The 288,358-nt window shown below is 41.0% G+C and overlaps 8 protein-coding genes across 26 annotated transcripts in view; 4 read left to right on the forward strand and 4 right to left on the reverse strand.

Annotated features, from left to right (window-relative positions):
• Nucleotides 1–13,159: 13,159 nt before the first annotated feature.
• On the reverse strand, nt 13,160–39,906 carry rbm47 (RNA binding motif protein 47). Of its 9 annotated transcripts, none has more exons than XM_058639966.1 (8): nt 39,593–39,906; nt 38,791–38,990; nt 18,243–19,101; nt 17,821–18,151; nt 17,405–17,428; nt 16,737–16,946; nt 14,377–14,564; nt 13,160–13,675 (listed from the first exon to the last, which is right to left on the reverse strand). In XM_058639966.1, the coding sequence occupies exons 3-8, from the start codon at nt 19,068–19,070 to the stop codon at nt 13,424–13,426; spliced, it is 1,833 nt and encodes a 610-aa protein (XP_058495949.1). In that variant the 5' UTR covers nt 19,071–19,101; nt 38,791–38,990; nt 39,593–39,906; the 3' UTR covers nt 13,160–13,423. The 9 variants fall into 9 exon arrangements, with proteins under 9 accessions (XP_058495949.1, XP_058495948.1, XP_058495953.1 ...); XM_058639965.1 differs by having other exon boundaries at nt 38,791–38,994; XM_058639970.1 differs by lacking the exons at nt 38,791–38,990; nt 39,593–39,906 and adding an exon at nt 27,731–27,901 and having other exon boundaries at nt 16,737–16,943.
• Nucleotides 39,907–48,470: 8,564 nt separating this feature from the next.
• Nucleotides 48,471–61,132, forward strand: LOC131466487 (putative methyltransferase NSUN7). The gene is made up of 13 exons (XM_058639745.1): nt 48,471–48,660; nt 49,862–49,990; nt 51,326–51,511; nt 52,397–52,455; nt 53,816–53,952; nt 54,043–54,195; nt 54,631–54,814; nt 55,899–56,112; nt 56,204–56,347; nt 56,767–56,868; nt 56,972–57,089; nt 58,291–58,414; nt 59,864–61,132. Exons 1-13 carry the CDS (start codon nt 48,618–48,620, stop codon nt 60,713–60,715), a joined length of 2,445 nt encoding a protein of 814 aa, XP_058495728.1. The 5' UTR covers nt 48,471–48,617; the 3' UTR covers nt 60,716–61,132.
• A 2,858-nt stretch (nt 61,133–63,990) lies between these two features.
• On the reverse strand, nt 63,991–109,075 carry apbb2b (amyloid beta (A4) precursor protein-binding, family B, member 2b). 8 transcript variants are annotated; one of them, XM_058639920.1, is made up of 18 exons: nt 108,948–109,075; nt 90,238–90,331; nt 89,738–89,814; nt 87,806–88,870; nt 81,372–81,616; nt 80,773–80,895; nt 80,268–80,339; nt 79,336–79,386; nt 77,956–78,041; nt 77,549–77,609; nt 74,655–74,801; nt 73,930–74,057; nt 69,691–69,805; nt 68,612–68,699; nt 67,966–68,049; nt 67,717–67,832; nt 66,866–67,045; nt 63,991–65,749 (listed from the first exon to the last, which is right to left on the reverse strand). In XM_058639920.1, exons 4-18 carry the CDS (start codon nt 88,848–88,850, stop codon nt 65,579–65,581), a joined length of 2,712 nt encoding a protein of 903 aa, XP_058495903.1. In that variant the 5' UTR covers nt 88,851–88,870; nt 89,738–89,814; nt 90,238–90,331; nt 108,948–109,075; the 3' UTR covers nt 63,991–65,578. The 8 variants fall into 8 exon arrangements, with proteins under 8 accessions (XP_058495903.1, XP_058495902.1, XP_058495901.1 ...); XM_058639919.1 differs by having other exon boundaries at nt 79,336–79,380; nt 80,773–80,904; XM_058639918.1 differs by having other exon boundaries at nt 67,966–68,046; nt 80,773–80,904.
• A 1,963-nt stretch (nt 109,076–111,038) lies between these two features.
• haspin (histone H3 associated protein kinase) lies at nt 111,039–122,260 on the forward strand. 3 transcript variants are annotated; one of them, XM_058639982.1, is made up of 16 exons: nt 111,040–111,474; nt 112,584–112,727; nt 112,844–112,987; nt 113,714–113,857; nt 114,155–116,099; nt 117,318–117,453; nt 117,570–117,712; nt 117,940–118,125; nt 118,541–118,626; nt 118,778–118,840; nt 118,932–119,023; nt 119,215–119,294; nt 119,483–119,571; nt 120,402–120,544; nt 120,670–120,772; nt 121,368–122,260. In XM_058639982.1, exons 1-16 carry the CDS (start codon nt 111,317–111,319, stop codon nt 121,567–121,569), a joined length of 3,858 nt encoding a protein of 1,285 aa, XP_058495965.1. In that variant the 5' UTR covers nt 111,040–111,316; the 3' UTR covers nt 121,570–122,260. The 3 variants fall into 3 exon arrangements, with proteins under 3 accessions (XP_058495967.1, XP_058495965.1, XP_058495966.1); XM_058639983.1 differs by having other exon boundaries at nt 113,717–113,857; XM_058639984.1 differs by lacking the exon at nt 113,714–113,857 and having other exon boundaries at nt 111,039–111,474.
• A 475-nt stretch (nt 122,261–122,735) lies between these two features.
• fam184b (family with sequence similarity 184 member B) lies at nt 122,736–149,927 on the reverse strand. Its single transcript, XM_058639981.1, has 18 exons — nt 149,295–149,927; nt 142,372–142,560; nt 140,172–140,846; nt 139,500–139,635; nt 138,982–139,133; nt 136,766–137,311; nt 135,497–135,604; nt 135,102–135,421; nt 133,866–134,004; nt 132,879–132,998; nt 132,458–132,590; nt 132,104–132,234; nt 130,703–130,818; nt 128,772–129,128; nt 128,525–128,639; nt 125,302–125,409; nt 124,235–124,629; nt 122,736–123,361 (listed from the first exon to the last, which is right to left on the reverse strand). The coding sequence occupies exons 1-18, from the start codon at nt 149,442–149,444 to the stop codon at nt 123,289–123,291; spliced, it is 3,963 nt and encodes a 1,320-aa protein (XP_058495964.1). The 5' UTR covers nt 149,445–149,927; the 3' UTR covers nt 122,736–123,288.
• Nucleotides 149,928–153,324: 3,397 nt separating this feature from the next.
• Nucleotides 153,325–165,223, forward strand: ncapg (non-SMC condensin I complex, subunit G). Its single transcript, XM_058641610.1, has 22 exons — nt 153,325–153,394; nt 153,658–153,772; nt 154,688–154,936; nt 155,134–155,362; nt 155,539–155,684; nt 155,770–155,854; nt 156,034–156,226; nt 156,317–156,466; nt 158,314–158,454; nt 158,974–159,097; nt 159,460–159,549; nt 160,372–160,560; nt 160,643–160,753; nt 161,460–161,579; nt 162,038–162,277; nt 162,367–162,548; nt 162,729–162,894; nt 163,164–163,331; nt 164,194–164,317; nt 164,569–164,616; nt 164,750–164,819; nt 164,920–165,223. The coding sequence occupies exons 2-22, from the start codon at nt 153,665–153,667 to the stop codon at nt 165,032–165,034; spliced, it is 3,048 nt and encodes a 1,015-aa protein (XP_058497593.1). The 5' UTR covers nt 153,325–153,394; nt 153,658–153,664; the 3' UTR covers nt 165,035–165,223.
• An 879-nt stretch (nt 165,224–166,102) lies between these two features.
• On the reverse strand, nt 166,103–184,959 carry lcorl (ligand dependent nuclear receptor corepressor-like). 2 transcript variants are annotated; one of them, XM_058639823.1, is made up of 8 exons: nt 184,814–184,959; nt 182,875–182,940; nt 181,455–181,543; nt 181,221–181,347; nt 178,879–179,103; nt 178,667–178,745; nt 167,985–173,215; nt 166,103–167,879 (listed from the first exon to the last, which is right to left on the reverse strand). In XM_058639823.1, exons 1-8 carry the CDS (start codon nt 184,905–184,907, stop codon nt 167,872–167,874), a joined length of 5,919 nt encoding a protein of 1,972 aa, XP_058495806.1. In that variant the 5' UTR covers nt 184,908–184,959; the 3' UTR covers nt 166,103–167,871. The 2 variants fall into 2 exon arrangements, with proteins under 2 accessions (XP_058495806.1, XP_058495807.1); XM_058639824.1 differs by lacking the exons at nt 166,103–167,879; nt 167,985–173,215 and adding an exon at nt 173,639–177,789 and having other exon boundaries at nt 184,814–184,948.
• A 72,378-nt stretch (nt 184,960–257,337) lies between these two features.
• Nucleotides 257,338–288,358, forward strand: part of slit2 (slit homolog 2 (Drosophila)) — an 84,030-nt gene continuing 53,009 nt past the window's right edge. Inside the window, exons 1-4 of the mRNA XM_058640174.1 lie at nt 257,338–258,404; nt 259,193–259,264; nt 260,763–260,834; nt 267,877–267,948. Of these exons, the coding sequence (XP_058496157.1) occupies nt 258,205–258,404; nt 259,193–259,264; nt 260,763–260,834; nt 267,877–267,948 (416 nt within the window). The 5' untranslated portion in view covers nt 257,338–258,204. The remainder of the gene's footprint in view (nt 258,405–259,192; nt 259,265–260,762; nt 260,835–267,876; nt 267,949–288,358) is intronic.

Genomic DNA, 288,358 nt, shown 5'->3' on the forward strand with positions numbered 1-288,358 from the left:
CAAAAAACGTCAAAGTATAGTATGTCGTCCAAAATAACTCAAAAACGTCAAAGTATAGTATGTCGTCCAAAATCGATCAAAAACGTCATAGTATAGTATGTCGTCCAAAATGAGACAAAAAAGTCATAGTATAGTATGTCGTCCAAAATGAGACAAAAAAGTCATAGTTTAGTATGTCGTCCAAAATCAATGAAAAACGTCATAGTATAGTATGTCGTCCAAAATCACTCAAAAACGTCATAGTATAGTATGTAGTCTAATATCACTCAAAAAACGCCATAGTATAGTATGTCGTCCAAAATGTGACAAAAAAGTCATAATATAGTATGTTGTCCAAAATGAGACAAAAAAGTCATAGTTTAGTATGTCGTCCAAAATCAATGAAAAACGTCATAGTATAGTATGTCGTCCAAAATGTGACAAAAAAGTCATAGTTTAGTATGTCATCCTAAAGGGACAAAAAAGTCATAGTATAGTATGTCGTCCAAAATCACTCAAAAAAGTCATAGTATAGTATGTCGTCCAAAATGTGACAAAAAAGTCATATTTTAGTATGTCGTCCAAAATGTGACAAAAAAGTCATAGTATAGTATGTCGTCCAAAATCACTCAAAAAAGTCATAGTATAGTATGCCGTCCAAAATGTGACAAAAAAGTCATAGTTTAGTATGTCGTCCAAAATCAATGAAAAACGTCCTAGTATAGTATGTTGTCCAAAATCACTAAAAAACGTCATAGTATAGTATGTAGTCTAATATCACTCAAAAAACGCCATAGTATAGTATGTCGTCCAAAATGTGACAAAAAAGTCATAGTTTAGTATGTCGTCCAAAATCTCTCAAAAACGTCATAGTATAGTATGTCGTCCAAAATGTGACAAAAAAGTCATAGTTTAGTATGTCATCCTAAAGGGACAAAAAGTCATAGTATAGTATGTCGTCCAAAATCACTTAAAAACGTCGTAGTATAGTATGTCGTCCAAAATGAGACAAAAAAGTCCTAGTTTTGTATGTCGTCCAAAATGAGACAAAAAAGTCAAAGGTTAGTATGTCGTCCAAAAAGAGACAAAAAAGTCATAGTTTAGTATGTCGTCCAAAATCACTTAAAAACGTCATAGTTTAGTATGTCGTCCAAAATTTGACAAAAAAGTCAAAGTTTAGTATGTCGTCCAAAATGTGACAAAAAAGTCATAGTTTAGTATGTCATCCAAAATGTGACAAAAAAGTCTTAGTATAGTATGTCGTCCAAAAAGAGACAAAAAAGTCATAGTAAAGTATGTCGTCCAAAATCAATCAAAAACGTCATAGTATAGTATGTCTTCCAAAATCACCCAAAAAACATCATAGTATAGTATGTCGTCCAAAATGTGACAAAGAAGTCATAGTATAGTATGTCGTCCAAAATGAGACAAAAAAGTCATAGTATAGTATGTCGTCCAAAATCACTCAAAACGTCATAGTATAGTATGTCGTCCAAAATTTGACAAAAAAGTCATAGTATAGTATGTCGTCCAAAATGTGACAAAAAAGTCATAGTATAGTAAGTCTTCCAAAATGAGACAAAAAAGTCATAGTATAGTATGTCGTCCAAAATCACTTAAAAACGTCATAGTATAGTATGTCGTCCAAAATCACTCAAAAACGTCATAGTATAGTATGTCGTCCAAAATTTGACAAAAAAGTCATAGTTTAGTATGTCGTCCAAAATGAGACAAAAAAGTCTTAGTATAGTATGTCGTCCAAAATGTGACAAAAAAGTCATAGTATAGTATGTCATCCAAAATGTGACAAAAAAGTCTTAGTATAGTATGTCGTCCAAAATGTGACAAAAAAGTCATAGTATAGTATGTCGTCCAAAATGAGACAAAAAGTCATAGTATAGTATGTCCCAAAATCACTCAAAAACGTCATAGTTTAGTATGTCTTCCAAAATCACCCAAAAAACGTCATAGTATAGTATGTCGTCCAAAATCACTCAAAAACGTCATAGTATAGTATGTCGTCCAAAATTTGACAAAAAAGTCATAGTATAGTATGTCGTCCAAAATCACTCAAAAACGTCATAGTATAGTATGTCGTCCAAAATGTGACAAAAAAGTCATAGTTTAGTATGTCGTCCAAAATGTGACAAAAAAGTCATAGTATAGTATGTCGTCCAAAATCACTCAACAAAAGTCATAGTATATAGTATGTCGTCCAAAATCACTCAAAAACGTCATAGTAAAGTATGTCTTTCAAAATGAGACAAAAAAGTCAAAGTATAGTATGTCGTCCAAAATGAGACAAAAAATTCATAGTATAGTATGTCGTCCAAAATCTCTCAGAAACATCATAGTATAGTATGTCGTCCAAAATCAGACAAAAAAGTCATAGTATAGTATGTCGTCCAAAATGACACAAAAAAGTCATAGTATAGTATGTCGTCCAAAATCACTCAAAAAAGTCATAGTATAGTATGTCGTCCAAAATGAGACAAAAAAGTCATAGTTTAGTATGTCGTCCAAAATCAATGAAAAACTTCATAGTATAGTATGTCGTCCAAAATCACTCAAAAACGTTATAGTATAGCATGTAGTCTAATATCACTCAAAAAACACCATAGTATAGTATGTCGTCCAAAATGTGACAAAAAAGTCATAGTTGAGTATGTCGTCCAAAATGAGACAAAAAAGTCATAGTATAGTATGTCGTCCAAAATCTCTCAAAAACATCATAGTATAGTATGTCGTCCAAAATGAGACAAAAGAAGTCATAGTATAGTATGTCGTCCAAAATGAGACAAAAAAGTCATAGTATAGTATGTCGTCCAAAATGAGACAAAAAAGTCATAGTATAGTATGTCGTCCAAAATGAGACAAAAAAGTCATAGTATAGTATGTCGTCCAAAATCACTCAAAAATGTCATAGTATAGTATGTTGTCCAAAATGAGACAAAAAAGTCATAGTTTAGTATGTCGTCCAAAATGAGACAAAAAAGTCAAATGTTAGTATGTCGTCCAAAAAGAGACAAAAAAGTCATAGTTTAGTATGTCGTCCAAATTCACTTAAAAACGTCATAGTTTAGTATGTCGTCCAAAATGAGACAAAAAAGTCATAGTTTAGTATGCCATCCAAAATGTGAAAAAAAAGTCATAGGTTAGTATGTCGTCCAAAAAGAGACAAAAAAGTCATAGTATAGTATGTCGTCCAAAATCACTCAAAAAAGTCATAGTTTAGTATGTCGTCCAAAATGAGACAAAAAAGTCAAAGGTTAGTATGTCGTCCAAAAAGAGACAAAAAAGTCATAGTTTAGTATGTCGTCCAAATTCACTTAAAAACGTCATAGTTTAGTATGTCGTCCAAAATGAGACAAAAAAGTCATAGTTTAGTATGCCATCCAAAATGTGAAAAAAAAGTCATAGGTAAGTATGTCGTCCAAAAAGAGACAAAAAAGTCATAGTATAGTATGTCTTCCAAAATCACCCAAAAAACGTCAAAGTATAGTATGTCGTCCAAAATAACTCAAAAACGTCAAAGTATAGTATGTCGTCCAAAATCGATCAAAAACGTCATAGTATAGTATGTCGTCCAAAATGAGACAAAAAAGTCATAGTATAGTATGTCGTCCAAAATGAGACAAAAAAGTCATAGTTTAGTATGTCGTCCAAAATCAATGAAAAACGTCATAGTATAGTATGTCGTCCAAAATCACTCAAAAACGTCATAGTATAGTATGTAGTCTAATATCACTCAAAAAACGCCATAGTATAGTATGTCGTCCAAAATGTGACAAAAAAGTCATAATATAGTATGTTGTCCAAAATGAGACAAAAAAGTCATAGTTTAGTATGTCGTCCAAAATCAATGAAAAACGTCATAGTATAGTATGTCGTCCAAAATGTGACAAAAAAGTCATAGTTTAGTATGTCATCCTAAAGGGACAAAAAAGTCATAGTATAGTATGTCGTCCAAAATCACTCAAAAAAGTCATAGTATAGTATGTCGTCCAAAATGTGACAAAAAAGTCATATTTTAGTATGTCGTCCAAAATGTGACAAAAAAGTCATAGTATAGTATGTCGTCCAAAATCACTCAAAAAAGTCATAGTATAGTATGCCGTCCAAAATGTGACAAAAAAGTCATAGTTTAGTATGTCATCCTAAAGGGACAAAAAAGTCATAGTATAGTATGTCGTCCAAAATCACTTAAAAACATCATAGTATAGTATGTCGTCCAAAAAGAGACAATAAAGTCATGGTTTAGTATGTCATCCAAAATCATTTAAAAACGTCATAGTTTAGTATGTCGTCCAAAATTTGACAAAAAAGTCATAGTTTAGTATGTCGTCCAAAATGTGACAAAAAAGTCATAGTTTAGTATGTCATCCAAAATGTGACAAAAAAGTCTTGGTCTAGTATGTCGTCCAAAATGTGACAAAAAAGTCATAGTATAGTATGTCGTCCAAAATGAGACAAAAAAGTCATAGTATAGTATGTCGTCCAAAATCACTCAAAAACGTCATAGTATAGTATGTTGTCCAAAATCAATCAAAAACGTCATAGTATAGTATGTCGTCCAAAATCACTCAAAAACGTCATAGTATAGTATGTCGTCCAAAATTTGACAAAAAAGTCATAATTTAGTATGTCGTCCAAAATGTGACAAAAAAGTCATAGTTTAGTATGTCATCCAAAATGTGACAAAAAAAGTCTTAGTATAGTATGTCGTCCAAAATGTGACAAAAAAGTCATAGTATAGTATGTCGTCCAAAATGAGACAAAAAAGTCATAGTATAGTATGTCGTCCAAAATGAGACAAAAAAGTTATAGTATAGTATGTCCCAAAATCACTCAAAAACGTCATAGTATAGTATGTCTTCCAAAATCACCCAAAAAACGTCATAGTATAGTATGTCGTCCAAAATCACTCAAAAACGTCATAGTATAGTATGTCGTCCAAAATTTGACAAAAAAGTCATAGTATAGTATGTCGTCCAAAATCACTCAAAAACGTCATAGTATAGTATGTCGTCCAAAATGTGACAAAAAAGTCATAGTTTAGTATGTCGTCCAAAATCACTCAAAAACGTCATAGTATAGTAGTGTAGTATGTCTTCCAAAATCACCCAAAAAACGTCAAAGTATAGTATGTCGTCCAAAATCACTCAAAAAAAGTCATAGTATAGTATGTCGTCCAAAATCACTCAAAAACGTCATAGTATAGTATGTCTTTCAAAATGAGACAAAAAAGTCATAGTATAGTATGTCGTCCAAAATGAGACAAAAAAGTCATAGTATAGTATGTCGTCCAAAATGAGACAAAAAAGTCATAGTATAGTATGTCGTCCAAAATCTCTCAAAAAAGTCATAGTATAGTATGTCGTCCAAAATCAGACAAAAAAGTCATAGTATAGTATGTCGTCCAAAATGAGACAAAAAAAGTCATAGTATAGTATGTCGTCCAAAATGAGACAAAAAAGTCATAGTATAGTATGTCGTCCAAAATCTCTCAAAAACATCATAGTATAGTATGTCGTCCAAAATGAGACAAAAGAAGTCATAGTATAGTATGTCGTCCAAAATAAGACAAAAAAGTCATAGTATAGTATGTCGTCCAAAATGAGACAAAAAAGTCATAGTATAGTATGTCGTCCCAAATGAGACAAAAAAGTCATAGTATAGTATGTCGTCCAAAATGAGACAAAAAAGTCATAGTATAGTATGTCGTCCAAAATTAGACAAAAAAGTCATAGTATAGTATGTCGTCCAAAATCACTCAAAAAAGTCATAGTATAGTATGTCGTCCAAAATGAGACAAAAAAGTCATAGTATAGTATGTCGTCCAAAATCACTCAAAAAAGTCATAGTATAGTATGTCGTCCAAAATTAGACCAAAAAGTCATAGTATAGTATGTCGTCCAAAATCACTCAAAAAAGTCATAGTATAGTATGTCGTCCAAAATTAGACAAAAAAGTCATAGTATAGTATGTCGTCCAAAATGAGACAAAAAAGTCATAGTATAGTATGTCGTCCAAAATCAGACAAAAAAGTCATAGTATAGTATGTCGTCCAAAATCTCTCAAAAACATCATAGTATAGTATGTCGTCCAAAATGAGACAAAAAGTCATAGTATAGTATGTCGACCAAAATCACTCAAAAACGTCATAGTATAGTATGTCGTCCAAAATGTGACAAAAAAGTCATAGTATAGTATGTCGTCCAAAATGAGACAAAAACGTCATAGTATAGTATGTCGTCCAAAATCACCCAAAAAAGTCATAGTATAGTATGTCGTCCAAAATCACTCAAAAAAAGTCATAGTATAGTATGTCGTCCAAAATCACTCAAAAACGTCATAGTATAGTATGTCTTTCAAAATGAGACAAAAAAGTCATAGTATAGTATGTCGTCCAAAATTAGACAAAAAAGTCATAGTATAGTATGTCGTCCAAAATGAGACAAAAAAGTCATAGTATAGTATGTCGTCCAAAATCTCTCAAAAAAGTCATTGTATAGTATGTCGTCCAAAATTAGACAAAAAAGTCATAGTATAGTATGTCGTCCAAAATTAGACAAAAAAGTCATAGTATAGTATGTCGTCCAAAATGTGACAAAAAAGTCATAGTTTAGTATGTCGTCCAAAATCACTCAAAAATGTCATAGTATAGTAGTGTAGTATGTCTTCCAAAATCACCCAAAAAACGTCAAAGTATAGTATGTCGTCCAAAATCACTCAAAAAAAGTCATAGTATAGTATGTCGTCCAAAATCACTCAAAAACGTCATAGTATAGTATGTCTTTCAAAATGAGACAAAAAAGTCATAGTATAGTATGTCGTCCAAAATGAGACAAAAAAGTCATAGTATAGTATGTCGTCCAAAATGAGACAAAAAAGTCATAGTATAGTATGTCGTCCAAAATCTCTCAAAAAAGTCATAGTATAGTATGTCGTCCAAAATTAGACAAAAAAGTCATAGTATAGTATGTCGTCCAAAATTAGACGAAAAAGTCATAGTATAGTATGTCGTCCAAAATCAGACAAAAAAGTCATAGTATAGTATGTCGTCCAAAATGAGACAAAAAAAGTCATAGTATAGTATGTCGTCCAAAATGAGACAAAAAAGTCATAGTATAGTATGTCGTCCAAAATCTCTCAAAAACATCATAGTATAGTATGTCGTCCAAAATGAGACAAAAGAAGTCATAGTATAGTATGTCGTCCAAAATAAGACAAAAAAGTCATAGTATAGTATGTCGTCCAAAATCACTCAAAAAAGTCATAGTATAGTATGTCGTCCAAAATCACTCAAAAAAGTCATAGTATAGTATGTCGTCCAAAATTAGACAAAAAAGTCATATTATAGTATGTCGTCCAAAATCACTCAAAAAAGTCATAGTATAGTATGTCGTCCAAAATTAGACAAAAAAGTCATAGTATAGTATGTCGTCCAAAATGAGACAAAAAAGTCATAGTATAGTATGTCGTCCAAAATCAGACAAAAAAGTCATAGTATAGTATGTCGTCCAAAATCTCTCAAAAACATCATAGTATAGTATGTCGTCCAAAATGAGACAAAAAGTCATAGTATAGTATGTCGACCAAAATCACTCAAAAACGTCATAGTATAGTATGTCGTCCAAAATGTGACAAAAAAGTCATAGTATAGTATGTCGTCCAAAATCTCTCAAAAAAGTCATAGTATAGTATGTCGTCCAAAATTAGACAAAAAAGTCATAGTATAGTATGTCGTCCAAAATTAGACAAAAAAGTCATAGTATAGTATGTCGTCCAAAATCAGACAAAAAAGTCATAGTATAGTATGTCGTCCAAAATGAGACAAAAAAAGTCATAGTATAGTATGTCGTCCAAAATGAGACAAAAAAGTCATAGTATAGTATGTCGTCCAAAATCTCTCAAAAACATCATAGTATAGTATGTCGTCCAAAATGAGACAAAAGAAGTCATAGTATAGTATGTCGTCCAAAATAAGACAAAAAAGTCATAGTATAGTATGTCGTCCAAAATGAGACAAAAAAGTCATAGTATAGTATGTCGTCCAAAATGAGACAAAAAAGTCATAGTATAGTATGTCGTCCAAAATGAGACAAAAAAGTCATAGTATAGTATGTCGTCCAAAATTAGACAAAAAAGTCATAGTATAGTATGTCGTCCAAAATCACTCAAAAAAGTCATAGTATAGTATGTCGTCCAAAATGAGACAAAAAAGTCATAGTATAGTATGTCGTCCAAAATTAGACAAAAAAGTCATAGTATAGTATGTCGTCCAAAATGAGACAAAAAAGTCATAGTATAGTATGTCGTCCAAAATCAGACAAAAAAGTCATAGTATAGTATGTCGTCCAAAATGAGACAAAAAAGTCATAGTATACTATGTCGTCCAAAATGAGACAAAAAAGTCATAGTATAGTATGTCGTCCAAAATGAGACAAAAAAGTCATAGTACAGTATGTCGTCCAAAATCACTCAAAAAAGTCATAGTATAGTATGTCGTCCAAAATCACTCAAAAAAGTCATAGTATAGTATGTCGTCCAAAATTAGACAAAAAAGTCATAGTATAGTATGTCGTCCAAAATGAGACAAAAAAGTCATAGTATAGTATGTCGTCCAAAATGAGACAAAAAAGTCATAGTATAGTATGTCGTCCAAAATCAGACAAAAAAGTCATAGTATAGTATGTCGTCCAAAATCTCTCAAAAACATCATAGTATAGTATGTCGTCCAAAATGAGACAAAAAAAGTCATAGTATAGTATGTCGTCCAAAATGATACAAAAAAGTCATAGTATAGTATGTCGTCCAAAATCTCTCAAAAACATCATAGTATAGTATGTCGTCCAAAATGAGACAAAAGAAGTCATAGTATAGTATGTCGCCAAAAATCACTCAAAAAAGTCATAGTATAGTATGTCGTCCAAAATCACTCAAAAAAGTCATAGTATAGTATGTCGTCCAAAATGAGACAAAAAAGTCATAGTATAGTATGTCGTCCAAAATCACTCAAAAAAGTCATAGTATAGTATGTCGTCCAAAATTAGACAAAAAAGTCATAGTATAGTATGTCGTCCAAAATCAGACAAAAAAGTCATAGTATAGTATGTCGTCCAAAATCACCCAAAAAACGTCATAGTATAGTATGTCGTCCAAAATAAGACAAAAAAGTCATAGTATAGTATGTCGTCCAAAATGAGACAAATAAGTCATAGTATAGCATGTCGTCCAAAATGAGACAAAAAAGTCATAGTATAGTATGTCGTCCAAAATCTCTCAAAAACATCATAGTATAGTATGTAGTCCAAAATGAGACAAAAAATGTCATAGTATAGTATGTCGTCCAAAATTAGACAAAAAAGTCATAGTATAGTATGTCGTCCAAAATCAGACAAAAAAGTCATAGTATAGTATGTCGTCCAAAATGAGACAAAAAAGTCATAGTATAGTATGTCGTCCAAAATGAGACAAAAAAGTCATAGTATAGTATGTCGTCCAAAATGAGACAAAAAAGTCATAGTATAGTATGTCGTCCAAAATGAGACAAAAGAAGTCATAGTATAGTATGTCGTCCAAATCACTCAAAAAAGTCATAGTATAGTATGTCGTCCAAAATTAGACAAAAAAGTCATAGTATAGTATGTCGTCCAAAATGAGACAAAAAAGTCATAGTATAGTATGTCGTCCAAAATCAGACAAAAAAGTCATAGTATAGTATGTCGTCCAAAATGAGACAAAAAAAGTCATAGTATAGTATGTCGTCCAAAATGAGACAAAAAAGTCATAGTATAGTATGTCGTCCAAAATTTGACAAAAAGGTCATAGGTTAGTATGTCGTCCAAAATGTGTCATAAAGGTCATAGTTACTTCACCCCAAGTAGTAGGAGTGAAGTATTGTTTTTAGTGTCTCTGAGAACATGTGCCCAGAATAAGTGGTCATTGAAATGGCTGTTTTATTTTTCTAGTTGTATCACAACACTGTAATGTGTTTCCTGAAACCTGTCCATACGTTTACATTGTAAAACCAATGGCCATTTAGTCGAAGGGTGGCAATATTATATAAAGTCCCTTCCTTGTGTGATTGCCCTCTTGCACACATTTGTACAACATGACGGAGGCTACTTATGTCCTCAGAAATCCTGCATGAACTCCCTGCGGAGGCGCAGCGTGTTTCTAGAGAAAAGTTGACCTGCCACAGAGAACTTTATGAAACAATCTCCAAACCCTGAGCTGCCCCTCAGTTCTTCACCATGATAGATTGCTTAATAATAGCTGATGTATGAGGTCGGGGATGTGTTTCATTCACAGAGGTTGTGGCACTTTGACAGTTTTGTGGTTTAATTTAAAACTGAGGAAAATCTCAGTTGTCGGGGCACATGTAACAAACAAACAGAAACAAAAAATTGAAGCATTGCATTCTTTTGAAAATGCTTTATTTATCTACTGCATCACTATAAATATAACAATGGCAAACAAGCTTCTTTTTTTTTTAATCAAACCTTCTGATAGAAAAAAGTCTGCATAGGTTTACAAAGTAATGGCAAAGGGCACATCTTGGCAATAAGGCACACACTAAAAAGAGTTTAAATGGTAATACCTATATTAAACTAGGCATAATGTAGCTAAACACCACTGACACGAAGAGCAACAAGAGTTCGTGCAAATGCAGCAGTGTGGGTGAAATGCAGGCAATATGAGTTAAAGCACATGTTTTGAGTGGGAGGCAGAAAACACAACTGTCTGCTAACCAGTGAGTTAAATTATGATTAGGCCTTTAATGGCTTAGCCACAACTGACAAACATAGTTGCAACACCATCAGCTTAAAGTGCCAATGGGTCGTCACGCTTCAGTCAGCCAGTTTTAGTCTTGGTTGATGATAATATGCAGCAGAAAGAAAAGGCCTTTCTGTTCCCACTCATTACACCAAATCTGCTTCAAAAGACACAAACATATCATAACACATAACAAAATAAAAAGAAAAGAAGAAGCCTTGAATGATTAAAAACTATTGGACACTTTGGCAAAAAAAAAATATTTTCTCTACTTTTGTTACTCTTGACTTTTTTTTTTTTTTATCCCTAAACAAAGTGTAAATAAAGAAAAGAAACACATTTTTTAGAATATATTATACCTTTTCTTCTCACTTCATTCACAACATACATAATGCATATATTAAATATATCCTGACTTATTGTCATCATACAAGAAAATATTGAAAGCAGTTAACAGCAGTTTTCTTCTTCGTTTCTGACGTGAAATCCATTTGCAGAGGGGAGAGAAGTGAAGATAGAGATCAAACAAATTCAATTCATGTCTTGGGTCAATAACTTAGTCACAATCTCTCTCACAACTTCCACATCCAGACACTCACTTAAGTCTTCATATTTGTTTGTAAAATGTTATTAAAATCAGTGAGCCAGCTTGGCATGTTTCGTATTCTAAACCAAATGGCTGCCATGGATTGTGACTTCATGGTTGACAGCTTGTTTGTGTGTTGTCGTACATACAACACATGCATACAACACGTGTGTATTTCAGCATGAGGTATAGATCCAGTCATTCCCAGTTCAGTTGTACACTCGTTTTTGACACACAGCAGAGTTTTCAAAGTGCCCACCGAACATTCACAAGGACTATTTAATGGATTTGTTTGTGCTTTATCTGCATGGACAAACTCTGTCAGACATATATAGACACTGAAACATGCCAACTAGCCCAGTTCACACATTAATTCATGCTTAGTATTTCATATCTCTTCATTTGAAAGTGGCAAATCTCTCGCCTTTCATAAATACGTTTAAGTGCACCATGGTCAAGCACAGTTTGGAGGACAAGAAATAAAGTGGAGACAGACGTACGGAGTGTTAGCGCAGGATCATTCAGAGAGGAGAGAGGTAGCCTTTTCACATCTGACTGCAGAGAATGAAACCTACTCGTCTCACCAAAACACGGTATTACGACAAATCTGGTTACTTACACATAAATATGAATGAGAAGACTCCAGTGCTTGGCACGGATGGACGTCTTTGTTAAGGTATAATAAAAGATGTAATGGTTTCTGGTGTCAGGACACTGGACGGTATCGCCAGGAGTTTTTGGTTAGTATTGGGCAAATGGAGGAGCGCTTTCAGAGAGAAAGAGAGAGCGAGAGAGAGAGAGAGAGCGAGAATACTCCAGTCCAAATAGAAAAAAACGTCTGTCATTTCTGTCCATATTTGTTCACCTTTCAAGAGTTAAACATATCAAAAACATCAATAAAACATACATAAATGAGGAAAAAAAAACACGAAAAACAATAAAACAGCTAATATGTGTTCAGTCGAAGTCCCCTGCCAGCGCAGCATTAGAGGATGGGAAACGTCTCTGTGTTTTCAAGATGTCACTTTTAGTGAGGTTTCTAAACCAGCCCACCAGTTCAAAAAATAAAAAGCTTTCCAGTTTTCTTTCTCTATTATTTGTTCCCAGGGAATCTGTCAAAACAATATTAATAAGCTGTTTACTCTTCCTCCAACAGACCACGATAGGCTATATCTATATGTTTCTAAATGTTTGAGCTGACACATAAAGACAGGCACACTACTTATAGGCAAAAAAAAAACAAAACAATACTTTGAACCTTCATTTAGAACAAACTTATTTTACTCAACCAAAAAGTACCAAACAGGCGTGTTTGAAGCATACACATTCAACCAGCATGGACGGAAAGCATCACCTACAGCATGTAGAATTGGCTAGAATACTAAATAATAATGAGAAAAATACTCAAAATAAAACCCAAAAAAACCCACCCAGTACTTCCAGACAGCTGTCCTCACGATGTCCCCATATGTCAGTAGTTTGCGTTGTACTTTAATTTATTTATTTCTCCCCATTCCTCGACTTAACACTTCCTTTTTTTTCTTTTTCTTTTTTAAACAATGTACAGGTCTATCGTTCCTGCTTCAGAAAACAAACACGAACCCAAAATAAAAAGACTAAAATATGCATTTTCTCTTCATAAATACTCAAATGTACCTTCAATTTCCCGTTGCCATGGAAACACAGTGTTGAGGGGTCAGAGGAAAAAAAGGTAGAGGAGAGATGTTTGTGTTGCTACTGTGAATTATTGCATATTACGAGCGACAGTGGTCACCATGTGTTGGCATGTACTTCCTTGGCATGTCTTCTACGTGTGTTGTAATATTCAGTAGAAAAGCAGCAGTGTTGCGCCTTGGGTCCAGGATATGATGAGACCAGTGTATGGAACAGATGTGAGATGTCTTTTTTATCACTGTCTGTGCTCTGAACGTCCGCTTCACACTATACTCCTGTGGCGCTCTTGCTGGTTCACAAGTTCAAGAGATGTTTCTGTAGGATGGCACGGGCCCTTTCTGAGATGTGGCACTGGTCGTTCAGTCACAGACAGGATCATTCATGTTGCCCGAGTGGTCACGATCAGTATGTCTGGTAGACATCGTGGATGGGCAGCTGGAAGGTCGCAGTGGGAAAGGCCTGAGGCACAGCGTAGCCAGCGTAGCCGCCGTACGCTGCGGCCGCCACTGCCGCGTTCTTCTGCAGAGCGGCAAGCGCAGCCGAGTTGGCCGTGTAGTTAGCGATGGGGACGTATCCTGCTCCATACAGGCCTCCAGCTGTCGGGATGCGCTGTACGTTGTGGGCCATGGCATAAACTGGAGTGATTGGACGACCCTGAGGAAAAAGAATGAAAGGTTAGAGTGAAAAAGAGGATTTCTAAAGTATGACTATAGTTTGTTTAGTGTGCTATAACTTTTTTGTGTCATTTTTATTTGATTTGTCAAACCATGGACAACAAACGCTTCGCTGTTGTTTGTGCGGATATCTGCTCTGAGAATTCCAAGAAGAAAAGACGAGTATGGGTGAGTTATGGAGGAGTTGCCGTTAGATATTCCCGCTACTTCCTACACTTTCTCATTAGCTGTTGGCAGCATGTGTTTGCAGTTGGGTCAGTTAACGACTGTGGTTGGTTAACCCTCACACACTAACAGATTACACTAACACCCAGAGAATGGATGGTTGTTTGTCTCTATGTCTCTATGTGTCACCTCGCCTTTTGCCCTATGTCAGCCGGGATTGGCACCAGCGGTAGAAGATGGATGGATGATGGTATTTTAGCATTTTCATAGTAGTAAAAAAAAATGTTTTGTCGCCTGTGATATGAACTAACATGTTGAAAAATGCCACACGTTACCAATGCTATTTACAGGGACCATGCAAATAAATGTTTTTTAAATGTGTGTGCATGTGATTTTAGAGATTTTACATTTCTCAATATACATTATATTAATACTTTTTCTTAGCAGGTGTTGCACTGGTCGGATTGCATCCTATTTCCTCCTTATGAGCATTAATCATTCAATCATATGGCAAACCTGGAAAGGTGGAGGGGTAGAGACTGCAGGAAGGACGGCAGCAGCGTTAGTGGTGGTGTGATCAGCGTGTTGAATGGCCAGAGGGTTGATGAGGTGCTCCACCGTGTGCACCTTCCCCTCCTCCATCATCTTGGCTGCAGGAGCCGTACTGAACACTGGGTACTGGCCACCCAGAGTCTGCAAGGCCACTGTACATAAACAGTACACAACAATGAGAGCTTGGATAACAAAGCGGGGTACGACACGTAACGAAATGACAGCGGGAGATGGTTAATATGTTTGTATTCAAAACATGGGAAATATTAGGAGGAGATGAGCCGACATGCACCCATGAAACACCGAGATATGAGAATAAAGGAGTGACGAAGACAAAGGTGATGAAGGATAAAAGAGAGAGAGAGAGGTTAGAGAATATATCTTAGGAATGAAGAGAAAAAAAGAACAAGTTACACAAGTTTAAATTAGGGTGTGATTCGGATTATGTTGGTGCTCAACTGTGGATTAACCTCAGTGTTCCAGCACATACATAAACACTAACACACACACACACACACACACACACACACACACACAGAGTAAGCACAATGTGGTTATTGTTTCAGATGGACAAAAATCATTTTAATCTGGTGGTGATCCTGTGATTCCACACAGACCAGGACTGAGACCGAGCTCCAGTCTTTCCAGAAGCAGCATCAAGATAAATCACTTTACAAAATGGACCTCTGATCAGTTTATAATATATGCCATAAAGGATATTAAACTTAATTCTAGTTCTGTTATCAATGCCAATCTGGATATTTTTGTAACGTCAGCATTCTTTGCATTATATCGCTGACGTACTCTTGCCTTTGCAGCAAGAAGACAACAATAAGTGCCTTTCTGCATGGAGTTTGCATGTTCTCCCCGTGTGTGCGTGGGTTTTCTCTGGGTTCTCTGGGATTTCCGGCTTCCTCCCACAGTCCAAAAACATGCAATATGGGGATTAGGTGAATTGGACACTCTAAATTGACCATAGGTGTGAGTGTGAGAGTGAATGGTTGTTTGTCTCTATGTGTGTGTGGCCCTGCGATGGACTGGCGAACTGTCCAGGGTGTACCCCGCCTATCGCCCTATGTCAGCTGAGATTGCCACAGCACCCTCCACGACCCTCTGGTGGAGGAGATAAAAGCGGTAGATGATGGATGGATGGATATCGCTGACGTTTTCACCTTTTAATCCTGTGCAGTGTGACCACATATGGGTCTACTCACATATTCCCATTTATAAACGCAATTTCTTCCTTTTAGTGTCATCCTCCACCAGGAGATAGTATTTCAAAATCAAGCCACCCAACTTAGCTGGGTCTGCACTAAATGTCATTGCAATGGCCGTTACTATAAATGCACTGATGAGGACTTTCATGGTTGCAAAGCCAAAAAAAAGAAGAAAAAAAGTAGTCATCAAAAAGCAGAAGAAAACCAAATCACATAACACATGCATTTCAAAATAAGATCAAGAGCAACATCTCTCAATAGCACCGTTATTAACTTTTTAGTGATCAGATCAGAAAGAATGAAAGATATTGTGAAAAAAAAAAGAAATCTATATAGTGAGCAGGTTAATTCTGCATTTTAACTCCAATCTTGACTGAAACTGTTGTATTGCTACTGCTTAACCATTGAATCATCATCCGTCGTTCTGACTGTGAATGGAGACAGCTAATCTTTTTTTATCATCATTATGCATTTTTCTTTCATCAGTTTATGAAAGAAAATGACAAAGTGCAATAATGTTCACTGTGTTTCAGTCAAAAGTTGGAAGTGAATGCTCGTGTTAGAGGAGATTGGGAAAGAATTGGTCCCTACATAACTACTGTATGGTTGTGTTCAGACAGAAGTCAGCACTGCATACAAAACATGGCTGCATGATTCATTTTACTGAGAACATTGTGTCATCTCTTTTTTGCCAGAATGCAACACAGTGCATTCCATTTTGACCAAGTGAACAGTCGTTTTCAACTGTTTATCATGGTCATTATTATGATGCAGGAGGGAAAAAATGACTGCTCTGATATTCGCATGTTGAAGCATCCGACGGCCACTATTTAAAACGCAGTGCTGTTTTCCATCTCAACGCGGGAATTTTACGATATTGTGGGACAAAGGAAAGAGACAAAGTGTCGTCGGTACTTCATGGTTATGCTAGAAAGGACATGTATGTCATGCTGCAAAGACAAAGGAATCCTTTTTCCCATAACCATCAAGCAACACCGTTCCTTAAAACACAAAAGGACTGAGAGAGTAGGAGTAGTAAAGCTGGAAGGTTTAGTAAAAGCTTTTGAGGTGGGCGAGGATATGGATGGATATCTCTATCTCACTGACTTGTGCCAGGTTTGATGCCAACTGGGTTGACGGAGGCAGCAAGTTCCAGACTGGGCATCAGCTCATAGGGCTTTTCAGGCTGCTTGGTCTTGCCCTCATGGTAGCGGCTGTAGATGCCACGACCTGCAGAGTAACCCCCCAGGTATGACCCCCGTGGTCCAGGGGTACGGTTACCTGCAGTAGCACGACCACGACCTCGCACAGTACCTGCTTAAAATACAATTAAAGTAAAGGGGTTGTGGTTTAGAACTTGGGCAAATTGTGCTAAAAGTACGGTGTGAAGGTGAGTTTTCTATTAGACTGAGGGACGTTTAGCTCTAATTTAAGGCAATAGCAAGCTCATTAAGTGAAGATGCTTTTAGTCTCTGAGCAATATATGTTTGAGATAAGGTTTTTTGGGGGGTTTTGTTGTTATTTTAGTACGCTCCAGGTTGACCTCTTTCTTGAGCACTGTTCTGTCTCTTAGCTATACAAGTTCATGGTGCTGTGAAATGGTTGTCCAAGATGTATGTGGATTCACTGCAATCTCTGCAATAATCCAGCATGAAATGGGAGGTGATAGCGCAGCAGAAAAAGAATGGTGTTAGAAAATTTATAGTTTGTCAAAATGGCAAGAAAGCTCATTGTTCATTGAAGGAGTAAGTAGGAACAAGGATGTGAGAGATTACCATTGTTCTGTATCATTGGGGTTCCTTTGGGGAGAAAACCAAAACACAATGATTGTTGAAAGTCAAATAGATTGTCCTGCCTCCACCCAAAGACCATATTCAATCAATCAAAGGTAATGGGATTAGCATTCATTGGTCCATCACCTTGTTCTGTCTTTGCCTTTTTAACAAGTCTTTGATTTTAAACCACAAAATCTTATCACACTTAAATTCTAGTCCTTAATCAATATTATCTTAGTCATCACGACAATTTCAAAATCATAGCTCATTAGTGATGGTGTCTTTATTCCTACTCTAGCTACTGTATACACCAATGAAGTTCTGCTAACATTTAAAACATAGTTGGCCTTCAGGAAAAAAATTGTGGCTATTACAATTGATCATTAATGGCACAAAAGACAAAAATGAAGTCTAACCTTTCACAAAGTAGTCCCTGTTCGGTCCAATGAGGGTGTTGTAGGGATAACCATAGTAAGCCAGTGTGTATGGATCACACTGGTATACGTAGCTCTGCTGAGCCGGCTCTGGAGTGGCAGGGACTCCCCCCTTGGAGGCCTTCTGACGCGAGTACTGCTCTTTATCCACCGGCTTGGCGAGCGTCACCTCAATGCAGGAACCTTCCACCTCTGTGCCATTGAGGTGGTCCATGGCCAGGACAGCATCGTCTCGGGAGGTAAAGTGGACGAAGGCATAATCACGAATTTTCTTCACCCGTTCAACACATCCAGGGTTAAACTGGCTGAATACCTGCTTGGCAGAGAACATTATGTTTTATTGTATAGGATAGAAATATCTTTTCTTACTGAAACCTCCTGACTGATCTGTCAACCAAACGCACCTGTCTAATTGCCTCCTCGCTGGTCTCCATCATGAGATTCCTGACATAGAGGATCTTCACCGTCTCCATCACATCTTCATCCACATCGATCTCTGGCTCAGCCCAGTCTACTGCGATCTGATGACCCCACAGCTGAATACGTCCAGGCATCAGCTTCCTGCGAGCCATGGCGGCCGCGCGATGTGACTCGTACTCTACAAAGGCAAAGCCACGGTTCTTCATCTTGTCTGCAGCGCTGGCATAAACTATGACATCTAGTACACCCTCTGTCACTTTAGAGACCTCCTCCAGAATCTCCTCACGCTTTTTGGTCTTGGGGATGCCACCAATGAAAAGACGGCAGTTGTCCACAGAGGAGCAGACCCCCAGTAGCCGCCCAGGTCGCACTTCATAGTTATTGAGCTCCCGCACTGCGCGCTTGGCCTCGCGTTTCTCTGTGTACATTACAAATGCATACCCTCGGTTCTTCCCGTCAAAGTCCATCATCAGCCGCATCTCGTAGATGCGTCCGACAGACTCAAACACTGGCACAAGCTCATCCTCGTATACATCCCGAGGGATTTTGCCCACAAAGATTTCACATCCTCGTTGAGGGGCAGGACCACTCCAACCAGGAGGAGGGCCATATTTACGCTGACCATTTTCCTGGATCATACTGTAGCCAGTGCGCTCTACCAGAGACTTCAGTGCAGCCTCATAGGGAGCACCCGCGACACCCTCGGGGATATTAATCTGTTCGTGGAGAGACGGTGGAGAGGAGTTGGCGGGTTTGGATGGGGCAGCGTTGTTGCTCATGGTTGAGGAGGAAGCAGAATCTTCGGCTGTCATTCTGGCATAACCATCCAATCAGATCTGGGGCCTGAGAAAGATGAGGAGAATTACAATTATATCGTTTAAACCACAAACAAGAGAACAGAAAATACAAGAAGGGACATAAATGAGAAGAAACAGCACCATAAAACTGCAGCATGTAACTTTGGGTGATTTTTGCTGTTGTAGATCTTATTATTTTGCATCCTGGATTTTTTGAACAGCGGAATTAACTACTGAAACTCTTCATGGGCGTTTCTTTGTGTTTTCAGTCCTCAAACGTGTTTTTAGCGGTCTCTCACAGCAAAAGCGAAAAATTCACCGAACCACATGAGATCAGTATTGTGTGAACTAATGTGACAGTGGTTTGAATGTAACGGACATTTACAGACACAACTACAAATTTAACTGCAAAATGTTATGATATGGCTGCTCGCCGAGATTAAGTGATTATGAATTTTCAGACAGGGTCACATGCTAGGTTACTTATAAAACACTAACACACACATAGCAATCTAGACAGAGCAGTGGAGCTAAAGCATATATAAATCCCCAGGGTGCTTTTCCTTATCAGCAGTTTTACAACCTTGTTTTGCTGAGTTCCTCAGATCCCTTGCTGACCTCTGAACTCTATCAGGGAATGAAGGCCCGCAAATCCTGAAACCTCCATCCAGCTCAGGGTTCAGTGAGTGTGGTCACATGCTCTTTCTGTGTGTGTGTGTGTGTGTGTGTGTGTCTTTCAGTTATAGCAGCTAAATTAACAGCTAACAAGCAAACTCATATATGTCACCTCCAGTTAAACTACAGTAAAACAATATAACTCCACGCTGTGAGAAATGCTGTGCACATTAATTAACCTTACACAAGCACCTGTTACACACTCACCCCACGATGTTGGACTTTAAACCCCCTTATCAATATGCAAGTTATAGGTGGAGCTTTTTTCCTGTGTGTGTGTGTGTGTGTGTGTGCGTGCGTGCATGTGTGTTTGCCACATCATTAAGTTCTGCAGTTCTATAAGTGGAACAGAGGACAAGCAGAAATCGGCTTTCCAAGCATAAACCTCTTATTCTGTTACTTTCCAGCACTGCCAGTATGCAGCACGGAAAAATCCACAGCAGTTTAAAATCCCCAAATCTCCACAAAGCGCTCAACAATGAATCAACAAATCACAGGAGCAAATTTCATCTTTTAGTCAGACCGAACGTCATGTAGTCTTACACAAATAGGTCAAATTGCCTCTCTTGAATCACAACATTGCTTAAACTTCGATGGCGATAGGTGAGGCAGTCAACAAAGGTAAAATGCTACAAAGCCATGCAACCATGGTAACGCACACACTCATTTGACCTGACCTAATATCCCACTCTCCCACACACACACACACCTGTTTGCTTGTTGTTCCCACAAGATTTTTTTGTCTACTGAAAGAGCAGATGCTTTTTATATCATAGAAATAATTAAAAAAAACTACAGTAGATATTATATCAGTTCAAATGTCATATTATTTTGTGCATTTATTGTTATTATAGAAAATAGTTATTTCAAAACATGGGATCAAGGGAAATGCAGAACAAAACTCACAAGTCGGGAAACAGGGTGATGTTTTTCCCTTCTATTTTTAGCCTGTTTAAGGTTTCTGCGCGTTCACACAGGTCAAGATGACACTGAGGTACATAAAAATACAGTTGAAGGCAAAAGAGCCATGCCCCAGTGGCTTACAATAAATCAGCTTCTTTTTTTCTCTCTGCGTCTACAGCTCTGTGTTTTCCTTCTGCTGTGTGTGCTAACATGACTCCATCTCTTATCAGACTTATCTTGTCAGACTAATGACAAAGGGAGGACAATATTCTCTTTGGGAGTTCTGTTTGGTTATAAAAAAGCAGCCATGTGACACCGAGGTCAACAATTTGTAAAAACCCAGTGTGAGGCTCTCTTTTCTGGGTGATTTTGTGTTTTGTCAAACACATGACAGTGTGAGTGTGGGGTAATCTACTTCCTGCCTTTGACCACCACCAGTGATCTTCCTGACTTCCTCAGTGCTGACCACTCGACTGCTGAGGTTTTCCTTTCTTAAGTGAAACTCAGGAAATCGGTGTGCATTGTGTCAGAAGTGAAGCAAAACGCTGATGATCTCTCTTCCTTTGCCAGAAAAAAAATAATACTGAGTGTGTATGTGGGATATTGGTACGAGTGTATCTGAAAAAGTCGAGATAACAAGGGAGAGGTAACGCAGCATGACAGAGGAAATAAAGAAAATGATAACAAGAGAAAAAACAGCAGACTGCTCTGACCTTATTTTGTGTGTGTGTGTGTGTGTGTTTGAAATCTGAGGCAGCCACACGTAAATGATTAACTGTGACCAAGTCAAATTCCAGCCTTTACTCACAAAGAGCATTAACGACATCTCAAAGGGAGGGTGGGGGAATAAAATAAAATACAATTTTGAAATAAGTGTGAGTCTTCTGTATGAGTTTACATCAGAGCAGTGGCAGAAGCCACGAGGGGAAACAGCCGATCTTTGCTCAAACACAGAGTTCAGCTGGTCAAAGGTTTTGCCTCAGAAAAGCATGGAACTAACAAGTGAACGGAGTCAAAGAGCAAGGTTTTGACGGCGCTCCGGTAATCGCAGTGGAGATTACCCATTACACTGTGTTTATGATTGATAGAAACACCTGATTTTATATGTAGTTACAGTATGTTATTGGGGGAATGAATTGCTTTATGAGCAGACAAAAAAAGCCTTTATGGTTTTCCAGCCTATAAACACGGACATCTTATTTTTCACATGATCAAATGAGCCATGCCATTAATAAAGCATGGTTACTCACTGCTGTCGCTGCTCCTCCCTATTTTCCCTCTCAAATACGATGTTGCTCTGACATTTGTAACAAACATCTCTCGTGATTTCCATGATATAAGAAAACAAACCGTATGTTAAAGAGTAAGGAACAATGCAGCTTCCTTTTTGCTCTCCTAACATGTGTGTGTGTATGTATCAGTGTCGTGAAAGACACAGACCTGTGGAGGCTGCCATCTTAGCCACACACGTGAACATGTGGAGGTGACTGACTCACCCAGCAGAACATTAAACAAAACACTCAAATACAATACACACCTAACGGGCAACCCTGTCACAAGTGATGCACTAAAAGACATAAGCAATTCACCTTTCACAAGCAAAAATACTACACACTGATACTTTACACGCTACACTACAGCTTGAAATCAATGCAACTTTTCATTTGAAGATGAAGAATCCAAGGAGAGTCAGAGAGAAAGAGAAGTGAGAGTGAAAGCAGATGAATGGCTGTGGGAAAGAGAAGGGGAAGCAGAGATCAGTCAGATGTGAGGATAGCTACCACTGTTGTTTCACAGAGCTCCGCTGCTTGGCCGCCTGCTCTGGGAGTGTTAGTCCACCTCCATCAGAGACAGGTACAGCAGGGCACTGAGCACAGAGGCCAGCCTCCTCTACACACACACACACACACACACAGATGAGGGTGGAGCTAAAACAGGTACTTTGTGGGAGTGTGAATTGGATTCAAGCCCCAGTTTTTTAAGAAAATCATTACATTTAAATGTATTCACCAGACCTGATTACATACACAGACATACAAAATACTAGCCTAAGTGATTAATTGCAATAATTACTCAATGTAATAAGAAAATAAATCTTATGTAAATTCCATATTGCTTTTACATTTGTTTTTATCTCACGGCTGCAGTTTAGTCTAGTCTTTAGTCTGTTTGCTTGAAAAGATTTCTGTTAAAAAATTTTTTTTTTTTGTAAAGAATATTTCCTGATCTCTTTGATTTATTTGACGAGTCCTCAGAAAATACCCAAACTTTACATTTCCTGGTTAAACTGACCACCTTGATGAGCTACATGAGACAGGAATAAACTGTTTTCATAAGAGAACATAGCAGCTGGAGGAGAATTAACACAAACCTTTACTTTTAACACTTTTAAAAAAGAAAATTGCTGATATTATATTATATTTTACTTCATAAGATGGTAACCGACTCAAAAACTCTTTCACTAACAAGATATGAATGGTGGAAGAGGGCTGATGGGAAATGTAGTTTAAAATGAAAAGGGTTTGTTTCTGCTGAGAGTGGCAAAAACCTTCAAACTTGGGCTTGAAACACTTCCTCGTTTTTTTTTTTTTTGTGCTGACATTTAAAAATTGTTGACTGTTGTTTTACCACAAGTGATTTATGTCATGTCAGCACAAGACTACAACTGAGTGTAAGGCTGAGTGTGTGTGTGTGTGTGTTATTTGTACATCACAATGGTGAACATGTCCCTGCCACAGCCTGACTTAAGCAAACAACACACACCTTCCTGGGCAGTCAAGAGAGCAGATAGAGAGAAGAGTGAGAGACAAAAAAACAGCCTGATGAGAGTTTCTGTCTGAAATGTCCTCTCAGTCTAGAAGAGAGTAAGTGAGGGAAGGCGAGAGCAGATGGGGGGGGGGGGTAAAGGGACATAGAGATGAAAGCCACAGTGTGTGGTCAACACTGTCTGTGCTGACTCTCAGCTGCAATTGAAACCAGCTCTGCTCCTTTCAGCAACTGAGTAAACAGGGAAGAAGAAGAAGGTTTATTTAGCATAAAGACCAAAGACAATGATGGATGGACAGAAACGATGAGATTAAGGCATAAATGATAGATAAAGAGCTAAGTAGGGGCTGTAGTGCCTTAGACCGTGTTTGCATAATGAAACACCCGTCATAAAAGTGTTGAATCACTGGGAGTGACGTCAACTCAAGTGGACTGAACACAAATAATAGCAGAAAGGTGTGTCCGTGTCCGTGTGTGTGTGTGTGTGTGAGAGAGACATAATGAATGTTGAAGTGTGTGCGCGTGTGTACAATGGCAAGAAAGGTGTTGTTTTTTGGGGGGAGAGCGGAGTCAACGGGTCACTTTAAAGTTTAACTGTCGGTTCTTAGTGTTAGAGCTTAGTGTCAGGGGTCAGACTCGTCAGAGGGTGTCCAGGTGACCGCACATCAGGTCATCGGTTAACTGTTAAACCCTGCAGTAAGATCCCATGGGGGGGGATGTATACAACATTTATTGCCCCATGCCTTGTAATGATTGTACGTGTTTCACTAAATCATTTGTCAGGCAAGTTATGTTGCTTCAATTTGAATCAGGTCTTAATGTGCAGATGTGGCGATGATTTTGAGTTTGAATTTTTTTTTTTTATCATTACTGAATGTCAACCTTCAGTAACCCAATAATATAACTTTTTTCACTCACTTAACTTTTAGTCATTTCTTCTGAGGACTTTAATTTGGGGTAACAACATATGTTCCTGTTATTGAGATTTAATCCCATTAAATGGGGCCTGGCCCGCGATGGGAGACTCTGACCAATCACAGGGCAGGACACAGAGAAGGTGCTCCTATTGGCTGTTCTACTGAGCAACATGGCTCATCACTGGAAATGTCACTGTTCTAACACTGGAAACTCCTGTAAAGCAACATGTTTTTTTAGAAAAAAAGTTTAATAAATGAAAGAAAAGAAAAGAAATTTGGACAAATGTGTCACTGGTGTAATGACATGTGGATGAAACTAAACAATCAACCATTTCCCTGGTGATCCTGCCAAACCCAACTGTAAGAACAATGTGAGTCCTCAAGAGCTGGCTCTCGGAGCACTTCCACAGGTTTTTGATTTGTGTTGGTCGACTGGATTGAATCACACTGACCTGTGTATTTACAGTGTTTATTTTATGGCGATACGCTGACCCTGACACTGTGTGTAAGCTGAAACGCACAATGATAAGAAATCACATTTGAGAGTTCTTAGACTTAGTAGACTATCTCTGATAAGCTAGGTCTCTAACTGCACGGAATCTGCGTCATTGACAGAAACTGTGAACAAGCTGGAATAAAGTCAGCAGTAAAGCAGTGGTGACTCTCGGTATCTTGGCCAGAGAGCTTGTATGACTACCATCATCCATAAAAAGTAAATGAGTAGCATGTCACAAGACCTTGGGTCTACTGTTTTTCTCTCTCTCTCCCTCTCCCTCTCTCTCCCTCGCGCGCTGCAGAGTGATACAACCTGTACAATAACACCACAATGTGTTTTTCCACAAGTGACTCCACTCACACAAGCACAAAAACTGAAATAAGAAGCTTCCTGCTGTGGGTTTTCCCCCCCTCTGCTTTCTCTAACAGCCTGATTGTTTGTGGTAGCTGTTCACAATGCAACTGTCTAAATCACCTAAATATTATGGAAGACAGCAGTGAAACTCAGATTATGACCTCCACCAGAACACACAGCAGAATCAGCTGCAGAAGGTGGCCGGTGGACTTGGAAAAACAAAGGACTCAATGAAAGGGAAGTGAGAACTGTGGCTGACCCCCGCAGACACATGATGTCCTCAGAACTGTGGTTCACACAGATCAACTGTCAGCACGCTGCTGCGGCAGCAGGACGGACAATCCACTCACACTGCTGATGGAGGACAAAGACGCACTTGACGTGTCTGTTTTCTGCCAAAAGCCTGGTGTGTTTTTAACGTGCTCAAACTAATAATCACAGATTACAGTTCCACTGTCCACAGGCTGTCAGTGGTCACACCTTTCATGTAGGCTTTCCAGTACGTGGGCATCAAAAGTGTGGTAGATTATTTTGTGGACTGACGCTGATTCTAATCCTTTAACTGGTCAAAATTGTCAAAAAAAACATGTTTTTTGTCTAGACGTGAGCCCCTATTCATGTTTGTCCCTGCCACCGTCCTCCACTGTCTCCTACTTCCCTTGTCTTGTTTTCTCTCCTTCCATCCCTGTACCTGTCACCCTCATTCCTCTGGTTCACTCAAGCTCCAAGAGGAGCAGTGAGGAGGGGGGAGAGAGGGAAGTGTGTAGAGAAGTGGAGAACAGTGTGTGTGTGTGTGTGTGTGTGTGTGTGTGTGTTTAAAGGACCACATAGAGAGGACCAAATGTTCCCTCTCTAGTCTCCTCATGCAGGCCTCCCTCCCTCCCTCCCTCCCTTAGTATTAGAAAGTCCTTCAAAGTGAAACAGGCCTGAAGAATTTCAGGTCAGAGGGAGTCTGTAAGTGACTACCTCAACCCACCCCAACTTCACCACAGAGGGATGATTCTAATCCATTTACCCCGAGAGCCCCCCCACCCCCACCCCGCCTTACACATTTGTCCACTCAAAACCCCACAGTGTTAACTCAAACCGCATCATTTTATACAATACATCAAAAAGCTTGAAGGTTCTCAGTCGTCAAGGTCATTGAGTCTTCAGGAGTTTCGGTTAACTTTCACCACGCAAGAGGTTTCTGTCCGCAACTGAAACTCTACTTTTATCTCACTCTCTTAACGTAGTTTCACTTTTATTTCGCATGTTATTAAATAATTTCTTTATTTACAGTTGTTCAATATATTATTTATGTTACTGAGTATGCATTTATTTAGTCATTTACGTTCACTTTAAATTGGATCTTTTACATGTTTTTTTTTTTGTTTTTGTCTGGTCCATATGTCCATGTGATGTGTGGTGTGTATTTCAAGTTGTTTATTAAAATCATTATAATTATTATTGGGATTACCACTAATTATTAAGGAACTACTTATATACAGCTATAAATAAATGGATTTTACTGGAATTAACTAGTGCAAGTTCAGTTGCCTCCCTCTGATGCGTCCCACATTTGTGATATAGGCCTTTGTAGGCCGTGTGTGTGTGTGTGTGTGTGTGTGTGTGTGTGTGTGTGAGCGAGAGAGCAAAGTCTACTAAATAATAAAATGTTAACCTCCCTTCAGCATCTCTCTACAAAAGAGCTAACCCTCGCACTGACTTTATCTCAAACAAGGGTCCACCCTGTGGACAAACACACTGCTGAGAGACTGCGTCAGGCTGCCACTGTGACACAGTTACAGAAAACGTTCAGCTGAAATACCGTTGATGAAAAGACGATAGTATAATTCACGTTATGCTTTATGAACCATGACAAAACTGTGAAAATAAATGTTTTGTATAGCCTCAAATTCAAATGAATGAAACCTAGCAGCAGGGCACTGGCTTTTCTGTTGCTAGTGGACACACATACACACACCCACACACACACACACACATACATACATATCTACAAAACAAACAGTTCAACTGAACCGGGGTAAAAGTCCATATATTGTATGACCAAGAACCCGGAAGTCTATGGGTAATAATACCAGCCTCTCCTGTTAGTCACTGAAGCATTTTTTATCCCCCACCCTGAACACACACACACACACACACACAGAAATACAGCACCATGCCACTCCACTGGTTCCACTGGTTTCACTCTAAGAACATCTATTCCGAGCACTGATTGTTTGAAAGGAACTCACTCTCTGTTTCCATCCTCATTTTTGGTGTTGGAACTGAGCAGTGTGGTAAAATAACAGAACGCCAGATATCGTCACAGAGAGGAGAAAACCTGCTTCCTTTAGATTACCTCTGTCACAAGACTTGACACAAGATCTTGGTCCCAAAGTCAAACAAAAAGCACACCCCAAACATTTAAACATGGAGGCCAGAGGCTAGAGACGCCAGAATGTATGAAGGGTATCAATAATCTGAGAGATTAGTTGGTTTTTTTCCCGACAGAATCATCATTTCAAGGAAGAAGAATAACATAGAGACTTTTAGAAAGACAGATGATGACACTGTACCTGTTTCGGAGATATCGAAGTGTGGACCAGTGAGCTGTATTTTGATTTTGGGAGTCACTTCTGTATATTCACACCTTTCTAAAAAACTGTCTCTCCTGTGGCACTGACAGGCTGCAGCAGCCTCCTCGACCTGCTGTGTCTGGGTGTTTGAGTATGGAGGTAAGCAAAGTTGGTTTAGTGTTTACTTATTCTTAGTGGCCAGAGGAGAGAGAGAGGTGGGGCCTCTCAGTACAGGTAACCCCCCCCCCCCACCACCACCACAACCTTTTTTTTCTCCCTTCTTCAATCACTCTCTCACTCAGTCATTCTTTCTCTCAGCTGATAAAGAATAAGACAAAAGGGGGGTTGGGAGGGACGGGATAGAAGGACAGAGGGTGTGACTAAAGGTGATGATTGGCAACAATCAAGGAAAAGTCATGAGGAACCTGTAGGTTACAGATTCACACTGACATTTGTGCTCATTTCTTACTGTTCAAGGGAAAATCTGAAGTGGGAATTTAAAGGAAGAATAGAATACTTCAAACGTTTTTTAAAAACAGAAACAATTCCTCTCAAGTTTCACAGTCAAGGTATCAATGGGTTTATTTTTATCACAGACACACAAGTGTGTTCAGTTGCACGTCAGGTTGTTGATGATGCAGCAAATATGTGCTGCTTCATCACAGCTCTGCTCGTCCCTGTCTTCATTTGTGAAATGAGGCTTGGCGTGCACAAAGCTGCTGGGCTTTTTTCCCACTGTCATATCTCTACTGTAATGTCTGTAATGAAACCTGTGATTTGTTCACATGATAAGGCCAGCATGCTATAATCTGATCTTCACCATATTTAACATTTCACCTGTTTCTGCATGTTGTTTTAACTTTGTTTTCCTGTCTGAAGTTCAACGGAAGCTGCAAAAATAAGTCATTATAAGTTACTTATTACATATTGGTCCTTTAAAAAGTAATAACATAACTTTATATTCGTGTAATACTTTCATTACTCATCATATTACCATTTTACTCTTGTAAATACATTGAAAATGTGACGTTTCTTTTGAAAATGAATTGATTTCATCGAAATAAAAATGAGCAACTAGAGAAAAATCAGTCTCTCAACACACAAAGACAAAGAGTTTGATGAAAGAACTCACTATTGCTTTTCATAATGGCAGGAAATCACAAAAAGAAATATTAGAAAATAAGCTCTTGTAGGTCAATATAGACTCAAATTACAAAGTTTGGCATCACCCTGGTACTGTAAGAGTTTACCTGTGTCTATTTTAGCCATGGCTGCCTCAACAAATGCTGGTAAATTTAATTGCAGGTTTCATAAACCATGATGTCAAAGGCACTTTGCTGACGACAGACTGATCAAAACACAAATTATACCACTGTGGTCGCATTCCAGGCACAGGAGACCACAATGACAACGCTTGGAAGTGTACATAACCTTCAACAAGCCTTAAAGAGAACAGGGTCTATGCTCTTATCAGTCGGGGTGCCGTTTGTGTGTGTGTGTGTGTGTGTATGTGCGTGTGTGTGTGTGTCTGTGTGTGTGTGTGTCTGTGCAAATACCATTGCACAAGTGACATATTAACCAATGACTCTGTTAATGAAGGACATGCAATCACTGATTCTCACTTTTTGGCAGCGCGCATGCATGCACACACACACACACACACACAGTATACATAGATAGCAGGTTCAAAGTTTACTGATGGAGTAATCTATTCTCTCCACAGGGTGTAAAAAAGGTTGGAGGGAAGGCCATATTGCGGCTATAAACCTAATTTAAAAGGGGGGATGAGAGAGTGATTGACACACAAAGATGGCACTCGAACAAAGTCACCCGCTCACAAATCAAAACACCACAAGGTCCCGTCATCAACCATTTTCATAAAACAATAATAAATCTCGATACAAAGATTAAAACATGCTATCTGTTCGTTTGCTTTATCGAGGATTCGCGAGCAAGACAGTAAACTGTGAATCACTGTTACTTGCATGCGTACTGTTCCTGTGTAGTATTAGTGTTAAGAAGCGTGATTTCAACTGTAGAACTGATCAATGAACACAAAAGGGAATGTTGTCTTGTAGTAAAACCCATTGGCGACATTTTAAAATACTGCTCATTAATGCTAAGGGAAGACGGAAAGAAAAAGAAGAGAGAAAAAAAAAGTTATGACAGTTAAATTAAATCACACCAAACAGGATTATAATACGGAGAGTAAAAAAAAATGTGTCCAGTAAAAACATTAGCACACTTTGACACACTTTGAAAGCACAAAGTCATGCGCTGAAGACAAAGACATGAGGGAACTGGCCCATCAGGTCTGATGTGACGCCATGTTCAACTGTAAGAAGCCCAACACAAACAGCCTGACACTGTTCACATGAGAGGTGAGTGTGTGCTGCCACGTATGCTGAGAGCAACACACACACACACACACACACACACATTATAACAATGCATTACACATATATACAGTACAGTGCTTAACAAATGTATTAGACCACAATTAACAGCTAATAATCGCTAATAATCTAAATCATTTTTTATGTTTCTGCTGTGGTTAACACACCAGTATGTAGAAGCGCTTTAACCAAAGTGATGTTTTTAACGCTAAAAAATAATCCACAAATCTGTTTTTTAAAAAAGAACTGAAAAAAATAGTAAAGCACATGATTATTTCTTGATTGAAATGTCAAATTATAGTTATTTGCTTGCATTCCCTGAACAGGAACATTAGTTTTAGAGGTTAAATTATTGTGCTTTATTAATTTCGGGCTTCTCAGAGAAAAAGCCGGCTCCAATGTGGCTATAAAAAGGTAAATTCAGTTAGTTATTTGCCAAAAAAAGAACAATAACTATTGTGTTCTCTTGTTTTTATGACAGGTGCTCTAATAAATGTGTGAAGCACTGTATATATACAGCAAACATGCTTTTATTTGCGACATATGGTCATCATTGGTCTCTTTGTATGCATCGTTTCTTTAATATTGTACTGCACTTTACAAAATCTTATTATATTGTCATGTGTAAAAATAGAATCTGATACTTGTTTGTATGTTGGTTTTTTATCTATAATAGCCCAATAATAATATCGGACATATCCAGTTTTTATTATATGCTTTGATACTGTGTGTGTGTGTGTGTGTGTGTCCCTTTTACATTTTGGTATCAGTTGCTTTTATAACTGTTAAGTTTGTTGGGAGTTATACAAACGTCTATGACGCAAGTAAATCATTTCTGGACACATGATCATGTTGGTGTTTCTTTCTCCCATCATCTCCTATCATTTCTCCACTGCTGTCGATGCAAATATATATCGAAGAAAATTAGCAGAGAAATGATAGAAATGTGAGGTATGTGTGTGTGTGTGTGTGTGTGCGTCGGCTCTGCGGCACATGTGACACAGCTGAGGGGCCTCGTCAGAACAAAGCACTTGTTTGTGAGGAAAATAATTCTAATGGGCAGCAGATTACACCTCCACCCAGGTCAGTAACAACTCAAATAGGGGGCATTTGAGTGTGTGTGTCGTCTGACTGTGTCTGTCTCTGTCGAGCAGCTTTTCAATGTCCCCCATTGACCTCTGTCGCTTTGTCTGCCTCCACTCTGATTAAAAGCTACTGCAGATACTCGAGCATGTGAAGTAGAACAGATGTGTCTTGTTGAGTGAACACTTACACTTACTACAAATAATAGAACAGCAGAGATGGGTTTTCTTTTATTTCTTGAAAATAACAAACTGTCAAGAAAAACTGAAACTAAACTTAGTAATGGGATTTGAATAATTGAAACTAAAAGCAAAATGTTTAATAATTAGGAATATAGGAAGCACCAAGGCTGAACGATTTTGAATACATGTCTAATTGCGATTGCGATATGATTCGCGATATCAGAGGGAATGGTCATTTTTACATAATTATTCTCATTTTCATTGAAATTACATATTTAAAATGATTACTGTGTTATATTTGTGCAGATCTGCGGGAAACAAAGACGTTTTCTTCAGTCTGTAGAATATAATGTGTATCAGTACAGGACAATATTTGATCTAAAATGGTGATTTCACAGAAAATATTTTCTGCCTCCTGCGATTTCAAAACTGCAGTAAGCCGTATTGCTATTTTGATAAAGTTTTAATGAATTGTTCAGCCCTGGGAAGCACCGTATAATATCAGGGATGGCAATCAGTATCGGTCAGTATCGGTATCGGTCCAATACTGGTCAAAATCACTGGATTGGATATCGGACAGATAAAAATCTGACACGATCCAAAAGTCCTACATATCGAATGCTTCACTATTCACAGACTGTAAGAAGGTTAATAAAAATCAGCAAAACCTATTTCAGCTGAGTCATGTTTGGGCTGTTTCTTTCTTCTTTTTGGGAGAACAATATTTTGTTACACAGTTGGAGAATTACTTAATCTTTGAAATGAATCATCACAAACGTGTTGTTAACAGCTTCACAAATGGTCTAAAATGACTGTATTGGACATATATTGGTATCGGTAGATAACGGTATCAGACACAAAAAAGTAGTATCGGGACATCCCTATATAACATATATATAATAAACTGTCAGTGTCCTTCATTCAAAAGAGCATAAATAATGAAAACTGAAATATAAAGATGTAGAAATGATTTGACCTCTATCCTCAACCTCAGCTGACCCTCTCATGCCGACACACACACATGCAGCTGGCACATCACAGTGCATGTGTGTGTGTGTGTGTGTGTGTGTGTGTGTGTGTGTGTGTGTGGAGATGGTAACGTGTCAAATGTTCAGAGTTAAAAATGTTGCTGAGCCTAAAATTCCTCTCGTGAACTTGGCGACTGGCTCTGCTCTGTTCTTTTGTAACACTTCCTCATTCAGAGTGTCACCTCACATCCTGCACGTCTGTTAACCAATCCCACTGTCCAAATTATGATTAACAAAAAATGACTCAGCACAAAAAGGAGAGACTTTGTACCCTCCTACCACACACACACACACACACACACATGATCTGACATTAGAGTCTGAGATTTTTTTTTTTCCCTCTTCCATCTTGATGAAAGAAGTTTCCCCTTTTGCCTAGAATCTTGTCAGCTGACAATCCAGTCACATGGCTGCTCACTGGCCAATGGCAGAGCAGCAGTATTGTGTGTTTAGGTGCAACAATCAGCGCCAAGGTCAAGGAGACACGGAAGGAGGTAGAAACAAGGAAAGGGGGAGCATGAAGAAAAGATTTTGAGGGAGCAGCAAGTTTTTATAAAAACACGGTCGAACCAGAAAACAGAGTCACCCTCATGAGTTATGACCACAGATTACAGCCAGATAATAGCCAGCTATTTTCTGGTCGCTGACCAGTAACCACTGCAACGTCAACATGTATGACTCTCCTCTCCTCTCCTCTCCGCTCCCCCAGAGACGGTCATGTGATAGTGTGTAAGCAGCATGTAGATCAAATAATAGACGTCTGAGTAGATGTGATGAGGTGATTTTGTGAACATCTGTCTAAAACTTCTTTTGTACTTCTTCACAATGCCAGCGTTGTTTGTAAATAAAATGGAGGCTACAGAGATGTGATTACATGACTGAAGGTGCATTCACTCATTTACTACTGCTTTATCCTCCACATGAGGGCCATGGGGCGGCTGGAGCTTTCACCTAATAAGATTTACACCTCCTTAAGACCTCTAAAGAATCTTTTTTAATATATATATATATATAATGTACAAATCAGTGGCATCAGATAACAAAAAAATTACAATCAATTCAAACAACCCTTCCTTAACAAAGAGGGGTCGTCCTTCGTATGTATATATATATATTATATCTTACAGCCTGAACACAGACAGAAAAAGACGTGATATGACATGGTAAATGTTAAAACTGAAGAAGAATATATTGATCATAATTATTATTATAGGTTACGCCAAATAAACGCAAGATAAAATGATCAAATAATAGTGAAATTAGTGACTAAAAATCCTATTCCACCATATTCACGACAAACAAACAAGTGCCTCCACACTGGTGCATATATAGATCAAGGTACTTGACCCATTTCAAGAGATAGTTTTCTGTCCTGTGCTGCTGCTACTGTGCCAAATTCAGTTACCCATTCCTGGAAAGGAGGTTCTCCTATAGATCTTAAGAAGATGTCTGTTGCTTTTTCAGCAGCTCCTGTGTCCCCATGAGCTAAATACACAGGTTTTTATCTAAGAATGCTGCTGTCAGAGACTTTATGTACTTCAGTTTCCAGTTGTTACAGGAAAAAGCAAATATAATCTCATGATATTATAGATTTAAGCAGGTGTAGAGTTTGTCCAGTGGCAGAAAAAAAGTCTTGTTTTAGGCAGTGGCACGCTTGGAAAAGTCAGTTCCTCACAGACCCACACTTCCAAACCCTGAATCATCCCTTTAATCCACCACAGTTATGCAAATGCTAATTATCCAACTTACGACATAGGCTTAAAAGCGATTGTATGATTGATTCATCATTAAATATAACCATGAGTGTTTGGACTGTGTCCAGACTGAGCTTCTACCAGATCCTGTCTGTGCTGATCTTGTGAGATAATTACTCAGCAAACAATCTGTGTCATTTTAAGTATGCACGTAAAAAAAACAAAACACGTCCCTTTTAATGGCTGGCATAGATATGTTCAAAATGTACAGAATCTTTCATGCACTGCCAACTTTTAAACATGCCATTTTTACCAGCCCTTGCTACAGGGGAAAAATAATTGTTACACAGAGAGTACACACACACAGACACACTGGCACTAGTAGGCACGTACACACACACACACACACGGAGTGAGAGAGAGATCATGAAAATAAGACGGGAATGTAACAGGTGAGATGGTGGAATTCAGTGTCAGTCAACTACAACACCCTAAACTCACAATATCCAGTCAGATAAATGGTGTCACGCACATCGCGCACTGACACAGCAGGGTCTATGATGAGAGAGCAAGGTTTGTGTGTGTGCAGTAGGTGATTTGATTCTGGTTAGCTGTGTTGTGTTGTGTTGTGTTGTGTTGTGAAGCAGTGACTAATGGGAGGACACAAAGTTCTACACCGGAGCTCATGATAACATCCAACTCCATAGCGCACACACAGACACACACACACACACACACACCTTGCCTACGACCACCGTGACCCTCACCCCCTCCTTGTTGCCAGAATGGAATGTTCCATCAGCCGAGACTGAACTAAACCCATTCACAAAATGGCACTAGTAGGCATGGGACACGTACACTCACACACACACACACAGGTTTGCATAGCTATACTTCTTAGGACTCTGCAATGCCCTCAATTCATTAGGAAAAGGAAGTAACAAGTACAAGTATATATGTATACACACACATACATATAAGTAGCTCATTAGAGTCCGGTACAGAATATGCAAATCAGAGGCTTAGTGAAAGTATGTGTCTGTGTGTTCCAGGTATTTCTCATCTTGTGGGGACCTAAATCTGCACAGTGGCATTATCCTCCTCATAAGGGCCAAAGAAGCAAGCAAAGCACCATAACATAAATGATTACATTTCAAGGTGAAGACACGTTGTATTAGTCAGGGTTAGGTTAAGGCTCTGGTTTATTTTTAGGGTTAGGCCAGTAATCGTTATTGTTAAGGTTAAAGTAAGCGTCCAGGAAATGTGTGTGTGTGTCATAAAATAAAATACACTCAAACTAACCTTAAAAAAAGCAATTAAAATAGGCAAAAGCAGTCAAGGGACGAGGGAGAAACTGGCAGTGAAATGAGGCATAATAACAGCATTAGAGTACGAGCAGGCTGCAGGACAGAGGAGGGAAGGAGGGGAGGATGGAGGGTTCAGCGGTGTCACCACATGGGGGGGTGGAGGGGTTACACAGATGTCAAAGGTTGACCGGCAGAAGGAGGGGGGAGTACGAAGGGAAAGTCAGAGGAGGAGGAGAAGGAGGAGTGTTGATCCAGCCTTCACAGTGAGTGGATGTCACCTGTTTACACACTCACTCCTGCCACATTCTCAAAAAAAGAGAAAGAAAGACAGTTGCACAATATCTAATCTCAGCTGGCTCTCTCCATCTATAGAATAAAAAAAAAATGATTCTTTCTCCGTTTAGTTCTGCAGTATTAGGCCTGGTGGAATGTATTGACTGCTCCTCCACCTCCTCCTCATCCATTCTGTGGTGGAAGTCAGCTCACTGCTCACAGATTATTTACTCAGATTTTGTCCCCGTCCCTGTGGATAATCGATAATCTGTGTCTGGTTTACACATGATAAGGTTTAAACAACAAACGTACTTGACTAGTGTTAGAGGAACACGGTCAACATAACTTGTTTTATGCTTGAAATGATGAGACTACAGGGACACACGGCGGTGTTGCCTTGCAGTAAAAAACCCAGATTGACGACTCATCTTTCTGCATGTTCTCCCCACATTTCAAAAGACATTCGGAGGTCAACTGGACACGATCAATTGCCCGTAGGTGTGAATGGTGAATGGTTGTTTGTTTGTCCTGTGATGGACTGGCGACCTGTCCAGGATGTACCTCGCCTTTCGCCCTGTGTCAGCTGTGATTGGCTGCACCAGCTCCTGTGACCCTCATGTGGAGGATAAAGTGTTGGACGGATGATCAGACTTTTCTTTCCATAGCTTTCAGAAACCATTTCTTTTGCAAATAAATTGCATTAAAGCATTTCTGCTGCTGTCTAGAGTGTTGTGGATTCAACATCATATTATTTGGCCCCTACTTCACTGTGGTGCTAATAAACATTTCAACATCGTCAACAGAAATCTGATGGCATGGTGACTACACTGCGACTTTCAAACAATATGATTTCATGAGTCTGAGTGTGATTATTTCCTAATATTCAGCAGTTTGAATGTGCAGTCCAGCCAAATACCATGAAGGTTCTTTTATCAGCGTCTTCTTGTCAACACAGCAAACCGAATCTAACCTTTTAATAACTGGCACAAAGCAAAAATGCAGGAAAAGGCTGTTCCCATTTTGAAAGCAGTAAACTTGAATTATTGTTATTATGATCTCTCAGTGACTGTCTGCCTTTGATTTACTCGCCTCGGGACAAATACACATTTTGATCCTAACTCTTTCTCACCAATACTGACCATGTTAACAACATTCTTTTTTTTTTTTTTTTCTACCTGCAAGTGCAACCTGTTTCAACTTCCCTACTGCTGCTCAGTGTTTGGTCTGATCAGAGGGGAGCTGAGGAGGGAGGTGCAAGTGGACGATGGAGGAGAAGAATGTGGCCATTGTGCTTTCCAGGTATGTGTGCGGTGTCTGTGTGTGTGTGTGTGTCTGTGTGTGTGTGTGTGTGTGTGTGTGTGTGTGTGTGTGTGTGACAAACAGAAAGAGGAGAGAGAGAGAGAGGGTGATCTTGTTACAGGTGTTTCATAAACACCACAATAGTGCAAACAGGTTCTTTCTCTCTCTCTCTCTCTCTCTCTCCCTCTCTCTCTCTCTCTCTCTCTCACACACACACTCTCTCTCCCCCTCTTTCTCCCTCTCCCTCCGCTGCATTAATCACTTTAGTCAGTGGCTTTACATATCTGCCTCAGTGTTGGTGGTTTAGGCTTATGGCTTTGTCTCTCTCTCTTTCACACACACACACACACACTCAATCTGTGCTTCCCCATCATGAGCATGGCATGGTCATGTGACAGTCAGGTGACACGACCATACCGTGTGTGTGTGTGTGTGTTTGTAATGCATATGATCCATAAGTTTCACATCAGCTTCCATCAGTTTTATAAGTGACGAAGTAATTAAAGAGGTTGTTTTCCTGTAACTGCCTCCTTGCTTTCTGTTGCTGATGTGCTTGTCAAACATTGTCATGTCTTCCTGGAACTAGAGCCGGCTCATACATGATACCACTAAAGTCATGCTTGGGAAAAAAAACTCAAAATATGAATGCCTTTCTTAGATGACTGCCTGTCCCTTTTCTTGCAAGCGGGGGAATGTGATACAATGGTTTGAGAGAGATAAGTATCTGAAAAATGGTTCGACTTGGTACAGTGAAGAACTGAACCCACAGACACACACACACACACACACACACAGGCAGAAATGAAAGTTTGTTAGAGCAACGACCAAATTCTAACAATTTAACCTGTGTGTTTTTTTTAGGTTTTTGGAGAAAGCAGTTGGAAGTTTGTCGTCACTTCATCAGGTCAGACCAGTACACACGCATGCCGACACGCATGCCGGCACACACACGCACACACACGCACAACCACACTCCTGTCTTCCGTCTATCTCAACACGTGATTATCAGGAAACAGTAAGTGTGAAACTAAAAGTTGTATCCCACATTACAACAACTGCAAATTATATATCCTTTAATATCTACTAAAATTAAGACCCAAAATGTATTATTTCATCCCGTTCTATATTGGGGTTTCGTTCATTTATTGTCTTCGACAAGATTCTAAAAGGTCTTTCATGTGAAGAGATGGTTCCCAAAATGACATGACTTTTAAATTGTAAATATACATTTAGCAGATGTGTCAGAGAGACACCTGCCGCGCACCGACGATGATGTGAACCCTTGCCCTCAGACACACAAACCAAAATTGCACACAAGTATATGAACAGGCACGTGCATCCATTGCACTTGGCCTGGAGTGTAAAGCTCACTAAACAAAATCTCGTTTGTACAAAAACAGGACGCCCATGGCTAACTGGCACCCTGCTCAACCAGTTCCTGAGACGCACACACACACACACACACACGCACACACAAGATGAATAGACAAGACAGCAACTGATTACACATACACATCCTCACACAAGAAAATAAACACTGAGTCCTCGTCCCACAACCTTGTAGTGAAGGTTACAGCAGTCAGCTGGGTCAGAGGGAACATTGGACCAGCTGAAGAAATGTCCTTCCAGATACCCACTGTGTGTGTGCATGTGTGTGTGAGTGTGTGTTTTCTCTCTAAACTCTCCTTTGACATTAATAGGAAAACGGAGACACGGACAGAAAGGACAGCACCAGAGACACATGAGACATGGACAGAAAGGACAGCACCAGAGACACATGACAAAGTCTCACGCCCACCTGTGGAATTTTGGGGGGACGTGTAGTCGTCGTAGTTTCTTCTGCCACTGTTCAAAAGCAACAATCCAGCTGATCACTTTCTCATCTTCCCTTCCTCTGTCTTCCTCTCCGCTCTTTGCCGTGTGTCTCTCAGGTTCTCTCAGGTTCTCTCAGGTTCTCTCAGGTTCTCTCAGGCCTCTCGTTGGCTGTCAGCGTGCCTCCTTTCTTCAATGACAGGTCCCCCAAAGCAAAGTCAGAAGAGAACTCACACACGTCTATAACCAACACAGAACACACACACACACGCACACTCACAGGGGGAGGCAGACGCTGAGGCAGAGAGGACAAGTCAGACTTTCTGTTCTTCTTTCTGCATTTTTTTGGATTCTGACTCAGATCCTCTCTGTTTGTCCTCTCCTCTACAGCTACAGCCACGACAGCGCATGTAGACGCAACAGCAGGAGACAAGAGGAGGGGTGAGTGAGTGTGGGGGGTACAAGGTCTTGAAGTGGAGAAGAGAGCAGAAGGTGGCAGCGTTGAAGGCAAGGGCTAGAAAGAGAGAGAGAGAGAGAGGGAGGGAGGGAGGGAGGGAGGTAGGGAGGGAGAGACGTGGTAATTAGTGAGTCGGTACCTGACTCTCACTGACATAAGCTCCACATTCCTCAGAACCGAAGAGGGGGAGAGAGGCAAGGGAGGAAAGAGGAAAAGAGAAAAAGTTCTGAAAAGACACACAGACACACTAACAATCCCAGGAAACACAACAGAGAAAATAAACCCTCTTTATCCACACAGAACACACAAAAAAAGAGAAAAACTTCCTTACAGCACACCACAGCTGATGCCTCTTCTCAAGTCACAGTAGCATGATGTTCAATGACGGCGCTGCTGCTGCTGCTGCTGATGATGATGATGATGATGATGGTGGTGGTGGTGGTGGTGGATCTCCACTGTGCGTCACCTAAACCCTCCAAAACGTTTAACTTGTGTTCAGGTGTTTATTCTTCTCTTCCATCTCGTCTCATCTCTTGTCCCCTTTTCTCTTCAGTCTCTCTCTCTCTCTGTGTGTGTGTTCTTCCCTCTCCCCACCTCTCTCTCTCTCACACCCAGACACACACTGACTTGATCTGTGTATGGTGTACACACACTGCTCTCTCGCTCTCTCTCTCTGAAACTCACCAAACCAGAATCTGACTGCTCAAACCCCTAGCACACCTCTTTACCTCCCTCCTGCCTATCAGTCCGGATGGGAAATGCTATCCTCTTGTGATCCTGGCTTTTGTGTGTGTGTGCGTGTGTGTGCATGTGTGTGCGTGTGTGTGCATGTGCGTGCGCAGCCAGACCTGAATCATAGCAGCCAGAGCAGCATTCCTCTGAAGGAGTTTCCCTCACACCTATCCCGAAACCCCACACCACATGATCCCACATCCACCACATGGTCATTATTGATGATCCTCATTCACAAATACAAACCAAACCCCCCCACCCCACCCCGCCACACACACACACACACACACACACACACCTGAGGTCATGATGACACGCTCTCTTCATGCTACAGTGACGTGCGTGCGTAGATCCCTCCGTAATAACATCTTACAGTAATAACAACTTACCCAGGCCTTCTCACGTTGCTTGTGTTTGACTGTCAGCGTGAAGTTTGACATGCGTGGACGCGGCTACACTGGTGTGGAAAAGTGAAACTTGAAATGTCTAATATAAACATTTTCTCACTTCTGTTAAGCAGGCGCCCGCTGTCAGCCTGAACTGAAAGTAAAACAGTGGAGATAATTAATACTGGCTCGACTGGTGTTTCTTATTCTCCACCTTCATATTTCCGTCACTTTCCCACCACACCCACTCTCCATTCTCTCTGTCTTTGAACAACATCACACATTTAAAAACATGGATGTAAAGTTTCAACACACTGGGTCACCACAATTAACCCCTCGCTCAACACTATGCGTGTGTGTGTTGCTTACCTAAATTCCACACATTTGATGGGGGCGGGGCCAGGTACTTCCTTCTTCCTGATGTCAGGTGCGTGGTGGTGAGTGCATCGCCTTCGAGGCACCCAGTTGTCATGGAGACAATGAACAAAAGAGTGAGAAGAAAGAGAGAGAGAGAGAGAGAGAGAGAGCTGTGCTGAACAGTAACTACTGTAGTCCGTCAACTGACAAAGTGAGACCAGAAGAGAGAAGTGAGGAAGCTGGATTTCTGTTTAGAGTAACAGACAGACACACACACACACACACACACACACACGTTTGGCCAGCATTCGTAGTGCGGACACTCATAGACATACTGCATTCTGCATCGGCCCTTACCCCTAAAACCAGGTCTTAAGCCTGAAGAAGTCCTTTAACCTCATGAGGACCAGACAAATGTCCCCACAAAGATAGGTTTGTACGTTGTTTTTGTTGTTTTTGGTCCCCACTGGGATAGAAAAACATATGCTTGCATACATTCAGATAAAGTCCACACACACACACACACACACACACAGACACATGCAGTTGGTCTCTTTGCAAGTATGTGTATTCTCGTATTTGTAGCTTTGTGAGGACCAAAAATCATATGAACCATACAGAGCGAGGACATTTTTGTTCTGGTCCTCACATCTTTAAAAGGCTTTTTGGGGGTTAAGACCTGGTTTTAGGGGTAAGGGTAAAGGTTAAGGTCAGGCAGTTACTTGGGAATGCATTATGTCTATGAGGGTCCTCAATAACGAATGAAGCGCAAACATGAGTGTGTCTTTAGGACCTCATGGAGGCCTACTGGACCTAATGAGGCTGAACCTCATTTCTGGTTAAAGTTAGGATTATGTTTTGAATTATGGTTAATTTAAACATAGGGTCGGATATTAACCTGTCATGGTTAAGGATAGGGACAAGGTTTTGGGCTTAGTTTAGGCTGTCCAAGTGAATGGAACTCAATGGAGTGTCGTGTGTGTGTGTGTATGTTGGGGTTCGCGCACATGCGGGCGTGTGTGTGTGTGTGTGTAGGAAACTGATATTGAGTCAGACATGCTCACACAGAGAAATACTGTTTCAACACAGCAGCTGAACTCTGGCAGGGAGGAGGCCGGGGCCGTTGGATGTGTTGCTCAACCTATTTGTCTTTAATGCTTATTTTACAGATCCCACAAGCCTTGAATAACATGTGCAGACACAGAAGCACAGGTATAATTGAATTGACTTTATGTGGGTGCACTATATGATATCGACTGCAAATGTTGTTGTTTTTTTCCTTATCAGCCAAAAAAATACTCTGTATAATTGGAAAAAAAGCTTAGCTAGTTTGTTGGGGTTTTGTCATCGGCTAACGTGCTAACGTGCTATAGCTAATTAAAAACACATTATAGTTTACTCATTATTTTTGCAGCCAAACTCTCTTTATCTGCTGCCTGTGTTTTCAGTCATTTGTTTACACTTTAAAGATCCACTTGCACAGACTTGTTCAGATTGGCAAATCCATCCCAGTGAAAACTGAGTCTGCTATTATCTTGTGTTTTGTTGCATGTCAATGCAGTGCAGGCGTCTGAAAGCCATCTGTATTATTGACAGTATAACACTTATCTAAGTTTGTTACCTTCGCGTTTAGTCCCTGACAGCGGTTTAATAATAAACAGGCAGTAACAGTGTGAGGTCTTATTTCAGAGCTTCTTTGAACCACAAAACCTTGAAAAAAGACTTTAATATTCTTAAATATTAAAGATTTCTCTATTCAGCGTTTTGACTTTGGTGCACAAACATTATCGTTCAGCTTTCTTAACATCAGAAATGCAAAAAAAAATCATTGAAATACATGTAATTGTGTAGCATATTTTCATATTTCATTTTGTCGTGTTGAAATTGAATGTTGAGTCATGGAACAATGTAGGGAGGGATCGCTCACAAATGATAGTGTGATTTTAAATGTAGAGACAAGGATTTGTTTTATTTAACAGAAGAGTCACGTCTGTGCTATATTTTATGGTTATTGGAGTTCCTGTACACACACCTCAGCAATGTCAACAAGGAAGAGACACGGTTTGGAATGTTGAGATTTGAGTCAAGAAAACAGCAAGTTACTTTTAAATAGGAAAACAAATAATGAAAAACAAAAACACAGTGATGTCACCATTTAAAAAATACAACTACGAGAATCTAAATATGTAAATAAAGTTGCAGTTTTACAGGGTGGATACATCTGACAGTCATTTCCTTGAAGCGTCACGAGTTGACTCACACTGGTGCTTTTTTCTGTCCAGTAAATAAAGGAGAATGTCAAATAATTACACAGTTAAAGATATTATGGCCAAAAATACACATACAGCATACAGCATGTGCAGTATGTATAGTTGTGATCAATTAGTGACCTTTTAAAACAATTTACATAAATTATAAAATTAATCTCATTGTTTTTAGATATTGCAATGCAGAAATAGTATATATAGTGCATAAAAAATATTTCAAAAACTTGTTTCTTGTTATTTTTATTTTTTTAAATAATAAATAACATCTTTTGATACCCAAATGTGAGCCGGCTCACTGGCCAGAAGTGAATCAAGCATAAACAAGTTTTAGTGCTGAAAGGTTCAGCAATGAAAGTAAATAACTATAATTTGACAATTCAATCAAGACATAATAACGTGCTTAACTATTTTAAATTTTTTTGTAAAACAATAACAAAAATAAATATATTTTAGCATAAAAAATTATTTTGGTTAAAGAGCTTGTACATACTGCTGTATTAAGCATTACAGAAATATACAAAATGACAAATGCTGTTTATTTAGGGGCAGCTGTGGCATAAACCTTACATTGGGTGATGGTCTAACACATTTGTTAAGGACTGTATATCTTTATATATTCTCTAATTACAGAATCAATGGGTCAAACTACATGAGGCCTAAATTGTAATAATCTGTAATTATCCTTTAGTCACAGCTTCGTGAACCTTTTGTTTACCAGCACAGAGACCTGCAGATATGCACATGCTGCACTTTCACAAGGTGTAAACAAAAGCAAACTCTGCCCACAGTGAAAGACACACAATAGAGGGAGAGACCTGAGACACACGGAGCAAACGTTCCCAGGAAAACAGTCCAAAGTGATATTTCAGACGCATGACAGACACACACAAATGGTGCTTTTCCACTATACAGTTCTGTGTACACTGAAAACAACTGTGTCTAATGATTCAGTACAATGATTCAGACTTAGTTAATTAGAGAAGATTTGTTCACACAATCGTTCAGTACTATCCTGCATGACCGTAGCACAGACTCAGGGGAAGGGTTTGTGATGCGGCTCGCCACTCGTGATCGACGCTTTCAGCAGCACTGTCGCTAAATACACCAGACTCCTCTGTTAAATGTCGAGATTCTTGACATTTCCTTGCTATATGTTGGAGATGAACGCATGTCTTCAGGATTTGTAAGTCTTTTTAACTGGTCTACAGTTCGTCTCATGACTCTTCCAGTGACGACACTCTCTGACCGATCAGTGGCCGGCAGTCTGTGGACGACACATTTTAATATCGGTATCAGAGTCCAGTCATGCTGAAACTGTGTAATGGAAAAGCACCAAAAGACACAGAGCAGTGGGTCCACTCGAGCCATCACACACACACACACACACACACACAGTCAGGAAAACCTGGATCTGATGGTGCATATGTGTGTCATACTGTTTATTCACAATATTCTTCTCTCCGCGCAACATTGTTTACTCTATCTTGTGTTTCATTTGTGTATATAAACTTGTGTATTTTTTTTGTACTTTTATTTATATATTTGTATTTTGATCTCACTAATTATTGCTAAATTACTGTTACACTGTATTTTTTTCTTCTATTTACACTGAGCATATGTACACCAGCATAAGTGTTTCACACAATCGTACCATGAGTGTCCTTGCTGTGGATCTTGTTGTTGTTATATATAGTGTGTTCCTTCTCTTTGTCTCCCTTGTGTTATATAAATAAGATCACAGCAGTCTCTGGTCCTCAGACTGTGTGTGTGTGTGTGTGTGTGAGAGTGTGTGTGTGTGAGAGAGGGAGAGGGAGAGAGAGAGAGGGAGAGAGAGAGAGTTTGGTCTAAAAGATAATTGGGTCATGATGAGTGAGCAAGATCAAATCCAGTCTGATGAGCTGCAAATACTACAGTCCACATATCTTTCAACGTGTATCATCTGGGCGTTAAAGCATTTAAGATGCCTAAACATTATGCAAATCTCTACCTCACAATCATACAATCTTTATTTGTGTCGTGAAAGAAACTTCTCTTTGACGTGATACAAATATACCTTTTCATAAAACGGGTAATAATAAGGTAACATAGAAATACCTACATGTTTCTGGAGGTGTGAATAAAGGAATTATAGTAAACAACCTACAAACACACAGTGAGCAGCACACCGGTATTTGCATTTCAATATTTTGTTTAACCTACAGCTGAATAACGTCTAATAATTATGATCTTAATATCTTAGTCTTAGTTTTGTTTATATATAAACATTTATCATTAAAAATGAGGCGTGACATTTTATTATACATATTTTAATATTTTTCAATTTAGACTTCTGGCGGAAGTGAATAGAATATGTTTTAAACAAAAAATGTAAGAAATTGTATTAACCCAGGCTGAGGACTACCTGCAATAACTCCAAAGCCCACCAGGGGTCCAGGGCCTGCAAAGCAACTGCACTGCCATTTATAAAGACCATAATGTATCAATCAATATCAGGAAAACAACAAAACAATAACATCACTGTGACATTCACATAAATCTAAATACACAGTTTTCACACGGAACAAAAAAAAGTCTAATAACTGCAGAGACTCATGGGACAATAAATAACTCCACCACCGTCATGTGTCCAGTCTTTCAAACCCTGAACTTATGATTAATCTCGTCCTTAAAGAAATGCTTCTCAGAGAGCATGTCTGATGCAGGACTTAACACTCAGCATCAACCTAACCTCACTAAAACCCACAATATGTGGTGAAAAGTCGCCTCAGCAGAGTGACGGATGTTTTATTCATGCCCACAGTTGAGAAAGTAGATCAACCAAACACTGTGTGGGTGAATCACGGTGTCACGGGACGAATCGTCTTCCGTACGACTCGACTTGGAACTTGCATGGTTCTTGCAAGAAAGACTTGAGACTTGAGGGTCATTTATATTACGTGTGATTTTCTCTGATCTCTGCAGAGTGTGGACAAAGTGGAAAATACCATGGTGAGGAGGTGTGAGTGTACATGCAAATTGATTAAGTAAAGAGTGAAAAACAAAGAGAGAGAGAGAAGCTCCTTCCAGCACCGCACAGCTTTCTGTAAAGATTAGGCCGTTATTGAGAAAATTCCAGGCCGGCTTATGGCCTCACGACCCGCCGTCTCCAACTGTGGTCAACGATTGAATATGCTGTCACACACACACACACTAATGCCACACATGCAGAACAAGTGGAGCACTGCTGTGAAGCAACATTGATGACACGTGGTGGATTGAATAATCTCTCTAGCTGGACTCTCACCCGTGGAGAAGTGAGGCCTGGCTGGTTTAGGTTTTTGTTATTTTCGAAACACACTGATAAACACTTTCCTGCTTAATCTGGCAACTTCCATGGGTTCTTTTTTTTTTTTAAATGCTACTGGTTTCTTAAAGGACCAGTGTGTAAAATTTAGATGGAAATATTTTCTAACATTGTTGTTTTTCATTTCCCCAGAATGAAACTTTTATGTTTTATATAAAGGGAGCTGGGTCAGCTTTACAAACTCAACATCTCTTAGTCATCAATTATTGATGCCAAATTGTACACACTGTACCTTTAATAGAGTGAATTAATCTCTATTTGTGTTGTGTATGTGTATTCTTTACACATGAGATGAAAAAGATAACAGAGAGTGGCAACACTGTGGGACAGGAATAGACTCTGCCATACTGCAGGAAACTGTCGCCCTCTGCTGGTACTTTACAGACATTAGTTTGAAAATGTAGTTTATGGTTTCCTAAAGACCAATACAAAACACAAAAAGGAGTATTTTGGATTTAAACTTTTATTTCATATTTACAAATCCAATTATGTGTCTTAAATGTGCTCCCATTTCAATAAATTACATATTTTGCTTCTTATGTTCCAACTGTTAATATAGGAATAAGTGTGTCCATTGGTTTATACATTCACCGTCCACTTTTTTAGCTATAAAGCTGTCTTTTATAAAGCAAATATCTGATATATATTTGTCACATATTAAGAAAAAGAAATCCCAGTTGGTTTATAGTGTAAACCCAAATTCCAATCCTAAGAACATACAGTAGAGCCTTAAGTCACATTATGATTTAAATGAAAGACAAATGGGTCCATTACAGTTATTATAGTTAATGAAAACTAACAAAATAACATTTTCATAAAAACTAGAGTTTAAAAAGTTTGAAAGCTTGTATTTTCATTCATAATGAAATGTTTTCAATTTGATTTTGTTTACAGTGTGGGACATGAAGCTATGCAAGTTAAACATAACATTCGTTATTGGGTCGAGTTGGTTCATCTAAGTGAATCAAACTTTTATTGGGTTGTTTGTGTTTTTTTTAATTTTGCTCATGTTTTTCCTCAGATTGAGCTCCTGAAACTCCTGACTCACAAACAATGTGATGTGTCTCATCAGGGTTATGTATTATTATTAGTATTATTTATGTTGTATTGTTCATGTGTGTCTTCAGTCTGCTAACTGCACACTAACTGCAGCCAACCTCAGCACACACTTTCTGCACTTCAGTCCAATCTTGTCGACTGTTATATTTGATTCAGGAAGGTTGCTCATCCGTCCAAATAAACTTTTACAATTTTGCTATGTCACACTTGGCAAACACTCCATAAAAAATCCTCAAATTAGCACTAAACTAATAAAAACTAAACTAAAACTAAGCATTTACAAAATATAAAAATTAATCAAAAAACTAGCCCTAAAAAATTATTAAAACTAACTCATTTTAAAAACAAAATGTCATAACCAAATAAAAACTAAAACTAATTAAAAATCCCTAACTATTAGAACCTTCATGTGTCCACAGTTATAAATATATATGTATATATACATATATGTATATCTATATATATACACATATATATATATATATACACAGTATATATACAGTATATATATATATATATATATATATATATATATATATATATATATATATATATAACCACTTCTCTGTGGTGCACTGTACTACACTGCAGTGGTCACTAGAGGGCACTGAGTGTCAATCACACGTGCTGCCAGAGATGCTTTGCTGCTGTCACAGAGCACAGAGCACAGTGTGAATAACGCTGCAACCAGTTCATGTGAGTGGAGATAAGATGTATATTCTGTCATGTATTCTCTGATATTTCATGTAAGAACTAAAATGTACACACACACACACACACACGTTTATTTCTAAATGAGCTGTCAGAGCAGGTGAGCAGCTCCATCCTTTGTTCCATCTCAAACAAAAAAGATGTCCAGCATCTAAAACCATCTGTTGAAGTTGAATTTGAACTTGAATCATTTATACGTTGCATGGTAGCATGTATAAATGATTCAATTTGTTGTTGTTTTTTTCATGAATGCATAATACTGTATATATGTTACTGTATATGTGACATAGAGAGGAGAGGCCTTCTTCATTATCATATTGTTGCCATGGCATTTCAAACTCACGGCCCAGGAACAAAACCATGCATGACAAAGAGGTGATGAGTGTTTGAAAGGCTCCATTTCACTGTGACACAGAATGACAGCCATAACACAGCGCAGACACAGCTTCAGAGCAGAGGGGGAAACGTGGACACTTGCTCCAGCTGCATTTCTTTGAGAAAATGAGCTGCGTTGTTCCCACGAGGACGGTTCTGAATGACAAAGGTAAGACCTGCTATGCATTTTTAAAGAGACCGTCATCATCTATGCAGATTACACTAAACTGCTGTAGCCTTTTATACCAGCACTGCTCCTCTAAAGTGGACTTTTAAGTTTCTCCTCTGTGGTCGCCAGGAAACTGCTCCTCACTCGTTAAATCACTGCCGTTTGATATTCATTAATTTATCCCATTTGCACTCACATGGCTTTATTGGATACGTTGCACATTTCTGGTCAATCCCAGTTTTGTGCTTAAGCATCGACGAGTGCCGTTAAAGCCGATTACACACAGACTGTGTTCATCACTATTTATCCAGTTTAATTAGAGACTAGTGGTCCCTGCAAAACCTCTGCACGTTAAGCCTCACATCAAGGTATGGCACAGAATATACTCACCCATCACTGGCTCACACTACAGCCTGCAAACTTTGTTTGTGAAGTGGTTATTCATACATTTTGATTATAAGTAACCACGAAGGTCTTATATTATTTCTGAAGAACTGGTTAAGTTTAGGGTCTAAGATTTGAATTATGGCTTGTATACACCGCAAAAACCTATCTTTATGGGGACATTTTGACCTTGTGGGGACATTTTGTCTGGGCCACACAACTGCAAAGGGATTTTTCAGGGTTAAGACCTGCTTTTAAGGTTGGGTTTAGGTCAAGGTTAGGCACTTAGTTGTGACGGTTACGGTTAGGGTAAGGGGCTCGGGAATGCATTATGTCAATGAGGGATGTCACTATGAATGAAGTGCAAATGTGTGTGTGTGTGTGTGAGAGAGAGAGAGAGAGAGAGTGTCAGGTCAGTGAGAGGTGGACGTTTGTACAGGGTCGGACAGCAGCCTGTTATTTATTCATGCTCATGTATCCGACCTGCTGCCTAATTGCACCAGGAGGAGCTCAGTCACCCACGGTGGCCTTGAGCCGCACTGTCTCACAGAAGCTGAAGGACGGCTGATCACATGTCAGCCGCGACTGATGCCATGCATCTTATTTACATTTGCAAAGCTCGGGTTCAACCCTGTAAACAAACCGTGCTTGTGTCTGTGGAGACGCTCGACAGAATTACATACATGTTGAGAGAGAGAGAGGCTTGGTGGTGATTGTTGCTGTCATCGTAGCCTACGCTCTCTAAGATGTTGTTTTGTTTTTGTTGATTCACTTGCTTGTTTGTGTAACATGACGACCCAGAGTCAATCTGTTGCAGTTGACTCCAGTGAAGATGTGAATTCAACAGAGGACAATTCACAACAAGATCATGAAGAACAGGCCGGCGAGGAGCCCGTCTCTTTTTTACTTCCTCTCCCTCCTTTTCTTCCATCGTTACCTTCAGCAGGTAAGACACACGTCTGACTCTTTAATCACACGCTGAGGACATTTGATCATGTAGACGACTCATGTTTTCAGACCTGGTTTATACGACGGTGTCTTAAGTTCCAACATTCCTCAAGGATGCATTAAAAATGTTTTTATGACTGTGAGACTAAAGGTTTCCCATTAAACAGTTGATTTTACTGGGAAGAGAAAGACCGTGCTCTCATGTTTGCCTGTGAACAGAGTCAGGTTGCAGTTATCTGTCACTGAGGAGAATGGAAGAACAAACAAAGCAGCCGTCGTTCAAACCTTGAAACTTTATCCTATTAATGATCTGCCTTTTATTTTCCTCTAGTAGCACAATGTGTTTTATTATGTTAGTGTTTCTGAAGACTGCTGCGTTCTGGAAAAGCAGAAATTAAAATGTTTCAGGACAAAATTAAATGAATCTATAATGTGCATTGCTTTCATTAGTTTGAAAGCAATGCATGTATTATGTGTTAGAATATAATATTAATCAATACATATTCTTCTTTGTATGCCCAGCACTCTTTGCTGTGCCTAACTCTCAGCTTCTTGGAGAAGAAACATGTTTGTGGTTAAAGTTTGAATAAGTCGCCACTAAGTGAATGTAATTCAGTGATTATATGTACTTTTAAAATATGGAAAATTGGAATTGTTTGTGCTGCTATCTAAAGAAGAGATAACGTATCTCAATGGGACCTTCCTGGCTAAATAAAGGATAAATAATAAAAAATGAATGGTTAGTTAGTAGTGGTTAGCACTCTTGCCTTTGCAGCAAGAAGACCTGGGTTCAGGACCCGGTCAGAACAAGGGCCTCTGTATGGAGTTTGCATGTGTGTGTGTGGGTTTTCTCCGGGTTCTCCGGTTTCCTCCCACAGTCCAAAAAAACATGCAATATGGGGGATTAGGTAAATTGGACACTCTAAATTCACCACAGGTGTGAACGTGAGAGTGAATGGTTGTTTTGTCTAAAATATAGCTAATGTGAATAAAAAATTGCTGCCAGATTTAGAAATAAACATATAATAACACTAAATCAGAAATACAAATACAACATTAGAAGGTTAAAAAAAAGCAGAAAAATAAAAGTTGAATCTGTGGATTCAAGACAACATTGTCCCAGCTCACTTGGAAACATGTTACTGAGGATACGTTTGTTTTCCCTGCAGCTAAAAACTAGCATTTAAACTTTATATGATTTTGGATCGTAAAGCACAGTAACCAATGGTTCCACTGCAATGAAACTTATAATTGTTCCTCCCTGTTGTTGTTGTTGTTTCCCCCTAATTTCTCTCACCTTCTTTTTCTTCCCCATCGCTCCTCTCCCCCACAGCCTCCCCGCTATCAGATCAGGCATATCTGCAGGCATCAGCCATTTTCCAGCAGCTGCGTGAGGAGAAGCCGGTCATGCTTGAACTTCTACACTATGGGAAGAAAATTGACACGCAGCTACCCGAGCAGAGCAGGGACAAAACCACACAGAGACATGCCTACCAGCTCGCCTTCAACACACTCAAATGTATGAGTATGCTCTGTGAATCCCTGAAGTCACTCATGTTGTTTCAGCAGCTGAGGGTAATGTTCATTTTTAAGACTCATACGGAGTCACACACTCTGTCTGGAGAGGATGAACTGCTGGTTGAACATAAAGTCAGGGTGAAATTAATTTGCATGAGTCCACGGCTACTTCTGCAGACTTTAACCACCTCCTGTGAGGCGGCCTTATCTCTATAATGAATAGCAGCGGAGAGCCGCAGCACGCGTCAACTCCAATATTCACTTTTGAAAAGTGGCTTTAACTGCACACTGTAGATTAAATAGCATATAGTCACACATTTCTCCTTCTTTCTTTTTTTTCGACGTGCAAATGACTTCAGTCGGAGGTGCAGCAAATGCCTGCGTAGGAAGTGATAAGGCTCACACAAACACACGTAGGCCTACGACCAAACAGGCACTCACACACACACACACACACACACACATATACACACAGTATATGTGTGGAGCCGTGCAGTTATGTTCATATTTAGTGAGGTTTGCCCATATGGAATATTTGGCATACATATTCAATATATAATTACATATTTTCATACATGTGAACTGCATGGGGAGTTATATATTGTATTATTCTCATATATACATGTGGTAAAATCAGCACATGTACAGAAACATATATTATGTGTGGCTGATAGTGTCTTCTGCTGCTGTGACCCACATTTCTTCTACTACATAAAGATCTTTGGCTCAGAGAACAGCTCAGAGTCATTGGATGTTTTCTCTTTTTTTGGGGGGGATCATATTTGGATGAATACATATACAAGATGAAGGATAATCGTCATGACAGGGATTACTTTACACGTTGACATGTCCGTCTGATTAAAAATCACTGTTGTTTTCTTTCCAGACCAAGATCTACTTGAAGAAATCATCACCGACAGCTGCTTCCACTCCTCTCAGCATATTGTGAGTCCAGCCGCCGTTGACATGAGTGCAACTTACTGAAAACACCGGCTTAGCTCCTGATAGTCACACTATCTTGGGCTTATCTGTCATCAGATGAAGTAGCTGTGCTCGCTCTCTCTCTCACACTCTCTCTCACTGTCTCTCTCACTGTCTCTCTCTGTCTGTCTGTATGTGCTCCATCAGAACGCGGTGAAAGGCTGGTGAGGGAGACAGGGATGCTGTTAAAGGCCATTTGTATTCAGATCTGTGCACAGTCTGGCCAGTTATAGGTGGCAAATGATGCAAACAGGAGAGGGACAGACGCACCCGGCAACCGGGAGACTGTAAATGGCACAATAAAACACTGTGCACTGACACAAACATGGACAAAGAGACACACTTAGCGTGTGTGTTTTGTTGTTTATTGAGGGATGGGTAAAACATAGAGTGTATCCTGACAGGCTGTTAGGAAGACAATAAACAACTGCCACACAGCTGTTTGTAATTCCACCTCACCTTCACTCACTCTTGGTAAACTGGCGTGTGAATAATATCAGAGGTCTCAAACTCAAATGACCTGGGGGTCACTGAGTGTCTAGTTCGGTCAATAGGAGGCCAGTCAAGTGAAAAAAGTTTCACATCCTTTCAAAATAAAAGTGTTTGTTTTGATATGGAACGATAAAAGGTTGACAATATAAACATATTTGTGATGCAAAAAGAATCCATGAGTAAAAAAATAAATTAAAACATACAGAAACAACTCATTAGAACTTCATAATAAGTGGCTGCATGAAATTGATTGGGGGGCCATGAGACTTCTGCCTTATATGGACATCCTGGGTGTTTATAGGTCACGTCTTCAGGCTTTACTAAATTTCTTCTCATGTCTTCTCATGTGTTGTTTAGTCAAAGTTATTATTATTGCATATTTTTAGCGATACTTGTGCAGACGTCACAAAATACACAGTCTTTTTTGTTTTTGTTCATTAAAACGAAACAGCCGAGCGAACTTTGAACTGTTCACAAATTCTATCCCATTTTAAAAAATAAACTGAGTACGTTTTGCTTGGGTGTGTTCATGGAGTTGATGAAAATAAGGGGAAAAATGATTTTATCACATTGCCTATAGGTTGTGCTGAAAAAATTGTAGAAGACACTCTATATTATTCATTATTATAGCCTCTGTATATACATTTTAACACAATCATGTGGAAAAACAGCCTAAATGTTCTATGTTCTAATGTTTAAAGTGATTATACACTCATGCAAACATACTTATGGACAGTATATTCAATCCTCTGCAATGATCAAGTAATACAGGTTTAAGATGAATAGTGGCAAGTGGATATGGTTTTATAATGAAAATGTTCTTGTTTTGCAGTCCACTGACCTGTTGCCGTTGGCGATGGTGATGCTGTTTGACCTCCAGGACAGACGCTTTGTGTCGCGTGAACATCCAACAAGCCCAGGACTGGAGTCTCTACAGGAAGTCAGGGAGCTGGAGGTTAATCTGCACAGGTGTGTTGTTCATTGACACGTGGGTGACTCGTGTGATGTGAAATGTTTTACCAGTAAATGTGGCTGTCGTCATATGTGTGTGTCCGACAGGTGTAAGACCAAACTGGCAGCGTCTTTAGCTCGCTGCAGAGTGAAACTCAACCTGAGGAGCGTCTCCTGTTTTCTGTCAGATGGTGTCAGAAACAAGCAGCACCAAGCAAAACATCTGCCACTTTACGCATGGGTTGACACACTCAAGACCAGGTACATGTTTGATCAGGTCAAGAGCTGTAAAAGGGTTAAAAGGAAAGGAAAAATATTCTTTTGTTAATTTGATCACAAGGTAATGGCTATTTTATTTGCACTGTTACAGTGTCTGTATAAACTCTTTAATTCATCTTCTACCACTTTATCCTCCACATGAGGGTCGCAGGTCTCAGCTGACATAGGGCGATAAGTCTATTATTCTTCTTATTCACAAGAACTCATGTTGTTGCAGTGTGAGGTTAATGGTCAGTGAAGTTCAGTGGGGCGTACCCGACACAGCAGAGTCAGCGTTCCTGAGGGGAGCACGGAGGAGGTCACAGGCGTGTCCGTACAACGGCGCTGTCCTTTCTGGTGGAAAAGGAAAATGAGGACACCTGGGTGATTGCTTAAAAACAGACAAAACAGTTTTCTTCTCTGTCCTGTACTCTGTAGTGTTGAAGAAGTGTGCAAAGCGCTGCACAGCGCTGGCTTGTGTGAGAGGAAGAGCATTACTGACCTGGAGGAGCTGACGTTCTGCAGGGACTCTCTCTGTCCAGACACACTTGTCTTCCCCCAACAGCTTCATGCTCTGCTCCTGCACAGCAGCCTCACCGGCACACGCACACTGAACATACAGGTAGAGAGAGTGTGTGTGTGTGTGTGTAGGAAGGAAGTGTGCTTTTGAATATCATTTTAGATGGTGAATACATTTAGTAATATCATGTTAAAGTAGAAGTAGTTGATACTTTGTGTCACTTTGAGTACAAAGTATAACAAGTATAAGTAAGTATAACAATATCCTATGAAAGTAGAGGTAGTGTCACTTTACTGACTATTAGAAGAAGTATCAGTCACCTTAAGTAAAAAATAACTAAATAAGTAAGAACTTTTTCACTATGTCCATTTTATTGAAGTTCACATCAGACATAGAACTTAAAACATGTGTGGCTTTTAAAAAAAACTTAAAGGGCTACTTCACATGTCTGCTTCCCACAACAACAGAAGAAGTTGGGATTGAAGTTGGGACTGCTCTTCACAAAAATAAATAAAATAAAATAAAATTAAATAAAATAAAATAAAATAAAATAAAATAAAATAAAATAAAATAAAATAAAATAAAATAAAATAAAATAAAATAAAATTAAATTAAATTAAATAAAATAAAATTAAATTAATTAAATTTAAAAAATAAAAAATGGGTCAAATTGACTCCACCTCTGTAATAGAATTTGAATTAAACAAACACAGCAGCATCAGAATCGTTTTAAGTTTAGTCTTCATTTGGGGGGGAAAAAGGGTGAAACAGCCCTTTAATACTGTCCAATTAAAATCAAATTAGACAGAAAGTCCTGAACGGGCGCTTTGCACAGGAGCCATTCTGGTACATGATGGCAGGAAATGTGTTAAGCGTGGCACTGAAGCTGAGGAAACTAAATGGAACTGGAGCCATCATTGAGGTTCCTATGGTGACTCATTAAAATAGCTGCTGTGCAAAAGGCCAGATCATCCATTTGTTGGTTAATGGATCATCTTACAGACTAATAACACTTAACTGCTGTGAAACAGACGAGAGGTTTTACGGTTTTCTCCAGCTTGATAAGTTATGGATTTGGAGTAAGTGTGTTTAAAAAAAGAAAGTTTCTCTCACATCCATTCATGATATTAAAGACTTGAGTTGTTTATGTGACGTGTACCAGTGCAGTGTTGTTGTCTCTCCACAGGACAGGAGTGTGTGTGTAGCAGTAAGCGCGTTACGCCCCCTGCTGTTTGATCAAGGCGACGTCCTGGTGGTGGGCAGCTTCTCTGCTGTGACTGTGGCTCACATCGCTGTTGTGGCCGCCGAGCGCTCAGGCCGAGTGTTGGCGTGTGGTGCTGATCACACACCTTCACAGGTGGAAGAGATCCGGGAAGTGCTCGGTGAAATGAACGTTTCCAGTGAGTAATGAAGGAGAACAGAGAATGAGCCCAGTGCTGCTGTTAAACCTGTTAAATCTCCATTATGTTCCTGCTCGACATCCCACCGCAGACGTGCGAATCCTGTCTGAAGCCTTCTGTGACTTAAAGGAGTGGGACGCCACGGTCCAGCGTCTTAAGGTCATCATGGTGCTGCCTCAGTGTTCATCCACTGCCCTCAATGACCCCGTGCCCACCATCCACAGTGAACATGGAAGTATGAATCCTCTGCAGTGTGTAAATTTGGGGATTTTAGTTGTTGATGTTCATATCCTGCATTTGGTTGGTCTTAGTGAGCGTTAATGTCAAAGACCTTAACGCCACTTTATTGAGAATCAGCATTGTGTGTACGCATTAACTCTGCAAAAGAGTTTATGTTTTCATCGACGTGGGTTTATCTGTTTTTTTAAATCTTCCATAGACATGTAAAGATATTGGAAATGTGCAATAGAAATGTGTATATAATATGTATACTATTTATTTATGATTTAAATGTGATGTGGCAGTTAAAGACAATGGAAGGAAAAATAGTCACAATGAATGATTTATACTGACATTCTGAAAGTGTTGATGATCACATGACTACAAGAAGTTGATGAAAATGCTAAACACTGCAAATCCTTTTTTTTTTGACAGTCTGGGATCTTTTGCCAGACTTGTCTCATGGTTCTGTATCCAAGGGCAAAATAAACTCAATGGCCGGTCAACAGGCACGGCTGTTAGCACATTCTTTGACCTGTAAGTGTGACACACACACACACACACACACACACACACACACACACACACACACACTAACTTGATCATTAATTTCATTTTTGTCATTTTCTCTGTCCGTCAGTCCCAAAGGTTCAGACAGTCGTCTATTGCACACGCTCAGTGTATCCTGAGGAGAATGAACAGCTGGTGAAAAGGGTGTTAGAAAAAACACACACTCACCCCAAACTGCTGCCCTTTAGGTAAAACACACATACACACACACACACAGTGAGATATTGACCTTTGCCCTGGGTCAGACTGGGTTATCCAGCTGCAGACGGTGTAAAGCATGAGTTGCCATTTACATGGGAAATGCAGTTAATCCCACACTCGGGGTAAATGGGGTGAAGAAACGTTCACGCTTGTGTCTCATCAAAAGCAATTTACTACACAAACCGTCCTCTTGAATAAATCAGAACATCATTATTATTTTTGGTCGCCTTTACACGCGCTTATCAAACTACAATTACAGCTTCACAGGTGAGTTTACGACTGCTTTTTTGCGTTTAAAGAAAAACTGATAAAACCCCATTCTGTCCGAGTTGTTTTTAGAACAGCCAACACCAGTTTGTACCAAAGAAATATACAGTAACAGAGTGTTCGATTGGGATTGGGATAGATTGGATTGGATTATAAAATTGCATTGGACTGGATTATTGGATTGTATTAGATTGTATTCGATCGGATTAGATTGAAGATTATATTATATTACATTAGATTAGATTACATTACATTAGAGAAGGCGGGGGTTATAGTGTGTGTGGGTTAGGGCTAACCCTAACTTCATTTAAATGGCAGAGATTACAAATCTGCTCACTTTCTGTCTTTTTGTTTAAATGTTTTAAATTTTAAAGTCATAGCAGCACATCGTCTCCACATTTACTGTCTGATCCACTGACGACACATTTGGCAACATATCTCAGGTTACCATAAATAATGCTCATCCTGACGACTCATCCATAAACACACAATGGAAATAGACTGAGAGGTAAAGTCTTCAGATCCCACTTACATCTTAACTGTTGCAGGGACATGGAGCATAACCTGCTGTAAAAATTACTATAGACCTTTTTCACAGCAGCAATATGAGCCTCCTAAAGCTGAAATGGAGCAATGTTTATATTTAAAATCTATACTTACCTCTAGCATGCAAGTTTATTTGGCCGCATAACTCGAAAAGTATTGCTCAGATTTGGATGAAATTTTCTGGGGATGTAGATTATGACATAGGGAACACATTATTAATATTATTATTGTTATACAGAGGTGAGTCAGAAAAGGATGAGGATTTTAGGCATGTTCCCTGAAACCATGAACTATTGTGTGCAAAGTTACTGTTTTCCAGTAATACATCTCTGAATCATGGTAGTGATGTCACCTGCTCCTGTGTTCATCTCTCAGGGTGAACGGTCCGGTTTTCCCTGCCAACTCTGGAGAGTCAGGAGACACAGAAGACTCCAAGTTCTTCAGACTCGAACCGTCTCAGTTCACCAACGGCTGCTTCATAGCCAGACTGTCTCGACAGGTGAGAGAGCCGAAGACAGGAAGTGTGAGATGAGGCAACTGTAAGGACAAGAATGTAGAGGACAAGGTCAAGTTAGGAAATTGTGGTGGAACAGATATGTTTGTGTGTGTGTGTGTGTGTGTGTGTCTGCTGTGCGACAAGATCTTCCAGCAGTGCTGAGGCTGCACTCTTTACTTTCTGTCTGCTGTGAGGTCTGCACGTACAGCTCAACTCTCTCTCTCTCGCTCTGTGTGTGTGTGTGTGTGCAGCAGCCGTAGTGAGGACCCTCATAGACATAAAAAATTCCTTCAACCCCTTACCCGATCCTTAACCACCACAACTAGATTCCTTACCCTAAATAATAAACTCAATTCTAACCCTAAAACCCATTCTTTTTTGTCCTCACAAAAGACCACACACATACACTCTAAACCTCAGTGCTAAAACACTGCAGTATTTGAGTATTACTCAAACACTCCATAAAAAAGTCAAGTCAAAGATTAAATATGACTGACTTTCCAGCAAAGATGAAAGAATAATTCTCTGTATCCCTCCTCAAACCCCCCAGTCTCGTTGCATCACCTCATTGCTGTCTGTTTGCCCCTCCTTCACCCCCACTTTGCTCCACTCATAAAAAGGAAGGAAAAATACAACAGAAGGAAATGAGATGCTGCTCCTCTGATTCCCTGCAGCTCCAAAAATGGTGCAGAGAGGGTGCGTGTGTGTGTGTGTGTGTGTGTGTGTGTGTGTACACAGTGACAGACCCTGCTATCCAGAGTGGCAGTGCAGTAATTTAAAACTTAAATGCTGGGGTGTAATTAAATCGACATCCACTCTCTCTGTGAATGAAATCACATTGCAGAGCAACAGATTCAGTTAGTAGTGACACTTGTGAGGTGGTTCACTGCCACTCACACGCATGACTTCACTCGTCAAACTGCCCCCGCTGGATGAAGGGATGAGGAACTGATAGATGGCAGCAGAGAGAGAGAGGGAGAGAGGGAGAGAGGGAGAAAAGAGAGCGGGGGGGGGGGGGGGTGAGGCAACGAGACGTGTTTTCAAAAGGAGAGGGAGATGCAAGAGCATTATTTTAATCCGACACCCCCCCCAAAAAAATGCAACACACTTTGCACAAGCACTAACCACTTTGGACAGGTGTTGATTCTTGCTTTTAACATTCTGCAGACTTAGCATGAAGGCAGCACACAGACTCTGCTGGAGCTGAAGAGCAGCTATAAAATCTCTTGTGTTGCCGTTCACATTATGGGCCATAACAAAGTTTGCTCTATGGGAATGTAAAAATCCATCAACCCCGCTGTGAGCTCTCCTCTTCACTACTCCTCTTCCCGTCCAGTTGGCCACTTTACGACGGCATTTCCACAGCTTTGCATTCTGTTACAGGAATCTCCTCGCTGTCGACTTGCCCTGGAGACTTGTTGTTGATATCTTACTCTGCCCTTGCAATTCCAGGCTGATCCCACAAAGGTAGAGACGGTGCAGGATGTGTTGGCAAGGGCAGCAGCGAAGGGCCTCCTGGGTGGAATAATGCCTGAACAATTAAAAACGGTCAAAAAGGGAAAAAGCAAGAAGAAGCCCCAGTCACCCTCAAGCCAGGGTCCAGGCGCACCTTCAGAATACCAAACGGAGAAAGACGAGAGAGACCTGGCGGGTGATGAGAAGGTGGAGGAGTGCACCACAGAAGAAGGTGAGGTCGGGAAGGAAGAGGGGAAGAGGTCAAAAGGTCACAAGCGAAAGCTCAAACGGCGAGCAAAGCAAGCCAAGAGTCAGCCGAAAAACCACAAGAAGAAAGTCAACCCCAACAAGCGTCTGACGAAGAGTAAACAGAGACGTATACCTCGTCTCACGCTGACATTAATGTCCTCGGCGCAGCCGTCCAACCACTTGTCTCCGATCACAGCTCTTGCTCACAGGATAAGTGAAAACACATCTCAGCAGACAGTCGGCGCCCTTTCATCTGCAGGCAAACATCCATCACCTCCTCGCTCTGCTCCACTTTCAGGCCCGGCAGCCTCCGCACAGGTGCACAGACACATCACACCACAGCCCGACAGAACAGAGACAACACTGCAGGATGGAGATAAACCAGGAGGTTTCTTTAAGGAGAGGAAAAAGATGGTCAGACCAAAGGAAGTGGTGAAACTTGCAGATTCTGTCCTTCCACCCATTCCCTCCTCCTCCTCCTCCAGCTCTTTACTTAGCAGGAGTGCTAGTTCTCTCTCCCAGCCTCCGTCCCGCATCTCCCACCTTCAGCACACCAGCATGTCGGCATCCTCTTCCACAGTCTCGCTACCTGGATTATAAACATGAGGGGATTAAGTATGTATTTACATAATTCTGACGGTGACTGTGATTCAATACATTACCCAGCAATAAGACTCCTTCCAGCTACTGCCATGGAGGTTCAAACCTCCACTGGTCCAAGAAAACAAACTACAAAAGAAATCATACATTTCATCTATAATAACCACTGACTGAAATAGACATTTTAACACAAGATTCTAAAGTGTGATTTAATGCCATTTAACGTGAAATGTGTAATGTTTGTTTTAAATCCTCAAAAAAAGGATTTCTGTGTAATTCTGAGACAAAAAAAGCATATATATATCGGTCTATAGTGTAAACACTTTCAGCTAAACATTGTACTAAATGGTATTAAAATGTGATTTTTACAGTGTAAGATGAAGAGTGAGAAAGACATTAAAGTACACATCTGCAGAGGTTTTTTGTTTTTGATATTTCCTTCAAGTCAACAAACATAAGACTTCTTCTTCTTCTTCTTGTGATCAAAAAATTCAAACGTTTACTTTAAAACTTTCAGAATTTCATAAAGTAAAAATCCTCTGCTCCTTACTCTCGGGCCAAAACCCACTGCGACTAAACCACAGACTAAATAATTAATCAAAAAAATTATGACTCAATAAAAAACATTAACTCTCTCTCTCTCACACACACACACACAGAGATACACAAAAGCCAAATGCAGTATTTTATAATGCTGTTTATTCTCACGTTTGGTTACATCGCTAAAGTGTAGAAATCGGTGAACGGCAAACAGAAGCCAACACGTCCATTTGCAGGAAATGGAGTGTACGCATGTGTGTTTGTGTGTGTTTTCCTTTTTAGTTTGTATATGTGTGAACTTGACAGAGACACTGAGAGTCCACTGCTGTCTTCATCATCTTCCTCCTCCTCTTTCTCACTCCTGCAGCAGTGGACGTCCAGTCCTCAGGACACTGTACAGAGTTGACATATATATATATTCCTTTATCTGCCGTTTTCTGCAAAGCGGAGCTCGTTGTAGCCTTGTGAGTGAACCAGGGACCGAGACGACAACACGAGGCTAGAGACCTTACTTGCCTCAACTAATAAAATCAGTATATACCTTTATAAAATAGAATAAATAAAATAAAAAATATTTCTGTTCAGTACATACAGTCGCTCTTTCAACCATCCGAGGGCATGCAAGGCTTTTTACGACTTTCCATTTCTTGAGATCAAAAGAATGCATAGATAATTGCTCAGTTAAATTCAGCATCAACTTAATTGACGGCTGTGAAATTTTCCAAATGATTTGCTCTCGTATTTTTTTCTTATCTACAACAACGTATATCTGTACTTTACACTTTGGCCGTTTGTGAGTTCTCAAAAAAGGCATTTCATTTCAGGAAAGAAACAGGAAAAAGTGGAGACATTCAAAAATGAAGAGATTAGCTTATAACAATGATTAATGCCAAACGTTACACTGAATGGATATTATGTACACAACAAACCGTCGTCTTCTCATTCACGTGTGACAAAGTGAAAGTGATGTGGCCGAGTTCTCCTCAACAAAAATTTAAAAATGAAACTCCCGGTTCCTTCATAGTGTATTTTTTACAATGATGATATGAACACAGAAAACAAGACTCCTTCAGCTGCAACAGCCTGGTCGACTGTGTCACTACGTCTGTGAAGCCTTTTCTTCTTCTTCTACTCACAAAGCACATTATACAGATAAACTGTGTCTCACTAATAAAAACCAAGGTTTAAGACAAGCTCTTAAAACTTATTTTCCAACTAGTGACTGTGGAGGTTTGTTCATTTAAGGGACTATCTGTCAACTAGATTCTTCAAAACAATAGACTCAATAAAAAAAATGGACGTAGCTTTCCAAACTAAGAAGTAGGACAGGAGTAGCAGTTAACCACCAGAGGGGCAACTCCACTGGTTGTTGAAAAAAAAAAGTCTATTTAAGTGCAAGTGTGCTGGAAAATGAGCCTATTTCTTATTTGAATTGTGTCATCAGCAAAGTGGATGACGTCGCTCTGAGGCGATATGTCAGTTTTGGACCCCGGTGTGACTGACAGCCGGGTACGTCTGGGTTTGGAAGACTACGTCCACTTCCTCCATCCAGTCTATGTTCAAGACGGACTGCAAAAACAAGGTGAAGTCATCTCAGCAGCGGATAAACACGTGAGCTGCACGGGGGAGTTAAAGGAGCAGCTGTGCATTTTTTTTGTTACGTCGAGCGAGTCGCTCCTTGTACTGTACAGCGGGAAATAAACCACGAGTTTTACAGAAAACGTAAAACTATACAACGATATTTAGCTGGAGGAGCTGGAGAGTTTACATCGCACACTGAATGAACAGCAGGACATCAGCTTATTTATTACCCGGCACTCATGATGCTTGGCTGTGACTCCTGCAGGAGAAATAGCCGGGTGCTAAACAGCACACAGCTTCTCCTGCAAACGCTCTACGGAACATAGAGTAGTCGCCTCGTGACTGGTTTCACTTTGTGCATCTAATGGATTAAGAAAACAGCACAATCGGGTCTCAAATGTAACAACTGGTTTCTCTGAATGATTCTCTATCTGTGCAGCTTAATCATCGCCAGACTTTGGTTGTGTGCCAACAGTATTTTTCACAATCCACAATCTACTCCATAAACTGAATGATAAATAAGATATGTATCAAGTTAGGTGGCTCTTTGTTTTGATTTGAACACAAGAATTATTTTTTATCATTCAGGTGTTTAAAGTGAGTGGATTCTCCAGGATATCACTAAGATTTTATAACTCCTGACGTCCTCTTTGACACTTGCTCATCAGCATAAAAACGAATGGTTTATTTCATCGTGTCTCTGGTCTTACAGCATGATTCTGCTTTTGTCTTAAGATCTTATCTATATCGTTTCTGCATGTGGAAGTTAAGGGACCTGACGTCAGATATGTGACAGTGAGGATGTAGAGGTGAATAATTGGGATTTGTGTGAGAAAAAAACTAAATGGAGAAAAGAAGAAATAATGTGATCGCGTGGCTCTGATGAAAGCGTATGTACAGTAACCGAGAATTTAAAAACAAAACAAAAAACGAAGAAGGTGAACAGACGCCTGGAGCCCAGGAGAGTCCTGCTGGTTGGAGTCTACACGTCTCTCTTTAATCTTCCGTCTCAAACGGCCACGGCTGCAGATGAAATAGTTTTCTCCATCTCACCTCGTCTCAGTTCAGACATCTCAACCACAACCAGGTATAAAAAGAAAACCACATTCCTCTGCTCTTCTTTTTCTTCCTCCAGGTTTTTTTTTTCCCTCAAGCCAATCCCATTTTATTAGTGAACATTGAGTCTGTGAGGACAGATACTGAGGTGGGATTTAAAGTCAAATTTCCTCCAGCATGTGTATCAAAGAGCAGCGGCGGCGGCGGCAGCAACAACATGCTGACGTCTACGGTGTTTGGAGCAGCAGTCACCGTTCAAGACAAAGTGGGGAAGCAGAGGAGAGCGGGCTAAATAACAAAGTTCATCCCTGCGTCTCTTCCTTCATTATGGCTAATGTCTGTCACTTTCTGAGGGACAAACAGAAAAATAAACGTAAGGTGTCCTCGGGTGAAAAGCCACCACTCGTTTGGAGCCACCAGGCTGAAGCTTGCACAGTTGAAGACAACAGATGTGGGGTTTTTTTCTGGAAGCAGCATTTGTGTTATTGATATTGTCTATAGAAGGATCCACTTTTCTATTTAAAAAGTTCATGCACGATCAGTTGAACAGATGAGCGTGAGGCCAGAATCTTTAAAACCAAGTCCACAAGACACGACACGACATTTAGAGTCCGAGGGTTGCTGTGTGCGGCCCACACACCATGATCTAACGATCGGGAGTTGTTTTTTTTTTTTCAGTGGTTGTTGTCACTACACGTCTCACAATATTTCACCAGGAGGAGCCAGCGACACATGACATGATCTCCTCACAGTGGTCACAAAGGGATATGTGAACATTGGCACAGGGAAACCAGGTTTAATTTAGCTCTGCTTCATGTGTACAGGTCGACCACTGAACCCCTTTTGTAACAGTATTGTCTGTGATCTCTGATCTCTGTTTTTGGGATGTTGTATTTCTCTTTTTCCCCCTCATCCTCTGAACTGCCGTTGTTTTCCTGTTTGGGTTTCAGCCGCTCTCACCCCGTCCTGGTCTCTGGCTGACTGGGCCGGCCGGACGTGGATCAAATTTTCAGCATGCTGGAAATGAGATCTAGGTCTGGTTTGCAGGTTTTCGCACGCTGAGGATTTGAAGAGTTCCCTCTTAGCGACTGCTGAACATTAGGCGATTCGGGTCGGTTGGCGGAGTCTTGTGAAGCAGAGAATCGTGTTGTGTGAACTCGGGTTAACTGGACAAACGGGTGAATGACAGTGGGGTGTGGCCGGGTGTGCAAGGTCATGCTGGCAGCACAGGCACAGACACAAATACAGTAAGAGCGTGGAGAGATCAGCAGTTTGGGCAGCAATGAGCTTGCAGTCTTTGAAGGAGCACTTCCTACTTCTACAATATTTGTTCTCTTCTCCTCATCTGTGCTGAGCGTGATGAGCGTTTACTTCTATGTACATCAACTCCTTCATGACCATCACTCGGTGGTTTCTTAAGGTTGTGTGTTCCTTCTTGATCAGGGCTTGCAGTCTTTATTGGTCTTAGTTTTTTTTTGAGGAAACAAACGTCCAATTTCTGCTCGAGAGCCGATAAAAACTCTGGAGGGGAAATTCCTATTTGCTCCAGAAAAGTGACGGGGATTGTGACACGGTTTCCCAAAACTGTGGGGCTTTGCTGTGTTTGAGTAGTTGTTCGGGTCTGTGGTTGGCGACAGGTTTGGCAGCAATGTGGCTCATAACATTGGTGATTGGTGTTTGTGGCAGTTACTGTGGCAACTCAGTGACAGGTCTCTTCTGTTTGAGCGTGTCGATGAGGGACAGGACACCTCTCTTCACGCTGGTCGAGACCCGACGGGACACAGAGTCACCGGGAGGTGTTGAGCTGCAGGCTTTCTGGGAGGGAGGACGAGCGACCAAGCACTTCTGATACCGCAGCTGAGAGAGAGACAGAGTGAGAGAGAGAGAGAGGGAGAGAGAGAGACAGAGAGAGAGAGTTACAGCTGCTGCCTTGTGTGTGTGAGAGAGGGAGAGACAGAGAAAGAAAAACCTGGACTGGTGCAGACAGCGAGCTGTGATCAATATTAATGACTGATGATTCATGTCCCTGTGAATCAGTTTTACTGTGTATGTATGTGTGTGTGTGTGTGCGTGTGCCAGAGAGAGCGAAAGAGAGAGATATGATCAATAGCCAAGCGAGCAGTGGACTAATCTTGTGACTCTCACACACAGCAGCGACAAAGAAGATGAGGAACCACTGAGTGCCTGTGTTATGGCAGCAACACCCGTGATTATGGACATTATCATGATGAAATAAAAACACCGTTAGGATATTACCGATTTATTATTATTACTCATTCTATGTGCTCTATTGTCCTCTGCAAACACAGTTAACAAAATGAAATACAATCTAAAGCACTGAACTTCAAACAGAACGTCCACACCAGGAAACTCAAAAGGACGTCTTCGTGCAGAGGCAATTAATGCTGAACACACTTTATTTTTATTTTACTTGTATTGATTTAAAATGCACATATTACACCAACACCAGCGCTTTAACACAGGGTGACACTACAACCTGAATAGAGCATGAAGGTATTTGCTGAAGGTGGTGAAAATGGCGAAACTAAACTACTGGCAAGGACGTTCGAGCACAGGAACCCTCTTATGACCATCAAGATAGTGAGGCTGCCTGGATTTAGACTGATTTTATAGCTGTAGTATTGTCAAAAAAATGTTCAATGAGTGAGTGCTTCTGCCCCTTTTTCCAAAATAACTTTCACTTTCGATATCTGGCCATTATTCAACCGTTTAGGAATAAGCTGACGTTTGCTTCGTTGAGTTCAAATAGGATTGACTTTTTTCATGAAACCAAATGATTGTAAAAAGGTGACAGACATGTGTAGTCAATGAATGTTGTCATTTATGCTTGAATTTCCTGGGTTACATCAGTGTTCCTTGTTTCTTCCATGTCACCGCTGCATGTTTTCCTTCAGATAAAAAAAAGAAGCTCGGGAATTGTCTTGTCATCATGCATTTTACTCAGCGACTCACCATACAAGCTGCCTGAACAGCCTCGGACACGCTCCCAGCATTGGGATCACACCAGAAGACGTGACAGTCAAAGCGATGGCCGCCAGCATCCATGATGAAGGCAAACGTGTGCATGTCATGACCGACGCCCATGAAAGACAGGAAGCGTACGCGACACTCCACCAACACTTCTTCTTCATCCTGGTCGGAGACATCAGCGTGAACGTTTGGAGAGCAGACATCAACAACGTAAAACCGATTTTAAATACAACTCAATAAAAGAGAAAATTGCAATTCGAGTCATTTAAACACATTCGCACGGGTAAGCTACGGCAGCCTTGTAATAACAAGGTCCAGTGGAGCAGCAGGGCTTTAAACACCTTTCTGTTAAAGATGAAACCCATAACTTATTTAAATAAGGGAGAAAAAGCACTTTTATGCAGCCACATGGTCGGAGTGTCATTCATTTATTCATTTTGCCGAGTAGCATCTCTCTACCTCTCGTTCAATGATGGCAAAGTCTGTTCAATCCAAAGCACAAGTGACATGCTTGCCACTATTTGTGTAGTTAACACATCGAAATTTACACAACGGTCAAAGGGAACAAAAAGTGGTGTGTTGATGAAAATCAACAGCTGATCTAGCTGCACAGTTCGTTTAAATATGTAAACACAGAGGCCATTTTTTTGTGCAACAGTTCATTTGTGCTGATAACATGGTTATGAGTTAAAACTGACACAATCTTGCCGTTGCCTTTTTATCATTCTAATAAGATTTTGCTGCAGAATAAAGTTTTTTGCTAAACCGAAACATTGCTTCAGTCTTTCTGTTACCAGGTAAAACTGTGGAGAAACAGCATTAGTGTGTATAACCTTGTCTTTGCTGATGGTGACTGTAGCATCTGCCACGTTGAGAGCTACTGGAGTCCAGTCCTCTCTGTTGGAAGAACTAACCAGACTGTCTATGGCTCCATTCAGTATGTCCATGCCTGAACCAGAGGGTGTGGAAGAACAAAGCAATGTTAAACACACGTGAATTCATAACATTAAACTTTTTTTTTTTTTCCAGACAACTTTGCTGCACATGAGGATGGTTTGTAAGTGTTCATGTTTGAAGCTGACCTATTGGTCTGACCACAGGCAGCATCCCGAGGTAGAGCACCTGAAACTTCTGAACCAGCTCCGTCTTTGGTGTGGGAAACTCTGCTGGGAAGAAGGCGCACAAACACTAACTGGGTGCTCATAAGAATTAAAAATACACTTCATGAATATAAAAACACAGATGGATCAATGAGTGTCAGATTCATATCTGATTACGCTCTGCTGCCTTTATAAAGGTTACCAAATTTACTGGGCAAAAAACCTTTTATAAGATATTTTTAAGCACTACAGTTAATTATGTGTTAAAGACAGTGCACAGCAAATCATTTCCTTTTCTTTTTTACCCGACAAGTAAACAGTAAGTGGTGACTGGAAACTATCGCTGCCGTTTACGTAATGCTCGCTGACATTTCTACAAGAAAGACGTTACGTCTGATCAACTCAACAGTAGAGGAATATTCCTCTGTAAACCGCAAAGCACTGATGAAGCTCTCATGTCATGCTGACTGACAGCTGACCGCAGTCATAGGAAATCAAGCCTTGCAAAGTGTGAAAGGCAACGAAGAAGACGAGAGGGCATTCGGCGAGCCACGGACGTGACAACATGTTGTTGACCGTGTCACTTTTCACATTCGCTGAAGGAACCTGAAGTATGTATGAAGCCTACCTTGTAAGGGGAGATCTAGACCTGCCTGCATCCTGTCCTGAAGAGAGCCTCCTGCCATCGCTTTGGCATTCTTTCTCTCTGTCATAATCTGGAGGGAAAAAGAGAGAGAGAGAGAAATATGAGGTAACGGCATGTGGAAATGGAGCAGGATTGGTACAACACAGTAGAGACAGAGAGGAGGAGGAGGAGGTGAAAAATGTGTGAACGTGCAAGAGGCTGAGGGAGGTAAAAGATGATAAAAGAATATTTCTCTCCATCTCCCTCTCTCTCTCTCACACACACACACACACACACACAAGCACTCACACACTTTAACCAGGTCACATTCCTCTTTCCAAAGCAGGGTAGAAGTGTTTCCTGCAGTGCTTCTCATAAGGAACAGTCGGATACAAGCAAACACAGAACCAGACGCATGAAGACAGGAAAATCATTCACATTCTCTATCTCTCTCGCACTCACACACACACACACAAATAAATTACATAACATAGATTACATAAATTATACATGTCCATAATAACAGAGTTTGTCGCTGCACATCTGCATCGCAGCAAACTCTGCAGTGACCATTTGTTCGCCTTGTACTGGGTTAAATCTGACACAAGGATGTATAATATTAGTTTACAGTTTCTTAGAACAAACAATTGTTAAGTTAGAGTTCATAAAACGCTGTTATTAAAGCTATAAATGGGTTTTATTTGATGAAAAAGAGAATTCCATAAATTAATAATTAACAGTTCAGTGAAGAAATCAGTAAAATCATTGATTTTGATGCTTTTTCTTTCTGTACCAAAAAGAATGGACATTTTAGAAATGTAGACAACTTCATTTTATTTGTGGGACTTTTAAAGTTTCATTATTAGATGTCACAAATTCTTACACACAGTGGAACTGTAAATATGATCAAACAATTCACGCCTGTTTGAGAATGCCCATAAGCACAATTTTCCAAACTCCTTGGCTTCCCTATTTTAGTGCCTGTGGAAATGCTCATGCAACACAGTGAAACTTATTCTGAGCCAAATGTGGCCTCATCATGTCCACATCACCCTCCTCCTCCTCCAGTCTCAACCACTCACCCGGGAGCAGATCTCATGCAGGCTGGTGGCGATGGCTTTGGCTGGCGTGTCACAGCGGAACACATGACATTTCAGGATCCTGGTGTTTTTATCCCTCGCCACATATGCAAAGTCCCTGTGAGAAACAAATAAAAAACAGAAAGCAAAGGGTTAAAGAACATGCAGAGGAAGAATGAAAACACCAGGAGGGTGAACGATGGCAGCAGAGTTTGCTGAACTAGTTCTAGTACTACTTGGAGACAAGAAAGATAAATGATGGAGCGTGTGTGATTGGCTGTCAGGAGTGACAGCTCTTGGAGACGATATGAGAGATGAACTAACCTTTGACGGTCTGATGAAAACAGGACACACACGTGTACACGCGCACACACACACACGCGCGCACACATTTGCAGTTCGATGGACCCAAGTGATCAATAGAGCAGCGTGATGCAAGAGGGAGCTGAACAGAATGACAGCAGGGAGGAACTTTCCCCTGAGCCCACTGGAGCCAAAAACAATTTAACTCCACAGAATAGAAGTAATGAAAAGGAGAAAAAAGTGTAGAGACAGAGGAATGAAAGAGGAATGCAGACATAGAATACTGTGGTGAAGAAGAAGAAGAAGAAGAAATAGCTGCACCAAACACACACACACACACACACACAATCTAAATCATTTTAAAAAGCACATGAACCCAAGAACCCAATCTAAACAACTTCCTTCATACTGTGTGCAGCAGTATTCCAATAAATGCTATGTAACCGGCCTGAGAGTAAGAGCAAGACCCTCAGGGAAAATCTCCACAAAAGATTCTTATTTGTGTGGGTGCATACTTAAAAAAATTGCTTGTGGACCGAGACAGGAGAGGTGACCTTCATTTCCTACAGCTCTAAAGAGAGTTTGCACGATGGTACAGTACATCAAGGTTCACGTTGAAAATGGAAAAAAAAAAAAAAAAAACATGAGACTCAGAGGAAATTAAAGAATAAGAAATGCTAGAGGAACGTCAGGGGATGAAGAGAAAGAATGTGTTTACCTTTCTCTGTGTCCAAGGAAGCAAGGGAGGAAAGTCAGATCGTTAGTAGAATAAAAAAGGGGGGGGGGGGGATCCAAACCCTAAATGAGGTAGAAGTGACAAAATGACCCACTGACATACATATACTGAATTAACCTTGAGTGACTTATTGATTTCTTTTGCATTTCCTTATGTATATATGCATGTCGCTCAGGTCAGACCAACCCTGCAGGTGGTTTTAATGCATAGTCAACCTTGGAGTCAAATATGAAAAACCGACAGACATTGAATAAGGTAGTGAACTAAGGAGAGACGAGAAGAACTGCCATCAGCTTTAAATGGCGATAAGAAACGAACACATTTAGCCGCTGAGGAGTTTCTAAAAGTCACACTGAAACTATTTGCTCGGACGAAGAGTGAGAAGAGTCCGGGAATTTATAAGGCAAATGTGAAATACTGGGGGGAGGACACGGGACGTAAATGGCAACAATCTACATGATAAAGATAAAAGCGTAAAGTTGAAGGCAGGATAAAACACCCAGATGAGGAGGAGCGATAAAAGTCAGCGAGGGAGGGAGGGAGGGATATCTCATTCTGAATATAATACAATCGCGCAGCGGCAATGAAAATGTCAAGGTTGCTGTGGGAATCCGTAATCTCTGTGGTGGTAATGGGTTTTGTGGCACATGGAGAGACCACTACAATCTCTGGCACAGGTGTATCCAGAAGGATGTGGGAGTGAGAGCAAGACCACGAGAGCCATAAAACAAACAAGCCCAACCATTTTTAAAATAGAGGGCTGCAAAGCACAATACTTTTTACAAGCGATTAACCTGTGGATTATTTTGCCGATTTATGGATAAATGGGTTTAGTCCATAAAGTCTGTAAATTTCCTCATTGTGAGACTAATAAAAGAATATCTTATCTTATATAATTTCAGAAAATGATGTCAAATATCGATTCCCAAAACTCAAAATGATGGCATCTTATTTTGTCTGCAAGCCTAAGATATTCAGTTGCTGTGGTTTCTTTGTTATCGAGGGCAAAGAACACACACGCAGAAGAATCAATTATCAAAATAGTTTGTGAATGAATCAGTAACCAATGAATAATCAATTAAATCACCGTATCCATACTATAATATTAACACATGCATGCTGCCTCCAGCTCTCTCAGTCATATTTAAAACCTGTAAAGTCCAGCAAACCATAAATAATAAAAGACAATCACATAAAGCAGATATAAATGTTGCATTGCTGCATACACATTAAATGAAGTGAACACATAGAGAAGGTGTTTAATAATAAAAAAAAACTACAGGGTAAATTTTGGATGCACATTCAGCATGAAGACTGAAATATTGTGCACTTCTACTACAGTGCTGAACTGCTGCACATTTTATTGCTCAACACTGCTCTGGGCTGAACATGGACCATGAACATAATGTTTTTTTTTTTTGTTTGTTTTTTTTAAACAAGACAGGGGAACTCAATTATTGAATTATCTTTTGTTTAATTACCACCCAACCATGGACAAACCTCCACACATTCTCCCACATCCACGTTTTACACTTCACCTGAGTTCCTGTAAAAACATTTTACCTGCTCAGCAACATCTGCTACAGCCTCAACACTCTCATCAGGGAATTTAATATTTTTCCTGCTACTTTATCATCTAACAAAAGCACACAAGTGATGTTTCTGACAGATAATAATAATAAAATACATACTCACTGTTAGTTTTCCTGTTTTGGCAGGTACTCCTGTTAACACGCCAGCGTCTTTCTGAACTCACACTACGTATTCCTCTTGATACAACATACATGAACACACTCCTCAACCTGTCTGCTCCACACACAGCGAGAACTAACCATACCTCCCCTTTCGCCAGCTTCATACCCCTGTTCCCTTTCCCCCCTCCCTCCAACCAAAGCCTCTCCGCCCTCCCTCCCTCCCTCTCCTCCTCCTCCTCCTCCCTCTGCTGCAGCTGTGGTATTCCCACTGCTCTCACTCTCCTTTCATATGTAAATTGTAGAAATAAAGGTTACGCACAAGGAAAATACACATTTGCTTTATCCGGCAGTATGATCCAAAGTTAAGGATATATTGTACGGTACAAGTAGAACCACTGCATGTTTGAGTGTGAGTGTGTGAGCGTGTGTGTGTGTGTGTCATTGAATGAGAGATGAGAAAGATCCCTGAGGTAATAGATTTCTGCAGGTCTGCATATGCCAAGAGCTTTTAGCATCGCCTCTTCTCCTGAGTGCACTCAGTGTGTGTGTGTGTGTGTGTGTGTGTGTGTGTGTGTGTGTGTGTGTGTGTACACGTCTGTAGTAGGCTGTGAGGACATCGTTTGATTCAAACCTATTAGGTTAGGGTTGGGCATTTAATTGTGATGGTTAAGGTCAGGGTGAGGGGCGAGGGAATACATTATGGCCATGAGTGTCCTCACTAAGAGAGACATACAAGAACGTGTGTGTGTGTGTGTGTGTGTGTGTGCCAGCTCCAATTATATAGCAGCTCCCACCACAGTCAACATCACCTCCCTGCGCCTGATAACCCACATCTCATTGTCTGTGCAGCAGTAGTGCAGGGCGCCCTCCACTGGTAGTCCAGTGACACAACACAGTGTGTTTATTTATAGATTGGTTTTAGCCAAAATCTTTGTAAAGCTCATTTACTCTTACATTTTCCTTAACATTCTGACACTGAGGAACAAGAAACGGCAGCAGCTCAGCGGTGACGTGTTCCTGCCGTGTGTGAATTTGTCTTTTGGTGAAGCCCGTTGTGCTGAGGTAAGCCGAGGTGAAAGTGAGGGACCGGCAGTCTCCTTTGCACTGATGAATTAATCTTTCAATAGCATCCCTCCATCATCAATCATTAACTTGTCCATTCAGTCGGGCCACCACACCACCCGTCAGCTCTCCCCTGTTCTTACACTGACCTTTTGTGTAATGCACCATCGACTTGATTTACACCAGTCACTGCTCTATCATATTAATAATTCAAAAACTTAAACGTAAACAAGAAAAGCAAACAAGACCCAGTAATGAGTAATGACCCAGATGACTGGTTAACAACGCTTCATAATATTTACACAGAAATGTTAAAGGTGATTTTGAGAAAACACACAATTTCACATCTTACTCAATCACTATTAATCAAAAGCACTAGCACGCAAAGGGGGGATTTATTCAAAGAGAAAAGAACAAATAAGTGATTTAGTAACTGTGACGACTGACCTGCCATTGTCCCGGCCAACGCCCCAGACCCGAATACTTGCAATTGGCTGAGAATGAAGCACACTGCGGTCCATGGGGTCAACTAGGTTCAACATGTTATTTTCCAGCACCAGATACATGTCCTTTCCCTGAAAACACACACACACGTACACACTTAAGATCTCATCAGAGAAAAATGCAATGGTTATTTGCTGCAGGGCAAGATGTTACAAAACAAATGTTCATTTAAAGGTCAGACGCTTTCGTTCACTTGTATATTATGTATAAATTCCTGGGTGTGTATGTATGGTGTGTAAATATGTGTGCGTCCTTTGGCTTTGAAGGCCTGTAAATAAATGATCAAATGCCTAAAAAGAGAGAGCAGGAGATGAGAGGTTTATTGGGAAGAGAAGAGAAGAGAAACAAAGCTCTCTCTCCTTCTGTTCTGTCACTTCTCATTAAACACAACCACCGCAGAGAGGAGACATTGCTCTACTTTCTCCTCTTCATCTCTCCCTCCTCTTTCCATCTCTTGACATACATTTAGGAAGACTGTTGCCCCTGTTAACTTCTGTTGCTCTTTTCTTTGCTCCACCCTACAACTTAATTTATAGTCTGGAGTTTTGTACACCACCCCCCTCCTTCTCCAGATCCTTTACTGCTAAAACATTACACACATGACACATTTATCTTCACCCAAAAGTGTAAAACCCCCGCACACTGTACGACAACACTCGCCATCTCACCTCTCCCCAGATGCCGACAGTGTCTCGGATGTCATTCTTGCAGTAGGACAGTTGTCTGATGCAGTTGTTGACAGCAACGCTGCTCTTTCCCGGAGCCAAGTCATCCTCAGCCATCTCCACCCATCCCAGAGACCGCACTGCAAAACACTGAGGGGTAACAAACACACACACACACACCAAGTGATTATCGTGTACATCTACATAACTATGGAATTAGATTTGTGTCAATATTAACAACAATTTTCACGAAGCAAGCAACACTTTATGAATCGCATGCTATATGAATATAGATTAAGATAACAAAACATGTCGGCAGATAAAGACAGAGGATGGAGAGAGAGACACCTCCATCTGTCCTCATCAAGTATTCATACAGTGTTGTGCAGACCAGAGATGAAAGATGCAAGAGGTCAGAATTGGTGTCAAAGTTTCAAATCAAATGTATATACTGAACAGACAACTTAAGGTGTCTTCATAACAGGCTTTGTGCTGGACACAGCAAACACACAAAAACTTAGTTTTACGTATTCCAAGCTGAGGCAAAATGGCAGATTGTAGTCCAGACCTAGACGCTGTCCTATCCAGACACGTCCCACAACTTTTAATCATTGACAGTATAAACATGTTGATTGTTGATGTTGACACTCAGCCACTCACATAACAGAATTCTGTGTGAGTGAGACACACAATGGGAGACGTAGGGAGTACAAACAACCGGATAAATCAGAGACAGTGATTTCAATACATTTTGACAGCAAAACTGTTTTTAATCTGAACATATGATTTAGTGAACAAAAAGAAGGGACACTTGATTTATACCTTTTTTGTCTTAAAATGTGTCATATTAGTTAAAGACAGTCATTCTTCAATGGGCATCGAAGGGGTTTATAATATATTCTCCACTATTTTTTTTTTACAGAAAAGAGGATTTTCTTACATTGCTTATAATCCATCCAGTATAATGTAAAACCTGCCAAATGATTATGTTACAATATTAATGAATTTCAGCCATTTGTGGACACCACAGACACAGATGCTAATTTTTTAACATATATTGCACCCATTCATGTTTCATCTAACAAAGAGACATATATGAGCATGGTGTCTTCAGATTCAAGATTCAAGATTCAGTGTGCAGGGGATTCATATTCATATTGCTATGTCTGACTAAAGACACTGCATTAACTTCCATTCATTTGGACAGCATAAACAAAAGCGTTATCCCAAACCTTAACCATAACTATCAATGCCTTACTCGAACTTTAACCTAACCAAAATTCAAATCTTAGCCCTAAACCTAACCAGTTCTTAAGAAAAGAACATTTCTGTCTAAATAGGGTCAGGTTTTTGGTCTCTATAAGGACTGCTGGTCCTGAAAAGTTCATGTCAGAAAGGATCCCAAATACGAGCCAGTGGTGGCAGCTACATGGCACAAACTATGCAACCTTGATTTCATTTTATGCAAATCATAGAATTTGTGTTTTTAATTAAGAAAGTATCATTTCAGGTTTGAAAGACCTCTGTGTGGAGTGTATTCCAGTTATCCATCTTCCAGCCTTTGATGATGGCTGATAACTGCTGATGGCGGTCTTGTGTATATTTAACTCCCTTACTTGGTGTTTCAATCTTGATACAGTGTCAGAGTGTGTTACCAGACCAGATGCTCTGACTCTAGGTCTATGTTTGTGTCTGGTTTTCATCACAATGTCACAGTCACTAAGGATTGTGAGTTTCTGCCAGACAAACACACAGAGGGGAAAAAAAGGGACCAGACCGCTAAATCAGCACCACGTCATCAAGCCGAGTGTTGGCTTCAAAGTCTGATATGAAATGCTTTAGATCTTTTTAGCCATCTGTGGGAATGACACTCTGTCACACACACATATAAATGTATTTTGGCCATCTGCTGCAGTTTGTGACAGAATTAAACGAGTCTGTATCAAGCCAGATGAATAATTAATCTATTTTTCAATTTAATTAATTGGATTTTGAATTGGATTTATAACTTTGGCTTTCATTTGTTGTGGATGGTGTAATGTTTTATTGAAGGGATCCTTGATTAAATGTCAAAATGTCTCATTTGAATGTCGGATTTGGATGTTAAAGAGGACTCCCAATCAATGCGCTATTGTGCAGCACGGAACTGTTCTTGTCGCTCTCAACACTGGGGGGCAGTATTGCTCTAGATTCTCTCTCACCTCGCTGGAGCAAAGGCAGCCAAAATGATCTCATACACAACATCAGTAAACAAACAGGCTGAGGACATCAACACACTAAAAAATGCAAACACCATCTTAATGCAATTAGCTGCTTCCTTGATACACAACTTTTTTCAAAGATGTTATTCACACGCACACACACACACGCACGCACACGCACACACACAGGTTTGCACAGCTATTCTTCTTAGGACACTGCATTGATTATTCATTAAGACATCCTTAACAAAGCATTAACCCAAAATGTAACCAGTTAATGCCGAACTTTACCTAACCACAACTGAAATCTAAGCCCTTAACTTGGGTTAACCCTAACCCAGAAAATAAGGGCCTGCCTCAGTAGGACCAGGTTTTGTTCTCTAGTGGTCCTGACAAAATCAGTGTTTATGCCAGTAATAGAGGAACACACAGGCACACACAGTCTGGTTTCCATGACTTTGGGGGACACTGCACCTACTTACATTCATTTCTTGTAGACTTAGCTTAACCGTAACTGCTACTAACCCTAACCTCATCCTGACCATGCAACATGTCACCTTAAAATGTAATAGTTGTGATGTAGACCTGCTTTTTGTCCCCATAAGGAAGGCAAGTCCCCATGATGTGACTGTGTAAACAGATTTAGGTCCCCACAATATGAGTAATACCGTGAAAACACACGAAAATGCTCCTTACCTTTGTTTCTGGGTCACTGTTGGCACCGTTCGACTCCTCCTCTTCTACGGCTGGACGGTTCCTGAAAAAAAACGAATAAATAAATAAATGAAGTGATGAAGGGAATACTGGCAGCAGTGAAAGATTAGCTGTGTGAAATTATAACCATCACAACCATTAGCTGCTTTGTTCAGCACATTCTTGTCCTGTGCATGAACCTCCCAAAGCTACAGGCAGTCATTACACTAATAGTGAACATAGAGCCATTTCCTGAGTAGATGGACAGACTTCCTGCTTTGCCTGACCTGATTCAACGCTAACACTGATTAAACACAAGATTAGACAAACTAAAAAGACAGCGATAGGCAAGAGGATGGGTGAAAGATTCATGTAACTGCTGAGTGTGTGTGTGTGCACGGGTATTTTACCTTAGCTTGAGTGACGCGTAACGAAGTGTAGCACCCTCAAACTCTTTGAGACTGGGGTCAGGGTTCACTGTGGCTGCCTGTAGATCCTGTCGACATCACACAGGTGACATCATTAGTGCAAAATCAAACCAAAAATGACTCCCACATCTTTGGCCAAATGGACCTCCGCCTTAAAGCCCCTTTCACACATGTGAACTGTAAAATAGTTTTTATCTCACAGTAACGCTAGTCACTCTGAAGAGACCAAAAACTGCTGACCCTGCTTTATTTTTTAACTTTCACATGGATAACTGAATGTCAAATTTTCGTGGAGAAAAAAAGAAAAAAAATCCCTATTTCTCTTTATTTTTGCTTTTGATTTTGGGATAACACTTAAAATATGATCTATTACAAACTTCGTGAAGCATTTCAATAAAAATGCTGCTCAAATCAAGGGCTTAGTTGTATTATTAGTCCCTGTTATAGACAGGTGTTTTACATGAGGAAACACTCGGCCCGGTCTCCTAATCTGATCCCACAGGATCAGTCATCATTTCAGGGCAGTGGTGACGTCACTGCCCTGAAATGATGACAGTTCTATGTTTTTATATTTTGTGGTGAAGCAGTTAAACGTGATCCAGATGGAACGGACATCAATTTTATGACGGTAAGATGAGATCAAATTCAAATTATACTGCTTTTTTGTTCTTCTTTTCAGTTTAATTTTGTGACAACATAGCTGGGAAGTGTAGATCTGTTTGGCAGTCTTGGATGTGGAATTTCCACTCTTCCACTGTATTTGAATTTCAGACCAACTTACAGTATATGTGACACTCCACAAGACATGTCATGGTTTTCCCACAAATGTTCAGAGTAATTTTCAAGGCCAAGTGGGAGAGGGGCTTAAAAGACACACCAGACATCAAGCGTAAACATTATGACCCCCACACAGTATATGCCAGCATGCATCCAAGTGTGGGCAGAATCCCCCTTGCTGGATGGAGAAAGGGCATTGGTGTGGTATGTGTATAATGGGGCATGCTGCATTAAGGACAGGAAGTGGACAGGCAGCATATACACACAGTCGTGTGTGCAAACACGTTCAGACCTGTGTCAGCAGGTAGGAAAGATGACAATATTTTAGCCTCACACTGTAAGTCAAGAAAGACACAGCCGGTTGAGTACATTGCTTCTGCAGCCAAATAATAGACAGACATATTCTGATTTATCAGGCATGACAAAGTGCAGTTACTGTACACGTATGTGAAAGCATCAGCCGCACATGCTTTTTGCACAGGCAGTGGATTTCTTGCGCGTGATGCATAAATGCACACAAACTCAGCGAGTGAGCGAAGTTAGACCAAGAACAAGACTCGTTGATATTGAGTGCATTATACTTGCCTTCCACACCTCACTATCAATCTTTCCGCCAAAATCACTCCACACCTGTTTCTACATACAGCGTTATAAAAAAAAACATAAACACACACAGTGGTGGGTTCAAGGGTGAGAGGGAGGGAAAGAAAGACAGAACAAGGCTGTTAGCTAACTAGTATACTACACACGGAGTGTTTGTTGCAATAAGGAGCAACCCAGTCAAAACATTTCACAGCTGAAATCAAGAATTTAAAGTGTTTTCCGTCATGTTTTTGCTCCTACTGAACATTAACGTCACGCCTATGAATCGAACGACTCTTGACTAGAAGAATGGAAAAAAAACAGTATGCAATCAGTGCTTATTTGACTACTAGTTTTATATACTACTCGTTTTTGCACAACAGATTTGAAGTGGCTTTGAGTTTCTGCTTGATCTGTGACAAGAGATTTCCAAGCCTGTATGTGGCATGTCAACAAAGGTATGTAGAAAATATGAGAATACTGTAACTCTTGTGAAAAAAGAGGGACCAGTAAAAAAAATAGATAAAAAAAAAGTGATTGTGTAATGTTATAAATGCATTACAGTCAAGCCCAAATGTTCATGTTCAACACCATTTTCCCAAACAAACCATCATTAGGTTATTCCATTGTGTGCATTAGGCACCATTTTTACATAAAAATAATTCATTTCAAATCCAATGTACAGGGCCAAAACAAATGTAAGTACATGTGACTGTGCAAATATTAAATGCACTGCATGTGATTAAAAAAATGGACATACATCCTTAATACAGTAATACACAGACGCTGTGTCATTGTGAGTATATTTTTTCCCCCTCTTTTAGATGTGTGACTTACTCACACATCTACACATAAAAAGTAAATTATTAAGCATATCTCCAGGCTACAGAGTAGCAGGTGAGGGAGGTAAAGTGGAAAGTTTTAAAGTCCCTCACCTTGTCCTCGTCTTCATGAAGCTGAGAGCGACACTCTTGGTCAGATACTCCCTGCAGGGAAGTGGAACGAGGCTAAAAAGTGAGGAAGAGGGAGACAGAGAGAGATGAAGCATAAAAAGAGAGAACAAAAATACAGACGTGATCTGCAGGTCAGTGCCTTCTGGATAGATCAACCTATCTGCCAACATCAGTCCATTCTCACTAGATCAATATTTTATCTACACCATGCTCCTCTCTATAAATCTCCTTTCCTCTCTCTCTCTCTCCATTTCCCTCCATCATTCTGCATGATTGGCTGATTGATTGACTCAGTCTTCTTGTATTACTGTATTCAGAAGCTAGACCGGGTTATTGATGACCACCTTTCTGCCTCCACTTGCTTCCACTAGCTGCAGTCACAACAGGTACATATAACCACATACTGTTCATTGCACAATATAGTCATGTTCAGAGATGCATCCACAGAGATAGTGAGCTCGTTTTTTGTTTGTTTTTTTTTACTCACAAAGTAGCAGCTGTTGACAAATCCACATGTAGGAAGGGTGGGCTCATGAGAGGAGAGAGGCTCCACCGAACTGTCGGAGGTGGTGCTGCCCGAACGTGTTGAGGCCCTGTAGAAAATCTCTGCCTGGCAAGACTACATGTAGTCAAAAACATGGTTTTTAGAAACTGTGATCAACTTGTATTACACATTAGCAGCAATTTGTGGTTTGCAGGAAAATACAGATTTCTCTTGTGGAGACTAATACCAAGACTTTATATTTGACACTATGGTTGTCGGTTGCATTTTGACAGATGTAACACATGTTGTAGACATAGATAATACTGTCAGACAGAGAAGTGAGAACTGAGTTCTTTACATTTTCATGCTTTTTTACAGCCAGGCTCCTATTTATTATTTTACAGTGTGTGTTTTGATTTTAATCATTGCCTTCATTATTTTTTGATGAATTCACACTGTATTTAGAATGTGCTCGCTGAAGACTGTCAGAAAGACTAACAAACTGTCATAGCTACAGAGAAATTGTAAAGAGATAAGGCTAACTGACATTAGAAAAGGGAAATTTAAGCATTAAAAAGTGTGCATTTCTATCTGCTACTCACCTCAAGGTCAGGAGTGGGTGAGGGGCTGATTGAGCCCACAGAGTGTTTACGTGGTGTGACGGTTGTGTGGTCGTCTAGGGTCTGGGGCTCCATCTGACCCGGAGGAGCTTGGCGGGTAGCGGGTCTCTCCCACTGGGTGGTACCTGTCGGAATGTGCCAGTAGTAGATACCAGCCATGTCTGTGATCTTCTTCCATCCTGGAGGTAGGTCCGGGTCTGTCTGGAATGACTGCTCACTCCAGATATCTGGTAAAAACACACAATCGAACGGTATATTGACATCAACCATGTAAAGTGCAAAAGCGTCAAACAATCTGCACACCGATTCATTTTTCAGTAGAATAAATCTGGACTCTGTTGAAGGGAAGGTAACCCTCCCATGTGTATACACTGAACAATATCAACAGCTGACAGGGATTAAGGGCATCTGCTGCAGCTGTCACTGAACACGTAACTGTGTAAAACCTATTAAGCAAATGTTTTTGCATTTGTTTGCGCTCCTGTATTTGAGTAAGACCTGTACATGTAGCTTAAATTTGACATTTGATTAAACTGACAAAGAACTCTCAAATATAAACCGGGGATCCACCAGTTTTGTTGTTTTTTAATGTCTGTCTGTGATCACTGACATTTGGATTGGAACTGGAACAGCACTGTATATTGTGTTTTTTAGTTGTTGTTTTTTTCAACCAACAAATATAAGGGCTTATTATTTATAAATACATTTAATAATTACTTTAACTTCCTTTGAGCAGGTATAAACACATTTTAACCAGATAACCACTCATAATTTAAGTGCTAAATAAGAGCATAACACAATATCATATTAGAATTACTGGATTACCAGCTGTCCAAGATTATGTCATAAACCAGGCTGTCTGTTTAATGTCATCACAAGCAACAAAGCAGGAGAAGCAACTGTACCCTATTACATTACAAACACCTGCCATGCTTTCTGTGCAAACATGACATAGAAAGCATGGCATGTGGTCAATTTAGATGAACTGAAAGTGACATCTCTGAAACAGGAACCTACTGTAACCTTTTTTAAACTATTATACTATTTTTAATGTAAACATTATAAGAGAGGAAGTACGTCATTTGATCAGCTGAAGTGTGCATGTTTTAAGGTGTTGCTTTTAGAGGATACACGTCAACCTTTTAACACACACACACACACACACACACTAACAGACCCACTGCAGAGATGAAATTATAATAGTTTTATCAACATTTCTTCTCTTGTACTAAATGCATGTCATTAGATGGTTGCACTTTCCTGGCAGTCAATACTGATGACAGTTTGTAGGTGTGTGTGATATAGTGGCAAGGAAGTAACCCTGAGGGGCTGGTCAGCTGGTGTTTGTCTGTTTGTGTGTCTGTGTGTCTTTCAGGTATTACTCATGTTGTGGGGACCTAAATCTGTTCACACAGTCACATTATGGGGGCTTGTCTTCCTTATGGGTACAAAATGCAAGTCCCCATAACATAAACTAATACATTTTAAGGTGAAGACATGTTTTGTGGTTCGGTGGGTGATAACCAGTAGTAGTTATGCATGTAAGCCAATGTGATGTTCTCTGAAGTCATGGAAACCAGACGTTATGTGTGTGTGTTGTTACACCAACAGGTCTTGAACTGCTGACCATGCTGATGAATCACAGCCTATGGGCTTGTCACCACGACAGTAGGCCATGCTATATGTCATCGTGACGACTGGGCCGGTCCAGATCGAGTACAGGTAAGTTATTCAGAGCTGCGTTTATGAAATGGAAAAGAAAACACAGAAAGCGGAGCCGAATGTACAAATACATTCTTCACATAAGCAAACGTCCCTTGAGGCTCAATCTCTGCTTTAGAAGAGTGAGTGTGAAGCAGCTGAGCCTTCTGGGAGTTGCAGTCTTTTAATAGGTAGAAAATAGGTCACAGTCAATAAAACTACAACCGAGAGAACCCGAGGGTGTCTGCTATGAGCAGGAGGGAGTCTGATGACTCAGAATATGCGCCAGCAAGAAACGAGAAAAGAGATGTGAGCGTGTGCAGCAGATACACACACACATATATATGCATATGTGTATACAAACAAAAGAAGAGGGGGCACTGACAGAGACACACACACAGAGAGAGAAAGCTCCAAGGCCATCAGAGTCACCCTCTGCAAGTGCAGTGGCAAGTGTGGAACTAAGAGCGAGGCTAATAGTTAACATGCTCCAAGGCAGCTCATGGAAGTGTGCCACAGCAGATCTACGTAGCAGTTAGCCTGCCTTAGCCTCAGTTAGCATGCAGCCCCATGCCAGAGCAGAGTTGAGCAGAGGGGGGAGGGGACAGCAGTGAGCCTTTAGGAGCAAAACACAGACATAAATATAAACACACACACACACACATGTGCTCTCTGACAAATGACACCACACATACATCACCCTAAATGCATGCATCTGCATGAACACACATTCTCATTACATGCACAAATATAGCATGTAACCACAGGTGCCTCTGTCAGATATTAAGTGAATGGTGCCAGTATGAACTTCATCACTGAGTTGGAAGAGACACACATTCATTTTTTGCTTGCTTGCTTGCATGCACACAAACACACACACTTGCGCACAGACAGACACACTCAGACAGCGTTTCAAATTCAAATCCAACAGTGTCCCTTCCAACCGACTCTGGCCGATGCACCTACCCTCGTAATTGACAATCACAATAGCCAGCATGTAGTCTTTGCCCAGCATCATAGTTAGCTGCCTCTCATACAGCAAAACACAGTAATGTAACCAAAGAGAAAACCCCAGACACACAGAGAGACAGTGAGAGAGAGAAAGAGAGAGAGAGAGAGAGAGAGGGGGAGGGAGACAGAGAGAGAGAAGGAAGAGAGGGGGACATTCCACAGGGTAAGTGGAAAAAGAGAGGAGAGTGAGAGTGATGGAGACACATTGAGGCTGAGAGGCAAGAACAGCGTGATGAAAAAAGAAAGACAGAGAGGACGGGAGCAAAAAAGTGAATGAGTAGATTAGTGCAAATGAGAACTCAGATTAAATGGACGAGAAGAAGAAATAAAATGATGAAAGGGGGGGGGGGGGGGGGTGTTTCCCTTGATCTGAGCCATGTTTGCAGTTGTCACTTTATCTTTCTTCTATCTGGTGTATCATCAACAGCTCAAAAAACCCCACCTTCCCTTCCTGTCTTAAAATTATGACAATTGGCATTGGTAGCATTTTGCTTCAAAAATCCGCAGTTTTACCATCTTCTGCACCGCCAGAAGTCAGCGATCGCGAGGAGTGAGCTGTACCACAACCCCTGAACGATCCTGTGATCAAAATCTTTGCACAAATCCTTTAAATTAACTAATTCTAAAAAAAAAATGCTTTACAAGTTTGTGTGTGTGTGTCGCGTATAAAATGAAGTCACAGCAGTTTCATGCGGCCGTGCAGTGATGACTCTGCCCACATTGAGGTGGTACTATTTTGTAATGGCAATCCAACCAAACCATGTAGAGTTAAGTCGTGCCATGCTGAGGCGAGACGGGACTATGTAGTGGAAAAGGGGCATTAATGTGTAAGTGTGTGTGGCAGCTCCACCATCATCTCACAGCAATGTTGCCAAATTTAACATGACATGAAATCTAATCTTTTAGACTTGGGGACTTTTTTTTTTTTTATCATTTATATTAAGTAAGGTGGTTAGTCACACATGGGGGGACAAAGTCAGAAGAGATATTTCTATCATTTTACACTAAATGACCTTCCCCAGTGTGTGTGTGTGTGTATGTTGGCTACTCAGTGTGAAAGCAGTGTCGTATTAGTCCTCTAACCCACAACTTGCACAGAGGAATCTGACAGACACCTGGGAAAACAACACGGCTTTGTCAATATTAGATGGAGAAGCAGACAAGAGGACACAGCAGCACTGAGGACAAGGAGCTAGCGTTCCACAAATCCAACATGAACGATGCCAATACCATGATTAGCGTCTCTTCACCAAACCCTCTGAGGATAATATGTCTTAAGTTAAGACTGCACTGCTGTTAAAGTCTGCTTTTTGTCCCGTCTCCTCTGCTGATCAACAACATGCACACACACATACATATATTGATCCACAGGGAGAATGAGGCTCTCCCATGAGAGTGTTACAACCTTGAAATGGTGCTGCAGACAAGCAGAGATGAGTTTCGAAGTGTGAGAAAATCAGGGACAAGACACATGGAGAGTAAGTTCTCCTATAATACTTGCTCAGGGAATTCAGAGAGAAAGAGAAGTAAAACAATAACAAGGCTCACAAGCTCAAAGCAACTCACAGAGGATGGTTTACAGCTGAGTTCATGTTAGAAGTTGGCTGCTCGAGATGAAAAAGATGGGTTTCATATGACTTGAGAAATAAAAATGATCTGGACGGACCAGCACAGACAACAAGCAAGTAATAAAAAAAAAAAGGGCAAAGAGAAAAACAACAAACAGAGTGACTGATGAGAATTTCTGAACTTTGAATCTACTAAAAAAAGGTAGAAACCATAGAATCAGTTTTATATTCAGCGAAGTCATGTACTGATAAAGAATGAGAACGTTAATAAGAATAAAGAACACTATCTTTTACCACAGAAAAACTAGTTTTTCCTAATACAGCCAAAATGATTTGTTGCTGACATCATGACTTTGACAGAATAATTAAAAGCAGCTATTTCGCCATTTAAAACAAAAATACTTGCTTCCAGCTAATGATGTGTTGCTTTACTTTGCCTTATTGCTGTAAATCATGTATTAATCAATTAAGTAATCGACTAAATTGACTAACAAGTTATTCTGAGGAATGGAAAAAACCCTATAGACAATTACACCATACTGTGACATTCTATGGACCAAACAACGTATTGATTAGTGGAGACAAAAATCAACAGATTAATCATTAAAAATAATTGTTTGTCAACTACTTTGTTTTATGGGATTGTAAACTGAAAATGGTTAAGTTTTTCACTGCCAGACTAAAGATGTGACTAACTTTTTGGGGCATTTTACTTATAGACTAGTTGCTAAGTTGATTTAACAAATAATTTGCAGGTGGGCTCATTGCTCATTATCACCATTTAAACAAGCTTTAAACACCAAACCCTTAATAAATATATATGTGCCTGGATCTCAGTAAGTCTCGCTCAGTTTGAAGTAGGACATCAAACAAAGCTTTAGTGGCAGCTACAGATATACAGAACATGAAAGGGCTCAGCAGAAATACTGGACGTCCTCAACCCCGCATTTGTGTTCATGACTCTGTCCGAACTGCTGCCGATATTACATTTACTGTCTGTCATAACGATGAAAACAAAGACAGGAAGGGACAATGCAGAGGATTAGAAGAAGTTTAAATTCAGCTCTAGTGAAGGAATCAATGACAAAAAAAGGACAGAGATAACAACAAACGTAGAATTCATATCGTAAAGCGAATACAGAGCTTCTCCTCTTCTTATAATAGTGGCCGAGAACAAATACTGTGGAATAAAGAGTAAAGCGTGTCCAGTGTTCTGTTTAGGACTTTTTAGGTGTAAATCCTGTACTGATATAAAAACCCCAGTGCATGAACAGTTTGCCTGTTCACTGTGAGTGACTGCACCTGCTCCTTCACTACCGCCTTTGGTTTGCCATCTAGCCAACATGTCTTTGGACCACTGCTAAACCAGCTCTCTGTTCATGTGTAATATGCCGTTAATCTGCCACCAAAATGGTGAACATGTTGCTTCTCTACATGTTACCGGAGCATCTATGTTAATATTCTGTAAAAACAATGACAAACTGAGACGTTCACGGTCCCTAGTTGAGTGGGTAGACCAGAACTGTGTGTGAAACGGCTGTTGTGGCCACGCCTCCACTATCTCAGCGCAGAGAAAGAAGACAACTTTTTTTTAATAACTCAACTTTGGTAAGTTGGTAGTTAATAACACATTTTCCTGAGGGGTGACAAGGAGATATTTGTATCTCTTTATAGGGTCTTAAACTACAGCCTCAAAAAGTTCTGCCTTTTTTATATCATAAAAAGACTTGTAGAGGTTACAAAAATGAGTACATGATACACATGCACACATATGGTCGCTTTGAACAGGACACAGCTGATCAATGTTGCTAACTAACCATGAGGTTACAAGGCTACTTCCTCTCCCAGAGAGACTCTGTGAGATTTATTCGTGGCTGGGGTGATTGTTATTCTGTTCCAGCAGAGTCTCTGTTCATCTCATGCACATGCACATGAATGCACACTGGGACGCCATAAATGGAAACATGTTATCAGCAGAGAGGGCAGTAAAGGCTCTACATAGGACATGGGAGGATTTAAAAACAACCCACAAGATTCACATGAAAACAACAGCAATGTATAAGTAAATGGCAATGGCTGTGAAGTTCACTGATATAAGCTTTGCAGTGTATTTTGTTTTGTGTGTGTGTGTTTTACCTGTCTCCTCTGGAGAATTGCTCTCCTGGGACAGAGTGGTCCAACTCAACTCTTCGTCACTGGGATTCAGGTTCTGGATGCGGTTCAAAGCACAGTCTGTCTTTGCGCCAGTCCTTCTGTCCTTCTTTGTCTCTGGAGAGGAGGAGGAAGAGGAGGAGCAAGAGGCCACAGAGAGTAAGGGCATGTCCTCTGGGCTGGCGTGGCGTGGTGGGGAGGGAGGAGGCGGCACGGGAGACTCCTTGCCCGATTTGAGGAGCTTGATGTTGGAGTGGAGGTCAGTGATGAGTTCCAGGCCAGCGGAAACTTTGTTATTCACTGAAGAATCACTTTTTATCAACAACGGCTTATTCTCCTCATCTTCCTGGTCCTGGATGATTGCATCTCCATCTTCCTCAATCTTCATCTTTGAGATCATTTCCTTTTCAGACAAAATGCTGATGTCATCACTCTCCTCTGCCTCAATGTTCAAGTCAAAGCCCAAATCTGTTGTGTTGCCATTCAGCTGGAGCTCCACAGATGAGTTTATGTTACAGTCTACATCGGATTCGGTTTTCTGGTCGGGCTCAGCATCAGTGCCGGCGTCTGGGTGCAGTTCAACATCTAACTTAATGACATCATCCTCTCGGTCATTATTGGAGAGAGTGTGGCTGTCGTGCTCATCTGCTGTGTTGACATTGAGGTCATCTGCTAAAGTCTCTGAATTACACTCCAGACCTATCAAGTCAGAGCAAGTTGTGTTTTTGTTATGGTCCTGGCCAGCTTTACGCAGCTGATTGACCCCGTTCTTGGCTAGTTTTGGATTGTTGGGGGTTGAAGACTGTGACGGGGAGGTTGGCGGTGATGGTGACGGTGGTACTGCTTCTCCGAGGCCCATGGCAGACTGAATACTCGTGAGTGCATACTTTTTGCGACACTTGGGAGGCGTGGCAGAGCCCTGTTTGATGACGTCGCTGCTAAGTAGCTGGTTGTGCGAGGAGCGAAGGCTGAGTGAGGTGGGAGGCGTGGCGGCGGGGCCGTTACGATTGGTCACATCCACTGACATCATCCTGGCACGAGACAGATCAGCTATTAGGGAGAAAGGGGAACTAGGTTGAATAAACTGCAAATGAAACATGTTTACATAATATACTGCATGAGCTTATTTTTAGAAAGGTTGTCACATTGCTTTCATACTATTGCAGTTTGCAATAACAATCGCATAACTAACAGGAGCTATGCAAGTGGGAAATGCCCAAGTATAGAAATGTGTCTAAGCATGCAAAATATACTGCATTATGTTTTTAAAAGCTGTAGCGATGTTTTGAATTATGAGTTACCAGGCAACATACCCACAGGAAGTTATTCATTTTATTCTCAAGACTGACAAAAGGCAAGGATGTAGCAAAACAGCAGCATTATCTTAGCAAAGAGAAATGACTCCAACAAGAGTATGACTGACAACTCCAAAAAGGTTCACAACTGGATTCTAGAGCACAAAAAACCTTGGTGTCAGCAGTTTGATGCCATAAACACGTCTAGCTATTGGGTACACGAGATGACCAGGGCATAATGTCTATGTATGTAGAATTGTAGAGTGACAGAAGTTACGCAAGTCGGGCTTTAATAACATTTTGTACTTTGGCAATGTAACCTTAACAGACAGGGCAAGTTTACTGACTGCATTAGATATTCCTGTGCAATAAATGTTTCATTTCACACATTTCTAAGCTTTGTTGTTTTAGGAAAGTCAGACGGATGCAAAAGATGTATTGACAAAGAGGCTAACACATTTTTGGCTGGATGACAGAAATATACTAGCTTATCATTTACATTCCTGACAAATATTACTGTGGACTGCAGACTTTCAAAACCACAGGCTACAAGGATGAAGCATGGAGAGCAGTAAGAGGTGTGAGTGTAGGGCGTGTTTGCGTGCGTGCCTGTGTTTTGTACCTGACAGGAGTTCAGTCACAGACTGGCGCTGCTCACGGTTCAGGGTTCAGTAGACTCAGCTGCAGATCTGAACACGGCTAAAGAAAAACGAAAAAATAAAAGAATGATCAGGGGAATAATGCCAAAAATCCAGAGTGGTGTTGGGTTGCCCCTGGAGACCACATTCATCCATGTGGGACCCAAATACAGCTGGTTTCTATGGTGACAACGAAATACTCGCCAAGGGAATTCCAAACACCAAAGAAATCACAATTATAGAACCAACACCACATTGGGCTGCAATGTTTAGCGCAAAATATCCATGATGTCCAACCCTCATGCACTCATGCCAGACACTAAATGCAGTGTGTACAGAGAATGGGACGACACAGCAGGGTTTACTGACGGAGGGAAAAAGCTAAAAAAAAGCATACGATAACAGTAAGTCCTAGATTTTTAAAATGTTGATGCAAAGAACAGTTTTGAAATGGAGAAAAAAGCACTTTACAGGTGCTACTTACCAGAGAGCTAAGGATTGTGGGAAACTCCAAGATGCAGTGCATCCATACTGAGACTCTCGTCCAATCGGGAGGGCTTTACTGAAGAAGCAGTGTCCTGAGATAGAGAGACAAACATTAAAGTCGGATTAACGAGATGGAGAAAGAAGGAGGGAGAGAGGAAGAGGACAGCAGGACACCAGAGGGACAAATAATAAAGACACATCAATTATTCACAACCTTGATCAAACATTAATACAAAAGGTGGGTGTGTGAGTTTTCTGTGCGAGAGTGACTAAGAACATAAGGCTCATTTTGTATAAAGCTCATATTTTTTTTCCTTTGGTGCAGTCCTGCCAACCCTTCCCTGACTGGAACCATCATAAACTTAATGCCACAGGAGACTTGTAAATTCCCCCTACACTCCTTTCCAACAACCAATACACACTAACACATGCACGTTACTGCATAATGCAGTCAAGACTTGTGGACAGTCCTCACTAACACACAGCTTCTATGAGAAGTGATGAGACCAACATAGTAAGCATAGCTAAAATGCACCATAAAGTCGCACTAAAGCCTGGCCGAGTGGCTGGAAAAACACCTGGAAAGGTTATTTAGGAAATGAGGAAAAGCTCACATCCACCTGGTACATGGATCTTTTAGCTCAACTATCAGCTTACTGTAGCCTTTGTCAAGATTTTAAAATTATTCACCGTCCTTCATCTGAGCATGTAATACCCTTAAAATCAAACAATCCCCTGCAGCAAATATCAGGGGATACAATAAATACAAGATTATGTTCAAAAAGTGTGCTCAGGGTTGGCATTTCTGTATTTTTATCATCAGTGATGACATTGACCAGCAATCGACTGTGGGGTTTAATAATCTGAGAAATCATTAAATGACAATACAATAACTGTGTACACATTAGTACTTACAAAACCACACAGAACTAGGAGACCGGAAAATATTGCTTAAGTTTATTAATGTTTTTTCATCAAAATCGGCAGGAGAAGGCACAGAGGAACAACCGATGACTGCACCAATTCCCTCTCTCGCTCCCCCCCTTCTCTCTCCCTCCCTCCAGTTCAGCCCATAATTTAGTTGTTGTCTTATAAATGCATTAAGCTCAACTAGAAAATGACCTATGTGTGTGTGTGTGTTCTTCCACTACCACTATACTGAGATATTTCTGTATTTAACCCCCCTGATAAAAATCAGATGCATCAAGAAGGATTTATAACTCTTGTATAATCAAATCTTTGCACTGTATCATAGTTGAGTTGTACTGTGATGCGGGTTTTCAAAATTAGGCTTTAAACTATTTAGAGATCTTCTATACTTAAGTTCACTTTACACAAAACACACAATTCTCTACTTGGTGCACATAATGACAACATTTGTAAATGAACATAGAATTGTTGCTGGCAATGATCTTCTCCCTCTGCTTTTCCTTTTAAAAATCCCATTTTGGGCTTTTCAACATCTTATTTTTTCAGTGTTAATCAATGGTTAACAGACGGATCAACAAACACATAATAACTGACATCTGTCTGATTTAAAGATTAGCTTGCACTCGTGTACCTGAACGCAAACAGCAGCTGTGTTTGCCAAACATGTTTTTCACATTATTCTGAACATTTATGGGAGCTGTTGTTTCCACTGCTGTCAGAGGAAAATTGAAATAAGACCACTATAGCTTTAGAATTAGTCTAGCTCTACATTTAGTTATGTTTGCATCCTGGATAAGAAGGTAAATGACTTTTAGCCAAGCTAGTCAATCTGTCACCGCATTTAATTCAGAAACTAAGCAAATCCGACAAATATTTGCACAGTTTTATATATCAAAAAAAAATTAGTATAAACCCAGTGGTGACTTCCTTTGAAGGTCCAGGGACAAAGGCCAGAACATCACTCACATAGTCAAGTGGGAATATAAAATTCAAAGGATCAAAAGAACCAACAAAAAGAACAATGTTTTTCTTTCCAACTGCTGATTGAACAAATAACACAAAGTTAAGCAATCATCCAGGCTCTACTTACATTTTTAGAAAGGAATATGTGACTGAGTTACAAACGGTTACTTCTACAAATACTTGATAACGTAACTTATGCTGATAAATCCATAAACAAACTGACAAACAGTTAAACTAGTTTAACTCAATGAACCCGTCCTGTACTGAGGCCGTGCTGTGTACGCTGACACAACAGAAGAACAACATCTGGTTTGTCTAAAAACCAAGGTGTTACACAGACAGTGGTTAAAAAAAAAACTACACCATCTGAAGTGTGACTATATAATTCTAACCTCAAACCAGCTGTACATTTTATAATGGTTTAAAAACTGTCAAAGACAAAGGGAGGAACTGTAATGTACACTAGTGATTCATAAAATAGCAATAAAAAAAATTTTGCTTTCTGGGATTAAAATTACATAGCATGCTCAGTTCAGTGAATCCTGCAGCAACAAGTCTTCATACCAGGGAACGTGTGTATGTGTGGTCCAGGTATTACTCATTACTCGTTGTAGGGACCTAAATCACTTTACACAGTCATATTATGGAGAGTTACCTTGTGTTAGGGGGCAAAGGGCAAATCCCCAGAACATAAGGAGTTAGATTTAGGTTTTCTACATTTTACATTTTCTCATTTTACATTTTCTCCGAAATCATGGAAACACAACTGTGTGCATGGGGCGCCTATTTTAAATGTATAAAATATTTTTTAAATGTCTAAAACAGGTTGCTGCTGACTTGGATTTATAAGTTGGTATGGCCTCTGTAGAAGAGCCATTTTATGTGGCAAACTGAGAAAAATCTCAATAATGAGACAGTAAAATGAGGTTATGGATTTATACTTCTCTGTCGTAGATACATTTAAGGTGTATTGGGGTATTTCACAGTCATTATGTGGTAATAGATAAGTTTACAAGAATTTGGTACAGGGTGCTCAGTGCGTAGGTTCCGTTAGTGTTATACAACACTATAGAAATATGAAATATATGCAACTGCTCAGTATGGCGTGGGTTTATTTCATCCTCTGTATTACAGCATAATCCATTTAGATCACACCGTGAACTGAACCAAAGGAATGGCCGTTAAGTCTGGTTTATACGCCATCGCTTTTCATCTCCATATAACCACAGACCTCCAGCTGGCTCTCTCGGTTAGCTTCTTTATTTGTATCCTTATCTGTGCAACTTTTCCCTCATTTGTGGTTAAGTTGATATATTGTAGCTGACAAAGAAGAGATTTGGAATTTACTTTTACTGAGAGGACAACAGCAGCACAAGTACCAGAGGTAGAAAGTTCAGCACTGATTGGACCAATCAAGAGAGAAATGGGAAGAACACGTTTTGGTCCAAAAGTTAAAGATGAAACGTCTCCATGAAGATGTGACAGTGTCCATGAAACAATAAAATGTAACATGAGAGGAAGGAACCGCTTTCCTGTCACTCACAAATCACAAAATCAGGCTTTACACTCCTAGTACACCAATAATCCTCACTTTCACAAAGTAATTCTGTCAATCACAGTAAGTGTGACATCTCTCAGGAAAATAAAAGGTTCAATTAATGTCATAAACTGAGTGAGTATGATGGGTAATGCTTTTGTTTAAGGCTGCAACTAAGAATTATTTTCATAATTAATTAATCTGTCAATTTTTTTCTCGATTAATCATAAAGTGTCAGAAAATGTTGAGCATCGTTTCCCAAACCTTGAAATGACGATATTCTAAATATGTCTTGTTCCGTCCACAAACCAAAATGACCCCTTTTAATTATTTCTTTGTTATATGGAGCAAAGAAACCAGCGAATATTGAAATTTAAGAAGCTGGAAAAAATGAAAGCTCGTTTTAGTTCTTTAAAAAACAAAAAACATTGAAACCGATAAATCAAAACAGTAAACACAATAAATTTTGTAAGTGAATACAGCCCTACACAAAAAAAAAAAACATATTATCAGAGGGTGCAAAGACTGAGTGACAGAAAATGAGATAAAACAAGAGAAAGAGAGACACAGAAAGAGAGCTCCGGTACTTAACAAGGTTCAAAACAGACATAGATGTTCATGATCGAGAAAGTCAAAAGCAGAAGTCTTCCGCAAACTACTCTGAAATTCTGATGTGTTAAATTAGTGACATGGTTGTTTTGTAAGCTCAGTGTGCCAGAGTGAAGCCAAAACAACAACAACAAAAAGTGTCACTGACCAAACGCTAACTACAGACTGCACCATACTAGCCATATCATTTCTTTCACCTACAGACAGATGTCAAATGAGAAATGTATGTTTACACACTTGGGTGGAGCTACGGCTCAGCAGCTGTACATCAAATATGCACTTAAACTGTAACTTTCAATTCCAACTTCATATCTGGATATAGTTTCACACTGAATGCAATCATATAGTGGCTGTTGTGGGTCAGGCCTCAGGACCCATGAAGGCCTCCCTGTGGTCTTCTGCTGCAGATGAGGGGGTGATTACAGGGCCCCTCACACACAGACACAAACACGGATCACAAGCATAGGCATGAATTGTAAAACATGGGTGAACCTTTCACAGGAGTCCCTTGTAAACAGGTAAATGCACGGGCAAAAACTGAGGAAGACAGGCGGGCAGACCAATGATGACCAAGGCACACAGACACACACACACAGAAAAAACACACACTAGGAGGCCAAGTAATAAGATCTAGGATGTGTCAAAGCACGGCAGTGACCTCTGACCTACTGCCCTGCTCTCCAAGTTTGTGGTGCTGCATGTGTGATGGGTACATTGGAGGTCTGGCTGCAGAGAGAATGAAGGAAGCAGCTGCAAACAGTTCAATACTCTAGACCTTTTCCTTTTACGTGTTGTGTTGAGCCACTGGTGAAAACAGACTCTGGACTAAGCAAGCCAGAGACAGGCTGCTTTTAAATTAGTATGCCAAGTGGATGTCTGCCAACAGTTAACATAGGCTCCTTCCTGCTTGTCCCTCTCAACGTTTCTCGCCATTCCAGTTCCTCTGCTAATCCTCCTAGACTTTTACATCTTCCCTTTAAACGATTTCCTTGCCCATTTCCTTCCTTCTCGTCTCCTCTTCCTCTCCCGGCCTCCACTACATTCATCTTCTAGCTCCCACCCATCCTCTCCTTCTTTCCTTTTGTCTAGTACGTCACATCTTCTTATTCTTATCTCATTAAAAGTGAAGGTCTGTAAACTCTCATAAACCACCCGTTTCTCTCTATAATCCTGATTTACAACCGCTCTACCCCTCCTCTTCTCGCCCTCTGCTTGTGAGAAAACCCATCTGTTACCAAAAAAAAACAGACAAAGGCAAAATTGACACAGTTGGAGGCCAAGCTATCTAAAATATAACAAAAAAATTCATGCCATTAAAGCAAAGGATGAAAAATAGAATAAAAGCAACAGGGTGTTTTTCTAACATTTGGATTAGGACGTGAACGTGTAAGCCAGCTGCACAATACCAGGCAATCTTCCCAGATCTTTGTTGGCTTTATTTTCATTGGCTGCAGAGTAGGTTGGGCCCTTAACATTTAACTGCAAATTACTTCTACTAGAAGGCTGAGAGTTTAGCAACGCTGCAAAACAAAGACAAACTGTGTGCATTACCATGACTGTATGGCTCTTCCCATTCCAATTACTTCAATCTGTAAAGGACAATGCACTTTTAAGAGACAAAAATGATGCAATTAAAGTTCAGGCCCAAACTAAATCAGAAAATATTTATCTACACTTGTTCTCTGTATACACATTTAAATGACCTAGAAGACTATTTTATGTCCCTCCCTATGTGCAGTCTAATCCCCACACACGTTTTAGTTTACTAGAGCCACAATCAAAACAAAAACACTAGAATAAATCTCTACTAAAGGATGAAAATCTATCCTACTACCAGTTTTCTTTTTTTATGTATTGTTAGTGTTTTTTAGTAATCTAAGACAAGTGGTACACCTTCGCTCGCTGCATTGAAGCTAAAAACAAATTTATGGCTCCCGTCAATGGTAAGAAACACAAAATAAGACATTAATCTGTCTGACACCAACAGATGGTTGATGGTTGATGACTAGACTGGTTTGGTGTGTGTGTGTGTGTGTGTCCACTAAAACAAGGAGAAGAAAGAAAGGGAAGAAAACAATAGTCCTCCAGAATAACTGCGGAAAGGGTAGAAGAGAAAGGTGGTGTGTGTGTGTGTGTGTGTGTGTGTGTGTGTGTGTGTGTGTGTGTGTGTGTGTGTGTGTGTGCGAATAAGTTTGCAAATATGTGTGTATGTATCCGTTTATTTTCAATAACAGGAAATAACAGACAAAGTAACACTTTGTCAGAGACTGTAGTCAAATTAAACAATCTTCTGTAGACACTCAGATATCCCACCCCACACACACACACACACACACACACACAGAGAGGCTGGTTCATGGTTTGACCATACATAATACGGCCATACGTTGTCCTTGCAGCAGCAGAGTACAGCAAGTGTGAAGGACAGACATAAATAGATCCATCTATTTATTCATCCATTAAACTCACTTGTACAACCAGAGTTGACAGAACACTCCAAGACAAACAGTCTTTGTGTGTTTTTGTGAATTTATGAAAGTACTGTAAACATACTGCTTAAGGTATCATTTTCCGCTGGAGTGGTTTCCATGGTTGGGAAAGCGAATGAAAAAAATGACCACGAAAAGAAAGAAAAGGATGAGGAATGTTCAGGGTGTGCCAAAGAATCTTAGGCATGTTTCTATTTTGGGTGGGTGGGTCAGGTTGACTGGGGGCAAAAAAACCTTCTAATTGGTCAACAAAGGGAGAGGGAAAACAAACACACACACTACCCACAGGGATACAGATGAGTGATGATCATCTGTGAATTTGTGACCACATGTACACATACCATTCAGTGAGCCTGAGCAAACTAAAATCAATAACAAAAGGAGTGTGTATACATACACTGTACTAAAAAATTAAAATATGTCACAGATGACGGAGTATTAATTGACTTGTAAACCTGCAATGACCCAACACTTCACTGGCAGATTGTTCCAGAGTAAAAGGCAAAGCAGTGATTACAGTCATGCAATATGGATTAGTGTTGTTAAGATAAACTAAAAAAAAATATTTACAGTCTTGTCTTCATTGGCTTGGACCAGCAGAAGTTTGCTGTAGCTGCTACAGTTGAACCAAAATGGATAATATGTGGATGAATGTTTCCTCGGGAAGTCAGTTTGGCCAAGTAATGACATTTTTATCTATTTTCTAAATAACAATTTTAATCATTTACACAAGTCATGAATAAATGGTGTATCTTTAACTGACTGATGGTTACTATTAACTCTACCTTGAGTTCCTGCTGGCATAACATACCTGATAGGAGACAAGGGGGATGGCCTACGAGCTAGGCTGTCGAAACACTGTGCATTTTTCTCTTTTTTGTCTGAATGTGATGCACTTAAGCTCATTGTTGTTAGATAAGATCATTGTATTACCACCTTTACCTTGTTGTACTTGAGGCAACGACTATTATCAACGACATTCCTGGTGAAATATAACCAGACTTTTGAACATTAAACTTTCGGTTGGCGCAGGTCTGTGTCTCTGTGTGAGGCTAATGCTGCCACAGTAGCCCCCTTTTACACCTGGAATTAAAATGCGTTTTCTGTGATCTGATTGCAATTGGATAACGCCTGATCATTTGTATGTATGTACAGGAGGATTGATATCCGATCTGCCAAAACCACTTCAGGAGGTGGTCAGAGATTGAACCACCACATTGAACAGAAGAGTAAATGTAAGGGGTCTCAATGCATCTCCACCCACAACTAAGTGAGCGTAAATATGTTGGTGGCTGTTACTACGGTGTTTAAACCGTGGCATGCATGCTTCTCATTACTGTAACTCCTAGAGCGTTTGTGATATCTAGAAAATTAAAAAACTATAGACTGGCGATCTGTTCACCCCGACTTTTGCCATAGAGGGATGGATGGATACCGGAAAGCAGAGAAATAGAGCTTTGCGCCATTAACGTAGGCCTCAGGACTTCTGTGGAACGACCGTCCAATAACAGACAAGATTCAACAGCGCGTCAGACGTTTGTGACGTTAGCTTTTCCATGCCGTATTCCTAAATGGCTGAATAAGATATCAGATATCAAAAGTGAAAGTTATCTTGGAAAAAGGAGCAGAAGCACTCATTCACTGAACATTTTTTGACAATGCTACAGCCATAAAATCGATATATATCTAGGCAGCCTGGTTATCTCGATGGTAAGAGGGTTAATTAACTCAAGCTCTAGTCAAAATATGACGACTGTACAGGTGACAGAGAATAAAGAGTTTTGTAACACACTCAGAAATCTCAGCCCACAAACACACACTTTTGATGTGGAAAAGTAACATGTCAGAAACAGAAGCCAAGAAACTATTCCCTGCCAGTGGGAAACTTGGGAGCAAGTGTGCTGCCGTTACCCCTCCCCTACTCCCATATAACCCCCACCCCTGCCCTTTTTTTCCCCCTCTCTTTCCTGTGGGTGAGGGGAGGTCTTTGGATGGTAGAAAAAATACACTATACACACACGCAAAACACACAACGCATGGATGTTTGATTTCAAAGCGCGAAGCCTGCTCATGCTGTGGAACACACACACGCGCTTGGTCATGCAGCTCTAGCATGATTTTATTGAAATGAGACCACAGCTCTTTCCTGGACGGGATGTTAGGACAACAAGTAAAGGCAGAAGTTGAGTCGGAAAACAGCCACATCTGTTCAACTTATCATGAGCCTCTTTTCTTCACTATAAATACATTTCTCTTAACATAAATACTGACAGTTTTTCTTCCTACAATTTTGAAAAACATGTGATTCTCCCTCTGATCTTAAGAGTCAAACAAAACATTCTGCTTTCTTTTGACTGTTGTTCAGTTTACTCCAAGCAGTGAGTTGACAGTACTTAATTAGTGACGAGCTGGCAGAAAGCCACAATGTGATTGTTACCGTGGAGACGTCATGCTGTTGGTCTACTTGAACACAAATTAGACATTTTAAAAACATTTATGTAGTGCCGTTTCCTGTGTGCATGACCTGCAAACATCAAAACTCTTATTTGTGTCAAAATAGTCTTCTCCCTCTCCCACTGAAAAGATACCAACTGACAGGAGGACAAATGCGCACGTGCACAAAAGTCTCGTTGGATCCAAGGCGAGGGCAGAAGCAGTGGGGACACAGTGTGTCCTATAAATAGCCGAGATGTGACAGGACATCCGAGAGGACAGGGAAGTCTAGACACAAACCAAATAGCTTTGTATGTGACTGTGTGAATGTGTGTGTGTCAACGGCTACTTGTGGAAACAATTTCCAGACTGAAGACTAGTTAATTGAGGACAAACAATGTGTCCCAATTGAGACTACATCAACACTACTCCATTTTCCATTTAAAAATGCATGAATTCTGCTCTGGCAACATGTGACGTCCACATTATTCAAGCCTGAAAACTGTGACGTTTGAAAGTGCTAACTAAACAACTGCATGGCTGTTGGTATGGATGGTGGTTACTGATGTGAAGCTGAATCTCGACACAGATCATTTTGTTTGAAAATGCCATTGTTTTTAAAGAAAATGCAGAAGTGTGGATGTAGTCTGAAGAAAAGCGGATTACTGTTAAGGTGAGGGTTAAGCATTATGTATTTTCACATCAGACACAGTCATATTTTGCTGTGCAGTGTGATTTGTGGCATTCACCATCACCATGCTGACATATCGTCTTAAACTGTAAGAACAAGGGATATTCTCCCTGTTGCTCTCTCGATTGGTTCAACTGCATCGACAACCACTGTTTTTCATGCTCCTTTTGTTCTCTCCGTAAAAATAAATTCTAGATCTCATCCTCGTCAAATAAATATCAACAACTTCCTCAAATCCATCCATCATCAAAATGAAGAATATAGATAAAAAAAAATTGTGGAAGAAAAAAGTGGAAGGAAATATATACCAGTCAGGGTAACACAATACTCACAGAGCTAGGTGTGGTTACCATGGACACGACTGAAACCTTCCAAAGCGTAAATTAAAAACTGCGCATCACTCCGAGTTTGTCAGAGCTCAGACATCAAAAGGTTTGAGTGACTGAGTATAAATGAGGCTACACAATGTTCCCCCGAAGTGTTTCATTACCACATACAAACACATAGGTTAGAAAGAGAGACTAACACGGACTTGTTCTATGACATGTCATTTCAAAGCCTTTATGATGCTCTTCCATGATAATGTAACAAGACTATTTTGATATCAGTCTGATCTGACTGCCTGCAGGTTTTGACTTCCTGGCCAAAGACAACAGTAGGAGACAGTAATAATACTCAGAAAATAAGAAGAGAGGGGGGGAGAGGGTGCCAACATGAGAGCAAGAGAGAAGGAAAACTGATCAGAGAGAAAGACAGAGTGGGGGAGTGACTCATCAGAAAAAGAATGTCCCATCCCTGCCAAAGAAACCACAGACACCACTGCAATGATCGTTCAGCTTCCAATACTTTAAATCACCGTCATCCCCTCCCTCACTTGTCGTCTCTTCCTTTCATACAATGGCTGCCTCTTTCTCCCTTCATACTAATGGGAGTTATTTTTGTTGTTTCCCAAAATTTGCAGAGAATTCTTCTCTGACAGACTGGTTTTGGACGGGGATGATACAGCTCGCTGACCACGGCTGGTGGACAACCACTGCACCACACACACACACACACACAAAGACAGAGACGGCCTCACCATATATTTTGCGCAGTCACTGCAAAGCCAAGATGCAAATTCCAGCACTGTGTGGTTTATCAAAGTAACACTACTGAATTAATTTCAATTGTAGCCTACAACCACAATAAAACTTTATGTCGCTGTGGTTTATGACACACCGTCAACAATATTAAGATAAGCAGTGCTTCATATCCATACAACAGATGTTAACTTATCATTAATCAGCACAGGATATGATGCAACAGTGAGAAACTAATCTGGTCAGGAGCTCAAATCACCACCACGACTGCCATTATATGAGTCAACATTCCGATCATCCTGTATTTCATACAGTTCACAGTCTTGTTTGTCTGTGAAGGTTAACTGTTTCAACAGATGTTCAACTTTAATGTTAGCTTGCTGAAGTCATGGTGAACAATGCATGTTCCAGCGTTTCCCAACAGGAAGTAACCAGTAGGGAACCTCTCCTGATGATCTGACACTTAATACATTTTCTATAAAACAAGACCATGATCTAACAATTGTATGATATAGCTGATTTATCTATTCATCATTTAATATACAAAATGCTTTTTGAATGGCACTTTGTCAAAGTCGGACTGTTTTTTGCTGTATATTAGAAAGTTGCTGATCATTTTTTTCCTGATTGACTTCTGGATGTAGCATTATACCACAAATGACTAGGAATTAAATATTTACCACTGTAGTGCATGCAAATCTCCATAAATTTATTATGATAGCGATGGTTCCCCCTACAGAAACACTGCATTAAGTTTTACTGCAACAAAAGTCACCTACGACACAACGGTACATACAGTATATGGGTGGCAAACTATATACTGAATTATTAACTGTCAATACATGCTTTGATTTAAAAATGTACACAAGAAATAAATTAAAATGCAATGCACTCTGAGCCCTTTCTCATGCACAACATATTGTGTACAACATCAGGTATGCATGTGCTACCATTTATATGTAAAACAGCCATAAAGTGGAAGAAAGACTGACCTGACAGAAAGCACAACAGTTCCTGAGATAAGTGTTCGCACAGCAAAGCGCGCTGTGATGTGCATTAATGCCATGGTATTGACAAAGTACTACATGAAACCAAACCCCATGCCATACTGCCCTCTCTCTATCAATTATCTGTCCCACTAGATAGTAAAGCAGGCCATTTCAATTTTAAATTCATTTATGTGTGTAGTGCCAATTCATAACATACATTATTGCAAGGCACTTAACACAGTAAGGTCATGACCTTACGATCACTACAGAGAGATCCAACGGGAACACAGTGAATAAGAACTTGGTGAGAGTGGTAAGAAAAAAAGTCCCTTTTAACAGGAAGGAACAAATCTCCTGGCAGAACCAAGACGCAAGAGTGTATGGCCATCTGCCTGGACTGGCTGGGGTAGGAGAGAAGAGAGACAGGAGAGAGGAGGGTGGGTTCGGCAGCTGGGAAGTAATTCCATTCTTCATCTCAAATTTTAACAATTGGCTTCTACAAGTCTTTTGATTTCAGTCACACATCAAAGGGTCTCAAATACTGCACAGTGTATATATATATTATTTACTGTTTATTTAGAAGGTTTGACAGAAAATAATGTGAAACCGTCAACGTCAAACTTGTTAAGAAAGCCTTCCTACGAAAACTGAACAAAAAGCACACATTCATCACAGAACGCTTTTCAAAATCAAAGTTGTTAACGTGAAGGGTTTCAAGTTGAAGTTGAATCCCTGGCTCCTCTAGTCTATGTGCCAAGGAGCTTTTGGGCAAGACACTCCAAACATGGTCATTTAAATGTAAAGTGCTACAAGTGTCCATTAAGACTATAAAAGCACAGTATAAATACAGATTATTTACCACGTTGCACAATGCCCATTGGATAACAGTTATGCGCAAGATGTTTCAAATAGCACACTGAATGTTTTACAGATGCTCAGTGCGGTGTGATTGTTTTACAGTACTGCTCAATGGTGCCCGTATTTGGAGTTTTCCTTGTGCCAAGTCAGGAAAATGTCTCTACTTTAGTGTTCCTTGCAGTGAGGACAGAGGATTAGAAAAATGACAGAAAACTAGCAACTCTGAGTGAAAGGTTGTTCTGAGACAGTGCAGCAGAAATCGTTGAACTTGCTGCGTTAGGGCAATTTACATTGGCACCTGGGGCTCTGGCCTTAACAGCCTGTTTCATCACATTCAGGCTTTTGTAGAGTAAGATGGGGTGTAAGATGTGTGTGTGTGTGTGTGTGTGTGTGTGTGTGTGTGTGTGTGTGTGTGTGTGTGTGTGTGTGTGTGTGTGTGTGTGTGAGAAAGCCAGTAGAGGGGAGGGTCAGATAGCGAGAGAGAGGCTGAAAACCCTTATGCAGCAGAAGTGGAAGTGATGGGGGTATTCGTGTGAAAGTGCAGCCATGTGGAAAAGACAACATCAGAAACAGAAACATATAAACAAAGGGGTGGTTAAGTGTGTGAACATGGGCATAGAGTGTGTCCGTGTGTGGATTTTCTTTTCAAAATGGAAAACATGTCAGTCCTCAGCTAGCAGGCTTCCACAGGTAATTTGTGGGTAGAATAACATGCATACTGACAAGCTGATCACAAGGCAGGCTGACAGTGAGGAGACAGCCAATCGGCGAGGGCTATCAAGAGCTGACACTTAACAAGGCAACACTCGCATGCAGGAACAAAGAAAAAAAGATGCAATGTAAAACGGAGCAAAAATAAGGCAATTGGATACAAGCACGTGCTGTCAGCAGGAGGGAGACAGTGAGATGGACAGAGGGACAGAAGGAAAGCGAGAACGGGGGCCCATCATTAATTTTCACACCCAACAGGATGAACAGGGCCTCTATACTCCTTCTCTGTTCAAACACACCTCACGGCTGTCTGCTCCCTGCAACAACACACACACACACACACTGTAGCCTGCCTGATAGAGGGCACAATAACCCATTGAAGTCTTCGATAAGGGACTGAAAGAGAAAGTCAATGGAATGAGATGAAGAAAAAGAGTGACAATACACACAAATACAGCATCACACATAAACTGCAGTGGAGTTGTGGTGCCAATTTGACAGCCTGGAATGAATCTAGTTTTCTTCAGTCCCTAATTCATCAGTCATCTGACCAATCTGGGAAGACTTCCTCCACAAACACGCAAATATGCACATGTCCCAGTATACGCACACTTGTTTGGCCAAGGGCGGTCCAGTGCTATTGTTTCACAGGGGAAGCAGGATAGTGATAACTGATCTCCGTACTCTTTAATCTGATTGCTCACACACACCCACACAGAAACCGACACACATGCACACCATATTGTCTCATCAGCTGTTTGTTGTGCATGCCCTCGACCACACACAGACATAAACAGTTTGTTGTTAAAAGGCGAGAGTTTTAACATCACCACACACAGACACAGTGTACCCAAATTTAAATCAGCAAAGACATCGTGTGACAAGCTGGTGACTTAAAGGAATACTACTGATAATACACCGAATACAATACAACTATTGTATACAACTGAAAAATGTTACTTCCCAACCTCAGATTCCCCTGAGTTGAGAAATATCTTTATTCTTTTTTTTGTTCATGCCCACCAGTGACACTTGGTCCTGTAGGCGTAACTGTTAGCAAAGATGGCGGACATAGTTTAGATACTGGGAATGAGGTCCCGTCCCCCTCCGAGTGGGTCAGAAAAGTGTGGAATTAGTATTGCAGTTTCAAGCCTCGGACCAAGTGTCACTGGTGGACACATAACAAAAAATTGAAAGACAATATTTCTCGACTTGAGGTCGAGGTTGGGAAGATAATGTGTAAATGCTTTGTCTATGATAGAGGTTACAGAGGAAACCTAGGGAGAAAAAGGGGTCCTCTTGAAAGTGAGGCACATTCAACACCACAGCAAAACAAAAACACATACACTAGCACACAGGCTCTGTCTGCAGTACTTGGCCAAAACTCAGCCCATAAATGTCTAAGTCACTTTTTCCATACTCAGCAACTCATGGTGGTGTATAGAAATGGTACAGTGGAAGCGAGGGAGAGTAAATGAAGAGGGAAAGAGGGATAAAGTGAAAAGAAGGTGCATAGAAGAGGGAGAGGGGCAGAATGTAAAACCAACTTCACATCCCAAGAGCCCAGAGCAATTAGCAATGACATCATGTATTTAGCACACACACACAAACACACATACAAGAGACCAGGGCCAGTTCTGGATTAAAAGCAAGCCAGCAAGTATCGAGAGGGAGGGAGGCGAGGTAGAAAGGCAGCCAGTGACGGAGAGGAAGAGAGGATGACAGTGCACCATTTCCACTGTGGTGGTACAGTCAGTCAGTGGCACATTCATTTTTGTAGCTTGCACTATTTAACTCACCAAACCAAGACCGCAGCGCCAACCAACAAAGCCACTGCCTAAAATAATGAGTACTGGCTGTTTACCATGTTAGTGTATGTACAGGAAATAGTAAAACAAAGTTGTTGTTTTTTCAGAATGAAAACATGACATCCCTACTTTTAATTCATTACTTTTGAATTTTCCATTTTGGACAAGTGTGCATTATGAGAGAACCTCCTGCCAAGAGACAGGTAGTGAGGCGGGAAGGGAAAAAAAACCTCAGTGGTAGAGTCCAAAAACAAGACAAGTCCTCTGGCAATTCATGTTATTGTCAACAACTTCAGTGTCCCTGCTGCATCCACACAAAACACATATGGTACACTCCTGTTTCACAGGGTCTAACACTGATGTGACGCAGCAAGAAATCCAGTCCTTGTGAATAATGGGGCAGCCAATGCTTTTGAAAGAATAAGTCAACAATAATTCTGTGTCTGAGATGAATATAAGAGAGATACATTGACATCATTCTCTAAATTCTTTAAGTCACAAAAGTAAACAAGCTATTAAGTGGCTCCATGCTTGTATGAAAACAAGCAGCCATATTATCTCATGGATTTGGCCGAAGCTACCAGAACAAGAATGGAAGCATTTAGCAAGCTGTGTCCAGTCCAGCAAACACCATGCACCAATGCAAGCTGTAGCTCGACCTCCCCCTGGGGCTTTCCTGGCCTATAGCCCTCTATTCCATGAAATGTACACAAGTCAAGAGAATACCCTTCTTTATGCATGTTTGTTTCACAATGAGCTTCTTTATTGCTTATACTGTAGGACAGGACGGAGAAATCAAGACAACTATGAGTCTACAAACAATCATCTTAAGTTGTATAAGGATAAAGAGCCATCAATTCCATTGTTGCTTGGCTCACAAACCTTTGCTGTTTTTCTCTTGTTTTTATGACATTGTAAAGTGAATATCTTTGGGTTTTGGTATGTTAGTCAGACAAAACCACCAATTTAAAGATTCCACTTTGAGCTCTGGGAACCTGTGACAGGCATTTCACTGCCAAACAAATAGGGATGTAAAACTATTATCAATTTAATGATCTTGCAAGAACAAAAACCTCTCAATACTGTCATGAACCTGTGATGATATCAAATAATCAAAAGGTATTTTGGGCAAAAGGGTTTGTTTCAGCTGCAGTGGAGCAGAGGGAAGAGACAACTACAACCATCATAACTTACATACCCTTGACCCTATGGACTAGGATCACTATTACTACAAATCTAGTATAGCACAAATGGCAGACACTGATGTTAGCGGCAACAAAAGAATGGGGCATTGCTATAGATAGAGACTGTTTTTTTTTAATTGCGGATGCTCCGGGGGCTTTTTAATCTGATGTGTGGCAGCACTTTGGTTTCTCCAAATCAAGAAATGAGACTGGAGAAAAGGTGACTGACAAACAAAAGACAATATACAGACACTGCCAGACTGCAGTGACCTACACATCAGAGAATGCAAGTAATATGAGACACCTTGGCAAATCATCACCACAAAATAATTTGAGAGGATGACAAGGGGAAAAAAAAGAATCCAGCTAGGCCAAAACACTCAAGAGGAAACATTTATAACCCCACTTCTCCATGACAGTGCAAGAGCTCAAGGAATGTATGAATATGTAGCCAAAGACCAGTGGCCATTTTATGTAGTGGACAATGGAGAATTTCTAAAAACACCCACGAGCCAAAGAATAAAAGCCCATCACGCACATACTTTAGTCAAACACTATTAGCAACTCTCAAAGAGGTACAAAGAGACAAAAGCTAATGTTACACAGAGCCTCAAGCAATCAGAGTGCATCTCACTCACCATAGAGGAGTACACTTCATGAGCTACATATACAAGTGATTTTACTGTGGATTAGTGCATTGATATCCAGAAATGATTGCCTGCCTCGGGTTGATTTCGGTTAGATTTCATTATGGTGCAAATATTTAATAAATAGATGCAAAGCGAGTGTAAATACGTGAGTACGTAAGTAGAAACTGATAAGTGAATGACCTCATGCCTCTAGAACTGGGGTTTGCCATTTATGACAGGACAGTGAACGCAACGCATCTTTGATAGATGTAGAGTATCCTATCCTTTTGCTCCACGACAACTCAAAATAAACCATGATGGTTAGATTATGTAAATAGTTATCAGTGGTTACAGTTTAACAAAGACGGTAATGGGGAATCTGAACTGTACTGTGACTGTCATACAGTTGAAAGCTTGAGCTTATTCTGACTGTGTCTGGTTTCAACAACAACAAAAAATACAGAATGCTTGTCAGATTCAGTTTGGGTTGTGACAAAGAATTAAGGGTCATCTGGTGGGTTTGGGTCAGATTTGATCAATATTCTCTCAGGCTCAGTTGGGTTCAGACAGAAAAGTACATCCCGAGCCACACTCAACTGTGGATACTATCACAATATTGTACTGTATTGTGAGATTTCCATATTCTTACATCTATACAAACAAATAAGCAATATTTCCCAGCACAAATGAATAGGCAACTTAAGTATTTTTACGTATATGTCAACACAGGCACTGGTTTAGTCTTGGAAGCCAGGGAAGAAACAACACAACTTAAAGTTGCAGTGCACAACTTTCAAATAAGTAAATGTTACGTTCAAACCTCTGCCAAAGGAGTTTACACAATCCTGATTAAGCCTAGCAGTGTTTGCATCAGCGCGTTGGGTGCACATGGACAGCGCAAGCGATGTGAGATACTACAGTAACCTGACATGTGAGTAATGACTTAAACCCGAGGTATATCACGGGCTGAAGTCACTTTAAAATAAAAACACTTGAGTTTTACATTGTTTTACACATCCACCATAATCTTACGTTGCCATGCTTCTTCGGCTGCCTGGATGGACGAACCAAATATAGCGTACATTTTGCGATTTGAAGCAGAAGCTTAATGGCAGAAACAAAATTACATATTTTCTGCTTTTGTTTAAAGGACCACTCTAATTTTGTGAGGTGCGTGGGAAAGGGGGGAACGAACGGAGGTCACAATATTCACTCCCACCAGTAGATGTCACTAATCTTAACACACTGGACCCTGAAATCCTGACTACAGCTCAGTTTGCCAACAACTCTCAGAAAGACCTTCCTTTCTACATAAACTCAAACCAAAACCAAAACCAAAACAGTGGTGCGGTTACAGAAATGTTTCTTAAACAGCTCGGTTGCATACATTTCTTTAAAACTGTGCATATATAGCCGAGTTTAAGCAGCTAATCTTAGAGAGCAGCGCACTGTCTGTCCGCGTCACTCATATCGGCTGTTTGCAAAATAAAACAGATGCTGCATTCAACGACACTACGTGTGAACTACTTTAAAGGTCAACACGAACAACAACACCCAACAATAAAGTCATAGAAACATACGCTGGCTTCGGTGAATCTGCAGTCTCCCAGTCTCCTCTCCCCCACCTCCCCGACTTGTTTGCACCACAGCGGGCCCTCAGATGCCACAGCACCGCGTCGCCCGACACAAAATATGGAAAGTTATTCACGTTCCCGGTCATTAACGGACTATGACGGTACCGGAACGTCAACAGTCCCCCGTGTTGAAGCTCAAATTCTCGGCATACCACATCACTCACCTCCTCTCCAGTGTGTTCACGTCCTCCCGTGCAGAGCTCCAGTCTTTTCTTTACTCCTCCCCTCCGTTCTTTCTTCGCTTGTTTCTTCTCCTCCCTCTCTCCCAGTCAGATGCCGCTGCTCTCCGACAGGGGGAAACGAGGGACGCTGCTCCGGAAGCAAACGCCCCTCCGTGATTTTTGATTTATTCAATTAATTCATCCAACAAAAACTGGACAGTGAAGATCTGCAGTGATCTGAATCAAAGATACCATACACATTAAAATATACATACAGTATATATAGTTTTGTTTTTGTTTTTTTACATTGTAATATGCAATAACATTCCCCTTGGAATAATTTGACTATAAACGGTTTGATTAGAAAGTATTCTATGAACTACTAAGGATTATACAATTCTGAAGTATTCTGAAGCTTTTACACATTTTTTTCCATTTAGTATCAATGAAATTAATGATTAATGATATGCTTGAACACATACAGTAGAGTTCCCAAACTCGAGGTCCATGGGCCACATGCGTCCCTACAATCAATTTCATGTGCCCCCACTTGTTTTTGTATGCGTTTTTTTTTAATTAATAGATTCATTTTGCATCATAAATACATTGAGATTTATCGTTTCATATCAAAACAAACCACTTTTATTTTGAAATTATGTAAAATATCATCTTTATTTTATTAATTTTCCTGACTTTTTTGACATTTTTTTAGACCAGGAGACTCAAGTAGACTCAGTGGCCCCCAGGTCATTTGAGTTTGAGTCCTCTGGTTTAGGCCCTACCTTAACTTTTATTGGCCCAGATCAAAAACTTGCAGGAGTGTACACAGGGTAAAACAGCAACTCAGACACAGACAGAACAAAAGCATTCTATGCTTTTATAAAAATCTGAGGCACTTAAGATCCCCATTCTGAAGAGCACCAGTGGTAGATTATTCACTGCACACTTTTTTCCCACAAAACCAAAACTATTAACTTATTGCACATTGTACTAAAGCAATATCAGAAAAGCTGTATGTCCTGCTCATGCCACACAATTCGGAGTTCTCTTTTTCTGATAAACCATGTCAAATATCTGCTTAGAACATGCCATATATGGGAGTGTGGGCTAATAAAATAATGACACCTAGTGGATACTTTGATTTACTGCAGTATCTCCTATCTGTCCAGTCTCCATCATTTCTACTGTAGACAAGAATTCTGTCTTTTATAGATGAAATATTTAGTTCACAGTTACCTACTGTCCCAAAACAGCATTAGGCGCTTATAAACATAACAACATACTTTACTTATTGTAATATTGGCTTTTAACATGTTCCTTCTTGATACACTTTTTAGTGGAAGTGGTGAAAGATGGGAAAACATGGAAAAAAAACAATAACAAACCCTTGGTTTGTTCAACAGCTGTATTCAAACATTTATCTGAATTCTGAAGTGAGTATTATGAGACTTTAGCAGCTTCATATCAGGTGGGTTCATCATCAGAGTCCATTCTTTGTGTCTCCCTCCTGGTGCTGCCTTAATATGAAACCCTTGTGTCAGAAATGCTGTTAAACCTTCTAACTTGCTTATGTGTATTTTCTAATTGGAACTACTGAAGTCTAACTTCAGATACACAAACATATACTTAACTAAGATATGTTGCACTACTTTATGTTACAACTTCATATTCTCACTCATAAATGTGTGTGCATAAATGTGTACATTTTTCACAATCTACAAATACTGAAATAATCAAGCCCACCAAATATTTTGAATATATTCTGTGTTTAATTTTTTTTATAATGATATAATGGTTCCAAGAACTACTGATTGAGCTGCTTATTCAGCAACAGACTATACTATTTTGTATTTGTCACTTGTTTGACTCTGGGCCTTTGCTGCTATAACAAGCTGTCAACTGTAATCTTTACTGTAGATGTGCAGTTTATATAAAAAAAAAAGAGTTGTAAATATTCAAAAATCACCAATCAGTGAGTATCAACTGTACTTGTGGATTTCTTGAAAACGTTTCACCTCTCATTCAAAAGGCTTCTTCAGTTCAGACAGCTGCAATTCCTCCAATCCACCAGGCGGTGCTGTGATATCGTAACTAACTACCGGTTGTGGACCAATCATCGGTGCGTTCAGTAGTTTGAACAATAAGCGGTTTTCTGGCGGATTCACACTGGATAATAATGAAGGAGACACAAATGTAATGCATAACGATAATCATGGACCTGTGTTATTGTAAAACTGCTACTTAGAGTTGCAGTGAGTTTAGTTTGTCACTGTTTAGTGTTAGTTTTAAAGCGCTCGCATAGTTTTGTTAGCTGTTAAGTTTAGCATTGCTAGCTCACGTTAGCCTTAGTCGTAACGGTGATTTGAGTCATCATGAAGCCAGTAAATTCGGTCTTTCTGAAGACATACGGTAAACAGAGGCGAAAGCTGCCCGCCTGGATTTCACCGGACAACCGCAAGCAGGTCTTCGACAGCAGCCTCTCAACAGACGGCGATCTCTCCGAGTTTGAACCGTCAAAGCCAGGGATAAGGTACGTAATGATCTGTCACCAAAAAACAAATAATAACATTAAATACTGAACATGTTCAAGCAACGAGTTGTTCAAGACAGAGTAGAACCTTTCTTGCGAGATTGTTGTATGTTGTCTGCTTTATTTTTAGATATGTGTCTGATTATGGTGTGTTTACATCCGTGTCATCTACCACTGAGCTCCCATTCATACCGGTCAACGTTTGTCCTGAATGATCTAGTCACATGCAGTTCCGGTCTGAACGCTTCCAATAAATCCTGAATGTTCTAATCACAGAGACCAATGTATATGGTCACCTTCCTGAGCTACATGAAAATAATATGTCCTGAGGATGGATCATTACAGAGTGCCTCCTCAGTCTTTTCTCTTTCTCATCCACTGTCACTTACGCAGACGCACTCAAAAACACACTGAAAACCGACACATCTGCACAGCCTGACTCATTAAAAACATAATCACCTTCTTGCAGAGACACATCCAGTACGCATTTCAGTGTCTGGTGTGATAAGCTGTGCTTGGCACTCTCCACTCACGACAGATGTTGATAACAGGTCTGAATTAGAGCATGGATACCCGACCCGAGTCGGGCCAGTTTGGAACCAAAATGATTGGACGCCTCCCGAACTCAGTTTCGCACAAAAAATCAAGCCCAAGCTCTGAACACAGTGAACAAGGCCTTAGACGATGCAGCCTGGATGAAATAACTGTCCTTCTGATTAATAAATGACCGGCTCTATCTGCTCCAGCCACACCTGCCCAGAGACAGTGCTTTATATTTTGGTCACAATTCTTAAGCAGCCAATTTACAGTAAATGCGTCCTAATTAAACATATAACTATTAAATGCTAAGTTAAAAGTATTATTGACATATATTTTAGTTTTTCTGTCACTGTCAATTCATCCGATTAGTTCTACTTCCAAACAATACACACTGTCGTCATATGAACCTTGTATGTTAAACAGAAGTTAATTTAAAACAATTTACCCTCAAAATCACCAAATCATACTTGGTCATTTTAAAGCTTTCCTCTAACCTTCCCATGCTCATTTTTGATATAGTCTTTTCTGCTCAGAGTTTCATCTATTTTTTTTTTGTTTTCATTTCATAGAGAGAAAAGGACTAGTGTTGCATGTCGTAATGGGACACGTCCAGCCAAAATAAAGGCCATTTGGTGTCTGACAGAGGAGAACAGTTGTGAGGAAGATGGCGCACTCCCCTCTCCTCCTCATCCTCAGCAGAGCAGAACAACAAGGTCTGTAAAGAAACATGCACCTGGCAATAGTGGTTTTCGAGTAGTATTACATTATTGTTATTGTTATAATTTTAACCTGCTCACGTTGGGTTTAATCTTTTCTTTATTATCATAAGATTGAAGAAGACTAGTGTTTGCAATAGTAGGGCAGTCCGTCCTGCCAAGAGAAAAGCTGCGTTACGTGTGATGGAGAACAACAGTGATGAGGAGAACATCAGCTGCTCCATTCCTGCGGTCGCTCAACAAAGCAACAGAACCAGGTCTGTGTATAGCAACGTTTTGGCAGAGCGTACCATGGAAACGCAACCTTTGTCAGAACATAGTGACAAATATATCTATTTTATTTGTTTTTTTAATGATGTTAGTAAGTAGATAATTAATCGCTGATTAATGTTAGCTGTTTTTATTAAACCATATTGGCCAATTATTGCAAATTACCCATTTTTGTTCCCAGAAAAATTGTTCAAGTCACTAAAACTTATTTTTTATACATTATTTTCTTTGATAGTACTCTATATAAATGCACATAAAGACATACATTTATTTTGTAGATGCCATTTGTGTTATTCAGTATCAGGTTACTGAAGTAAAGCATGTTTTTCTTGTGACCATTAAGAAATTAATAAATTTAAAAAATATTTTTAGCAGATGTGTCTATTTTCATCAGCTCTTTCGAGCCACTTTTATTTGTGAAAGCTGCAGTTTACAATCATAGATTTAGGACTGTTGAAACCTTTCAACAACAATGTGAAAAAACAAAAACATAATGTTTTGACATTAGATAAATTTGCAATACAATGGAATTCATTAAATATTGTGATAAAGCTCCCTTGTAATTAAATACATTTGAATTGTGCTTAGTTTGACCAGGTATTTTCACATTTGTACTTTTCAATGTGCAATTACTTGCTTACCTGAAGTCACTCATTTGCAGAAATAATTGTAGTTTATGCATTTCTGAAATGGTTTTTGTCTCTATGTGTCAGTAGGAGAAACCAGCTTGCGTCTAATTTAGGAGTTTTGATGAAGAGGAAAGGACGGCAGGTTCCAGTGACCAGCGAGAGTGAGGGAGACTCGACGTCTGTTGCTAGATCTCACAAAAATTCAGTTCAAAAGAAGAGCGGCTCTGAGTAAGTCCTCAGCCAGTCAGTTTGTTATTGCTCCTACTGAAAAGTTGAAGGGAGTGTGTTGTGGCTTCAATGAACTGCAACAGGGCAGCAAATACCATACACTATTAAAAACATATTTGGGTCAGCCCAGTTTCTATCACTATCACTATCTATCACTACATTTCTGTTTATTCTAAATTATTTGATTAAAAATAAAATTTTGATTTATTTTTTTTGTTTTTATGTGCTGTGCAGCACTTGGTAATGTCCTGTGATGGCTTTAACGATTTGCCCTTTGTGTTTCTTTTATTCACTTAGTGTTCAGCGTTCTGTGGGTCGCTTTGTAACCTGCCGCACACGCCGGGCCGCCGCCAAACCCACGCTCCAGAAAGCAATAGTCAGCATCCTCAACTCCTCTGATGACTTTACTACGGAAGCTCTTCGTTCCAGACGTATTCTGCGGCCCACCAGGAGGACGAGGGTCCCTCCTTCAGCATTTTTAGTGTCGAGTGCAGAGAATTCTATAAATGCTGTAGGGACTTTGAGCTTTGCTAACCCCCTGCGAGAAATATCCCTCAATGAATCGGCAGATCAGAGCCTCGGACTGTACTCCAGGAACCCACCTTTTTGCTCTACTCCCTCAGCAAGCTCCTTCAGCACACGTCCACGCCTTAAACCCTTCTCCATCAATGAGAAGTCTACCAGCATTCCGTCCATGACAGTAGGCTGTGCAGGTATCCTGAGCCCATTTCAAGACAACTTTAAATCACCCGGGCACCCTGTCTCACCACCTCTCTCTGCAGCACCCACTGGACTCCACAGTGATGGTAAACTGCAGCCAAGTCTTTGTGAGCAATCTGGTGATTTATTTATGGCGTACAGAAGCACAAACAAGAGACGCAGCTGTAGCGAGGAGGCAAACAGCCACACTGAAGACTCAAAGACCAAGTTTAGAGGGGAATTAAGCTTGAATGTGCTCTCTGTTGACAGTGAAAGCAGCAGTGACTTTGTGTCAGCAGCGGGAGGGTTAGAGTGGCTGATTGAGGCTCTGAAGGAGAAATGCTTGACCAGTCCCTGCACAGTGCGGCTGCAGAGATTAGAAAACCTCACCGTGACTCAGCTTAGCTGTCAAACAACCTACTCATCCTGTTTGGGACTTTCAGGCATGGGTCATAGCCAGCAAACACACGAACCTCCACAGTCTGTGGAAGGCAGTCAAACTGCATCGTTTGAACTTCATTCATTGATAACCAGAAGTTGTTCACGGTCAGTAGATAGTTGTGATTCTCTTGAACAAGCCGCTTCAGGGACTGATCTTTCACCATTAGTTGACTGTAGGGATTTCGCTGATGAATCTACCCACCACACGGAGAGCAGCGTCGACTTTATTATGGGCACACAATCATCAGTCAAGAGTGTGGAGACACTGTTTACAGAGGACGAGGCTGTAGCTGTAAATGACAATCGTCTTGTGAAGAAATGCACCGTTCAGCTCAAAAGGTTGGATTTGTCACAACTGACTGTTCAGCAGCTTAAAGGCTTCCCAAAGCAGAAAGAAACACATTTGGTGTGTAGCCACGGGTCTGTAAATGCTGAAAATGACCACACGCGTAACACCAACGACCCAGAAGATCTCACGTGTTTAGGAGAAACCACTGAGGGATCGATTTTGCCTGTGCATTGCTCAGTAAGCGGTTATGGTCCAGTCGCTCAGACACAGTCCAGTGATCCAGCAACAGAGGAGAAAGCAGCAATACTCACAACAACGCTGCAAGAGAGAGGTCATTCTCGCAAACTCTCTGTTGAGATGAAGAGAATATCTTTACCACAGTCAAAAGGGGACAAAGGGCAAAGGTCACCCACAGATGCGTCAGGCTCGGCCAGTCATGAACAGATAAAAAATAACTACCAGTCTGACAGTGACATGAATGTCTGTCATAAAGACACTTCTCTTAAAGTAAATAGGAAAAAGAGGAGCTTGGCTTGTTCTGAAGACAGCATTTCCTCAAATGAAGAAGTTGTAAAGCGCTCCTGTGACATTCTGCCGAGAGGAAAGAAAATGTCCCTGGTCCCTAAAGAAAAAAAGAGGAGGAGCACATCTACTGACCGACCTGGGACCACAAGGAAGGCGTGTGTGAGCGGCCTGAGTGTGAACCGCTGGAAAAACAAAAGCAACACCAGCGCATGGTTGCGGGCAGGCGAAGTGAAGTCAGTCGACTGCAGCATCAATGAGCTGATCACCGCAAAACACAAGCAGCCGAGGGTGAGGACAACGTGCTTGAAAATGCACCACAGTGCTGCTGAAATATTATGTCAAATTGCTGAGTTTGACAAATGGAGTAAAGGCAATGTGATGGTTTAGAGTTTTCACTGGACCTTTCAAGTCATTACCACAATTTGTTGCAGTGAAGGTGAAATGAAGCAGGTGTTTGACACTTGAGTCTCTTTATACTTAAAATCAAAATTAATCTCCGAAAAAATTAAATTATTATTAATTAATTATTATTGTTATTATTATTAATAGTACTGTCGACCACGATGGACACATTTATTTTGAGTTTTGATGCTAACTGAAGGCTACGTAGGTTCTCAAATACCCTTTGAGGGGAAGGGTGAAGTGAGGATATAAAGCTGCAACTTCACTAACAAATGTTGCTAAATTCTACACACGACTTTTAAGATGAATTGCCATGAATTTCACTTTCAAATACAGAAAATGGCTTCCAGTTGAGACCTATTCAGATTAGTTAAATATTATGTGAGACAGCCTTTGCGTGGAGCAATTTTCTAAGAACATTTTATGAAATTGAATGACAAATTAATCATCTTTCCACCCTTTGCAAATTGTTTTGTTATCATTTTCTGAATGTTAGAGATGGGCATGTCTTTTACATTGCAATCCAGATATCATGGTTGTGAATGGGCACGAAATGAAATCAAAATAGTTTGACCAGGTTCAGTAACGTGGTTTCTCCTTAAGTGGCAGGTTTTGATTAAGTAATCTTGCACGCTTGCCATCAGTGTCGCAACGATTAATCCATTATTAATAGGTTGCTTAATTATTCATCAACCATTAATTTGATATTCAATTTATCAGTTTGAGTGTGTTTTTAATAATTAAATGGGAATAATTTCTGGTTTCTTTGCTCTATATAACAAGGTAGTCTGAGTCATTTTGTTCTTACTTTTTTAGTTTATGGGCCAAACAACTAATCGATTAATCGAGACAATAATTGACACATTCATCGATTATGAAAGTAATTGTTAGTTACGGGCCATGTTATTTTGTATCCTACATATCACCTTTTTCTTTATATTTTATCCTTAGCCGGTATTATTACACAAACAAATGTTTTTTTGTTTAGTTTTTTGCTTCAGCTTCAATCCCACTCTGCTGTAATAAGTAAGTGTCTTTTGTGAGGAAGGATACAGGCAGAGCTGTGGCATCGCCGATGATCTATGATATGTGCTCTGTGTTTAGGAGCTGCGAGGATTCGTCAATTTGTCCACCCCAGTGAGAGCGAGCCCGCTCAACATCTCGTCTCTGCTGGCTGACTTCACTCCCAATACACACACCTGGAGGCGCCTCAAGGCTGCCCTCTCTGTTCATCGCAAAGGCACGATTACCACTATTCTTCATGGAGTTCTAATTATTTCTAATTATTTTTCCGTGAATGTTTTTCTAATTGAACCCTTACCTTTTCTTTTATTTTCTATCTTTCCCTCTCATTAGTGCTCCTCACTCCAAGGAGTGTATATCATCAAGGCACTCCTGGAAGAATGGCTCAAACAGACATCAGCCAGGATCTGTTTGCCTCACCTTTACGATCTCTGCTCCCCAAACACCTCCAGTTGCAGCTGACCCACGATTCTTCGGTAAAACACACGTTACACATGAGCAACTTTGAAGTAGTCATAAGAAAAATACACGTTTTTAAAGTAAACAACACCTTTATGAAGATCATAATGATCAATGTCTGTTCACTAAAATGTGAAAAAACAAACCTGTGCATCTCTTCTGACTTTCGTCATACAGCCTGTGATGGGGTTGCCACATTTTCACTGCCTGTAAACTTGTGTCTTATCACCTCTTTATGTGGCAGGTGTGTGAGGACGCAGAGCTGTCGGATGCAGAGAAGGTGTATGCCGAGTGTGGGCAGGAGAAGCCTCTGGCCTGGGAGGAGTGCATTCTCCCTCACCGTATGAAGCGCTGTGTTAAGATTGGCGAGGGAACCTTTGGCGAGGTCTTCTCCACCACTAATGCCTCAGGAGAAACCGTGGCTCTCAAAGTATGTGTTTGTGTATTTATGGTGTGTTACGATATAAGTGTGTTGATGAGCTTTTCAGAAAGTTGTATTGATGACTAACTTAACCTAAAGTGTTTGTGGTATAATCGTCTTTTAGTCAAAAAACTGGTCGACGTGCAAATAATCTGTGCGGATTTGTTCTGGGTTATTTTTAATAAACGGCATCAACCAATTATTACATCTAAAGATCAGTATCGGCCATTAAACCCCCCCCGCAAAGTACCTTCATGAAACAATGGCGTTTTGTTTGGGGCTCTCAAATGCTAAGAACAATGCTATGAACAGTTTCATAATAACCAAAAACAAAAAAAAAGGTATATAAATAATTGCATGTACTGTTCATACAGAGTATATATAGACCTTGTTAGCAGTTTAACATTGGCTCATGTGTTGACAGATAATTCCACTAGGGGGCAGCGAGAAGGTGAACGGAGAGGACCAGAAGACATTTGGAGAGATTCTTCATGAGATTATTATCTCAAAGTAAGTGACAAACAAACGCTGCTACATTCACCGAGATGTGTGGATGATGGAAGTTGTGACAACGAAATAATAATAATAATAAAAAAAATCTGAATCATCAGGCCTGAATGATGCCCGGACAATGTTTTGTTTGTGTTTTGTTTCCTGTCAGGGAGCTGAGCAGCCTGAAAGCGAAGCAACACAACCAGACTCACAGCTTTATTGGACTCAACGAGTAAGCGCCGCGACTGGTCCTTTTGTCTTTTCGTGCGTGTTTGTCGAGTGGTGTCGTGACTTGATGTGTTGTGTGTGTGTGTGTCTCGTAGTCTCCACTGTGTTCGCGGACGCTATCCCCCAGAATTCCTCAGTGCTTGGGACAAATTTGACCACAAGAAAGGCTCTGAAAACGACAGACCAGGTCAGATAAACATATCAGCATTGGTTTCACATTGCTTTCACACATGTCTCTGAAGTTACAGTGACTGATATAACTAGGTATTTATTTATTTATTTGTTTTTTTACTTATGCAGCAATTTAAACCCCATTTAACATGGTTCAACACAGTCTTTCATATGTTTCATTGGATGTCTTGATGTTCCCCTGCACAGATTTCTTTGAAGAGGATCAGTTCTTTTTAATCCTGGAGTTTGAGTTTGGAGGTGCCGATCTAGAGAACAGCAACGGAACGGTAATGGATCGCACACACGGCGCCGCATTGACTCCAGCTTATTACTTCTGCAGACTACCTTTTAAAAAAAAAAAAAAAAAATGATTATGCAAGTTTATTTTAAGAACAAATCTTCTTAACCTATGAAGGGTTTGTTTGCTTCATCAAAGTACACCGTCTTTAATTCAAGCCTCTCTTGTGTCGTCAAGCTTGCATCTCTGGGAGTGGCGAAGAGCATCCTTCATCAGGTCACTGCTGCGTTGGCTGTTGCTGAGCAGGAGCTTCACTTTGAACACAGGTAGAGCACTAGTGCACCTACGTACAAAAACTCAAGCCTCCAATAGATTCTTACAAAACAGATTTTTGTAATCTGCCAGTTGCAAAACAAAATTCAACCATAGGTTCACAGGCATCACCTGTGACCAGGCACCTATTGGATGATGGTAGCTGATGGCCGGTCACACTGGTGTCCTCTCATATGTGCTCTGCTTCATTGTCATCATGTGCTAATGAAGAAGAGCTGAAACTAATGATTGAAACCATTAACTCACTGAAAACAGTGACTGACATTATATACTCAATTTCCCAATAGACTTCCTCTGCTGCCTAGTAGCTACTTTTGTCCTACTTTCTTGGCTTCGTTTTTCATGCTGGAAAACAACATCCATTTTTATATACAGTCTTTGACATTCACACTTCCCTGTCTGCAGTCTTGGTCTTTGTTGCCTTTGCAGTTGTGTTTTTGCTGTATGTGTACAATATAGTATGACACCTGTTCATAATCTCACTAAATTCCACAACATAGCAGAGAGTTGCTTGTTGAAAACCAGTTCCATACGTCTCCTGGAGATCAAAAACGCCATAGTCAACTTGGATAACGGCACATTTTTAACAGTGATTCATCTACATTTTGTCACCCGGGTTTGCTCGCTGAAATGTTTACATTTAGCTGCTTACTTATTGGCCTATTGCATTCACTCCTTAGGTTTTGATATATGATCTGTAACGATGAGGTCCCTTTCCAAAGTTTTTCAAGTATTTTCAGCCAGTCCTCGTCTGAGTGAGTGTTTGTGTCTGTAATTAGTGACTCATCAGTGTCTTTAATCACCGTGTGCTGTTTTACTGCAGGGATCTGCACTGGGGTAACGTCCTGGTCAAAACGACCAAGCAGAAGACGGGGAGCTTCCTTCTGAACGGGACAACTCACTCTGTGGAAACCAAAGGGCTGCTGGTCCGCATCATTGATTACTCTCTCTCCAGATTAGAAATCGGTCAGACGATTTTTCTACTCTCTACATATTTTAAATGACTCGTTTTGTGTAGATACTGTATATTTACGGAAGGGTTTAAAACAGTTCATCAATACTCTGTGTACTGTCTGTTTTCTTGTCATCAGATGACCTGACGGTGTCCTGTGACATCTCGAAGGACGAGGAGCTCTTCATGGGTCAGGGAGATTATCAGTTTGATATTTACAGACTGATGCGACAGGAGAACGGGTCAGTGACGATTTACTGTAAATGGCTCACAGTGAGCAAACACATTTAACATGGGGCATAATGGAGCCTCGGCGTTACAGTTAATGTGTTATTTCCTGTTTGTGAATCAATATGAAAGACAAAGCAGCTGATTTAGACATTTCAAACAGCAATTAATTTTTCTTTTTGTGCAACTTCTGACAGGAGGGATCAGATGTTTCTATGATGGGGTGTATTGTCTTTCAAAAAGTTTAGTTTGGCAATTGATATTGTTATTGATTGTTTAACGTGATGGCCTAAAATAGCAATGTGACTTTTTTTTAGGAGTAAAAAAAATCAATATTCATTCTCAATAATTCTATCTCTGCTCAATATGAAGGTACAAGTACTGTGAACAGCTTAAAAGCTTAAAGCTTAAAGCTTAAAAAAATGAACCCCCCTTTACATTTTTCCCTTCCTCCAGGCTCAATGCTAAGCTGAGCTTACTCTCTCCTGAATAGAACTTCATATTTCCGGAACAGATCGAATCCTCTCATCGAACTAATTGTGTATTTCCCACAAAATGTCTTCTTCTTGTGGCTAATTCTGTAAATTAAAAGTGTTCCATTTTTCTCAGAAACGAATGGAGTGTCTACCGCCCTCACACCAACGTGCTGTGGCTCCACTACCTGTGCTCCAAGCTACTGTCCATGAAGTACCGGGGCTCAGGGGGGAGAGGCGCCAAGGACACGCGAGAGGAGCTCACCCGTTTCTATGACAACGTCCTCCAGTACGGCTCTGCCACCGAGGCACTACAGAACTGCCCCATGTTCCAGTAATGTGTCGGAGCCAAATGAGCAGACGAAGTGTGAGCTGGGCGCTGAGCCACATACTTTTTTCTTCTTCTTTTTTTTTAGTGAGTCGAAGGTTCAGCGTATGTATGGAATTAGATTTGTGTCAATATTTAGTTTGCTCCGAGGCTTTTGCGTTTGCGCTCCCTCAGTTCTTTGCGTGTTCTTGTTTGCGAGTATGACCATGGGCGGGCCTTGGGTCGCTGCGGAGTTTGAAAATATTGACACAAATCTAATTCCATACGTATGTAGGTGATCATAGTCACTGTGACCCTGTGACCCTTCATGACCTCTCGTGTATAAAGAAGATTCCCTTGTCAGAGATGAAGGTCAGTTCATGTAGTGAAGCTTTTCATTTGACAAAGGTTACGACCATGTGGAAAATATGTGTTATGTGTTGTTAGTAACACTTATAAATGATGAAAAAAATATACTTAATAAATCTCCTTGGGTTTTGTTTTTTTTAACATTAAGTGCTGTTGTGCTCACAGTTTTGGCAAAAATACGGTGGCCTTCGCACACCAGAGAGGATGCAAACACTCTGCTGTAAAAATATGCAGCTTTGAGTTTCTGGCCCTGCATGTTTTCTCTGATGACAAGCATGTGCTGTGTAAATGATGTAAATACACACATGGATGTACATGAAAAAAATAAATGTCAGAACCAGACCCAAAACAGATTATCATTTCATGTTAAGGTTATTTGTCCTGCTTAGTCAGCTGTAATATCACGTGACATCTCACCCATTGACCTGACTGACGCACAGCTCCCAGCAGCCAGAATGTTTGCCGTTCACAGCCACAGGATCCACTGCGATTTGCTTTCTACTTCAAATAGGAAAAATCCATACGTCTTCTACCGCTTTATCCTCCACCAGGGTCGCAGGGGGCGCTCTACCAATCTCAGCTGACAGGGCGATAGGCGGCGTACACCTTGAACAGATTCCATCACAGGGTCACATATAGAGACAAACAACCATCCACTCACACCAAGTGGGAACCTACGGTCAAATTAGAGCGTCCAATTTAACAGATAAAGTATTAGACAAAAACACATGTTCAGGATCCTGTTTAACCACTCATTGCTGTTACATTTCATATTTTAAAGGCTTGTGGTTGTTTTCCTCTCAAGAGACACACACGTATACATAAAAGTTACACTTACAAAAACAAAATATTTTTATTCAATTTGTTCATTAAGATTATTTTACATTTTTGCATTAAAACAAGCTTCATTTCAGTAAGGTTGTGTCGTGTGTGTCCATTTTGACAAGGATCTTGGTTGAATATGTCGAATGCTCCCATACTCAAAGACACACATGGCTGTAGATTTGTGTTTGTTTTTGTTTTAAAACAAATGCACTGGAATAACCGTACGATGAGATTTGAGCAAAAACATTGGCATTAAAAAAAGGAAGACTGCTTTCAAAAAAGGAAACATGTGGAGACATTCCAAACTATACAAACAAGATCCGGCAGGCCAATGATCTGAGAAGAGGTCAGGCATGTGTTTCAGAAGCACTTTTTGGTTGAGCTTTGAGGCAATGACTGAGATGGCCTTGCTGGTGATGAGCCCACGTTTGTAATGTTGGTATGTCACTGTCTGTGTGTGTGTGTGTGAAGCTAACAGATGTGTGTAAGAAGCAATGGACTGTATATGAGATGTACTTGCAGCTCTGTGTGTCCGTGTGCGTGTGTGTGTTTGTGCTCAGAAGGAGAAGTATTTGGTAAACCACTCCTGTTTTAGCCCCTGTGTCCCCCTCGGCTCCAGATATGGGCCCCTGCAAAAACACAAGAGACACGGACATAAACGTTATTGTTGTGCTAACATCGAGTGCAAGATTAAAGGCTTTGACTTAAAAGCAGAGTGGGAAAACAGCAGCACATTTTTAAAAATAGACTGTTTATAAAAACGTCTTCTGGTTTCAAAACAAACTCCCATAGAACCCTCCAGATTTGATTGGCACCAGGACAGGACCTCACCTGCAAACAGCCACTGCCATTGACGATATCGGCTGCCAATCACACTGGTTTCTACTCAAACGTGCCATGCTTTGTCTATTTTCCTTTACATGGAAACAAAACTGGCATACTCTATTGCAGAAGAGCTGAAACTAGTGATCGAGACCATTAACTTGCAATGGAAATGTTTACTGACGTAATTCAATTGAGAAGTTGGCTCATTTTCCTATAGACCTTCACTTGAACTTTTATAAAACAAAAACATTAAAGTGATATGTAAAAGTAATATCTGTAAAAGGCATAGTTCAGTCTTTGTTGCTTGTTTTTTTGAAGCGGGGTCTATGAGGTATTTATGTATTGTTTTCATGTGAACAGGAGCAGAATCGACTAAGCGTTGTCGACAGCCAAACTTAAAAAAATCATTAATTCACAGATGATCTGCCGCAGCACAACATAGCTTCTGTGATGCCAAAAGAAAAAGACTTGCAGAATGGAAAACTACAGTAAGGATCTTATCTTGTCTCACATTCACACTGTACAAGGAAATTGAATTTCTACCGCAGGAAGATCTGCTTCTTTGGATTTCATGTAGTGCCTTATTCTGCTGGATCAGATTTATGAATGTGCACATTTCTCATTTCTCCCTTTTTAGATTTGTTACATTACAGCCAAGATATTAAAAATGTCCGTACCTGATTGATTGGGCCTGCAAGTGTGCGTGGGGCTCCTGGCAAGACGGAGACACGTATCGGATACCCGTCTGTGCTGACGGGCAGACGGGGAGTGGGGCGGTGGGCGCTGGGGTTGGAGGGATGCAGGAGGTCCGGGACCTGGCGGAGCGAGGGAGGGAGGGGGAGGAATGTTGGCTGAGGGAGAGGGAGGTGTGCTTGTGTGGAAGGGAGGAGGTGGAGTAGTGGGGGGAGTTCTGGGGGTGGGAGGTGGACTGGTGGGGGAGGGTGGAGGAGTGCTGATGGAAGGAGGAAGAGGAGGAAGACGATGAGGAGGAGTGGGGGGGGAAGATGCTCCTCTCGAAAGTACTGGTGCTGGGGATGCTGGTGACACGAGGAGGAGACTCCGCGCACTTCCTCTGTCAGAGGACAGAAAAGTGACAAACACGTCATTTAATGTTGGCGTCACGGGACTCAGTTTATTCAACAATTCAGCGATGATATACTGTAAATGAAAATCCACAAAATGACATGACTGTTATGGAACCAAAGGAAATAATAATAAAGATTAATAGGACACTGAAAATGGATAATAAACTTTTTTATTTCAGTTACATAAAGTGTACTTTTTAATGCATCTGATGCCATAAAATAAGAAAAATAAAAGCTCAAATAGAAGAACTATGATGAGCATGATGCTGAATTATGATTGTGTAAGTACATATTCAGCGCTGACTTACCTGAAGAAAAAAAAGTTTGCCATTTTATTTTGCATTAAACACACTTTTGCAACTGGAAACTGAACTATGCAAACTCCAGGAGAGTGAGCAGTTTACAGAACGTTCAGTTTCCAGCCATAAAAAGCTTTGGGAACATTTTTTTCTTGTATCCCTGCTGACAACCATGTAATGTGCATTGTTTCTAGCAGATAATCATGTATTCACACACCAACCTACTGAGAAAGTCCATGTCTCACACAACCACTGAAAGTATGTTACTGTAAGTTTATTATCCTTTTTTGAAATGACTGCACAGCCCATGCTTTGATTTGATGAATGCATTATGTGCATGAGCCAAAGAGATAAACTCACTCTCATGGTTGGCGTGACGCTCCCAGGGCGGGACTTGCTGTCACGGGGCCTGAGGGTGCTGCTGTCCCCAGCAACGGGAGGGTGAAGCTGCAGCTGATGCTTCTCCTCCTGTAGGGGAGGAGGATGGGGAAGGACTTTTATTGGCCTTATTCACAGTTGGTGTTGTTGTATCCGGAGGGTGTACTTGTTTATTAGGCTGCCTCATGTCACACAGATGGTAGACACAGCACTCTGGCCGAGGATGATATTTCTTTTTAAAAGTGCCTCTTTTTTTTTTCTCCATTGCAAACATGTTAGCGGATGATTATCAAACACAGTTTCCCAAGTTTCCCACTTTGGGTGATTGTTTACTTTATTAATCCCCTTAGGGACATTCCTTCTCTGCATTTAACCCTTCCTCTACAAGAAACTTTCCTAGAATTAGGAGTGATGGTCAGCCACTGAGCAGCACCCGGGGAGCAATGGGGGTTGGGTACCTTGCTCAGGGTTACCCCAGCCCTTTGACCTGGTGGGCACTCAAACCAGCAACCCTCCGGTTACAAGCCAAGTTCCCGGTTTGTAAAGTGAAGCTGTGAATATCAGTTAAAGGAATACTTCACCGATTTGCATTTAGCTTTGTATTACTAGAATAGGGGTCCCATAGGTTGGGAAGCACAATTTTTCAAAAATACTACCCTAGTCTAGTAATACAAAGATAAATGCAAATCGGTTAAGTGTTCCTTTAACCACCAGGAGCCAAAAGTTGTGCACGTCTTAAAAAGGATGACATTTAAAAAAAAAAAATTTCGCTCATAGTAGATTTAGTCTGCTCATTTTTGTGAAATCTATGCATTTTTGTGATTCTCATATGTTTTGGTCAGTAAAACATTACAGAGAATTTTTTTGCATTTATTCATGCTTTTATTAAAATGTACTTTTCTACTGAACACAACATGGTCAAGTCTTGAAAAAAGTGTGGAATTTTGATTTGGGGAAAGGACAAGCATCACCTGGAGCCTCCGGAGATTCTCCTGCTGTTGTGCATGTTTCCAGTGTGCCACTGCATTCATTATACATGAATGACAAACTCTGGAGAATGTCCTGGTTTTACCTGGAGTTCAATGTCTGTAAACAGCTCTGTATACTGGCCAGGAATGACTAACATCAATTTAAGTTTTACTTTCTCTCTAATTATTGAGGTTTTGACCACAATCACACAGTCTTTAATGGTTGACTGCATTTTCACTGCACTTTCTACATGTTTTTTTCCACTTACTTTTCAATAATTTGTTTAATCCATGGTTGACATCTTCATATATTTAAAACCCAAACATTCTCAGTGACAGAAAAGAGAACGACTGAAATTTAATATATATATATATATAAATAAATAAATACATTTAAAATATAATATGCTGTATAACAAAATACTTGTGGATTATTTTGTCTCAATCAGTTAAATTGAATTAAATATGTTCACAGGAAGAAACATTCCATTTTTAAACACCATCAGAAGTGTTGCCAGAGACCCGCTGGAGACCAAACCATAAAAGCGGAGACACATGGTAGATTTAATGTGGTGCTGGTACTATTTCACAGCCCGGGCTAGGATTCATGGACAGGGTCGCTCTCTGATTTATGGGATGAGGCCGTTATTCTATATTTATTGCCCTGTCAACAAATTCAATAAAAATATCACACCCAGTAGTGTGCTAGTCCGTCTCTCTCTGCACTCTCAGTCTGTTTGTTCCTACTGAAGACATGAAAAACACAGGAAACCAAAACAAATAGTATTCAATCATTTAAAAAAGGGATGATCATTTACTAAGTTGTACATTTGCTCTGGTTTATGTATACGTTAATTGTACATTAATTAGGGTTCCACTCTAGGTTTTTGTGCTATTTTGTGCAAGTGTGTGATCCACTCACTACTGTGATTTAACTTTTCTATGGTACAGAAGATAGACCTCGATCACCACTTTGCAACCACTATGTATACTAAAAAAAAAAAACATGATTTCTACATCATGTTGGGCATAGAGTTCACACAAACATACTCATTCTGAAGACCAATTGTCTTCCGTTTATGGATTTGGTTAAAATCCATTTTGGACAAATAACGTACAAAGCTACAAATCATTGACTTCCTGGTAACTACTCATAATGGATTCACCGACCGAGAAGTGGGTATAACCTCAGAGGAAAATATCATTTAAAGAAAGCCTATGTCCATACTAATTTGAAGAGCATGTGCATTTCATTTGGTGCAGTGACTTTATGGCACAATTATATTGTTTAAGAAAATGCTTTAAAATGTCTATATGTTGAAGATATAAAGAAGAGGAAGCAGGCATGTCCAAAGTCCGGCCAATGGGCCAATCACGGCCTTCGATCAGATTTTGTGTGGCCCAATGTTTGGTTTTATAATATATCATTTATGGCCTGGGACGGACTGGGACAGAAAATCGGCCCCAGTCACATGTCATCCCCATTATTCCAGCTGGTCAGGAGTTGCGCTTTGAAACCCGGGTTCGCAACCCAGCAATGACAGGCAGATTCATGCATTCACCTCCTATTATGTTATTATGATATCTGACTCCAGATGAGAAAGAAAGGCAGATTTTTTCATTTGTTCACTCCTGTGTGGCTTAGATCTGGTTACATTGCAAGTTAACAATGATAATTGTGACAAATGTAAGTAAGTAAGTAAATAGTATAGTATGGTATAGTATGGTATGGTATAGTATGGTATAGTATAGTATAGTATAGTATAGTATAGTATAGTATAGTATAGTATGGTATAGTATGGTATGGTATGGTATGATATAGTATAGTATAGTATAGTATAGTATAGTATAGTATAGTATGGTATAGTACAGTATAGTATAGTATAGTATGGTATAGTACAGTATAGTATAGTATAGTATAGTATGGTATAGTATGGTATGGTATGGTATGTTATAGTACAGTATAGTATAGTATAGTAATATAGTATGGTATGGTATGTTATAGTATAGTATAGTATTGTATAGTATGGTATGGTATAATATGGTATGGTATGGTATGGTATGTTATAGTATAGTATAGTATAGTATAATACAGTATAGTACAGTATAGTATAGAATGGTATTTGCTCCATCCTACTCCTTTTTGAACAATACTTTTAGTATTTTTATTATGATGTTGAACATAAACATTCATTCATTCATTCATTCATTCATTCATACGTGTCACGCGTTCTCACCACTAATCGTTTGATGAGCTGGTCTCTCTCGGTCAGTCTCTCCTGGAGCCTCCCCAGCTGCAGGTCGTCACATCGAGGCTCCCTCCTTCTGCAGCGCTCCTCCCGCTCACGCAGCCTGCAGTTAAATCATATACACAAACACACAGACACCTTCTCACATACCTGTGCTGATGCTCACTCTAATAACGTTGTGACGGCGTGTTTGGCTTGAATTGTGCGTGCACTGTGTTTCCTGTCCTCTACTCACTCGTTCTCCAGGGCCACGATTCGAGCCTGCAGGTGTGACTGCGCGCTGCTGTATTCAGAGACCAAACTCTGCATCTCCTTCTTGTGCTCCCTCTTGATCTCCTCCACCTCCTCCCTCCTCTTCTCCTCCTCCCGCTCCTTCTTCTTCTCCTCATCCACCTCCTCTTCTTTCACGTCCTCCTCCTTCTTCTCCTCCCAGTGTTTTTGTGACTCCTCCAGTTTCTCCATCTCCACCCTCAGCTTCTCCACTTCCTCCTTCAGACGCTGTGCTTCCTCTTCGAGCTGGGCGTCTCGCGTCTTCCTCAGATCTGGGCTCTCCTCTTCTTTCTCCTTGGCTTCAGGATTCTTCTGGACTGATCTGGGAAGTAACAGAAACAGACTGATATAATGGCAGAGGCCTGTTTAATACGTTAAAATGAAATCTTAGAATAAACTGTAAAAGATAAAAACTATGCAGCATCTACTGTAGAGGCTCTTCAGTGTGGGAGCATTTGTGTGTATACAGTATCAGCGCAGGGACGAGTCTTGGTAAGAAGCTTTTATCCTGGCAAACTGCTCTAGTAGTGCAATGTTGCTCTATGTTGTTATTCACAACAGTTTTAACGTTCATTTCTACCAGGGATGCACAATATTGAACTTTTTGCCAATATCCGATATGCTGATATATCCAGAGTGTTTGGGCCAATAACTAGGAATGGGGCGATACCACTTCTTTGTGTCCGATACCGATACCAATAGCACAAACTCTACTGTATCTACTGATGCCGATATTAGTCCGATACAGTAATTTTAGACCATTTATGAAGTCTGAAGCTGTGAACAACACATTTGTGCCGAGTCATTTCACAGCTTAAATGCTTTTGCTGATTTTTATTTACATTTTTACAGTCTGTGCATAGTGAAGCATGTGATTTTTGGATTATATTTTGGATTTTATCTGTCCAATATCCAGTTGATCCAGTGATTTTGACCAATATCGGACCGATACCAATACTGACCGATAACTGATACCGATATATATATATACATTTATATATATATATATATGTACATACTGATATACGTTTTCTTTATTGAGCAAAATAAATAAACGTTAAAAACATAATAGTTGTAGGAGGAGGTAGCGGCCTAGTTAGCCTACTGTTGTAGTCGTTAGTCATATCGGCATACCGATATTGTGCCTATAATATCGTGCATCCCTAATTTCTACAACCTTTTGCAAATATTCTTAGAAAAACATGAGCACATGAAATATATTAAGAAAATGCAATACAAAAAGTCATTGTTACTGTTACAGTTCAGTGTTTTACTCCAAATCAAACTTGTTCATATCCTGTCCTGCTCAGAGTTAGATGAGAAGTTCATTCTCACTCGGTGTCATAAATGTGAAGCTACAGTCAGGAGATGAGATGGTAAAAGACTAGAAACAAGAGGCAGAAACATTGAGTCTGCCTTTGTTTGAAGTTTATAAATACACCACCCAGCACCTTCTAACGCTCACAGATGTCGACATCATATTTTTACCGACTCTGTGAGCTTCAGAGTTGCTCAGAGGCAGATTTTTTTTTTTCCACCGTCGAGCAGAGTGAAGGTATCTGTGATCTCCATTTTTTTGTCTTTATGCTAAGATTAACACGGTGTGCCTTCATACTGAGTGGTTTATTTTTTGTATTCTGGCTTTGCAAGTCTTCTAACAACACTATACATGGTCATTTTCAGCGTTATATGAAATGAGCTGCTCATCCCGCAAACGCACTTCCCTTACAAATGTGTCTTTTAGGTTTAGGTTCATCCCCCTCAAGCTGTGAGATTCACCGTTAGTGTTTCACCATTTTGCTGTCCCAATACATTCCATCATTTCAATGTAAAATTCCTACAGGACATCATCAGCGTTTATTATTTTCCATTTTCACATGCATGTCCTTGTCTTACTTGTCCTTTAATTGCTTCTTGAGTGCCGCGTTCTCTCTCTGAAGTTCCAGCATGGCACAGCGACTCTCATCCAGCTGTCGCTCAAAAACCTGATGCTGGTTCTGCTGCTTCAAATCCTGCACACACACACACACACACACAGAAGCACACACTTACATACTGTCCATGCACATCACATGCATTAATAGAGTAAATGCTTTTTCTTTATATGTGCCTTAAGTCTAAAATTCATAGTTCAGTTTTGTGTTGGTACAGAGTGTCTACTGTCAAATGGCTCTGATTTGTTTGTGTGCAATCATGCATCCACTTTATTAGGTACACCTGTTCTTCGAGCTTATCAGCCAATCACATGGCAGCTTTTTAATGTATTTAGGCATGTAGACATAGTCAAGACGATCTGAAGTTCAAACGTTCAAAAACTTCAGAAACTGCTGATCGCCTGGAATTTTTCACAGACGACTATCTCTAGGATTAACAGAGAAGGGGCCAAAAAAAAAGGAAATATCCAGGGTGCATTGAGCCAATTTGATCCCAGTTCACCAGATGTACTGTATGTGTTAAATGTGGAGCAAAGGGCACATTAGTTCACCGCCAATGAGAAAACCCCAGAGCTTCTGGTTGGAAGTTATAAATGTACTTTCAAATATCAGAGGTGAGAAGTTAAATTTATGCCTTAAACGGTGTATTCTGGGGATTTTTTTCAGAGGAATGCAAACTCAACAAGGAAAATAAGAAAATGGCAACTTACTGCTTGTTACAAGCAAAATACAACGCGGCCAATTCTGGAAATCTGTTAGTAGACCGAGTTCACAAGCCTAGTTAGGCATATTGTCTAATTCCCAAGCCCTGGAAAAACATTCCTTATAAAGGGCAAACTACCTTTAAAACATCTAGTTTTAAAAGGTTCTGTTGTTTTCTGTTGTTTTTGATATGTATACTGTATATACATGCATATCCATAATGTATCTTTCTTTTTGTTGAATATAATATTCGAAAACTTAATGAATACATTTTCAAAAAATAATAAAATAAATGCATTTCCAGTGTGCTGCACTTCTCAGGGGCAAAACAAATGTCTTGTCGATGCCAGAGGTCAAAGGCCACACGGGTTCAAGATGATAAAAACACAGTAATTTGCAACAGTAACTCACAGAAGCCCTTATTACAGCACCAATGTACTGTGAATGGATAATCATCTCTGAATGCATCTCTGAACGAGTCAAACCTTGAAGCTACAGCAGCAGAGGAGCACAATGGGAGCCACTATTAGGCGTCTTATGTACCTAATAAAGTGGCCAGTGAGTGTACGGTTGTTTAAATGTGAGAGAACAATACACAATGCAATTTGCTGTTTGCACACATCCCAGTGTGTGTGTGTGTGTGTGTGTGTGTGTGTGTAACCTGCTGCAGAGCCATCATCTGTGTGTGTGCCTGTAGCTGAGCCTGTAGGTCCTCAATCTGCTGCATGTGTCTCTGGGTCATCTGTCTGCTCCACTCCGTGTGCTGTTGGGTCAACTCTGCACGCTGCTTCTCTGATATCACACACACACACACACACACACACACACACACACACAAAAGCATAAACAGCAAACAAAATCACTTTGGTCCACTGTTGCAGGTACCCTCCTGCTGTTGCCATGGTGAAGTGTATCCATGGCAATAGCAACTTCACTGGTGAATTTATAATCTCCATGTGTACATCACTCTGTGTGTGTGCCTGTGTGCCTGTGTGTGTGTGTGTGTGTGTGTTACCTAGCTCCAGGTGGTGCATTGTCTGTAGTCTGTTCCTCTCAGACAGCAGATCTTCTTTTGCTTGTCTCTCTAGCGCCTGCAGAGCCATCGTGTGACTGTGCTTCTCTTCGGCCAAAGACTGGGTTTGAGGCTCCTCCAACAAAATCACACTCTTTTCAATTCAACATTTTGCACGGGCTACATTTTCTAAACTCACTGAAACTCGACCCGCTAAGAATCTTTTCATGACACACACACACACACACATAACCTGCACATACTTTTAGTAAACCATTATGCTGCCGCTGGTGTCTGAGCACTACCATCAAAGCTGCTAAATTATTCATCACAGAGAAAAGCTATGAAGAAGCGTACACACACACACACACACACACACACACACACACGTTAAAAAACAACAAAAATGGTGCGTCTCGTGTACCTGCAGCAGCTCCCTCAGCTTTTTGTTTATCTCCTTCGTGTCTTGGACCTCCTGCCTTAGTCTGTCAATTTCAGGGTTACCATGGCAATCGTCACCCTGGCCCGCCTTCTTTTTCTCCACCTGCAATAGTGAGAGATCATGTGTGCAGGATTTGAAGGCTCTGCAATCCCAAGACGACGGCATGATGAATTTGCTGCATGCACTAAATTCAGAGTGAGAAATGTGCTTTTTTTTTTCCCAGGTAAACTCCACAGTGTTGTGGAACCAATTAAACATTTGTCCTCCATTAGTTTAGTACTGCACTTAAAGTTGTGGGACTCACTCAAGAGACTTATTTATTGACACCCAGAGACCAGTCGTCAGGTTTATTTTTGTCAGTTTTTCTACAACCACAGAAGAACATGCCACAGCATGACCACAGATTGTATACAAAAAGTGGACGTAGTCTTTCAGGTCTCTGGAGGACACCAGTGTGAAAATAAAAATGTAATTAACAGCCACCAGGGGGCCACTCCACAGGTTGTGAAATGTAACCCTGAAGGAAGATGATCCTACTTTTGAGTTGACTTCCAACATCAGAAAACAATTTCCTGAGACATTAATGGTCAGTAGTTTCACGTCTCCTTAGACAGTAAAGTGTGGCACATGTGAGTGGACACCAGTGTAATTGACAGCTGGTATTGGAAGCAATTCTGGATTCTTTCAAATGGGATGTCAGATTCCTAGGGGGTCCACGTCAGGACCAGTTGCCACTTGACAATGGCTGATAGTAAAAATTGTAGTTAGAAAGCAGTTGTACGCAGATGAAAATGTTTGATCCTCAGCAACTGTGGCGACAGTTATCAGAAATCCATTACTTGTCCGAGGCAGACAAGTTGGAGATCATGTTAAAATGAGCATCGCTGTCTGAATGAGTGAACGAGACACATTTTATGTCAGTATAAATACCACATAAAGACCACGACTCACTGGTAACGTCAGTCTCACCTCAGTCAGTTGACTCTCCAGCTCAGATATCTGAGTCTGCAGCTCCTGCTCTCGATTCTGCCATCTCTGTTCACTCTCGGCAACAGCAGCGTTCATCTCTATCCTGAACTCTGCTCTGAGACGATCCTCACACTCTGCCCTGCAGGCATGCACCACAGCGAGACGGGAGGCAGAATTAACCTACATGCAAAAGTGCGATTTCGTTCCTCCTCCTACGACACGGCAGAATTTGGCAGAGCTTGAGAGGTGAAATCGTTTCTTTAGTCATGTGTAGTAGATAGAATGTGCATGGTGGTTACCTGTTTTCTTCTCTATATTTTCTATATCATTTAAGTAGAAATTGTTTTTACACTGAATCAACTCAACGAACAAAAATGTTTGATTATTCATTTATCTGAGATATGAATGTATTGATTAACAATTATTGTTTAATGACTCAACTTATAGCAGAATAATGTAATAGGTTGTCTCCGGTTTGCACACACACTAATTATAATATACAATCAAAAACATGCTGTTCAGTATCAATATATTGATAAATTACTAATACAAAATGTATCATTAGTCAAAAAACACATGAGAACTCTCTCATAGACAAAGAGTGTTGACACTTATTGGATCCTTTTGTAATGCATTAAAAACACATTTTAAATCTATTTTGCTTTGCTGTTTAAGGTTGTTTCCTTGAAGTAGGGATATTGCTATTTTTATTTTGGTCTTCATAAGCCTTCTTTGTCTTTTCATCTTCCCTGCACAACTTTGGTTTATGATGCGTAACGTGGAAATACACAAACCATATTCAAGGACTGTAAAAAGAAAAAGGCCGTATAGTTCCTGTGTGGATAAATCTTACACTATAACAATTATCCTTGTCAATATTCCAGACAGGACAAACTACTTGGTCTTCTGAAAACCCATTTAGGCAAAGGTTTATTTGTCTTGTGATATTGTTTTCATTTGTATTATTGATATGACGACAGGGTTTAATGGTTTTTCTGCATCATCTAATTGCTGCAGTTAATTTTTTTGTTGTGTTCTGGTCACGCCACACTGCAATTAAGCTCATTCAAATGACGCTGTTGTGAGCCCTAATTTGGATCATTTGCTCCTCAGGTTTGACTTTACCCTAATGCTTATGCAGAGGGCGGGGGTGTGTGGAGGGGGGATCACAAGCAGAGGCAAGATTTTGTGATGTAAGCCTGGGCAACTCTGGCAGGCCTGTGTTCATTCAGCTACCTGATCCGATCCTCCGTGTGCCGCTGGCTCTGCTCTAGAAGACTCCTCTCCGTGTTCAGTCGGCTCTGTTCCAGGACTTTCTCTTCCAGCCGGTGCTTGTCAGCTCTCAGGGAAGCGGTCTCTCTCTGCTGTCTGTCTCGCTGCCGCTCTGCCTCCTCCTGAATCCGAGTCAGTCGACTCCGCGTCTGATGGAGCTCTTCTTCCAGACGAGAGCAGTGAGGTCCACATGAGGACGCGGATTCAGGCGTCACCTTGTCTTTCTTCTGCTGCTGCTGCTGCTGCTGCTGCTGCTGCTGGACCGCTGACTCCAACCGACACACCTGAGAACACAGAGACTTTCGCAGGTGATCCACGTCTGTTCTTGTTTCAGCGGATAACACAGTTTAGTGACTGACCTCATTGGAAGAATCTCTCAGTTTTGCCCTCAGCTCCTCCATTTCCTTTTCCAGCCCATTGCGTAGCTCCTCTCTGCTCCTCCTCTCCTCCTCCAAATGTGCACACACCTTCCAAGAATATTTACCATCATCAAAAACATTTCATCTTCCTTTCAGCACTTAAACTCCGCCGTATTATCAGCTCCTATTTCAAACATTGGCATACTGAAACGCACGTTATAAAACGTGTTAAAGGACAAGCAATTACGTGATAAAATCTCTTTACATTTCTAGTTTTACAGTCGGTAAAATAATATCCATTTATCATTCTGTTTTAGTTCTGTGTCTCTCAGCCTGGAGGTGAAGGCAAAGCCCACAAAAGGTTACACGATGAGTAACAGGATAAACACATTTATCCCCCACACGTTTACATACTTTTGTGTAATATTTGCCTTTCGTCTCATTCACTGCTGTTTCCTTTCACTGCTTTAGGTGTGAAAACATGCAAATAAAACTGAGGGGAAAGGGCTTTGAATGTGAATGTGCATCACACTGATTACTGTCGCAGCTGTGTGTGACAGGACTCACCGCAGTTCACCCCCGAATCCAAAATAATTACATCACACGTCTGGCTGATGTTGAAACTACAATAATTAAGCCTATATGAGCTGGATGCTGAGATGAACAGCAGGCTATTTTTATAAAGTCTGATGCACGCTGAAGCACACCATACGGCAAAAATGCCCTCTTTTGCTACTGAAACTGTTCTCTCACTGCACCATCCAAAGTCCATGACAAGAAGGGAAATAAAAGGGAAATACATCTCTTCAGGTTAAAGGTATAATAGGTAAGATTTCTCCATAAAAAATAACCCAAAACGACAAGACTGAATGTACTTTGCAGAGTGGTGAGCGGTGTCATCTTTAACATCATAGAAATCTGTATTTCTATTCTCTTAAGTAATGGACCATTCTGCCACTGAAGCCCAAATGCACAGTGGAACAAAACAAGACAATTATCACGATCCCCTGCTGCTTCTGTCAAACTAGCTTTTGTTATTGTTTTGATTGAGAGATTGAGACGCAACGTACTGTGTGTTTAAGGTTTAAGTCATTTCAGGTTCTTGCTGCACATACTGTACCTACATATCCTTTTTCTACCTGATTTCTGACAGGAATGTGGATTCAGGTGAGGTCATATCTTTGACTGACATCTATAGACCTGTTCCTAGCCGCGTTGGATCAAATAAGCTCCTCCCTCCCCTGTGGTGTGTGGACAGATGCTGCTGACCTCTTTGTTGGTCTTCTTCTCCGAGCTCAGAGCTTCTTGGACGCCGTGTAGTTCGGCTGCGTGTCTCCTCATCACTTCCTCTATTGCCTTCCGCACCTGCTCCTTCAACCGCTTCCGGTCCTCCTCAGCCTTCTCCACCAACCTCCTCTTCTCCTCCTCCAGCCTCTGTTGCACATTGACTTTCTCTGCCTCCACCTGTTCGATGTTCTTATCCAACTGAGAGCGAACACGGACCCTCTCGACTTCCAGCTCCTTGCGCATCCGCTCAACCTCCTCCTCCTTCTCTTTATGCAGATGCTCTTTGATGTCCTCTGCTTGTTTGTGCAGCCATTCCTTCTCCTCCTCTTTCTCCCTGCGCAGTCTGTTCCTGTCCTTCTCCAGCTGCTCCTTTAAATGCTCCCTCTCCTTCTGTAGGTTTTCTCTTTCCTTGTCGATCTCCTTCTGCAGCTTGTCCTTCTCATCGTCTGCGTGCTTTTGGATTCGCCGCAGCTCCTCGGTCTGAGCTCTCACCATCTCTGATCGTAAACTGGACAGGGCCTCAGCATGCTACAAACACACAACACACAACACACAACACACAACACACAGAACGTTCAGTGGCCACCTTATACAAGCTAATACAATTCAATATAATATAAAAGCTCAGCAAAATTTTGAATTATTAAGTAAATGTTGTCATGGGTAACTTCCTGTCCTTTATTTTGTTAAAGTTCTTGGTTTCCTGTGTTCCTGTGTAGTGTGTTCTGCATGAGGCTGGCTGTTGATGTCCTCGTTTACTTCTTCTATTTGGTTTCTGGATCCACAGTTGCCAGTGCGTCATGTCTGCTTCATGTGGCAATGATCATTGATTATTTCCTCGATTCACAGAGAAGCTTGCTTCTTGTATTTTTGTTCCTTTGATACTTTTCTAATTGTCTGTCTTTTCCATTACCTTGGATTCAGAGCTCTGCCTACAATCCGGTGACCCTCTGCCCCCTTAGTTGTGTTTTTTCCTTTGGTTTGATTTTGATTGTTTTTTTTTGTAAATAAACTAGTTCCTCCTTTTTTCCTAAAACATTTTGGGTGCAGTCAGTTTATTCTTTATAAATCATCACATATGTATTACTGATTTTAAGTTAAAGGTCCAGTGTGTATGCTTTGCCATTTATTTTATGCATCAGGTTTACGTAGAAGGAAATGTCCTTTGTTTCATAATAAGCCCGTTCTTCAAAGAAGCAAATGCACATCAGTTCTACTGCTGTATAAATGTGGTTACACAAGATGGCCGCATCCATAAAGCAAGGCCCTTGCTAAAGTACATATAAAAGGCTTATTCTAAGGCCCCATTCACACCTGGTGTTAACATCTGTCCTCACTGATCCAATAGCATGAGGACGACCCTAATGGTGCATTTCTACTTGCCTCACCTCGCCACGACATGCCACGGTTTAAGTAGCGTTTCCACTATACCTGGTGAATAAATAGTACCTGGTACCAGGTACTATTTTTACTACCTACTCAGGCAAGGTTCCAAAAGTGTGCTGAGTAGGTACTATGCGATGATTGGCCAGAGTGCCGTCACAGGAAGAGACGTCCCACACACAAATCAAGCTGAACAGCGCCGAACTGTAGATCACTTAAAACTACTTAACAATCCTAAAAACTACCAGGGAAACCTCTATATTTAACAGAGGAGTCTTTTAAAGTGGAGTAGTGTATTTAGGGACAGTGCCGGCGATCATGAGTGGCATCACAGACCGCTGCCGCTGTAGTGTGTGGAGTAGGAGGCTGTACTCCAGAGACGTGTGGACAGAAATCAAGCCGAACAGTGCCAAATTGTAGATAAGTTAAAAGTACTTAACAATCCTAAAAACGTGGGTTAATCTACTACAGAAGTCTGGTGTAAAGTCACTAGTCACTCGTGTGTGTGTGTGTGTGTGTGTTGTGTATAAAACCAAGTCACTGCAGTTTCACTCAGCCGTGCAGTGATGACTCCGCCCACGTTAAGTAGGTACTTTTTTGTAGTGGAGATGCAACGTAATTGTGCCGTGGGGGCAAGTAGAGCAAGTAGAGCAATAAGTAGGACTGTTCACACCTAGACGCGTCTCCTGTGATCACGTATGACTGGAGCTGTGCTTCCCTGCCTTTTACTCAAATACACACTGATTTATCGGCAGGTCAGAGTGGAAACTGGGTGTAATATTTGCTGCTCATGCACGTGTGACTGACTGCGTCACCTGACGTATCTGCCGGGCGTGGTCGTTGTTCCGGCCGCTGCTCTGTAGCTCCAGCTCTCTGTTCCTGCTCTGCAGACGGCTCGCCTGGCTCCTCAGCTCCTCCACCTCAGTGCACACGCACACGTCGCAGCTGCCGCGGTTCAGCAGCTCCTCTAGCAATCACCAGATAAACACCAACAAACAGCCAAATGAGCACAAATGCATAAGCATGTATTGATCGATTATGTGTAACGGAAGCATAATGGAAATACAGCAGAGCAACAGTGGACGAGGAGGGGCCAGAAAACAAAAAATCGTTCTCGTGCACTAAATAAAATTCAGGGTATGTTTTGCTGACGGGGTATAATGTCACTTTGATGAAACAGTTTGCCTTTGCAGAGGATGAATAATGTGCAGTTGTTGCATTTTCTGTACATTGTATATTACAATAGCATGAGGTGAATACTTAATTACTTCTGAGAGTCAGAGGGAATAAAGGAAAAGCTCAGGTGATGTCAAGTGATGGAAGCTTTGACTACCTGCTCCTCTCTGAAGCTCATCTTCCTGCAGCAGCAGCCGCTCCTTGGCGACGGCTAGCTCCTCCTCTGCCCGCTTGGCCACGCCCTCGGCCTCGGACACGCGCCTTCGATCCAGCTCCAGCTCCTCCTCAAGGTCCTGGAGGGAGGCACGAGGACCGAGGAGGGAGATGCAGAGGATGTGTTGTTGTTGGTTGGCAAAGTGCACAGGGGAAAGAAGAAAAAAAAGACAAATGATAGAAGAAAAGATAGATAAATGGGTGACATGAAACGTGGTGAGTCAGGAAGCTGTCTCCCTCAGCTGTGCGCCTGTAATGGTCTGCTGCGGGAGCTTGTGTCAGCTCTGTGCCAGCTCTCGTCGGGCTTCTAACGCTCATGTGTGAGGTGGTAATGGTGGTGGTGCAGCGAATCTATCCTGCTCAAACTGCTCATTAGCAGGCAGTTGGCACTGGGAACAGCACTCAGAGAGGCAGCCTGTGGTTAGACGAGCAGGATCCACCCTCTCTCTCCCCTCAGCTTCCATCTCACTCCCCGCTTTCCCATCAACATTATCATTAGCTGGCTGCATCAGAGGCAGGAAGCTTCAACATTTCAATTTCCTTTCTCACAGATCTGGATTCTAGTCTGAGTATGAGTGCAAACATGGTCAGTGAGTGAGTGAGCGTGTGTACACACCTGTATCCGCTCCTGCAGTTTCACCGCGCTTCTCTTGCTTTCAGCCAGCCTCTCCAGGTGACTTTCCACCTCAGCTTCAGCCCTCTTCACTCTTTCTCTGAGAGCACTGTGCATACCTTTCTTCTCCTCTTCCTCCCTCTCCTCCCACCTCTGCCGCTCCTCCCTCCATTCTGCCTCCATCTTCTTCCTCATGTCCTCCTTCTCCTCGTTTAGATCGAGCACCTTGTGCTCCCATTGCTCCCGTTCCTCTTTCACTGCACGCCTCAGCTTCTCCTCGGCCCGAGCGCTCTCCTCCTTCAACGTCTTCACCTCCTCCAAGAGTGCTTTCACTCGTTCCAAGTCCTCCCGCTGCTCTGTTTGTCTCTCCTCCTCTTCTTTCTTTTTCTCCTTATCTTCTCTTTGTCTCTCCTCCTCTTGCCTTTTCTTCTCCTTGTCAGCAGTTTTCTGCAGCTCCTCACATTTGGCATCCAGCCTCTGGATCTGCTCCTCTGCCTTCTCTAAGTCTTCGCTCAACCTCAGGCTCTCCTCCTGGGCTGCACTGATCTGAGCCTTGGCCTCGTGGAGCTCTCCCTCCGCAGCCTGGAGCCTGTCCTTAAAGTGTTTTCGCAGCTCCACCTCGGTTTCTCGCTCCCTCTCCTCTGCCTGGATACGGAAGCACTCGAAATCTGCCTGCACCTGAAAGCACAGAGGATGAAACTGTATTAGGTATATCTGATGACCTGCTAGTTAACGTAAAGCAATGCATTTGGGCATGCAGACATGGTCGAGATGATCTGCTTAAGTTGGGGAAGAAAGGTGATTTTCAACGTGGCATGGTTGTTGGTGCCAGACGGGCTGGAGTATTTTCAGAAAATGCTATCGACTGGGATTTCACACACAGCCATCTCTATGGATACCAGAGAATGGTCAGAAAAGGAAAAAATTCTCTGGAGGAAAATGCTTTGTTGATGCCAGAGGTCAGGAAAGAGTGGCCACAATACAGAAAGGCGACAGTAACTCAATTTCAAATTTCTCAGGATACATTTTGAGCCGTTTCTTTCCACTTGTTACAACCGAGGTAAGCAGAAGACCATGTCATTGTGTAAAACACAAGATGAGATCTGCCCAAATAATTGTTCAGTGTACAATCTCTACGAATCGTCTACGTCGATACTGATTAAATAATATCGCAGTTCAATTTTATCTCTGTTATCCTCCTGTACAAGGAACACTGTGGACAGAGAATATACAAAAGATTTGAAAAAAGTCCAAACTGTGGCCATTAGGACCAATTAGCTGCTATGTTGGGACATTTAAACAATACTCAGTGTTTGGCAAATCATTACCAGCCTGTGCTGTTGAAAGCAGGCAGATTGGAGCCAGGATTTTATATTATTATAAAACTCTATTCAGCTTATCAGAATTGTTAACAGAAGCTGTAACAGTGAGGTTGTCTTACAGGAGTAACACTTTGTTTAGCAGGTCTTGAATGTTCTAATGATTTCCCAAGACATTTCCTTGTCTTGTTTAAAGTAATTATAGGGGAAATAGGAATGTCCTCGTAAGAAAAGCCACACTTAAATCAGGTATTCATTTATCATGACTGTAAACTCCAGTCTCCATTACCTTGAATTCTATGCAGGATTTGTGCAGGTTTGACGTTGCGTGTCCAGCTGATCACTTTCAATCAAAGTTTAAACAACAATTAGGCCTGCAGCGATCATTCGATATTTGATTTTTACAAATCTGTAAATCTAGTTTTGGCTTCCGCTTGAGTAACTTCTCCACTCTTTCACAAAAACAAGAGCCCACAGGCTTCAGTTACGTAGAGGATATTCATGTTATTGTTAGAGATCTTTACAGTCGTGTTTCTCGTCGAAAACTATTCTGGCAGCACAACCTGAAACCGACAAAGCTGACAAATGAGCAAGGCCAAACATTTCATCTCTTTAGTGGCTAACATTCATCTTGTTTCCCAAAGAGCTTAGAGTCGTGTGTGTGTGTGCGTTTACCTTTCAGGGTGATGTTTGCATGTAAATTAGACACAAACTGCATGAAACTTAGGTTAAGTGAGAGGTTCTCTGAACTAGGTTGACTGTTGTAGGTCACATTAGGGGTAGATTTGATTAGGCGGTCCCACTGAGAGTTTACACACTAAATTACGGCAAACATGCCCTTGAATGAGGTCAATTCACACACACACACACACACACACACCCACCTGGGCTCCGACTCTCTGCTGCTCATCGAGAGACACCTGCAGTTCAAGGAGGCGTGTCCTCAGCAGTGACCCGTCCCCTTCATGACACGTCTCCATCAGGATGCGGTGCAGCTCCTGGTGGTGAGCTTGACTCAAGGCCTGCAGAGCCGCCTCCTGCTCCTCATTCTTCATGTTCAGAGAATAAATCACCTGAAGGACGACAGCGACAGACAGACAGACACTTAAGCATTATTGACATTTCTGCCCTAAAGATGTGAATTCTTTGTGTTAGGATTAAAATATCGATTATGAAGCGTAACTGGCCCCTGACTGATGCTGATGATCACAAAACACCTACAGCCTACCACAGAATCATCCCCGATCATTGACCTTAACTGTTGTGTTACTGTTGTGTGATTCTGTATGTTTTCGGTTGCTGAAACATTGGGTTTTAGAGTTGACTCCTGACTGTTAATTCAGGTAAATGAGGTAAATGATCTATTGTGCATTTTTGCAAAAATTGAAAGCCGTAACTTCTGTCTTTCATGGGTTTCAGTGTTTTAATTGACAAAATTAGCAGTAGCAGGTTTAGTCTCTTCATTTGATTTGTTTGATTTTACAATTTCACTTCTTATATTCTTTAGTGTTACCTCCCACAGCCCAAAAACATGCAATATGGGGATTAGGTAAATTGGACACTCTAAATTGACCGTGGGTGTGAGAGTGGATGGTTGTTAGTCTCTATATGTGTCCCTGTGATGGACTGTGATCACCCTATGTCAGCTGAGATTGGCACACCGTCCCCTGTGACCCTCATGTGGAGGACAAAGCGGTAGAAGACAGATGGATGGATATTCTTTAGTATGACATTATTGTGTGTTGCATCATTTTTTTGTTGAAATGATTTTAGGCTTGTGCTGAGCGAAATGTTAAAAATCTTATCATGTTACCTTTCATTTCATATTTATATATTGCCCAGCTCTATGTTGGGCTATTCCTCTTGATTTTGTGTTTGTTTTAAAAAAAGCTGACCTCGTCACAGTTCACTTGAATTTGATGTTTCACTGCACATGGATGTATCCTGGTGTATCTCAAGTAACTCACACCAACACTAGTCCATAAATATAGACATTATGGAGCCAAACTTGTGAGCTGGCAGCTTAATGAACACAAATATTAAACCGAAAATGGCCCATGTGGGAACACAATAATCTCCAAACAGAAATAATAGAGGTTAAACAACAGCAGCACTGTCAAACTGCAGGTGACAGAAATGTACTGTAACAAAATACCAGTGAACCAATATAGCCTGGCCTTTTGCAGTGTTTTCTCCTGCCTGACAACATACATGGAGTGTCTCTCTCTCTCTCCCCCTCTTCCTCATTTAGACTCACATGTGAAATATGGTCTGTTTCACCCCTACTTTTCATTTTCCCCTCCACGCCATGTCTTCAGTGTCATCATCGGTGACCCTGACATCTCACTTACACACATTCAGAGGCGTGTGTGTGTGTGTTTGTGTGTCTGCATGAGCGTGCTGGTAAGCTGGGGACACACGGGCTCATATTTTACCCAGACGCCTCTCTGTCTGCCGCACACAGCTGCCACTGCACTGCCGGACATTCCCCCAGTGTGTGTGTGTGTGTGTGTGTGTGTCATCGTCTCTCTCACATACACACACACTCACATGGCCTCACCACTGACAATCTCCATAAATCTCCCATGCATTTCTTATGATCCAGCTCCTAATATCAGTGACGGATGTGACATCGTCCTGAATCCTAATGACAAACCCACCTCTCCCTTTTCCTGTCAATCAAATACAATATGTCACGCTGCTATTCCATCGCGTCATAGTAGGAATGAAGGGCACTCTGAGTTGGGGGGGCAGGCTCTCAGTGTGCGTCCTGTTCTTGGCTCTCATCTTTGACCACTTGAAAAGTGAGAGCACAGGAAAAAAAATAGCAGGAGCGACAAATCAGCAATAGTTCTTCTAAAAGTCTTTTGAATGTTTGAATATAATGTACAAAAGACCCATTCATTTGAATCAGGTGTGTTGGAGCAGGACAACCTCTAAAACATGCAGGGCGTCCCTGAGGACCAGCATTGGTAAAAATTGCTTTACTCTACATGCCAATGTGTCCTTGGACAAGACTCTAAACCTCAACTTGCTCCTGGTGGCTGTGCCATTCATACACTGTGTATGAATGAGTGTGACTGCATGGGTGAATGGCAAAACTGTATTGTAAAGCACTTGGATCCTCATTTACTGTTTTGCATGGGTGATTTACCATGAGACATTGTAATCTGATAACAGGGATTTACTCTGATTCTGCTTAAATAGCATTAGTTAAGCACAGGTGGTGGGTGATGATGTCCCAAAGTGATGATGTTGCAGTTTATCCCAAAAGTGGCAGATGGAGTTGAGTCCACAGCTCCGTGCTCTTTGGTTCATCTTTATTAAGATTTAGTATTTATCATTATCATGAAGCCGTTATGGCCACACTGGCAGCTGTACAGCATATGTTACATTAACTTGATTCATAAGTAAAGCTGTAGTAGGCATGATTGCTGGAGGAATTAGGGATGTCACAATCTCGATTGTAAATTGAATATTGATCGAAACAATGTCACAATCTCGACCTTCGGAAGCAAAGGTGGAATCGAGGATTTAACCACACCCCCAGTGTGACATCCTGAAGGTGTGCCAGAGGGGAAAAACACACTGTTATGGTTGTAGCCATTGTAGCACGACTACATGCTACCTCCTCCCACTAACCCAAACTTGCTGCCAACTAATAACATCATAACTGCTGATTTGGGCGACACATTGACCGATCTCGAACCGTCTCCTGCTTCTCTGAAATCCCTGGTGTGGAAGTATTTTGCGTTCCTTGCTTGAATTAATTTAGTCCAGTTGCTGAGAAGAGCTGTGAAAAAATAGTAGTGAAAAAATAGGCTGTTTCACAGCTTAGGGCACCCCCCCTAAAAAAACTCTATCACCTCTGCTTTTGAGGCTGGATCCAAGAGTAGTTGGTAGAATCAGGCAGGTTGTCGCTAGTTAAAAGGTGGGCAGCTGCATTTTGTTCAGCCTGCATGTGATAGAAATGATGGCTGATCAAGACCAAGAATGGTGAAGCCCTCGGTCAGGCTTGCTTTTCGACAGCGAGATACGTAGCGTGACGTACTGATGCGCCAACAATGAACAACGACATTGAATGCAACACAACAGACAACAACACAGTGGACAACAACAGAACAAAATCTCAAGCAAGTTCCCATGGTTACTGTCTTGCCACTTTGATCGAAACAATAGCACACCATCAACTCTTGTGTCACAGGGATCATGCACAGGCACTCAAAGTCCGTGCACACTCAAGGTATGCTTGTGTTTGTCCACACAAGGTCCGCGCAGGCCACTGATTAAATGGGAGAATGAAGAAGTTCCCTTCACATGGACCCCAGCAGAACTCTGTGGACAAGAGGACGCAGAAGGTATGACCTGGGCCTTACAGTAGTCTATAGGCCTTCATCTTACCAAGGAGCCTTAACTGAACAGAGCTCATTATGGGAACCAAGCTGATCACCTGTCTTTTTTTCAGTTTTCCTTCAACCATCCACTCTCGCGCTCACACATAAGGTCAGTTTAGAGTGTTCAATTTGCCTAATCCCCAAATCTGCATGTTTTTGGACTGTGGGAGGAAACCAGAGTATGCTGAGAAAAGCCACGCACACACGGGAAGAACATGCAAGCTCCATGCATAAAGGCCCTTGTTCAGACCGTGTACTGCACTCACAAATCTTCTATGCTGCAGCACCAGAAAGAACCTGCATGTAGTTGCAGTGTAAGAGCACCCACTCTCCCTCTCTCTCTTTCTCTCTGAGCTGCCCTGTGATGTACATGGTCAAACCCTCCCACCACACTGCAGATTTAAGTGCAGAAGTGTCCTTTTCTCTCAGATCACTTGATTTACATTATGCCGAAAGGTTATCGTGGAATTATTGATCAGTAATGTCAAAATAATTCTCCCCACTTCAGCTTTAACCTGAACCATAATGCTGATATTAGCTTCATATTACATTTTAAAAGGTCAAGATTAAGGGAAAACATGAATATGATAATACTGAGCAGCCAGTGTTTTTGCACCACTTGTGTTAGATGTGAAAAGAGGCCATACGGTTGGTGGCTAGGTTAACACTTATTTTCTTAGCAGGTTTGGGATCCGGTCAGAACAAGCTTTAGTTTAGTCCAAAAACATGCACATTTGGGCAATTTGGACACTCTTAATACTGCTTTATCTTCCACATGTGGCTCGCCGGGGGTGCATGTGGAAGATAAAGCAGTAGAAGATGAGTGCGTGAGAAGATGTGAAAAGGAATTCAACCTTTAGCCTGAACACAGTTTAAATCCCCTTGTGAAACTTAAATATAATGCGATAAACCTCATGTAACGCTGCGATTCAGGCTTTCGACAGTGGTTTGGTCAGAGAGCGGCGAATGGCGAGAGCCTCTTGCTACTGTAAATCCTCTCTCGAGATCCCCATATTGATCCTGCCACTTGACAATGTTATTCATGTGTCCTCCCTGGCCAGTGCGCATACTTATTGACAATAACTTCATAGTCAGCAAAAGCGTGAAATTAATATTCTGTCTACAGTGTAACGGAGAGTCAAGATGATGCCACTGAAACAGAAGTGAGACGTGGAGTGAACGGGTGACGCACACAGAGGAGAGGTTAAGCAATGAGACGCACACTCACACTCACACTTTCTCTTAAAAACAGCTAACTCTCCCTCACTTTCTCCCACACACACACACCTACACATACATCCAAGTATCAAAGAGATCACTGGGTGTGCTGGATTACAAAACAGGGAACGATGTGACAGTGTAAGCTAGTTAAGAACAGAAAATCACGTTGAGAGAATTAGAGCTGCCAATCAAAAAAAAAGCACACACAAACACAAGCCACTGTTGATCCCTGACTCACATACTGTGTACTGTACATATATATATGCATATAGAGCGAGACAGCGAGAAAGAGGGAGATACACTGCATATATCACCGCTTACGTGCAAGCTCATGTGAACATTCACAACAGCTGTCCTGAAATAGTCAGTTCTGACTTTCCTGTCATTGGCTTGTATCACCATGTAAACACTCTCCGATGTGCTACTGGTTTATCTTTAGCAGCACTCATTCATCCACTCTCATTGGCAGGGGGGAGGGAACTGTGTAAGTCAAGTGTGCACGGGTTATTGGAGCAGTGCGGGACAGGCAGGCGTGAGGATGTGTGTTAAGTACACCCGTGTGTGTGTGTGTGTCTGTGTAGAGCAGAGGTTATTAAATATATAAGGTTTCCACAGCTGACCCATTTCCCACTTCCTCCTCACACCACACCCTGGTCCCAAACACGCCCAGCAGCCCGACACCCAGTGAAAATGCTTACACCAAATATCCAGTTGGATTATTCTTACATTTCACCAGTGCTACGGGTTTTGCATTCAGTTACTGTCGTCATCAGAGAAGCTAAACTGGGCTCGCATAAAGTTTCAGGAGAGCAAAGCAGGTGGAGGCTGCTGTTGTGATGGAGGAAGTACAGGGACGAGGCTGGCAGGTTTCCCTGACGAGCACAGACATAACTGTGCTGACCTCTCATCTGTGTCATCTTTGTTTGTGTGTGCCAGTTTGTCAGTGTGTGTGTGTGTGTGTGTGTGAGAGAGAGAAAGCCTTGTAAACAACACACACAGTTATGTTCACACAAACACATGCCTTACCCTAACCCACTTCTAGCCCTATCCCTAAAATCAAGGCTTGAGGACCTGCTGAATTATCCTAACAGCCACAGCCACATGGACGTGAACCAAAATGTATCCTCACAAGTACACAATCACTCACACACACACACCTATGGGCTGCACAGAGGTGAATCCATGAGGGAAGCTGGGAAGTGCACAGTCATCACTAATCTTCATAGCTCAACAAGCAATGGGTCATGCCCTGCCACTGTAAGCATTATTGTGAAGCACACAGAGGGTCAATCCCCATACAGTGCTTACTGTATGTAAATCAAGGCAACATATACAGCTATAGTGCTGCTGCTGCTGCTGCTGCTGCTGCAGCTGCCACGCATCCATGCCTGCAAGCTGATGTGTGCGTGCACATGTAGGAAGAAGCAGTATACTGTGTGTTGGCACTAATAATTAAAATCTATGACAATAAATCTGATTAATTAACACATATCAGCATGGATTTGGTGTTTTTACACATATCACTGTTCATAGATATGAGATATTTGGAAGCATTCTTGTTATCTGTTAGTCGGATGAAGACATTATGTTTTGGTGTTTTTTTTTGGGGGGGGGGGGGGGGGGGGGGCATCTGTGCAGATCTCTGCTGTGTTTATATATCTATTTATTTATTTACCAGTGTATGTCATGCATGGTGTAGATGGTGAGGTAGTAGTAGGTTTGTAGTAGGTCTGGCTCTGGAAATGCAGGAGATCTGCAGCCTGCACCTCATACAGCAAGTGTGTGATTATTGAAGACAAATACAAACTAATCCCAGGAGATAAGGATGATTGGTCCATATGATGTTGCTTCTAGTGTGCGTTCTGCTTTTTTTTTTATTATTATTTATTTATTTATTTGTTTATGTATTCATTTTATATACTATGGATAATATCAGCATTCCTGTGAGGATTGTTTTTCCTATTCTGTTTAATGTGTTGTTGTCCTAGTATATTACTGTGTGTATACGAGAGGATAATTGATACATGTTCAGTAAATGCAGCTTCATAATGTGCATGGTTTTCAGTGCGGTATAATACTGAAGCAGTCATCAGATCATCCAATCATCCTGACACCTTCATGACTGACAGCACCAGCACCGGTGCTGGTGGCGGCGTCTCCCCCAGTTGTCAGCGGCCGCAGGTTCTCCTTACCTTGGTGAGCTGAGCGATCTTCTTGCACATCTTGCTGTGCATCTGGTCGTCGTACAGCTCCTGCTCGATGTTCTGGAACTCTGCCGCAGTCCCGTTAACGGCGGAGCCCGGCCCGGGGCTCTGTACAGCCTTACCGGCGCCTGAAGCCATGATAATGAAACCTCCCGGGGGAACTTTCCCGGAGCGGAGCGCGGAGGATATAGTCAGCAACAACCCCGCCACCTCTCAGATGAATATTCCCTCCACAAACCGCGTTAACTTCTCACTCGTGCGTCTCATTCCTCCGTGGATGAACCCCCTCCCGCGTGCAGCAGCTTGCTGGGAAACATTTGGTAGTAGATCGGCGGGGCTCGCGCTCTCTCTCTCCTCGTGCGTTCCGGTTGTGGCCCCGCTCTCCCGCTGTCCGCCCGGTGATCGCGGAGGTCGCACGCTGGAAGCCCATCGGGGACGCGCTCGCGCAGACGGACCCTTCCTTCCTTCCGTGCTGCTGCCAACAGATGTTTTTTTATTATTATTATTCTGAGAGGATGATGGAAGGACACAGTCCAACCACCTGTCTCACGGCAGGGGCGGAGAGGGGCGTGTGTTTCCTACGGTACATTACCAGAGACAGCTCCCGATTCAGCGCACTGCTGCTGCTGCTGCTGATGCTGCTGCAGTGCTGCCCCGCCCCTACCGGCGCTGCTGTATCACTGCCGAACACCGTGAGGAAGAGGAGGAAGATGAAGATGATAAATGGGGGGGGGGGGGGTTCTCTGGGGTCTAGTCATGTGTTTTTACTCCATCAGTCAGATGCTGTAAACACAATATTCTGAGAGCAATTTCACTAACCCTATGGTGTTTATATAGGAAGAACAGTGGTTACTGTATTAGGCCAACTGCCTTTTTTGTCATATACATTCACAGCCACATTATTAGGTACACCTCTTTACATTACCAGGTGCAGTGGTGTGCATAGATATGAGGGGTGAGTTTTAAAAAAAAAGGGCATCCTCATCATAATTTACACAGTTGTTCGCTCATTTATGTTGGGTCGCCAAAATTCAAAATGGCCCACTTCCTGTTGAGTTGAGGTGGTGCCATGGTTCCAATCAACGTTTTTGTCTTTCTTGGGCTACAACATTCCCACCAAGTTTTGGGAAATTTGGTGGCTCTGTTTTCACCTTAGGGGGCGCTATACAGCGTTCATGATTGGGCCCTAATAAATAAAAATATTGCTACATGCTTAATAACTTAATAACTCAGGTATAACAGGCATAACAGGTTCTACACCGCTCTTACAAAAATGATAGTTGAATTAATTACTTACTATATGCTGTATTTTTTGGCACTACTGTACACTTTGAAGAGATGCTGCTATGTGGAAAACTAGAGAAATTAGAAATAGAAATGAATACAAATGGTCAGAGGGCAAGTGTGGAGGTGCTTGAGTATTACCTGGGGTCTATCAGTTCACATGGCAGCAACTCAGAACGAGGAGGTGACTTTGAATGTGATGTGGTTGTTGGTGTCAGGTGGGCTGGTCTGAGTATTCCACAAACTGCTGATCGACTGGAATTTTTATGCACAACCATCTAGGGCAGGGCATCTAAAATGATCCGTGGGGCTGGTGAGTATCTAGTGTGGCCAGTAATTGCAGCATTTCAAAATAATTAATTAATTAATTCTCTGTTCATGGACTGATATATAGCTTACAATATAAAGATTTTTATGGTGCAAAGTTAATAAATTACAAAAAACACATAAGTAAGCAGTTATGACTTGATATTAATTGGTGGGCCACTATAAATTGAGTGGGGGGGCTGCATGTGGCAGAAAAAGAGAAAATATCCAGTGAGTAGCTGTGCTGCAGGAGAAAATGCCTTGTTGATGCCAGAGCAGAAACCATACCAGGCAGATGCTACTCCTTCCACTTTATTAGGTTCCGTATGTATTGTATTTTAATTAATACTTTATTGTGTTTGAGATTACAAAAAAGCAGGTGGCAAATCAAAACAGCTATCATAGATCTAGTAACACATTGTATTAGCACTGGCTTAAAGGCGTTATCTGAATTGAATGGTGGGTGGTTTAAATTCCAAAAATATTTCATGTGATTCACATAAGTTGTGATGTTTCACTTTTCCTGAATGACCCAAAAGTGGGCACAGAGACAGGGGAATGGTTAAGTAAATATTTATTCAGTTCAGGCTTTGAGGTTGAAGAGAAAATCACTAGAAGTTTTTGCAGCCATGCGTTACCACTCTGAGGAAGTGGAACGATCTGGCATCGTGTGCAGGAAAGAGGATGAAATGATGAGATGCAGGTGCGCGGCCAAGCGGCCTCCAGCCAGCAGCAGACACACCCAGCCTCAGCAGAAAATCAGCACAGCAAAGGGGAGGGGAGAGAAACACCAGAACTGCACAACAAAAGTCCATATCATAACATAAGTGGGTTAAATTAATGCATGTAATACAAATATTGGGCCATCTGTGACACTATAACTTGGGAAGTCCAAATAGATGATAATTTCATCATGCCTATAGACAGTTTCTCCAATAAAACATCTGGACGTTGTCACGACCGCATAAAATGTGATGTTCTATGGTGGTACAGTAGAGTCCATTATTCACATCATTTTTGGCTTTTGACAAAAGTGTATGGACAAATGGAGAAACTTTTATCCCGTCTACATTTGCCAGCATGAATATTTGATATGTTAATACACCTCTCATATAATCCCTCACCCACATGCACCCAGGTCTAAAGCAAACACCCCGACTGAGTACTCTATATTCAATTGATTTCCAGAAAGAGATGGATGATGCTGTTTTGCCATTTAACAAAAAGCCCAGTCCTGGCACCAGGATGAAGAAAATTGTGAGAGTGCAACTTTTTTTAATGAAATAAGATGAATGGATTTAAAATCAAAGGCTACATGTCAACATGCACTTTATTGGAGCAGAGCTGACAACACTGTATATATTGTTTTAATAATTAATTTAGTCAAAATCAGCAGGGGGGAGGCACATAGAAACAACTCTTATCTTCTTTCACTACATCTGCATGGTTGTATCGTCACATGCATCTCATCCAATAATTTAGTTGTTTTCAACAGTTTTCTGTAAATGTTTATAGCTTAAACAAAATGTGCAGAAAATAGGGGACTAAACCCACTGCTGCCAGGCTCGGCCCTGTCCAACCGTGAAGACCTATGTTTTTAGCATTTCCACAGGGTGAGCTGTGCTGTGATCCATCCACAGCTGCTTTAACACCATCACCATTACAACACCAAGTGCAGAAGGCTTACACACTGGCTTAAACTGATAAAAACAATGTGGGGCATGAGGTGAAGTCCCCTGGGCACAGACTGCAAGAGGGAACTTTAATCATCAAGTGAACCATCACAACCTTATACTCAGCTTCATGAGTGAATAGACCAGGACAAAAAAACCCTTTATAATAATAAAAGAAGAAGAAAGAGAAAGATTTGTATTTTGGTTATTTTGGTTATTTTATGAATGTAAATTACTGACTCATTACCTAATGTGATAGCTCTTGATTACTTTACTGATGGTTGACTAATTGATCATAATAAAGCTCTGTAGCAGTACTTGAAGTAGGCCATTACTTCTTAATTTTTCTAGTTTGAGTACCGACACTTATATTTACTGTATTTATGTTATATTTCATTATTATGACCGATAATCATTTCCAAGGCTTCACTACATGATGTTTATCCATTCTCATGAGAGTCTTATGTTAGAGGTTTTATTTTTATTGTTAAACAAGAACAATATGTTTTTGTTATATTGACTTGGCCCATATTGACACATTCGTGTCCTGGACGACAGCAATATAAAAGAACACCAAATAAAATGGACTAATGTTAAGGACAATCAAGTAGACAAAATGTGAAAAAGGTCCAGTTTTTAGTTATTTTCATCTGGACTAAATGTTTAAATAGACGTCGTGAACATCGCTCACACCTCGTGACCAAACGTCATTACGTAACAATCGAGATTACGTTGCTGCGTTCTCGCGAGAGCTCGCGACAATTTAATTTGAAAACAGGCGGCAGCAGCATCGCGAACAAGGAGAGGGAAGTGAAAAAGTGTAAAGTAAGTTTATTTTCCTTGTAAAACACGACGTTTACTTAAATATTCTGATAAAATACGATGTCATTTTATTTCGGGTTAAGTGTATTCCATACAGCTCAGCTAGTTACATTAGTTTTCTGTCTGAGAGTCGACGACTGGGTGTCCGACTGCAGTTTCCGCTAATGACGCAGTGGAGGAAAACAAGCTGTCGTTCACATTATTTCGGAATTTAAGCCGCTCGGTGACGGTTTGAGTGACTCTGTGTTTTAATATATTTTCTTTAGAGGAGAGATGACTACAGATAATGAACTGGATATTAAGGAGGCGTTTCAGCGCGCACAGAAAGGCCACAACAACAAGGCAAAGCTGGTGGCGAGTCTGAAGAGCCGCTACAACAAGGTGAGTCCCATTTGTTTATGTCAGCATGGTTCTTTCATTTAACAGTCATTAACGTGTCAACGTCAGGTCTATTTTCCTCTAAGACTACACCTGTTGTTTTGTTTTTTTATTTGTTTATCTCTGTTGTATTTAAACTTATCGCATGATTCTAGGTAGTAGAGGTGAGCAGTTAGTAGATAAAAGTGATTATTATTTATTAACCTGAGTTATTCTTATCTGAGTGTTATTGTTTGGGCAAATACATATGCCTCCAGTCTTTATAAATTCTGCCTCGATTTGTAAGTCAAATTATAACGACTTACTCTCAGACTATAACTCTCAGCTCCACTGTATGTTTACAAAAATGTTTATTTTTTTGCCTATATCCTTACATTTATCATTTTGGAACTTATTCAAATCGAATTCCCTTGTTCACTCATATAACATCGGCAGGCTGATCACCTTTACCTTCGCTTTTTATAAATCATAAAAATTCTCAGTTAGATATTGTGGTGTAAATTGTTAAAAAAGTTTTTCTTTTACTATTATTTGTGTCACTCTTATTACTATTCACTGATTTGTTGTTTTTTATATTGTGCTATTTCTTAATGACTTGTTATAGCTTTTCTGATTTTTGCAAGTTTAGTCCTTAGTCTTTTTTTGCTTTCTTCTTCACTTTGTCCTTTGTATAAGCCTGTGGCCTCTTGACCTCTCCTGGCACATTTTAATATATTTTTTTCCTTCTGGATTTTATGTGATTTGTGTGTACAAAATTAACTAAATTAGTCCTGTGACGTATTTTATGATGGATATACAGAAACACAAACAAAGCAATGTTTAAAATACTTAAAAGTTTAAAAAGTTTAAAATTATTATTTCAATTATGTCTTTACGTTTTTATCTGTTATTAATTGCATTCTTCATATTCTTCTTCAGCTCGAGGACAAAACACTTTTCCATGAGGAATTTGTCCACTACCTGAAGTACGCCATGATTGTGTACAAGCGTGAACCTGTAGTTGAAAATGTCATCGAGTTTGTTGCGAGGTTTGCCACAAGTTTCCAGTCTCCACCTAAACCACAGGAGGAGCAGCAGCAGCAGGAGAATGATGATGATGAGGAGGAAGAGGAAGAAGATGAAGATGATCATCCTTTTCTGAGTTTTATCTTTAACTTTCTATTAGAGGTACGCACTAAATTTTTTATACTAGTGTATATATGCAAAGTTAATCTGCTTAGGCATTGTTGTGTATGTGCTGAAATAAACTGCACGTACTCCCAAAAGCTAAAATTTATGTCACATCTTCCTTAATCCTCTTTTCCTCTAATCCTGCTTCATCTACTAAAACGTTGAATGCATTTTTTACTTCGCTTTCTTTGTAGTCTCATAAAGCCAATAGCCATGCAGTGCGTTTCCGAGTGTGCCAGCTGATCAACAAGTTGCTGGGCAGTATGGCAGAGAATGCTCAGATTGATGATGACCTCTTTGATCACATCCATCAAGCCATGCTAGTCCGTGTCACTGACAAGTTCCCTAATGTGAGGATTCAGGCTGCTTTGGCCATGACGCGTCTACAGCAGCCAAGAGATCCTGACTGTCCCACTATCAATGGTTGGTTTTTTTTGTTTTTGGTTTATGTTCTGCAAGTCATATCATGGCCTTGTATACTCTCTTTAATAACCAGTCTGTGGGTAAACTTTTGGTTTTGGTAGATTTTGGTGTGTGTGTGTTCAGTGCATATTCTCTTAATGGTCTCTAACCATTCAATTCTCTGTTCCTCTTTTCAGCGTATATGTTGATTCTGGACAATGATTCAAATGCTGAGGTACGACGTGCTGTCCTGTCCTGCATTGCAATGTCCCCACAGACCCTGCCCAAAGTACTCAAACGTACCAGGGACATCAAAGAGAATGTCCGCAAACTAGCCTACCAGGTAGCCACACATGCCGTCTAATCTGGCTGATCACATGTTCTTGTGAAACGTTATGAATTGTCCACTTTCCAAATTTCTCTTTAAGGTTCTGGCTGACAAAGTTCACATTAAAGCTTTGACCATCGCACAGAGAGTTGGTCTTTTGCAGCAGGGCCTCCATGACACCTCAGGTAATGTTTTGTGTGTGTTCAACCCAAATATGTACATTTTAGATCAAAGGGTATTCTTACAGAGAAACTGTTAACATTTGGGAAAAAAAGGCATTATTAGCCTGTGACAAAAATCTTTGCAGATTATTCTTTTCCAGTTTTGCTCAACTAATATATATTATTGGCTGTGTGCATTGTAGAAGCGGTGAAGGACGTAGTTTGCTCTCGTCTCCTGCCTGCCTGGCTGCTCCGGCTGGATGATAACATTGTAGAGTTGATCCACAGACTGGATGTAGAGAATTGTGCCCAAACAGCTCTGGAAACACTGAGAGCCATCTTTAAAGAAAAGCTGACTGAGGAACTGCTGAAGGACAGAGTGCAGCTTGACAGCAGGTACAGTGATGTACTTCAAACTGCCTCTCTCATGTGACATAAGTGATGGCCTATCCAAGGCTACAGATTAAGTATATGTGTCTTGAATAGGAAGCTGATCCCAGTGGACTCTCTGACGTGTGAGACTGTCCTTTACTGGAGAGCTCTGTGTGAGTTCTTCAAGGCTAAAGGAGACGAAGGTGATGAATTGCTGGAGCAAGTGTTGGCAGATGCTGCCACTTATGCCGACTACCTCTATGGGTAAGAAAAGAGATTAATTTACATTTCTCTGTCAGCTGTATGTTGTCCCCCTACTGCAGTGTAAATTGACAGATAATTGATTTATAGCAGCAGCCTCCATAATTTGATTTATTCTTGTAGTTAATATAGTATCACATCCAGTGTATAAGAATTAGTGACATCTAATGGGGACTGCTTTGCTCATCCCTCCCTTTCACAATTGGTATTACAAGGGTGGGGCCAGGGTAAGGGTCAGATTTACCACCGTTAAACTACTACTATGCAGGCTACCAAAGGAAAACAGTTTTTATTTTAAAGCCATTCTACACTGATAAAAACTTACTACTATTACTACATGTAATGTCCCCCAATAAAAAAAGTTACACAGTTGACAATTGACAGGCATTTTAAAAATAGTGTGTGTAATCCTTCAGTCCTCTGATTGTGCTGCTTCCCTCTGATTTATGGAGCTTTATGTCCACAAGTGGCCAGAAAATTGGGTAGTGTAGTATTCAGTTAGTTTTTGTCACGAGCTAACACATTTACCATTAATGACCGTTGTAACTGCAGGTATCTGAAGCGATGGTCTGTTTTCTCAGAGGAGCTCCTTGTGTATGTAACTGTGTGCTTACTTCAACTCCTTTGCTTTGATAGTGTGGCTAACTAATGGTTATAAGTGCAACAAGGTTTAACATGAAATAATGACATTTGTAGATAAGTGTGATGAATATTAAGTGTAACATGTATTAAAAAAAAATCACCTCATTCCTGCCAGACAAGTGAAATACTTTGTGATGGTGCTTAGCACTTTTGTTTTTGTCTGTGGGTTGTTATTTATAAGCCAGATGGTTCAAAAATAGCTGTGATCACATGATCACTACCTTAGGGCCTCAAGAGATCATGTACTCAAACTCCTCCTGATCTTGTTGCACAGCAACACCATTTGTATTTGTTGTATTAAGACTTATTCTAGCTTTTCCCTTGATGTACAGAGCACAGACAGTTGGACAGTATTTATCTAGAAAATGGGTCAATGTGATTGAGATTAGAATAATTTAGAAAGACACATTTAATATAATCTTATTTCAAATTTAAAATGTGAAACCTAGCATTTAATCGTATTATGCCTTTCAATGCCATTCATACTTTTTATGTCCATGGACTCCATTAAGATCCCTCCTATGCATTGCTTTACTCAGCTGTTTGCCTGCCTAACTGTTTTCAATCTTTAACATGCTTATAATACATTAGCATTTGAGGATTTATATTAGGGCTGCTTCTAACGATTATTTTCATAATCACTTAATTTATCGATTGCTTTCTCAATCGAGTCATCGTTTGGTTCATAAAATGTGACAAATTACTGGGAAATGTTGGCCAGTGTTTTTCAAAGTGAACGATTTCTCAAATGTCAAAATTATTCAGTTTTAGTGATTCCTTTGTTAATATGATGCAAATAAACCAGAACATATTCACTTTTAAGAAGCTGAAAAATCAGAGAACTTATCTTAATTATAAAAAAAAATTCTAACTACTAAACAAAATAGGTTAATTTAGTAATTGATTATTAATCAATTAATGGTTTCAGCCCTATTATATAACGTGTTAGTGTTTTATTTAAAGGTAAGTGACCAGTTGCAGGTATGTATATACAGTACTGTATGGACTAGACCGTTGCTAAAAGCTAGTGTGGCTGTGACAAAGCATTTTGTTCGTGCAGGACAGGTGTTGTGCTCAGCTACTTGCAGCAGTGCATTTCATGTGTTATTTATTCTTGTACCACTGTGACATTTGCCCCTGAGAACAGTCTGATGTATTTCTTTGACACAGAGTGTGTCAATGAATAATTTCTTATCCAACTGTTGCAGTTATCTGAGGGAAGTGCCCGTGCTGTCAGAGGAGCAGAGGGCTGACTTCAACCAGCTTGAGCTTGTCATGACCAAAGAGTTCATCTCTCAGCAGCTCATCCATCTCATCGGATGCCTGGATACAAATGAGGAGGGCGGCAGGTAAGATGAGGACTGAGGAGAGAGACAAGATATATGGCTCATATTTTTAGACAATCTTCTGTGAAGAAGTGTTAAGTGTACTTTGTATCCTTTATACCTCTGCATAACTGACCAAGTATAGAGATAAATATTTATTTTCACAAAGTTATAACTAACAGCCCCATGATTGAGTGTTGGAAGGGTTTCCTGTTATCTGCTATGCAAGAATGGGTTCATACATTTGAAGTCTACCAAAAAAATTAGATATAAACATGACAACTTGACGTTGTTAATTAAAAGATTTCCTCCAAATACTCTTTACATGTAAGAACAAAATCCAACTCTCCATTGTTAATTTAGTCAAAAATTGAAACCTAACATGAGTCCAAAGAACACTCTAAATTATGAAGGCTGTCTGCTTAATTTGTTTAGCCTCTTCTTATCTTAAGATACTTGGACCTTTATAATTTTCCTCTCATAGTTACCATTCAGGGCAAACATATCAGACTGGCTTGTTGAGCTTTTTTGTGATGTTTGTAGGAAGCGCGTGTTGACAGTTCTGCAGGAGATGATGGCTCTTCCACAGACACCGTGCTCCCTGGTCTCTTTGCTCACTGAGAAACTCCTTGCCCTTGTGCCTGATGACAATAGACGCATACAGACTGTGAGTTTTATTTTACAATTAAAGTAGGTTTTGTACTTTTACCCTCATATCTGATGCTTTTTATTAACCTTTCTATCATGTTTAATTGGTGTTCAATGTAAACCTGAAAGAATCAGCAATGATGCTCCTTTTTAAGCTATTTGTTTTCTGTTTCTTTTATTTGATTCTCTTGTTTGTCTTTATTATACAATTGTATTATGATATGGTATACATTTATCAGTGTTTCTAGCTCAAAACGTGATGGATGAATGGTTTAAACTGTCCGTAACTACTAAAGGTTTTTTGTTTGCGATGCCACAACAGTAAATGGATTTTCCATTCGGTGGGGAGTTATTACAGATACTGATGTCTGTGTTACACAGGTGGCAGAAATCATCTCTGATGTGAGGGAGCCCATCATGGAGGCCAGTCGACCAGTGGATGAGAGTGAGAGCCGCCGGCAGCAGGTCCAAGTGAGTCAACATGCTGCCAACTGAAATGCTTTCCAACTACCCCACTGTTTTTTGGATGGATGAAAACATCACATATTAGCTGTAAAATGTTTCATTTAGTAAAATCTTTTAATTAATATGTTAGAAAGTACTTGAACTCTGATATTTAGATGTGTTAAATTAGGATTACTTACTCATAATTAATTAATCTTCATCTCCTCTGATCTGTCCTCCTCTACAGTCTTCTGTGCTCTGTTTGTATTTGCTACTTCTGTTCCTCCATCTGGCAGATGGTTTGTATTTGGAGGCGTTGCATGTGTTAACGGGTGGGATGGAAGATGCAGATCATGTACAGCAATCTGGTCTTTGCCTGGGGTTATCCAGGTTAATTTGTTTTCTCTTTATCAGATTTCTACACCTATTTTTTCCTGATTTGACCTTGGTTTACAAATTGTGGTTACAATAACCTAACAAAGTAGGCACGGAAAGATTCATTCACAACCTTGGGTTTTGTCATGATTGAGTCCATATTATTTTTTCCAGTTTTAAATAAGCATGGAAAGTATGCAGTTTGGTGATGGCCAAACATCTGCTGAGGAAGTGAATGTTAGCTCAGGTGTTTAGCCTCCCTTCATTCAGTGCACCTGCTCCCTCTCCTTTCTCTGGAAGTAAAAGCAAAGTGCTCCTTGGAGAGTTGTAACCTGGCCCAGAGCCTCAGCTGTTGTTGTTTTTCCTCTTTGGTTGTGGTGCATTGCCACTCTAAACAGCCTGGAAACCCTCCTGAGTGTATTTCTGCCAAGTCTTGACTCCCTGCTACTCTTTTCTTCCCTTCCTCCCACCCAGCTAGCAGAGGTGAAGGTGTGCATCTTGGAGGCCAAACAAACCCTGGAGGACTGCATCACCGCCCAGGAGTTCAGCCGTGCAGCAGAGCTGAAGGACTCCATCACAGAGCTGGAGAACCGCAGGAACCACATCATCCGGGAAATCACAGAGAGCAGCCAGCCAGCGGAAAAGCAGGGCCACACTGAGAAGGTTCATAGCTGTTTTGTCCCTCTGAGATTTTTTTCCAGGAAAGATTTTTACTTAAATTAAAATTGTATTTTCTCTGTTTCAGAATGACCCAGAGACTCTTCTGAGGTGTTTAACAATGTGTGCTGAATTGCTCAAGCAGATGAACATCAAGACTCGAATTGGTCCAACCATAAGTGCCTTAATGTCCTCACTGGTATATAATCACACCTCATCATATTTTTCACTTGTGTTACCATTGATGTACAGATTACAACCTCTAACTGGATCTCTCACTCCCATCAGAATAAAGCTACGCTCCATCAGGGCTGAACAATTAAGCGTAATGTTATCGAAATCGAAATACAGCCTATGATTTGTGATTTGTTAAAGCCAAAATGTGTGTCAAAATGTAATTTTAAATTCATTATTGTCTAGATCTATACACATCTTATTCTAAAGACTGAAGAGAACATCTATGTTTCTCACAGATCTGCACAAATATCACACAGTAGTAATTTTAAATATATTTTTCGAATGAAAATTAGAGCAATTCCTGTCAAAATAATCGCAATTAGATATTTATTCAAAATCGTTCAGCCCTACTCTCCATAGTTTTAGGTCTGCTATGGACATTTATCAGTGTTACTGTCTCTTGTACGTCTCTTTTAGTGACATATTCTTCTAACATGAAAGTTTAAATATGATACAGGAAATGTCACCATATATTTTGTGTTCCACTACCTTAAACAAAGAGCAGCAAGAGACTTGATTCTAAATGTGTGACCAAACTACATACAAGACAGGAACTGATTGAGATTATGTTTAAATTTAGTCCTAATTCTGCCTGTTGATTGTGATTCGTTTATTGTTTATGTCGAGTCATGTTGGCAACAAGTAAACTGTGTTTCTCTGTCTGTCAGGTCCTACCCAGTATAGCAAATGCTCACCCTGCTGTCCGCAACATGGCTGTGGTTTGTCTGGGAACATGCACTCTGCACAGCAGGGAACTGGCTAAAACCCACATGGTCCTGCTGCTACAGGTGAAAATGCTTTTGTAATTCTGAATTTTTTATTTTTTTTTGGTTCTTACTAAATTGAGCTAAGTGGGTTGTGGATGCAGTTAAAACATGGGTAGTGTCATCATTCTTACTCAAGAGAATACTTGTGTTTTAAAATGTAAGACATCTGAGTAATCCAATAGCGATACATCACCTCATTACCTTTCATTACAATACCTATTTTAACCACAACATGAAGGAACAAGGTGTGCTGTACTATATAGTTCTCAATCCACGTGAACAAATTAAATAAACATTTACTGTACAGTATATGAAAACATGTAAACGAATAATGAAACCATTCAAATTTTCTCACTTGACACACATGCAACCTGACATGGGTGCATGTTAACCCAACATCCAACAAATAGTTTTCATATTGAAACTAGGATGTAGCTAATAGAAAATTATCCCTAATTACTAATGTTTTTCCCCTTCAGATAGCACAGCTGGATGAGGTAAAGATCCGCATCAGTGCTCTGCGGGCCATCATCGACCTGTTGCTGTTGTTCGGCTTCCAGCTGCTCTCTGAAACAAGTGCCACTCAGACGGTGCCACCCTCCCAGTCACCTGACAGACAGGAAGAGGACTCACTGCCTGTGGCTGAGGAGAAGGGAGAGGTACCAGAGGACACTGCGCAGAGTACCCTTGTGATGCTCTCCGAGTTCCTCGACAGCGAGGTGAGCTCTCCTGAACCTCAGTGTGTGTTTCAGGTTTTGTTGAAAGTAAAATAGCAGAAATAATCTAATAATCTACTTAACCTATTCAGGTGTCTGACCTGCGAACTGAAACTGCAGAAGGTCTGGCCAAACTCATGTACACCGGTCACATGTCCAGTGCTAAGATGTTTTCCCGCCTGGTGTTACTGTGGTACAATCCCGTCACAGAGGACGACACGCGTCTGAGACACTGTCTCGGAGTCTTCTTCCAGCTCTACACCCGCGAGAGCAGGTTCACACATGTTCTCATACACAAGCCAATAATGAGATAATATGTGGTATTCATTACAGCCATGCACAGTGTTTAACATCCTGCTGCTGTTATTATTATTATTATTATTATTATGACCTGAGGTGAAGTGATTAGTCATGCGTACAAAGTAATAAAGAGTTTGTCTCTGTGGTGTGTTAGGGTTCACCAGGAGGTTGTGGAGGAGAGTTTCCTCCCCACTGTGCGGACTCTGCTGAATGCCCCAGCCACCTCTCCTCTCGCTGAGGTGGATATTAACAATGTGGTTGAGCTGTTTGTGGAGCTGACTCGACCTAGTGCACTTATTAAACCCTCGACCAACACAGAGGTGAGAAACATCCACTCAGACTTATGTTTACTGTGTCGTAGTAGCTGTAAAGGCTCATTGAGCTTTCATGAATTCCTCAACATAAAACTTGCAAACTGCTCGCTTAAAGAGTTGTGAGTTATGAAGTTTTACTGACACGTTATCATTAAACAGTTATATTTTGTCAGATGAAGGATAAAGAAAATCAGCTAAACCTATGGGCCAAAAAGTGTGTATTAAAAACAATGAGGGGGGAAATGACTGAAAGTATATGATGTGTTTATCTCTAGGAGTTGTGTGTCCATGACTACCTGGCGGTGCGTTTGTGTGGGGAGATGCTGAAGGACCCGACAGCCCCAGAAATCCGTCTCTACGCCAAGACTCTAAGCAACCTGGAGCTCAGCAGAGACGAGACTGTCAAGAAAGACCTGCAGACACTGCTGCAGCAGCTTGTACAGGTATTCACATGTGTACAGTGAAAAGAAAATGCAACTGTTCAAACAGAATTTTGCTTTTTAGAAAATTTTTAACCCTGAAGAGATCCTTTTTAATATCCTGACAAATTTGTTCCTGACGTCAGAAAATGTCAGCTCCCCAAAAACAGCTGTAAAGACCTTTAATATTAATATTTTTTCAATTCAAATAAGTCAATCTTTTAAAACTACTTCAGGCTAAACTATACATATTAAATATGTTTTGGGGATTTAACTCTTTCAATGTTTTTTTTATCTTTAAAAAAACCTAAAAAACAAAACTTAACTACCATCATTTCCATAAAATACATTTCAATGAGTATTTGAATTGTATTTAAATTACAAAAATTGACAGGTTCCCAAAATAAAAAATGATTATATATGAAGATTTTTCCCACTCAAATGTATTTAATTTTTATGTCAAAAACAAGCAAATTACCTTTTCCTGAAGTTCTAGGTAAGTGTTTCCCAAACCTCTTATATGGGGAAATTGGCAAACTATTGTAACCTAAATCACAATATAAATCATGACAAGAGCAAATTATTGCATAATGTAGCGACTGATATACTGCCATATACTGTATGTAACCCCAATATCAGAACTGAATTAATTTACCAAACATAATTTCCTAGCAATGTTTGGCAAATGTATTTAAACCCGGGGACACAAATAAATCTCCCACCAACCATCTGTTTGCGGCCCAGTCTTTGGGAATCACTGCTCCAGGTAACATGTAGATGTAATTTCTTTTTCTGTTTAAAGGCCAAAGGTATTCCTTTTTCCATAACATAATATGGGGATAAACAGATTAAAATGTTTGACCCCCTTCATTGTCCTTATCTTCAGGTGGTGAGGGATCGCGTTTGTCTTCGTGCTCTGGAGAAGATGGTTTCTCAACTTGTGGACTCAAAGGAGCAGGCCGAGCTTCTCAGTGCCAGCGCACTACAACCAGTGGATGTCAATACAGATGGTACACATGCAACCAAAGTGACAATCTGTACATTAGACCACCTGATGTCCCACCGAGCTTCCATCACAAATCTTATCTCAGTTACACTGCATTAATTTGTGACTAAACATTATGCCTCAATAGTAGATTGTTTCTAAGTGGATTAAAATAAATCTGATTCCTACTCTTGACATCTGTCAGTAAGAAGCAGCAAACGGTGAGGGAGGAAAAAGGGAAAAATCTGATTTTTGTTTTGTCTGCCATTTACACAGAAGCTGCAACAGAAGATCTGTGCAAATCTGCCAAGAGAACTAAAAGAGGTAATGTGGTTCTTATATACACGTCCAAAACTGCAGTATGTGATAGTGCCCGTGTATTTTTAGAGCTTTTCTCGTCTACCCAAGAAAATGAGTTGAGTCAGCAGTATGGAGTAACCTGAGTGTTTGTGCACAGGTCAGAGGAAAGTCTGTGCAGCTAAAGGAGGCAGAAAGTCGAGCAGGAGAGCCGAGTCATCAGAAGAGAGGTGAGTCCTTCTTTTACTCTCATCTGTGTAAAACGGTCAGGCGTACATGCTGTCCGTCTCTGTAATGTTCTTCATTTGTCATATTTTGTTTTGGCTGCAGTGATGGAGAAAACGTCCCTGTGGTGCGCACAACAAGGAGAACCAGACCTGCAGCTCTGGAGAAAACAAAGCTGGACCTCAACAACCTCATCAACCAGGAAGCCAATGTGTCATAAAAACTCTGCTGATGAGCCGTCAGTGTAAAAATAAAACTCAAAGTAGTTACTTTTAACCTTGTTACGTACTCCACTTCATTATATTCAAAAATAATTTTCTAATGTACAACATTTAGTGAAACTGATGTCATTGACTTGTCATTTTAATCTCAGATATGTCAATAAAGCTTGAGCTTATCATTAAAACAACCAGAACTTTTTCTTATTTTTTTTAAGTAGAGCTGTCAAAGTTGACATGTATGCAATTAATACAGCCGAGATTAACGCGATAAAATCATTTAACCCAAGTTTGTTTACTTCTAGTGTGTGCTGGCCTCCGACATGAAAGCTGGAAATTATCTGCATGAAAAAGTCACTTGGATAGGAGAGACTAAGAGATGGTAACTGAAGATGGCGAGAGGTGAGGGATTGTTGGGCAGGTGGTTTCATTTCATCGATAAAACAAACATTTTATGACACCTACCTGGGTGTCATGGCACAATTTATCGGCAATGACAATTAAGTTGCGATCCTTTGCCTTGACTGTCAAAAAAACAGATGCGGCATTAATTGCTGAGCCCTGCGCAGAGGAATTCCTCAACATTGCCAACAAGTGGAAAGTAAGTAACTAACTCTGTACCAATAGTGCCGGTAATATGCTGGCAGCTGCCTGGAGAATGATATCGCTCTCTATCACTTTATCTAAATGAATGAGTTTCTAAGGACATTCTCAGGTGGATTTTTTTGTTGTTGTGATGGTAACACATGTTGTTGCATGTGGCAGTCATCCATGTTTATTTTAAGATGACCTGGTCTGCACTTGATAGGCCTGAGTCTCACAATAGTCACATAGTTCTATGTAGTTCTGTGTTTAAAAAGGAAAGATAAATATAAACGATAGTGTCTGATTACTCATTCATTTAGTCATTAAATGAAAAGCAAACTTAATTGTGTAATCTAGTATCAACACAACTTACCAATGTACAGCGAGCAATTGGGGAAATAACATTAGACAGGACATGGTTAGATGTGAGCTGAGTTTGAGGGTTTTACATCTCACAGTCCACTATAGACGACACTGCTCACTCCTTATTTTAGAAGACTTTATTGTTTCAATTACAGACATGTGCATCTGTTATGGACGTATAAAAACATGTGATAAAGAAAATGTACAACAAATGTTTAGCACCAGGTTCTTCAACAGAGGGTAACACTGAGCCACCCCGCCTCCTGTTGAAATGGCAAACCATAGTGACAGACATACAAGGGTAGTCAGGCACACAAAACACACTACAGGGTTTAAGTTTTGACCTACAGCCAGACACCTCGAATCAAAAGCGTTATTGACTCAAGATTAGTGTTTACCGATCGACTCTGGCTTCATGTCTCTCACGGTGTTGATAAGCAAAAGAGCAGTAGGCCTAGCTGAGCCCCACTGGAGGTAGGCATCTCTTGCTGCATCTTGAAAACAAACAAAAAACAGGAACTCCATGGAAACCTCAATAGCAACGTCGCCCACCTGCGTTTATACAGTAAATAATGCTCTTATGTTTATGATAGAGAGAGAGAAAAAACTCTTTAATGCTATTAAAACAAACAAGGATCTGTTATATTCTGTTTAGCAGGAGAAGAAAAAAAAAGGGGGTGAGGGGGGGGCATGACAAGTGAAGTAACATCCCAGGCCATCGGTATGTGTTTACATCCATTCATCTGTCAGCAATAAAAATAATTACTACATACTGATAAATCATCTGGGTTTGTATTGCACCGAATAAATTCTCTTGTTTTTACAGTAGGGGTTTGGTTGTGGGACGTGGGATGTGCAAAAATATGGGTAAGGTGTCCATGTAGTGGGATTAATAATCTCAGATGGAATAGTGCAAGAAGATCTGACACAATCACAAAGACATTCTCCTGCTGTTGTGAACGGGGGACGACGTCCCGTTGCCTTGGTGACACAACCACAGGATGCTTATGTCGGACCCCAAATCTCTGGACATTACCCAGATTCCATTGTGTGAAAACGTGTACATAATCACAGATAAATTAAAACGAGTCCGATCCCACAGACCAAAGATTAACCCGAACCTACTTTCTACAACTGCATCGTGACCCTTTCTTCATTACTTAACAAGCTGTATCATTAGTGGGTGTGGATTGTTGTGGCTCGTTGTGGCAGACTATACAGTAATTTAGAATATCTACGTTAAGTGCTAATGTGGTTTTGTGCTGATTTTTGAAAATATTCTTTTCTAGATACTTCAGGTGATTTTAGTGCAGTCCAAGCCAATTACTTCAACAGGATTTTATGTTTTATGGGCTTATACATATTGGAACTGGGTAAAAAAAAAAAGAATCCTTCATTCAAAGCATGTTTTTAAACTACTGATTTGCCAAACTACAGCAGTGAGTGTGGCAAACCTAAAATATGGAACAAATTATTATATTAGAGACTTGTTACAGTGCCAACTAAGGATAGCTATAAATAAAGGCTGAATTCCATGGAATATTTAAGAGTTGTACAGCAACAATTATTTAAAAATGTTCTACTAGTTCCATATTAATATTTTTTTTGGGAAGTGGTGGGTTTAATAATGGGGCATGGGGGGGTTGATCTAAAAATGTTCAGAAGGACAAAGCGAAGTTGACAATAAGAAAAAAAAATTCTGTACACAAATATCCATGGATAAAAATAGTGCAACATCAAGCTTTTGTTAAGTTAGACTGCTACATAATTGCTGAGTGTAAGACTGAACCATAGTGGGATGGTCAGTCCATGTGGTCAGCTCAACGTCAAAAGGCACCACGTTAAACCACAGTCCTTTTCCCAGGAAGGAGGAGGAGGCCTCATGCTTCACTTAGTTTTCTGTTGGAAAAGAAACAGAAGCACAAGTTGACTGTGATGATTTGAGGAGGCTTGATAAATGTAGATGCCTTCAGTGATATTCAATAGAAGAAGCAAGGTAGTTACCAAACACAAAGTCGCACCATCTTGGCCCGGTTAGACCCCTCATTCGCGATTGTCTCAACATTTTCGCTGGTGGTGGCTGTGGTGATTCAGTAGACAAAACTCCTGGACTTTTGTATTTGCATTTCCGCCTCCTTGCCGGCATCCTACCTTGCTCCTGGACTGATTTAGGTGCATTAGTGGCCAGGTCTCTGGAGGCTTTCCTCCTATTAATGCTTACTCTTTTTGTGTTCACAGCTTTAACAACTCCTACTAACTCTCTCTCCCTCGCTGCAAATACATATGCAGAGGGTGACCCATCATCCAGTGTCACAGTACAGGAGTCCCACTCTTCCTCAGTGGATTCGTTGTCTGGAGAGTTGATCTTCCTCAGAAACACTCGACATTCCTTAATTGTCTCAGGACTCCAGGCTTTTGAGCTGAGGTTCTGCTCTTTGGGTACATCCACAGGCTCCCGAGTTTGGTCAACAGAACTTTTGGCAGATCTGTTCTCCAAACAATCAGACTGGTCTTTTGCTAATCTGCGGAACGCCTCGTGTTTTTGTTGTTCATTTGAAGAATTTGTGACTTTCAAGTTTTTCTTATTCCGCTGTCTCATTCGCCACCTCTCCCTTTCTTTCCGGGTTAAGAACCTTTTCTTTGCCCTAAATACAGTGGCCTGGTACTTTCTAAAAGCAAGGCTTTGCTGCCATTGGACTCCTTGTTTGCACTTGTCTGATGCAAATCTGGGAAGAAACAGCTGCCGCCTAATACTACGTGTTTGCAGAGGTGCTTCATTCTTCTTCCTCATGCGTCTTTGAGCCAGTTGATGTTGCAAAGGACTTTTTGGCACAGTTTTGGCAAACTTCTTGATGTGTTTGCGGAGTCGTTCTGCTTGAGGGCTATAGCAAACATTTTTGTTATGGGTAGAACGAGGAAAGTGTCTAGGTTCATTATTCCGTGAGCTTGCCTTTTTGACAATAGCCAGGGACTGTGTCTCTGTGGTCTGCATGAACCAGGAGGAGAGCTGCTGCATGCTGCAAGACCTTGGTTTGTTAGGAGAACAATCAAACAGCGTTCGAACAGCTGAAGGACATTTTGACTTTGTGGTAAATGAATTGTTGTCTTTGATGTCTGGTTTAGAATAAAGGGGAATTTCTTTTTCTTCGTTCCCCACACCGTCTGAGATCCAGGTGTCGGAGATTAATCGTATTCTCCTGGCAAGCTCATGGTTCATTGTCTTTTCCTCAGTAGATGCTGACCACCATCTTAGTGTCTCTTTTGGGGTGAAGATTGAGTCTACAGATACCTCTGATACTCTGCTAAGGTTCTGAGAGATGCTCTTCCTCTTGTCTTGTCCAAAGAGCTGTTTCTTCCCTCCCGATGTTTCAGCACTGCGCTGTTGCTCCTCCTTCCTTTTTTCGTTGCTGGCCTTGTTAAGCAGAAGTTGTTTAGAGCGCCGGAGCAGAGCATTACTGTGGCTGTATGACCTAGAGGTAGAGGTGGCAACAGCATGCAGAAAGTGGATTGAGGGCTTTCTCACTCTCAATGAGTGACGCACTGGTACCAACTGATTTGGCAGTTTGTCATTGATCTCATTCTTTGTTTCTGTCCCTTTCTCTGTTTGACTGCTTCGGTTTGTTGACTGATAACTGATTGTCCTGGATTCTTTGGCAGATTTAAATTCTGTCAGAAATAATTTCTTATGAATTTGTGTTTTAGGAGACTGCCTGGTGTCCCTCTTTATCTGAATCTTGCGTTGTCGAGGTGATACTGTGGTTACTGTAACGGAGATTCCAGAGATTTTGACTTTTGCAGGTCTACCTGGTTTCCTTGAGGGTACAGCATCATCCTGCTTCTGACATTTAATGTTACTGCTATTTAGAGGGGACTCTTTCCCAGTGCTGAGATACTTCAGATCCTTTGACGGTTCTGTTGAGGTGGCTTTGATTGTACCTGAGCTGGTCCTAGAACTGTTCATTAAAATGCCCAAGTCCCTTTTAAGGCCCACTGCTTGAGAGGCATCATGAAATTCTGTTTGCAGCTGTTCAAAGCCCTCGGACACCATTCGCTTGTTCCTCCTTGAACGGCCATACACAACAGTTATTTTGAGGTTCTTGTTTGCATTCTCCTCAGCATCAGATGGTAAAACTATCTTTCCACTCGTTGATTTTTCCCCAGTTTCTGAATCTACAGCTTTCTGCTTGCGTGGTCGCCCAATTGGTCTCTTCACTTTTTGCTCAAGCTGTGGTCCCAGCTTTTTTGGCCGGCCTGGACGCCTTTTTGGAGGAGTGGTTTCATGAAAAGATAAGTCACACAGGGATCTCTGGCTCTCAGTGCCAGCTATTCGCTTAGTTGGTGTACTTTCACCCGATCTTCTGGAACCTATTTTAGGTGATGAAGAAGTTGACTTGGGTGAGGAGGCAGACTTGCTTGGTGGAGACACAGACTTGTTTGGTGAAGAAGCTGATTTGGGTGTTGAGGGGGCAGAATTGCGTGGTGAAGACACAGACTTGCTTAGTGGAGAAGCTGATTTGGGTGTTGAGGGGGCAGATTTTGCTGGTGAAGAAGCCGACTTGGTTGGTGAGCAAGCAGATTTTACAGGTGAGGTAGCAGACTTTAGTGGTGAAGAAGTTGATTTTACTTTTGAAGTTGGGGACTCAGTACTCTGGCTTGTTTGTTTCTCAGGCGTACCTGACCATGAAGACTCTTCATATGGATCAAAGGCTTCTTCTGCCTGTGGATTTGAACCAGAGCTTGCCGATTTGAGACTGTATCTGACCTCTCCCTTATCCTTTACTGCTGATACAAACATGAGCTTAATCGGACTGGTGTATTGGACTTGGGAGTAGTTGGGAGGTTTTTCAACACAGGGAACCGACGCAATAACATCTTTTCCACTGGATGAGTTTTTGGGCATCCTTGAAGCTGTCATTGAGACCTTAAGTCTTGGTTGTGATCGTAGGATTCGTAAAGTGTTGACTGCTAAGTCATTACCATCTGTTCCAGTATCTAAGCCGTGTTTAATAGGACTCTTGTCTTTGGCAGTAATGGTTCTTAACTCTATGTGAGATGGTCCATATTGTTCTCTCTCCGTGGACTCTAATGCAAGCTTCCCGATTTGCTCAGGTGAGGACAGCGGAGGGTCATTTCCTGTTTCAAGCTGAGTGTCTTTAGCATCTGGATCTTTGGGTGAATCATCCAAAGTGCTAGATGTCAAAACATCGTCCTTTTGCGTTCCCTGGTTAAAGATGCTATCAGAGGAACATGCAGCAAAGAACATCTTCCTGGGCTCTGTGACAAAAGAGGAGAACCGCTGTGGAGGGACTATGCTTCTCCTTGACCTTCTGACCTCCTTGGAATGGTTTGATTTCTGCCTCTCTTTAACCGGAATATGGCAATTTTTATCTCGTCTATTTTTACTGTCAGGGTTTTGACCTGATGGGGATTCTTCATGGTCCTCTTCACCTCCAGCACTTTTAACCTCTCTATGTTCTTTACAGGGCCCGACACACTGTTTTACTGAGGTTGTGGTCACTGTCATTATCCGTGGTAGTCTTTGTGTGCCATGACCCTTGGAGAGTTCTTTGCCATATGTTTGCAGTTCGGTTGTGGGTGTCTGAGTGTTGAAGAGAGTAAGATCTTTTTCTTCACATGACATTTCCCTTTCATTTTCCTCTGCTTTAAGGATCAGAATGTCTTCTGTTACTACAACAGTTTCAATCTCATCTTTGACTTCTGCAGAGAGCATGCCCAGTGATATATCCTCAACCTTATGATTCGCTAAATGTTTCAGTTCTATTTCTCTTTCAGACTTCCCTTTAACTAGGCTAGAGTCTGATGACGTGTATGTTGTAGTTACAGTAACCTTTCCATTATTTAATTTTGCCTTCTTTGCTGGTGGAGCCTTTTTTCTATTGCAGGACTGATAAAGCATGGCCAACTCCCGTTTACTCTGTAAAGAATGTCTTCTGGTTGCAGAGTCATCAGCAGGTGTTGCTATAGCTGCAAGGACTTCCTGGCGACGGCGGGAGCGGGTGTTGGGTGATTTGGGCTTTTCACTATCATGACGATTGAACAGCTCACTTAGATTGTAGTCACTGCCATTGCCTTTGTGAAGCACTTTGGTGATTATTTCAGTGAGATGGGCATCAGCAGGAAACTGCAGGTCCTGGCTGGTAGAAGGAGACTGCAGCTTCTCCTTTTCAGAGGCATTAAAGTCTGTAGAAACAGCAGCTGGGTCTTTCTCTAGAGGTTTGATTGTCTCTAGTTTCTCACTGAAGCGATTCACAACGTCCTGCAGCAAAATCCCATTTGGGCTCTGCTCAGTCTGACTACGTCTAAGAGTACTGCACTGAAGCACCTCTTTTTTCTGTTGGCTTGCATTTACAATATTATTTTTAACAGATGTGTCAGTTTCTTGGTCTTGCCTATGTTGAAGGAGTGCAGGCGGCGTTTCATCAGTTTTCTTACTGATGTCTGAGGGGATAGGAGAAAGTGGAGGAGGAGAGGGGCTGTGCTCTCTTTTCAGGACAGGAGGATCCCCATCAACTATCCCTCTTTCTATTGTGCTCCTGTCCTGCAACGGACAGGCATGGTTCGAATAACAGGGACAAGAGTGGGGGGTGTGTGGGTTACAGCAGATCGATGAGGAAGGGCATGAACTAGAGGAGGGAGTGCACAGTGAAGGGGATTTGGATAATGTAGGAGCGGATGTAAATGAACACATAATGCTGTTAATGGGACCTACAGCCAGGCTTTGGCAGGAAAGGCAGTGCAGCCTCTTGGGGCACAAAACAGTGTAGGTTTCCATCCTGCATCTGTGCACACAGCAGTAGTTTGAACCCAGAGAACCATCATTTTTACAGTCATTTAAAGGGTAGAGATGGATGCTACAATTGGACTTTGAGTCTCCAGAATGGAACATTGTGTTGCCATGACCTTGATCATCGCAATCCATTAAAGGGTAGTATAGGCTGCTGTTATTGGCTTTACGTTCACTACATGTGAGTGCATGAGGGATACCTTTATCCGGTGGGTTTACACCACATTGACAGCAGTAAGATTCAGCTTGACCTGCAGGTCGACGATTAAGCAAAGACAGCAAATTTTCCTGTTGTGCCTGCTTCAACATCTGGTAGAGTAAGGAACGGTGTGCAGGGCAAAGTGCCCGGACAACAGCATCCAACGCTGATATCTGACGAAACTTATTCCTTTGCAGTCCCCGATGTCCTTTAAATGATGGTAGCAAGGAGCTAGAGGCAAAAATGTAGAGATGAGAGTTAGTTTTTTTTCCACATATAACCACTGTCATATGACAAACAAATACTAACAGAAAACTAACCAAATCTAACCATGTTTTAAACAACACTAAAATAAAAACTTATTTTTATTATTCATTTATACAATAGCCTGGTCCATGCATTACTATAATAATAAAACATACAGTTTTCACTGTATGTATCACCTCATTGCCTACATGTAGCTTCTTATATTTTATACTGTATGTATTAGCTAAAAAAAAAAGTAACTACAATTTGTCTTCTTGAATAAAGTAGCCATTCTCTGGCCAAGATGGCCATCAAATTGTAAGGCAATGTTGAAAGAATTGTCCTAGAAGTATCATGACCTGTAAACCCCTGAAACAAACCATTACATGAAAAAAGAAAAGAACTGAACCGATTACAGAACTGTTTTATTGACGAGTTGCTGAAGGCAAATAATAACATTCTGCTAAAAGCAGAAGAATGATTGTAGAAACGCTCAAAACAGAAAATGTGTTCAACAGCACTTTCACTTACTGACAGCTCAAAAACAATTACATCAGAGTCCTGCAAGTGTTAAATTTTTGTAGTAAAATTCTTAACCTGAATTATATTGATGGTATTTCTAGCTTTCAGAGTACTGTATGTACTTTACATAGACCATGTTAGGTCAGACACAGTAAAAGAGAGTTACATTCTGTAGTGTAATTGTTGAGATTGTTATGAAAACAATACTGATTTTAAAATCACATTAAATAATTATTTACATAAGCATCAAACGACAGCAATACCCAAAGGTTGTCATTTTAGGACAAAACAAATAATATAAGCTAACATTTAAAAGTGTTCATGCAGTTAGCAATACACGTCACATTGCATCAAAGTGCCATATAACAAATCAAGAACTACAACAATCAAACTAGTAAAATCACAGTTCTGAATCACAATCAATAAATAAGCAATAAATGCAGCACCAACACAAAACAGTTTACAGTAAAATGCTTCTTATAAATCATAGTGCAACAATTGATTGATGCATAAATAGCAGATTTATGTTGTTAAGATGTGCCATCAGCTAAAATCTGTTCCCAGAATATACAACGATTTAACTGGCACAATGAAATTATAATTTTCTATTTCTCTATAAGTGTTTAGGCTTGTTTACAAACAGGCCCTTGGACCTACATGGCAGATAATTCCCAGAGTTAAGACGTCATGCTATATGAGCAGAAACATTCAGGAGCAAAGACATCAGTATTTCTATGTATTAGAAAGGTTAAAGCCAGAAAATCTGACCAAAAATGCTTTAAAAAATTAAACTGCATTACAACTAGCCATAACATTACAATAAAAAGAAAATCCACAAATATTACCAAGAAGGATAAATACTTAGCTAAAACATGTCAGATCTTCTGTAAATGCCACACAACAAAATGTAAAATCATATGTTTAAAATCATTTCATACTTAACTAAATGGCTGAATGTACATTTTCTTTGATTTTTACATGTTGGTGGCAATACATTTACACTTGGGTGTTTTTCCTTGAGAGACAAAGAGCTCATAATGCATCCTTAAGATAATGAGACCTCATACTCCAGCATAGTAAAGTATCATAACACAGAGGCTTTGATGTGAAACCTGACACTGAGCTATAGGCAGATTAAGTTCAGAGGTATATGTGGCAATGAGGTTAAAGAGAGAGTGACACACACACACACACACACACACACACACACACACACGCACACGCACACGCACACGTTTGCAGAGCTACTTTTCATAGGACACTGCATTGACTTCCATTACTTTGAACAGGCTAAACAAAGTGTTATCCCCAACATTAAGCATAACCAATTAACACTAGCCCTAACCTAACCACAATTTATGTCTTAATCCCAACTTTGACCAGTTCCTCAGATATGAGGTTCTGTCTCATTAGGTCCAGGTTTTGGTCTCCACGAGGACTACAGGTCCCGACAACGTCATATGCAAGTGTAATACAAGTATACACACAAAAGTTGACAGCAAAACAAATTGAAGCAGCTTTGTGAGGATAACCCTGAACTGCTGCTTTGGTAGTAGCACTGTTAATGGATATAGGCTCATCTCAGAAGCCCAATTCAGTAGTCTACACAATCAACTATCATTAAAAACCCCATCCATTCCCTAAATATGCATCTTGACACATTACAACGCAGGACACCTTGGAGTCGCATTTGCTAAAAAAAAGGTCTTCTGTTTGTAGCTACGCTTCTTTGTGCCAGGGAAACGGTCCCATAAAGGTAAGATATAAGTTAAAAGCAGCAGTCATGTATGAGGTTTACAATAACACAGCTACAGTAGTATAATTAGTTAATATGTGTGATAATAAAAAAAATAAACAGAACACATAAACATTAACATAACATACATTTCTCAATCTTATCAGTGCACATTTAAAATCATGCTTTACGTTTGCATTCCGACTACACTCAATACAATGTTGAGACTAGCTTGCACAAATAGAGAAGAAAACTATGTGGACACTAAAATGGCTATCATATGCTAATCTCTTCAGCAGAAACTCATAGTGAAGATATAGCTACCACAGCAGTTTAAACTGTACAATCTCCCTGTTTGTGGGGTTGTCGAACAATAGTAATGAGTTTTAATCTGTTACAATGGCTCTAAGTCACTTGAATTGCCCGGGTACAATACCCAGAGAGAGATAGAAAGCTGCAAATGACAATCATCATCACTCCCATTAACAAGGAGTTTTAGTTAAATCAAACCTGAATAACCTAATAGCCTAACAGCTAGCAAACATGACAGTCACACTTCATTTCCTTCCACAACTGTGTTTCTCACACTTGATCCTGGGCAACCTGGTGGACAACAATCAGTGTCTGATTCTCTCCTTGAAATAAAACCAAATCATATGAAAATGAAATTGAAGTTACTTTAAAGGATGATGCGGATGTTATTACATTCTGTTATTACCAACGGATCTCCTGACAAGACCAAAGTAACAACTCATTATCCTTCGGCATTGGGTGCATCTTTAATTTTCATAAATGTGTATGCTCTCAATTAATCAAGCCTCCTTAAAACCATTTAGTATTTAGTCTGACGTAAAATGCATGTAAACATGTTAATCTGACAAAAATCAAACTCACAAACCCAGATAATGTGATAGGGAGTCGAGCTACTACTTGTAGTGAAAACATTTTGCAGCTTCTGGGAACAAAAGCTTTAATGAGCACCAGTGTGTGTTGTGTTTTGAAAAAGGCTGCACCTTGCAGCTGCTTTGATTAAAGCCCAGGACAAGCAAGAGAAATACAGCCAGAATGAGTATGACTATCACATTACAGACACATAGTTAAAAGACCTGAATATTAATATCCGTGTATTTTGTAAAGGCAAGTGTTGTGTTTCAACAGGTGTCTTCAGAAAATGTGTGTCCTGTAAAAGGTGATGAGTTCAAGTGTTGAGGAGTTCTGGAGGCGTTTGGTGGTCTAGAACCTCTTTGTGTCAGCAGCGGAGGAAAAAGTCCCTGAGTTTGTGGAACTGGTCATGGTACCAGAACCAGACGAGCTAGAATTGGATGAACAAAAGTTGGCAGATTTCTTCTTGGGCGGGTTCTTCAGTGTTCCAGTGCGTTCTTTGACTTTATATTCCAGTGTGCTATGGGGCACGCCATAAACCCCCTGGGCCTTGGAAACACTCATGCGACCGCCCATCACCATAGTGATAGCCTCCTCCAACAGGTCATGGTCATACTGACGGTATCTCCCACGTTTTTTTCTTGGCTGCTTGTCTTTGTCCCGACTACCTGTTCCCTCTTCTGAATCATCCAGCGAGGATCCACGTGGTCCCAGGCGATGAGGTGACTGGTTGGCACTGCCTGGACAGCCATGAGCCAAAAAAGGAGGTCTGAGCTTGAAGAGAGAGGAAGGTCTAGCAGCAGCTGTCAATGAGCTGGCAGTACCCTCTGTTGCTGAAGTACGTTGATGCACATTTACTGCCACGCTGCAATTCTCAGTTGGGATTGACCTGTTGTGGTCGGACATGGATCGGACCTGAGGAATGCGCAGTGTTGTGGGTGGTTCCAGACTGGGGGTGGGACTTGGTGGGGGCTGGAGAGCATCTCTGAGTTGGGGAAAGGAACGGGGGAAAGGTTTCTGCAGACCACTTGGCTGATAAAAAGTTACAGAGGATGAAGGGAAACTTAAGTCTCCATTTTCCTCTGCAGCTCCTCCAATTTCTGCCTGCTCTGCCCATGCCGCCACCTTCTGCAGAACAAGACGGGCTTCACCGCCCAGCATTGATGACATCACATTGTGCGATGTGACATCATCCCTTAAATCTCTGCTTCCTGGTGGAAGTTGGTGCAGCATTCCAAGCCTTCCCTCAGCCCAGCCCTCCAACCCTTGCCTCAAGGTGTGAAGAGGTATTCCATATAGCAATGATGCTCGGTGCTCCTTCAGCCTCCCTGAACGTATATCTTTTAAGGCCTTGGACAGCAAACCCTCGGACAGCTCCCAGCTCCTCTCAATGTACTCCTCCTTCTGCCTGCGCTGCCTCCTAGGGATAGGAGGACCAAACAGCAGGGTCAGGATGGAGGTGATGGAGGGGGGTTTGTTTTGGCATAGGGGACAAAGGGGGGTGCAGAGCGAGGGGTCCACTCCTTTATGCCTTGTGTTGGTAACATCACTGCGACTGTTAAGTTTCATGTCTGTCTGTTTCTGGGCCCTCACACACACTGCTGCTGCTGCTGTGTGTCTCTCATGCACACACATTCTTTGTGTGTGGCAAAGCCTCTTCACGTCCAGGTGGGACAGACTGTGAATGGCTGGCGTTACTTAGATGCTCACATACAACGACAGTTGTTTTGTGATATCCCTCTGTGAGAATCCTACATGCTTGAAGGTTGAATAATCAAACTCATCATAAATGGATCAGTAAAACGGAAGTAAAATCGTTGTGAGATACTGCAATGTTCACCTCACCATACAATCCTGAACTGTTGGCAAATGTTATAACACGCTGCCATAACTGTGACGTTACCGCTCAAGAGATAAAAGAGTCAACCCCGTAGATCCAAAACACCAAAAACAGCTAACTTCATCATGACTAACAATGAACTGACCTACAGCACTGTCATACAAAGATATATACACATGATTTAGTATCAGATGTTGACTTAAATAAACACCACACTGATGCGGATAATAAATCCTGACCATATTATACACCTAATGGGGATTTCTTCACATGCTAAGGTGCATGTGGGTTTGAACAAAAAAGGCAGTGGTAATGTTAATTTATAAATGTATTCATGAAGAACCCCCAGTTTTACCTACTAGTTATGATGGAGGGTTCTATTCTGCATTTTATCACAAGTCCCAATATCACTAAAGTTTATGAACACAAACAATTTAAGAAACAAAAAATCTCTTACCCAGAGGTTTTGTTATTAGATGATGATGATGAAGTTGCTGAGCTGGCAGAGTTCCTGTTTGAGAGGTCGAGCACGCCATCTGTTACAGGAGGAAATGTGTTGCACACTTGAGGAAATGAATCACAATGCAATGGGACCTTCAGGGCATGTAAATGTTAAAGTCTTAAAACTTTTATTGGCTCTGATCACAGTGTGTTTAATGCTTTCCCTACCTAGTTCATGTTCACTCTCTCTCTCCTCTTGAGTTCGGCTCACTGTGAGGTCCAGAGGGGCATCTGACGTTTCTGACAAAGGTGAGGGTGTCCTTGTTCTGACACCATTTGTACTGGTGTGTTGTAGACACTTGGATGCATAATCCATGGCAAACTGATGTATCATTTTCTTCATCAGCTCCTGAGCAACCAGAGGGATGGTGGACTCGCAGCCCAGGGGAGCATCTAACAAAGAAGGCACAGATGCAGACAGTAATTCAAGAGAGAGAGAGAGAGAAATGAGTTTCTTACAAAAAAGGTGTGATTTCTGCTGTTTGGTAAGCTAAAAGAAACTTTGTTGTATTCTGTCATGTGGATATTAAGGCTGGGCAACAGACCCAAAATTCATATCCCAATATATTTAGGCTGAATGGTAATTAATTGTTCTTTTGGTCTGAAACGTTTCAACTTCAAATTATAGTGAAATACCGCAAACACTGGAACAAATATAGGCTGAATGAACAGAGTGGTCGTCTATAGCAAACATAAAGTAGTTTATCAAGGTAGAGCTGCAACTAACGATTACTTTAATAATCAATTATTCTGTCGATTATTTTCCTGATTAATCGATTAATCGTTTGGTCCATAAAATAACAAAAAACCTAAAAAAAAGTTAATCCAACCTTGAAATGATGATGTTCTCAAATGTCTTGTTTTGTCCACAAACCAAAATAATCCATGTATCATTCATTCTTTTCATATTCAATTGAGATTCCAAAATCGAAAAATGAAAAAACAGTTTGTTATTTCCTTATTCGTTTATGAATCTGATACCAAAAAACATATAACGGGTAATTTTTTGGATTTTTGAGCAATATTTTTATTTTATTGCTCAGATCAAAAATAGGAAATGAAATAACGGCCATGGAAAGATTTTGATTTTGATATTTAATTTGTCCGATTTGTGTGAACCGGAAGTTATTGTCTTCTTCGTGTGTTGCACTTGTCAACATAATTTCAACTAGCTGTACTTTCATTGTAACAAGTAATATTAAATTGAGATTTTCTCCCAGTTCTCTGGTTGTCTCCCACGGTCCAAAAAACATGCTGAGGTTAACTGGACAATGTAACGTGACCATAGGTGTGAATGTGAGAATGAGTGGTTCATCTCTGTGCGTTTGACCTGTGATGGACAGGTGATCTGTCCATCTGGGATTGGTGCAAGCAGCCCTCGTGGACTCATATGGAGCAGTATGAATGAATATCTATGATATCATGAAACTAAAACTAGAATTGTAGTCACATTTAAGTTGCAGATAGCTGTTAAGAATATAAGTAAAGTACATTTTAATATATATATTGTGAAGCTGTATCTTCACGGACAGGATAGGCCTGTTTTTCTGTTTAGTTTATATTTTTGTTATATACATAGCTGTATGTGTAAACCTGTCACATTTTCTATTTTGTTCCAAACAACACGTCAAATCAACCTAGTTAAACATTTATGAGAAATGAGTGTTTATTTCAATGACATCACATGCTAAAATTCAGTCAAGGTGGCATGAAATTTAACAGGCAGCGCACTGGTTATGCAGAGAAGAGGTGCTGCCGGATTATCAGTATCCTCAATTTTGTTTGGAAGTATAGTGTACATATGTAGCTCGACTCCCTATATAAATAATATCTACTGTATTTCCCAAATACGAACAGGGAGCAAAATGTCAGGTCTCCAGTAATGGTGTGCTTGGCAAACAGCCCCGAAAATAGACTGTAAATAATAATGCTGAATGAAATCCTTGTCCCTGTGGTGTGATGTAGATTTCTACTGCTATAATTTTTTATAAATGAAACAATGTAATCATGCCATTTTAACAGTTGCTCTGATTCAATCATATCTCTTTATATACTGTTGCCCTTTTGTCAGTCATTGTGGGTGTATGTGTGTAATGAACGACAGACAGTGAGGTCTGGGTTAACAAAAAAACCAACACAAATTACACTCAGTATCGTCCACTGAATTAAAGTAGCAGCTCAAAGAGAGAGTAATATATCATATATCCTTAGCGCATAACAATTCATTCTATGTTTTGCGAGGAAATTGCCTTCAGATAAAGCCATACAGCTGTTGCCAAGTGATTTTGTGAAGCCCACATGCTACCACATCAAAGCAGTTGGGTGACTCTCTAGACGAGCAAATCAAGCAGACCAGGCTGGTTTCTCAAATATTGATTTTGAATATTCTTAATGTAACTTGTAAATGCTAACAGGATTGAGCAATTGTAAACCTATACAAGGAGTTTTGAACGTGTCGTCAGTTGGCATGACAGTGCAATGCTTCTCAGACAGAAGGAAACCAGACTCACCTTTCTTGTTAAACACAGCTTGAAGAAACCTGTGAGCTGACTGGCTGCTCTCAGAGACGCTTGGAGCCTGACAGGGAGAGTAATCAGAGGGGGAGGAGAGAGGCGACGTGGCTGCGGGTACTTGATCCTTCAGGGAAAAAACAAATGAAGTTATTTTATTGTTTACCATAATAGCATATTTTATATAAGCCAATGGGATCACACAAATTTCTGGGTTATTTTAACAATTCTTACACTGAGTTTGTCCAGTGGAAGGTTGCAGAATGAACACTGAGAGCAGCTTGACTCTGGGGACCAATCTTCCACTTCTTCGGGTTCACAGTCTAAAAGACACAATAGAAAAAAACAAGAATTGGGGTAAATCAAGGATAAAACCACCTGCTACTATGATTAGAAGTGTCTAGTGATCCAGTTTTTTTTATACTGCTCAAAATCTAATGTCAACATGTAAAACATGACATGCAGGAGCAAATATCCGCAGAAGTCACTCCTCTCCTGTCAACTACCTTGTCTGTTCTCTGGATGATGTCCAAGTGAGCTCATTGTGAGACAGCAGCAGAGGAAACTCTGGATAATCTAGTGTGTAAATGGGAAAGTGTCTGCCTCCTGCATGCTCAAGTCAGATACTGCTTCACCTGCTGTTAATCTGGAGAGTTCAAGTCTGAAGATGACTACTGACGACAGTTTATAGCATAGCCATTATAACCCTGTTTCATGAATTTGCTGTATACATTAAAGTAGTTTACACTTAAGTGCAAAGCTCTTAATAATGTATTGGCTCATAAACGGTTAAGACAATCAAAGACTAAGACGGTTAGGTTCTTGTACTTGTAATATACAATGTAATATACTCCCATCACAATGATGTTGCAAACTCGATGTCAAAACCATTTTATTTACAGCATTCACCATTAGCTGATTTACATCTACAACTACACATGGGACTCTTAAGTGATATTATTTCAAATAGACTAGATTCAGGGTCAAACCGATAAATGCACACCATGTCTGCCAGTTTCTTTTTATTACAGATTATCTGATTATGTTCTCTAGAAGGCACCAGAGGCCTGTACTAAAATGATCACACAAATGTGTAATGAACCAGTGCACTAGGAGGAATTATTAGGAGGAATTAATACCAATAGCACTATCTTCTACTGAGGCAACATCAGTCAACTGCAGTTTTGTTATCTCTAAAACACAACTAAGCTCTTAATAACACAGTTCTGCTGATGCATAACCAGCCATTTCAAAATTGTTGACTTTTGTAGCAAATATCCTGTTCCCATACAGAAAGAAACAAACAGGCCAAAACATGACTCATGTAAAATGCTGCTGTTTATTTTAAATTTTTCATTAAAAAAAGTCACTTTTTTCTTCTATGTTACAGTAAGTCCACACAGCTCACATGATTACTGCAGTGTGGCAGTTGTGACTTAATAGCAGGGAGAATTCACACCTAATAGTCTGTTGCACAGTTCTGCACCTGATGGAATTTTGCAACACCGTTACATTTTTCAGCTGGTTCAATTCAGAGTCATTCAGAGTGTAAATAAATAAAAAGTCATGTTATCAGAAATACTAAAAGCATTTGTATGATGTATCCATGTTTATAGAGAAATTAAGACTTTAATGTACACACAGACAAACCCACCATCAAATACATTGAGGTCCCTCAGCAGCATTGGGCCATAGATGCCTTCTAGGATGCTTTCAAACCCTGAAAGACAAAACAAAATGTCAATCACTTTGTACTGAAATGAAAATGCCTGAAAGGCTTGACATTTGGGTACAGTATGTTCTATCCGTTTCACATTTGAGCCAAATAAGAAACCTCTGTGACAAAACACTGTGCAGTGCTATATGAGGTTTCTCCAGTCAGACATTGAAAACCACCACCTTACCACAAGTACATGTACTTAATATCAAAGCACTATTCAGTGTATCACTCTGGAGTAAAAACAAAAGGGGATGGGAAGCAATAGGTAATTTATACATGTTAAATACATGTGACTCAGCATTTAATATATTTCTGTGAGGAAAAACAGTATTGGGTGACATCAAAAGAACTATTATATGATAAACTAATCACTTAAAGTGTCGAGTTAAGATAGCAGCACAGATCATGGACTGTGCTGTATATAAAAAAATGTATGTAATCTTCATCCCATTATCAAACCATCAAGTTTGACAATTTGACCGATGCTATAGCAGTTTTCACAGCAAGAAATTCACAGATGTCACTTCAAACCATAGGTGCCCTATGCTGTCTAATATGCAATGTGCTTTAGCCTTCATTTCCCTCTAAATGGGAGCATAATTAATACAATTGAAATAGTGTGCTACTGAAGACCTGAAACTATACATGATTAGTGGGATAATTTTCCCATGGACATCTAGTCAAGTCGCCCCCTAGTGGCCTTTCAATAAACTGTTACTTTCAGGTTGGCCTCATCTAGCAATTTGCCTGGTATATGGATAATAACCCATTGAAGTCAGTCACAGAGGTACACAGAAAAAAAGCCAATGGTGAAGAGTCACAGAGAGGTAATATATACATATATATATATACTTTTAGAGATGGTTATGTAAATAATATCAGGGCTCTGGTTTAGATGTGTTTGACAGTTAAACAAGAAGCTAAACAAATTACAAAGAAAACGTGATCCTAAAATGTACCATCAAGCCCTTTCCATACTTTGCAGTCTCCACAGAAAATATGTATTTCTGAATATTATTCAAAATTGTGTATACAACACGGAGGTCCAGAACATGTCAAGAGATTAAGATCGGTAAGGCTCGGATAAGATAATTGTTTCGTGCTGCTATGTTAGTGTTTTGTTTTTCCTTTGTTTGGGATGAATATAATCCCATGTATTTTAAATGTAACGGGTTATTTCCTCGTTTCTGTAGGTATACATCGGTAAATTGTGGTTTACAAATATGAAAAGAAAAAAATCGAAACCCATTGGATTATAGTAATATGTGTTTTGATCAACACAAACTGGAGTCAGGGTTAGACGGACTATGGCTACCGCGGCATAAATCAGTGTTCAAAATAGCCCACAGTACGTGGACAACCGTTACTACTGGGTGTTGAAATAAGTGCGTTTCTCGTGTTGCACTGACATTAGCTTCTCTAAAGTGGAAACAATCCCTTCCCCCAGATATCAACAGTGATTACGTTAGCATGATATTAGCATAGCCAGCATATATTGTATTTCAATAAACAAATATAGCTAACGACATTGACACCACTTCACAAAAATGACACAACAATACTAAATGCTGCAAGTGTCCGGTCATTCATTAACCACAGTCAAGAAGACCTAGGGCCGCTGAGTTGCTAGCTAGCTCAGGGGGACAAAGAAAACTCGAAAAGCTATCCAGCTGGTAAATATTAGCCTGCCAGCTTCACTTCACCGATCAGGATCAACACCTACGGTGGCAGGCTACGAGCTAGCTATCGGTACCTAGCATTGGTTAGCAATCCGATATAGCTAAGCTAAGCGATCCCTCCGCTACCGGTCAAACTCCCTTTGAACCCTCTCGATTTTAAACAAAAAAAATATAAAACTGCAAATTTGTCGTACCAATGCAGTGTATCAATTTATGTCGCCAAGAATCAAGTTCCCGCCGAAACCCTCTCTTTTCTACCGTGCATTTGTGGCACTGCACGGTCGCCATTCTGCGTCCTTCCTCCCCCCTCACTCTCTCCCTCTGACTGAACTGAACCACAGGAAGAAGCTCGGTTACCGCGGCGGAACACCAGCTGTCATGACCGCAGCCGGCCGCTAGGGGGACAGCAGGCTCCACCAATAGACTCCACAAAGCCTCATCACGGCGTCGTCCGTTATTAGGTAACTACGCTGCTTCAACAAAAGAAACACATTCAGAGACACAATTGGTTCGACTACTCATTATACAACCACTATCATAGTAACACAAAATGTTAACAACAATAAAATGTTTCAATATTCATATCAAAATTAAGGTATACCATTGTGTGTGTGTCTTTGTGAGGACAAAAAAACAAAAACAAAAAAAAAACGCAGAAACCATGGAGAGTGAGGACATTTTGTGAAAGTAAGGACATTTTGTCTGTCTGGTCCTCACAACTTAAAAGGGTTTGGGGACCTGGTTTTAGGATGAGAGTTACAATTGGGTTAAGGGTTAGGGTTAGGCATTTAGTTGTGATAGTTAAATAGGCTAGTGAATGCATTATGTCTATGAGGGTCCTCATTGTGAATGTGTGTGTGCTCCATTAAACATCAATAAAGATGCCTTTTTTAAGGACTCTTTTGAAACTATTTAGGAACAGTTTTAAGACATTCAGTTATTTTTAAACAACGATGAGCTAATATTTATGCCATTTATTGAATACAATACACATACATACTGGCCAAGATGCTGTACATTTCAAAGGTAAAAGTATCACATTCAAAATCACAATGAGAAAAAGTGCAAAACATTGATGGTGAACGTTTGTTTGTATTCTGTTTTTCACACTGAAAGGTGTCTGACCTGCTGCTCCTTCACTTAACCACATGAGGGCAGCAGAGCACTTTATGATTTTTGTGTACGTTAATCTTGTTTGCTTTAAAACGCAGAGATGAACTCAGCCAATACCAAATTTAGCTGATGGAAGCAGTCAGGTAAATCTGTTAGTTCCAGAAACTTTTGATATAGAATTTTTGTTTGTTTACATCTTGGCTTATCAAGGCTGCTGTGTCAGCAGGGAAGCAAAACCCTGTATAAAAACATGTAGGCCATCATTTGATGGGATTATGTGTCACCATAGCATATTGTCCTCTTAAAAATGATATACAGCATCATTTTTGTAATTGGGAGAAAATGTTTCTTGTTAAAAAAAACACAAAGTTTTTTGTTTCTGTATAAATATTCAATATTAAGTCTGTCATAAGTAGAACAATGTTGAGAAGTTAATTAAATGACAAACCTGGGGAAAGAGGGATCGTGTTTGGTCCGTGAGGCTCGATTTAAAATATAATTAGGACTTTGTGTGCACTGCACTCGACGGGCACTTATATACACTAACGTACAGAGAGAGGACAGAGAGGGCCCCTCCTGCCAGGTTAATTATCTTGAAGGAGAGTGTCACAAGCCCAGGTGGAATTTGTTGTCACAGTGACTTGGTTGGTTGGATGGTTACCATGGAGATGGTGATGAAAGACGGCACTCTGGGCCAGAACAGCATTTCTGGGCCAGAGCGTGACCAACAGCATACATATTATTGCAGTGCAAGTGCATTCAGACACACACACTTTGCTCGTCCTGCGACCTGTGTATGCGCACGTTTGAATATATTTGCTTTTTAGTGCAAAAATGAGTTCAACCTCCACTGAGATGATATTATGTATTGAGTGATTGGTGGTCTACTCTCTGCAGCTGCCCAAAGCAACTCTTAACACCTCAGTCATCAACATATGTCATTACTGCATTACCACACAGTTCCCCTGAAGTTACAGGGCCACTCAGAGGTGTGTGTATGTGTGTGTTAGCATGTGCATGTGTAAGAACACACCTGGATCTTGTTATGTAGTTCAGGAGAGGGGCAAGGACATTTTAATTTCCCTCAGATTTTACTGCCTCAACCAGTCCAAACACAACAGCCAGAAATTATGCCATGGATTATGAATTGAGAAAATACAAGATATTAAATAAAGCCACCCAAGAATAAAAAATGTCCTCTAAATAACCAAGTGTGTACTTTTTGTCCCATTTATGCGCCATATTTTTTCATGGTTTTCCTGTCAATTGATTGTACACATGCTTTGCATGAGCCCATAGATTACTTTTTTTTTTTTTTTTTTTTTTTTTTAAAGATCATTAAAACCAGCTCTCCATATACATGCTATTAAAGAAACACCTCACATATTATGGGGTGTAGCTGGTATTATTAAGGTTTTATTGTTCAAAATCAAAAGTGGCTCTATGCACTGGCTCAGAATGTAGTCACTCTCAGCCCCGTGTGGCCTAAAATTGACTGTGACGCAGGTTTCTTGTTGTTTACTTTGGTTTCATCTCAGCCTAAATTCAAGGTGTCTTGCTGAGTTTACTACATTGTAAGTGGAAGGTATAAAAAAACCCTCACTTATGTGTGTGGTAGTGCGTCGTCCTCCCACCAAAGTCTCAGATAGATTTGATTCAACTACCCTGTGGTGAGCACAGACCAGAGCGAATCAAGTTTAATTATATGGGATAGATAAATTAGAAAAACACTCCAAAAAGGCTCTGGTTAAAGCTCAGGCTCATAGCTGGGGCTGCGCTGTTTTGAAGGTGGTGATTTAGTGACAGGTGATGGATTGAGTGTGCTATTTGTGCTAATACTTGGATGCAATATGTTTAATTATTTGAACATTCAATGAATCAAACCTGAGCCATTTACTGAGGTGAAACCACAGTGACTGCAGATCAAGAGAATCCAGCGTTTCGTCGTGTTTTTGGCAGCAAACTCCCATATTATCTACAACACTGTACAGACGTTCGCCTCACTTCTTGCAGGGCCCTGTGAATGGGATTTCCAAAAATCACTTATTAAATCCACTTTGACATTGTTTTTATGAAACCATATAAAAGGGGAGAGGAATGTGAATGCAAAGTAAATAAATATGGAAATGATTACCTGAGAGTTTTCTGAGTGTGTGAGCATTAACAGAACTTTATGTATGCATGTGTGTGTGTGTGTTATGCAGAGTACTGGGGATCAGTATTATGGTTGGACCCTGGCCATTGTGATTACTACAGAGGTGCAGTATTCCCTCTTCCCTACAGAATCTAGTGTGAACCCCCACTTCAGTTTCCCGTATTCAAACAAACAGCTACATTTGCTGTTGTGCAAGCAAATCCATAAAAATGCCTCATAAGAAATCCTGGCTTTAAAAAAAGAGATAATGGTCGCTGTACAACATGGTGAAGTTTATTTGTCATAGAACCTTTTTCTATGTGCCAATAGTTTCTGTGTCAGGTGACACACATCTATCTCTACATCTAAGAAAATGTGTTTTGGATTTGTGTGATGAGAAGTAGGAAAGAGGGGGCAGTAAAGTGAGAAGAGTGCGTGAACATGCATATGTGTGGACCTGGAAAGTGGCACTGCTGTGCAGGGAGACACCGAGCCGTTGCAGATTTGAAGAAGTCTTTCATAATTTCTGCCATGTCCAGCTGGTTCCAACTCACCCCCCTTACTCACCCTCTCTGCCTGAGCTGTCCGTCTTCTGTGCATCTGGGCAGATCTTTAGGGTAAGATGGAGCTCAGCGAGACGTTTGTTGTTTTGGAGGTAAAAGGGGCTCGAGGGGCTTTAGTATGTAGCACAGGAGCACTACGGAGGATTAACATTAATTCTGCACACAACAATGCACTTGACTTTGAAGGCAAATGTTCATGCCTACACACACACACACACACTCCACAGTATCTCCTCTCTATGAAGCCAGACACACACACACACACACACACACACACTCAGGAAGGTGGAGGGTCATTTTAAGTGGAGGTGCACAGGGCCAGACAATGCCCCAGGGGGGATGGAAGGAGGGAGATGAGGGAAGGAACGAGAGGAAATAGTCAAACCAGAAACACATGCAAGGTCAAGTGTACTCCCTCATTTAGCATATACTGAATAAAAAAAGATTGGTCTTTTTGGTCAATGTCTTAGGCTGACTGTCTTTTCTATCTTATTTGGTGTGTTTGGTGTGTCTTTGAATACAGGCTGCTCACGTTCTTTATATTCACTACAATATATACAGATCCAATTGGACGTCTTGTTTAAAGCCATGGTGCATAATGTTTAAATATAAACAAATGTCAGTTACATTGTCAAATGTGCTCAGACAATGCTGATAAAGTCCACACATGACTCTCTTTCTCAGTATAGCAGTGTTTTTTTTTCACACAGAGTGATTCATTTTATTTTGCGACATGACCAACGTGTTACACTAGTAACGCGAGATGGCGAGACGGTAGCAAACAGTTAGTAATATGAACTGAGGGTCGTCCCTCCAGAATGTACTGCAGGCCACCTGAGGTGTGGGGTGAAGTCTGTAGTCACTGCCCGCCTGCTTGGCTGAAAATACCAAGAAGCACCAACGAAATGTTTCCTCCTAATCCTCATAGTCCTTGACTGGTGCAGACAGTCTGTGTGTGTGTGTCACAAAGCAGCAGCAGGAGAAAAGTGTCTTCCTCACAGCAGCATCTCTGTCACTCCCTGCAGAAGCTCACTTTATATCTGTTGATACTACCAGCAGCTTGTTTTTGAGTTTCACATTGTAGCCACAGAGAAACTACTAGAAAATACCTTTAATGTCTTTGATTCCGTGCATCAGCAATACTATCGTTTAATGCAGGTCGATTGGTTTTATGTCATCACAACTCTTTGCTTTGTGGCCCAGACAAAGTTTACCCAATGGTGAGGGAAAGACTTGGGTCTCCTTAATTATTAGTTAGGGGCAGACATTTGTGAATAGTCTCTAAACCTGACCACAAAAGTCAATGAAACTTGGAGACACTAGTCAGAAAGTAAGGCAAGAAAAGAAATGCCCATCAGAGGAACATCACTTTAATAGAAAATGATGAAATAATGGAACAATATCTGCACATTAGACGCTGAATCAGACATGACAGACACCATTTGGCCTGCCAGAGATCTGGCTGCGATTTAAATGAATTTGGGGTTTAGAGGCAAGAGTGAAGCCACTACTTTATCATCAATACCGATTTCCAGTTTTGAGATGTACATATGCAATACGCTTCCACTCGTCCACAATGACGTAACTCAGTCTTTATGGACCTGAGGACACATTTAAACATAAAATGTGTGTTTATTTACAGAATTTGTGTATGTGCTAAAATGTGTGTATATTTGCTTTGCAGAGGCCGCCAATGGACAAACAAGTCAGGTCATTTGGAAGCAGAAGCTTACATGCAAACGAAAAAGAATAACAGACTTTCTGGTAGGACACTGGAGTGTTCTGGTGTGCATGGGAAGGAGGTGTGAATGGAGGAGTTACAAACTGCAATGTCAAAAATTACAAGTGACTAATTCTTACACACTGGACCCCCCACTCAGATCTTCAATAACTTCAAAAACACATACTCAAAACGTTAACTTGTGCTGTGAGAGCAAGGTCGGAACATGAGGCAAATATGATGAAAATTCTTTTGCCTGTATCTGAAGTAATAACTCTCTGATGTGTTTTCAGAAAGGATTGTGGTGTTATTTACAGCCAGTATATAAAAGCTCTGCTCCGAGCCAGATACGGATTCTCCTCTGTCAATGGCAAAACCAAATAGAGTCAGCATTTGGGAGGTCTGACATGACCTTTACGCTTCTCCTCCGGGAATAACTATAAGACCCCATTTTATTGTGAACAGCGATGGAAAGACCAAAACACCACCCTCCTCCTAATTCCAAGCAAGTATGCTATCAATCTGTTAAATGTGAAATGAAATAGTGGTTTGATATCTTGAGCTGTCGGTGCTAACAGGCTACTTATAAAGTCAGATGGCTGTCTCCCTGCATGTGCGGTGTCTGCAGTAATAAATGCATTTATGGATCTTCTGAGAAACTTGTGTTACTGATAAAAGCTGTGACTCACTCTCATAAGAAGCGAAAAGCAGATCGTGTGTGTGTGTGTATATCAGACTGTTGCCAATGGCTTTAACAACACTTTTAGAGCTTAGTAACACCCGAGCCATCTACTAGAGGGGCGCCGGGCGACCACAAAGAAAAGTAAATATAGAATAGTATATATATACAGTATATATATATATATGTATACATATATATATATGTAAGAAAAAGATTGAATGATCTGTAATTTTAAATGATCTGTAATGTATCAGTGTTTTGTTTATTTGATCATTTTCTATATTTATTACCATTCACTATTTATTACTATGCAGTAAGTATTTTTTTCCCCGCTGCATATTTTGCTTACAGTGTCCATACGTCTATTGTAAACTTCCCCGTTGACTACCATACTAGTGTATTATTGTGTTAGTCTCATTGTCAACATCAACTGTCTGACATTCATATACATATTTCACTGAGGAGAAGGGAGGAGGGCCCAGAGTAACACTTATCATCAGCCTTACTAGTTTTCATCATTAAACCTGAGAGAGAAAACATACTCTTTAACCCCCTCTTTTAGTGAGACGTTGCATTTCTGAGTAATTAAGCGTTTTAATTGAAGGTAAAGATTAGATGACTCAGTGGTAGTGATTAAAAAGGTGAACGATTAACACTTTGGGTCTGGAGCCAAGTTAATGGCGCAGTGTTTTGGGTTTAATGAACACCAGGACGAAATCCATGATCTATACTGCCTGTCTAGGGTAATCCCTAGACCCTAGACAGTTCACCCTAGTCAGGTCAAATATCAGATTAGACAAATAAACATCATATTCATACCTATGGTCACTGTAGGGTAGCAGTTGCTAACATATTAATATTTGAATAGTTCTTTAGCAACTAAGTCTTACACAGTGGCACTGCTGACTGTTTGTTTTTACGTGCACTCAGGTATAAATCACAACCAGGTTCTTCCATAGTGTCTGAAATAATATCAGCTATGTATTTTCTTCCAATTTCCACTTATTTTTCATTAAACATGCAACATGATTCATCCACTAGGCACACATGAAGATCATGTCATGAAAATTGATTCTGGGAAAAACTGGGAAAAACTCAAAAAGGAGAACAATTTATTATCTTTTATGTTTATCATTTAGTTTTAATTGGCTTTTGCTTTTGTCCCAGTTTGGAGTCTGCACTTGACTGTGTGTGTGATAAAAGGTCTCCTCCCTCCCAGCTGTGGCGCGCCACTGCGCCGGCTCCCCTCGCGCACCTGACGGCGCCAGCTGATCTTACTGATTGCTGGGCGGAGCCGTGCGCAGTTATATATACAGGTGTGACGATTGTGCACGCTCTCTCCTTCTGCTTCCTTTCTCCTGTGTGTTACGGCGCACAGCTAACGCACCTTGCCTGTTCATCTCCTCTGCATGCGTAAAATACGCATTGGTGACATAGTCTCCACTTGTCGGACAGCGGCTGTGTCAATGGTCCTGTGGAGGTTCTCGTGGGTGCAGTTTTGTATCCGGAAGGTAGGTCGGCGTTTTCTTGCCCTTGTGTCTTTCACTCACTGAGTGAATCTGTTAATTGTTGCCGTGCGCTCTCTGATGCAGTGTGGTTGAACCATAGCCTTAAAGGCTAACATCCTCTGGTTGCCTATTGGATGTACGTGAAAGTCATCACTCAATTTACAATTATTGTTCCTTTACTTTTAAATTTATTTGCTTGATTTTATTCCTTAAATTTGTTTGGAGCTCTGGTGAACCCAGTGTCCTGAATTTGGCTGCTGTTTTGGCCCTGTTAATTTCCCTGGTCCTGGTTTAGGCCTTTAGTTTTCCTCCTTTTGCTGGTTGGAGCTCAGGCCTGAATGTGCCACATGTGCAAATCATTTTAATGGGACGTCTGTTTTTACAAATTGCTGTTAATATTTGTTTTTGGAAATGAAGATTAGTTGGTCTAGTTGTTTTTGTTTGTAGTTCCATGTTAATGTTTGGTGTCTTGTGGCATGGTGGTTGATTTGGCCATCTCTGTTGGACAGGTGTTCTGTGCTGAGGCAGCCGTCTGCTTTCCTGGTCGTGGTATTTCCTTCACACTCCCGTTTTTGGTTGGTGTGCAGTGGACACGTCTCCCTTTATCCACCTGCTGCCTGGTGAGTCTCAGTTCTGTCCTCTTCCCTTTCCCCTGCCAGGGTGCTCATTTTAAATTGAGTATTTAGAGATTGATTCCTTGTGTCGTTTATACTTTTTCTTAAAACATTTGGAAATGATTGCTAAATGACTTTGCTTTTCAAAACCCAAAGACACTCATCACTGCCCAGTGTTAAGAACAAACCTGTGTGAGCTTGTTCAGTTCTACAGTTGCCCTTTTCTATTTCTATCTATTTCCTGGAGAGAAATTCCCCAGGTGGTTTTATATACATATATTTATATACAGTTGGATTCAGACTGCAGTGAAATATGACATCCTTTGTCAGAACCTCAAAGTCTTTTATCAAAGATGATTTGATAAACAATTTTAGTCTCATATTTTGCTCTTACCACCATGCTTTTTTTTTTTTTTTTTGTTCTTGTGTGTAGCCTCTATCATTTTATTTATTTTCAATTGTAACCAGGAAGCTCCTTGGAGAACTTATGTGGGAGACAAAACAACTCACCAGTTATACCTGAGTTAAAATGATACACAACACATACAACACAACGAGAACACAAGTCAAACATGCAGGAGAGCAACAAATCAATCCAATTAAAACGGCTACAGTTTTCTTTTACAAGGCCGTTTTCATAGATTTAACATTTTCCATGGGGATTAAGTATGTTTCAACAAGACAGTGTTTCTTACCTCCAGTGTCCCCCACAGAGCCAGATGGTGCTGTCATGATTTCCACAACACAATGCTAAGCCACCTTATGCACTGAAGCAGCACTAACCTCTCACATCATACAAGTAAAAAGAACACGCACACACACACACACACACACACAGCTGTATGCAGCCATACCTTTAAGGACTAGCCTAATCCTAACCTGCTTTATCCTTAACTGTAGACATAACTAGTTAATACCCAATATTAATCTAACCACATTTCACAGAGCTCCAGACGTTGCATTAGTTGCACTGGTGCACCTAACCTTTTTTTTTTTAGGTACTCCCACATTTTTCAACACATTGCCTTTTTGTCATTTACCATATACATTCATATTTATGTAAATAATTGCAAACAAGAATAAAGGTGTAGTTAAATGTTTGTCTCCACTTAAGCACAAATGTAGTGTAGTGTGGTTTACTGTAGTGAGTAAACCGCTTAGTCGCACAGTCCAGATCAAGATTTTTGGTCATGTGTGACCACATTGGTGGCACTCTAGAGCCCTGGTTGAGATCTTAGCCCTGAACTTAACCAGTTGTTGGAAATGTGGTTTTGGTCTTCATGAAAACTACTGGTCCTGACAAGGTCAGTGTTTATGCCACAGAAGGTCCTAAGGAAGCACGTGAACACACAAAGAAAACATGGAGCGTTCTAAATACCTGTAATATGTGACTTTGGATGCGTTCGTCTATATGTAGAGTTTACTATCATAAATTATGCATGTATGTCAGGAGAGAACACATTCTGTCAGACATAACAGTGTGTCGTTGCTGCTCCTTTCACTGATGACCATCTGTCTCAGGTGTCTTTCTGCTGAATATATCACAGAAGAACTCCACCCTCCATCTTAACCCTCACCCACCACCCTCAACTCATCTAAATCAAACCTGGTCAAGACCACATCTGATTTATTAAAGTGATTGGATGTAAAACTTCTACATTCAAATGCAACCAATAAAACACTTTAAGGTAGTCTGAAATCGACTGATGTCAAGTCTTTTTCTTTTTTTGCATAGCTTAATTCAAGAAAATGTGCTTGCAGTGATTTATGAAGCTCTCAATTTCCAGTGAAGTTTGCCATTTCTGTGCACCGCTCTTATTTTCAGTTAATAAGTCTAACCGATATTACATTTTTGTGGCTGTTTATAAATTTGGATCTTGGGGAGCAAGACTCCAACCCTAAAAGGCTCGCTTTGGTCTGGTGTGGTCTTTGTCATGACTTGGTCTGTTTGAGGTCTTTCTTGACTGCAACGTTAGCCGACAGTGAGACTCCACAGGGAGGAAAAGTAGGAAGGCAGAGTTTCTCAATCTTAATGAGTTTGATTTACATACACATACAGTAATATACACATGAACTCATCTGCGCTCAGATGTATCGGTTGATTGTGAGTGAGTGTGTGTGGTGCATGGACTCCTCGCGTGCGACGTTTCTGGCTGGCAATATTAGACCACACAGCAGTGATTCTCTGCTTTCCCACCCACACAAACGTAATTTAATCAAGCACTGAATTTAATGCAACTGTTGTTCACTGCTTTATATGGTCTTATGAACAATTATTCACAGTTCTTATCCGAAAAGGCATGATTTTATTTGTGTGAATTTACAGTATATTCTATGATACTGTGTGTGAGAGAGACGCTGAGAAAGTGTGCCAACATTCCACTAGAGAAGACATGCCATAGTACAACACTGGAAATATCTGTCAGTGTGTGTGAATGAGTGTGGTGAAGGATGTAGTGTGTGAGAGAGTGACTAATGTTGGCCTTGTCATTTCACACACTGACGGTTCCCAGCTCATCCCTCACAAGATCCAGGAAGAAGTGTAGGAAACTGGGATGTTTCTGTGTGGATGAGTGTATGAAAGTTACCGTCCAAGTCATTTTCTCAGGCTCCTGCTCGGAACTGCATGCCCAAATTGAATGTACTTTATATCTTTGTATCTCTGTTAGCTACAAGATCTATTTAACATTGATGTCTATGCAGATATAACATTTGTGGGATTTCTGCAGAGTTATAAATGTCGGTATAAATGATGATGGAGTCAATACACTCCTAATTATCATGCAAATGAAGCTTACACCTTTTATCAATCCAAAACACATCTGAAAACTGTCTCTAAATGACATGCTTAACAAAACATGCTTAACAAAACATACTCAAATGGTTTCTAAGTGCGAAACACATTTTATTTTATTTTTTTCTGTAGAAGTCACTGAATAATCCTCTAGTATTCAGTAACCACTCATCAGCCACTATATTAAGTACAAAAGATGCCTAATGAAGTGGCAGGAGTGTGATCTTCAGGTGCAGTAGCCCATCTGCTTCAAGAATGAACATGTGTACTTGGAGATTGTTACTGGTGCTTGTTACAGATACTTTATTTCAAATCAGTATGGCCATTTTTTTTAAACAGAATTGCTGTTTACTTGATATTTTCTTTGTTAATCCATTCTCTATTAGTCTAAATGACTTAAATTACACCTTGTCACTTTACACCACATGTAATTTAAACGCTTAAAAAAAAAATTCTCTCTACTACTTTCAAAGTCATCAGTATCAATTTTCTTCCCTGTCTTCATGTCTCGATCATTCCTGAATGCATTGAGTTGCTGCTGTCTGGTTGGCTGATTACATATTTGCATATAAAGTGGCCACTGAGTGTGTGGCTGTGCATAATGTACCTGAATTTACCCTGGAATATGACAGATATTGGTCAATTTTTTGGCTTAGCCCCTTATTCATGGCATTTAAACCAAAAGAATGAAAGGAAATCCTTAAATGAATTGATGGTCCTGATACAGTATGAACTCAGCAGTGGCTCGTCTAAGGATTAACCAGAGATCTTCCAGTTTCAAACCCAGTTCCTTTTCTCTTTGCCATTTTGGTTATCATGTGACATCATCCACTTTACCTGTCTTTGCTGTAACTTCTGGTTGCTCACCGTCTAATGTGAAAACAAACACTTCCCATGATCCCTCGCTGCTTCCCGATGTCATCCAACAAACTTTTTGTTATTGTTTTGATTGCGAGACCCCTAGTGGAAAAATGATGTACTGTGCGTTGAACAGCATTCATTGAGTTTCTGAAAACAAACAGTTTTAACTTACTTAAATAAGTAGTCAGTCACTGAATAGAATGCAATTCTTATTATTGAAGAAATGGCAAAAATCGGCCTCTAGTTCAAACGAGGTATAGCGTGACCACAATGACATAATTGTGACCCAATGGTGTTGGAGTGGAAGAGATGAGGAAAAGGGAGGTGGATCTCTATGGAAAATATCCTGGCACACTGTATATTGAATATCAGTGTGTGTGTGTTTGTTTATACAAAGTGTGTGTGTGTGTGTGTGTGTGTGTGTGTGTGTGTGTGAGAGAGTACTTCAGTACTGTGTCCATACCACAGTTGGTGAGATATCCTGCAGGGCTCTGCAGCACAGTAGGAAGCAGTGTACCCTTTTGACTCTACAGTGTGTGTGTGTGTGTGTGTGTGTGTGTGTGTGTGTGTGTGTGTGGTTGCTGACAGGATTTACTGTTCATCAGTCCATCCTGTCATCACCTCATAACTCTTCTAACGTTCGAGATCCTGAGAGGAGATCGACATATGCCTTTAGAGTATCACAGGTGCAAATGTGCTTTATCCCGTGAAAGGGAGACATGAAAATCCCGTCTGCTGGGAATAATCCTTTTGACCAAATTTCATAAGCTAGAAATATCTTTTTGTATGTCTGGTTGAGATAAATCTGATTTTGTAATTAAGAAGTTGGATTTGAGTTTGTGACCTTGGACAAACTGTTGCATACAAACAGTGCTGCTAGAATGGAAGGAACAGCAAACAATTATTTTCATTAATTATGTGAATACTTGTTTTTCAATGTTTCATTTGAGGGTTTTTTTATTTTAATTTTGCAGGAAAATAAAACAAAGACATACTTAGATGAAACAATAAAGCTTGATGGGCTCAGACAAGGAAAAATACATAAATTAGTTATTATATGCCAGTATACCCTGATTAGATACTCCAAATCCTTTGTTCCTTTTGTTAGTAAACTCTGATTGCAGTTATTTTAATTGATGTTTTTGATAAACATTTTTAAATGTTTTTGTGTTCATTTCATTGCTATTCCCCCTTAGAGATCAGTGAAGGACAGCAAGACAATAGATCTGTTTGTTTGATCGGTGCCTTTTTAAAATTAAATGTATTGATTGTTTTTTGATAGTCTTATGTGTGTATATACAGTATATATTTACGTTTAAGCATTTATCAGACGCTTTTATCCAAAGTGACTTACAAAAAGAGGAATAAGCAAGGACGTGAATAAGCCTAGTGAGTGTCGACCGTCTGACAGCTCTGAAAGCTCTTCGCGTGCATCTGTGCAATATCATAGCCCATAATTTCCAAAAATATACTATGGCAACTAGTGATATCAACTATTGAGCAATATTTAGATTATATGGCTCTGTGCATGTCCTCGCACAGAGCGAGACTGAACATAGGAGCTCATCTTCGCGGCTGAGACACAAATAGACTGGGGGATGCTGCCGTTGTTGTGGGCGAGTGCACCTGCAGTTAAACGAATCAATGATTATTAGACTAAAACATTGAAATATGCCAATTTTGATATGTTCATGTACTCAAAATGCACATGGAGCAACATAATGCAGAAGTTAGCTTACGGTTTTTATATGATATGCCATGTTTGTAGTCGAGCTGTGATATGCAAACTGTTGCTTGCAGAACGTATCGATTGATATCGTCCAGTCCCCTGGGACTTTACTGCCCTAGTGTTGATATGGAGCTATGTACAACTCACAATTGCATATTGAATTCTTTAAAAATAACATACAGAAATAACGCCTACAAACTAACTTAAGTGGTGGGCCACATGCAATGGACTGGAGGGCAGCATGTGGCCCGTGGGCCCCGAGTTGGAGACCTCTGTTCTAAGCAGATGGTTTTGGATGATTATTAAATGTTGCCACACAATGGGTACACAGATTTGTGTGTGTGTGTCTGCATTAGACTTCTGACAACAAAACTATTAAAGCAGAGTTGAAAACATTGACTCTGAATATGTGTTAGTAAGTTGGTGAAAGCACCTTTGGTTTGCTGGAAGCCTCTTCTTCACACTGCTGCCACTGCTGTAACCTACAAATGTCAGTCGTGTTAAATAGAGATTGGTGGTGTTGTGTATGCGGACTTTACCGATCAGAAACACTTGTCTGTTCACACAGTCATGACGTGAATGCAGCATCTGACTGATGAGAGACTGAGTGAAAGAGTGAGGGAGACAGGAGAGTCTGGTGTCTGTCAGTCAGATGGACTGATGGACAGATTGACAGTGCACCAGAGGCATAGACAGAGGGCTGTGATTGGTTGTTTCTCTGGGGAGGTGATGTGGTATTCTGTGGTCATTTTGGCCCCGAACTCTGAGCCTCTGAATGTCAACCACTGAATACATTACACAAAGACAGAACTTTTGTCTTATTTTAAATTATCCCCACTTTATGGTGAGTTCACTTCTTCTAAATTCCTAAGTAGCTATAATTGATAACTATTTTAACTTACGTGATTAATGTAATGTATGTACTATGACAAGTCCTCAGACTGCAATTCCTTGCAACTCATTGTTTAGCCGCCTGACCCACAACTTTACTCTTTTGTTCAGCACCATTTTCTTCAGCAGTGGCTGCTATATATGTGCTTGTGTTTGCGTATTTAAGTGCATGCTGGTAGGCAGGGGGAGTATTGATTTGCAAAGGTGAATGCTCTTTGAAATTCAAAGTGGGCTTTCTGTCTTGTCCGTTCTCCTTGGCTGACATAGCTCCCTGCAGATCTGCATGCACTATACAAAGTAACACCCCCGTGTTCTGTGATTCGTTACTTTCACTCACACACAACTATCATAGACACACTATAATCTGGCATGGACGTAAAGCTGTTGCACCAAGTCTGCAGTTTTGACATTTGGGAGGGAAATGTACAATTGTACGTCGTGTATGGAACCAATACTAAATTGTTTACAGAAACGCTTGCTGAAAATCTAATTTGTTAGATATCTAACAAAAAAAATGTTTGTCTACTGTCATTTGACGTTGGCTTGATGACTCAGTGAGCTTCTCTCTCCTTGATTAGCGCTGCCCTGTTCAACATTCATTCCACCACTGCCGCAAAGAATCAAATCAATTTGTGTTTGTGCACCAGATGACAGGCAGACAATAGTTGAAGCAATCCCTTCAGTTTCTTTAGCTTCATTCCACATCTGCAATTAAATCTTTATGTCAAAGCTTCATCCATGGCTCTAATGTGGACGAAAGCAGAAAAATCCCGTATTAAATCCCTACAGCCCTGACAGATTTGTTCTTTTTGGTGAACAAGTGTTGTTGGTTGCAGCATCTGTAGTACATTACAAAAGAACAGTTTGTATTCAATGTTTTTTAATAAATCCTTAGAAACCAGAATATATCTACATCCCACTCATTGAATAAACATTTCAACCCTAGAGTGTTCCTGGAGGATATAACAAGATTTTTTTTTTTTTTTCCTTTTTGTTAAATTTTTATTTTCATGTAAAGGTCCATGAAGGTATCACATATGGTTCCTTGCCAATGTCAGAGAAATCTCAGAATCCTCCTATCGTTTGGAATCGCCAACTCACTCCTTGTTGCTCCTATTCATTATCCATTGTAGATGTAAGCAGTATTTGTATGATAATTTCACCCACTGTACGATCATTAATTTCTAAAAAGGCTAAAAGTATGATAATTTGGCTGTTTCATTGAACACATCGCAAACCTTGTTTGTGATTTGAGAGCAATCACGATCACATCAGCACGCCTGTGAATATTACAAGAGTTACATCCCTTCTATAAAAGCAGTGGCACAGTGTGTAGATATTTTGGCTTTTATTTTGAAGGTAAGATCGGAGGTGGTTGCTGTGTGATGCAGTGAACTGTTGCCTTCTATTCAAATGATGAAAGCTTTGCGTTAATAGCATAATTTTTGCTATTAAATGTAGTATTCTGGCACAAGTTTTTTCATTGTGTATGATTTAATATTCGGAAAAATATGCAAATTTTAAAGTCACAGTATGATAATTCTGTATTTTCCGTCTGGCAACACTGATACAGAGTCATTGACCAACCATGAAGTCATTAGCACTGATGCAAAAGATGTGATCCCTCACCAGCTTCCCGTAAAGTGGAAGCACCATTTGCTGGATAATGAATCCGCATAACTGTGGTGGTGGATGAGTTGACATTTTAACCTGCACACTAAAGTCAGGTAGTCAGTTTGTAGCTAAATGCTGCCTTGTTAAAACACCAGGCTTTGGTGTTGGATACAGCAAAGTGTTTGTGGTTCTGCTAAAATGTCTCCATGTGTTAGTTATAGTGGTGATCACACATCATGCAATAATTAAGTAGAACTGTGACAGTTTAAACAAAGTTGAGAAAGGCTGCTTTTTTTTTTTTTTTTTTTTTTTTTTTTTGCATTGTTCCGTTCTTTCCCCCCAACAATAGAAACACATCTAATAGTATTTTTGTCTGGTAAACTTACAAATACATTCAGATCATATTTGCTTTCTTGTACTAAAACACTTTTGGAACACAGAGTTTAGGAAACACTAAATTTCCCCCGAAAATAATTGTTGTCACTATTAATCATTAAATTCATAGCATGGGAACTAAAAGCACTGCGTTTGTGTGATTTTAGTCCTGACTTGCTGAAATAATCAAACCCAGTATTATCACTATTTTTATGTGTGACAGCAGTCCTTTTTTTCCTCTGCCACATTCCTGCAAATGTTGTCTTTTAAAATGTGCCAAAAAATGGAGAGAGTGAGCTCTCTAAAATTCTCCTTTCCGCTCATCCATGTAGCGGAGCTTCATGACCTTTCAATGCTGACCTCCTTTTTAAACAGTGACCTCCAGCCAGGTTCAAGAGACACCACAGCAAAATTGCAGACCCATCATCAACAGGAACGGGGTGGTTTACCACTGCTCAGGAAGCTGCGTGTGTGTGTGTACCTGGTATTCCTTATGTTGTGGGGACCTAAATCTGTTTACACAGTCACATTATGGGGACTTGTCTTCCTTATGGGCACAAAAATTAAGTCCCCATCATGTAAATTACTACATTTTACGGTGAAGAAATGTTTTAAAGTTAGGCTGAGGTTAGGATTAGGTTAAGGTTACGGTCAGGCTTAGTATTAGACCAGCAGGAATTATGGTTAAGGTTAGTCTAAGTCCAGGAAGTCATGGAAACGTGTGTGTGTGAGAGACACCCAGTAACAGAAAGAGCTTTATGTGTGTGACCAACATGAAAGGTCTCAATGAGCCACAGGACACCAAATGTACATGACCTCCACACACACACACACACACACACACACTCTGATGGTTGCTATGGTGACTCTGTGCCTGTGAGTGGCGGTGTCCAAGAGTGGACACTTTAGGGTTTGTTCTGGAAGTTTTACTTTGATCTAAGTTGGTAGATCGGCAAAAAGGAAGGGCCGTGCCTCTCCCTGGAGGAGCGCGCACACACACACACACACAGATGGAGATTTTAGTCTGTGTTAGCTTCTTGTCCACGTTGGTGTAGCAGATCAAGTTATAAAGTGTAACATAGCATCATATTCACCTGTTCCACAGTAACTTGCCACATGCAGGCAATATGATTAATTCTGAGCCATGCTTCAGTCCAAAGGGTGAATATACGTCTCTTTTTGATCTGCTTGTTCTTGAGGAAAATATCTGTCTCTGTGTGTTCACCGACATGTGGATGTCAGCTGTTTGGAGTGGAGCATGTAGAGTGTAATGTGTTTATTGACCTAAGATGGAATCAAAACAAACATTTTGGGTGTCAAAGCCAAAACAGTGAGCTTACAAACCTCGATATTTGTCAATTATTCGAAACAATCACAGGGTCAAACTGGTCCTCGTAAAGATGGAACACTCGTACACGGCTGCTCTGGGTGCAGTTGACTTTACGATGTCTCTTGAGAAAGGGTGGACTAGACACTTGTTATAAACTCTTTCTCTCAGACTGACTCAAACAGCAGGCTTTATAGGACTGGCACTTCTTTATGTGTGTGTGTGTGTGTGTGTGTGTGTGTGTGTGTGTGTGTGTGTGTGTGTGTGTGTGTGTGTGTGTGTGTGTGTGTGTGTGTGTGTGTGTGTGTGTGTGTGTGTGTGTGTGTGTGTGTGTGTGTGTGTGTGTGTGTGTGTGTGTGTGTGTGTGTGTGAGAGAGACTGCATGTAATTTAGTTTCTACCTTGTACTTCTATCTGTGCTGAAAACTCAAACGTCTAAAATTCACCACACAAAGATGATGTTCAAATCTTAGCCCTAAACATAACCAGGTTAATATTAGTATTATTTTAATACTTTATTACATTTCCAGCTTCCTGCATTATCAAGCCAGACTCTACTCCTCACCTGGATCCTCTGAATCCAAATCTTTGGACCTGTTAATTTCTCTGTTGAGGATGCTATTAATAGATTTAAAGGAAGTCTCGTCTGAACCACTTTCCTCGCCCCCCCAGTCAGAACCTCAGTATTCAAAACCTCATTACTTCACTTATATTTTCATGGGTCTTGGGCTTTTTCTCTATACTGGGGGAAACACCAGCTGAGTCCTGGTGTGTGGTGAGAGGAAGTGCTTTGGCCCTGCTCCCATGAAACCAAGACCACAATCTTTCCGCGCTCTTCGTACAAAAACATGAATCATGTTTTAGCTGCTGCGAGAGCATATACTGTGTTGCACAAGTGAATATATATACGGGAAAAGGAAATGAAATGCTTTACATTGTCGGTAAAAACTGTTAAGTGTTGGAATTTTGTGGCAGATACAGACTGTTCATTGACACTTCCTTATCACAATGGAAAACATATTTAAGACGGCATTACATTTCTTTCACTTTATTTTTGGTGTAAATTAGTGGTATATAAATGTATTTTCCAGGAGACAGGATGGCTGCACGGGTGAAAAATAATAATAATAAAAAAAAATATATATATATATATATATATATATATATATATATATATTATTTTTATTTATTTTTTTAAATCTAACTGCATTTAACCTTTTAATTCCAACAAAATTATCCAAATAACTTCATGTTCCAGCCTGAAGGAACTCTTTGAGTTTTTTACTGAGTTACAGCATATCTGCAGAACACATAACCAGATTAATAAAAAAGTGTTATGAGTATGATTATAATTATCATTTGGAATGAATTACATCTGCTCTGTCAGTCACATTATCTCTCTTGTTTCCTCAGCATGGATATCACGTATAACTTTGTAATTTCATTTCTGCCAATGGAAATAAGTATCAGGCTTGTACTTGGCTAAAGAAGGACACTTAAATTATGGTGCTCGACTGGCATTCATCTCTCGTGTGTCATAACCTCACTTCTTGTGCTAGGGGAAATTTCCTGTAATATGACTCTAAAATACAAGTTTGATGTTTGGGAAATGTTTTCACAATGTCACAATTTCGGCTGTCTGCAGACACAGATTCAGGGTTTGAAAATAAAGATGTAAAGTCATCAAAATGACAAAGCTGAAAAGAATATAAAAGAGAGGTCATGTCTATCTTTGTCTGTCTGTCTGGCTGCATTGCCCTTTTTTTCCCCTCAGCCTTTAATGAAGGAACACAGATTCCTCTCATTCCTAAAGTGGTCATTTCCTCCCCATTGACTGACACGTCGTGTTAAAGCTACGACAAAAGAGCCAGTTAGCGCACACACATACACCTGTGGTGGGGACTGGGTAACACACATACCCACGCACTGGTTTCCATGACTTCTGAGGACCATGCATTGACTTACCATAATTTGCTGGAGGCTTACTCTGACCTCAGCTATAATTACTACCGGCCTAACCCTGACCCTAACCTTAACCGAACCCTAACCTTTAACTTTAAAACATGTCCTCACCTTAACATGTAGTAATTTACATCATGGGGAAGAAACGTCCCATAATGTGACGATGTAAACAGATTTAGCCAACAACAACAACATAAACTACCAGGTACACACAAAGCTTGAAACTAAAAGAATAAATGATAAGGACTTGTTTGCTGTTGATCTAAAGTTATATCACTGCCTCTTTTATCTAACTCTACCCTTTTTTGGTGATCTCACTAAAACATTGGGTGTCATTTGTTGAGTTACAGAAACACAGGACATTCAAAGCAGAGGCAGCATAACCTACTGGCTCCAGTTTAATTTAGCTAATCTGAAATTAATAGTTAACGTGTGCTTGTATGCAGCTCCTCTGCAGAAAAGTTGTTACATATAGTAGTTATATACCCATATTAAATAAGTTTGATATGAAGTAAAGGTTTGAATTGATTTATTGTTTTTTTTTGCGTCACTGATAATCTTTCAGGCTAATGTAAATCAAGTGATCTGAGAAGTAGAGAGTAACACGTCTGCTTCTTCTCTGTGCTTTACAGCCTTAGGCCTGAGTCGTACTTTCCTCAGTCTTTGTCTGCGGAGAGTTGCCTCGCATTTCTGCATATGCAAATTGCCGGGGGTCGAACTATAAGCAGGGGAACTACAAGTTCTCCAAATCATTTGTAGTTGTGTCCACCTAAATTTACACACCTGTCTTGCGCTCCTCAGACAGCACATTCTTGTCACCGCAAACTGGGTACACAGACGCCTTTACTCCTTAAATGATTTCCTTTTAATGGAATGAGTTGTACTTCAGCATTAGCAACAGCCTCCGATGCTGCAAAGAAACCTAAAAAAGAGAGATTGCCTCTGATCATCTGTTGTGTATCAGAATAATGTCTGGCCAAGATGCAGATGAAACTCAACACTAAGCTATTTTTCCTGCCTACTACATATATAGAACACCAAGTGTAGACAGTAGGTGGTATTATTTCACCATTTTTTGTTCAGTCTTTTTCTTCAGTTAATTTGTCATCATCAGTTTTATGTTTCCGTCCAGCAATGCTGTTAAAAAGTATGAATAAGCGTAGACTTTAAAACATGTAATTAGGCTTCAATTTGTTGCTCGCAGCTCAGCTTTTCCATGCGTTTTTAAAACAGGGCTGCCTTAACTGGGGAGCTGGCTGTCTTTCCACAGAACCAGGCAAATGACCAAGCTCTACTCTGATATTGTTATATTTGCTGTCACGAGTGCTGTATCTCAAACTGCTAGTTAAAGGCAGTATTCACACACTTTGTTCTGATAAAACAATTTGCTTATTAGTCGACAACCCACAGTGATTTTTCTTGTTCATAAATCACCTGACAACTTGACTCGAACATGTAATTACAGGGGTACGGTGTTGTGGTTATGTTGTGGTTATGTTATGCTAATTTTGTCTCCAACCTGTGGATGTTACGGGTGTAATAGGAGAGAGAGCGCCAGAGGCTTCTTATCACAGCAATCAGCAGGTGGGCCTTAACTTTTTACCACACACTCTCACACATATACATACAGAAACCTGTGCACAAACAGCTCCAGGTTAAATACCTAAAAACCAACCATCACCCCCCCCACCCCCCCACCCCCCCCCCCCGAAGACAGACGGACACTTGCACACTCGTTCACTCTCAAATACCTTGGAGTAAAGCGAGCGTAACGGAGCACTTGCAGCTCAGCCTCCCTCTCCGTCTCCTCACGTTTAATCTGATTGCACATTCAGAAATACAGGAACATGAGCCACACACACACGCACATACACACACTTCAGGAGGAGGTAGTGAGGGAGAGGGAAGGGGGAGGTGTAGACTTTCTGTGTTGAAGCCTTGTGTAAACACCTGCTAGTAATCGACCAGCTGAGATGAAACAGAACCTGTTCTTACAGTTCCTCTTAAAGTATGTTTCAGTCTGCTTCACGTGACGGCGTGAACCTTGCGCGGCCGCACTCGACTGCTGCGTGCTGATAGGAGCCTGGCAACCCTGGTCGAGACACTGCAAATGGGTATGAGGCTTCATCGCCCCACATGATTGGTACATGATTGCTGCACTTCTGTGCTGTTAACCAAACTACAAAGGGAACTTGTGGCTGTGCTGCAGGATGCAGGGTGGGGATTTTCTCCACTGGCTACCACAAAGGACCGGAGGCAGTGATTATGATAAAAGCCTATTTCATGCTCTCCAGGGCCTGGTTCCAAGCCTCCAGTTCACTATAAGTATCTCAGCGATCATAGATGCCGGAGCCAGCTTCAGCAGACCAAGGTGTATGATTCTCAAAGTCAGAGGCGGCTTCACATGTCAGTCGTGTCTTATCCACTAGTTTTTTTGTTTGTTGGTACTCTTTGTAAGTCTTTTTGTCCTTCTTAATTTCTAACTTTCCTTATGTTCTTTGTTGTTGGGCACCCAGAGGGCAAGAAGATGTATATTACTTTGTTTTGGTCTATTCATCAGTTTCTTTTACTGCATGCATCTCGATATTCTACCTGAGGGACTTTGGGCTGAGTAATTCTTTCTGTGTTCCATCTCCATGGAGAACTGCTTCATATTAATTGAGTATCTCTGTCAGTTTAGCTTTCCATCAGTGGCAATTGCTCTCAGACAGTTAGGGGAGCTCAGCTGCCTCTAAAATGTCATCAAATACTGTATGTACTGTGTTGTATTTACATGTTCGCTAGAATGCGATTATAACGTGTCACTAGTTCATTCAAAATCGTCTTACATCCCGCAGCAGCCTCCACGTTAAAACCACTTCAAGCTCAGATTCAACTGTTTTTCACTGCAGTGAGCTCAACAGTGATAAGAGAAATGCGTCACTTCCACAGAAGGTCACCTTCTCTTGGTGTCAATGCAGTGGGCCCCATTGCCCTTTGAGCAGTGGGCGGGCACAGGTGCTGAACTTCTGGATGATGATTGGAGGAACTGTCTGAAAGGCAGAACCAGTTTTTGATTGACAGTGTTACAAAAACATACATTTTTCTCCCTCAGTCCTGGGTGGATTGTGCAAGTCTGTAGGCAAATAGCTGGTCTTGTTCTAGTTGTTCGTTTTCAGAATTAATGTATAAATAACTGGGCCTGAAAGGAGCTTCTGCTGTTACAAAGACCAGCAGCCACCACTGGTTTCCATGCATGCAAACTTGATCACGCATTCCATTGCAGTGATTTTTCTCCAGGAGTTTGCCCTCGTTTGTTAGTCCTTGTATTCTTTAAGTTCTACAATCAGTGGACTTCCTCTCATAACCTCAAGCAAGCATCCACGGTTACGTCTTCTCCATTGTCTCTTTTGACCAAACAAGAGCAGGACACCAATTGAACTAGAAGGTGTAATGCTTCATGAAACGTGCGCAGGAGGCCTGTACAATCCTTGCAGACCACCTGAGAAACGGGCGGATGAAGAATTTTCTTCACATGGAGCCTGACGGACCTTTGCGGACGAGTGGTTACGGAAAGTATGACCCAGGTCTTTCTTGAAATCCAGGTATTGATTTTGGCCCCATATGTTTGAGGTCTGGTCGACATTTTAACACAAGCCACAGAGAACTTGTGTTAATAACACTTTGGCTGGGACCTCATGTGATCTACGGTTGGCCTTTTTTTTAGTTGTGCTCGACACCCAAGACTGTCCAGAGTATGATCCTAAATCTGCGATTGCCTGTCAGTAATGCTGAGAACAGAATTAGATTTTTCCCTTTCGCAGAGGCACTTTTCATTTTTATCTCCTGTCACGTCACAATACCAAATATACTGAAGAATCATTAGAGCAGCTGCACCTGTACAAGCACAGGATTATGTCATTATATAACGATTCTTAATCAAAGATTTCCTTCTCCGTGTCTATACAGTCTCATTTTCTGCTCATTTGTCACCAAGTGTTTGAACTACGAAGATCTCATTTCATTTTTCGGTCCTGACTGTGGTCAGAAAACAGCCCTCAGCGATGGTTAGTGAAAGCATCGTCTTCCAGGTCCACACCCTGTGAGAAAAATCCTGTTTTGCTTTCTCTTTGGAATGGAAAATGATTTTACATTTTTTCCTCGGGCTGGAGGAGAGGATAGGAAGCCACAAAGGGGGAAATATACTCTAATGGCAGTATCAGAGCACAGTAATGAAAGATACAGGTTTCAGGTCTAATCTGCTGGGATGCATATGTGCGGTAGAATGCACTTGATAGAACCATTAAGGTATGCTGGGCTGCTATCACTCCTTGGCTGCTGATGAAGTTGATTGACAGCCTGGTGTGCACCGGAATGGTAAGGTCAGGTATCTGCGATGAGATTCATTTTCCCTCATTTACATATCAATCTACCGAGCTGGAGACTGGGATTATGCAGCAATTGTCATTTCATTGCTATTCAGAGTCGTATATTGCTGTTGATACTCTTACATAAGGAATAGGAATGCTGATATCTGCTGTCAAGTATAGGCCGTGTGTGTCTTCTTCCTAACTGATATGATATTTGACATTTCATTTACTGCTGCTGACCGGTGAGGTTAATGATACACACACATGTTTGTAGAGCATTCATTGTGAGGATATGCAAAGACATAATACTTTCCCTAGCCCTTTACCCAATTCTAACTCTAACCCTGAAAACCAAGTAGTCTTAACCCTACAAAAAAACCCTTTAGGGCTGACAGAACCTGAGGAGCAGCCAAAATGTCCTCACTCCCTATGGTTTCTAAGATTTTTGGTCCACACAACTATGCCCATGCATACATGCATGTACAGCTTTCTTTGTGAGGACACTCAGACCTAATGCCCTTAATCCTAACCTCACTACTCACAGCTAAAGCCTAACCCTTACCCTAACCTAAATCCAAGTTTAACCCTCGAAAAAAGCCCTTAAAAGTTGTAAGGGCCAGCAAAAATATCCTCACAAAGATGGGTTTGAATCAAAGCTTGTCCTCACAACCTACTGCAGATATGTACACACACACACACACACACGCATTCACCATAACCCATTACAATCATGTCACTCTAGTTATGTGGAAATAAATAACATGTCATTTTAAACTGTGAATTTAAAACCATCGAAACATCTAATTTTCCCAGTATCAAGAACTTTTTCCACCTCTGGACAGATGGAGATATATATATATATCTGTGTGTGTGTGTGTGTTTGATTCTTTCAATATACGCTTATGTCATATATTTAAATAGCACCTACAAAGAGCTAACATGGACATGCCTCGTCTACATTTCTGTTCAACACATATGTGCAAACAGACCAGTGTGGGAACTCATGTGAACAGTATGAGAGGCCAGTATAAATAATTTCATGTTGTTGTAGTGTAATAAGTGTGACAATCAACAGGTGGAGATGATGGAACCCAGTCCCATCAAGCCAAGGTAATCACTCTCTCTCACACACACACACACACACACACACACACACACACACACACACACACACACACACACACACAGAAGCCTTTATACTACTTGAACAAATCCATCACTACATGATATCGGTTACGCAGATTAACGCTGCAAATATTTTCCTTCATATCAGTTACTGTAAAGTATGTCTGATGCTTATAGATGAATGTCTGATTTTATCTTAAATACCACGTTCTGGCTTTTAGTTAGAAACATTGAAAGTGTGAAAACAAAGTGGTTTCTTGGAGCTTAGAGGACAGAGGGGTTTTGAGACTCGGGGTCCCTCATAGTTTGAGGGAAAACGGTGGGAGATTTATATTGAAGAGGTTGCAGGTGGGGTTCGAAGCCTGTGTGTGTTCTTAGCCCTGCTTGTGTAGTGGAGTCTGCTGGTTTTAAATGGACGTGTGTGTGTGTGTGTGTGTGTGTGTAGGGGCCCAGCATTTTGGCCAGCGTGGGTTATCTCCTGAGAGGCATAACATTTCAATCGCACATACACAGAACTGGGTCTGGAATAAGTGGACCTGAAGGAAAGAGTGGTGGGTGGAGGGATAAAAAAATAGTCCATCAAACCAATATTTGCTCCTTTTTATATAGAAAAATTGCACATAATCATGCTCTCATTAACTGAATGAACAGTCTACTATGTTTTTATCATTTTCTTTTACTGAGGAAAAGACAAGAGACGGAGCTCTGTGATTTGACTAGTGTACAGTATATGTCGGATACCTTTTTGAAGTTATTTAGAGTTTTAAATCCCACAGAAATTGATTTTTTTGCTGCCAAAGCAATAGCCATTAGCAAACAATGGTCAAGTTTTGTTGGAAGTTTTCTGGGACATGTTGATTTTTCTATTGATGGAGGCCTGTGTTATCTGCTGAGACAGAGCAACCGATATCCGTGTAATCAAATCTGCAACGCTGGGGGCGCAAGCGAGAGCCAACCCCCTCTACAAGCCAAATTTAAACAAATGGGCCTGTTTTGTTCACAGGATACAATATACAGCTGCTCAATGTACTGCAGCATGCCAAACGGACGGAGAAACACAAATGCACTGAGTTGTAGGTGAACAAGCGCGCACACAGCAACACACAATACAGCATTTCTCTCTGATTCGCTTTCTCCTTCATTTTTCATTACACACACGCACAACCAGGACAAATTTGATCTAACTTGTGCTGATCAAACCATTGGATGATAGAACAGCTTGTGAGGGTGGGGGACATAAATCAATGGCTGTGTAAAGAGGCGGTGTTCTCTATTAAAGAAAAGGCTGACGCTCGCATTGGGCTTCTTCTGCTAACTGACATGTGTAAACATGAACAATGAGTCTATCCTGCTTCATAACCTGGAAAAAAGCCTTTTCTGGAGTTTGTGATGTGGGAGATGCCGCAGTCATGCTTACTGCCACTAAGTTGTGTGTGTGTGTGTGTGTGTTTTTATACGAGTTTGCCTTTTGTGAAGGTGAATATGACGCAGAGCTCTTTATTAGCACAGTAAATGGACAGTGGAGACACGAGAGACAAATCTGGCTGTTCGCTACATCAGACGAAAAGGTCACAGGTGCTCATATGCACATAAACACGACCTAAAATTTAGCGCATGCACATAAAACGTGGGGCAAAGGTTAAATGAGTCCATATTTCCTGCGTGCAAATGGCAGCCTGCGCTCATGAGGAGAGCGACATAGACTTTTGCATGCAGCAACCAGATTGAACTTTCATGGAGTTCCCCTTTTCTGTGCCATTTCTTTGTCCGAGGACCTTGCTCAAAGTGCTTTGTGAAGCCGTGAAGTCAGGCTTACAGCTGCTATCTACAAGTGTCCTACCCTTTCCTTCCTTTCTCCGCGCCCTCCCCTTGTCAGCAGTAATCACTGTCAAAGTCCAGCTGCGGCGTTGGTGCTGGGAGCTGTCACAGAGATGTGTCACCACATTGTGATGCTTCACACGGTTGGTGGCAAAAACCTCGAGCTGTTGTTCATACATGTGGCACCAATAAATCTTTTTCCACACACAAACAACCACACACACACTTACCATCCACATTCCCCGGCTTTGTTTTTATTTGACCAGACGTGACAGAAACCAGTTCAGGTTTGACTTTTTCTTAGCTTTCCAGGAACAGTTTTGACAGGCTACAGAAAAATAAGCCGTTTAACAGCTACGCTGGATTGCTTTTGTCTGTTTATACTCGGTGAAAACTTGTGCTGCTCACTAATGACTCTTTGGCAAGCTTGCTAATAGCTTCTTGTAGTCTCCGCTTTGTCATAAAGTGTCGCCTGTGGCATTTCCATAAGCTTACTTAATGTGCTATTTCTAGCAGTGCATCAAAATTAAGAAACCGAGTGGATGTGAGCGGGGAGGACGGTGCGGGCAGCGAATAATGACATTCACCATTAACACCAGTCACTCTTCACATTCAGATGTTCTTGTTTAATTACATTTTTGAGAACAGATGACACATCTCATAACCTCTGTCACAATAGTTTTTATGTGCCATGTGCTTTTCAGAAATGAGCACATGGCCATTAATTTTCAAGTCTGACTACAAACTATCACAAAACAAGTAGAAATCCTCATTTATGATGAACACTAGATCATGTTTTTCCAGACTTGGTGTATGCACATGTTGACTTAAAAGGTATATAATGTTCAGGAGGCCTTGAATATGTTCTGTGAGGCCACTGTGACCTTGACCACTCCAATTTAAGCAACTAATTCATGAGTGAAAGGAACCTCTTGAGGCATTCTTAAGATAAAAGGCTTGTGAGGTCACAATGACCTTAATGATTGACTTTTGACCACAACATTCATCCAAGTGGATAATTGCGCCGACCACAAGAGGTTCTTGAGACGTGATCAGAACAGGACGCAGGTGATGGATGTAGGCACGCATGTATGTTCAATCTGGAAACAACAAAAAGAGACGTGTAACTCGTCCACGTAAAATATCACAGAGAAAAAGAAAAGAAAGAAAACATCACAGAGGCTACATCGTCATTTTTCAGTGTCAAGTTTTAATTTCCATTTCACAGCTCTCAGTAGTGAAGGACTGGAATGGAGCTGATGGTTAAGTCAGAGAATCATGGTGGAAAGCTGTGGCAGTGTGCAACACAGAAACCATTTTGCTACGCTGAGAAAGCTCCAGCCAAAGAAAGAGATAAGATCTGAGTCAATATTGATCTGGTGTTTCAAAGATGGAGAGGCTTACAAAATGTTGTACTTGTTTGTGGCCTAGTGCATACATAACCTATTGGGTAGAGACAGTGTTGCACATGTGTTTTGATTTTAAAATGTGATAAGTTATGTTAAAGGGATTGTTCAGGATATTGGAAGTGTGTCAAGATATCCAGCCTCACACCCAGATGCTTGTCCTTACTGAAAATGACTGCCAGCGGGGACACAAGCGAAAACAGATTCAAGCCACATAACTAAAGATTCAGTCTAACGTAATTTAAGAATAAGTTTGCCGTTTTTATTTGAAAGTGAAGTTTGTAAACTGCCCACTGCAGAACCAAAACACATAGTGAAAAATCAACAATTTTACATCACATCATACGGGTATTGATGATTCACTACTGCCCCCATCGCTGAATTCAAATGTTTTTAGTTTTTTTTTCCGACTTGGGTATTTGAGATCCTTTTATTCAAAAGTCAGTTCTTCTCAATCCTGGTTCTTGGGACTCATTGCATGTTTTAGATGTTTCCCTGCTCCAACACACTTGATTCAAATAGTCAGCTCATAAACAAACTCTGCAAAAGCCTGATAACAACCCATTTATTAGAATCAGGTGTGTTGGCGCAGGGAAGCATCTAAAGCATGCAGCGCAGTGAGTCCCGAGGACCACGATTGAGAAACACAAACTTCCCAAACGAGGCAGCAGTAGACCAGCAGCTCCCGTCTTCCTATATATGAGTTCAGTACGTCACATGACCAGTTCACTTCAGACAAGATGTGGGTTATGTGCGGGCAGAGTTCACCCCGGTGCAGCAGTGGACAATCAAGGTCACTGTTCCAAAACTATGGAAAATGCAAAATGTAAAGAAAACCTCAAAAATAAACTAAGTGGATACTGACTAAAGCTTTAGGTGAACTGATGTGGCTGAGTGTGATGGGCTTCTCATATGTTACACTCAGATAATGAGCCAGCTGTGACTCTGTTACAATGACCAGATTCATATACACGCGCATCCACGGACACGCAGTCTGCCAAAGGCTGAGCCATATCAGAGACAATATGTGCAATAAAACTCTATTGAACAAGGAATGCAGCTTTAAAGGAACTTTAAAAGAATACGTTGTCTGCTGTGTTTGAGTCAGACTGACGTATGTGTCTGTGTGTCTGTGTGTGAGAGGTTGTCTGTCGGGTGCATGAACTTTAGAGCGGTGTTTGTTGTCACACAGACTATAAAGCAACAGCACTCAAGTAAAATCAGAAATGTGTGTGTTTGTGTTTGGCCATGATTCTCAGTTTAAGCTCATTCCGCGCTGATGCCTCTGAACGTGTTGGGTGTTCTCAGTGTGTGTGTGTGTGTGTGTGCGCGTGTGTGTGTACAGCACATGTGCATTCGCAGTATGTGGCTCTGCACCCACAGCTGCTCGACACTGATCATTGTGAAAGCGTTTCTGTGTCTGCAGGTCTGTATCTGGTTAGTCGTATGCAGATCATTGGCGTTAAGATCAACCTCGAATCAAATAACAACAACAGCAGTCACCGCGACACTGCAGGCTCTCTGTCTCCAGCCACACACGGTTCACACACTCCTTTAAAATGTCAGCTTGATCAAAGGCAGACATTGAAAAAACAAGTCGGTGAATTTAGAGGGTGAAAAGGGCAGCGGGGGTGTGTGCGTGAGTGGGAGGTAATGCCTAATAAACTTGTTGTTGTATCTTCAAGGCACAAAGTAAATGTGGCAATTTGTGCGCACTATCAACTCTTTTAAGAAAATTGGCTTGTAATAATTAATTTTCAATGTTTTACTGAAATGGGTGAGGTTGAGAAAGAGATTGAGGCTTTACCTTAGTTTGCAAATGCTTTCAAATGTTGGATGTCAAAATTAAAGGAAGGGCTTTCTGTGAGAATTTCATTACCATGAAAACATAAATGAGTCTTTATGCTATTGCAAGGATCAGAATTTAAAGGTATTTATTGTGTTTTTATAATATAAAATATAATATAATTTGTGATTCACTGATTGTGTTTCAAATGACCATATCAATTTTAAAAATGATTCACGTTTTTCAGCCTTAGTGTAAATATTGATGTATTATGAGAACTGCTGATGCTCAGCTTTGCACCAGGGTTCACTCCCAGTGGGCACTCATGGTACTGCAGTGATATCATCCCATATTATGGTCTTAAAGACATGATGTATTTACTTTATCAAGACCTGACTGTAACCCAGTTGCCCAGACTCGGCATGTGTTTGCTTCAGCCACTAGAGGGCCCTTCACTGGAATGTAATCAAACCATGATCTTTCTATAACCTGGAAAAAAAAAAAAATGTTTTGCTCCCTCGTCGAGCCAATCTTCAACAATAACACTGGTCACATCATGAAACTGATGGTTTCACAATGCACAGATAAAGGTCATCCCGTTGATGAGGACATCACATAAGGAAACAATTCATTCATAGTCTGGAGCGGGCTCTGGTTCATGTGATGTTAATGTTGTCATCTAATCATGTCCGAGATGGATGACGATGTCTGCATGCTGCCTGTAAATGTGTAATATGTGTGTGGACTGAACAAATTGACTGCGTATGCGTGGGTCAGGCCAACGTATGGGTGTGGAATTGAATGTGGGATCACATACACATGCGTGGCATTCCAGATCGAGTGTACGGAGAGGCCTTCATCTGTGTGTCAGCAACTGGATTCTTGTTGTTTAATGTGAAGCTTTTGCCTAAAATAAGCCACATTCACGAGGACTGAAACAAACAGGTTTGGTTAGCCCACTGTCCACTTTGACTTCCTCTGTGGGTTTCAAGAATGTAGCACTTTATTCAGTGGAAAAAAAACCTTGCCAGGGAATGTAATCAAGTTGCAAATCCAGTACTTCCCCCATATAACCATAACATGAATGAGCAATATAAACAATAGCTGTATATGACCAAGACTTCCAGGAGACAAGAGTTGGTTTATTTGTCCACCGACTTCTGTTTTTAGGACGTAGGAAACCAGTGTTCAGAAGTCTGTACTCTACACACACATGTGTGTGCCAAGATGCAATTATCACTACATGGTGCGACTGTAACGCTGGAATACCCCTGCTCTTATTTTCCAAGCTGTTGGCAAACGGCTTGTTCAAAACAGACTCATCAGTGAGTCATGAGCGAGGGAAGACTCCTGTCAGCCTCAGCCAGCGAGCGGTCAAAAAAAAAAAAATGACCAAGAGAGGGGAAACAGAGACTCAGGTCCTATATTCCTCACACTGTCAATCATGGATGGGATTGTTGGCATCTTGTATGTTGGGCCTAATTATGAATAAAGCCGTGCAATCATCTTACAGACACACACTTACTCCTGGCAGACGTTGTATGAGGTGTCTCGCTGGATGTCGTCATCTGGCCAAGCCCAAATCCCCAATGTCTTCTGTCACCAAGTTGACCACTGATCTGGACAACAGCGTGTGTGTGTGTGTGATTGTGTGTCTGCCCGTCTGCCCGGTAGTGTGTAGTCATGCAAATCAGAATGGCAGCAAGTCGGTGTTTGTGGGTCGGAATCATTTTCTCAGAGTGGTTTCCAGTGTCTCCAGCCTTTCCTCACATGTGCCATCATTTCTCCTCCCTCTTTCTAATGACTCACCGCAAGTCTGCTGGATCTCACACCCTTAGACCTGGTCTGCAGGGCTGGGGCTGGATGGGTGGGGGTGTGGGGTGCGGTGTGGGGGTCACTGGGCGGGTAGCGGGTGTTACTTCTTACATTCTGGCTGGTTGCACGTGTGTGTGTGTGTGTGTGTGTGTGTGTGTGTGTGTGTGTGTGTGTGTGTGTGTGTGTGTGTGTGTGTGTGTGTGTGTGTGTGTGTGTGTGTGTGTGTGTGTGTGTGTGTGTGTGTGTGTGTGTGTGTGTGTGTGTGTGTAGACCTCTGGAAGGCCTTTGCTAGGTGTGGACAATATGACTGAATTCAGTTGTAATGACAGCTTTAGTCCACACCGTGGACACATGCACAGACACACGCACACACACAGCTGCTGGAACACTTAGCGGTGAAGCCATATTTGCAGAAATCACAGTGACAAGCGGTATTAACCCTAAATGTCAGCGTTGATTTTACTAAGAGACGCACCGCACATCATGTGGCCTCAGCCAACATTTGGCTTGGCCGGCATCCACAGGGAAGGAAATCCTACTCTTCTTTGTGAACGCACTACTTTTAATCATGTTTAAGGTTTAATTTCTCCGCTCGTTTTAGGAAGCTCTGCTCCACAGGTTGAGAGTTGGTGTGTTTTTCCCTTAATGTACGTGATTTGTCAGGGTTGTTATGATCGCACGGCACGTGATTGCGGGAGTAACTCACCTTTATGAGGCCCGTCTTGTGTTACAAGGTTTGATTTACATGTCCTGCATCATGTCAGCATGCTATCAGGTGCTACTCAAATCATGTCTACTCTATGGGACATAAGTTATGCAGGCTTCTCCAGACATCTCGGTGGTCTGGTGGGTAAAATACACACAGATTCTCCCTCACGGATAGGATTTAGGGTTGCCTTGGGTGGCTTGATTAGTTCACATGCTGCTACAAGTTGGACTCAACATATCTTAAACCATCCTAAGAAACCGTCTCTTAGAAATTGTGTTTATATGCTGACATACTGGTGTTTTGTTTTATATTATAAAACTCACTCTAAGTGTTTTTGATCCGTGTCAGCTGGACGGCATTGTGTCTATGTGCCATTAAGTCTAATTCATAATTTTATAATGCTATTGATATGCTTAAGTAAGGTTCAGGCAAGGTTTTGGAAACATGTTGTGGTTAAATGACTTACTTTCACTTCGTATTAATGGTTTATTCAGTGTAAGGCCAGGGAACATAATTAGAGAAAACAACGTTGTTTTTATGGAAAACAAAAATCTGTCTCTTTTATTAAAGTTTGATGTTTTGTTGACCCCGATCTCCTCCCTTCTGTCTCTGTGTGATACCATCAGCTCACTCCTTCCCGTCCTCCTGTGAGTATTCCTGCAGCCAGTCAGTGTGACGTTCTATCACCTTGTCATTTCAGATGGTGAAGATGGTGAATTGTGCAAGTATAGACACTTGTAAACGCTTGTCATCCACCCACTGTCTGCCTCTTTATCCCCCACGTGAGTGTTGCCGGGGCTGGAGCTAATCGTAGCTGACATGTGGCCCTAAATGCTCGTCAGATGTTGTCATATTATAACGTCGATCAGTGTGATTCTCTTAACTACACACCACTTAGCACCTCCAAACCGCCACAGGTCTATGACACACACACACACACACACACACACACACAACACACTAGCTATATTTTTTCAGCTCCTGAGTTCTATTTCATGTGACAGGGTGCATGCATGTGTGTGTGTCTAAGTGTGCTTGTATTTGTGACCTCTTTAGGGCCATTTCTGGCCTAAACACTGACCTTGTCAAGACCAGAAGAGACCGAAACCTGGACTTAATGAGGCAGAAAATTATTTCTGAGAAACTGATTGAGTGTAGGGCTACAATTTGGATTGTGGTTGAGTTAAGGTATTAACTGGTTGTAGTTAAGATCGGGGATAACTCTTTGTTTAGGCTGAATGAATGGAAGTAAATGAATGTTCTTAAAAGAACAGCCGCGTGAACCTGTGTGTGTGTGTGTGTGTGTGCGTGTGAATAAAACATGGGTAAATTGGGACTGTCAGGTTGACTTTCATGAACGAACAGCGTGCAGTGACACACTGAGCAGAAGCTATTACCTCTATCAGGACACACAAACTGTTCACAGCAGGTGTCTTATAATATCCCATCATCAAGCTGATCCACTAAATGACTCTAATAGAGGTAAAAGCAGGCACAGTGAACTTACTCCAGTTAACTGGCACACTCTCACACTTGTTTTATTTTTCATTGTATCAATCAAGACTTTGAAACAAACACATTGAAACTATTGGTGAGCAAACCAATTCACAAGTAATAATTAAAAGTTATATCATAATATTCAACAAATCACTGTTTGTATTCAGGGGTCTTCATAATAGAGTACTAATGCAATTGCCATGGAAAAACCGATGCTTAAAGGATGAAGTATTTGGCTTTGTAGTAGTACATAATGTCTGTGTAATGAGTCTTTCCTGTCATTCATATTTCCCCATTTTCTCATTACAACACAACTGAAGCTTTTAAAATCATAATTCCTGATTTTAGTCCTGATTGAGTTTTCATTATATCATCATCATCTTGTGATAAAATGGCTATAAGGTCATCTGGAAACAGGATCGCGATACAATTCAAGTTGATGACAGGTTTTTGGACACATTTACCTGATAACACACAACAAAAATACTGAAGATAACAGCCAGCTGAGGATATTGTTTATAAAAAAGAATTTGTTTTGAAATAGTTGAGAAGTGATGAACAGCAGATAAAGCAGCTGTTTTATTTTAGATGTTAAGAAATGAAACTTCTAGTTCCTTCAAGCTTCAGTCAGAATACTTGCAGCGTTACATATCAATATCAATCAATGTGTTGTGATCACATTTTATGCTATATTACGCATTCTTATCCTCGTATGTGTCCGGCGTTAATCCAGTGCAAACCTGAATTCTGTGCCTGGATGAAGTTTTGCGTGGGGAGATGATGCACGAGGACAGAACCCGAGTAAACAAGTCTTCTGTTTTGTTCTGTGAACCAGCTAAAGCGTGGAGAATTCACTCTGCCACAGTGATCTGAGAACTCGCAACACGCAGTTGTTTGCAGCACGCTGACTTTCTTTTTGATGTGCTCTGTGGCAATCCAAGGTCGCATGGGCTGTGTGTGCGCGTTGTCTTTGTGTTTGTATTGTTTCTGGGAGACGAGCTGCGACAAGGCCACAGCGAGGAAACCGGTACACTAATGACATGTGACAGGGGTATATACGGCTTTGACCCAGTCGCAACGTTTCTCCCCCTTTTCGCTCCTTTTCACATCATTTTCTCAGTTTGTCTCTGAGTTCAGTTGACAGCAGATGTGAGGAAGGAAAACCCTCCGGTGTTGTTTTTCCATGTCTCTGTGAAACACTGTCATCCAGCCCATGGCCGCTCTTGCCAGCAGTCGTCATTCCTGATTTCTTTAACATGCATGTGGTTGAGCAGCGTTTCTGCACATTATCCCAGCAAAGTTAATCTAATGATCGGCTGGTGTCACAGGTTGTAAAGCAGGCAGCATTTCCTCTGATTCTAATTCAAAACGAGACAGTTGGCTGTGTATTTTAAGATGAGGAATGTATGTAAGACATGCAGGTGTGGGGGAAGTGAACAGGGCCACAGCAGACCCACGCCTACATCTGTAGACGTGGTGCAGAGACACAGAATGTGACGTGTTTCCCATCACGAAACAAGCACAAGCCATTTGATCTGTCACTTGAGCGTTATTTCATATAAAGTATTTCAATCAGAAGAGACAAGTGAATGAAAATGAGTTTATTACAAATTGAACACAACAATGTCTTCACTGGACAGAATAATGTAATGACAGTTTGACGTCTATTGTCTATATTGAGTTTGGCGCTTGGACATCTGCCTCTTAAGTCTAGACTCGAGGAGCATTTTTGACGTCACATTTATGTCAAAAGTCGTGAGAGCGGTGAAACTAAGCAGCAACTAAGCAGTGCAGCCACCTGCTTTAGTTGTTTCTCACTCGCAGCCGTCTAAACTGCTCACTGTTGTTCAATAAGCACGCAAGGACATATATTGCGCGGTTATACGTTAATATCTGCTTCTTCGTGATCATGTTTTACTGCTCTCACGACTTTTGACATAAAGGCGACGCCATAATAACGAGATAATAAGATAATCTGGAAACAGGATCGCCATACAATTCAAGTTGTGCTCAGAAGTTTGTCAGTAAAACTCTAAGTAAGCGCATTAAAGTAAAAACTTAAACACTCATCAGAGGACTGCTGGTATTATGAGGTTGTGAGTTCAGTTCCCAGGTAACTTGTTGAATGATTTCCACAAACTTCAGTGAACTCAAAACCTGCTCAGCGATTGAACTCGTGGCCCAGACTTCCTTGTTTGTCCACTGGTGATATGTTCGTGCACATGGGCGTTAGTGGGTATTATGTGTGTAAGAGCTGAGTTGACAAAAAGCAGAGAAGAGCAAGAGGAAGTGAATCCTTCAAAAGAGGAGAAAGAGGGTCAAAATTGGAGGATGATGGAGAGTGTGTGATTGTTGTTTTGTATCTCGGGGACGAAGGTCATGATAATTAGCCTGTAAATCATCTGGTTTGAATCACTGACAGAGACCCAAAAGCCTCCAGGTTAGACACACCGTGAGTATAAGTGTGTGTCCAGGTATGTTGAGTGCCACTGCACAATCGGTGACCCCATAAAGTGGTGCCTGCAGGGAAGCAGTTCTCCACCGCCATAGCTCAGTATCTCAGCCAGCAACGATCAGAGATCAGAGATCTCCTGTCAGGGAACTGATCTACGCTGCAGCAGCAGCAGCAGCCAGGAGATTCATGCTTGTCCAATATTCTACACTGAAGCAACCCACAAAGTGCAGAAAACATCTCATAGGAGGCGTTGAATCAAAGCTTGTCCCAGGTCAGAAAAACTACAGCTGATAGCACTTACTGACTGAAGCTGCTGAAGGGTGAACGGACGCCAAAAAAAAGAATAGGGAAAACTCTGCCGCACCTGATGCGGAGGTGAGAGAGTTAATATCCATCATTCACTCCAGCATGCTCCACCTCAACTGTTGCTCTAGAATTAGTGGCTGCATTTTTCTGACCATCACACACTTCCGTCGTTCACATCTGGAGCTGCCTCAGGACGTGCACTGAGGTTGACTGGAGTTGGCAGGACATTATTGACTGGTCACTGGTGTGTGTGTGTGTGTGTGCTGCATCACCTTGCTGTGGGCGTGACACACAGTGAGAGATGGAGGGGCCTGCTCTGAGGTTTACATGCCCACGCACTCACACAGCTCCTCCTCCTCGAGGCATCTTGAGGTCAGCAGCAGTGTGTTTTCCTGTTTTGTCGGCCATGAGGAAAAAGGAGGATTAGACTTGGACAGGCTTCTGCAACAACTTGACAGAAAACCTGTGATGCGGGAAAAGGGGGGGTGGTGTTCAGCAGATGAGGTGATCAGAACAAAGTCCTTTGGGGAGGGTTAGGGATGGATGTTTGGTTGTTTGTTTGTTAGTTAGTTGAGGGAACTCAGACCAAGTTCAGGTTATTAATCTCTTAGCTGCTTCTCTAATGATGAGGCACATCTTCCCACGTTTGGCACATTTGTATTAAATGCAGCTGCCTTAGAGTCCGCTGTAATGACTCATTTCAACTGTTTGTCTTCAAACTAAAATTGTGTCTCTTAGACCATGAAACAAGGCTGTTCAATGATGTTTACCTTTAAGGGTCCAGTGTTGAAGATTTAGGTAAAAATATTTTGATTTTGTATAAATAGAATTTCAAATAATCATACTGTTTTTTAGTGTGTGTGTGTGTGTGTGTGTTTATAGCCACAGAATAGGCCTTTATATTAACATAATGACTTATGTTCTTATGTTGGACCATCATGTTTTTTGTTATAGACAAACCAAGCATCTTTTGAATTTGAATGAAAACTTAAAGCTATCCTAGGTTCTCCTAATGCTTGAAAAGTTAGAAATATTCAGCTACAACACGCAACTTCACATTATTTTGCAGATTCTATTCGATAAAAAAACAAACTCAAACAAATTTTATTTGTTCACAGAAGGCAATTCAAGGTCTTATACTCACCAAAAAAACGTATCTTAGCTTTAACAGCAAAAAACAAAAAACCCCATAACAACAAACCTCTCCATTTCAGATTCTTTCAAAATGCTTCTGTTTACTCTCTCTCCTCTGGATCTGTTTTCTCCATCACTTCATAACCTGCAGAAATATGACAAGGACATTATTAATACGATAAAGACTTTTCACTTCCTCCTCCTCCCCTGGTCTGTAATAAAACAAATCTGTGTGTTCCACTGTGTAAAAACAGTGGAATGATCCAGATCACATCCCTGTCTTGCTTCCTTGATTAACATCTCTGGCTTGTGTTGTGTTGTGTGTTGGGGAAAAAATCTAAGGTGCAGCAGTGTTATATTCATCAGAAAGAAAAGCACGGATGAATAATTAGCACACAGGTTCTTTAGAGGAAGCGATACACACGTACGCCTGAGGACATGAGCAGAGAAAACTGTGCAAATGCTAACTACGCAAAAAATATGAGCCACACATGATCTCAAATACACACTCGGTCACCTTTTGCAGATCTGAGGACCATCTGTCACAACAGCAGTACGGTCATCTCTGTATAAACTGTTAACAGACACGAGAGCGCTCTGTGTGAGGCTCATCCAGCACGACATACCTTCACAGTCTGGATCAAAGCTTGTCTATTTACTCCTGTGGGTTACAGAAAGTCAACAGACCTGATAATAATGTTTAAATGTTTCAGGTTTATTTTCCAGTTTCTCTATTCAGTATTCACTGCTTTGCCAGGATTCTTCACCCCGCACCTGGAAAATGATGTGTTCAGAGCTCCGTTTCTCAGTGATGTGACTGACGATTACTGTGTGTGTGTGTGTGTGTGTGTGTGTGTGTACAGTAATGCCACGGAGCACAAACATTCCTCAGTGATGCCGTTCCCACAATTTTACCCAAAACACCAAGTGTCACATCCCTTCCAGCCCTTCTAGGGGCAACTCTTCACTCTCTGACAAACTGGTGCCGACGTGTAAATGTAGAACTTAAAACAATAAAGGCATATTTCTTTTTCCTCAGGACAAAGAAACCTCAGTCCTGTCAGAGGGGGGAATGTTTGGATCATGCCAAAGTCTGTGTTCTGCTTTTTTTTTTTTTGTTTTACCTTCATGACTTCGCCATTTACTGTATGTTTTCATGAAGAGTGTCTGACATCTTGAAAAACACAAGGCATTCTTGGGAGTTGTTTTAAGTTTGTTTTTATTTAAATAGAATAGAATTTGAATCAGTTGGATACAGTACTAATACAAAGAATGCAACTGTTGTGCTGTACATAGTGATTATAGTGATTGCTAATTTTTAACTCTTGTTCCTAGTTGGGCTTTTACAGCACAATATGGGTTTAAAACATGCTAAAGCTACATTACACAATACACTAAAATACATAACTCAAAAACGCCTGAAAAGATGAATCCAACCTCCATCAGGACACAAAGAATGAATGGGTACATGGGTTTTTCTACTAGCCAGCACTTAACCTTTGTTGTAAACCGTTTTATATCTTGAATTAATTTGTATATGGTATTTTACACTTACCAAACACCATGCTCCTGGTTACTGTGTTACCGTCATGTTGTTGGATGTACCTGGAAAGAGGCTCTGGAGCTGGACGATGAAGACAATTTTGAAAAAAAGTTTGAGTCATGAGTAAAGCTCTCAAAATATGTGAATCCTCTTGTGGCCATGACCGTATTTTAAACTGCATCTTATTGTGCAATAAGGACGGTGTAATCACTAAAATTTGCTCTTTTAAAGGATGACATAAACCTCACTCTTGACCTCTCGTAGATCATTTTATTTCATTATATCAAATATCAAACTCTGAAACAACTGTTCCAACAAGAACTAAATACATTTACTCAATTGTAAGTGTTGCACTATTTAAATGTCATTCTATTTCCACTCGGCTTCATTTCAGGGAAAACTTTTTTAGTCATAGAACAATTTTTACTTAATTTTAAGTAAATTGGCAAAAAACACATTGTATATCTGAACTTTATTTGTGCATAAGGATCCCTACATAGAGCTAACATCTGTGCTCCGCTCAGCTAATAACTATAAATAGTATTGAAAAGAATAGATCAGTCATTAATAAGTCGGATATATGTGAGCATTAATTAGAATTTAAAACCATATACATGTAACCATCACCATCATAAGTTTTCTCCAACTGCGTCAGTAACAAAATTAAAATGCTTCAAAACCAGAGTAATACTGAATCAAATAATAAACACTGTGTTCATTTCTCTACATGACAGGTACGTTTTTATTCATTTAAAGTGGATTTGAAACTGAACACAATATTTAGACATATTGAAAAATAGCACAAAGGCTGGAAATCAATTTATCAAAAGGTAATTACGCCTACTAACGCGTTCAAAGCTCATTAATACACAAATTAGAAATAACCTGTTAATTAGTGAGCCTTCAGGGAGCTGGAGGGAGGAGAAGCAACACTGTGCTACAGATGATTAGAGGACAGAGGTGATCTCATCCTAATATCAGAAAGAAAAATAAGCAGATTTCCTCAAGACTGACTTTTCTGTGTGTTTACAGTATTCATAAGCACCACCTGCTCACAAATGAACTCTTTAATCTTCGTGGTGCATTCTGTGTTATTATGAGTGTGAAGTACAAAAAAACTCAAATGAAACACGTTGTTCTGTGTTTCTTCACTTTGAACAGGCTGCTGTGCATCTGTTTGATTTCACATCTGATGTAACCAGACAACACGGGTTAATGACGGCAGTCGGTTCTAACAAGTAAAAAGAAAAAAAGCTGGTTTATCAGATGTCACAAGAATGCTGTGTTTTAATGTGTGGTTGAAGCAGAAATAACCCAAATGTGTAGTTTTAGAAATGTATTCCAATGCAGGAAACATTGTTGGACATAAACAATGTTCATGCTGAGAGGCTTTTAAGGCTTTGCCAAAGCTGTTAATCTAAAGTAATTATTATGTTGTTTTCCCCCTTAAATCAAACCATATCACAGTTTTGCTGCTCTGCCTCCCTGAAAAATAATCCCCTTTGCCTCTCCGAATAATCGTTATTGGTTTCCTGCCTTTATTGTAAAGACAGCTGTTCCTGAGCGCGTTACAGTGGCAGCACAGATAGCTTTGTATAACGATACCCGTGTGCTCCTAAATAAACGTGCACATGCATACACACCCTCGCTGTCCCTCACACTCCCACGTGCACTCTTTCCACCCTGTGTGACTGTCCAAGTGGTAGAAAGTGCCAATAGCCTTAAAACCACAGGAAAATTGCATTTTAAATTCATGAATTCGATAGTAATATGAATAACAGCAGATTGGAGGCAGGAAGTGGGCTGCTTTCCCAACGGCGGCGAAAAGCAAACTAAATGTAAAGATAACGACTTTTTCCACAGATTAACTGCGCCTCAAATTGCATCTCAATTTACCAGACAAATAAGCAGTTGAAATAAAGTTGCACTTGAACCTCACATGGTCATTTGTTTTTAATGGGTTACTCCCAAGAGTGTCTTCAAATTATTGAGCGGTCAGTAAATGTGAGTGGCAAGGAAACATACACAGATCGGGCTGTTTGCGGTCGACTTATTTCTCTCAGATTTGAGGCTCAACTGTGACTCTGCATTTGCAAATATCTTTTCCATGTTTTTGTGTGAGAAAAGTTTGTGTGAGTGTGCAGTTAACCTTCTTCTCTCTTTCTCATACACACACAGGTTTGCACAGCTATTCTTCTTGGGACACTGCATTGACTTCCATTCATTTGAACAGCCTGAACAAAGCATTGTCCCTAACCTTAACCATAACCAGTTAATGCCTAGCCTTAACCTTAACCTAACCACAGTTTAAATCTTAGCCCTAACCTTAAATCAGCACTGAGGTTGTGTCTCATTAGGGGTCTCCATGAGGACCACTGGTTCTGACGAGGGGTCCGTGTTTATGCCAAAGAAGGCCCTAAAGAAGTAATGAATACACACACACATGCGCACTCTTTAAATGTTTAAGATGAGCAGTAAGTTACTAAGTTACTTGGCAGTCGTTCATGAAACATAACATTGTTTCATTTCTGTGCTTCTAAATCTGGATCCATGTTTGTTGACGCAGACTGTGGAATGGAACACTCTCTCTCTCCCTGTGCGTGCGTGCGTGCGTGCGTGCGTGCGTGCGTGCGTGCGTGCGTGCGTGCGTGCGTGCGTGTGTGTGTGGTTACCACTTTAGGGCCTTTTCTGGCATAAACACACTGGACCAGTAGTCCATATGGTGACCAAAAACCTGGTCGTAATGAGGCAGAACCTCAACTCTGAGGAACTGGTTAAGTTTGGGGCTAAAAACTGAATTGTGGTTAAGTTGAGGCTTAGGGTTAGGCATCAACTGGTTGGTTAGAGATAACACTTTGCTTATGCTGTCCAAATGAATTAAAGTAAATTTAGAGGATAGCGGTGTGGACCAAACATTCATATAAACCATACTGAATGATCATATTTTGGCTGGTCCTCACATCTTTAAAGAGCCTTTTTGGGGATAAAGATTCAGGTTAGGGTAAGGGTAAAGGTTAGGTTTAGGCTATTGTGTGTGTGTGTGTCCAGTTATAACCCACCTTTATCCCTTCATCCCTATGGACATCTGTAGTAATACTATACAACATATTCTGTACACAGTGTCATAGTTCCTTTTGTGTGTCGCACAGCTTTTGTCTGTATTGAGTGTTGGATACAAATAAAAGTAAACACGTTCATTAGTTGTGGACTCATTAGTTAATCCTGGTGTTGTTCAACAGGAACAAGAGACACCACTACAGGTCATATCTGGGGGTTGGGAGAGTAAATCAGTATGGCTGTTTATGTTGGAGGACTAGAAATATTTTAGGCATGTTACTCCCCGAAGAAAAAGAAATCATGGTTGTTTTGCACAATACTTTTCAGTTAAACTCTATTAGGAAGAATTCAACTAATAACCATGTAATACCTAGAATGGGTCTCCTATGGCAGCCAAGAGGCTTACTTCTCTAGATCCTCATTGTCATTGATGGAACAATACACATGCACTTCATTAAACTGTCAGAGTTGGTTCTCGGCCAACAAAATCTGGCAAAAAACTGATTTTAGCCACTAAATGCTAACCTAATACAAATGTATGCCTGTCTGCAAAGTCTACGACAACGTAAAAGTATGTTAGCTGCTTAAATTTACTGTTTCTTTCAATATGGAAACTCCTGCACCCACAGTAAAGAAAATCAGTGTTTTGAGCTTGTGAGGGCTCGGGAGCAGCTTGTCTACTGCTGCCTTGTTTGGTCAATTATTCTGTTAATTTGAACCAAGGATTTCACACAGAAATCACAAACTAACACATTAGGCAGCAGTGGATCTACCTCTGTGTGCCAGGATGTAAAATATGAGATTCTCTATGGACTTTGGTGCAGGGAGTGAAAGTCACAGTTCATTGACGAGCACTATGGAATAATACTGAAATTATTTGACACAAAATGAGAGCGATTGGTCCGGACGAGGTCTGTTTTTGTGCCAGAAAGTTCCCACAAACGTGAGGAGTGACAAACCGTTAGACGTAATGCATTCCCTAGCCCCTTATCCTAACCTTAACCATCACACACACACACACACAGTGCCTAACCCTAACCTTTATCCTCACCCCAACCTAAACTATATTCTAACTGTAACCTTAACCCTCAAAAATCCCTTTAAAGTTGTGAGGACCAGAACAAAATGTCCTCACTTCCTTAGGTTTATAAATGTTTTTAATCCTCACAAAGATACCCATACAAGAACACACACACACACACACACACACACATTCCCATAAGTTCATAGGCCAGTCCCCATGTCTAATCCCAGGCCTTTAGTGAGACAAAGGACTCCGTTCTCTCTGTGGCCACCATGCTAATCTGCCCTCCAAACTACAAAGGCACTTGAGCAGACGGCTCCGTGCTTCTACAGGGATTATCATTCACTTATTGAACCGGCTCTTATGGGTTTGGAATAGTCGAGGAAAAAGAGAGAGCGATGCAGTGGCATACAGTTAAGGGGAGCAAAAGGCATGAACCCACTTGAGTTTATTTTCTTTCACCGAGTGAAACGCGTGATTGAAATGTTAATATAGCAGAGCTGCAGTCCCCATATTCTCCTCGCACATGAATTTCTCCATCTGGAGAGAAACAGAGGTTGTAAAAGAAAGACAGAAAGAATGAGGGGGGAAAAAGCACAAAAGAAAGGAACAAGAGTGTTTTTTTGTTTTTTTTTTAAAGTGAGACAGAGAGGCTGGAATGTGGGAACAGCCAATAAAAGCTCCCCATGTAATCGCCACCATAATCCTTGTAAAACAACCCTGCAAAGGTGGTGCATGCATGTACGCGTGTGTGGCAAATTAAAGTTTACATAATTAGAGACTTCTTCCACGTATTTAGTGATCGTTTAATCGTGCCAGTTAATATTTTATTTGAAGTGATTTGGGCAGTTATTTGGTTAGCAGTCCTTGCAGATATACTGTATAATTGTGACAGCTTTTGCCGTGAGATTCAAACCCTCCAGTCTATACTGCTCGACTCACCCTGACCCCCCCCCCCCCCCCCCACAAACATCTTGCTCTTCAACTGTTGCATTTAATTCCAGTCATGCTTTCTTTCCCCCTGCAAAGCATGGCAAAACTGATCATTTCCAACATGCTGGACCTCTCTGCTGTACCATGGATGAAAGTCCGGGCTGAGGTTTCACCGTGCAAAACATTAATATCATGAGTTTAATCTCATTAAAATGTAGCGGATTAGTAAACAAGTCTCCCTTTCAGAACTTTTCATGAGATTTACGGCGTTTTTTCTTTTCTTTTCTGGTTCCTCTTTGTATCATTGACCTTTGCACAGAGCAGAGCTGGTGACAATGTCACACACAGCACAATAACAGTAACTTCCCACTCTCAGATATGAACTCAAATAAAACCGTGATTGGGATCTTAATCATGCGCACGTGTGCGCACACACACACACACACGCACACGCGTGCACGCACGAACAAACACACACCACGCCCCTTGGTTGTTCAGCAAATGAATCAAGCCAATGTTCAATACGCTGTTGGCATATATTAATAGAGCCATAGAAAAGGCAGCCTGAGAAAAATGAGCAGACTGGTTATGGTTTTGTCTGGCTCTAGCGCCGAGGTTAATGACCTTCTTTGGCAGAGCAGCACACTCTTCCACTTGAGTATTTCCCCGATAATTCAGTGAATATTTCTATTTTCTACTTTGCTTATACATTATTAAATACAATATTCTACTCAAAACTGGATGTTCTTGATCTACTACTTTGGTTTTGTTCAGTTTTAATTGGAACTAATTTGTTCAGTTTTAACTTAGAGAGAAGAGAAACCCAGTATTTTACACAATGGGCAAACATTATAGTTAACAGGAGGAATTGCAGAAATGCAGCATCTGCCTCAACCGGTTGGGGTGATAGGAAAAATGGGGGACAGAAGAGAGGTGGGTGAGAGAAAGGGAAAGAGGTAGGTGAGTTAGAGACAGGAGCTATACAGGATATACAACAGTTGTATCAAGTTATAGGTTTAGACAGGACATTTCTGAAATAGTTATGACATGTTTATATTACTATAATATCATTTATACAAGCAGTTACATAGGTTGTTGAAAATAAATTATACTGATATCAGTTTTAGTCATAGCATAATAATGATTACAATAATACTACTGCTAATGATAATAGTAATTATTATTTTAAACTGGAACTGGATCCTGCAGCCTGCCAGATGAGGACCGAAAGAGAGAGAGGACAGGAAGGAAAGGCACAAACTAGGGAAAGAAAGAACAAGGTTACATGGCACAGTCACGGCATGTCATATATTTTTATTTTCACAGCATGTGAAGCTGGAAATTCAGTAAACCGACATGTGAGCTACTACTCATACCACAGTCTGCATCCAACCATTTCTGTGGCCATACAAAAACACTGTCTGTAAGACAAGCACACCCACATGACACAGCAGTTGGTACATAAAATATAATGTGTGTTGCTTTGGTTCGATTGAGTTATGACACTGAGAAACAAGGGGGAGGTGTTTTTATCCTAAATTCACCTCTCCACTGCCTGATTGGGACTCTCATTTGTTGCATACAGCAGATGTAGAGGTAATGGAAAAAGCTGTAGAAAAAATTCCCCGAGGATTCTCAGGATTCGCCTCCGTGGAGTAAGTGTGCTGACTGACTGGATGCATCAGCTTAAATGTTTCCACCATCGTCCTCGTCCATCACTGACCCGTTTTTAACCTCTGTATGTCTGTCTCACCCTGCCTTTGGTTTTGGGGAACATTGATTCCTGTGCTGCTGACTCACTGTGGACGCCCTACCACCACCACAGTGACGTAGGTCGCTATAATATCACACACACTCCCACTCGCCTAGACACAGACTCACTAGCTGCAGTCTGATCACCACTGTGCATTCTCCTTCAACGCCTCTCTGTTATCCATCTGACATCACAGGTCACAGACGTGCCGAGGAAAACTGTGCTTCCCGGACAAATGTAGTGCATAACCTTTAAATACACACAAATGTCTATTACATTAACACCCTTGTCAAATGATTCAGCCGATTAAGCCCCCATCAGCACCACATCAGCTCTGTATTTCTCAGTTTGGCAAGTGTCTGGATCGTGTGTCGCCAGGCGACATTTCTGCCCTGCACACAGGAAGTGATTTGTTTGGTCAAGACAGATTGAGACAAGACAACATTGCGCTAGTAAAGTAAGACGACTGCCAAGAGGTTTCAATATGTTTGTTCAAAAAAATATTATTGTTTTCCATTAGGAATAGTACCAAAATAACCGGCCCCCACCTGTCCATTCTTCAGTACCCTTCCCTTTCAGGTTCCAGAGTAATGGTATGGTATGGTACGGGTGGAGCGAGACTGACTCCAACAGTCAGCTGATTGGGCGTTAGAAACCAGTGTTTCTTCAATGCTCAGTCTAAAGCTTGAAGTCTTGTTGAGACAAACAGCCACAAACCGAGCAGGAAAAAAGAGCTGCTGTCCTCTATTGTTGTTGTTTTTGTTGTTGCGTTCAATGACGTTGTCCGTTGCCGGCGCACCAGCACAACATCGTGCTATGTATCTCACTGACGCAGCCATTGAGCACAGAACACGCCCCGCCTACCAAGTAAAAGTACTGTTCTCAGTTGAACACAAGCCTGATCGAGGGCTTTACCGTTCAAAACCATGGTAGAAACACGTCATAACTGGCTGACCTTTACCCTAACCTAAACCCAAAGCTAACAGTTACCCTTAAACCAGGTCTTAACCCTGAAAAAGCAGTTTAAAAATGTGACAGAAAACACTAAGAATCGCATGAAAACTCTCTTAAGTTTAGTCTACTGCTCAAAAAACCCAGACCTTCAGCAGTTTCACAGGATAAACACTTCTTTCCTCTGCCCCAATGCTGCAGCTGTATACACACAATCACTCCCTCAGTCAAGTCTGATAGTTTTGCTTGACAGAGTCCATTTTCAGATGAAGGACGCAGCATACAAATACACTCTTGTATTGTTTCTGTTCAAAAAGACCAGAGGCAGAATGATAACATCAACAAGAAGAAACAACGTACGCACTGCAGCTTTAATGTTCAGGGACACTAGATCCCAGTCCAGTACTGTGTATCGTCTAATCTGCACATACTTCGTCCCTGATGACTACAAACTCCTGATCAAATATCGTTTCATTTGGTTTGACTTTGTGTTTTGGCTTTGTCCCTCGCTGATAAATTATGATTCTAGCTCCATTACTTTAATTTCCTGGAACAAAATATCAAGTAATCTTCAGTCTTTAAAATGATTTGCTGAGCTTGGCCCCCGTGCATATGTGAATAGATACATGTATCAAATTTGTCTGGAAATACAGAAGCATTTGGCATGACCGGTCTGTGAGCATGTGAGTGGGATCCTCTGTTCATTTTGCATGTGTGTAACTGCAGTGCATTAATGCCTGCACACGTACAGCATGTATGTGTGTGTGTGTGATGGCAGGCTAATGTGTGGTTTACATTAGTTCTGTTTGATGTGTCCATCAGAGGTCTCTCATCCTACTTCAACAGTACCATTTGATCTGCACCAATCTGGTCCTGATCACTCTGCCTTTGTTTACTTTCAAAGACACTTTTCATTTCTCGATGTTTCTCTGAACCCCACTCTGCTTGTCCCTCTACTTTGTGTGTGTGTGTGTGTGTAGGTTTGACTGCCTTTTCTCCTCTGTGCAGATGTATGTCAGATTGAAATTGCCAAAAATTCAAAGGTATTCTCCTGTCTTCACAGCTGTCCCGTGCTCTGCGTCTCATTCCCTTTCCAAGAATTTTCTTTTCATTATATGTGAGAAAAACATCACTTCTGCTGCGGACATTTTTGGTCCTGATTGCGGTAACGTTTTGAAGGCAAACACTCGCTTGAGTTTGACTCCAAGTGTGTGGGCTACATGCTTTCATCTCCCTTGCTTTGTAGGGCAAGAATGAGTCCACATGAGTCTCACTCCCACTGTCTGCCGTCTCTCCATAGAGGGTGGACAATGTCCACGTCTGTTTGTGTCTACCTCTGAGTCCCGTGGTCAAATGTGCTTGAATAAAAGAGTGGAGTTGGTGATTGATGTTACAAAATTCATCACAAACAAGCATCACCGGGGGCGACTCACAGTGACGGCGCCTGCTGATTTGTGTCGGTGCCAAATGTTGGTTGGTGTTTTAAAACAAAAAGAAACTGCACACTCACCTGCACCTGCAGCCAAGTACCTGTTGGACAGCTGTCAATCAAATGCTGACCATACATATCATGTTTATGAACTATTTTTAGTATGAATTTAATCATGAACCCTTCAGGAAAATGTTTACAGACATAATAAAAAGTAAGAAATAGTATCATTTTCTCACATACCTGCATTTCTGTACAGATATCACTGATATTAATTTACGTGCAAAGGCAGATAAGACAAAAATACATTCACCAGTCACTTCATCGGCGTCCGGTGAGATTATCCGCTTTAAGGTTTGACGTGTACGTTCAGAGTTGGTCTTGTTGCCCTCCTCCTCTGACCTCTGGCATCAGAAAGGCATTTTCGCCCGGAGAACTTGCTGTCACTGGATGTTTCCTCTCCGGACCCTTCTCTGTAAACCCTGGAGATGGCTGTGAGTGAGAATCTAAGCGGATCAGCAGTTTCTGAAATATTCAGAGCCAGCTCATCTGGCACAAACAATCGTGCCACGTTGAAAAGTCACTTAAATCAACTTTTTTTTTATTTTGTTTTCCCCATTCCTCCACTTCAGTTGTTGCCACGAGGCTGATTAGATAGCGAGTAACTGAACAGGTGTAACTAATGAGTTACAGTGCCAGTCAGTGTAAACAAGCAATCCGTTTAGAGAATTAATAACATTCCAATAATGCAACTATACTCGGTTTCTTAATATGGACTCATTTTCCTTCTGTTCCCTCAACACGGGAGTCAGTTTGGTTTGTGTACTGAAGTTTAAGTCGAGCTCCATTTGAATTTATTTAGTTTTTCCAGCTGTCAATAGAATTTCTCCATAAAATGCGTCCTGTCAGGGACCGGATCCACTTCCAGGCCTCTGAGCACCTGCGGGTTCCCCACAAAGACCTGACGTGAATGATCTTTTTTTTTCCACTTTGCTCTTTCAAGCACATCTCTTTATCTTCCTTAAATCCCATCTCCCGATCCCCCCCCCCCCTCCCTCTGAGAGATTCGCATGTGAGGTTTACATGTCTGAGAGCCATTTATACTGAGAGCTGCAGACACAAAGTGAAATTCCTCTTCTCTTCACAGAGTAATTCAACACTCCTGATCATTTATCTTCCAGCAACGCCTTTCTTACTCCATCCGACTTTATCTGGATGCTTCGCGTCTCAAACCCGGGACATATGGAACAGAAAAGAAGGGAGAAATGGAGCACAGATATGAAGTGTATGAGTAAACATAGTGTTTTAACTGAGAGAACAAATTGCGAAAGAGTGACACTGAGCAGTGTTTACATAGTCATAATCATGCAGGCATGTTCGGAGGCTCATACACAACGTAGGCTGCTGACATGAACATGTACACATAACAGACTCTTCTCTGTTTGCCCCTGATTACTTGTGTTGGCACCATGGCAACCATATAGGGCTTAATTGATGTTTACATGGGTGGGTGACGTCTGTCATGACCTCAGGTTTGGGGGTCAGTGATTAATCTGTTGCCACAGTGATGCATGTGTGTGTGAGCGAACACATTTCTTTATTGAACCTGATTCTGTGACTATTTAAATCTCGGGGTTTTGTGAGCATGACGAAAATCTTACTTTACAGCCTTTACAGTCAAACTCTTTCCATCTGTGACTGCATCTCTGTGGTACGAATTAAGCAATGAGTGCGTAATTAGGTAATTCTTCTGGGTCTGACTTCTGCACTCTTAGATGTTTAAAACATCCATGTCAATCATTCCACCATATTTCTGTAATGGAAACCACAGGCTGGAGGAGCGACTGCTGATTAGACTGGATATAATTGGGTCACCGGAGTTTGAGATAATGAAAGTCAGCATTGCTCCACTGTCGCCCCGTGTATTCATGATCCTCGGAGACTGAAACAGACCTGTTAAAGTTTATTAGAGTGAACAGGCTTCCCAAGTCCACGGCACAATGAGCCTGGGAGAAAATCCCACAGAGACCATAAACACAACAATAACGGCCCATTGTCTTTATGAGTGCAGGGATGGACGGATGACAGGATGGACGGATGAATGAGTGGTCTGTTTTTCTGCTTTTCTTGTGCATGGACAGATTTTTGTACTATAAAGATTCATCTTTGCAGTTTTTAGCTGCTGATGTTTCAGACACAGAGTAATGCTGCATGGTTGTTGCTTAGTAACTTGACGTTACCATGCTGATGGTGACACAATAGTTATCACTTATAATAATCTCTAAGATTATTTTGATAGTACATCAACTCATACAGTAACAGGGTGTCAAAGCCAGAGTGAGTCTGCATAGCCTGCATTGACATTATGTTACTTCTGGTTTGGAGTCCGTGCCACAAAAAGAAGGACAACATCCTACTTTACAGCATAGTTTACATCAGTCTATTAAAAGACATTTCTGCTTTACACCATTGTTGTTTTCATAACTTTCTGAAACTAAGCAAATGCACTGTTTTTAATAGAATGTACACACCCAGTCTGGACACAGATATCTGAAAATGCAATTTTTACATTAAAATTTTGTCGTATGGATGTAGTAGCTGCTCAAGCTGGTGTGTTCGTCCGTAAAGTAAACGGGTCCAAAATAATTTCAGCATATTCATCCCTCGTTCGAACGTTTTTTTTTTTTATTGAATCAAAAGCTCCTAAACCAGGGGCTCCCAACCTTTTTGACTACAAGGACTGGACGTTGGTTGTTTTTTTTTTTTTTTTGACAGACCTGTGGGGAGAAGGGATGCTACAGAGCATAGTAATTCACTAAAACCATAATTCAACTTTAACCACCGTACACATAACTCAGTATTTAAATCACCGTCTGTGTGAAGCCCGAGTCTGTTTTCCCAGACACAATGTGATTGTAGTGTGTGTTTGAATGACAGGTGCAGCAAGGTTTTACCATCCAGTCTGCTGCAGAGCATTGTTTCGGGCCGGTACTTTGTGATACGTGATAAAGAGTTAGACATTTCTAGGGAAAAAAATTACCGCTCTGCTCGACTCCAATAGCTCTTTGGTTTAGAACGAGTAAAAGAATCTCTGAATGGCTATGTTTTTAAACAAGCCTCCTTAATCGTTATTTATTTACCGTTGTGGAAATTGAGTCACTCATTAGAAGTGAGCTGTTCAGAGATGATGCTCTTCATCACGAGGAAGTTTGGGTGGAGGAGCGAATACACAATAAAAATACAATACGGTACTACGGTAATATAATACTCACAGTATTTGTAATATTATAATTATAATAATTATCACTGGTGAAAAAACACTATCACTACTACCACCAACAACCACAACACTAACAAAATAATAATAACAACGACAACATAACTATAAATCCCTGACAACACCTCATGAATATTATTGCTCCCCCTTGTACCTGTACTGTGTGAAACTCTTGTCTTTATACATTGATTTAAATGTCCCCACACACACACACAGACAAACAAAAACTTTTCCTGGTGGTTTTCACCACGTGTAACGAGAATAAAATAAGAACAAAAATAAGAATAAATAAATAACAGACAGGCTCTACTGTTATTTAAACCCAAAGCAAATATAAATAGGTTTGGGCAGCGACAGCAGAGACAGAGGTTAGGACTGGAGTGTGTATCCACAGTACTGTCACAGGTTTAGGCCACAAAGTTTTGATTTTTAAAGTCAGTGAAAGGTTGCCGTTTTGGCAGTAAGTAAGTCTCACTCCATGAGCATGAAAAGCGATGCTGTAGTTATGTTGATGTTGTGTTGCAAGGGTGGAAACACATCCCTTTATCTGTAAACATTTCATTTTTGATACGTTCAGTATCAACACATATTTTGGCTACTACAGGTCCACATCATATCTTCATCATGTTTGTAGAATGTGTAACCGGCTGCTGTCGTCCACAGACAGCTGCTGCTGCTGCTGCTGCTGCTGCTGCTGCTGCTGCTGCTGGAAGAACATCTGTCGTGACACTTGGAGCAGCAGCTATAAGTGATTCATCTGAAGGGGTGGTTGTGGTAAAACCACCCGTCAGGCTCTGGCGCACGGCGTCAGTGCTGATGTGAGCCCCGGACAACGTAGCTGTGTGATTACCGTCCTGATTAGCTGCCACATCTATCACTGAGTGTTTAGACGTGACCGAGAGGCTCCACTGATGGACATGAGGTCACTCCCCTGTGCAGGTGCTGGGGGAACACCCGTACATGGACACACACATTCAGACATTACAATTGCATCCATGATGTAACACAAGGTTGTAATCAGAGAAATGTTTATCTGGCAACAAGATAAATGATACGCAGTGATTTGCACTGACCAGAGTTTGTGTGTGTGTGTTTCTTTCACTGACGTTTGAGTGCGTGTAGGTGATGTTGCTCGCTTTATCTCATCTGTCAACTGGCTGTCAATACTCGGCATGCAATACATTTAGTCTCACATGGCTCCTGAGGCCTATCACACCCATAATAAACTTAAATGGCTTATGTGTTTTGGAGAAAGGACAAATCACGTAGTGGGTTCATTTCGTTTGATGTTGCTGTTTGCATGCATGTTCATTTATGGGACGTTTAAAACAAACAAAAAAAAACGGCGTCTCAAGAGAGCAGGTGTGTTAACAAACGCGAATGTGAGTTTTCAGATGCAATGTAGATGTTACAGATTATTACTCTGGGAGACGTCTGCACACATAGCCGTGAGCGGTGTGGAAACAGCAGGAGCAGGTGGAGAGCTGTGTGTCTGCAGCGTTTGGAGCTGATGAGTCTCTGGAGCGTCAGACTGATGGCTCCACTCACTCTCCCTGATCTGGGAATAATCATTTCCTGTCACGTGGGAATATTGTGTCATAGACATTACATGCTGTCCTTGTTAATTACTCGCGGGCGACTGTCGAGTGTTTGTGTGCATGTGCGCCTTTGCAACGGAGTCTGAGAGACACGGTCGTCATTTTGTCCTGATCATTTGTGCAAAGTGTAGATTTATCTCCGTAAACCTGCAAACAGTTTGCTGTTGTCTGTTTTTCTTTCCTCTCTATCAGTCTGTCTCTCCATGTTTCTCTATTGTAATTGTTTCCAGAGTGTTTGTTTGGAAATTTGTTGTTCTCCATCACACGCAACCAGGATCATAGCCAAGACATTCCCTTCTGCAGACACACACGCGCGCACACTTACTCACAAAAAATACCCTCTTAAATCCTATAATTCCACCCTTGTGATGTCTTCACTGTGTCACTGTACAGTTCTCCATGTGCGTAATATAACTGTGTGTGTGTGTGTGTGTGTGTGTGTGTGTGTGTGTGTGTGTGTGTGTGTGTGTGTGTGTGTGTGTGTGTGTGTGTGTGTGTGTGTGTGTGTGTGTGTGTGTGTGTGTGTGTGTGTGTGTGTGTGTGTGTGTGTGTGTGTGTGTGTGTGTTACTGCTCACAGAACCTGGAGGCAGAACCTTGTTTCTGAGGAGCTGGTTTAAGTTAGGATTAAGATGTGAATTGTGATTAGGTTAAGGTTAGGCATTAACTGGTTATGTTTCAAATTAGGGATATGGCTTTGGTTTTGGCTGTTCAAAAGAATGTGTGTAAGCGTGCGCGCACACACGCATGCACAGACTCACTAGAGAATGGATGTCTGACCCAAGCCCCATCAGGCCCCGACAAGATCTGTGAGGTTGGGACAAAAATCCAAAAACATCCAACAGATTTTGGTCTGGTTTAGAACCTCAAACCGTATCCGAACCCCTTATTTATTTTGCCCGCACTTGATCCAAACCTGGCATACATTTTTTTTTTTGTTGGATCCAGAAAAAAATTATAATAAGCTAACACATTCCTATACTACGACGGAGTTTTAGGGCCAAACTGAACAGAATTTTTTTTTTTAATCTTTCGAGAATAAAGTTGTGATTTTAAGAGAATAAAGTTGTAATATTATGTGAATAAAGTCGTAATATTACAAGAAAAAAGTCATAAGTTTAAAAGAATAATTGTAACATTTTGAGATTCTTTTCATTATCTAATGTATTATTATTAATAAATAGCAACAGAACACAGATGTAACCAACGATAGTCTGCAGTCGGCCACTAGCAGCCATTTCCTCCTCCAGTCCACAAAAGAGATGATTTTCTCCAAGTCTGTGTGATTCTTTCTTTCAAACAGACTCAGTTTCTTGCTCAATCTTTTCAAAGTCCTGATGCTAAAGATAATGTGGTGCTGATGTGCCAAAAATATTAAGTATTTCTTTATTTGTGAAGCCCTGATCAAAATGTAACTTCATGAAATGCTCCACATTGCTTATCTTGACGCAGGGTGCAGCTGACCGTCTGAGATTTTGCTTGAATAATAATTTTGACTTTATTCTCATAATATTATGACTTTATTCTCATAATATTATTACTTTATTCTCGAAAGATTTAAAAAAAACTGTCACGTAGGTGGTTGTAGCCTTTATTTATGGTGAAGGGAACATTGATCCACTTTCTGTGCTAGATGTTTCTCTCTCTCTGTGTAAGTGTGTGTGCGTGTGTGTGTAAATGTGTGGTACCTTTTTACCTCTCTTCTTCAAAGTCTTCAAACTTTTTTGCTTTCGTCCTCTCATGGAGCGAACGATATAACGATTTCTTTCATTTCCATTCTTTGCCAACTGTGCACTTCCTGTCCAGCCCCAGTGTGCGTCACTGAGGAAATAGGTCAATAGGTCACATCATACAAGCTCAGTGGGAACTCCATTTCCCATCATCCACTTCACACTGAGCTGAACCTGTCCTCACGCTGTGTTGGGATGAAATCTACGGCGCGAGAGATGAGACCTGACAGATGGAGAAGGAGACACGAAGAGAGACATGGATGTGGTGAGCGATGAAGTGGGATGAAAGAGGGGAGAGACGTTGGACGGGAAAGACTGTCGAGGAAGGGAGGGATTGGAAGGTGCTTTCCCAATGCTAGTCTTGAATTCACTTTTTGAAAAACATGTGGTCTGGATTTGTTTTGAGAAGAAAGACGGACAAGACCACACTGTAGCGCTTTTACACAGAGACACGTTACAAACGCATGCACGCATTCACACAGCAAAGACGCGTCCTTTATCTAAAGGAGGCTGTGAGGACAAATTTAGATTCAAACCTATGTCGTTGTAAGGATGTTTTGACTTTGAACTTTTCGGCCGGTCCTCACAACTTTAAAAGGCCTTTTATGGTTAAGACTAGGTTTTAGGATTAGAATTGGGTTATGGTTTTAAGTATTTAGTTGTGATGGGTAAGGTTAAGGTAAGCAGTTAGGGTATATCACTAAGGATCCTACGTGTGTGTGTGTGTACATGTCATGGACCAATTGTCAAACAACTCTTTGTGAGGATATTTTGACCTTGTGAGGACATGCTGGCTGGTCCACACAACTTTAATGGACTTTTTTGATGATTAAGGGGTTAGGCATTTAGTGTGTGTCCACATAAAGAATGCAAAACCAGCATTTGTGTTTGTTCTTGTATTTGTCGCTTTGTGAGGACCAAAAAAATCATATCAACCACACGGACTGAGGACATTTTGGCCAAGTGAGGACATTTTAGCTGGTCCTCACATCTGTAAAGGGCTTTTTGGGGGTTAAGACCTGGTTTTAAGTTTAGGCATTTAGATGTGATGGCTAAGGTTAGGTTAAAGGTTAGGGTTAAACACCACAGTTGTGGTGGTTAGGGTAAGGGACTAGGGAAGGCATTATGTCTGTGAGTGTGTGTGTGTGTGACAGCATGACATAGCTTCACAAACAAAGTGTGAGTGTGGTTCAAAATAGTGTCTGTTCAAAATCTGGGACAAACGGAGAAAAAAAAGCAAAAGAAACAAAAACAATGTGTTTTCACTTTATCCGCCAATCGGCTGTTTCCTTTAATGAGGCTGTCAGGTAAAGCCCCATGATAGGTGGAGACATGGCTATTTGGGAAGGCTAATTGGTTAATGGTGCTTTTCCCAGATCTTTCATCACCCCCATTCCTCATCTGGTTTCAGTTGAGAAATAAACCACTGCCTCAACTTCTCACCTCATTCCCTCTACTTCTTATTCTCTCTCTCTCTGTATTTCTTTGTTTGTTTTGCTCTGCTATCTTTCCTCTCTATTTTCCATTGTTTTGCTTGCGTAAAGAAAAGGGAAAACCCAAACGTTGTGGTGATCATGATGAGAAAATGATGTGAGGTTTCATTAAAAAACACAAAAACCCCCGTTGCTCATATAAATGTGCTATTGTACCCCATAATAAATACATTTATTAAATAGTGAGAACCTCATGTTTGGAGCACTTTGTTGGCAAGTGACATATTTAAGGTCGTGATGGCTGATAATAATCGGTTGATGTTGGATCATCAGCCTGCTTACATTTGTCAAGCCGAGATGAATTCAGTTATTACTTCAAGTCAATTATTGTTATTATTATTAATACTTTTCTAACCCTAACCCTTTATATTATCTTGTACATATTATGTCTGCTTCTGTTGCACATGTCTGACATTCTTTAACCTGCCCTGAAACCATCCAGCAGACTGGTGAGAGGCTGCGATGACTGACGATTACTGTATGGATTAATGCGAAGGAGGAGATTTAAAAAAAAAAAAAAAATGGTTTGCAGTATCTGCATGTCAGGCAGTTCTTCAGCAGCTTTCTCCATCTGCCCAGCAAATCAAGTGTGTTTGTCCTTTTGCTTCACTGATGGTGGTACAACCCACCAGCATTTGGTCAGCCATAGACTTTTCTATTTATATATAGTTTAGCTGCATGATATGGTTGAAAAAAATCAAATTGCGATATTTTTTTTGGACATATTTTCCAATTTTGATACTTATTCTTGCATTTTACGTGTAAATGGTCTGTATTTATATTGTGTTTTGATGCTTTACACTCCAGTTTTTGCCATTCACTCACACATTCATACAGAACTACTGTATTTCTCACTCTCGCATACGAACAACCTTCCAGTTAAAAGATGACTGATTGGGGCGTGGCAGGGGCAGCAATAATACTTTATCCCAAGCTTGGCGCTATTGTCTTTTAATGCTGTATGTAGGCAGTCGTTGCTGCGTAACACACAACAGTTGTTGCACTGTGTACTGAGATTTTTAAGAAATGTCAGTACACAGGCCGAAGTCAAACTCTGCGCATGTCCACCACTGATCCACCGTCTTCCTGTCGTAACTGTCATTTGTGCAGCACTGCAGAATTTCACCAGGTAAAACATAACACGATGACATCCTCTGTAGCAAACACACCTCATTTCCCAAAGTCAGTCAGGTTGGCAATGACATCAGATTTCACTGTGACTGAACAACAGCGCGTCACCACTGCCTCGTTGTTTTAGTTGAAGGCTAATGTACGATGTTTAAAATGTAAAGAAATAAATCTACCTACCTCTGTTCTTACGTCCGTCTCACTGCCGTCAAATGAACGATGTCCAAGTGAATTAGCTTGTCCATGTAGACGTCATATTCTTTGCCATTTGTACACATACAAGCTCTTACAGTCAACACTATAAAGAAAGGAGTGGTAATGAAAAGTAAGAAATAGGTACCGTTGCATTTGTGTAAGAAATATTTAGCAAAACTAAAGACAATAAAATAACTGGGACTTGTACTACAGCGTTATTGGACCTGGGAATGAATGCTGATGGTACCCTTTCACACTGAAGATGAAAGCCAGATGTACGTGGGTGTTGGTGGATGTTTTTTTTTGTTTAATATGAAAAGAACCAAACGTGTTCCAGTTGTGCAAGCAGTACTGAGTAAAATGCTGTTTAAGTTATCTCTGAAACCACAATGGACTTCTACATTTCATTCATTCAAATCAATCTCAACTAAAGGTGAAAGCTCAAAGAACCTGTGATTCTGCGGGTGATATTTGGAAGCATTGGGAGGATGACTCACTGCAAGAACATGACTCTAAATCCCACGAGGAGCAATAAGCAAAGGAGAGAAGATGAAAACTTGGCAGGGTTTGTTTTGAGATTTTTGATGAATAAAGACGATGAGACATGGGGTATTCTCTGGAGTCCTGTGAGGACACTGACGTTTGTATTTTATTAATTTGTATTATACGTTATTTGTATCATATCATAACAGAGTCTCACCCTGAAAAGCAATTTCTGCCAGAGACCAGGAATGTTAGGAGGGGAAATTTTCATAAAATCTATCAGAAAACCATAACCATTTAAAACGGAGCACTTTAAACCACGTTTGCACAAGTGCACTTTATGGTTATTACGGTAATTTCACCCGTGCTGTGAGGATCAGCCTCTTTGTCGCCAGAGAGGAGAGAATGGGGAAAACACCTGTGCATAGTTTCCATTTTTTTGGCCTGTTTTTGCACATTGAGAGACAAAGGAACACTGAGTGACTGTGTTTTTGTTATTCAAATTTCAAATTTAACATGCAAAATCTGTTGTTCATGTACAACTGCAGTATTTTTTTTTCAATTTAAATTGTTAAAATAGTATTTGAACATGCAGTAAATTGTAAATAACTGCCAGATATGGGAGGTTATTCTGGAAAAATGGGCAAAAGCACTTAGTTACAGGACAATCTCTGGCCCTTTTGTATGGTTCATAATTTGAGGGTTAGGTGTTGCTTGTAATCAACTTAATAAACAATACCTCCCTGGAATTTTAAAGGGGCATAAAAGTAACTCAAGCAGAAAAGCCTATAAGTTGGCATGTTTGTGTCCCTTTTTGGTGTCATTAATCATAATTGTGTGGTGGAGCCTCTCAGCTGTGAATATTCATAAGCAGCCATAAGTGGTTATGAATGTGTTAAAAGTGATTTTCAATGGCCACATTATGAATCATGCATGGCTAAGGAGCCCATTCAGAAGCATCTGTTGCCTGATGCTGTCGCTGCCAAATGTGTGTAGGCGAGTGTGTGTGTTCCTCGATATATTGTCTCATTGTGGCGAGTGTTCTTTGTGAGCTGTGTGCCAAGAGGGGCCCGAAGCCCCGCGGAGACCCTTATCTGTGTTCTCTGTGTGTGTTAATGTGTGCGTGCACATGTGAGACTCTCTGCACTGCAGAGGTTCGAAGCAAGTGGCACGTTTCGATTTTAGTGAAACTGTCGGCTCTCTATTCGCATGAAGAGTGTGTTTGTGTTTCCGCGCATCAAAAGGCGAGGATATGAAAGGTGAATGTCAGACTTTGATGTAAAGCTTCCCACTGTTAAACTTCAGCTTCAATCAACATCTTAGCAAACACACACACACACACACACACACACAGTGGTTTGCATAGCTATTCTCCTTAGGACACTGCTGTAACGTCAAAAGTGTTATCCTTAGCCTTACTTAACCCTAATCACATTTACAATCTTAGACCTAAACTTAACCAGTACCTCAGTACGGAAGTTTGAGGTTCTGCCTCATAAGGACCAGGTTTTGGTCTCCATCAGGACTACTGTTCCTGACGAGGTCTGTGTTTATGTCACAAAAGGTCCTACAGAGGTAACAAATAACACACACAGAGAGCGGTGCAGCCACAGTTTAAACATTTCATAATGAAACTTTAAGAAGATTTGAGTCAGAAGAGACAAAGGAGAGGAAACTAATGCAGATCAATGACGGTAGAGCGGTGATCGCCCTGTTCATCTCAGTGCGTGAGTGCGTGCGTGCGTGCGTGTGTGTTGGCGAGCGAACACGCATATGTTTGTTTACGTCTTGGTGAAGCTGTTGGTTCGTTTATGTTACTTGAGTGTGGGTGTGTATGTGATCATTTACATGATCACACAGTGAATTTGGCAACAAACCACCGGCTTACCATCTGCTACTAGCAGAGCATGCAAAGTACACACACACACACACACAGCTGCCAATCTATTGTGTTTCGTGTGTGCAATGCTTCGATACGCCATGCTGACTTGTTGGATTAATTGTGTGATTTATTCAGTTGGTTCCTGATTTGGGGTGAGGCAACCTTTTTTCCAAAGGGTGGAAACCTTTGTCATTAAATGTGACATCACTCTTCCAGACACACAAACACACACACACACAGCATAGCTTACCGTCAAAAATGAGGATTCTTGTGTGTTCCCTGCATCTTGAATTTTTAATTATTGCTTTATGATGTGTGAGTGTGTGTGTGTGTGTGTGTGTGTGTGTGTCCTCTTAGCAAAGGTGTCATTATAGCCCCCTGCTGTTTAGACCTCAATTAACCCCCTGCAACTGCACAGCACAGAGACAGTGAGTGCGGGGCGGGGGGGGGGGGGGGGGGGGGCACGGGTGGAGGGTAGAGTAATTGGGGCGATTGGACAACGATAGCAGAGGAGTGATAGAATGACTGAGAAAAGTGGATTCTGTGATTGTTAAATTTCTCTCTCTCTCTGACGAGTTGAATTCTTCTTGTGTGCTCTTTCATCTATCCATCTACTACCCCACCCCCCCCTCACCACTGTCAGTCTAAGAGGTGCCTGGGGGCAGATGGAGAAACTGAATTCAGGAGAGGTTCTCAGACAATAGCTGATTGAGAGGAGAGGGTCTGTGAAAGCTGCTAGCCTCGAGGCTAGCTAAAATACTAACCCCTCACACACACACACACACGCGTATACACATAAAGGAGAGGAGGAAAAAAAGGGGGCTGTCTTCTTTATATTCACGATAATAACAGCTATCAAAGTGAGGGCATTTCCACATAAAAGGTAGATTGGGACAGCCAGGCACAAAGCCTCTGGCTTGTATGAGTATGAATGTGACCCCGTACATGGACGGCAGTGACATAAATGGAGTTAGTGAGCAAAGTTAGTGACTGCAGCCTCATCCTGTTTCAACCTTGCTCTGAGTCTTTGTTTGCTTTGCCCTTTTTCATAAAGTTCATAGAGGGAAAGTAGCTAATAAGCTTTTCTCCCATTAGCTCGCCCCGGCAGCTTTTTCCTTCCCTCAGCAGACATGCCGTTAAAACATATTTGAGCTGAGGACAGCAAACACAAGCGGAGACAGATACATACACACCTCTGTCTGTCTGTCTGTGTGTGTGCGTGCGTACCTGGCGTTCCTTATGTTGTGGGGACCTAAATCTGTTTACACAGTCACATTATAGGGATGTGTCATCCTTTATAGGTACAAAGTTCATGTCTCCATAATGTAAATGACTAAATTTTAAGGTGCAGACATGTTTTAAAGTTCGGCTTAGATTAAGGTTAGGGTCAGAGTTAGGATTAGGTCAGTGGTCATTATGGTGAAGGTTAGAGTAGGTCTCCAAAAAATGAATGTAAGTCAATGCAATGTCTTCTGAAGTCATGGAAACCTCTTTGTGTGTGTGTGTGTGTGTGTGTGTGTGTGTGTGTGTGTGTGTGAGATTATGACCACACATATCAAGAATCTTCTCAAACTCAAAATCTGTCTATCCGTATGTGACCGACACATACAGGCATTTGTGAATTAAATGTATGCACAAATACACACATACATTCATTACACCCCATGCGCACACACACACACACACACACACACACACACCCACACACACAGTGATACCAAGGGGAGACGGGGGTCAGACAGGACTGATTGTCTCTTCCAGTCGCTCCACAGAGCATATTGATTTTTCCCACAGTCCTCTTTCTACACACCTCCTTCTCACTCTCTCGCCTCCTTTTTTCTTTCTCTCCAAAGCACCCTTCATATCCTTTTTTTTTCCCTTTCCACTCTTGCCCTGATCTCCTTTCCTCAGACCCCACTTTTCCTTCCTTACCTCCTCCGTGTCACTCCTTCTACCCTCCTCTCCCTCTTCCTCTCTCTGTGTTTTCCTCTGCGGCCTCTTGTTCTGCCCTCTCCTCGGTGTTGAATGGGCCTAACCTCACACTCTTGGGTTAACTCCGAAATTGACTTTGATTATTTCTGGACAACAGTGTAGCGGTAAAATACATCTCCAAGGGTGCTGTGAAAACATGCGATGTGCGGCACTTGAAAGCCTCGGATGATTTACCTCCGCTGCACTCTCACAGGATGCAGGACTCCACGCACCATTCCTCGCACCTGACAGAAAACAGCCCTGTCCTATAAAGCGCCATCTGCAGCACGATTCCTGCCCTTGTCATGGAATCATGCAGCATGTCAGTATTTAAGACCCATTACTTTAGCACAGCATACAGTCTGCTATAACTCACTTACCCACTTTTGCTTCTTTCTTTTTTTTTACGTTCTCGTCAGGCTGGAGCCTTATTTCATAATGTTTCTGATATATTTCGCTGCTTAGCGTTCGTTAGTTCTGTTTTTGTTCTTTGGCAGTTCTGGAGGGAAAAATAACCCAGACAAATTCCTATCATTCAGAGTGTGATAAACGGATGACATCTCCGGCATGGCCGCTGTTGCGTGTGCATGTCTGTGCGTGTCAGACGCAGTGGTGTTTTATGGGCCTAGTTATTAACTCCATGTGGCTTTTCACTGATTCAGCACACTGGAAAAACAGCGCAGGAAAAAAGGGGAAGAGAGGAGAAGATGTGGAATTTAGATTGTTCATCGCTCTTTTGCGCGATTCAGTTCACTGGGAAAATAGTGAAGGTCTAAAAAACAAAGGAGAAAAGAAGAATAGCTGCTGTTCCTATCTGTAATCTACTTCATCTGTTTCTACTTGCCCGCTGTCAACAAGACTTCAATTTCTTCAATTTGGCGAGACAAAGGATATATGGGATATATTCTATTTCCCCCTCCCAAATCTCACGGGTTCAGCGATGGGTTCAGACAAATGTTTGATCTGTTGTCACAACAACGGTCATCAACAAGTCTGCTTCACACAATGCACAATTAGTTTCGCACACAAATGTTTATCTTGTACATGTGGGCTATTTTAGGATAATGACGGTTGAGCTGTTTTGGTTCCTGTCCATGAAAAAGCCACAGTCACAGTAGCTGCACTTAAACACACACACACACTGAGGGATAATTGTGTAAAAGGATTAAAAGGGCTGAGACTGTATTGTTGCACCATGAAGGGAAATGTGCCAACCTGTCATGTCTGGTTAGACACCGGCCTTTGTCATTGCTAAACCCTACACATTCAAATAAGCAAACCTACCTGGTTCAACAGAACACACCTACATGTAAAAAACCTTTAAATATTTTTATTATTATTATCATTTATCATTGTCTATCACTTTATCCTTCACACGAGGGTTGTTTCCCAGTTGTCTGAGGGGAAGTAGGTTGAAGTAAAACTTCAACTATATTTACACCCAGAATAAATAAACACGCTTCTTGTCCAAAACGTATGTACAACCAAATAAACGATTATCCCAAAGTTTTGTAGCAAACCATGTGTAAAGAAGAGTGAGGGGAAAGAACCAACATCACAGAGGTCAATCTAAACAAAGACTTATTTTGAAATCATGTGAAATATCATCATTAAATATTATTATTTCCATGTCTTTTTCTCCTACTGACCATAGTAGACACTCAGTGGCCCCCAGGTCATTTGAGTTTATCATCCATATACTTCATATCTGTGTGTTTTTTGTATCTCTGCTTTGCTAAAACCCATTACCCAAAAACTACTTAATAGTTCGACACCACAAACTGAAATACTGTGTGTTCAAGTAAAAGGAGTACATGAGTTTAAATTAAAAACTCTGTCCAGACGCCGTCGTGTTTTCACACACACAGAGTCTTGGCTTCTTCTCCTATGTAAAGAAGAAGACAATTGCTATAGGGTTTGCTTAAATGCTTGTTGAATCTTGTCACCTCCTCCCAACACCGTTCTGGGAAAGTCATCCAACAAACATATTTGTAACTTTCCAAGACCAACAAATCCTCATCACCCTCACATTGCACAATGAACCTGTGCCCAGGAGTGTGGAAGGTTCTTATTCCCATTTAAACAACCCACTGCATCCTGCTGCTCTGTTACCGCAATATTGTTATTATTGTCTCTGAATCATAATGCAGCGTGGGATTCCACCTATTGTTTGTCAAGTAATGAGGTTTTTTTTTCCCCCCACACACACACATGCACCTGACATGTGAAACCAGACACGCCTTTCTCCAGCGGCATGAGGAATGGAGAGTTTTCCAGCATACCAGTGCCTTACGAGATCCTGTTCACTTCCTCAGCATCTCCCGGGGCCACAGTGCCTGGGTGTGTGAGACAGACAACAGTGTCTCAGTGCCATCACAACAAAGGTAACCAGCCACTTCTTCACACACCGCAGGGCCTCAGTCCACTTTCAATACTCTTCATGTGTGGATCTCATCAGCGCAAAACTGGCAGCAGGGAGTGAATGGAATGTGAGAGAGGAGGAGTTTTTGTTTACTTAATGTTGCCGTTTATGTGTGTGTGTGTGTGTGTGTGTGTGTGTGTGTGTGTGTGTGTGTGTGTGTGCGTGTGCGTGCACATGCAGCTGTGAAACCGGCCCTGTGTTTACAGTGCCAGTCCAGACACAACATCACAACCATCAGTCGTTGTTTTTTTTATAATGTTGTTATTATTATCAGTCAGACACAAACACACAAACAACATGATTTGATTCATGTGGTGAAGTAATACATACCATCCATCTTCTACCGCTTCATCCTCCACATGTGGGGAGAGCTGTGCCAATCTCAGCTGACATATGGCCATAGGCGGTGTACATCCTGGACAGTTCCCCAGTCCATCACAGGGACACACACACCTAATCCCCATATTGCATGTTTTTTGACTGTGGGAGGAAACCGGAGAACCCGGAGGAAACCCACACACACACGGGGAGAACATGCGTGGGTACATCAATTAATATTTGCAGGATAGGTAACTGTGAGTGTGTGTGTGTCTGTGTCTGGTATTCCTTATGTTGTGGGGACCATTATTATGGGGGCCCGTCTTCCTCATGGAGACAAAAATCAAGTCCCCATAACATAAATTGCTACATTTTAAGGTGAAGGCATGTTTTAAAATGAGGCTGAAGTTATGGTTAGATTAAGGTTAGGGTAAGTCTCCAGGAAATGAGTGTAATTCAATGCAATGTCCTCTGAAGTCATGGAAACCTGTGTGTGTGTGTGTGTGTGTGTGTGGGGGGGGGGGGGTTCTTGTATGGGTTCCTTTGTGAGGACCAAAACATTTATATTTGGGATAGTGAGGACATTTCGGCTGGTCCTCACATTCTGTCACCCCTTAAAAGGGCATTTTGAGGGTTAAGACCTGGTTTTAGTGTTAGGGGTATGAGTGTCCTCACCATGATTGCTGTGTGCGTGTGTGTGCGTGTGTGTGCGTGTGTGTGCGTGTGTGTGCGTGCGTGTGCGTGCGTGTGCGTGCGTGTGTGTGCGTAGAGTTCAGTTCAACCACCTGGCCTCTGGGCAGCTGCTACTTAAACACATGCTGCACAGAGTTAGCTCTACTGTACACACACACACACACACACACTTTCAGTTTAACTGCATGGTCATAAACCAAATATAACACAAACTGCTCCTAAATCAACAGACAGGACCAACATTGCAACCATTAGACAAGTTCACTTCTCATTAGCAGCTCTGAGAAAACAACAACTTCCAAACCCAAGAAATTCAACATCAAAAGATATTTAACGTTGAAGTTTGAACTTTACTTATCACTCTATTCTTTCCGTTTTTGTGGAGTGCTTCAGGAAAGTTTTAACACTTTGTGGTCCACTCACTCACTCACTCACTCACACTTCTACTGCTTTTCCTCCACATGAGGGTCATGGGGGGGGGGGGGGGGGGGGGGGGTCGTCAGTCCATCTGTGACACATATAGAGACAACCATCCACTCTCACACTCACACCTACCGTCAATTTAGAGCGTCTAATTCGCCTAATGTTTGCCCCAAATCTGCATGTTTTTAGACTGTGAGAGGAAACCAGAGAACCTGGAGAAAACACACACACACACACACACACACACAGGGAGAACATGCAAACTCCACACAGAAAGGCCCTTGTTCTGACCAGGTTTTCTTGCTGCAAGAGTGACCCATTTTATTTAAAATGAAACCACCACCCATCTTGTCTTGATGACCACTCACAGCTGCTTTTTACTACAGTTTTTGCCATTCACTCATTCACTCACACATTCATAACAGCTCGTCTATGTGCAGCGCTTTTTTCTTTTTTTTTTTTCTCTCTTGTCACACATCCTTCATACCCATTCACACGCTGCCGGCGCAGCCGTCAGGAGCAACATGGGGTTAAGTGCCTCGGCCAATAGCGGAGTTGAAAGATAACTCGCTCTACCAGTGAGTCACCAACGCCCCTGCACAGTTGACGCTTAAATCCAAAATGATAAATAATAGGATTTACTGGAGCTGACCTGCCCACTTTAGTTTGTTCATCTATGCGTTTCTATGCGTCTGTGATGGTTTGTAATCTAATAGTTTCACCACAAAGTTTTGGTGACACTTTCAGAATAAAATCTACATTTGTTGCTTTAAAAAACACTTCATTATTATTCATTTTATTTCAATCTAATCTAATGCTTACATCCATTGTGTAAAAGTAGAGCTGTTTTTTTTTTTTATTACTTTCTAATTTTCTTAGAGTTTTGCCTCAGATTTGTGAAATGTTTCTCTGTTTAACAACTGTTTGTCGTTTCCTGCTAATACAGTATAGAGTTTTAAAAACTTTATTATTGTTATTGTGGCTTTTTTCTTTTCTTCTTTGGTCTAGATCGCACAGCCCGATGCAGAAGATTTAACATCTTAAAAATGGGATACTGACACCACACTGGAATAGCGAGAGATGAGAATCTGGTTTGACAGGTTCCTTCAGGGGTTTAGATATGGGCAATTGAACTTGCTTTTATAAACTCCTGAAAATACCTGGATGAATGAGAACCTTCACAGACGGCTTGTCAAGTGAGTATTCAAGTACAATGTCAACGTCGTCTGAACTTCCTGAACTCACAAAATCTTTGTTTATGGAGGATCAAAAGTATTTTCTCCTTCACGACCTCAACACTTTTTCACTTATTTCTCCACTGAACAACAACTACACAACAAATATTATAATGATGAGTCTGCAGCACAACCACCCTCTACTGTATGACAGGCTTTATTCTTCTTGTACCCAGGTATTATTATTATCATTATTATAACGGATAAGGGTTATGATTGGAGGTAAGTATTTAGTTCAAATATTTAAGGTTAAATTTAAGGTCTGACGTGTAAGAATTAGTAACGTCTAGTGTGAGACTGTAGATTGATGACTGTTCCACTGACCCCTCCCTTTCCCAAGCATGTCAGGTATCTACAGTGGCCTTCACATACCTGAAAGGACGTTGTACTTCTTTTTGTTTGCGTAGTTTCTGCTTCAAAATATGAAATGCAAACTCTGGCTTGTTTTTCGTGCTGCTTTAGAAACACAGTGACTCAAGTACATTAAAACAGCTTATTTTAAAGCTATATGAAAACCTTTAAGGGGCTCAGAAATGCACATTTTCACAAATGCACAAGTATTCTCACAACTATTTTCCTATAAGGATCTTCTCTTGGAGACCAAGACCTGGTTCTAATGAGGCAAAATCTCTTTTAAGATGTGCATTGTGTTTAGGTGTTTAAAAATCTTAATCTGTCCAAGCATGTTGACATTTCTATTAGCGAGATGAACAGAATCTGCAGTTAGTAGCAGTTGCCAGTTCACCTTAAGAAGCATTCTAAGAACGTTCTGTTTGTTAGTGTCATCTGCAATCCTTTGAAAGGACATGTTTTGTTTCATTTGTCGCATGTTCATTTAAAGGCTGTGTCTATTTTGAGAGGCTCTATTCATTTTGGCTCAGCATTTTATTTTATGTTTTCTTACAGCACGTAGCTCATGACGTCTACTTGGTATTGTGTGTTTTATTATTAGCAGCTAAATGTCGCAGTTAACTTAAAAAATCATACTGTTGTACAGGTCATGTACCACTGTCCGATCCAATGTAGATGAATGTCTTACTGACTGACGTGTGACTTGTGGGTTACTGTCTCAATTAAGGAATCAGAGAAATAAAGTATGACTATTGGTTTGAATTGAGTTGCCAGTAAAATGGCAGTAAATCCGAATCACAATGCAAATAGAATCGGCACACAAGCATTGTGATATAATTGTGACCAAAGTATATCGTCCACTTCAGGCCCTAATATACTTGCATGTCGCATATTGCCTCTAGTATCCCACTTCACCATCGGGTGGCGGTACAAGTCTGGACACAGGGAATAGGGCACATTCCTACCAAAAAAGAAGAGAACAATGCTACAGCTCCCTTAGACCCGTCTGATTCACAGCGGAGAGTCCAGTCAGGCAGGGGAGTCGGGGTTTCAGCCGGGTCACCAGATCGCGGCTCGGATGACTATCCTTGGCGACTACTTCTTCTGTTGCCCAAATGGCTTTTCTGCTTGGTGAGCGGGGCTTATGCTCCACCTCCTGGTTGTGCGGAAGTTCAGTTTGCGCACCCAAGCAGAGGCAGCTAAAAGCCCTAAAATCTGGGCTGCACACACTTCCTGCACGTTGATGACGCAATTCACGCCATGTGCATGGTGCGTGTTAGGTACGGGGGCCTTTAAGATAAGGCTTTGGTCAGGTCGCACAAATGAATTCAAGTCAACGCAGAGTCTTAACAAGAATAGCTGCGCAAACCTGTGTGTGTAAGGTGAGGCCAGGTCAGGTGAGGCTGTGTCCAAACAGGCCATTTGCCCTGAAGCATCACTGTATTGCAGGAGGTAAAGGGTCACCCCAACTCTACTTCCTCTCTTCTTCTTTTTTTTTTTTACCCTCTTCCCTCACTTCAGCTATGACACATACACCACCATCAGTGTCCGGGCGTCTGTCCTCCCCCTCCAGCTCCTCCCCGTCTGTCTCCTCCACACGTCTGCTTGTCTGCCTCCTCCTCTCTGTTAAGACAAAGGGGAGCAAACAATAATTCTGCCTTTATACCTTATTTACCCCTCATAAATGAGGAGGAGAAAAATATTAACATTTTGCTGGGGTATATATTTCTTTACTCTCTCAGAAGACTGTGTGTGTGTGTGTGTGGCAGCAGGCATGGGGATGTGAGGCAGAGGGGGAGCAGAATAAGACACACATGCACACAGCACACATCAGCATTACAATCACACACAGCTGTTTGTCTTCAGCCTTTGGAGCCAGAAAGGGATCAAGAGCAGGAGAGAGAGAAAGAGAGAGACAGAGAGAGACAGAGAGAGAGGGGGAGAGAGGGAGAGGAAGACAAGCGTCACTGCAGATTCATGATCTTGAGATGTGTATCTCGCTGACCCCTAATGTAGAATCACTGTAATATTCCTGTAATGGTTGCGTAATCAAACAATATAATTGCAGCAAAGAGCTGGGAGTTTAGTGGCAAATAAAGTCACTTTCCTCATAAAGTACGTTCAAGAACGTTACAGCTTTGGTGCAAAATGATGCTAACATGCAAACAGAGAGCACACATGGGTAACAGGTAACGTATTCTAGGACATAACCTGTTAATAAACAAACCCTCTTGTCTTTGAGGAAGGACACAGAACTCTTGTTGGTCCACAGTCTTGAGACCCAGACCTGAAGACCTGAAGACCTTTATGAACATGAATGTAGACCTGAAGGTGAATTTAAGGTTACAACATTTTAATTTTCAGGATAAGACAAAGTTATACTTTAGTATCTCTTTCACATAAAAATGAGCAGGTATACATTTTTTTTGGTAACATGGTTGAATTCAATATTGACTCATTTCCTGTTGTCATGAGAAGAGTTTGTCTGTTTTTTTTTTTTTTCGTTTCTTCTGGTGAATGATCTGCATCACAAAAAGGTTGTAAACAACCGATGCGCAACAGAAGAAAGCTCTGCTCAACTGTTCACTTCAACTGTTGGTGCAACATAATGTCACGCTGGCTGAAGTTCAGACTATAGTGCAGAGTCTGTGACAAGACTCTGAAATGACCACATTCACCCAAATGTCCTGTACATATTTATGCTCATCAGAGCCAGAGCTGATTCAACATGTGTCTGTTGCAGAGTCATTTGACCAGGCTTTGAATGCCCACTGCAGACGAGAGACAGTTGTTTGTGGGTTTTCTGACCATTAGAAAAGGAGCTTCATTTACCTGAATCTCAAGTCCACACAAGTGACCCCTGAACAGAATGCATACGTCTGGATATTTTCTGGAACTTCTCTGCCAGCCTCATTAAGCTTCCTGCAGACTGTGCGATTTCACACGATCATCGCAGATCAGTATTTACCCGAGGATATCTTTTCAGTAGTGGTTCTATTGTGCCACGGCGGTGTGGCACACATTTAATTAAGGCCTAATAATCATTGTAGATGACATATATTTTTCTCTTTTGTATCTTGAGTGGCGTGTTTTGGTGCTCACTTATGAGTGATGATCATAGGTTAGCGCTTTGACATTAATGATAGGCTTCATTGCAAAGATAAAACATAGTAGGTAGTGGCAGGTCAGAGCAGCACTCTTTTTTTTGGGCAGGCTGTCCTCGCAAGGCCATGGCAACGGGCGTTTTTGAACCTCGTTCACAGTATGACAAATATCCAAATAATATAATATATATAACTCCCTGTGACCCTCATGTTTAGGAGAAAGCGGTAGAAGATGGATGGATATAAATCCTTCAGTTTCACTAAATGTGATATAATATAATATATAGAAAAATGTAAAAAATGGAGCAAATGAGAGGGCCAATGTCTTTCCTCCTGTATGTTTGACCCATGGTGCCACGCCCTGCCTGAATGTATTTCCTGCTGTTGTGACATGTCTAACCCATGAATGATAACGATATATAGTAAATGAACAAGTGAAAGCTATAAATTATACTGTTTAATTCCTGCTTCAGCTTAAATGATTCAACTGGATTTTTTGATTTTTTTTTTCCCCCTCATGTTTGGACTGTAGCAAAAGTAGAAGTTCCTGCTATAAATCGATCTTTTAACATGAGAATTGATGAGGGATACATGATGTTGTCGGCAGATATTAGCTTTAAAATGTATTATCCAATACAAGATCTGCTGATGTGACTATTGACTACAACAGTAGCCTAAATAGGCACCTCCTATTTATTTATTTTGCTCACTGAAGCACATTTATACCTGCTGCTGTGACGTGACTATGAAAAATATGATGTTAATTTTACTACAAAGTGCACTGAATAGTATATATCATGTTGTATCATTGACACACAGAAATACCAGTAAACATCTGAATGTAATTTGTCACATTCTATAATCACTTATTTATCAATTTGTTGTTATTGATCACATAGAAGAAGACGGATGTATGAGTGGTTGACTGTCTGATGCTTCAATGATTATCTTTGTTACTTAATGAATCTGATGTCTGATTTACTCTGGATGTCAGCATTTCCGATGGTTCCTTTCAATCCCAGGAAGTCCATATCATTATCTCCTTAAACTGCATCCTTAAACACTCCAGGGTGTAACACAACAGCAACAAATGCATCAGCTTCGTCCTTGGATTATTTCTTCACACGATGAAATAATAGAATGAGGCGGGTTTTCCCCAAATTTCCACATTAGTTTTTTGTTTTTTTTGTTTTTTTTTCATCCCTGAGAAGCTTTGTCGCCTTCCTGAGGCCAAATAAATAAGGCATCAGGTGACCGGGACACTGCAGTGAGAAGAGAGAGTCTCCTTCCGACATCAAACTGTTGCTATTTGACAGACGGCCAGCTGGAAACCTGCTGCTACCTCGAGGGAAAACGCAGTGTGTGTGTGTGAGAGAGAGAGTTGTCTGGACAGACGCAGTAGCAGACATGCCCGCTCCCGTCTCTCTCTCTCTCTCTCTCTCTCTCTCTCTGTCTCTCACTCTCCCTCCCCAATCTCCCTCTCACACACACACACACACACTCGGGAGCAGCGTTTTGACGCACCACGCAGAGTTGGATTATAGTATTGCGCGCTGGTATTTCACGGAGCTTTTTCGCTTTCCTCACGTTGCCTGCTCTCTCTCTTCTCGCTGACTGGCATGTGATAGAGTGATATTGATACATGATCGGAATCAATACCACTTTGACCTCTGCTGAGCTTTTTGAGGATAAAAAAGACCCAAAACAACAAAAACGAGCGCTGTCGCCGCTTCTGCCTCTTTGCCGGAGGCGTGTTGTGAATTAATAACAAGACAGTCTCACCTGGAGTGTGTGTGGAGTGTGAAGTCTGTCTGTGTGTGTGTGTGTGTGTAAAAGAGTGTGTTTCTCTGGATCAGGTCAAGGTGTGAGGTGTTACACTCTACCTGGTTCCGCACGCACAGCGCATTTACACCACATACACTAACTCAAAGCGCACCGGGGGGATTTTGCGCACCGCATGCCGGGGACATGTGGAAGTTTTCGCCGCTGTAGCGCAGTGAGAGAGCCGGTTGAGAGCCGCCTGGTCGACCTCTCCTCTCCCTGTCCGGAGGGATCAAACTCCCGGTGCAAAGCCTTCACAGACAGAGCCCCCTCCAAGAAGAGCCAAATGTAAATTCAGCAAGAGAAATTCCCCCCCAAAAAACCCACAAAGAGGAATCAGCAAACAAGAGGACTGTCTAGTTCACAGCGCAGAGTTTGGTGAGCTTTCCACGGATTTATTTCAGGGCTTTTTAATTTTGTTTCACGCCCTTGAATTACCCAGTGTTTCGTGCGTGGGTCTCATATTGGCCCCACACTTGCCGCAGTGATGGTGGGAGCTGTGAGCGCTGCTGGCCCTGGCCTCTCTCCGGCCACTGCAGGGCTGCTGGTGGCTCTTCTGGTTCTGTTAAGCGGAGCGGACGCTCAGCCGTGTCCGGCCCAGTGTTCCTGCACTGGCACCACAGTGGACTGTCACGGCCAAGGACTGCGCAGCGTGCCTAGGAACATTCCACGCAACGCGGAGAGGCTGTAAGTACCGACAGCGCAGCTTGGATTTACGCAACCCAGGTGTCCCAACCATTTGGACGCGTTTCATGAGGGGAAATTCATTTAATCTGATCAGTTTCTTTGTGTGTGAATAATGCTGAATTTATGGTTAGTTTGATGAGATATGATAATTATAATTGACTATCTTATTGTAATTTGTTTATCACGATCTAATGACATCAGTGTAAATAATCGCATATCTTTAAAGAATCACTGTTTTTTTATTGAGAGCGTATGAGGATTTGTTTCCTTTGGAGATCACACTTTAATTAGATTTACATTTGATCTAAGGCGCCTGAAACTACACTTAAAACGCACATGTCCCTGTAAATGCTGCGGAATCTAAAAGATGCGGATAAAAAAAAAAGCAAAGTAACAAACAAACAGACAGCAGACTTGTGGTGACATGTGAATAAACGCCGATGGCGGAGCTGAAGTTCGGGACAATGCTGCGGTTGTGTTGGTGGTTTCGCGCTGTTGCATTAGCGCAGCCTCTCTAGACCACATCGGTTTGTCTGGAGACCAGCAAGTTAATCAAAAACGGATTTGGACAAGTGGCTTTGAGTTGGAAAGGCTGTATTTTATCAGGCAAAAATCCCCTTGATGAAATTCAAATTTACCCACCATAACCTGTAACAGCCCCAGCTCCCTGTCTGCATTATTGGCACATGGAGTTGAATAAAGCGCTGCTCACCTGCTTTGTCCTTGTTTTTAATAAAGTATCAACGCACTGACAAACTCCTTTACCCCTCCCCTCTCTCTCTCTCTAGGGACCTGAATGCAAACAACCTCACAAAAATCACCAAGGCGGATTTTGCAGGACTGAGGCATCTGCGAGTGTTGTAAGTCTATTTTTTTAAATTAATTAAATTGTCTTCTATGTTTGTGCTGATGCAAAACAACAGTATGTGTCCAACAACAACTTCCCACCAATGTGTCCTGATCCTGAGCAGCATCGCGCTGCCGCATGCAGCACTGACTGAGTGCGCGTGTGAGTGAGTGCATGCGTGTGTGCATGTGTGTGTGTGTGTGTGTGTGTGGCTCAACAGAACAGCGGCGGCACCTGTTAATGCCGTCGTGTTAATGTGGCAGTGGAAGTGTCAGGAGGCGCTTATTTTAACCACGGGGCCCCGGGGCCCATGTGCTGGAGAGATTAACGCGCTGGCGAGGAAGTGATGGAGGGGGGAAGAAAAGAGAGATATAGAGGTCATTTAGGTCTGACTGCGGAGGGAGGAATGTAGCTGTGAAGGCGGGAAGGAAAAGGAGGAAGGAAAGGAAAAGATGTAAAGTCAAGTAACAACTAGTTCCTTACCTGTGATGGACCCGGGTTAAGTTAAGAGCCTCCCTGCACCAATACTGTGACAGGGATAGCCTGCTGTGTGTGTGTGTGTGTGTGTGTGTGGGTGTGCGCGCGCTATTCACACGCTTAACGTGAATGGCAGAGAATGCACATTGTTGGAATTCCTCCAGAGATTATGTTCTTAATTGGTTGTGTGTGTGTGTGAGAGAGAGAGAGAGCTGTAGTTAATCTGAAACACACACACACACACTTATGCTGCTCATTTGTCATATCTGATAATTAATGGAATACATTGAAGTTTTGTACTGTAACTATAGGACATTACTGTTGTATCGGGGCATTTTATGGACCCCAAAATGATTAACCAAAGGGATAAAACAACAACCAACAGATTGGTCCTTTATGAAAGTAATTTATTGTGATCTTGATGGAGCAGCCAGTTATATCTGGCTGCATGTGTATGCACCTGCTTGTTATGTGTGTGTGTGTGTGTGTGTGTGTTGGATGGGCTGCTTGGCTTGGTCAGCACACTGCTCCTGGTGGAGTTGTGCTTGTGTAAGTGAATGAGTAGTCACAGAGATGTGGTTAGATAGAGCAAATTGGATGATAGATGAGTTGCTGTCCGACTGATGTGCCGGTTTTAAAGTCGATTCTGGTGCTTCAGTGACCTCAGGCTGATAGTCTCCTCTCCTCTCTCTGACTCGACATTACAACATTCTTTTGCTTTCCATCTCCATCTCTTAATTTTTTTCCCACACTCACTGTCAACTATCTTCTCAATCTCAACCCCTCTCCTCTCACCGTGTCAATCTCCTTGCCTTTCTTGCGTCCTATCTCCCTTTCCTTCACCTCCTCTTCCTCATCGTCCTTTTATCTGTGGGCACGGCAAGCTATCTTTCTCCTTCTCTTTGGCCTCTCGCGGTTCTAGCACACAAATCACTCTGTCAGGTTTCTGCCCAGTGTGTCTCTTTATCACTCTCGATTTTTTCACTCTTCTCCAGTTCTCATCATCTCACTCTCTCATGGTGTTTTTCTTTCAGGCAGCTAATGGAGAACAAAATCACCACGATTGAGAGAGGAGCCTTTCAGGACCTGAAGGAGCTGGAGAGACTGTGAGTAATGCTATTATGTTTTAACAGTCACTACATTACCCCTAAATACATTTTCTCTGATTTCCTAACCTTGAAAAAAAAAAAAGAATATCCACACATTTTCCAAGCAAACACAAGCACTTTGAAATACAGCAAAGGACTGAGTACTGCAGGCCACTGTTCAAGGCCCTGACACACTGTAATCACTCATCTAGCATTCACTAGTGGGGTTTCCATTAAAATGTATTGCAAGTTTTAACAGAATTTTGCCAAAAATTTGGTCAAAGAATCGGTACTGATAAAAAGGTAGAATCCGATACAGCCCGAAAATCCTATATATCGCATTCCCTATGCACAGACTGCAAAACCATTTCAGCTGAGTCATGTTTGGGCTGTTTCTTCTTATTGGGAGAACAGTATTTGTTACACAGTTGGAGAATTGTGTGTGTTGTTAACAGCTTCATGGTTTGTAAGTGGTCTAAAATAAGTGTGTGATATCAGTATCACAGTATTGGACACAAAAAAACATCCCTAATTAAATGTGTGTTTCCATTCACTGCTGTCAATGTAATACTAGGAGTCTTAGTTGACAGAGTTAAGCAGTAGGTGGTGCAAAATGCCACTTCACATGTGGAGAAGCAAAGTTAAAAAGAGTGTGATTACAAACTTTTATTAAAATTTTTTTTGTCATTTCCTCATCTTGCTTGCTGTGTCCGATGCAGTGAAGTGCGAATCATTTCTAAACGTCATACTTAACTGTTGAATCTGTTTCCATTGCACTTGTTTGCGTTTACCTTTTATTGTTAGGTCAACCATTCCACCAGGCTTAAACTTTAAAAGTTGAATGCGATATTTACATTAGTTTTTTGTTTTTTTTCAAAATGCACATAAAACAGGACAATGGAAACTCAGCGACTCTTTTGGATTGGGACAAAAAATTTCCCATGACTCTCAAATATTTAATCAATCCTATTTTCATACTGAATTTGTTGTGCTTCTTCTACACACATTGATAAAGAGTTTCCCTTTAATTTCTCACCACTCTGTGCCCTCATAATCGTTAAACCTCGCTGTCGGGATGTTTCGTTTCGTGTCATCAGGCTGTGATTCACAAGTGTCCAAAGGTTGTTACGGCGCTGGGCTGGAATCACTGGTATTCAGCATCCAACCCTGAGGCACTTATGCCATAATTAAGTGTCAGTTGTCTGAGAGGGAGCGAGACAGAAGGGGGACGTGGACCCCGACTGCTGATATGTCCTTTGTGTCAACTGTCAACTGTGCTTGATGTGTCAGCAGTCCATAATATATATGCATGTGTGAATGTGGCTCGGAATGCAGAAAACTGGGAGGCGGTTTTGAGACGAGCTTTTAATTAATGACACGAACATCCTCACCGCTTACTCACGCGCCGGCACAAACAGAGATTTCCACCCGTGAGCATGCACAAATGTACATATCGTAGTAAATTAGGCGGATAATCTTTTTAATAGCCGTGTTGGGAGCAATTGTCAGGAGTGTTTGGGATGAAAAGGATGAACTATCGTAATTCTGCGTCTGCTTTTGGTTCACTTGTGTCTGCTGGTGTGTGCTGCGCCGTAGCTGCTCTGTGTTAACGGATAGAGAAGCTCTGTGGACAACTGCAGGGAATCTGCTGGTGTTTCTCATGAAACCAGTAGGTTTTGTCCTGCTAAGCACTTCTGGGAATTCCTGCCCAGAACTGTGGACAAAGAGGGCAACATTTTACTGCTTCTGGCGTGGCTTTAAGAAGAAACTTTGATACCAATGACCCTCTGCAGTACATGCTGGTAAATACTAAGCATGGCTCGATAGCAAAACAGCGCTCAGTATCTACCAATACAGATATCAGTCACATACAGTCCTTTGATGAGAATCTCTTTTGCATCTGATTTTTTTCCCCTCATTTTATTTGAAAATATATTCCCTTCACGTCTTTGGTGGAGCGTGTTGCCCTAGATCATGTCAGATTTCAACTTTTTCTTTTTCTGATCTCCAATACAGTGATCTCAACCAGTATTGAACCAATACTGAATATTGTTTTAGCTCATAGTAAATGCCTCTCTAATGTATACAAGTGAGCCAAACATTCTTATAATGTAGACTGCTCAGCAAAAGATTACTGTCAGACTGTAAATACTTACTTTGTCTCTGATGGTGACAAACACCTTTGACGGCTGCTAACTTTCTGACACAACATGGCTGTCTTCTGTTGCCCTTGCAAGGGTTTTCCACTATAATTCCGCAGCTATAGCGTGCCACGTTCACAGACACAAAGATGGAGTCAGTCATCAATGCCTTCCCGCAGCCACCTAACAAAGGCCCATCTCCAGAGTCTGGAGTCTCGGGGCTCATTTCAAAGGCCTCCATCCTCTGGGGGGGCTGGACGGGGCCTGCTGGGCATCGCTGCCAAGAGGAGGCGACCCTAAGCTGGGCTGATGGATCCACAGTGACTGCCCCCCACAGGGGTGGAAAATGGGTCCCCCCTTCACATGCTTTTTTTGCGACAGGCCCTGCAGGGCTGGGCAGGGCAGGGTCAGGTGTGGGGCAGTAGCTGCTGGCTATGGAGGAAGGGTAGATGGTCAAAGGAGGTGTGGAGGAGCCAGGCATGTCACAACTCACACGTGCACATGCGTGAGCACATGCATGGGTATGAATACACTCATGCATGCGCATTCACTTTCGCAAGGCTGCTCCGTCAGTACTGGTTTTATCTGGATGTTACCTCCCCTCCACCCTGCTACGCCTTTTCTGCCTCTCTTTCATTCATACCTCGGCCTCTCCTCATGTTTTTTTCATACCCTCCCATCTCATTCTGGGCCTGTGTCGTCCTTTGCATTTAGGAATGTCAAACATTCGGCACACTCTCCCCGTGGGTGCAGAACAGGAAAGAGAGGCGTTCCTGATCCTCTTATCCTTCCCTCACATTTGACTGGTTTATTGCCTCTGCACAATTCAAAGTCTGTGAGATTGAAGGAGATAACAGACACAGAGATGCAGGGAGAAACAAAACAGTAATTACAGGCATTGAGACAATTATTTCAGTGAGCAGCGGTGAGATAAAGCTTCAGATAATTAACCTGTAATTGAGTGATCACAATGGCAAAGATCATTTTCACCCCAATGGATGATTCTACAAGTGATTACAGGTCGTGAGATGTGTCTGTCAGTAGTGATTACAAACTAGATAATGAAGTTAAACCAAGTGACCATGTTGTAATATATAGTCAAAGATAATTGGAACAGCGATCCCAGATAGCTGGATATGGATTTCAAAGAAAAGCCGTGGATTAGCACTTGATGATTGGCTTTAAAGCCGTCGAGTGATAACACTGTTCGCGCTGATCATTTCAAGTTTCATGTTTTGTTTTTTTCTTGAGCACCAGAGCTTGAAATTATCTGCACTGTGACGACTCGCAAACAGCCATTTTCACTGCAGCACTTGTGTCTAAAAAGTCACCTGTGACAGATTTTGGTCTCTGCCTGTCTGTGCTGCACTCTGCTGCGTGCAGCCCACATTTGTTGTAGTTGCTGGAACGCAACAGTTAGCTCAGAGTTTGGAGGGGAAATTAACTTTTTCCAGTAACTCCTGGATTTTCGGTGATAGCAAAGGAATGTGTACAGGTCGGGCGAGAATACTGGCTTTCTGCTTTACAGTGTTTAAATAACAGATCAGATTAGCGTGTGTAAACCTTTGGTGGATAATGGGCAGAACTGGTTAGTGTGAAGTGGTTATCTTGGTAGAGACAGATCCCTTGAGTCATAAAAACATCTACCAGGTTTTGAGTAATAACTATGGTAACGGCATTAGTATTGAGTTTGTCTGTATGTGAGCGTGAGTGTGTAATAAATAACGTGACAGCAGTGAAGTAATTGGTTTTTTAAGGTGGTTTGTTGTTTTCTTTCCAGCCAGAGTCTGTAGTATGGCACAGCTACGAGGCTCTCGGGTTTTAAGACTGTTCTGTGTGTGTGTGTGTGTGTGTGCACTGTGTGGTTTGTGGCCACTAGCATCTGTTTATGACTGCAGGGATTATCACCATGCTGCAGTGTGACATTAGCTTGTTGGAGAAACCCTCTCACTTCAGACACACACACATGCACACATGCTGGTTTTGCATTCTTTGTGTGGACACTCATACATACACACATAATGCCATTCCCTAGCCCCTAACCTTAACCATCACAAGTAAACGCCTAACCCTTACCCTAACCCTAAAACTAGGTCTCAATCTTTAAAAGGCCCATTAAAGTCGTGTGGACCAGCCAAAATGTCCACACACACACACACACACACACACACAAAAACCCACTGTCTGAACACAAAAAACATCTAATGTTAAAACATTAGACTCCCCTCCCTGGTGACTGACTGCACCATTGCGATGATGCATTGAAGTTTTCATGTAAATAAACTATGTTGTGCACGCACATAAACATCACCTTCTGAAAAATGGATAATTGCAAATTCATTTACAGCAGCCACGTGCATCTGTGCGCGTGCAAAAGAAACTGGAACCCCAAACATAAAAACACAGCTGGTCTAAAGGACAAAATTAATCACAACTATAAATAAATCATTACTTAAATAGTGTTTGAATAATTGGCAGTTCTATCTTTGCAGTGGTGGCAAACAGGGGGTCATTCATGGGATCATGTCATAACCTGTTTTATTGGGAATGTAATGTTGTAATATGATAATGTGATATTTTATCAACCAGCGGAGCTCCAAAGTAATGCATGCAACATGCACAAGTGTTATTCAAAAGGGCATTTAATGACCTTTGTGACGCATGCCCATTAAAAATGAATGCAGACTGTAGGACAAGCCCTAATACTTGAAATATGGACCTAAATGTTGATGGTTGAGGGGACAATCAGGCATCTTCTCAAGTTATTAAATTCATAAAGTCCATTTAAAAATCAGATGAACCAAACTGGGTTCGAGCTTTACTTCATTATTTCACTCTCCCAGTCTTACGGCATTGTTTCTATTTTAAGAGGATGAGATCATACTTTTGCTCTGTCCTCCTTTCCTCATCCCTACCTCCAGCACCAGTCTCTGCACCCTCCCAGTGGAGGCCTAGCCCATTAATGGGTGCTCATGGCTGGGCAGGACCTACAGTGGGAGTGGGCTTCTCAGCGGGACCACGTGGGGCTCTTAGCCAGAGTTAACTGAAGAGCAGTGAATAATTCAGAAACATCATTTCTAGAGGACGTTAAATATTTAAGTGGCCTCCGATGTGACTGTGGAGTGTAAAAACGTGTGTGCTTGTGCATAAGCACATCCGTGTAGTCGTACACTTTGGGGTGGAAGACAGACACAGAGGGGATGACGTTATTCAAGGAGAGTCCACTGCGGTTTCTGTGAAGCTTTTTCCTTCTGACCCTCATCGAGATGCCTTTTAAGCTTTGAACGGAGTTGGTGACATTTTTGAGGGGTTTATTTTAGGAAAGTCGGTGGAATTTCCAGCATTAATATTCGTGTGTAAATCGTATAAAACCAATTGGGACTATTGGATTTCTAATTAATCTGTTTTCCCTACTTTTTTTGTACCGCCAGCACAGCAACTGTAGCTGTCAATGTGGGATTAGGACCTTTTCTGCCATAAACACTCACCTTGTCAGGACCAGTAGCCCTAATGGAGATCAGAACCTGGTCCTATATGAGGCAGAACCTAATATTTGAGAGTTTGGTTAAGTTTAAGGCTTAATAATTTTAATTGTGGTTATATTAAGTGACTTTGACGTTCACTTTTTTTCAGCTTTATTAATTTTTTTCAATCCCACTTTCCTCTGATCAGATCCACTGTCTGACGGCCAAATAACTCATTCATCTCTGGAAATTGGTGAAACAAAACTGTCAATGTTTTGGGTGAAGTGGCCCTTTAACCAGATAAGCAGGGTCCTTAAAAGGATAGCTGTATGTGTTTGTGTTCTTGTATTTGTGGCTATGTTAGGACCACAAATTGTGTAAACCATACGGGGGACGACATTTTGGCAAAGTGAGGACATTTTGGCTGGTCCTCACTTCTTTTAAAGGGATTTTTTTTCGGGTTAAGACCTGGTTTTGGGGTTAGGGTTAGAATTGGGTTTTAGGTCAGGGTTAGGGTAAAGGTTAGGGTTAGGCATTTAGTTGTGATGGTTAAGGTTAAGGTAAGTGACCAGGGAATGCATTATGTCTATGAGGGTCCTCACTGTGAATGAAGCGCAGACGTGTGTGTGTGTGTGTGTGTGTCAGGGTTAAACAGTTTCCGCAGCTTTTCTCTCACTCAGTTGCCTCACTCTCCTCTGACTTACATCAAGGCTAAACCACACACAGCAGCACATACCGGCACACAAACCTCTTCAATCCACTCAACCAGGGTTAAATGATCGCACCCAGATTATTAAACTCACCCGAGGGTTCCCAACGCCTTTGTTTGTCTCCCTCTCTCTCTCTCTCTCTCTCTCTCTCTCTCTGTCTCTGTGTGTGTGTGTGTGTGTGTGTGTGTGTGTGTGTGTGTGAGCGTGCGTATGTGATGATGGGTTGTTGTGAGTTCTTCTCCTGTGAGGGCCTTGTTTACTCAGTGTGGTCCTTTTCACACATTCGGTAGCCCGGCCAGACTGCCTGTTTGTTTTTCCCACATCGTCTCCTCTCCTTCGTCTTTGTGGTTAAAAAAAAAAAAGTCCCCCTGACCCTTCATCCAAACCCCTTCTCTCTTCTTTCTCCCCACCGTCCCTTCGTCATTTTGGAGTTCACTGTTTGTCTGGCAGCCATGTTGTACCCCTTAAATCAGGGGTAACCCAGAGTCTGTTTTTGAGAATCTGTCCATGAACGTGTGTGTGTGTGTGCGTGTGTTTTAAGTGTCTCCATCAATCTCCCAAACTACCTTTGACTAAACTGACTGGTTTTACAATCAAAACAATACAACACAATATGCTTATCAGGAAATATAAATCTCACTTTAAAAAAAAAAAGATAATTATACTTACATCTAACCACTTTACCCATACCGTCTGGAAAGGCCTTGGTAGAGTTTGTTCTCTAATTTATGCTCTGTTTTTTCAGGCGCCTGAATCGGAATAATCTGGCTGTCTTTCCCGAGCTGCTTTTCCTGGGAACGACAAAGCTTTACAGACTGTGAGTACAGTTTCCTCATTGTCTATCATCACTGAATTCTTCCTTCTTGTTTTCATATACAAATGTATGTGTGTCCGTCTTATGATTTGTTCGATGAGCTTGATGTTAGATGAATTGTTCGGTGGAGTGTTTGTGTGCACGGCACAGTGACTCTGATTTCAATGACATGCTGTAATATGTAACACACAGTGTATCACAGAGCAGAGGAGTATCAGGCTTTCTTAGTAATGGAGACGTGGTGTTTTACTTGGATGAAGGGGTGAGGGACCTGATTTTACATGGCCCTCTCCATAGAAGCCAGTTCAGAAGCTAATGGAGATTAGCACTCCAACAGCTGCTGTCCACTGGGAGTGAGTGTGTCTGCATGTGTGGTTGTGCGTGCGTGCGTGTGTGTGTGAGGATAGAGAAAAGAAAGTGGTGAATATAACAAACCAAGGGAGGCTTAAGCTGCGAAATGTATGTCTCTCAAAGAAGTTTCCACAACATAGATGTTCCCGTTTGCTTTGAAACCAGTGAACTGCTGTTTGTTGTCGAGCACCTTCCACTTGTCATTTTCAGCCTGGTTGTCTGTGCTGTATGTAAACCAAGCTGTGGATTTCCAGCACTGGAGGGCTGGGCTGCGACGCTGCTGAAACTGTGGGAACTAACTTCCCGTCATAGTCATTTGTGGTCCCGGGGAATAATTATGGTTCCATATATTTATATGTGTGGCTGAATATATTTATCTAAAACAATATTGAAATGCTCAGATGATTCACAGAGTGTGTGAAAGTTGTTTATGTTCTGCGGCTGTTACGCTGGTTGGCTGAGCTTGACCTGTCATGTCTAAAGGGTGTGTATCTGCATGTGCGTAAGTGTTTTCTGCAAGTGTGTGTGTGTGTGTGTGTGTGTGTACGAGGGAGAGTTTCTCAAGGCCAAGAGCTGGCATTTTGCTCGTCGTGTGGGTCGAGGTAAAAATACAACGGCTCCCTGCTCAGCTGTCACAGACAAGCAGCCTGTGTGTATGAGTGCATTTTGACCATAAACCAAACCCTGTGTGTGTGTGTGTTTGCGCATGCATCTCCTCCGATTATTCTACAATTTTCACTGCAGGATCTGCTACAGTCATTATTTTAATCAAATATAGTACAATATGAAATCCACATTAGACAAAGTAATAAAAAAACTGTGAATAGCCACAGAAAATGCGACATAACAACGAAAAATGAAAGTGCCAAGTTGGTTCTTTCACAGCCACAAAACTGCAAGCAGATTTTTTTCTTTTTTTTGGACGTATGGAAGTCATTCAGAATGAAATGACAACCATGGAGGCTAAACCAATATTATTCAGAGCAGCTTGGTCAATATTAAATCTTATGTCTCCTTCCTCGTTCCCTACAGCATATTTGTATTTTTAGAAAACACAACAAAAAACCCTTGAGAACCACTGAGGTGGAATCTTGTTAAGTTTTACATTGAGGTCAGAAGGTATGTGTTTTTTTTGCGTCAGTACTGCTATAAATGAACATGTGCTTAACCTGCTATTATGTTTTTCTCTTGGGGGAGAGGAATGAAATTCTGTCTATGTGTGTGTTAAAATGTACTGCGTCTGTTTTAGTTATTTTGACGAGGTGTGAGACCTGAGATATTTTATTTGACTGAAGTTTGACATGTTGCATCCCACTTATAAATTGAAGAGGACTAAAAACACTACTTTGCCCTCCCTTCACCACACACTTATATCACTGATGATGTCATTTGAGGATGACTCAGTCATAGTCGGTGTAAGTGGAATGAACATTTACTGCTCACTAGAGAGTGAATTATTTAGTGTTTATTATGAAGGGTGTAGTGTACTAGTGGATGAGGGCATGATCTACTGGTCGTTGATGTAAACGTTCATATGAAAAACATCAAACCTTAAGAAAACATCTAGATCAGTTTTAGAAATATTCAATGTTAATTTTCCCTGTTTTATTAGGGCAATGGGCTGCATTTTTTTATTATTATTATTTTTACAAAACACATTTGCTTATTTAAATTGGTCATTTAACACCTGAGCCTCAAAATGTCCGTCTGGACTGTTTTTTTGTTTTGTTTTTAGCTTATTTTAACCATAAAATGGCAAGAAAATGTCCTGTGAGTAAGTGTTTTTGCCCATTTTTCCAGAATAACTTTCAATATCTGGCAGTTATTTACAATTTACTGCACAATAAAATAGTGTAAGAACAATTTAAAATGGAGGAAAAACTAAAAGTTTTATACATATATATAAAAAAGCATTGTGGTTGTACAGGGACACCAGATTTTGCATGCTAAATTTGAAGTTTGAGCAGTATAAAACATATTTAAAATAAAATGTGTTTTCGTTTCTGTGTCAATGTGCAAAAACAGGCCAAAAAATTTAAACTTATGTACAGGTGTTTTTCCAACTCTTTTCAACAGCATGAGTAAAATAACCGCGATGTTGGCTGTGATGTGCAACGTCTCAGCTCTCCGTATAATTCGTGTAATTACGGTAATGTAAAGTGCGCTTGTGCAAACGTGTCCTCTGCGATATGCTCGGCGTTAACGGGTTAAAAAACGGAAGATAGAATTCTAATTTTTTTAGGACAGCTGACATTAGACAAAAACACAACAGGGAGAGTGGGAATTGTGACTTCATAGGAAATCTCTGGGTCCTCATCATACTTTTATCCTCTCCCTTTAAAACACCTGCGTCTATGCATGCAAACTCACACACACACACACACACACACACACACACACACACACACTGCGCACCCCCAACACTCCAGGGCTCAGACTCTATTAGGTTATGTCGACACACATAAGCATATCCCCAAAACCTACCTCTATCTGACACACACACACACACACACACACAAACAGACACAGACAGAGCACAGGCCTGCTGTTTCCCTTGGTAGTTGTGAGGACCACAGCTGTTTGCTCTGAGAGAGACAAGCGAGACAGACAGAGAGGGGGGAATGAAGCATCTAGGAGGCATTTTGAACAATGGCTCAAACAGATACAGTTCATTAGAAAGACTCTGTAAAACAAGATGGGCCAGAAAAACCTCACTGCACTGGGTGAGAACCAAGAGTTTCACCCCTGCCAAGAGGATCATATAAGCTTTAACCCTGAGATGAGAACACACTCAAACACAGACAGACATTTAAGCTACTGTTAAACACAGAGGAAAGACAGCGTGATGTACATCTTTACCGGGCATATGCGAGGCTCTGTGTCAACGCCTGTGTGCCCACTAAGCCACTAAGCTACAGTACCCCAACATATACTCCAAGTGGACTAGAAAAACACTACTATAAATACAGGACTGAACTTCCAAGTAAAATACCGTCATTTTAAGTAATTGTATTCAATAGGAACATGACATAGATAGAATTCCAGTATAATCAGTGATCGTAGACTTAAATAAAATCAAGTAAACAGCCGATGGTGTCTTAAGTTTCCTCAATAACATACGGCAAACACGTAACAGAACAGATCCTTTATGACCTGTCCTCCCCACTCAAAACAACCTTATAGGTCGGAGAGATACGACACCAGTGAGGTTAAGGTTGGAGTTAAAAAAAGACTCGGCTCAGCAGTAAGTTACACACAATGAAAATAACACTTTAACAAAAAAAAAAAAAACAGACTTACCGTGGTTACAGCGTTCCATTAAAATGAGGGTGTTGCTATTTGATGACGTCACACCCAAGGTACCAGATCGCGATTGTTACTTATGTGACAGCTAAGGACCGCCTATTTTAAAAACTTTAAAAACAGCCTGATTACATTTTATAACTGTCATATAAATAGACATACAGTCAAATTCAGCCAAACATTGCAGCAGATTTCTGAAAAAAAAGAAAAAAAAATGTAACTGGTAACTGGACGTGTTGGTCATTTTTAAATAGATCTATTTTGTGAGAAAAAAATTCACACAATTATTATTATTATTTTACATGGGAGTAGAGGGTACATGACTGGAGGTCAAATGTCTGTAGGCGTACAGGAGGGTTCAGGAAGCGCTGCCTTAGAATATAGAATATCAATATAGAAGTTTGCTCCTTCACACTTTCCTGCCATTAACAAATGTGGGTGTATTTATCTTGTTTCATAATCTGCCCCAAAATTGCATAAATTGGATTTATTTTGTCATTTCTTACTTGGTCATGCTTTTGCAAAACATTTCTTTTCATAAAGATACTACACACATACATTTATTATTCTTCCCGTCCTCTCTCCCCCTTTGTCGGCTCTCCCACTCTCTCTCTTTCTCTCTCTCTCTCTCTCTGTTTGACAGAAATCAGTAGTGAGATGAAGGAGGGAGAGATGAAAGTGGGGTTGATGAAGGGATGGGGTGATGCGAGGATAAGAGAATGGGTCACTGCTTCCATAGCTGAAAACTCTGGTTAGCATGAGGACAGATTGATGGGACTCTGCACATTTGTGTGTGTGTGTGTGTGTGTGTGTGTCTCAGTGGCAGCTTTCTACATCATCCTTTCACTGTGTGACCTTTAGTGTTTCTCTATCTCATGATATGTATAATTTTAAATATCAAAAAAGCAAAGGTTATATCTTTATGTCTTTGCTTTGTGCACACACATCGAGGCATAACACAATTTCTCTGAATGTTTTCCCCCGATTCCCCAAATTTGTATCCTTTTCTGCCCGTAAAGAAGTTTAAAAACACAACCCGGGCTCAAAAATCAATACTGACTCATTTGTAAATGTTGCGTTGTGATTTGCAATAACGTCCCTTTCCTAGATTACAGCCTGTGAGCAACGAATGCTGTGCTAATGTACTTGAAATTTGAAATGTGTGTCTCCATTTACTAAAACTATTGCAGAATAAGATGATTTTATATGCAGTGCAGCTGTTTTTTAATCAGGAATCATTAGGTCATGTTGATTTAGAAGAGGACAATGAGTGGACTGCAGGTCTCTCTCACACACACACACACACCCACTGATTTCATGCAGTACGGGGTTTGAATGAAGTTGATGATGAGGCTGCGTTTTGGGTGTGTGTGTTTATGTGTGTAATTGTTCCTAATCCTCTGCTAAACGGTGGCCCGATGAGGCTTTACCAGGCGGCATTGTTGCTTAGCAGCCTCCAAAGTTGTGGCTTTGTCTTCTGTGAGAGCTTAACCTTGCTACACACACACACACACACACACACCACCTCGGCTGAGACGACAGGCTTGGCACAATAGTCACAAGAACGCAGGCGTCTTTTTAGAAGATGTGAGCTTTCCCAGCATGTCGACAGTTTACTAACACAGAGGGAGGAGTAGCAGGAGAAAGGAAAAAGGAAGAGAGAGGTCAAAGGTATCGCGAAAATGAAATTTTCTCTGAGTAAATAATGTTTTTTTTAATTAAGACAGCATTTGGCGTTTGAGTTGCCATAGAGGTCGATGACCTCTGGGTTTCCAGAGGTCAAAGGGGAAGAATGTTTCAGTCAAAGATCTAAGCTGGAGATGATCTGTGGTGATCTAAAGGAGAATGAAGGAGAAATCTTCTGTCTCTCTCCTCACAAACAATTGGCAAATTAAACTTGTTTTCGTGGAAAGTGTGAAAGACTTTTATTATAATCTAAGATTAAACATCTTAATGAGTCCAGCTTTTATTTTTCATTTATTCTGCAGCTATTTAGAAAAGTCTGTGAAATGAGAAAAATGTGAAAGGAAACAAATTTATAAAACAGACAACTCACTGTATCTTCATAATAAATTCATGGGCAGTCAGTAGATTCAGATTCATGTTATAGTAGCCGTGAATAACTTTGACTCATCTGGTTATAATTTAGCTTTTTCTAAATTAAAATGAAAAGGAATTAAAGGTTTATCAAATGTCGGATGTAGGCGACTATACAGTAACTGGGCCACAAACAAACGTGCCATGAACATGGAAGAGACATTTTAACAATAAGAACAATAAGATTAAACATTTTTTTGGTCTTCTCTACTATCTTTTATTAACAAAAACTCTGATTGTTTCCATGCTCGACTTGTAAGTAGATGAGGTTGATCATGAACCACAGTTTAGATTTTGTCAAATTGATTCAAATGTTGACCTGAGTTATGCTGAAGCCAACCGTCTGTTACAATCATTATCATACCCAGTCATTAACATCAATGCTTGATGTTCCTGTAAAGCATATGCTATAGAAAAACAAACTCCTGCTTCTTGTTGTTGTTGAAGTTGAAGATAACTCTGCTGCCTTTTAAAAAAGATCAGTATCTCGTGGCAGCAAAGTCAGATGCAGTGTTTTGGATGAGAAGATATTTTGCCACTGACTCTGTCTACATAGGATATGCAAATACCTGCCATCATGTCTGTCCAAGGAAATTAAGTTAAGCCTTTATAGCCCGAGGCGTCTGTGGATGGGCCTCTCTCTCTCTCTCTCTCTCTCTCTCTCTCTTTCTCTCTCTCTCTCTCTCTCTCTCTCTCTCTCTCTCTCTCTCTCTCTCTCACTTTCTCTCTCTCACTCTCTCTCTCTCTCTCTATCTCACTTTCTCTCTCTCTCTCTCATCTACTCTCTGTCCATTCGTCTCACCCTTCTTTCTTCCACTGTCCAACAGACATAGACACACATTGGCACAAATGCATTGCTTTACCATTCAACAATATTTCCTGCCCCCTCCTGTTTCTCTGAATGCGCTTAAACAGATATAAAAACTGCCACATGCACACACACACACACACACACACACACTCTTTTCACCACATACAAAGACATATTGTCTGAGAAATGTTTTGTTTTTGACTCTTGGATCATGCAGATTGTATCAAGCCAAACAGGACAGTGTTTTTTTTATTTTGACTGTGTGTGTGTGTGTGTGTGTGTGTGTGTGTGTGTGTGTGTGTGTGTGTGTGTGTGCGTGTGTGTGTTCGCAGATTTCCATGTCATCTGCGTACACCTTATGAATCACCGTGAGTTTAGAGCCACAGTGTTTAGGTGTTGAGTGTCAGTGACTCACTCGCTTGCCGTCATCTGAATCACACGACCGCCTATCTGAATTGCTCAAGGCCAGTCATTCCTAAGAAGTGATTTGGGCATTCAGATCCGAACACAATGCTTTAATTCATTCTCAAGCGACTCCGAAGGGGGCCTGGTGCCAAACTGGCATTATTAAGAGGGCACCAGCACAAAAGATTATGTTATGCAGGCAGAATGTAAAGATGTGAAGTAATAAAGAAAAGTCTTTTTGCACAGCTCCAGCCAAATTGTTCCCCACTTGACTAAATGTGTGTTACAGCAGTTAATGTACTTTATTAAATAGCTTATGAAAAGCATAGCATTACATGCACAGTAGGAGACTGTATGTGTATACTGGATGACATTATGTGTCTAAATTCTGTAGTACAGGTAGAATGCATGTCCCTCGTCACACGCCTCTAGACCAGGGGGCGGACTGTAGTCTGGATCCTGATGCAGACGCTGTCTTATCCAGACCCGGACGTAGAACTGATAAATCCTTCATAATAACCACGTTTTTTAATTGCTTATGGAACTAGATCAATTAAGGTCAATTACATGTGCTGTGTTTTCAGTTTACAAAAAGAAGAGAAAGATAATGTTATTGTAGGTTTAAGGTTTGGGTTAAGATGCGCTTTAGCAAATTGACAAAAGAAGAAAGATTATTTTATCATTTCTTTCCAAGTGAAGTGTTTCATGTCGGTGTTTTGTAGAGGTAGAACTTTACACCTTAACTCTGAAGAACACTAAATGAAATGATTGGTTTCCAACTATGTCTGTGAAGAGTGTTGTGACAGGATCCTGTCACTTGTCATGTTGTTGTTTTTTCCTTTTCTACTCTGCATCATTTCCACTTTTACGTTATTCAGCTCAGTTTGCTGAATGCAGCTCGGCACATCGCCTGTCGCCGATGACGCGCAAGTGTCAGGAGTTCACTGCTCACAGGTGAAAAGGTCAGGGCAGCTCAGCGCCAACCGATGAGATATCCAGGTTAATGGGCAAGGCAGCAGTGACGACGCGGCTTCGCTCATCGGGTTACAGATGGAGTGAGAGTTACAGCTGGAAAAAGAGACGGAGAGAGAGAGGAGGGGCGGATACAGACAGAATGAATGAAGGGTGTTTAAAAGAAAGATTAGAGACGTTGTTTGCTCTTTTAAATGGCATGGAGGGGGAAAAAAGAAAAACTGGCAGGAATTTACCAGGGTGCAGACAGAAGTGTTAGATTCATTGTGAAGAGAGAGAGAGACGGGCAGAGAACGTGAGAGACCAAGAGGGGAGAGTCATGTGGGAGGATATGGGGAGAGGTATGTGAGTACTGTAGATGGCAGGTAGCCTGAAGCCTGGAGCCAGTTTGTCTGTCAGAGAGGAGAAGAAGTGTCGAGGTGTGTGTGTGTGTGTGTTTGTGTGAGTTTATCTGAATGTGCGTAACCTGAGTGTGGAATATTGGGAGTGGGGGTTTCATACTAACCCAGTGCCAGGAAGAGCTTACCTGGAAGCAGGTACTTACAATAGCAGTGTACGTGTGAGCATGTGAGGTCTTCTGCAAGCATCAAAGCCGTTTCCTCACCTTGCTTGTGTATGATTACGGGTCAACGTGTGTGGTAGTGCCTCCCAACAAAGCATCTAAATCATCCTGCACCCCCCCCCTCCGCTTCCCTCGCTCACTTTTAGTATCTTCTTCCTCTCTTCTTCTCTTTCACTTTAGCCTCAGTGCTTAACTTAATAATATGAAGTAAAGGCTGGGGTTACGCAGCTCACAATCAGCAAGACGTAGGTCCCTCCTCCTCCCTTCCTCCCTCTCTGTGTGACGGCTTGTCTGTTCCCATTATCTACAGGTATGGATTCAGGCCCTGTATTGATGGATGAGTCAGCCTGGCTGGTGAATTATGGGAGGGATTATGGAATAATCAGGACAATTCATCATGCAAGGCTCATCTACTCATCCCCAATCACAGCTACACAGGAATATTGACCCCTGCGTGCTGCATGTGTGTTTCCATGTGCATGTGGAGGAGGGGCTCTTTTTCTATAAGATAGCAAGGCGGCAAGTTATAGTGGAAAAACAACTTATAATATAACTTTAATTTAGATATATAGTGGACCATAAGATCAATATGACCCTCACATTGTATGGTGAACCATTATGGCCAGTTAGCCTAGCTTTCTCATCATATTAATGATATTAACAGGCTATTACTTAGCAAGGTAAAAGTTATAAATCCTCTCAACAACAGTCAAATGTCAAATGTCTCTGCAGTCAGATTGTGTTTGAAGGCACAACATTTTAATTAAATTCCAAATGAAGATCCCAAAGTTACTGAATACATGTTCAGCTAAATTTCGTATTAAGTAAAATCTTGCGCAGTAAGTCTGTTGAATAACACTATTTTAACATTAAAGCTGCTGAAGGGGAGTAACTGTATTTAAAGGTTTACAATGCAACTCCACACGTCTACCGAGCATCCACTCTGCAAGAAACGTGAACAAAAGTAGAAACTCAGAGAGACTTACCCGTCAAAACGGAAAACAGAGGGGGGTTCAGTTCATGTCAATCAGTCAGCAGACCTAACATGGCTGTCTTTCTCTGCCCTGGGTGCCTCTCTCCCTCCCCTCTAATCTTCCATCTTGGCTCGGTTTCAAGCTGCCTTGTCCAGTTGCACAATATTCCCCCTCCGAGGCAGGCAACTGCATCCCCTCTCTGGCTCCATTAGTGCCACTCCACTGGCATAGCCAGCATTCTCCAGTGGGACTGTCATCACTGGCCACTCTATTGGCACCCATGTCACTCTCCAACCATCACAAAAAAGAACCTCACCACCCTCCCTCTGCACCTCTCCTACTCGCTTAGTCTTTTCTTCTTTTTTTTTGCACCCCCATTTTCTTCCCCTTCTTGTCTCTCTCTCTCTCCCCACTCCGCTATTATCTTCCCTTTCTCTCTCCGGCACCTTTCTCCTAAGTCTTCACCCTCTCACACTATTCCTCCCCCCCTACCCATCTCTCCTCTCTTAGCTCAACACATTGGTTTTGGAGAGGCTTATGCAAGACCCTCATCCATGGTAATGATGTAGAAGAAACCAAGAGAGGAAACTGGGAGCTGACCACTGATTCCACTCAGAGATGTTGCTCACAAGTTTCGAGCCTCTGAGTGCGTTTGAAGTGATGACGGTGACCCAGGCTCATTAAAACGCACTATGTTTACAGAATGTGAGGACCAAGGCCAGAGACGGAACACCATGTCTGTCACTTTAAGACGAGACTTCAAGCATGCAAAAATTCTTTTAAAGCCAATTTATAGGGAAAATACGATTTTGTGAGACCCAAAATGTAACAGAGCAGAGTTATGGCTGCATGCTTTTGATAGATCAGCAGCTTTGTAATCACAGGTTTGCAACCAAGTGTGTGTGTATATGTGTGCGTGCACAACCACTCTGGTATACACACGTGTGTGTGTGTGTGTGTGTGCATCCATGCTGGTGTCTGATGACAGGTTCCAACCTGTCATTATCCAATTACACTTTTTCTCTCATCTCTACGGCAACACCATGCCCCCCGTAATTGGACGGCTGCTCTTAAGAACGCTGACCTCTTAGCAAGTGTTAGGCGCAAACACACACTTAACCATACACACACACACACACACACTTACAGGATGCCAGGGAGATTGGGTAAAGCAGGATGAACCAAACATTATCTGGAAGGGTGATCAGATAAAGTATGCAAAGACAAGTTGGGACTCTGATCATATCATATCGCTGCTTTTTCTCACACTTCATCTGTCTATCTCTCTGTCTGTCTGTCTGTCTGTCTCTCCGTCTAGTAATAACAATAAATGGAGCTCATGCGCTTCCTCTCTTCACACCATCTCTTCTTTCCCTCCTTTCAGTCTCGCTCTCTTGCAAGTGTGTTGTCTCTAAATGGGCCTAAATGGGCCACGTCAAAGGAGAGCTTTTGTAGTTTATGTTCTCCTGAAGCCCCCCCCCCCCCCTCTCTCTCTCTGTCTCACTTTTTTCCACAAAAAAACAAAACACCTTACACTGGCTCTCCTAAATATTTCACACGCCTTCATGCCTTCTCTCTTTCTCCCTGGTTGCGTGTGTGGGCATTTGCCTCATTGCGAAATTTAACGAGGTTCAGTGCCACGGCAATACAAAGAGAGACCTTCACCACTCGGAGAAATGAAATTATGAATTACTGGCAGACCAGCGAGAGACACAGAAGAGACACAGAGGAGACACAGAGGAGAAAGTGTGTGCAGGTTTCTTCCTGTTCATGGGTCAGAGGTGGGAAATAAAAAAATGTCAGGGTCACCTGTGTCCTGACAGCTCATTGGCAGAGAAATGTATGAGTTTGGAAAAAGGAATTTCAGCTATTCTGCTTTCTCAACATTGGACCAGATTATGTTATTCAATGTTTAAGTGTGTTTTTTTTTTTTTCACTAATGGAGTTCATACACACTTCCGTTGAATTCTTGGTGTCTTTATTTAATGATGATGTTTGTTGTCTCTGTCATAATTCACATTTGTTTTTAACTTTACCGTCTCTTTCATCTCTCACAACCACCACCTGACTATGAGCTCACCGTAAAGTCATTGAAGTGTGTGTGTGTGTGTGTGTGTGTGTGTGTGTGTAGATTAAACATGTTTCTGTGATGAGTAAAACTGAAGACAGAGGTGGATGTTTTGTGGTTGTTGCCAGGCTGTTACACACAAGAGGCAGTGGTGAAAGTTAGATGACGCGGAAACACCTGGAAGGTACAATGACTACACACACACACACACACACACACACACACACACACACACACACACACACACACACACACACACACACACACACACACACAGACCTATAATATACCTATAAAAAAAGAGTAGGAGTAAGGGACGAGCATCCCAAGGCTATGATGTCAGCCTGTTTTACAGCTCTCATAATTACAAGCAGTGCTCCGGGTGGGTAACTGGGACTGTGTGTGTGTGTGTGTGTGTGTGTGTGTGTGTGTGTGTGCATGCATGTGTGTGTTCACCACCGCACATACTGTAAGATTCCTGTCACAGTTGCCTTAGTGACTAGCTAGGTAACAGTTGTCGTTTCCCAGACATCTTCAGCTGCTAGAGATATGGAGCTAAATCTTTGTTTCGTGGAACTGAACAGTGTGAGACGCAGTTGTGGGAGAAAAGTGTGCAGTTCCGCCTCGTTAGAGAAACGTGTTTTAGTTTCCCCACGAGCGTTTGCTATGTTTTTCCATAAATCTGAGGGGACACGGGGGGACAAACATGAGGGATCACCCGGCCTCATCACTCCTTTAGTTGAAACGCAGCGTTACTCCAGATAGTTGTTGATGCTTTGATTAGAAAAATTACAAAAAGATTTATTTTTCAGGGACAGATGTAGAAAACCCTTTTCGCCGTTAATCAAAGTACGATAAATGTCAAATGTTGAATTTATAGTGTTTTTCTACACGGCTAGTTTTCTTTCATGCAATGGAAAAAAAAACCTTGATATATCAATACAAAGAGCTGAAAAGAAGGTTTTTACTATAAGTCTTTCGACAAAATCTGTGTCTCACATAAGCTTGATAATAGAAGTGCATCTGGTCGTTGATTTGTTTTTCCTCTGCAAAAACAGAATGTTTGAGAAATGCCAGAAAACCACATTCTTCCAAAACAATATTTAATCCGACGTTGCGTGATCTGTCTCTTTTTTTCTGGACAGCGCTAATGAAATGATAAAAAGAATAATGAGAGTGTGACAGAAGCATTTCCTGCGTTACATGTGGCCAACAAGAGTCTGCAGAAGAAAACAAGTGCCGCTCGGTCGACATCGTTATATTGACTTTTCGGTGCAGAATTCAAAGCATTGATGTCACAATGAAATCTTTACGTCTTAAGCTCTTTTTGAATGGAATTAGGCGACATCGATACGGCCAGCAGAGGCCCCAAGTGAACCAACAGCCGTAAAGTCGATTTTCCTGTCAGCAAGCTGGAGGTTAAAATGCTTTCACTGCATATGTGTGTGTGTGTGTGTGTGTGTGTGTCATGCCCCCAAACAACAGTAACCAGATCTTTTGCTCTTTGGTATCTGGAATATGGAAAGTGACTGGAAAAAAAGCAATAGGGAGGGGGTGACGGGATGGACGAGGAGGGGGGGGAAGGGGTTATTAACCGCAGCGCATTACTGCCTGACAATCTACATGTTCAGACAAACCCACAAGTAACAGCAGCAGTAGTGTGTGTGTGTGTGTGTGTGTGTGTGTGTGTGTGTGTGTGTGTGTGTGTGTGTGTGTGTGTGTGTGTGTGTGTGTGTGTGTGTGTGTGTGTGTGTGTGTGTGTGTGTGTGTGTGTGTGTGTGTGTGTGTGTGTGTGTGTGTGTGTGTGTGTGCGTGCGTGCGTGCGTGCGTGCGTGCGTGTGTGCGTGGGCGAAGTGTGCTGATTCCATGCAGGTTTGTGGACGTTCTTAAGTTCAAGCCTCATTTGAACTGAGTACAGATGGAGGGAAATACTTTAAATCTGCACGTCTAAAGTGATGGTGATTCTCCCCCGATCTCCTGGTTCATTTCCCTCCGTCAGCTTCCCCAGCAGATAGTGACCATAGGACTTTCATAGCATTTTTACTGGCCTGTTATTTCTCCCACACGGTCTTCACGTTCCAGTGAATCACATTCCTACCAAACTTTCTTCCCTTGATTCAGACTGTGCTCAGTGTTGCCATTGTTTTCCACTGCAGCAGTTTAATTTTAAACCATTTAAGTACAGTACAAGTTTTTTTTTAACTAAAAAACATTTTTTTAAGGTGGTTATTGAGCATGAGGCTGCAGGTCTGTGGACCTCCCACCCTTTCTCTGTCCTGTCTCTTCTGTGTCCCCTCAAGGTGGCAGGTGGTTGTGACGTCACCCGTTACAAACTGAATTACCATTTTGAAGCGACCACGCAAATATTGACCGATGCCAGCTGTCAATCACTCGATCGTCCACTCGTCTGTGCGGCGCTTTATTTTCCGTTTTTCTCTAAACAGGAACATATTGTGCAAAAACCACACCAAGTGCTATTGAAGGAAACATGAAACTAGCGACTGAGACCATTAACTCCTCTTGTGTTTACTGGTGTTATAAATCAAGAGAGAACTAGGCTCATTTCCCCATGTAATATAAATGAATTTTACTTCATAGTATTTCTTCTCCACCGCATTTTATCTGCAAAAATTAAATTTTTTGGGACAACGGTAATTTATTAGTTTTAAATTTCTGCAATTTAAATATTTAAGAAGTCATGGAAAGATGAGATTAGAGAAAGGTGAATGATTAAACACTTACAGATTCTTACCTGTTACAGTTATATCTTGTATTCTTTTTCTGCATTTCCCTCCTCATCTTTGCCTGCGGCTTCTCTCTTGAGTTGTTGGGGCAGAAACAGATGGAGACAGGTGATATCAGATGGGCTGATGGTGATGACTGCTGTTAGTCAAGCAGAATGGATGGGTCTAATTGAACTGTGCATTTGGTGTCCATGTGTGTATACGTGTGTGTGTGTGTGTGTGTGTGTGTGGGGGGAAGGTTTTGCAAATGGCAGCCGTTTCCATGGTAGCAATTAAACGCTAGGAGGTTCCAGGCCAAGGTTAATTAGCATGCAAAGATGAAAGAGATGCAGACATGAGTTGTTAGACGTTTGATCACTGTTTGTCTTCCATGACTACTCGTGTGTGTGTGTGTGCGCCAGTGTGTTTGCCCACTGAAGCCTCTTAAACATACACATTGTTTTACAGTTCAGTCTGCATTGTGAAGCCCTGTTAAATAAAAGTCATAGCGTCATTTCCATCAAGTTCTTCATCTCGGTGATGTTCCTCTGCCAGTTAGAATCCAGATTGGCCGTGCACAGATCAGCACAGATGAAACACGGTTTTAACATGGTCATGGTTTAAAGACCCCTTCATTTGTTGTTCAGGTTTGACTCTTTATTTTATGCGGGCCATGTTTCCATGTCGGTACGTTACGACCTCTGAATTTGCGAGTGCAAATCTGTTCCGGCTCATAAAGCAAATTAAAGAAGAAAACGAGCCACTTCATCTACTCATTGCGCTTAAGAACTTTTTCCAGGTGAGTGACGACAGTAAAAACTTCTTTCTTTTTTTAAAAAAAATAATGCAAAACTCCCACAGGAAAAACTGTCACACAACTGTGTAATTGGTTTTAGGGTTGTCAGCTGTTAGGATTCCTCTTGGAGGGCCTGTGGACTGTCAGCGTGAGAGGGTTGTTTGTGTGTGTTTCACGAGTGTGACCACTTTCTGCTCACGTTAGTTCATGTAGACTCACTTCATGCAAAAGTAGTAAGTTATCCACCCTCACTGACTTGACAACAAGCTGCAGCCACAAATTCTCACATAGATAAGTGTTGTTAAATTGTACAATATGATGACACTGTGATTTTTGTGTACCGCCTGTAAGAATAACCACTGAGAATCAGATAGAAGAGTATTTTAGACCTGGAGATGTCTTATATCAAAGCACACGTGTTTTATCTTTCAACTGCGTGTGAACTACCCACTTGCTTATGATGGGCAAAATACCCGGTGCACTTTGTTTTGAAGCAGCCCTTCTGTAAATAGTTCTTAAAATGATCAATCAGCACTTAACTACGGTCGAGTTAAATCACTGCCTCTAGTGCAGTAGACAGAAACCATGCATTATGAATAGGTATTTACAAGAGGAAGGTGTTTCTCTTATTTTTATCCATCCCTTTAATCACCTGAGGGTTGCGGGTGTGTGTCTCAGTGATTCTCTCTCTCTGTTTGATTTTCTACTTTGTCCCTGCCTCCCTCCATCACTCGGCTCCCTCCCTGTGAACTTTTAATAGCTCAATACTCACTGCAGAGGCCTTCAGCTCTGTTATTCACAGCTCAGTGATACAAATCCTGCTGCATGTGCACACTTGTGAGTGTGTGTGTGTGTATGTGTGTTTATGGTGATTGATATGCATTAATGATGTAAGGCGAACAGCCATTAAAAGCTGGGAAACTGTAAGCACAGCCTTGAGCTGTGACTATTAGTCTGAAAGTTTCCGGTGTTGGCAAAACACAGGGGACTGCAGTGGCAGATGTTAGGGAAAAGAGTGTGTGTGTGTGTGTGTCTGTGTGTGTGTGGACTACCAGTAGCAGGTGGTAAGTTTATTTCACCCCTCTGTCCCAAACTCATAGTCGTGGGGGATTTTAGAGTAATCTAAAGCTCAGCTGTTCTTTTGCTGTAACCACACTTGTGTGTGTGTGTGTGTGAGACTGCTGATGAACTCTGGGACACATTGTCTTCTCACATTAGCCAGAAAATTTCAGAGGAAGGGATTTCCACCTCTGCAATTAAGAGCAGATTTAGGCATACATGCCGTAAATGTCTCTCCATAGCGCCGCCTGCCCAGTTTCCTCAGCAGTAGCACTGAACCAACACTTTCCCAGGTCGTTTGCTGTATTTAAACTGAAGTGTCGCTCAACCGTTCTCCAATTCACAACCCAAATGAGATCGTTCTGTGGTCTCACCTTTTGCCCGGAGCTCATTAAAGCTAATTGGTAATCTGGTCATGTGGAAACCCAGCTGCAATCAGCAAACAATCTGTGGCCCTGTCAAGTGGTCATGGCCTCGGGTTTCTAACCCGGTGCTCCAGATGGGCAGGTTTGCTCAGCTCAACATAAATAAGGGTGAAACAGCTCAGGAAGGACAAAGACGGCCGTTACTTAAGTGGCTGCTGGCGCAAGAAAAGATGAGGGAGGGGAAGAGAAAGGAGAGATTGTTTGTCATAAAATTCTCTTTTCCTGAGGTCAGTGACAGTAGCTGCTGGTATCACTCTCTTGCAACACCCGGTCTAATTGGTTTACGACATCTGATCATCATAACCCGCCTCCTCGCAGTGCCGACATCATCGTCATCCTTCTCTTCATGTTCCTGTTCTTAAACAGCTCAGCCTCTCTCATCTCAAACTCTGGCCTCACACCTTCATCTTGACTTAACGTAAAGCTGAAATAATCTTTTCTGCTTTCCTCCGCTGAGCTCTGCTTCTCAGCACATCATCAGATGTAATGTGTGTGGGTGTGTGAAAGTTCCCACCGTACCTTTTTAATCGCCTAACAAAAGACAGAAATAATTGGAGACAAAATATGTGATTTTAAAAAATGATGACGAAACCTCAGCAGTTTAAATTTGAAAAAGTGCAAAGTTAATTGTGTTGGTTCCACAGAGATGTTTTTAAATATTATTGTTTTCCATTAATTTATTCAAGAATATCAGTCAGCCATAATAATTCCAAAACCAGGTAAAACAATTCCATGAATTACAATGTCCTTTATGGAAAATAAATCCCTGTATGAATTGATAGACTGTTAGGATTTAATTCTGACTTGATCTTTAGTGTGAGTAATTATGTAAATGTAGCATTCATTTGTTTTTCATGCTTTCCAGAAATAATTGGATTCTGTAGAAGTATAGTAGCCTGGTGTTATGCATTTTAAAACTATCAAAAAAAACTCTAATTCAGACATTGCGATTAAAATGAAACATTTGAAAAATTCATATGCTCCTTAAACCTTCCTCTTCTGTGATTCTGTCACTCTGTTGAACTTCATCTCTGTCCGTCTGTCTTTCCCTCTGTCCGTCCCGTGGTTACTCAAGAACCCCTGAACCAAAAATAACAACACGCTGTCCGACCTCTCATTACTACCTTCTCATGTAGCCCGTTAAGTTAACAGCTCTACATGTTGTATAAAGAAGCTCAGTGGAGGAGTAGGAGGAGTGTTTCCTATTTGCCCTTGAGGTTACTGCTGCAGTCTTCTGTTAGCTCACCATAATTACAAATCACTCACGAGTGCCCGACTTGGGACTCATCCCATCGTCTCAATGCTCGAAAGCTCATTGAACCTTGTTGGAGATCCAGATTTAATACTTCTGATGTTGTCCCGTTTCCCCCCCCCCCCCCTCCCCCCGAGGCGAAAGCCCAATTTCGAACCCTGCCCGCTGCCCTGAGGGACAGCAGCAGTGACCCATATGTGGTGTGACGCTTCAGAAATACATCTGAACCCCTCTGACGCCCCACAACACGCACATATACCCTGTGTAAATACACTCTCCCTAAGGAAAGAAGCCCTGCATGATTTCATCCTAATGCATCAAGGTAGACATGCATTCATTATCTCTGCTACACACACACACACACAAGTGACAGAAATGTGAGTAATGGGCTTAGTGCAGCAGAGCTTCATGTTTGTCATAATCTTGTCATGATACTGTCCTAATCCTCTTCTAATCCACAATCCTTATGGAAGAATGAAATGGGATTACTCTTCTATCTGTCTCCATTACAGATGCATCTTGTCTTTCAATGTGTGTGTGTGTGTGTGTTATACGATATTGCGGCATTCCCTGGAAAGTCCGCTATCATCGTTCGCTCATTTTTTTTCCCCCCCTGCTGGTATTAGTTTGTCATGCGTCTGAGTGTTTGAGCATGAATCGAATACATGTAACACTTCACGTGTTTGCACGTTTTTGAACATTTATGGCATAAACTGTGACATTGTCAGAGCAGAAGTGCACACACTCGCACACCTCGGTGGAGCAGATGGTCACTGTGTGTGTGTGTGTGTGTGTGTGTGTTTGTTTGCGCTCAGATGATCATTCATATGCACAGTGGAAATTAACATACTAACAAGCTGCCCGTGCATATGTGTGTGTGTGTGTGTGTGTGTGTGTGTGTCAAACCTTGATTACCACTGTGGTCATTGGACAGAGCTGAAATTGTGCCCATGTGCCTTTTTTTTTTTTAATGTGTGTGAGTCTCTGTTTGTTTGTGTGTTAATAGCCTTGGCTCCACCTACCATGATGAGGCAACTGTCACTGTCACTTAGAAGCAGTGGCATTAAGATGGAGAAGTTCAATAAATGATCCAAAATGGAAGAAAGGGCATAAAGAGAGGGGAACGGACGGAAAGTTGACGTGATGAAAACAGGAGAAGAGAGAAGAGAAAGATGTAGGGGGATCTGAGGCAGTAGAGCTGCTGAAAGGGGCAGTCAGGAGGAAAAGGAGGTTAAGGACCCGACCCAGTGATGGAGAAAGAGAGAAAGAGTTGGAAGATGAAAGCAAGAAAGAGGCAAAAGTATATGGGAGGATAAAAAAAGGCTAGTCTGACTTGCATGCTCTGGGCAGAGATGGTCTCAAAAAGGAAAGATAAAAAAACGTCAAAATGAACAAAGCTGTGTGTTTGTGTGAGTGCATGTGTGTGTCTTTGTGTGTGTGTGTGTGTGTGTGTGTGCCCTCGAGCTTTTGGTCACTAATGGGCAGCAAAGTCTTTGTTCCTGAGCAACATGGTTTTTGAATAATAGAGCACACACACACACACACACACACACACACACAAGCTGCTAAAGTCACAGAGGGTCGCAATACAAGCAAGTTATGATGAGCGTTTGTGTGCCTTTGTGTGTGTGTGTGTGTGTGTGTGCGCATGTGTGTCTTCTGGTTGTTGGCTGTGATTGCTCCTAGCCAGATTCTTGCAGGTCATTGGCTAACAGTTGCCCAGGGAGACAACTCAGCAGGCCATGATTGGCGGATGATCCTAACACAGTCTGACAGTCTTGTTAGTGCAACGTGATTGGTCAATTAGTAACATCACTTATTCTGAAGTCCCCAGAGAGATGGAGAGAGAGAGAGAGAGAGACAGATGGGTAGGTAGGTAGGGGGATAATAGTTTATTTTAGTTTTTCTCAGTTAATTAAATTCAATCAAACACATTAGATAACTTTTACAAAGAAGTACTTTGCTGCTTGACGTGATTATTGGATGAAAGCGGGAGGTTGACAGAAGGATGGGGGGGCAGAAGGGATGGGGTGGTTCAGGGTGGGTGTGTTGTGGAGACAGATCCAATGTCGCCATAAATTATGAATGTGTTCCGGAGGAAAGCATTCAATAAGCAAATGTCACATGGTCCTGAGTCTTGGAATCCAACTGTGTGTGCGTGTGTGTGTATGTATGTGTGTAGACATGCTCAAAGCACCCTTGTCATTTCTGGCCTCGACAAACAACAAAAAATATTTGAAAAATTATATTATAATATTCTTGATTTGAGCTTCTGAAATGAAGAAGGGAAAAGTTTCTGATGTTTTGAGATTGAACGATATAAGATGTAAGGATTACTATCAGACCTGATTAAGGGAGCGTTTGTGTGTATACATCAGCAGCGCAGGGGTGGGTGGGGTCAAGAAGCAGTCAAGAAGCTTTTCTCCCAATTGATGAATGACCAGGTCATTGTGTTTTCAGTCATCTTGTTGCTGTTGTTTGTCTTAACATGAAACAAATCACTTTCTGTGTCTAGTGCGCGAATGTCACCGGGCGACACAACATCCAAACACCCGCTATACTGATATAAGAAGGATCTGATAACTCTAAAAAGCACTGTGTGAATTTATGTAACA

Source organism: Solea solea, chromosome 10 (genome assembly GCF_958295425.1).
Source record: "Solea solea chromosome 10, fSolSol10.1, whole genome shotgun sequence".
NCBI classification, from domain to species: domain Eukaryota; kingdom Metazoa; phylum Chordata; class Actinopteri; order Pleuronectiformes; family Soleidae; genus Solea; species Solea solea.

Excerpts from the sequence above, each read along its gene's own strand:
- rbm47 (XM_058639966.1), bottom strand. The coding sequence starts at position 19,070 with ATGACAGCCGAAGATTCTGCTTCCTCCTCAACCATGAGCAACAACGCT. Across the intron at positions 17,429-17,820 it reads CAGGGACTACTTTGTGAAAG|GAACCCCAATGATACAGAAC; the intron begins GTTAGACTTCAT and ends TTCTCCCCAAAG. Across the intron at positions 13,676-14,376 it reads CTACCCCTCCACCTTTCCAG|GGTCGTCCAATCACTCCAGT; the intron begins GTTTGCCATATG and ends CTTTTTCCTCAG.
- LOC131466487 (XM_058639745.1), top strand. The coding sequence starts at position 48,618 with ATGAGCTGCGTTGTTCCCACGAGGACGGTTCTGAATGACAAAG. Across the intron at positions 51,512-52,396 it reads CGCCTTCAACACACTCAAAT|ACCAAGATCTACTTGAAGAA; the intron begins GTATGAGTATGC and ends TTTTCTTTCCAG. Across the intron at positions 54,196-54,630 it reads GTTGACACACTCAAGACCAG|TGTTGAAGAAGTGTGCAAAG; the intron begins GTACATGTTTGA and ends TGTACTCTGTAG.
- apbb2b (XM_058639916.1), bottom strand. The coding sequence starts at position 88,850 with ATGATGTCAGTGGATGTGACCAATCGTAACGGCCCCGCCGCCACGCCT. Across the intron at positions 74,802-77,548 it reads ACAGTGACCCAGAAACAAAG|TGTTTTGCAGTGCGGTCTCT; the intron begins GTAAGGAGCATT and ends GTTACCCCTCAG. Across the intron at positions 68,050-68,611 it reads TCTAGATCTCCCCTTACAAG|CAGAGTTTCCCACACCAAAG; the intron begins GTAGGCTTCATA and ends CCTTCTTCCCAG.
- haspin (XM_058639982.1), top strand. The coding sequence starts at position 111,317 with ATGAAGCCAGTAAATTCGGTCTTTCTGAAGACATACGGTAAACAGAGG. Across the intron at positions 112,988-113,713 it reads CAACAAAGCAACAGAACCAG|TAGGAGAAACCAGCTTGCGT; the intron begins GTCTGTGTATAG and ends TCTATGTGTCAG. Across the intron at positions 119,295-119,482 it reads TAGAGAACAGCAACGGAACG|CTTGCATCTCTGGGAGTGGC; the intron begins GTAATGGATCGC and ends TGTGTCGTCAAG.
- fam184b (XM_058639981.1), bottom strand. The coding sequence starts at position 149,444 with ATGGCTTCAGGCGCCGGTAAGGCTGTACAGAGCCCCGGGCCGGGCTCC. Across the intron at positions 139,636-140,171 it reads AACTGCAGGAGCGGATACAG|GACCTTGAGGAGGAGCTGGA; the intron begins GTGTGTACACAC and ends GCCTCCCTCCAG. Across the intron at positions 135,605-136,765 it reads AGAAGAAGACCAACAAAGAG|GTGTGTGCACATTTGGAGGA; the intron begins GTCAGCAGCATC and ends TATTCTTGGAAG.
- ncapg (XM_058641610.1), top strand. The coding sequence starts at position 153,665 with ATGACTACAGATAATGAACTGGATATTAAGGAGGCGTTTCAGCGCGCA. Across the intron at positions 160,561-160,642 it reads AGCAGGGCCACACTGAGAAG|AATGACCCAGAGACTCTTCT; the intron begins GTTCATAGCTGT and ends TCTCTGTTTCAG. Across the intron at positions 164,617-164,749 it reads TGCCAAGAGAACTAAAAGAG|GTCAGAGGAAAGTCTGTGCA; the intron begins GTAATGTGGTTC and ends GTTTGTGCACAG.
- lcorl (XM_058639823.1), bottom strand. The coding sequence starts at position 184,907 with ATGGCGACCGTGCAGTGCCACAAATGCACGGTAGAAAAGAGAGGGTTT. Across the intron at positions 182,941-184,813 it reads TAAATTGATACACTGCATTG|GGTTTGAAAGCATCCTAGAA; the intron begins GTACGACAAATT and ends TTTGTCTTTCAG. Across the intron at positions 173,216-178,666 it reads TCTAATAACAAAACCTCTGG|CTCCTTGCTACCATCATTTA; the intron begins GTAAGAGATTTT and ends TTTTGCCTCTAG.